Genomic DNA, 288,358 nt, shown 5'->3' on the forward strand with positions numbered 1-288,358 from the left:
GAGGTAGAAAACCTTAGGGATAGATTCCAAGCCCAAAACAAACTTCCCTATCTCTGATCATCTGCTAATTTTAACTTCAGTCTAAGGCAGTAATTCTCAACACAGCCCTCAGGAAACACCTAGCCAGCATGTAGGAGATAGATTTGCATAGAAAAGAGATAATGCATGCAAATTTATCTCATGCACATTCCTTATGGATATCCTGAAAACCTGACTGGCTAGGTGTGTCCTGAGGACTGGCTCAAGGACCCCTGTTCTAAGGCATTTCACTCTTCTAGGCTTGTTTTTCAGTCAGGAGGGAAACTAGGGAGAGACTAGAATGCACCGGGGTCAAAGTCAGTAAATCCCCACTCCACCTTCCTAACCACATTCTGAGTCTTGATACCTATGGCACAGTCTTGGAGGCTTCTTTAAGTGTTCTGAAATTTCAGCACACGTCTAATAACTATGCATGAGAGATCTGCATAGACTGAGTCTGGCATCGTGCTCCTCTCTCAGCAAGCTGCAGATTTGACTTTGTGCAGTACCACAAAAACGCTCATCCTGCCTAAGCCTCATGCTCTTAATGGCAGGAAGTGCTCCCAGGATTGGGTTTCAGATATGATACACATAGACAGGGCCTGGGAGGTTCCAGGATCTCCCTCAGAGACTGGAGAGTGAGGGATCAGTGGACCAAAGAGAGAGGGGACACCCTTCCCCCGAGATGGAGAGAATGGAGTGCCTAATATTTGGGAACCCATGACGCCATATCCCAACGCTATAACATAAATACTAAATATACAACTTTAAACAACAGTATAGGAGCCCAAGGAGGTGTGTTTAGCGAGTTGCAGAATATGAGATTTACAAAGGACTGAGCCCTGGAGTAGCATTTTTTTACGAAACATGGCCCATGTCGGCAACTGGCCATCAGTCCTCAAGATAAGTTCAATTTGAAACATTATTAAAATTTACATATGTGAAGTTTTGTGCTAATACTGAGATTAATTAGAAATGAAGAGCCAGTGGTGATTAATGGTAAAACACGGTGGTGAGATCCCCCATGTGAAACAAGTTACCAGCTGAGGCTCAGAAGAAAATAGCTCCTGTACTATTGTTTAAAGTTGTATATTTATTATTTATGGTGTTCAAGTGAGCCCCCGCTAGAGTTATTAGAATTTAATTAAGTGTGGTGACCATAATTTTTGGGAGCCTTCAGAATTTGGCACACTAGACATATGTCTATGTTGTCTATTCCTAAATCCAGCTTTGGGTGCTGTCCTCAAATCAGCCTGGTTTTACCATTAATATTCATCAGCTGTATTTGCATACAGATATAGGTCAGTTTATATGGAATCTTGCTACTTCTTGGAATTCTGCTAGGTACTTGTTACTTGCTTGGCCACTGTTGAAAGCAGGACATTGCCTGGATGGGTCTTTAGTCTGACCCGCTATGGCAGCTCTTATGTTCTTACGCATATTTCTTTTCCCTGAAAAGCAAACCTGTTTGTAGCCCTCAACTCAAGGACTAGAGCTCAGAGAACATCCAACCCTGTCCTGGAAGCATACCTCACTAATTGGGGTTTCAGGATATCTGTAATTATATCTGTTTTGGATATAATGAATATGTATGAGATATTTTTATACATTAGAGACTGACTCTGGGGTTACCAAGATGAGGTTCAGAAATCCTGCATTAGGGTCACCACTGAACTCCAGTTACTCAGGGTGAGCTGATCCAGTCTGGGCACAAAGTGTCTCCTTTCATTGGCGAAATAAGTACTAAGTCCATGCTAGCCAAGGAAGTAAAAATAGGACTGGATTAGCCTTGCCCCAAAAAACTGGAGCCTAGTGTTATCCCTAATACTAGGAGTTCTCAATCCACTTCTCAGGACACCTAGTGATAAATCTTAATTACATTAGCCAATCAGATTTTTGGGATATCCACAATGAATATGCATGAGACAAGTTTACATGTATTGCCTTCATTATATGCCAATGATTCTCAACCCAGTCCTCAGGACACACCTAGCCAGTCAGATTTTTGGGATATCCACAATTAATATGAGGTAAACTTGCATACATTGCTTATAAGCAAAATTATTTTATGCATATTCATTGAGGATATCTGGCTGGGTGTGTCCTGAGGACTGGGTTGAGAACCACTGTTTCCCAATTCAGGTTTTCAGGATATCCACAACAAATATGCACGAGACTGATTTGTATATACTGCCCCATTGTATGCAAATCTCTTTCATGCATATTCATTGTGGATATCTTGAAAACCTGACTGGAAAAGGAGTACTCCAGGACTAACTTGGGAAACAATGTACTAGAATAATGATGATACTTAAGGACAGGTGCACAAGTTTAATCCTACAGCTCCACAAACAGACCAGGTTTTCAGGATAGCCCTAATAAATGTGCATAAGATAGATTTGTATACAGGCTCTACCAAACCTGAATATTCATTGTGGATATCCTGAAAGCCTGACTGGCTGGGGTGCCTCCAGGACCAGATTTGGGAACTAATGGGCTATCCTAAAAACTTGACCTGTTTGCAGCCCTTGAGGATTGAACTTGTACACCCCTGCTCTAGGCAACTTGGAGGCAGACAGGAAGCGGACTACTTCCTGCTATAGTGGGAGAGTGAATAACCATCATTGTACGTGTAGGAATCTGTGTTTTGGTAGATCTCCTTGGTTGAACTCCGAGCTTCCTTGGAGATCCTTTGGAAACGACGTAGGAAGATTATAACAAGGAGAAGTAGAATGACCTGCAAGATGATAAAGATGAAGAGGCAGAGTTGGCAGATGAGGGCTAGGCTGCAGTGCCAGTATTGGCAGGTGGAGAGCACTTCATCCTCTGTCAGGTACATGATAAGCCTCCCCCTCAAAGAGGGTGGGGAGGAGCACACCACATCTCGGTATAACTTCCGATTCTGTTGCTTCTGGAGCCAGGAACGCAGGTATAGAATGTTACAATCGCAGGTCCAGGGGTTATGTTGTAGGTAGACCTCTTGCAGGTCTAGCAGGCCATCAAAGATCCCATTGGGAAGCGTTGTAAGGATGTTCTGGCTCAGGTGTATGATGTCAGTGGAAGGAGGGAAGGCGACTGGTAGGCTTTCCTCAGTGAGATCCATATTGTTGCAGTAAACTGTGTTGAAGTTGCAATAGCAGGGGGCAGGGCAACTGCACACCACTAGTGACAGGAAATCAAGGACAGAAAGAAGCAGAATCCAGCATTTCATCTTCAGCTCTGGAATAGGAGAAGCCACAAGACAAAGAGTTGAGGTTATTGGCCTTAGGTTGCTGACAAGCCCTAGGCTACTAAGAGACCGGCTGAATCAAGCCTAGCTTTGTTCCAATGCTTTTATGACCTTATAGCCCTTGAGAACAGGACAACATACATCATGGGCTAACAGTAGCACTGGCCGAGCCTATCTTTTATGATCTTGGTGGTAACCCTATTGCACTGTCCAAGGCAGTGGGTACAGCCTGGAAAGGTCAGTGCAATTGTAAAGTGAATGTGTGAGAATGATATGTTATGCATTAGGTACATGAGGTGTTATAGACTTTGGGTTTCTGCTCCAAACCCATATGCTTCTGCTATCTGGCATTAGGGAAACATAAAGACCACCAAGCTTCATGCCTGGTACACTGTCACAGACTACTGCTGAGGTCTGGTTTTCCCTTCACTTTTTCACAAGTAGGGATTCTCTTTGCTTATCCCAACAGATATGCATTTTGAGTGCATAAAACCAAGGAAATGGTGCATGTAAAAGATAAGATGCTGATATTCCCAGAGTAGGAAAAACACCTGAGGTTATTATATCAGATGATTTCAAGATAGTGATGAAAGTACATTTTGACAAGGCAGTGGCAGAAGGTGACCAGCATTAGAAAGGGCAGAGCTAGTAGAAAAATGGAGATGATTATATGCCATCATATAGGTTATTACTGAGACCGCATCTGGAGTTCTGGATCTAGTTCTAGAGGGTTTACCAGAAGCTGTCCAGAGATAGGATACCAAAAGGGTCTGCATCAGAAGAAACTCACAAATCTATTCAAACCTATATATCCTAGAAGAGAGGTGAGACAGGGAAGATATGAAAGAGATATGAGATCCCTGAAAGATATTAATAATGGACTAGAAGGAAGCTTGTTTCATTCAAAAGAAAGGAAGATCTGGAACAGGGAGTCATGAGAAGAGGCTCTGAGGGGGAAAACTGAGGAGAAATAGCAGGAAATATTTTTCCCAGAAAGAGTGAGGGAAGCATGGAATGGGGTGATTCAAACAGTGACAGTTTTAGAGGACCTGGAATAAGCATAGAAGATCCTTAGGGGGGATGTTATCAAAGTGGGCTACCATTAAGATGGGTTATTTTTACCACAACTCATGCTATTTTAGAACATTTTATGCAATGAGGCCCAGTTACTAATAACTTGGGTTAACAGTATAATAACGCTTCTTAATGGTAGCCCACATTTATAACTCCCACCCCCTTTAGTCTGTAAAAACGGAGAAGACTGACCTAGCAACACATATTGAAGTATTCATAGAACTGGACTCCCCTGATTCAATAACAGGTGTTAGGGCTACAAAAATGTATGCCAAACAGGTTAATGTAAAATGTTAGAAGTCCCAGTGGCAACACAGGTATCCACACAACCAGGTTGTCCAACAGGCTACGACAAGAGAATCAGTCAGCAGCTGGTTCTGTCTGGAAGGCTGCAACAAGAGAATCAATCAGCAGCTTGTTGCAGCTGGTTATGTCTGGCAGGTTATCTGAACATCTTTTGGAATAATTAGAAGCTTTAGTGGAAAGAAAAACACTCAGATAGCCAGGTCTATGTGGCAGAATGCACAGAGGACTTAGCCATCCGGATGTTTATAGGTTCCAAGGAAACATGAGAAACTATTTCTCTTTTGAGAGGGAGATGGAAGCCTGGAATAACCCACCAGCAGAGGCAGTGAAAGCCAATACTATGACAGAATATAAGAATACCTGAAGTGGGTTCAGAAGGCAATGGCAAGAGTAGACAGAGAACAGTAGGCAGAGAAATAGCAGGGTTCCTTGAGGTCTGAATCAGTTTTAGTACCCTATATCCTCAGTCACCTGGAATAGCAGACAGAAAAGGAGAAGATAGGGCCCCAAAGCCCCATTCTGACTGAATTGCAGCTTAGATTGTGATCTCTCTTAGACAGGGAAATATCTACAGTACCTGAATTCTAACTCATTGAACTCACATTTTGGAAAAGTGAGTGATGAAATCTAAAATCTTAATCCAAACATGCCCACAGCTGCATCAGCTGTCCAACAAGATGGGGGTAGCGTTGAGTAATGTGGAATTCCTGCAAGGTTCAAAAATATGACCATCTCTGGGAAATGGTGACTAAAGTCACCAGAAACTACAAAAAAAAAGAGGTTTTAACGAATTATGTTAGAAAGAAGAATTTAACAGTCCAACCCCTTTCCTGTTATGTGAAAAAATGAAAATGAAAAAAAAAAAGTTACAGAAGTTCAGACACAATTTTTTCAGACTGCTTATAGACCCATGACATGAAAAAGTAGCCATTCTCAACATTTTTGATCAAGTACTTTAGTCACCTTTTCCCAGAGATGGTCACATATATCCTTAGAATAGATATAAAGAAATAAAGCATGTTTTTACCATAGGCTGCAGGCTGACTTGGTTACAACTTGCAGGTTTGGAGAAGGAAGAATGTCCCATAGATGGTCATCTACACAGAGAAGCTGAAGCAGCTAAAGAAGTATCTTCCATTTACCCTCTTTCTTCTGGAGAGTGTGATGCAAAGGTTGATACATATAAGAGGCTCCAACAATGTGCCAAAAGAGAGATTTTCCTTAGAATGAAGAGCTGAAGGCCAGAGGGTTATTTTAGGAAACTGAAGGGAGAGAGGGTCTCTCAAAATAAAGGTGAGAAAAGCCTTTTTCACTGAGAGTGGTGGATACCTGGATCAGACCCAAAGGCCAGAATTCAAACATAGGACAGACACAAGAATGCCTTTGTCAAAGAGGGGGAAGAAGAGACTGTAGACTGAATGAAGCCTGAGACAGCACAAATGGACTGGGTGGACTAAATAACCCTTAGCTCCGGAGACATTTTCTAGGTTTGATTTCAGTGGATTAAAATCATAGGCATCACTACAGGGTGGAACAGGGTGACAAATGTCACCCCAAAAAACTGCCTTGCTACCCCAAAATCAGCCCACTTCTCCCACCAGTTTGGTGTCACCTCTTTACCACCCTCTATTCCTCCTTCCCTCCCTCTATTCCCCCTTCCCTCCTGCAGGTCTGGCATTGCCTTCCCAGTTCCTACCTAACATCTGTCCACTCTCCCTCTCCCCTTGGGCTCTACAAACATGTTGTGTTCACTGGCACTGCGATTAGAACATTCTCTCTGCCCAGCACTGGAGTCCTTCCCTCTGTCACCACTTCCTGTTGCCAGGCAGGCAGGACATAGCAGAGGAAAAGCCTTGGGGCGGCCAAAGGGGGCCTGTTGTAATTGCTGCCTGTAGGGTCCTGGGGGAGTGGGGCAGAGGCGGTAGGAAGGCAACACTGGACCCATAGGAGGGAAGGAGACTAGAGGGAAGTAAGGAGAGCTGCTGGAGCCACAGGAAGGAAGGGGAGGCGAGAAGAAAGAAGTTGTACGTGAATAGAAGGGAAGGAAGAGGAGGTAAATGCTGCATATGGAGGAAAGAGGAAGGTAGAGGGGGAAATGCACACGGATGGAAGAGAAGAGAGAGAGGGGTAAATGCACATGGATGGAAAGAAAGAGAGGGAAAAATTCTGCACATGGATGGAAAGGAAGGGAAGAGAGGAAAAATGCACATGGATGGAAAAAAGGGAGGGGGCAAATGTTGCACATGGACAGAAAGGAAGGGAGGGGGCAAATGCTGCACATGGAAGAAAAAAAGGAGGGGCAAATGCTGCACATGGATAGAAAAAGGGAGGGGACAAATGCTACACATGGATGGAAAGGAAAGGGGGAATGCACATAGAAGAGAAAGGAAGAGACGGAAAACTAGATAGATTTGAGAAGGAGGAAGAAAAAAGGAAGAAAGCTGCCAGGCTTATATTTGGAAAAATGCAGTTCGAAAGCACCAAACCCCTCCGAGAAAAACTGCACTGGCTCCCAATCAAAGAACGTATTGCTTTCAAAATCTGCACCCTGGTTCATAAAATTATCTACGGCGAAGCCCCGGGATACATAACAGACCTCATAGACCTACCAACCAGAAACACAACAGGATCAACACGAACATACCTAAATCTCCACTACCCAAGCTGCAAAGGAGTCAAATACAAATCAACCTATGCATCCAGCTTTTCCTACATAAGCACACAACTATGGAACGCATTACCAAAAGCCGTGAAAACAACTTATGATCACCTAAACTTCCAGAAATCATTAAAAACTAACCTGTTCAAAAAGGCATACCCTACCGACCCAACTTAAATGCCTGTACCCTGCAACACAACGAAACCAAAGCTCATAATGGACATATAATAATTCTTCCACTCTACGATTCTCTTCCTCTCTACGATTCTCTAATGTGTCTGTACACACGAACCTTATTCTACCACAACATTACTGTATTTGTTCATACCAGAATTGGCGAACGCCTTTACGGTACTATGTAACAAATAAATAAACATGAAAAATCAGTGATGATAAAGAAGGTGAAGAAAGAAATAGCAAATGTATAGAAGGCCCTGGAAATAAAATTAAAGGCACAAACAGAGGGAAGCAGAAACAGAGACTGGGAATAAGATGATTCAAAAAATAAAATCATCAGACAACAAAGGTAGGAAAAAATGTTATTTCAGTGTAGTAATTGAATTATGTCAGTTTTGAGAATTTATATCTGCCAGAGGTAGTGACGGAGGCCAGGACAGGGTGTTGTGGAAGGATATAAGAGAGAAAGAAGATGGATCTCTGAAGGGGTTGAGTGAGGGGATGAGAGGCAGTGGAGGGCAGATGAGGGCTGAGAGAGTGAGTACAGAGAATGGAAATAGGGGACTAGGGAGTGGGTGAAAGATCGGGGGTAGGAAACTGGGGAAGGATAACGACAGAAGGTGCAATGGGATTTGCTGGAGAGGGGATGAGAGGGAGATGAGAAAAGCCTGTAGGCAGATGAGGTAAAAAGAAGGAGATTAAGGACTAGAGGGAGAAAGAGAGAGAGGTAAAATCATATGCAGAGAAGAGAAAAGTGAAAAAAGAAACATAAAAAAGATCAGTGCCAGGCAGAAACAGAGAAGGAAAGGAAGAAGGACAAGAAAAGAGAGAAGAAATGGAAAGGCAAACCTGGAAAAGAATTTAGAAGAGAGACACAGAAAGTGGAACAGAGTGGGACCAACCCAATCAGAAAAGTACTTAAAAAAGATTGGAATGTGTCCTCTTGGGGGTAATTGTACATCTTTTCTAATTTTGTATTTAGCAGAGTACAGGAAAAAATGCATTTCTATTTCTTTTACCAGTATTTTCACTATAGAGTCTGTTTTTTGTTTGGGGGGGGGGGGTCTCCATTTCAGTTTTTTGTCGCCATGTTTTTTTTGTGGTTCCTTATTCTGTATCAGGTGAGGGTCTATCTGTGAACTGCAAGTGTGACTGAGGTGAAGGATTCTGCTAGTGTATAGTGTTTGTTTAGGAATGTGTAGCAGTCCAACTTGTTCCAGTTTCCCATTAGCAGGTATATTGGTGCTCTAGGGCCCAGTGTAATATTTATAGCAGCCTTTTCATAGGTAGGTTAGGGCTGTTATGATTTGGTAAATTTTCCACAAATTTTGAGTGACTTTTTGCAGCGTTCTGTTATTTTGCAAAGTGTCTGTCCTGTTTGAAAGCAGGCTCTGAGGCACTGTCACCCAAAATAAAAATACTCGGGACTAGTGATCTCCACATCCTGGTGAGTCACTTCACAAACAAACATGCTTCTGCTTTAAACAAAGTGTCTAGCAGTGGAAGGAACGTGTGCTGTTCATGAGGTGATAATCAGAATTTTAATATTTTTTGTATGGTGTGTTGTAAGGGGGATAGCTCCATTGTTGGGGAATACAAAATTTGTGCTATAGAACTGGAGTTTCAGGGTTTATATTTGGATTTTGACCAATCTTGTAGAGAATCCATACAGAACAATTTGTTGAATGATGCTATCAATGATAATGCTAATTTAAAAACAGGGGTAAGAAAGGTATGATGTGCGGAAATGTCGCTTTGACTTGCTCCCCTGCTGCCACCCCCCATGCTACTAATTACAATAAAATTCATAATAGCTATGAATATGTCTAAGTCTGCACAGCTGAGAGAAATGCTTCATGCAGCACAGTTAATACAGTGAAAGTGGTCAAGGAAATGGCCTCAGCTTGGGCAAGTGAGCAGACTGGCTGGTTGAACCGGTCTGTATCTCCCGACACCTACCAGGTTACTACATAATTGACAAACACTACAGCTGTTCATTCCACATGTATTTAAACTTGCACTAGCAAAGGCAAAGAGTAATTTTACAAAAGTTGTCATGAGAGAAAATAAGAGGAAATGCTTACCAAAGCGCATCTGCATGTGCTGTTCTTCCACGACACGGGGCGAGGAGCACAAGGATTCAGGAAAAAAGCGAATAAAGACAACAGACTGATCTGGGCTGATTTCAGCTTCTGACACTAGCCAACACGTTTCTATGTTTGGAAGTGATGCAAGGAGCTGCCAAAGACAGAGCTGCTGTTTTACAGGATAAGAAGCTGTGGTATAGAGATACCAGGACCAGGATAAACATTTTCAAGACTCTCTTATAAGGACTTCGCCATTCCAAGTGGCTGCTTATCTATGTATATGTGTATCAGGGCATATATTATAGGACATGTTAGATAGCCTGTTCTAACAGGCTGTTCATAGTATAGAATATTGTTTAGGACATATTACATATATTATAAGGTGTATTACATCAGAAGCCAGTACAGCCCTTATAACATTAATATCTAAATCGGGCAAAGACCATAATTTGGTGGCTTCATATATGCCTATTTCACTGCTTAACATGGACCTTACAATATTAGCAAAAGTATTAGCTTTGCAATTGAGTGATGTGGACGGGCATTTTCAATATGACATCTAAGTATGACGTCCAAAGTCTAAATAGGAAAAAGGTCATTTTCAAAAAAGAAACACATCTATCTTTTTTTCCCAAAAATACTGTTTTGAACAAGGTTTTGTGATTTGGACATTTTGTTTTTTGGTCCATTTTTGAAGAAAAAAAAATGTCCAAGTGCAAAATGCACAAAATCAAGCCATTGGGATGTAGAAGGAGCCAGCATTTTTAGTACACTGGTTCCCCTGACATCCCAGGATGGCAGTAGGGCACCCTAGGGGGCACTGCAGTGGACTTCATAAAAAGCTCTCAGGTACACATCTCACCATTGTTCCTTTACCTTGTCTGCTGAGCCCCCAAAAACCCACTCAAAACCCACTACCCCCAACTGTACACCACTACCATAGCCCTTACGGGTGAAAGGGGCACCTATATGTGGGTACAGTAGGTTTCTGGTGAGTTTTGGAGAGCTCACAGTTTCTTCCACAAGTGTAACAGGCAGGGGTAGGTAGGAGCCTGGGTCCACCTGTCTGCAGTGCACAGCACCACCACTAGACTACTTACCAGCCTCTATACCAGCCTCAGATGTTATACTCAGGTCCATTAGAACAGCATGCAGGTCCCTGGAGTAATGCTTTAAATCACATTTTTGGGGGGTAGGAAGGGGTTAGTGACCACTGGAGGAATAAGGGGAGGTTATCCCTGATTCCCTCCAGTGGTCATCTGGTTATTTAGGGCACCTTTTTGTGCCTTATTCGTTATAAAAACAGGTCTAGCTCAAAACATCATAGTTTTAGTCCTGGACGGTTTTGTTTTGTTCCATTATGGATGAAAAACATCTAAACCTTGATTCTTTTGGGCCATTGGTTAAAGTTCAAGTTGAATTATACTAAAACAATAGTAATACCTAAAAAATTACCCCCTTATTGATTAAAAAGAGTGGGATTTCTATTCCATTTTGGGGGGGGGGGCACTCCACTCATTATCTTGGGATTCAACTTCGTTGACCCAGTTATATGAGGTTAATATGAAACCTTTGCTTTTATTGACTAGGACTCTACTCTGAAATTGGGCACATCTACCATTATCTACGATGGGTCACTTCACTTTGTTTAAAATGGTAATTTTGCTGAAATGGCTTTACGTTTTTCAAACAGTGTGCCAATCCTACTACACAGGAAAGACAGACTTTCGATTCAATGTGAGATCCAAACTTTTTTTATGGACAGGGGGCAAGGCCTGCTTTAAATTTCGTATGTTGGTCTATCCTCCTCACAGGGGGGAATTAACCCTCACGAATTTGGATATCTACTCTAAAGCCTGTCTTTATAGTCAAATCACTGGCTGGTTGAGAGATACGGATCATTATACCCCCAACAGCACATGAACAAGCTTTCCTTGCTATTTTAACCACAGCTTATGTCTTGATTGCCACTGCTAAGCAATTCCCACATTATATCACGCGTAGTTTGATTTATCCTTTCTGGAGAGTTTGACAATGGGTTTGCAGGAGCAAACATATAAATGAAAATGTTACAGCTTCGCCACCTTTGCAGGGCCAAATGAATTTCCCAGTGGGTGCCATTAGCACCACCTTTCAGGCTTGAGCTAGGAAAGGTATACGTATGATTAAACATTGTGTTAATGATGATGGTCAGATTCTGTCTTTTGCTCATTTTAGGGAACAATATAATACCACATCTCTCTGAATGATCAATTAGAATATTTGCAACCTAAACATTATAGTGCCTCGTTGCCTGCAGAGGCCATTACAAAAGAGATGACAGAGAAGGTAGAGAAGTTATTCTTACTCTGAAGTGAGCAGACTCGACTACTAGAGTATTCTTTTAAGATCATATGAGCAGATTTACTTCCTATTAGGGCAACAGCCTGAGCTAGAGATTTGGGGTTGGAGATTTCCGAAGATGTTTTACGTGGACTTATTTGTAAACCTCTAGTAAAATTAACCTTTGTACCTTATCGACAACAATATGTTTATTTATAGAGCCTACATATCTCCTAAGAGAGCTTATTTAATGGGAATAGCTCAGTCGGATAGATGTCTCAAGTGTGAAGCCTCTGCAACCTACATTGGTCATATGTTCTGATTCTGTAAGTTTGCACAGCAATTTTGGAAAGATGTCTCTGTTAAAATTACACAGTGTTTGGGCTTACACTTACCTCTAGCCCCTCAGATAATGTTATTTGAAGATTACTCTACTATGGCAGCCAACAACCCTTCAAAAATAGTGCATATTCTTATAGATCAGGGTTGTCCAATTTTGGTCCTCAAGGGTCACAATCCAGTCAGGTTTTCAGGATTTTCCCAATTAATATGCATGAGATCTATTTGCATACACTGCCTCCATTGTATGCAAATAGATCTAATGAATATTTATTGGGAAAATCCTGAAATCCCAACTTGTTGAGGGCCAAGGTTGGACACCCCTGTTCTAGATCATCTGTTGCATGCAGTGCTATTGTTCTACAATGAAGACCAGTTTACCACCTAATATTATGCAATGGCACAATCTGATATATGCCACCATGGTCATGGGAGCAACAGGCTGGTTGGATTCATCCTGCACAAAGGAGAACATTCCAGAAGATTTGGGAACCAGTTTGGACTGTAATGCCACACTGAGCTCAAAGCTGGATTCTAAACTGCTGAGAGATTAGTACCTTCTCATTTGGACTCATCTCATCCCATATTTGCTTTGGACTTGGATAAGAAACCACCAAATCTGGAGTTCTTTGGTTGGGTGTGGAATTTTAGAAGGGGGGAGGAACTTATAAAATGTAGAGTCAATTGTCTTTATACTATTCTGAATTGTTACTATATTTCTGATGATGTATGTTGTTTGAATATGTTTGCTGTCAATACAAATATTTCACAAAACAAGGTGTATATTACATGGCAGTTGCTGAAGCCTGGAAAATATTTCCAGTCAAATTAATCCCTATACTGGAACATTACTTCTGGAAATATGGAATTTCTACCTTTCTTTTACCAAAGATCCACATTGAGAGGGGAGAGGAGATCAGGACTGTGGTAACAGGGAGGAGAAGTCTTATCCCTCTCTTGGCTCTAGACCTGTTCTAAATTGCATCCCCTTCTCCCTCTCACGCCCCACTTTCTTTTCTTCCTTTCCAACCCTCAATCCCTGTCATTGGGGATGACTCAAGGCAATCTGCTGCAAAGAGGCAAGGACTGAGATTCCCCCCCCCCCCCCTCACACACACACACACAAGACACCGGAGAGGGAGGATCTCCTCCTCAGAGGTCAGGTTGCTGGCTATGTGTGTGAGTACTTGTAGCACTGGGGTGTGTCTGGGATAGAAGAGAATGGTGTGTAGGGCAGGGAGTATATTTGGGATGTGTAGGGGACTTACTAGAGGTTCTCCCTCTTCTCTTTTCCATCCTTCTTCTCTCCCCATGCATGCATGTAAATCTTCTATTCTGGCTGGAGCAGTGGGAAGAAGTTAGCATGGCAGACACTGTGCTTACCTCTAAAAGTGTTCCCTCCCTGATCTCCCTCTTCAAACATCCCAGCAGAAATGGCAGTGGAAGAGGGGCTCAACCACACATCATCTCCTCCTGTAGGGTCAGTCTGGCAATAGGAATTTTGAGATCACATAGCTCTTACCATAAATATGAACAAACAAATCAATTAAAATTTTCAACAAAATAAATGTCCACATAACAAATATGCCATGCTGGGTCAGTCCAAAGATCCCTCAAACCTAGTATATTGCCTTTGACAATGGCCAGTCCGAAGGAAGTAGCCAGCTAGATCTATTCCTCATTGCTCACTCCCGAGGATAAGCAGCAGCTTTCACAGGTCTACAAGGCTAATCATGACTTATGGACTTTTCTGCAGAAACTTGACTAAACCCTTTCTAAACTCAGCTACATCAACTGCCTTCCAAATCCTCCAGTTACAAATTCTACAGCTCAACAGTCCATTGAGTGCAAAAAAAAAAAATCCCAATTTGTTTTAATTAGTGATGGGAACACTTCATGAACCTATTAAAAGCCAGGATATGGTTATGTCCATATGGAATGGGAGTGTGGTCTGAGAATGCTTTGTACAGAATTAGGGAGGGCAAAAAGATGGATGTCCAACTCCAATTGCAGAAGGGGAAGGGACAAGACCTGGTACTTGGCACATCAGGTTACAGAAAGGTACTCTGATTGAATAATTCTTCACTGGATGGATTTAAAGAAGTCACAGTAGGTATTTTTCTGTCCCTGGGGGGTTCATAATATAAAACAAAAAAAAAAGGAAAAGAAAATTACACATTTGAATGAGCCACCTCTGGTTCTCTGCCTCCTGCTTTAACCATTAGGCTCTTCCACCACGTGTGCCTACTATTAAATGAATTCTGCACATGGCCATCTATGTGACCATTTTATAATATAGATGTTCCTCTGCTGCCACAAAGGCATCCACTTCCATTGTTTTTCCCTTTTTATAGTTTGGACATTTCAGCAGGGCCGCCGAGAGGGGGGGGACAAAATTCCCTGGGCCCGGACCTCCAGGGGGGCCCGGCGCCGCGCCTACTCCGTGGGTGGTACGGACAGACGCTCCCTCCCTCCCAGGGCCCACCCGCCGTCCCTCCCTCTGAATTTCAAAGGCTATCTCCTACCTCGTCCTCATCGGGGTTGGTTACGGCGACAGCTGCCTGCACACAGCAGTGAAAAGCGTGCAGGCTCGCGCTTCAGCCTTCCCTTGTTGTCTGTCTCTCAGCTCTGGTCTCACCGGAGCTGAGAGACAGACAAGGGAAGGCTGAAGCGCGAACCTGCACGCTGTTCACTGCTGTGTGCAGGCAGCTGTCGCCGTAACCAACCCCGATGAGGACGAGGTAGGAGATAGCCTTTGAAATTTGGAGGGACGGTGGGCGGGCCATGGGAGGGAGGGAGGCCTTGGAATTCGGACAGAGGAAGGGAGGGAGGGGGGCCTTAGAATTCGGACACAGGGGAGGGGGTGGAGGGGGAGAGGCAGTGACCTCGGGGGGGGGGGGGGGGGAGGCGCAGTGACCTCGAGGGGGGGGGGCCCAGGGGCAGCCTTGTTCCAGGCCCGGCCCAGTCTCTCGGCGGCCCTGCATTTCAGTTTGGAAAATGGATGTTCATGCTGGGCATCCATTTCTCCTATATTTAGGACTGTATGTGGGCAGATCCTGTTCTAAAATAGATGAGAAATGGATGTCTATGTGACATACAGCCTTGGACATCCATATTATGAGTTGATCATCCTTTCTAAAATGTCCTTCAGTATGTTTATTAGAGAGTATATAATAAATATCCCTCTAATTATTTGTTTCATGCACTGTAAGAGGATGGGTGCTTTCTTTAGCTTGATTCCAAGCAGTTAAGCCAGTCTTATTTATTTATTTATTTCCAGGCATTTGTTATACCACAAATTGAGCCTATACAGGCAACTAAGTGGTTTACAACAATAAAAACAAAATTCTCATTCTGAACTGTGGGTAGGGGCACAAAAGAGGAAGGGTAAAAGAGGGGAGAGAGACTTAATAGCAAGGTTAAAAAAAAAAAAAAAAAGGTACAGAAGACACCTGAGACAATTTAAGCAGAAGGAAAGGCAGAGGAGAAGAGGAAGGTTTTCAAAAGTGCTTTAAACGACTGAAGAGGCATGTCAACTGTAAGAGAGGGGGGCAGATCATTCCACAATTTAGGGCCTAAATAACTAAACACTGTCTCATGGGACAGAGACAGATGGAGAACAGTAGGTGAAGGGACACAGAGAAGATTACCGGAAGAGGATCGGAGTGAATGTGATGGGGTATAGGGAACTAGGAGTTTATGCAGATAGGAAGGCGCAGTGGGGACCTGATCTATAAAAACAAGCATAAGAAGCTTATACCGAATACGTGAGGAGACAGGAAGCCTGTGTTCTGAACAAAGAACAGGAGTACAGGGTCAAAACAATTTGCCTATTGAATGAGTTTGACTGACGTCAATTGGATTAACTGAAGAAGTTTTAAAGAACAAAGTGGAAGGCCTGCATACAGAGAATTACAATAATCTAACCGGGTTATAACAAGTGGCCAAACTGAGAGAATGAATAGATTGAGGTCACAAAAAGGCTGACCTGAGTATATATGAGACAGAGCAAAAAAGGAGGATTTAGTCAAATTATCAATTTTTTGTCTTGAAAGTGAGTTTAGAGTCGAAAACAACACCTACAATTCTAAGAGTTACACAGGAGATCAGAATGCTATCAAGAACCAGTGGAGGAGGGACAGGTAAATTAGGATTAGAAAAGACAATAGTTTCACATTTAGCTTTATTTAAAAAGAAACCATTATCCTTTAACAGGCGGATACAGCAACAAGACAAGTATTCAATGTAGCTGATGGGGAAGAGGAACGTAAAGAACAAAAAAGAATCTGTTGTAAGGAGGAGGTAGAGGGAAAGCAGAGAAGAGCTGACAGGGGCAGTAAGCCAAGAAAGGAAGAGCACCCTCTGACGGGAAAAGGGGGTAGGAGACTTGCGAGAAGGGAAGAGAACTACAGAACCCAGCAGCACTTGCAAGGGAGGAGGGAACAAGAGAAACAGCACTACAACTCCCAGCAGGTAGTAAAGTCAGGAGGTGATTGGGAGATGGAGGATAATCAGGTGGAGGAGCAGCACCTGGGAGAGAGGGTGGGGGAAGACTCCATGGAGTGGGAGGAGATTGAACTAGGAGAGAAAAGTGAAAATGTCATGAAGGAGGCTGGTGAGGAGCAAATGGAGTTCTTTTGCTCAGGACAAAGGGAGATGGAAAAGGAAGAGACTGCAGAGAGAAGCCAGAGATTTGGGGGGCGCTCAGTGACAATGCCTAGATGCGGTCTGGCTTCATGGAACTGTGGGAATTAATTACCTGAAGGAGGTCAGTCTGAACATTTGTGGGAGGTTGTCAGAGTGTTGGTGTCTGACAAGCGAGGGTGGTGAAAATGCCTCTATCTCCTAGGCAGTAAGAGAAAGGAGAAGAGGAATTGACTGAACCACAGGTTTATCCCAAGTCATTAACTAATTCTAAAACTGAACGGTTATGGATTTTTGAGTGTGGGAGAAGTGAAACAAGGTGCACAGAGACTAGCAGCTGCAATACAGCGGGCAGACTGGTTTTCTCTGATACCGTTGGGGAAATAGTACTGTGAATAATCGCTTGTTACAAATAAGCAGAAGCAGTTCTCCTAAGGTGATGGATAAGCCCCAATTGTGTGGGTGAAAAAGGACAGCACGGAGAGGTGTCGAGGGGAGAGCGGACAGCACTGAGAGGTGTCGAGCCAAGAGCGGATAGCACGAAGAGGTGCTAGCTGACACTGTATATCATCAGCATAACAGAATGGCTGGCAGACTTGCTCCTGGATGATAGTCAGTAAAGGAGACAGAAAAATATTGAATAAGGTGGGAGATAAAATAGAACCCTGAGGAACAGGATAAGTAGAAGAAAGGGATCCTGAGTAAGAAAGTTGGTAGGAATGATTTGAAAGAGCTATGAAACCATGAGTAAACAGTACTAGAGATCCCAATAGAACTAAGACATTTGAGAAGCAGAACATGATTAACCAGATTGAACACAGAAGAAAGATCAAGAGAAACCAGAATGACAGTGTAAGGTTGGTCCCCGAATAGTGTCATTAAGAGAGACAAGAACAGTTTCAGTGGTATGACAAATGCGGAAATCAGATTGAAAAGGATGAAGAACATTAGAGTTTTCCAGAAAATTGGTTGATAGAGGACCAGCTTATCCAAGAGAAGGAGAGATTGGAGATAGGGTGCAAATTAGAAGCTTGAGACGGATCAATACGAGGTTTCTTGTGTAATGGAATAACTACAGCGTATTTCCAAGCTGTCGGAACAGTACCAGTAGAAAGACAAGAGTGAAGCAGAGGCAGAAGAAGAGGTTGAGCAAGTTGCTTAACCAGATCTGTCGGCCAGTGATCAGCAGAAGACAATGTAGGGTTAAGGGATTGGATAACCTTATAAACAACAGTAGCCAAGGGCATATTGAAGGCAGACCAGGTTGAGAGTAAGCTTGAAGCCGATACCTGAAAAGGAGAAGAAAAAGGGAAAATAGAAACTGAAGAACGCAAAAATTTATCTAGCCAACTATCCACTAAAGCAGAGATAGGAAGCACATTTGCATCATAATCTGAAGAGAGAGTATCAGTTGGAGAAAGTTGATTAAAGATACAGAATAGGGCTTGAGGACGATTAGCTGCATAAGTTATACGTCTGTCAAAATACTTACATCTAGCAATTTTAATAGATAGGTGGAACTCACGAAGATGCATATGATAAAGCATGAGAAGAGAGGGAGCATGTGATCTTCGCCAGAGACGCTCTACATGGCGAAGCTGAGAGCGAAGTAATCTAAGATTACTACAGAACTCGGAAGTGGTCAATGAGATCAGTGAGGGCAATATTCAAATTATTGGCAGTATCCAAAATAGAGACAGCAGATGGGAGAATCCAAAGAGGGAAGAGACGCAGAAAGATTCTTAATCACCGAGTTAACAAACGAGAGGGGAAGGGAAGTGCTCACGGCAGAGAAGAGGGTCGGAGTGCAGGAAGAGAGAATGTAAGCAGGAAATGATCTGTGCAGGGAAGAGGCTCTATATGTGACACTGTAATCCCAAGACCTTTAACGTGTAGGGTACTGTAAACACGCTCACCTGCTATATAATTTCCAGCCTATATTTCATAGCTTATCATCTGAAAACTACTTGTTTCTGCTCTTAAACACTGCTCATTTCAGATGGACTGTGAACCTCAACTTTGTCCACAACCCAAACAGTTTCTTGTCAAGACTAGAGGACACAGTTGTACTTTCACACGTTACTGGCGTGGTACACTGTGCAACCACTGAAAGGATGTGTAGAGACTGAGCAGGAGTGAAGAGACCACCAGAGGAAGAGTGAGATCAGATCACACACCTACAAAGCAGCTACAAGGGAAGATTGGGGTCAGTTTTGAGGATTTATGCTCCTTCCTGGTGGCTTAGAACAGCAGTGTCACCGACCACCTTTCTGTACTTGAACTGGTAGAGCAAAAAGAAGGTTCACTCTGAGGCAGGCTTCTCCCCAGAGGTGTAAAGAGGTATCAGATCAGAACTTAAGTGCTGCAGTGGCTCTCGCTGGTGGTGCAGAAGGCAATTCTCCCAGAGATCACAGATAACTGCAGTGACTTAGCATGTTCCATTCCATGCTGCGGTCAGTTGTTTATGAGTCAGGTTAACCACATCTATACCAAGATTATAAACCCAGCACTATTTAAAGATCCAAGCACCATGATTCACAGAGAACAGGCGAGCGAGGAGCTCTAGTCTCTGCTATATGAGCCCGTGTTCCCCACTACAGTCTCTGACATTTTCATGTTGAGTGTTCCCGCAGATCAGCTTCTGCACATCTGTTGCTATAGAAGAGTCCAGAAGAGCTACATAGTTCATACATGTTTATTTTCATCATCAGTCCCTGTAGCAAACCTTTAATAACAGTAAGAATATTATTAATGAAATGAATATGATCTTGATGAGTTTATTTTGCTCACAAGGCTCAACAAACAAGTTGTAGACAAGACCTTTGTACTGGACTTTTAGTAGATCAGTGACTAGCTGTGGAGAATTTTTCTCTCTTCAGCCATCATAGCAAAGTAGAGAATGTGCTTTTGCTAAGAGAAAGGGCTGGAAATCAGTAGCAACCATTGCACAGAGGACACATGAGAAGGCATCATGCCGCAGAACAATTAGGGGCTTCTGGAGAGGGGGGGCTGAGGGCAAGAGTGACTGTTCTCACTGCCAAGCCATTTCTACCCAGCCCCTAGGAGATTTCAATCCAGTCCTGCTGTGCTACCTCTCTGGCTCCTGAACTAGGCAGAAATGGGAAAGCAGAGCACCGATTGGGAATGGGTGCACGCACACACACAGACATGCACCTTATATATATATATATATATATATATATATATATATATATATATATATATATATATATATACTAGGGTTGCCAGCTGGCTCCAGATTTTCAGGAGAATTTAAGATCCAGTCCTAGGGAATTGTAGTTCTGATTTACCCACTGCAGTCCTTAAAAAGGCAGCACTAGAAGTCACAGGAAGTCCACGAAACCTGAAGGCAGTTGGCAGCCTTACTTAAACCCATGTTCCTCAAGCCAGTCCTGGAAGCACACCTAACCTCTCTGGTTTGACACAGTAAACATGCCTTACAGAGATTTGTACATTAGGTAGATAAGGCAAGAAGAAAAGCCAGGATAGTTGGGTGTATAGGGAGCAGGGTGTGCATTCATTTGAAATGACATGTGCACACAGTTCATGACGAGTGCACACTTTGGAAAAACACATTCACAACACTACCCCCAAAACAATATATATAATATATAAACAGAACAAAGCAAAAAACTTGTACAAACATGGGAAACTGAACAAAAATGTTTGGCCTGCACACTCCTGATAGGGAAGGGAATGATCAGCAGAAATAAGGAGGTGATAGCGCCCTGTAAAGTCTCATTTAGAGTACTGTACACAGTTATGAAGACTGCACTTTCCAAAAGGATATAAAGAGGATGGAATTGGTCCAGATGGCAGCTACTAAAACGTTCAGTGGTCCGAAACATATGAGGACAGACAGATCTCAATTTTGAAAAGACAGGAGAGGGGAGATAATAAATAAATAAATAAGTAAGACAATGACATTTAAGTGCTTCCATGGTATAAATGCACAGGAGGTGGGTTTCTTTTAATGAAAAGGTAGGCCCTAGAATGAAGGGGCATAGGATGAAGGTGAAAGAGGAAATGTTTCTTTACAGAAGGGTGATGGATGTGTGGAACAGCTCCAGCTGGAGAGGAAGACTGCATCTGAATTCAAGAAAGCATGGGACAAGCACAGAAGATCTCTAGGGAGAGGAAGGGATAGTTGAAACTGGGCACTTGGTTTAGAGGGGACAGACTCGATGGGCTGAATGGTCTTTTTACTGCCATCACATAATATGTTTCTGTGCATATACTCCTCCGGCTGATATTCTAAACCATTTAACTGACCAGAAATGGCACCTGGCTGGTTAAACAGTACTTAACCGGCTATCCACCAATATTCAATGGGAGATAGCCAGCTGTCTCCCACTGCATATCCCCAGTTAGCGCTTAGGGGATAGTCAGTTATATTACGTGATATAAGCAGCTATCTACCAATTTTCAGCACATCGTTGGCTAAGTTTGGTGGCCAAAGCTGGCTGTGGCAATAGCTAGAATATCTTTGGCCAGTTCAAACTTAACTGGCCAACACTGAATTTTGGCTTGGCTGGTTAAGTTTGATCTGGAAAAATTAAGACAGATATTCAATGCCGGTCACCGGAAACAGCCTAGCATTGAATATCAGGGGTCACTGCTGACCAAAGGAGGCAGCCTGGCTACCCCCTGCAGTCTGAATATCGGCCCCACTGAGTCTCCACTGTATAAAAATCTCTCTCTTGCATATCCATTACAGATATCCTGAAAATCAGACTGCTTGGGTGCATCCCCAGGGCAGGGTTGGGAAACACTGCCTTACAAACCTAGACGTACATACCTTTCATCAGGGGCATAGCCAGACCTCGAAATGGGGGGGGTCCATAGCCCAAAGGGTGGGGACACATTTTGGCCCGCCTCCCCACCACTGCCGCAAGGCCACATACCCTGGCTGGCAGGGGTCCGCAACCCCTGCTGGCTGAAGTGTTTCTCCAGCACTGCTCTCATTACATTGTCTGCCATGCTTCCCTCTCATCACGTGCGTGTTCGATTTTAGTGAAACTGAGCATGTGCAACATTTTGCACATGCTCAATTTCATTTAAAATTGAGCATGCGCCATGTGAAGGGAAGCAGGACAGGCAATATAAGGACAGCATTGCTGGAGAAACGGTTCAGCTGGTGGGGGTTGGTGACCCCCCACCAGCCAAACCAGGGGCCCTGGATCCATTTTGGGGGGCCCAGGCCCCAGTAGCCAGGGCCATGCCGATGCGGTAAGCGGGGTAAGCACCGCAGGAGGGCGCCCACCTCTGGAGGGCGCCGCCGCGGTGCTTACCCTCGCCGCCGAGGCCTTTAAATCTTTTACTTGCAGTCGCAGCAGCGTCTGTGAAAGCGGAGCGCTGCCGACGTCTCCCTTCCCTTCGCGCTGTTGGTTCCCTCAGTGTCCCGCCTTCTTCTGACGTCAGAAGAAGGCGGGACACTGAGGGAACCAACAGCGCGAAGGGAAGGGAGACGTCGGCAGCGCTCCGCTTTCACAGACGCTGCTGCGACTGCAAGTAAAAGATTTAAAGGCCCCCCAGGGCGCGCCGCGATCATCTTCACGGGGAGGGAGGGGGCGCACGCGCGTGCACCAACTGTTCATCTGCGGGGGGGGGGGGCGCCAACTGTTCGTCTGCGGGGGGGCGGCACAGACCCTTGGCACGGGCCTGCCAGTAGCTACGACACTGCCTTAAACACACAGACAGCTCTTACATACTCAATCGCACACATTCATGCCTATTTGCTAACTGGTAGCTATTCCTTGAGTAAATCACACAGAGCAGGTGTGAGGCTCCTTGTGTCTGGGTGTGAATAACTGAAAATGTTAGTGCAGTCTGTCCTGGAGCAGGCACACAGATCCCTGAAAGTGCAGAGGCTGGGAGCTCTCAGGAAGCCAGCGAAGCATGCTGATACATGCACAACGCAAGACTGAAGCTCCTTCTGCTCCTCCAGGCTGACAGAGGCAGGGCTCCTGCCTGCCCAAGGGAACAAAGAGGGACTAGAGCAGATGTTTTCAACCCAGTTCTCAGGAACCAGCTGGCTAGTCAGGTTCTCAGGATATCCACAATGAATATGCATGAAAAAGATCTGCATACCAAGAAGGCAGTACATGCAAATCTATCTCATGCATATTCATTGTCAATATTCTGAAAACCTTACTGGCCAGGTGGTCCCTGAGGACCGAGTTGAAAACCACTGGACTAGAGCACAGTTGCGCTCTCTTCTGATTAAACTGCTTCTACCTCAACAGCTAATATTTCATGTTATAGATTTGGGATTTAGCTCACACTTTTTTCAGTAGAAGCTCAAGGTGAGTTATATTCAGGTACACTATGGGCTCATTTTGCTACATGCAGAAATTCCAGCTCATGAGGGATGGAGTGCCAAACCTAACGTTCCGTCTCTGCTAACAAATCTGGTATTTCTCCTGCTTTGAAATAGATGTTACAAAGTAGGCCAGCTTCAGCGCATAACTCCTGGCTCAGGTTCAGGGCACGGGGCATTCAGAGGTTGCAAAAAGGTGTCCTTTTAATTTGTTAGGTGGAATTAAGTGACGGAGCGGCAAACTCCTTTACTGCACCATAAGCACACCATGAGACACTGACCAATGGGAAGGCAGCTTTAGCAGAACCTAATGACATCATAAAGTGCACTCAGCTCATAGATGGGTATTTTCCGGAAAAGAAAAAAAAAAGACATTTCTAAGGGTGATAACACAGCAGAGGAAGGGGTGCACTACAGGAATGGCTGAGGCCTAACCAGTCCTGTGTCACATAGACAGCTGGAGATGAGCTCATAGCAGTAGCTAAATGTGACATTCCGGAGATTTACTTCACACGAGGAGGGCACCTTTACTGCCCGGTTTCCTTCTACCTTGTGAAGACTCTTCTCTCGTAAGTCACTCCACCAATATTTTTTAAAAATACATCAGACTTATTCTGGCTTACTAAAAGGCAAGAATAACTGCTTCCCCCCCCCACCCCCACCACTCCAACCCAACCCAATGTGACAAGAGTAGGGTGAAGGAGCCTGCAGCAGCAGCTTGGTCCTGTCAAGGAGGGCTGGGTCCTGGCTTGGGTAACACAGGTCCAGCAGAGGGTGCTAGCAACACCACATTAGTGCACAAAAAAAAACAGGGATTCTCAAGTCCAAAGTCAATCTGAAACATAACTTAAATAAGTGCACAGTTAAAAAAAAAAATACAATTTCTAGCAAAACTGGAAACATGAAAAAGGAGAAGCATGGATCTTGGCAACGACAAATGATTTCAGTAAACCATTAAACTCTCCTGTTCCCTAGGCAGAGTTTGAGAGAGGCTGCCCTGTTTAGCATGCTGTGCCCCAGCTAGGGTCGGCACAGAGCCAGGAGGTGACCTGGGGGTGTGAGGATCCCCGAGGAGTATCAGCCTTCAGCCTCTTACTGCTCCTGCATCTGCTCCTTCATCTTCTGAAGCATTTCCTGCATCCGTCGCAACTGAAAGAAAGAGGTTCCTGATCAACTCAAGTGTCAGAAAGATGGGGCACAGATACGAGAGAGTTTAGCCAAGACCGAGAAATAAAAGTGTGTGTGTGTGTAAGAACAGAGAATATGTTTGAATATTTGTGTGTCTTGGAAAAGACATGAGTGTGGGTGTGTATATTAGATGATCCCAAGAGACTACTGCACCTTGGAATGAGGGGGACAGGCACTGTTTTTATTCTAATAAGCATTACTATTTTTCACTTTCTTATATACCACCTGCAAGCCTGAAACTATCAAAGCAGTGGATATTTCTCTGTTGCTGGAGGGAGGGCTCACAATCTGAGTTTGTACCTGAGTCAATGGAGGGTTGAGTGACACCCCAATACGCTGCAGAGGGATGGTGGTGGTGATACCTAAAAGTTATTAACAGAACACTATGGGGCAGAATTGGAAGTGGCATTTGCAGTTCAGTCTGGGCTATGCCAGGGCCCAGGGAAGAAACTTGAAAGGGGGCCCCAGAGCCTATGATCAGGTTGTGCCTCTCTGAGCAGGCTTGGGGCCCTCCCCTATGGCTGCTCCCAAATTCAGTTCTACATCTACTGAAGGAAACACAGACACAAGGAGCCAAGGACAAAGAGAAAAACTAATGGATTTTGAAAATCAAATTCAAACAATGTTAGAAAAGCAGAGGTAAAAGAAGACTTTTTGTTAGAATGTTCTGGTCTCTGGTTGCTGGAGTGGAAGAGTAGCCTGGTGGTTAGTATTAGTGCAGTGGTCTTTGATCCTGGGGAACTGGGTTCAATTCCCACTGCAGCTCCTCGTGACTCTGGGCAAGTCGCTTAACCCTCCACTGCCCCAGATACAAAAGTACCTGTATATATCATGTAAACTACTCTGAATGTAGTTGCAAAAACCACAGAAAGGCGGTGTATCAAGTCCATTCCCATACCAGGCACAGCTTCCTTTCCTCTCTGCATAGGGCTGCTGATAACTAAACACAGTCCTGCTGAAGGAAGCAGCTGAGCAAGGAGCCGGTGCTGATAACTAAACACAGCCCTGCTGAAGGGATTGAGATAGTGGGGAGGCTTACAAAGCATATATGAAGGGGCTTTGTATGGAGGGGGTGGTACAAGCTGATGCACAAAGGGACACTTGTTCATATCCAAGCCTAGAAACACTCTTAGTTTTACAAGCAAACAAAATGTATACATTACTCTTCTGGAAATTAACTACTTCCATCATCTCATCTGTTTGGATTTTTTGGTTTGTTTTGCTTTGTTTACTTTTACCTGTTTCTCCTGCTCCTTTGAATTTCCAGTCCAAATCAGAAGCAGCCTCTATTGGGCTCCTAATCCTTTGCTCTAGTCCTGCCCCAATTCTAGCCTACTCTGGGATATTCGAACTCTTAATCCTCTTCCATTTAATCCTGGCATCCCAGCACCAGACCCCTGATGAGGCGCAAACAGTGGTTCCTCCCTAGACTCATTCAGATGAATCCCTAAACTGATCCACAGGTGGCGCTGTTGTGCAACAGCACAGACTTCCTTTCCTCCCCTCCCTTTTGCTCCTCTGACAGAGCCGTGATTGCTGTCTCTGGAGGTATCCCTAACCTTCTAGGTATCCCTGGGATGAAACCCAGGTCTCCCACACAGCAGCACCACCTCGGGGTCACTCCAAAATATAGTGTCCTGTAACTGTGATTCTGAAGACATTTCTGCATCTCACCTCTTCATCTTTCATCTTTATCAGCTTCTCAGTCTCTGCATCGGGAGTTGGTAAGGGCAGGATGGGAATAGGGCTCTCTATTCTGTTATCCTGTGTCAGCTTACTGCAGGGCAAGAATACAAATGTTAATTTATATAACATACTAGCCGTTAAGCCCGTTAAAACGGGCGCGTATTGGAATGTTTTTTTTTCCCAAGGCCCCCCTCCCGTTGCAGCTGCAAGGCCCCCTGCCATCCTCCTTCCCTGCCAGCTCCAAGGCCCCCTCTGTCCCTCCCTCCCAGCTCCAAGGCTCCAGTCCTCCCCCCTTCCCAGCTGCAAGGCCCCCTGCCCGCCCTCCCTCCCTCCCTCCCAGTTCCAAGGCCCCAGGCCCTCCCCCCCAGCTCCCAAGGCCCCCTTCCCTCCCTCCCAGTTCCAAGGCCCCCTGCTCTCCCTCACAACTGTAAGGGCCCCATTCCCTCACAACTGTAAGGGCCCCCCTGCCCTCCCTCCCAGTTCCAAGGCCCCGTGCCCCCCCGTGCCTTCTTCCCAGCCAGCTGGAAGGCCCCCTTCAGTCCAGCCCTCCCAGCTCCAAGGCCCCCCCTCCTTCTGAGACCTCCCATGTCCCCTCCCCCCCCAAGGTAGCCGCTACCGCCCCCCAACCCCGGAGTCACCCCCGCCCCCCTTCACCCGGCCCGGGCCCTCTCTTCGTTATTCAACTTACAGCAGCGCCAAAACAGCAGCAAGCAGCAGCTCCCATTGGCCTTCCTTCACTGCCTGTGCCTCGCCCTCGTGTGATGTCACGTCGGCGAGGGCGGGGCACAGGCAGGGAAGGAAGGCCGACGGGAGCTGAAGCTGAGCTGCTTGCTGCTGTTTCGGCGCTGCTGTAAGTTGAATAACGAAGAGAGGGCCCGGGCCGGGTGAAGGGGGGGTGGTGGTGGTGACTCCGGGGGAGGGGGGGTGGTAGCGGCTACCTTGGGGGGGGAGCGGTAGCGACGTCAGCGGTTCCCTCCCTCCCCTTCCGCGCAGTTTCCCTCTCTGTCCCGCCCCCCTCCCCCCGTCATCACGTCTTGATGCGGGGGCGGGACAGAGAGGGAAGTCTCTACTGCGCATTTGCAGGTGAGTCGGTCACTTGCCATTTATAGGTTTGATTTTTTTATTGATGACAAATACCAGTACAATATCAATATAACCATACAATGATTACATACAAGAGATGTCATGAAATTTCCATCTTTTTCCATTTGTACAGATAAATTGTATACAGAATTCGTCATCCAGATTAACAATATCAACTCTAACTCCCTCCATTCTTCCCCTCCATTACCCCCTTCCCCCTCCCCCCTTCCAAACTCACCCCTTCCATTCCCCCCACCCCACCCCACCCCACCCCCAATGAAAATCATAATATAAAATGCTAGTTTCCTTATATGTACCTTCCAAAACAAAAGTGAGGTACCGGAGTTCTTAGGCTCCCCACCTATGGCAGCTGAATCCCATTCCAACTGACCCTCCTTCACCATCCCCCCCTCTCCGGCACCAACTCTTAGGCTACATTCGGTCCTGCATTGAATTTACAAGGTCATCTGATTCAGAATTAAGCTTCTTGCTCGTCCAGTTAGCGATTGAATATACAGTTCCCCCCCCCCCCCCCCCCAAAAGAGAGTTTGCACTTTGCCGTATGGCAAGCATCACGGGCCTCCATCATTATAAGAGCATGTAGGGCATTTCTCCAGTACCAGTATGAAGGCACTATGTTTTGAGTCCAATATTGCAGGATGAATTGTTTTGTTACCACACTTGCTTTGTATAACAAGATTCTTTCTGCATGACTAAGATTGTGCCTTCTCCCTGTATGACCCATTAATATATCCCTAGGAGAATGTTGTATTGATTTGTGTAATAGTTGTCCACAGTACCCCAGCAAACGAGTCCAAAACTACCCCACCAGAGGGCAGCTCCATATAGCATGAAAGAATGATCCCTCTACCGCCCCACATCTACCACACTTAGATTCCAATATGCAACCCGCATAATATGCCTATCTGGGGAAGAAATACGACCTGGTGACAATTCGGTATTGAATTTCTCTATGTCTGGCGCTATAGGCCAGTTTGGGAATCATCCGCAAGCATTGCAGGATGTCTCCTTCTCTAATTTCCATCCCCAGGTCTGTCGCCCATCTCCGAGCCACATCTACATATTCCTTATGCAGAGTCACTACTATTACCGCCTTATACAGTATAGAAACTGTACTTTGTGTAACACCTGCTGGGCGAAAGAAGTGCTGCAAGAGCCGGAATATACCCCGGGAGCAGCTAAACTGTCTAAGACGGGCAATGTATGCAGTGGACTGAGTGTATGCGTATCGATCTAAATGGCTCCTTCCAACTAATCCACATAGTGACTATATGCTTTTATTTCCCCTGTCACAGATTGCTGTACTGGCTGTATAAAATCAAGAAGTAGCCCAGCTGCAGGCAGCAGAAACTGCTCTATACTGCCACCTGGCCTACTCTCTGCAATTACATCCAATGAGCCTGCAGTGCCACTGCCAGAATACTTCCATAACAAAGCAGAATGATTCTGGTGGCTTAATTATTCAGCGCACACTGCTTTATGATGGATTCCCAGGAGAAGAATTACACTGGACTTTCCCATTAGTGGAGGCTAACAGCTCCCTACTGGGGAACTGGGAGGCTTTCTACCATTCCTTGTCCCAGACCTACCTTTGAGGACCACTACTGTGCCTGCATGCCTCAGCTGGTGCTCCAGATCTACTGGCAGATAGAACTCTTGGTTCCACCAATTCATCACAGACTCAGCATGAAACACATCTGCCCAGAAGTACCAGTTCTACAGAGGACTAAGAAGGTTCTATCAGAATGGATCCTTTCAGGAAACTGGTGGCTCTTGTTGACCTCAGTATTATAGCTGATTCTTGTTTACAGGAAGCAGTGGTAACAGTGCAGGAGCATCGAGGTTATGTGAACCTAAGCTCTATGGGGCAGGTATTCCTGAAATCCCAGCCACAGGTTGATCACAGCTGACCCCTGAGGAAAAGCAGATTCCACAATATCTGAGCCTGTGTCTCCCAGAAGATCAGAACTGGGCTTCGACTCCTATAAGAAAGGACCCAGGCACTGCGAGCTGCAAGTGGTTCATATCCCGCCCCTGCTCTGAGCCCCATAAGCATGAGGAAGGACCTAGCGAAGCTGGAGGAATGGACCAATATTTGGCAACTAAGGTTTAATCCCAAAAAATGCAGGGTCATGCACTTGGGTCGCAAGAATCCGAGGGAACGGTACAGTATAGGGGGTGAAGTGCTTCAATGTGCGAAGGAAGAGCGGGACTTGGGTGTGATTGTGTCTGATGACCTTAAAGCTTCCAAACAGGTAGAAAAGGTGGTGGTCAAAGCCAGAAGGATGCTTGGGCGCATAAAGAGAGGCATGACCAGCAGCAAAGAGGAGGTGATAGTGCCATTGTATAAGTCTCTAGTGAGGCCCCATTTGGAGTACTGCGTGCAGATCTGGAGACCACACCTACGGAAAGATATAAACAGGATGGAGTCGGTCCAGAGGGCGGCTACGAAATTAGTAAGCGGTTTTGAACGCAAAAATTATAGGGACAGGCTTATGGACCGCAACATGTATACGCTGGGAGAGAGGAGACATGATAGAGACGTTTAAATATCTCAAGGGCATTTATGTACAGGAAGAGAGCCTTTTTCAAATGAAGGAGAGCTCTGGAATGAGGGGGCATATGACAAAGTTATTTATTTATTTGTAGCATTTGTATCCCATATTTTCCCACCTATTTGCAGGCTCAATGTGACTTACATTTGCCGTAATGGTGGTTGCCATTTCCGGTTAACAGGATTACAGTTAAGAGGGAATAGGCTTAGGAGTAACCTAAGGAAGTATTATTTCACAGAAAGGGTGGTGGAGGCATGGAATGGCCTCCCGGTGGAGGTTGTGGAGTCGAGGACTGTTCCAGAATTTAAAAAGGCATGGGATAAGCATGTGGGATCGCTTAGGAACAAGAAGATTTAGGGGTTACAGAGGATGGGCAGACTGGATGGGTCATATGGCCTTTATCTGCCGTCATGTTTCTATGTTTCTAAATCTATTGCTCATTCCCAGGATAAGCAGCATGAAATCTATTTTACTGTTTTAGGATCTTGCCAGGTATTTGTGACCTGAATCGGCCACAGTTGAAAACAGGATACAGTGCGTTCTCGCTGTTCTTGCAATCAGTATTCGCTATTTTGTGTATGCGCAGAAGTGCATTGGTATCAATTTGCCATTCGTGGACATGCACATTTCAAAACGACCTTCTGCTTTCACTTTTGCTTTAGCGTTTTTGGCATTTGCTTCTGGAAATGGCCATCAAGTATCCAAGGAGTGAGTTGTAAGCTACCAGTCCTGAGAAAGAAACATGCAGGAACCTAATCCTGTATTTCCCATAGGAATAATTATTCACTTTCTGCAGTTTCATTGAAACATAGGAATAGCTGGAACCTAACCCCTATTTTCCCATTTCGGTATTCGTGAATTCGTGGCTCGTGATGTTTATGAACCTTACCCTCACAAACAGCAAGAAAGCACTGTACTGGGCTTGATGGGCCTTCAGTCTGTCCCAGTATGACAATGCTTATATACTTAGGTACTTAGTATGTAGGAACTAAATTAAAAGTATTAATAATGGAGCCAGTTTTTAGCCGACGTGCTAACTGTATTAATATAAGCACCAGTGCTTGAATGAATGCTTGTATTCCACGTAAGTGGCTGAAAATTGCTGCTTTCTGGATAATTTTCCAGCCCACCCTCGCTCTGCCCCAAACTCAACTCCTTCTTATACAGATGATAGTGGGCCATTCAGACAGATTTTTAAACTGATATTATCCATATAAGCTTTGAAAATATATGGACAATGAAGTGATATGGATGCCAGTGCAAATAAAGCTTCATTTGAATATTGCCTGAAGATGTTTAATACTAGTAAATCACAGATATTTGACTTTTGCTGTTCTTTCTTTAGCCACTAGATGACGCTCTCTTTCTATATCCAAAAGGCTTCCATGACTGACAATCAGAAGCTGATAACCTTCAGGACCAAGGTGCTGGTCACCATATTATGGGATATTCACCCTACATACAGTTTACCGTCATATCCTAAACACAAATCCTCTGAAATTTTGGAGCTTCCAATACATTCTGTCTGTTGCCTGAAATTCTCACATGGCCCTCATTCCAAAGATGGCATCTTTCTAACTATGCCGTTCACCTCCAGAGATGTTAATGGCATGATCTTGGAAGTATCAAAATTATTCCCACAATAATGGCTGAAACATGATGAGCACTGCTTCAGAAGGTCAGAGGAATGTGTTTCTTGTGCTCTGTTTAATAGTGTTAAAGGTGGTTTCAGAACCAGGCTGAGCAGGCCCTGTACACAGATGCAGTGAGATACCTTTTTCAACACTGTCTGACCCCACTGTCTGTGTCCTCGGAGATATTTTTTGTATCCTGAATGCTTGTCTTGCCTAGATCGTAAGCTCTGCATAGATGGGATTCTCTCTTTTGTCTAGTTCTACAGTGCTGTGTACATCTATTAGTGCCACAGAAATGCTCCACGGTGCAGACTCAGTATCATTCATTGGCCATTTTGTAGTTGTACTGGAGTAGAGGGGAGGAAGGGGCGTATCCACCAAAATAAGGGAACCAAAAACCCTGTCAAGTGGACTTTCTTTGCAAGGGAAAGTTGCTTATATTTTTCACTCTATCCCTAGATGCTCAGGGACAGTCAAATCCATGGCTCAGGGTAGAATTTGCCCTTTTCCTACCCTGCATCTAAGCCAGTGGTTCTCAACCCAGTCCTTGGGGTACACCCAGCCTGTCAGGTTTTCAGGCTACCCGCAACGCATATGAATGAGATAGGTTGCATGCACCTCCTCCTTGAGAACCCTCAGACTAAGCCAGGGGGTTCTCAACCCAGTCCTCGGGACACACCTAGCCAGTCAGGTTTTCAGGATACCCACAATGAATATGCATGAATACATTTGCATAGAATGGGGGTAGTGCATGCAAATTCATTGTGGATATCTGAAAAACCGGACTGGCAAAATGTGTCCTGAGAACTGGGTTGAGAACCCTTGGACTAAGCATTCAATTTTCCTCCACTCTGGACAAGTTTATAACCAGGGCCTGTCAGAAGGTTGGCATCCACAAGGGCCTCAGATTCAGAGTAAGCCTCAAATTTAAATATCTACACAGAAAAAAAATGGGGTCTTTAAATTATTTGTTAAACCTGGGATTCTCAACACAGTCTTCGGGACACACCCATTCAGTCAGGTTTTCTGGATACCTACAATGATATATGCATGAAATACATTTGCATACACTGCTTTTATTATATGCAAATGTATCTCATGCATATATCATTGTGGCTATCCTGAAAACCTGACTGGCTGGGTGTGTCCCAAAAAGTGGGTTGATTATCCCTGTATTAAACGCATTTTGTTTTCATGCATTGTCATTATGTTGAGGAGCCTCAAAGACTGGAAATGGCCCAGGTCTCTCTCGACCTCTCATTTAAATTAGTACTTCTATTCTACCTGCCCCAATTGGCAGTTAATTCAAGGCAGATTACAGAATATAAAATATCTAAACATACTACAGCCAGTGTAATTACAATAATACACAAACATAATTTGCAAATCTACAGATACCCAATCCCTGCTATAGTCCCATCATTAAAAAAAATCAAATATCATAATACAACTGAGCAATAACCCCCAAAAGTATAAACTGTAAAAGGTCTCTCCGTCTGGCCCAGTCCGGGAAGGCCTTACCACACCACCGGCCCAGAGCTTGCGTTTCCTCCTTTACTTTTCTTTATTCAGCAGGCCTTTTTGGGTTTTCAAACAAAACACCCTTCAATATTCAGGCTGTTCCAGACACATTATAATTACTGCCCAGCTTGACTCAGCACCGTTCCATATAGCCAGGCTGTACTAAATCCAGTCCAATTACAGTCAGGCTTTTCTCCCCTCAGTTTATTATAGCCAGGCTGTTCAAAACACAGTCCCCATTTACAGCCAGGCTTTTCTCCACTCAGTTCAATGTAGCAAGGCTGTTCAAAACACAGGCCCCATTACAGCCAGGCTTTTCTCAACTCCATTCAATATAGCCGGGCTGTGCTAAACACAGTCCCAATTACAGCCAGCCTTTTCTCCACTCAGTTCAATGTAGCCAGGCTGTGCTAAACACAGTCCCAATTACAGCCAGCCTTTTCTCCACTCAGTTCAATGTAGCCAGGCTGTTCAAAACACAGGCCCCATTACAGCCAGGCTTTTCTCAACTCCATTCAATATAGCCGGGCTGTGCTAAACACAGTCCCAATTACAGCCAGGCTTTTCTCCACTCAGTTCAATATAGCCAGGCTGTGTTATACACAGTCCACAATACAGCCAGGCTTTTCTCCACTCAGTTCAATATAGCCAGGCTGTTCAAAACACAGTCCCAATTACAGCCAGGCTTTTCTCAGCTCAGTTCAATATAGCCAGGCTGGGCTAAACACAGTCCAAAATACAGCCAGGCTTTTCTCCACTCAGTTCAATATAGCCAGGCGGTTCAAAACACAGTCCCAATTACAGCCAGGCTTTTCTCAGCTCAGTTCAATATAGCCAGGCGGTTCAAAACACAGTCCCAATTACAGCCAGGCTTTTCTCAGCTCAGTTCAATATAGCCAGGCTGGGTTAAACACAGTCCAACATACAGCCAGGCTTTTCTCCACTCAGTTCAATATAGCCAGGCTGTTCAAAACACAGTCCCAATTACAGCCAGGCTTTGTGCGGGCTCAAAGCCTCGGGTCCCACCCTCTTGGTCAGCCTTACTCTCCTGACCTCCTCCCGCTTGACCCGGGCATTCCCACTATACCTCCTGCTCGGGCTGCCTCAGAGCCAAGAGTTCCATCGGTTCTTCTGAGACATTCTCTGGCTCCCTCTTGCTCCATGGCCTCCTCTTCCTCCTCCTCCTCTCTCTCTGGAGCCCAGTCCATTTCTCCTCCCCCCCCCCCCCCCCACCCCTTTTCCAGCTGATCTCTCTTTCCTCATTAACCGGGCTAGGCTCTTTTTTCTTCCCCCCCACCCGGTTCAGCCACCTCCTCCACCAGGGTGGTGACTCAGCTTTTCCCATTTTCTGGCAGCCCTCTTCTGGAGCTTCTTGGTTTTGCACCCTATTTCTCCTTACCCGGGGTTCTCCTGGGGCTTTCTGGGAGTTGTAGTTTCTTATTGGTATGTCCCTCTTAGGCAAAACAGGAGCCCCCCTAGGGTCTTCCCTACTACCCTCCAGCTCTCTTTTCCCCTGTAGGAAGTTGGGGTTCCTCTCCACCCTTTTCCTTCCTTCATACTCTTTACAAAACATACAATTTCTTAAAAAAACAAACAAACCTAGAATTGCCCATCCTCTAATAAAACCTTGACCTACCCATGGCACAATTGTAACTTCATCAGAACTCATGCAGTGGAATGAATACAGAGACTTCCTAATCCTCTAATTAATGGTTTTTAAATTACACTGATAATCCAAATAACTTTCTGCATCCAGTCCCTTCAATTGAAAGGGTAAGGTGTTCCATAATATTGGCGCCAGCCTTGAAAACACATTCACTGCTCCACCATACTGCAAAGTGCTCCTTGCAACTGCTCCACCACTCCACAGCATTCCTAAAAAACTAACCCCTGAAACTGCCCTCACTCCTAAAAGATACTCCTCCACAGCTGCCACACTACCCCACAAACTGGTTCTACTCCCCAAAACAGCCACCACCTCGTAACTGCACTACCACTCCATAAATTGCCTCTGCCCCTACAACTACTTCCCTGTAAACTGTCCCACCACCCCCTGGCTACCAACCACAGACAAAAAACATGCATAGCGCACATAGAACATGATAGAGATACAACTGCACACATGCACATGGGTTGGAAAGAATTCCAGGAGCCATGCTCTGCATGCTTTCCCCACTTGTTACACTTCACAAGTTTTCACTGACAGGCAGATGATCAGAAGCCCCGAACTGTTCCATACAGTGCTCTAAAAATAGCGCTGGAACAATGTGGGGCTATACCACCCCTATGATCAGAGATAATATCATGCAAATTTAAGCACGCTATTATCTGTGATCATGGGGTAAAAGTGCGAGAGGATTGTGCTCCCGCACTTGTTTGACAGGTGGCCTAGTGCCCCCCCAAGCTCCCACAACCTCCCCCTGAGATACTGAGGTCTAGTGGGCCTACAAACCCCCCCCCCCCCCAACCCCCCTGATGTGAGGGCACGGGGGACTGGAGATCCATCATTTTTTTCTATGTAGATATTTAAATTTGAGGCTCGCTTTGAATCTGAGGCCCTTGTGGATGCCAACCTTCTGACAATTCACCTCTACCCCCAACCTGCCCTGGTGGTGTAGCAGACCCCTTCCCCCAATACCTCCTTGTTGGAGGAGGGAATATCACACTCCCTCCTCTTCAGCACTGCCTTCAAACGGCAGCACCCAGGCTGCCCAGTGCATCCTGGGATGCACTGGGCGGGGCTTCCTGACCTTACAATTTAAATGAGCTCTGCGATATATCTTCACACAAGCACTGTCAGCCTGCTGATCATGGTGGAGGGGGGGGGGTAAATACGGGCACTAGTCCAGCGCTAGTGGCCTCTAGAACCCGCATTTAAATTTGATCATTGGGCTGTGAGAGTCTAAAGATGTTTGTTTTGCTAGATTGTCAGGTATATGCCGATTGATACCTGAAACCCTTTTATTTGCAGATATTCTTGCTGTCTCCTTAAGCGCTCAAAGCACTATACAACTTTAAATTTCATCATTGGAGAAGCAGGCAGCCAATGCCACACTCTGAATAGAGGGAAGCTCGACCCAAAGTTCACCCCTACTATCTATCTTGGCCATGGTGTTTTGAATTACCTGCACATACTTTGATAAGCTGCTATAAATTTGAGCTGCAATAGTTTAAATGGTTCAAAACCACTGCCCACGTTACTGTCCTGAAGTCTTTAATTCTAAAAAATGGGTGGAACTGCTGCACCAACCAAAATAGCCCAAATGCTCTTCCTAACTGCCTTTAGCTGCTTCTCTACCTTTTAAAACACAGTCTAGCCTTTCTCTCAGACTTCTTTCTTCTAATAGAACTTGCAGTGGGGTTTCACAAATCACCCTGAGGTTGATGCCTAGGGGAGAGAAGCTTTCCCAACCCAACAAACCTCAGTCTTCTTTATATTCTATTTAAGGTGGATCCTATGGAACAGGTTTACTGAGCTCTCCCATGATGGTTTCAGTGACAAAAAGATCTGTACATTGTGCCCTCAACCCCAAGGCCCTTAGAAGGCCTACTTCTCATCCTAATTCTGCAATGTTGCTTGGGCATTGGGGGTCTTACCTAGTCATCTGCTGTATGCACTGAGCTCTGTAGTTCTCATAGTGAACATCACAGGTTACATCCTTTAGGTCGTGCATGTGGGTCCGGATCAGCATGTTTCTCAGCTTCACAAAGTCACAGTGTGCCTGATTCTCCACTGTGGAGAGAAGGAGCAAGAACATCAAGACCAAGATCAGAGGTTGTTATGGAATCCATCACCTCTTCCACAGCAAAGATGATCCACCAAACAATATCAACTCAACCCCAAATTCATATGATCAGACACTGTCACGGCTCTCAGTCACATTAGAAGAAGACCAACCCACCCTAAATTCAAGAGATCAGAAGCTGTCACAGCACTCATCACAGCACCCCTTTTACAACAAAGGAAGACCCACCAAAACTATACTAACCCAACCCCAAATCCACAGGATCAGAGGCTGTCATAGTACCCATTACCCTTCCACATTAGAAAAGGACCCACCAAATTATACTAACCCAACCTCAAATTTACAAGGGCTTATTCAATTATGCCCTGACCCATCCCCAAATCCATAAAGTCCTACCCAATTATCCTATCCCAATTCTAAACAAATACTATCCCATCCAAATATTCCCAATCAAATTCCAAGTTCACTGCATTTCACCATTACTCCTAACCCAATTCCAAATTTACAAGATTCCACCCATTTCCTCTAGCAAACCCCCAAATCCATACAGTCCCACCCAATTACCCCTAATTAGACCTAAATACATGCGGTTCACCAAAATAGCCACTTGTTTCTAACTGAAAACTTAAGAATTCTTTCCAATCCTGCCCTACAAAATGAAATCCAGAGAGATGAATACAATATCTTTCCTACTTCACTCCAAATCCTTACAATCTCACGTAATCACCCCTCTCCACCTCCTCTTCCAAAGAAAGATCCATTCACAGGCTATCATTTCATTCACAAGGATCAGATAATTAAAACTTCTCTCTTTCCCTAAAATAGAAAATAAGGAATTCCATATAGCTTCCCCTCCATCCTAGGTAATAAATACCAAGTGTTCTGGACAATGAACTCTGTACATCTTACTATGGGAATGCCATAGGATTGTAAAACCCTGATTAGCTGCTGCTCTGTGATGTCATCCTACAGGATACCTGAGGAAGACCAGGGTTGAAGATACTGCAGATGCCCATGCACCCTGGGAAATCCCCCTCTGATGGCAGTGCCACCGCAATCACTCTCACAGCTACCATACTGGCAGAAAAAGTATTGCCTGCTGGAACGGAGACTTGTTAGCCCTCTTGATTGTGAATCTCTCTCTCACACTGTGCTTATCATTTGCTTGAGCTGCAGTGTGGCCTTTGAGATCTGTACAGGATTTAATCTGATCCCTTCCATCCACCCAAGAGATAATGACTTGCAAATCATTGGCTTGATTCAGTCTTTGTAATTCTATTGCTAAGGAAATTACACTTACAAAAGACTATCTGACATTTTGAAAATTATCAAAGTCTTGGTTCTTTGGAAATGTTTTCAGTTCATTGACTGATCCTGTATTTTAGTTTCTTTTTGTTGTCATTTTATTCTGGGGGGGGGGGGGGGGGTTGCAAGGATTTTAGTGTTATGTGGTTTTAAATTTGCCCTTTTGAAATATTTTCTGTTTTATCTTATGTACATAAGTAATGCCACACTGGAAAAAGACCAAGGGTCCATCAAGCCCAGCATCCTGTCCACGACAGCGGCCAATCCAGGCCAAGGGCACCTGGCGAGCTTCCCAAACGTACAAACATTCTATACGTGTTATTCCTGGAATTGTGGTTTTTTCCCAGAGTTCTCTGCTGACAGGATGACTAATAAAGAAATTAGCAAGCCAAGTCCTGCAATTGCACTAACACTCAGTGACTATCTAGAGAGCCTCATGAAGGGATGTGCATACCTTCCACGATACCCCATGGGTACAAGCGACCACGAACTCTCTGACCTTTGGCTTCCACCACTGTGTTACTGCCAATGACTGCAAATGGCGCACTTTCCTGAAAGCAGAAATGAAGTGCCTTAAATCCTGGGAAGATCACTAGAGGTATCCATGGTGGAACAACATTAGCAGAGCATCTCCTTACCTTCAGCTCCCGATCCTGCTGTTTGAACTCATCGTCCTCATCAGAGTCACACTCAGGGAACTGGTAGACTTTGATTCCAAACTTGTCAATTTCTTCTCTAATCTGTCTCCAAATGGAAAGGAAGAACAGAGCAAAGGGCAAAGTTCAAAAAGTGTATTTATGCGATTCTCCTCAAGCCCAGAGATATGCTACTGACTTATCATCTCAGGAATCTCATCAGCTCTGTTCTCTGTTCTACTCGAAGGGTTACTTTGTTTTAATGAAATAATTGAACAGGGAATTTCATGAAGCCCTTGGAGACCCTCTTTATTATCTGTGAACACACACAGAGCAGCTCTCTGAGGCCCTGAAAAGTTTCTGAAGCCAGTGGTTCTTGGGTCTAGAGGAGAAATATGGGGATGGTAGCAGGATTAGAAAGTCAAGGTCAACATCTCACCCTCTCTTTCAGTTTGCGGATCTCATTGGGAATCAAACAGTCAGCTTTTGCAATGAGTGGCACAATGTTCACCTTCTCGTGTGTGGCCTTCATAAATGCCACGTCCACTGGCCGGAGGCTGTAGGAAAGGGTGAGAGCAAAGGAATGAGAAGGTCTCCATGTAACACTCCAAAGCTACAAAAATGGTCAACAGTCCTTGTCATAAAGCATATGGGGACAGAAAGAACCTGCATATAATATATATGACAACCACTTTGGTGGTATCACTGAAAGGCAGTATACCTAATCCATAACCCTTTATTTAATGATCTATACATGTATATCCTGGAGGAAAGGTGGGAGAGGGGAGATATGACACATTTAAATACCTCCATGATATAAATATACAGGGGGCAGGCGTCTTTCAACAGGTAAGAGGCTCTGGAATGAGGGGGTTACAGGATGAGGGTAAAAAAGGGTAGACTCAGAAGTAATCTAAGGAAATATTTATTTTTAAAAAGCATGGTGGATGTGTGGAATGGCCTTCCATTGCGGGTGGTAGAGAAGACAGTATCTGAAATCAAGATAGCATAGGGCAAGCACAGAGTATCTTTGAAGGAGAAGGGGGGACTGTAGAGCTGAGCAGTTGCTCTAGGTGGGCAAAGTTAATGGCTGTATGGTCTTGTACTTTTGAATACTATGTGCCGTGTTTCTTTGTCAACAGGGTCCTATTGCTTCCTTGCATGGAGTGTTACCCAGTTAAGTGATTGCCTGATCCTATGATCCACACAATAAAGAGCTGTGTAAGACAGCAGCAAGACTAGCCACTCTTCTAAAGGACACAGGACAGTAATAATCAGCAAGCTGAGCAAGACCTCTCACTGCAGCAGACGAATTAGATAAGCTCCATGTACTGCCATGAAAGATAATGGTCCTGAACATGCCCTACCCATGTCCGAAGGGCGAGATAAAGTACAGACAGCAGTGCACTCGATTGTCCTGGATGTTCTTGCGATTCAGGCCACTCTCATCTCGGAAGTACTGCTCAAACTGCTGGTCTATATAATCTGTGATTGGTTTCCAGCTGCAAGGGAGAAACGAGGCAAAAAGAAAGTAATGTGGGGTTTCCCTTCAACCCCTTCAACCTCAAGCCACAATAACCTCTCCTAGCTGGAAACAGTGGCAGCCCCCCCCCTCCCAAACCACAATTCAGCCCTCTAAAGACACCCCCGACTGACCTCTCCCCAGAGTAAAGGATACCAGGTCTTTCCGGATACAAAGAACACATGGTGAAGGAGCCCCTCCCCCAAGATACAAGGATTCATGGAGAAAGAATGCCCTGGAGATCCTACCTACCACTCAGTGTTATTCACAGCATCTCCAAAGCCAGGGGTGTCCACGATGGTCAGTTTCAGTTTCACTCCCTTCTCCTCAATGTCCACAGTATGTTTCACGATCTCCACAGTCTGGTTAATTCTCTCTATGACAAGGGCAATCACAGGATGAATCAGGTGGGTGAGGAAGGGTCTGTCTGAACTGAAAGGGGTGGTGGAGATATTGCAGGGCTAGCTCCAGGCTGTCCTCCCTAATCAGGGCTGGCTTTACCATTAGGCAGATTAGGTGCTTGCCTAGAGTGGCAACTTCTAGCAAAGCAGAACAATAGGTTACAACAGGCACACAAACGCAAAGAACCATCAGCACATCCTTTTACCAGCAGGAAGGGTGGGCAATGTTCAAACAGCTCATTTAACTGCTGAATAACTTTTGGAAAGTGACCTCATACATGGTAACAGGTCATCTAGCTTGAGAGGGCAAGTGGGCACTTATTTTACACCTAAACTTCCTGAGCCCCTACGTCTTGCCCCATCCTTGGCCACCTTTAAATCTAGACTGAAAGCCCACCTCTTTAACATTGCTTTTGACTCGTAACCACTCGCCTCCACCTACCCTCCTCTCTTCTTTCCCGTTCACATTAATTGATTTGATTTGCTTACTTTATTTATTTTTTGTCTATTAGATTGTAAGCTCTTTGAGCAGGGACTGTCTTTCTTCTATGTTTGTGCAGCGCTGCGTATGCCTTGTAGCGCTATAGAAATGCTAAATAGTAGTAGTAGTAGTAGTATTATATAAAGGCACATAGGTGCCTATGAGTCTTTATAAAAAAAAACTTCCCCATAAAAGCAACCAAATTGCAGCTAAAATGAAGTCATGGACTAGAGACATAGTCAGACATCCAATTTTGGGTGGGCCTGAGCCCAAAGTGAGCGGGCACGAGAATCCCACTCTTTCCTACTCGCTGACGCTACTCTGCCTAGCGGCACAGCCATGTTTTAAAAATGGTTGCTGAGACCCATGAGACCACAGGAAGTCTCAGCAGCCATTTTGAAAACCCAGCGGCACCAGGTACAGTAGTGATAGTGGGCAGGAAAGAGTGGGGACCGGGGAAGGCCCACTTTGGCTTAGGGGTCTATAGCATGTGGGATGGCTGTAGTGTGCGGGAGGGGGACAGCAGTGCAGCGGTGGGGCGGCGGGCAGTTGCCGGATGGGCCCCAATGACTTTTACTGCCCGAGGACCCGACCACTGTCAGTCCACCTCTGCCAGTATCTTTTAAGTCCTTCAGTTCTTTGCCGGCAGTGAGCAGCGACTCATACCTGCTGTTTGCAGCAGCCCTGAGCCTTCCCTATGACATAACTTCCTGGTCCCATAAACAGGAAGTTGTGTCAGAAGGAAGGCTCAGGGCCAACATGAGCAATAGGTATGTGCACTGCTCACTGTAGGCGAAGAACTGAAGGATTTAAAAGGTATTGGGGGGGTGGGGGTTGGGGGAGTGGAGTTAAGAGGCTCCAGATCGCCTGGGGGGGAGGGGAGGGAGAGATGTTGGGTCTCCAACTGGTGGGGCTTGTGCTGCTACTGGGTGGGCCTGAGTTCAAAGTGGGTGGGCCTGAGTTCAAAGAGTGAGGACCCACTAATGGCTATGCCATTTGTACCTACTCATGGAAGGGAAGAACACACAACCATGTATATTTTATAAAGAATGTATTTAAACTGCAATTCTGCCTGCACTATACCCAAAATCTGCCCCCCAAAACACATACATGAGTCACATCCCAAGTACATGAACTTGTCATTGCATGGACTTCTACACCGGGGGGGGGGGGGGGGGGGGGGGGGGGGGGGGGGGGGGGGAGGGGTTAATTTTATAAGCATTTTAAACACATATATGAAAACGCCTTTAGAAAATTACCCCACGATGTGTATATATAGATGGATTTACAAAGTTTAAGTATTAGAATCTGATGTCCAGTGATGATCTTTCTGGGAGGAATGGTGTTGAGAAATTATGTCAATATCACATTAGTAATGGAGAATACAATCACCCATATAAAGTTTACACTCAATGTCTGAAAAATAGTGATCACTTTAGTCATTTCTGTCTAGGAATCATTTTTTTCTTTTTTTGTTTGTTTTTATTCAGCTGCTTTACCATTTAATTAATGGAGGAAAAGAGCCTCAGTCAGCTCTGGGAACTATATGTCATGTACAGGAGCTTTATGACATAATACTCTGCATCCAGCTTCACTCAGGAGTAATGTCAGGAAGTATTTTTTCATGGAAAGGGTGGTAGATACGTGGAATGCCCTCCCGCGGGAGGTGGTGGAGATGAAAACGGTAATGGAATTCAAACATGCGTGGGATAAACACAAAGGAATCCTGTTTAGAAGGAATGGATCTATGGAATCTTAGCAGAGATTGGGTGGCGACGCCGGTAATTGGGAAGCAAAACCGGTCGGTGCTGGGCAGACTTCAATGGTCTACGCCCTGATCGTAACTGAATAGATATGGATGGGCTGGAGAGTAAATTTTAATGTTAGCTTCAGAACTTTTAGTACAAGAACAGTGCTGGGCAGATTTCTACAGTCTGTGCCCTGAGAATGGCAAGGACAAATCAAACTCTGGTATAAAGTATCACATACAATGTAAAATGAGTTTATCTTGTTGGGCAGACTGGACGGACCATTCAGGTCTTTATCTGCCGTCATTTACTACGTTATGTTACTCAATCATTGGCTCTAAAAAAAAAACCTCCATATAAATCATATATTGAATACTTTACTTATATAAATTTTTCAATCTCAGCAATTTCCTAAACAACCTGTATACTAAAGTATGCAGGGAAGAGGGACACTTGCGGAACATTCCCAATGGGAACCCGTTTCACCACCAATTCTTCAGGGGAAGTCCTCTTCTGTCCCACTCTCAGTAATTTAATTGCTCACTCATCCGGCCTGTTTAGGAAATTGTTGAGATTGAAAAATCATTCAATACATGATTCAATACATGTATTCAATACATGATTTACACGGAGACTTTTTAGAGCCAATGACTGAGTGAAGCTGGATGCAGAGTATTATGTCATAAATGTCTTGTACATGACATATAGTTTCCAGAGCTGACTGAGGCTCTTGTCCTCCGTTAATTAAACGGTAAAGCAGCTGAATAAAAACAAACAAGAAAAAGTAAAAAAGAAAAAAATGATTCCTAGACAGAATTGACTAAAGTGATCACTATTTTTCAGACGTTGAGAGATTATGATCATCCCCCCGATACTCAGCCATGGCAGGCAGCGCTGTTGATGTCCATCGCTGATATTAAACCCAGATGTTCAATGCCGGGCCATATCCGGCCGCTGGCATTGAATATCCATGATGGGTTTTTTTTTTAAAGCCGGCTAGCGCATGCCCGTTTAACTGGATATTCAGAGCTAACCAGTCATGCGTTAGCGCATAAAGATAAGACAGTTATTTATGTGGTCCTATTTACACACTATCATTGACCAGTTAGGTCTGAAAAATCAGGAGCTAACCAGACTCTGCCCAAGTAAACCCCCAACATAGCCAGCTTTCACTTCGACGCTAACCAGACACTTTCACAAAAATGGCCAGTTAGCCGCCAACAAGCAAGTTAACAGGTTGTTCCCGGTCTGTTAACTCACACTGAATATCAGCTGGATATGGTTTAGTTATCAAAATCTCAGCGGGCTCCTAGAGGGCTAAAAGTTAACTGGGGGGGGGGAAGGAATGCAAGGATGAAGGCTTGCTCTGCTTGAGCCCTGCCGCCAATGTTCATCATGCTCTCCATCCCCAGTGCTCCACCTACCCTCAGCGTTGAGAAGTTTCCTATCTTTGTAGAGGTCTGTGAGGAACAGACTGTTCACTAGAGTAGATTTTCCCAGACCTGATTCTCCTAAAAGCACAAAACATTCAATCAGAACATTTTTTCCAAAAGTGAAATACAGTAGGACATTGGAGCTCCTGGATCACTAAGAGCTTTAAGGTCATCCCAGCATCTCAGGTCCTCACATTGCCTCATGTGGTAGCATCCATGGTACATATTGAGAAACAGCCCCTAAATCATAAGTTTATCTCAGTGCAAAGAATTATTTATTTATTGGGGTTTATTAACCACCTTTATGAAGAGATTCTCTCAAGGCACTGTACAATTTTGTTAACAGCATAACAATAGTAAAATGACCGATAACCTTGAAAATAGCTAATTGAAACCTAATAATAGGACTACCATAAAAATAGGATAAAAATATACACATTTAACAGAAATAAAATTCAAATAACAGAGATATAATAAAGTGTCAGCTGCAATACTAATGAAACATTTAATAAGCACACATTAGAACATTCAAACAACATAGTTATGATACTAATGCTTACCATATAGCTGAGGGGCCAAGTGCAGATGTATAGATGGGAGAAGATTTGTGGTACAGAGTCACTTGGGATAAATGCTACTGCCTTTACTAAACTCGATCCAACTAACATCACTTTTACAAAAAAGCTTGTGAACTCACAAGAAGGCAGAGACAAACCAGCAGACAAGACCAGATTGAAAAAGAATAGAAAACCATTCCCACCACCCTCCCATGACGGGAGAACGCAGACAAAGCCTGAGAATTCCCTATGGCTTTGAGATTTTTTAAATAATTTTACACAGGTTGCCCTGAGGCCTTATACTAAAGGGTTACCATATAGCTCCAGAAAAGGAAGACAGATTGAGCCAGTCCTTTTGTGGGTTGGGACCCCAAACTGGGTTACAAAAACCACATTTGAGGTCATGACCATGGTTGACTCTCTATAGGTGCTTCATTATTCTGCACTTCCAGGGGGGTCACACAATTTTATTTGGCCTTTATCGTGAGGTCACAGCCACAAAAAATATTGACAACCACTGCTCGAACCAAGGGATGGGTTTAGGAGTTGAAAAGGAGTCTTACCAGCCACCATCAAGGTAAAGTCAAACCCTTTCTTGACCGATTTGCGATGCACCTGGTTGGGCAGGGTAGCAAAGCCCACGTACTGTTTCTCATGGTCCTGGGAACAGAAGAGGCAGAGAAGTGTTAGAAGAGGAGAATGTGGTAGAGCAATAGTAAAAAGAAAGACGTGGGGTTTTTTCCTCGGGAAATTTCTCAAAATGTGTTAATTTTGCACATACCATGACAAGAATGAACCTCAGTCCTAACCCAGAGTATGTGGAGTATGATCACAGTCATGAGGGCAATGCTATGACTCCAGGCCCAAAAGAATGAGAAGAAAAAAAAAAGATCAGTGGATTCAATCACCAAGGCCTCAAATGAGTCTACCATGATGTGACAGCCCTGTGCCTTCAGGCTCTGTTTTCACCACAGTGCATTCTGGAACTTGTAGTGCTTTTTTTCCCATTGAACTCAGGGTGGTGCTGGACAAATTATCACCAAATTGTTGAATAACTGTGCTCTGGGGTAAGCCACACTGAGCCCGCAAATAGGTGGGAAAATGTGGGATACAAATGCAATAAAATAAATAAATAAATAAACACCACTCTGCAATTTTGTATAATGAAAACAGAAAATGAGATAGAAAATACGCTGAAGGAAGTTTGGGGGCTGCAAGTCTGATCCTGATGCTACGCATATAAAGGCCTGCCAGAAAGTGATGGGTGCAAGACACAAGCTTGACGTCATAGCTGAAGTGATGGCAAAGAAACCCCTCGCTCCTATTATTGGGATGATGAAGGAAACTCAAGTGAGGGCTCTGCATTACGTACGTTCCTGCATCCTGTCTCAGGGAAGGGACATCTCAGCCCTATTACTGGAACTTTCCAGCACACACAATTTGACTAATCATTCACAGCTCATAGGCTACTTCTCACAGAAACAGTTCCAAACTTGTAGCTTGTAGACCACTGCAAATAGCGTACTCCTCCCCCACACAGGAAATTGGAACTGGAGTGACTGGGTTGTGCTCTGCCAAATAGAAACCGAGGGTGAGTAACTGTGAGGACAGAAACCATCACATCATAGTGAGTGGGCTGCAGGCCCTTCAGAGATTTCCCCTAAGAAGCAGAACAGAGTTCTTATCCATACCCAGGACCCAGAATGTCTCTTAAAAGACCCCTAAATTGAACTAGAACCAAGACTAATTGCTGCTACACATAAACTGGCTAACAGCAATACTGCCAAAAACTTTTTCTCTATTTTTACTATTTTCTTTTTTATTAAAGAGTGCCCTCAGCAAAAACCACTTATTTTAGGCAAGTACATTTCTTTGCCAAGTGGCATAGCACTTCTTTCATCAGGCCTCTCTTTTTAATTTGTGTATGTGCTATTACCTATCTAAGCAGTGCTACAACATAACATAATAATAAATCAAAAAACGTGAACTTATCTCTCAACGTTTTTTTTTTCAATGTACACATTACATTCTCGCTTCTCATTCCACTCTCCACAGTCGCTCTCTCCGACTGACAGGCTTCCCCTGAAACCGCCCGACTCTTAAAAGATCCCAGCATTTAGGAAAAGGACATTCACTGGACAGATAGCAAACGGTAGCAAAAGCAGCAGGACCCATTAGGGTTTGGCTTCTTCTTCAAACTGCCCCCCCCCCCAATAACAATGTAATCAGCCAACAGGAAAAATGATGAAAAAATGCACAGAGCCCCTGCTCTATCAGTGTCTATCAATAGAAATCAGGCCACACAACTCAGGAGCAACCCCCCCCCCCCAAACAGAACTGCAGGGCTCCTATTGCCATATTCCCAGACCTGCATGACTCCCCCCAAAACCACCCATATGGCCAGCCCCTCACAACCCTGCACCCCTTTCAGACCTCCATAGATCCTCAGGACCAGCCAGCCAATCTCACCCTCACAACCCTGTGCTCCCCCCCCCCCCCCCCCCCCCCCCCCCCCACACACACACCTCCCTGTGTCTAGCATGAGATCTGAGGGATTACCTTTAGGGTGTCCTGAGGGACTGGGGCTTACATGATTCTGATAGACCATCAAAACACTAGCCACTGACAGTACAAAGCACTTGCTGAAACAGCCTGTGGCTACCACACATGTCAGGAATACATTACAATCGAGAAACACACCTGGACTGGGCATGTAGATCAGCATGGTCACACACTCTAAAGCCACTGAAGACAGTCAAAAAGAGTCTGTGTACTGAGGACAGAAACATCAAGCCAAACATTGGCTTTAAACTATATGTAAAAAAAGAGTCTTTACTGCTCCTCTGCAAATTCTCTGGCAGCTAAATCTGCCAGCTGCACCGAGCAGTGTTGAAAGTTAAACTAGAATAAGTGAGAGTCAATATTCCTGCAGAATATATCTCCTGCTTCCCTCAGATCCCATCTTGCCCTCTTTCCCAGCTCTCTCCCTCTCTCCTCCCCTGCAGCCTCAGTACTGTCTGGCCCCCGCCTCCCCCCACCTCTACCACTACCTTGATTTTGCTGGCATGGTTTCTCTGAGCCAGGGTCCGGGGTGAAAGGAGCCGCTCCACTAATCGGGTCTGAATGATGATGGAATCCATGGCCAGGATGGGTAGGGGCCGTGTGCAAGGAGAACCACCTCAAGCCAAAAAAAAAATCTCTGAAAGCCAATCCCTAATGTTCATGGGCTGTGCTGAGTGAAGCCATATGTGCCCGGCCCCCCTCTCTAAGGAAGGCACACAGAAGGAATCACTCCAGCTGTAACTTCCTCAGGGCAGAGAAGGGAGGAACTGCTGACCAGAGTATCAGAGCAACCCAGAGCTCCTTCTCCAGCATCCGTCCGAGTGCATTGTGGTATATGTAGTCCTGGTTTCAGAGTGGGACACCCAACAGGACTGCAGGCTGGTGCCAGATCCAGCCCTTGTAGTTCTTCTTTCCCAATTTTAGTCTCTAAGGAAAGCAAAGCGACAAGTCCGTGTATGCAACGGGGTAAACTCAGGACTGAATCAAATTTTGGAGCTAATTAACAACCCTGCAGGGGCCATAATTTAGCAGGTTCAGGTGTCAGAAAGTCAAAAGTAGCCTGGAGACTTCTAACAGGAAAAAAAGTCAGTTCTCATTTCTTCATGAACTGTGTCCTCGCCAAGCTCCCCCCACCCCCATCCCTCCACTCTATTTTAGCTGATATAGAAAGCAAGTTTAACAGAGGAAAACTTTCAGGTGCACCTGCCCCGCAACTAGGGTTACCATATTTGTCCCCCCCCCAAAAAGAGGACACATGCCCCGCCCCACCACACCCTCGCTCCGCCCCTGTCACATTTTCCCCTCCCCCCTGTCACATACCCCGTCACCCCCCTCCCCGTCACCCCTCTCCCCTTACCTTACTACTGCCCTGGTGGTCTAGTGACCTCTTCGAGGCAGGAAAGAGCCCCCTCTTTCCTGCCCGGAGCGCTGCCCTGCATGCATCCTTCCTGTTGCTGATCCTCGGCGCCGAGTCAAAATGGCCACCGAGAGTTGAAGTCTCGCGAGGTCACTTCAACTCTCAACGGCCATTTTGAATCGGCTCCAAGGATCAGCAACAGGAAGGAGGATGCATGCAGGGCAGCGCTCCGGGCAGGAAAGAGAGGGCTCTTTCCTGCCCCGAAGGCGGAAGAGGTCACTAGACCACCATGGCACTAGTAAGTAAAGGGAGGGGAGGCTAGCAATCTGCTCGTTTGTCCGGATTTCTGAACAAACGGGCAGGCTGGTGGGCGGGCCGTCCTATGACGGCCCGCCCACCAGCCTGCCTGTTTGTCCAGAAATCCGGACAAACGGGCAGATTAGCAAAACCCGTCCGGCTGCTCAGACATGCCCTCAAAAAGAGGACATGTCCGGGTAAATCCGGACATATGGTAACCCTACCCGCAACCACACTGCTTTAGCTAATGCAGCAAAAAAAAAAAAAGACGGATAAATAATAACCAGGACCATAGAAAGGAAAGGAGAAAGCGACAAGTGAAGTTAAAACCAAGAGAACTAGGAAATAGAGACTCATGCCCCAATGCTGAGAAGCAAACGCTAGAGGCCATTAGCGCCAAACTAGCACCTGCATTAGTGAGCGCAGAATGTTCAGATGCTCTAGCGCAGGAAACGAGTGTGCCAAATATTAGTGCAAATATCATGCTAATGTGGTCAAATGCATGTTAATGAGCTCATTTCCTATTCCCTCCCAACGCTCAGAGAACAGCGCACAAAACAAAGCCGCCCTTACCGCTGAAAAAATAACACCAGCTCGGAGCAGGCATTAGGGGGTTTGAAGAGAGGATTTCTCATGATTCTCTCTCTAAAGTCTGTCAGTTTTTATACAGTTTGGACGCAGACGAAAGCCCGTCCAAGGCCCTAAGCACCAGTAGTGAGAAACAAATGTGCATGAGTCCGAGCAAACTCAAAAGTGAAAGCACACTGGTGCCGGTTTCCTGCGTTTAAATATAAGCCAAGTAAAAAAAAAAAAAAAATTGAAAAGCTTATATTTAAAGGTACAGAAGACAGATGCCAATGTGTGCTTCACGTACAGGTTTAGCTGGCGCATGTGCACAGGAGCTGCGCTTACCGCGCTACCTTTTCTATTTATGCACCAAGTCCATCCCCCCCTCCTTGCTTTCGTCTTAACAGCGTGCATATAATTTGCATACCCATTTTCTTTGGAGCAACGGTGAGCTAGTTTTCTGCACTGTTTTGGAGGTATTTTTTCAGCACTGTTGGCTTACCGTGGGAGTTCTGAGCATCAGGGCCTCAGAGCTGGGATAGAGGAGGAAGAGGATGCAGTGGCGTTCCTAGGGGGGGGGCGGTAGGTGCAGTCTGCCCCAGGTGCACGCCGCTGGGGGGGTGCCGCGCGCCTGTCTGCTCCGCTCGTTCCGTGCTCCCTCTGCCCCGGAACAGGTCTGTTCCGGGGCAGAGGGAGCATGGAACAAGCGAAGCAGACAGGCGAGCGGCACCCCCCCCCCCAAGCAGGTAAAAATGCACCCAGGGGGTGTCCTTTCGCCGGGGGGGGAGGTGGCCTTTCGCCGGGGGTGGGGGTGGGGTGCTGCACCCGGGGGGGGGGCGCATCGGCGATCCGCCCTGGGTGTCAGCCACCCTAGGAACGCCACTGAGAGGATGAGGGTTAACTAGGGAGGGATCTCCTGAGGCTTGTTCACTGCCACTCACATCTCAACTTTTACTACGATTGACAGGGATCGCCTCTATGTTTCAGCTGCGGCCCCTTCCCCCTGTCAAAGCTGGGTGCTGGAGTGCAGATTTCCATAATACTTCAGTCACCCTCTAGTGCCTGTGAATTTTAGGTTCTGCTGTTTAATTTAATGTAATCTAGAGGTGGGGCACTGTAAAGAACATTAAAATAAACAGGACAGGCAGAATCTGAAGCAGCTGTCCCGTGACCCACAAATCCCCCTCCAAGCCACAACACCAATGTCTGCTTCACATTCCTGCAGAGAGGAGTCTGCACTGCCCCTTCTGGCTCCCAAAATACAGATTTCTGCTACTGACTAAAAATAAGTTCCCAGAAACAGGAAATAGGGGAGGGGGATCTCAGATCCTTCTGATGCAGAGAGCTGCAGAGGAGAGAGACAGTCTCCGCCCTTGTGGGCTGAGGCTCACTTCATTCTCCAAAGAGCTGACGTCTAAAAAGCAAAGCTTGCCTGTATTACCACTGAAGATAACAGACGTGGAAATGGGTACACAGCAGCACCAGGAACCAAATTTTCAAAATTATTGGGGGTGCTAAGCCCAATGACAATAATCCCTCCCTGGACACATACAAGGAATTTTTCCAATATTGGGGGTGCTCAAGCACCCACAGCACCCACAGAGTCGGCTCCAACGGCACTAGGGCATAGCCAGCGGGGGCCTCAGGGGCTCGCTCCCCCCTTAGGCTCAAGCCCCCTATACTTTAATGGCTGGTGGGATACCCAAGCCCCAACAGCCAAAGAGGTCTCCTGTGCAAGTCCCCACCCATGCTGACTAAGCAGCACTTAAGTTGGCCAGAGCACATCAGCTGCTGACACCCGGCACTTTCACATTTGCTCAGTTCAGCGACTGACACTGAACTGAGCATGTGCGGGAGTGCCGGCATCAGCAGCGGAAGCATGCCACCAACTTGAGCCCGGTTCTGGCTGCACGTGCAGGGACTAGCGCAGGAGATCTCTTCAACTGGTGGGTCTTGGGCATCCCCACCATCATAGGTATGGTTAATGCAGGAAAGGGAGGAGTCCATCTCTACTACTACTGCTTAACATTTCTAAAGCGCTACTAGGGTTACGCAGCGCTGTACAATTTTTAACATAGAAAGACAATCCCTGCTCAAAGAGCTTACAATCTAAAGGACACGTGAACAGTCAGATCGATAGGGGCAGACAAATTGGGGCAGTCTGGAATTCCTGAGAGGTAAGAGTTAGGTGCCGAACGCAGCATTGAAGAGGTGGGCTTTAAGCAAAGACTTGAAGATGGGCAGGGAGGGGGCTTGGCGTAAGGACTCGGGAAGGTTGTTCCAAGCATAGGGTGAGGCGAGGCAGAATGAGCGGAGCCTGGAGTTGGCGGTGGTGGAGAAGGGTAATGAGAGGAGGGATTTGTCCTGTGAATGGAGGTTTCGGGCAGGAACGTAAGGGGAGATGAGGGTAGAGAGGTAGTGAGGGGCAGCAGGCTGACTGCATTTGTAGGTAAGAAGAAGAAGCTTGAACTGCTCCCCCCCAAAAGAAAATGGAGTTCTGTCTACGCCACTGCATAACACACACCACTGACACATTCACAAACAGGTTCCTTAGGCACATTTCTGCTCATATCACAGACATCCTGTCTCTCGTGACACTTTTAAGTTCAAGTGTTGAGTGGAGTTTCCATCGCTCAACCAATCATGGATGAAGCTGCTTCCTGTGCACAGGTTAATGGGAAAGAGGCAGTAAGTGGAATGGGACAAGATGTCCATTAGTAAGAGAAGAGTATGGACTGCTTCTTGTAATCATTCTGTAGACACCTGCATGGGAGAAATGGAAGGGGAGTAGTTCAGATCCCAGGTATCTCCCAGTCAGGGCCGGTCTTAGGCCGAGGCGACCGAGGCGGCCGCATAGGGCCCCGCGCTTAGGGGGGCCCCGCGCGGCGTGCCTCAGTCAGCCTCTTCCCAGGGCCGGTCCGACTCCGACACGGACGGTAAGCATGCATGGCTGGAGGGCGCCGTCGTGCCATGCTTACCGCCACTGTCCGCCCTGGCGCCCTTTTCTTCTCCCCCCCAACCAAGAATTTTTCTTTTAAATTTACCCTCCATTGCCGGAATCCCACAGCAGCGTCCTGCGTGTGTCACTGAAAGCGCTCCTGACCGGCTCCCGAGTCCCCCCCCCCCCCCCCGACGTCTCTAGCAGAACGCAGCTCTTCCTGATTCATTCATTCTCAGTGTCTGAGAATGAACGAATCAGGAAGAGCTTCTGCGTTCTGCTAGAGACGTCGGGGGGACTCAGAAGGGGAGGAGCGCTTTCAGTGAAGCACGCTGCTGTGGGATGCCGGCGACGGAGGGTAAATTTAAAAGAAAAATCCTTGGTTGGGGGGAGAAGAAAAGGGCGCCAGGGCGGACAGGCAGGCAGTTGAACTTGGGAGCGGGAGGGCAAGGGAGAGATGACCTGGGCATGGATGGCAGGGCTCATGGAGAGAGGGGAATTGCTGGATAGGGATGAATGGAGGGGGCAGGGGCCAGAGAGGAGCATGGATGGGAGGGCAGGGCTCAGGGAGAGAGGGAAATTGCTGGATAGGGATGATGAATGGAGGGGGCAGGGGCCAGAGAGGAGCATGGATGGGATGGGATGGGAGGGGAGGGCAGGGCTCATGGAGAGAGGGGAATTGCTGGATAGGGATGAATGGAGGGGGCAGGGGCCAGAGAGGAGCATGGATGGGAGGGCAGGGCTCAGGGAGAGAGGGGAATTGCTGGATAGGGATAATGAATGGAGGGGGCAGGGGCCAGGGGCCAGAGAGGAGCATGGATGGGAGGGCAGGGCTCAGGGAGAGAGGGAAATTGCTGGATAGGGATGATGAATGGAGGGGGCAGGGGCCAGAGAGGAGCATGGATGGGATGGGATGGGAGGGGAGGGCAGGGCTCATGGAGAGAGGGGAATTGCTGGATAGGGATGAATGGAGGGGGCAGGGGCCAGAGAGGAGCATGGATGGGAGGGCAGGGCTCAGGGAGAGAGGGGAATTGCTGGATAGGGATGATGAATGGAGGGGGCAGGGGGCAGGGGCCAGAGAGGAGCATGGATGGGAGGGCAGGGCTCAGGGAGAGAGGGGAATTGCTGGATAGGGATGATGAATGGAGGGGGCAGGGGCCAGAGAGGAGCATGGATGGGATGGGATGGGAGGGCAGGGCTCATGGAGAGAGGGGAATTGCTGGATAGGGATGAATGGAGGGGGCAGGGGCCAGAGAGGAGCATGGATGGGAGGGCAGGGCTCAGGGAGAGAGGGGAATTGCTGGATAGGGATGATGAATGGAGGGGGGAGGGGCTAGAGAGGAGCATGGATGGGAGGGTAGGGCAGGGCTCATGGAGAGAGGGGAATTGCTGGATAGGGATGAATGGAGGGGGCAGGGGACAGAGAGGAGCATGGATGGGAGGGCAGGGCTCAGGGAGAGAGGGGAATTGCTGGATAAGGATGATGAATGGAGGGGGCAGGGGCCAGAGAGGAGCATGGATGGGAGGGGAGGGCAGGGCTCATGGAGAGAGGGCAATTGCTGGATAGGGATGAATGGAGGGGGCAGAGGACAGAGAGGAGCATGGATGGGAGGGCAGGGCTCAGGGAGAGAGGGGAATTGCTGGATAGGGATCAATGGAGGGGGCAGGGGACAGAGGAGCATGGATGGGAGGGCAGGGCCCAGGGAGAGAGGAGAAATTGCTGGACATGGAGGGCAGGGGAGAGAGGAGAAATGTTGGGCAGGAATGGAGGGAAGGAAAGACAAAGGAAGGAGATGCACATGGATGGAGGGGAAGGGATATAGGAGAAATGCTGGACATGGATGTAGGGGAGGGGAGGAAAGTAGATGTACATGGAAGGAGGGGAGTGAGGAGAAATGCTGGATATGCATGGAGGGGAAATTGCTGAATTTAAGGGCTGGATCGGAACACTTTGAAGGCAGATGCTGAAACTGGAGAAAGGATAGGGACAGGGCTACAGATGGTAGACAGGACACAGGAGGATGGTGGACATGGTGAGAGAAAAAATATCAAATGAAAAGACACTGCATAAAACAGAAGACACTGGGACCAAAGCGAATAGAAAAAACAAATGATCAGACAACAAAGGTAGAAAAAAGTATTTTATTCAGAATTTATTAATTGGAATATGTCAGCTTTTGGAAATGTGCATCTGTGATATTTTGCATGTAAGTTTCAATTTTTCTAGTATTGCTGCATGCTGAGTCTGATTTCTTGAGGTAACTTTTCAGTTCCGTATTTTGCCTTCATATCTGTTGTGTCATGTGTGATCAAGGTGCAGTATCCTGCTAGCGTGTAGCATTTGCAGCCCTTTTTGTTTTGTTTTTTTTCACGAGATAGTGTATTGGTGTTTTAGAGCCTGGTGTAATTACAGTTCTGCCTTTCCACGCATAAGGTTGTTCTCGTCCTGTCCATGGAATTAGTGCTGTTATGGTTTGGTAAGGTTATGAGTGTGTATTTGCACAAGTTTGTGTATAGTGTTTTGCAGTGGAGAGATTGTGTGTCCGCACCTCTGACCCCCCCCCCCCCCCCCCCCGGAGTTATGAGAATTGGAACTAATTGTAGTGGACTTGAACTGAATAATTTCGGGGGGGGGGTCATGATAGCATTGTGCTTATTATTTCAATCAGTTTTTCTGTACAAGTTTAGCTTCATTTGTCTTTATTTGAAATTTCATAAATAACAAATTTTCTAAAAATTGAATAATATCAATGGGTGGAGCTGGAGTGGGGGCGGGGCTAGGATGGGGCGGGGCTAGGATGGGGCCCCACCAAATTGGTCTGCATAGGGCCCCGCACTTGCTAAGACCGGCCCTGCTCCCAGTCACATGATGCCAGGGATGCACCATGCACGATGCCCATCTAGCCCAAAGAGTGACCTGTCTGGGAGAACTAGAAAATGTTCATATGATTCTTTGTATCATTCCGCTATCTCAAATGATGCAAAGGGGGCCAAAACCCATGAACTGTTACATCATCACTGATACGTAACACCACAATTGCCATTTACACAGGAGCACTTGGGATGCTATCAGGGTAACTTTCACCCTCTACTGTTGAGTAAAATGATGAGGTAGCCGTGTTAGTCCACTTCGAAAACTAATAAAAAAAATGTATTGTTAGTCCAATAAAAAAAAGGTATCATCTTATTGTCTTTTCTTTGATTTATTTCTATTTATTAGCCTCTACTACTACTACTACTACTACTACTACTATTTAACATTTCTAAAGTGCTACTAGGGTTACGCAGCGCTATACAATTTAACATAGAAGGACAGTCCCTGCTCAAAGGAGCTTACAATCTAAAGGACAAATGTACAGTCAGTCAAATAGGGGCAGTCTAGATTTCCTGAAAGGTATAAAGGTTAGGTGCCGAAAGCAACATTGAAGAGGTGGGCTTTGAGTAAGGATTTGAAGATGGGTAGAAAGGAGGCTTGGCGTAAGGGCTCAGGAAGTTTATTCCAAGCATAGCCTCTACTCTTCTAATTAGCATATCCCAGTATATCCAATTAGTCTTTTCTCATAATCCCAGTAAGAAGGGAACAGAAGGATAGGGAGTGCCTTTCAGTATGTCAGATTTAAATTACTTCCCTCTATAAATTACACTTCACCGCTGGCACAAAGTGCAAACCTCATGAGAGGAAAAAATCCTGTAAGCAGGGAAATATAGTCAGCCTGAATCATCAAGGTTCTGAACCACAAGACCAGGAGACCTAACCCTCCAGGAACGCAAAAGAAAGTAAAACAGCAGCAATTTTGTTGTTATTTTATAGCAAATGCCCTGTACCATAAACTCCCTGCTGCAATAGTCCCAACTATGCCCCATTGCAGGAACCTAATTCCACCTCAAGAGGGAGCAGATGGAGAGCACATTGGGTGACTTAAAACTGTGAAGTGGATTATACAGCTCTGACCCAAGGTGCTTTTAATTATATTAGGTTACAACAATCCAATCCAAAGCAATTTACAGGACCAAAAAAAGTGTTTAATTTCTACAACACAGTGGAGGAGTAGCCTAGTGGTTAGAGCACCGGTCTTGCAATCCAGAGGTGGCCAGTTCAAATCCCACTGCTGCTTGTGATCTTGGGCAAGTCACTTAACCCTCCACTGCCTCAGGTACAAACTTAGATTGTGAACTCTCCTGGGACAGAGAAATATCCAGTGTACCTGAATGTAACTCACCTTGAGCTGCTACTGAAAAAGGTGTGAGCAAAATATAAATAAATAAATAATGTTTGAAAGCACAACCTCTAAGCCATTTAGGTTTAAGAACATGACTTGTGGCATAAAACTACCCTCCCCCTAAAAGCTACCTGCACTAGAACCAGGAGCAAATCTCTGAAATATTTTATTATATATGTTCTTCACATAGTGGGTTGAAAAGTATACAAGGCAGGGGCGTAGCCAGACAGCCAATTTTGGGTGGGCCTGAGTCCAAGGTGGGTGGGCATGGAATTCATGCTCTCCCCCCCCCCCCCCATCCCTAGCCCCCCTCTGCTCTTCATCCCTCCCTCCACCTGCAAGCCCACAATATTAAATACCTGAGCAGGAGGGGATATACAAACCCCGCCAGCTGAAGATTTCCTCCTGCTCAGACAGTCAGCGCTCTTCCAAACAAGCCAGCAGCACTTTCCTTGAGCTGATGCCATGGCCAGCAGGCTGTGCACGCATGAAAACTAAACATGTGAAGAGGGGCAGGTGCTGGTTTCAGCTCGAGGCAAGTGCTGCCAGCTGCCATTTGAAAGAGCACTGGCTGCCTGAGAAGGAGGAAATCTTCAGCTGATGGGGTTTGAGGACCTCTGCAAGCCATAGCAAGAGTGTACAATTTTGGGTGGGCCAGAGTCCAAATAGGGTGGGCCCTGGCCCACCCAGGCCCACCCATAGCTATGCCACTGATACAAGGACAATTAAAAATAAGACCAATTACTACAATAGATCCCAAATTACCTCCTACTTCAGTGTTATGAGGACTGGGGAGGTCCATGATTTACACAATGAAGAGCAAAGGATGAAAGGGTTCTTACCATGGCCGAGGGAACAGAAGGGGGCAGACTCTCTGAGGAGCCCAGTGAAAAGTTGCTTCGGATGCCATCATATCCCACGATCTGCAAGAGAGAGAGTCAGACAAGTCAGCAGCAGGATGGTTACAGATGTGAGCAGTGTGAGGCCAGCTGGCACCAGATGGGGCAAGGGAAGACAGGAACCGAGGAACACTCAGACCCTGCTTCAAAGTGTTTCATACTGACTGGATCTTTATAAAATTACCCCCATAGTGTCCAAACTTAAAAAAAAAAAAACACTCAGGGGTAGATATTCACGTGCTTTTTCCTCGGATATTCAATGCCATGTTTGAATTTCCGAGTATATAGGAGCAGTGAAATCAGACACTTAACCAACTATGACGACCTGCATAAAGATAGGACTGTGTTTTATGTGGTCCTATTAATAGGGATATCCTAGCCGGTTAAGCACTGATTCCGCCCCTTGGAATGCCCACAAGGTAGCCGGTTTCAGCATAGATGCTAACTGGACATTTTCAGTGGTTCAGTGCTAAATATACCCGGTTAGCCCCGGACAAGTGAGTTAAACAGCCAGGTTTAAATCGCTTTGAATGTCTACCCCCAAGTTTATAAAGCAGTTTTGATAAGAATCTCTTTCTACAAACTCAAATGTTAGGTTCCAGAAAGTAAATCTGGGTAAACCTGTTTTGTAGACACCACCTGACATCAGTCAGTGTTTTAGCAGCTTCACCTGTTTCATGGGTACCTTTAGCAGAAGCACCTCATACTTTCAGCTTCTTAAGTAATTCTATATTTCTCACTAAACCCACTAGCAGAACAACTTCTGTTTGTATGCGCCATCTAATTCAAAGGGAAACCAATCACATTTTTTTCAGGGCACCAATCAAGAGGTGGTTTTGGTGACTTGTTTGAAAAATACAGATTGAATCTTTAAAGAAGAACATTTAAAAATATGTTGCCATTCTAAACCCAAATTAAGTTTACAGGAGGCCACGGTCTCACTCCGCTGCCAAAAGATGCTAAGAAAAGCACAATGGACCTAACCAACTACCGACCAGTCGCTTCTATCCCATTCACAACAAAATTAATGGAAGGCATAGTGACGAAACAACTCACGGAATACCTGACCAAACACTCAATCCTACATGAGTCTCAGTCAGGATTTCGATCAAATCATAGCACTGAAACTGTACTAGTGTCTGCAATGAACTCATTCAAAAAAACAATTGCAACCGGCAAGAACATACTCATATTACAATTCGACATGTCTAGTGCCTTCGACATGGTGGATCATGGAATATTATTACACCTATTAGAATACTTCGGAATCGGAGGCCCAGTTCTCAAATGGTTTGAAGGATTCCTCACCACCAGATCCTACCAAGTAACAACGAATACTGACAGATCACCACCTTGGATACCGGAATGTGGAGTTCCTCAAGGATCCCCCCTTTCACCAACTATTTTCAACCTAGTGATGATACCATTAGCCAAACTCCTAGCCAATCAAAACCTTAACCCCTACATATATGCCGATGACGTTACGATCTATATCCCGTTCAAAAGTGACTTAAATGAAATAACCAACGAGATTAACCAGAGCTTCCAGCTCATGCACTCTTGGGCGGACTCATTCCAGTTAAAACTTAACACAGAAAAAACTCAATGTCTAGTTCTCACTTCCCAATACAACACAAGCAACTACCCCACTATAACTACACCCTACTGCACAATTCCTATCTCAGAAAATCTGAAAATTCTTGGAGTCACCATTGATCGAAACCTCACACTCGATACCCACGTGAAGAATACAACGAAAAAAATGTTCCAATCAATATGGAAACTCAAAAGAATTTTTAAAAAAAACCTTTTTTCCCAAGAAACATCTTCCGCACCCTAGTACAGTCATTAGTAATAAGCCACTTGGACTACTGTAACGCTCTGTACGCAGGCTGTAAAGAACAGACCATTAAAAAACTCCAAACAGCCCAGAACACCGCAGCCAGACTCATTTTTGGAAAACCTAAATATGAAAGTGCAAAGCCCCTAAGAGAGAAACTGCACTGGCTTCTGCTCAAGGAACGAATTGAGTTCAAGATCTGCACGACCGTACACAAAATCATTCACACAGATGCCCCACTCTATATGTTAAACCTAGTGGACCTACCGCCCAGAAACACCAAAAGATCGGCCCACAAATTCCTTAATCTGAACTTCCCCAGCTGTAAAGGAATGAAATACAAACAAGCTTATGCTACTACCTTTGCGTACAAAAGCACACAGTTTTGGAACGCTTTACCCATGGCCCTGAAAACCATGAAAAATCTAACCAGCTTCCGCAAAGCTTTGAAAACACATCTCTTCAACAAAGCCTACAAAAGTCATCCGCAATGAAACAAATAATTCCTTAAACAACCCAAGTACACCAAAAAAAACACCTCTCACACGACCTTACCTACCACCTTTCCATCTAAATCCTCTTATACCTCAGCTTATGATCGACTGTATTTAAATCATGTAACGACTTTATCATAACAATACTCTGTAAGCCACATTGAGCCTTCAAAAAGGTGGGAAAATGTGGGGTACAAATGCAATAAATATATAAATAAATAAATTGAAAACTCCATTTCTGTTTACTTTGTAACAGTTACTGTACCTCCTGTATTGAGGAAATCATATGTAATGGCATGATTGTTGTTCCCAGAAAGCTATATGCTCTTTTTTTTTTTTCATTATTTTTATTAAATTATATATATATTATACAACTCATACAGCAATAATACAAGAAATTGGAAATGCCACATAACGAAATGTTCAAAGTTATCCATAACTGACATATATTCAACCCTTTCGTCCACTATACATTAGGTAAATTAGATCCAAGAAAGGAACAATAATACTTAACATTGTATCTAGGAAGTAATTAGTATATTAATGCTACCCAGGTAGCCTACTCCAAGCTGTCTTACAGTGTACATCTGTGTCTAGACAAGAACATTAACCTCTTCTTTAGAGAGCAAAAAGTCTTCTAACTGCTTGGGGTCAAAGAATTGAAATTTTTTAGACTGAAATAATATACAGCATATTCAAGGAAATTTAAGTACAAAATTTGCACCTAATGCCAAAGTCCTTGGGCACAAAACCAAAAAGGCTTTCTCTAGACAAATCTGGATAAATTCTTATTTTAGACCCCAAGAATAGAGAATCCAAATGACGAAAGGAAAGTCTCAGTACTGTATCTTGATCCATCTCCAGGGCAAAGGAAACCACCACATTAGTTCTCTGAGTAATTACCTCTAATGAGGATTCCAAGAGAGACGTGAGGTTCGTAGCATCTCCTACTTGGGTTTGAGAAGTTCCAGGCAAAGATTTTACGTTACTTTGTAAATACTGCGCTCGAGTTATAGGAGGCACAGAATCCCCAGCCATACCTGATATTTCAACCAAGTATTTTTTAACCATCTCTATAGTTGTAATTAAAGGTGATCTAGGAAAATTTGCCAGCCTCAAATTAAGCCTCCTGGATTGATTTTCTAAATATTCTAAACGGCGAACGGTAAAGTTTCTTTCCTTAATTGAGACTTGTCCCAAAGATTCTAATTTTTGAATTTTCTCATCTAAAGCTATACACTCTTTATATCATTATTCTTCACTGCAAGGTCCAGGAGCCAGTGGTGGCCCCTGGAAACCTCTGGGGCAGCCCCCATCATATTTCGGGAGGTGGGGGGAGGTTCTGATACTATCTGCCTCTCTAAGCTCACGACAGAAAGGAGGAAGTGGATGGGTAAAGAGCCACATGGTTGAAGGACAAGACATTTCTCAACAGACAAAGGGAATGCAAAATTTGTAGGTGGTCTGTGGGAATGGCTGTCATTAATGGAGGAGTGGCCTAGTGGTTAGAGCACTGGTCTTGCAATCCAGAGGTGGCCAGTTCAAACCCCACTGCTGCTCCTTGTGATCTTGGGCAAGTCACTTAACCCTCCATTGCCTCAGGTACAAACTTAGATTGTGAGTCCTCCTGGGACAGAGAAATATCCAGTGTACCTGAATGTAACTCAATTTGAGGTACTACTGAAAAAGGTGTGAGCAAAATCTAAATAATAAATAAATGCTCATTAACAATACTACAGCTCCCCTTGGGGAGATATTTAGAGGCTCTCCTTCAGCTCTTTTGGATCCAAAGTGGCCCGACTTAAAATAATTAGTGAAGACCACTGCTGTATATATTGGAAATAGTCAGGGCTGCCAAGGTGGGTGGGGGACAAAATTCCCCAGGCCCGACCTCCAAGAAGGGGGACCTAGTGCCGGAAAGCTTCTTCCTGCCTACTTGCTTCTGGGTCTGTCTCTATTCTGCTCCTGTGTGCCGGGACCAGGAGCAGGAGACGACAGACCAAGGGAGAAGCAGTCAGACACAGGAAAGTAAGGGGGTGGGTGGGCGGGTGGTGGCACATGACGCAGCACAGCGGTGGCCCAGGTGGGGGAAGGTCCTGCCCCAGGCCCGGCTGCGTCTCTCAGTGGCCCTGGAAATAGTACTTCTTTCTTACAGAAGACAGCAATATTCAAAGTGATTTAAGTGGACAGGAGACTGGTGATCCAGTGGACTGCAAACCCCTGTGACCCCTAAAACCTTTTTTTCTTTACTTTCCCTTCTCTGGTGCATGCCTTGTACCTTTACAGAGCTGGTGGTTGGGAGGCGGGGATAGTGCTGGGCAGATTTATACGGTCTGTGCCCTGAAGAGCACAGGTACAAATCAAAGTAGGGTATACACAAACAGTAGCACATACGAGTTATCTTGTTGGGCAGACTGGATGGACCGTGCAGGTCTTTTTCTGCCGTCATCTACTATGTTACTATGTTACTATGAGTCGCTCCTGCCTGCTTATACTGCACTAAGCAGGCAAGCTGCTGATATTCAGTGACACTTAACTGGACACTTAACTGCACTAACCAGCTATATAAAATCTGGCCATTAGAAGGGCAGTCCAGGGGCGGAGTCAGGCAGGAGCCAGCGGATATGCAAGTAACAACAATATTCAGTGCTGGTACCCATATAGCTAAACAGGCAGACAGGATTGTCCTAGCTTTGCCCACTTCGCTATCTGAGTGCCAGCACTGAATACTGGCCGGTACCTGCACAGCTTCAGGGTCATGGCCAAAACTCTTGACTGTGCTCGTATTCCCCATCCCTCCCCACCAGCTCAGGCAAGAGGCAACTCTTCTCTGCCCCCCACCCCAAAGAAAAGTGCTCCCTCTCAGCAAGCAGAGCAGCCCTTCTGGATAATGCCATAAGAATATAAGAATAGCCATACTGGGTCAGACCAATGGTCCATCTAGCCCAGTATCCTGCTTCCAACAGTGGTCAAGCCAGGTCACAAGTACTTGGCAGAAACCCAAATAGCAGCAACATTCTATGCTATTAATCCTGGGGCAAGCAGCGGCTCCCCCTATTTCCATCTCAATAACAGACTATGGACTTTTCCTCCAGAAACTTGTACAAACCTTTTTAAAACCCAGATACATTAACCGCTGTTACCACAATCTCCAGCAACGCGTTCCAGAGCTTAATTATTCTTTGAGTGAAAATAAATGTCCTCCTATTTGTTTATAAAGTATTTCCATGTAATATCATTGAGTGTCCCCTAGTCGTCGTACTTTTTGAAAGAGTGAAAAATCAATTCACGTTTACCCATTCTACACCACTCAGGATTTTATAGACCTCAAATCATGTCCCCCTTCAGCCATTTCTTTTCCAAGCTGAACAGCCCTAACCTCTTTAGCCGTTCCTCATATGGGAGAAGTTCCATCCCCTTTATCATAGTGGTTGTTCTTCTTTGAACCTTGAGACTGCAGCTAGAGGTCACAGCAGAATTCAAGAACCCACCCCACCTCATTTCTAACCTTCATTTGCTCTTCTGTCTACAACAGTCCAGAATAAATGTTATAAATCATTAGATCTCTTACACATGCATCTTCCAACATCTCTTTCACACCAACGTACTCCGACCAATAGGTGTCTTTCCTTCATGCATACGCACTCTGATACAAGATTGCTTTCTCTCTCACACACACAAAACTTACAAATAAATCTTCCTCAAATGCACCTACCAGCACCACAATTCTCACTTTAGACCACAAATCAATACATCAAACTTCTACCTCCATCAGCATCCCAAATAGAACAGACAATCATTTAGAGACTCTAGTCTCTCTCCAGCTGCAGACCTTTGAATACTGGAATCTGTCTCTAGCTCTCTCTGCCAGTATGCAATTATTTTAAGATTCAGGAACTTGCAGAACCACAGAGCTGGTAGCAGGTGTAGGACTCCTGAGTCACATGTGTCTTTTCTTCATTTATACTAGTCTGCTCTGGAATGGGGATTAAGCAGCAGTAACTCACCACACAGGACAAGTGAAAACCTCCTTAAACGTATCAAAGCAGCAAGCCCAAGGCTTCTAGAGAACATCGGGAGAAGAAACGGTGAGAGCCCCGCAAAGTCCAAACCTGAAACTGTGCTCCTAAGCATTTTTCAAGGGGCAGTAGACGGTCCAGCACCTCCAGCCAAGGTCACGTCACACAATGTTCTGCTTGATCAGTAGAGATGTAAAATATTAACTGTTTGAACCAGGCTTGTCCAATCTTTTTTGATCAGAGACCACAATTTATATTTTGTAACATGCAGAGGGCCAAAATGTACACACGCATGTGTAATCGCACTCACGCACACACTCTCTGAGAACATCCAGTCTCTCTCTTTCTCTCATGCACCCCCTAGCCTTCACCCACTCTCTTTATCTTTCATGTAACCCCCCCAGCTTTCACTCACTCAATCTCCCTTTCTCTCTCATGTATCCCCTCATCCTTCACTCAGTCTCTCTTTCTCTCTCATGTACTCCCCCCCCCCAGCCTAAACCCAGTCTTTCATCTAGCCCCACCTACAGAAGAAACAGTGAGATTCCTGCTTCCCTGCCACAACTCAGCTATCTGCAAGCTTTTATTTATTTAGATTTTGCTCACACCTTCTTCAGTAGTAGCTCAAGGTGAGCTACATTCAAGTACACTTGATATTTCTCTGTCCCAGGATGGCTCACAATCTAAGTTTGTACCTGAGGCAATGGAGGGTTAAGTGACTTGCCCAAGATCACAAGGAGCAGCAGTGGGATTTGAACTGGCCATCTCTCGATTGCAAGAACGATACTCTAATCACTAGGCCACTCCTCCACTTTTGCCACACGGTGCCAGAAGTTAAGTACATAAGTATTGCCACACTGGGACAGTCCAAAGGTCCATCAGGCCCAGCATCCTGTTTCCAACAGTGGCCAATCCAAGTCACAAATACCTGGCCAGATCCTGAAAACGTTCAATACATTTTATGCTGCTTATCCCAGAAATACCAGTGGATTTTCCCCAAGTCAATAATGGTTTATGGACTTTTCCTTTAGGAAGCCATTCTGGTTGTTCTCGCAGTATCAAATCTCACAAGAGCTGAAACTATAAGACCAACCCAAATTTCCAGTACATTCAGCTCAAGCCTGCAGATAGCCAAGTCATGGTGGGAAAGCAGGAATCCTGCTGTAAGCATCTACAGTATGTTTCTCCACAAGAATTGCCGAGCTTCTGCGGGCCAGCTAAAGGCACTTCAGGGCTAGGTTCTGGCCCACGGGCCATAAGTTGGACAAGCATGGTTTATATGATTAAACATTAAGGAAAGTCTTACTCTTTAGACCTCTTAAACTTTGCTTCCAACCTGGCCCATGGAGCACACCCAGCCAATCAGGTTTTCAGGATATCCATAATAAATATGCATAAGATAGATTTGCATACTGCATACCAAGGAGGCAGTGCATGCAAATCTATCTCAGGCCTTTTCATTGTGGATATCCTGAAAACCTGACTGACTAGGTTTGCCCCAGGACTAGGTTGAGAAGTACTACTCTAAACCAGGGGCTCTCAACCCAGTCCTCATCTAGACAGTCAGATTTTCAGGATACTCGTAATGAATATGCAAGAAATAGATTTGCATAGAATGGAGGCAGTGCATGAAGATTTAACTCATGCATATTCATTGTGGCTATCCTGAAAACCTGACTAGCTAGGTGTGTCCCAAGGACTGGGTTGAGAACCCCTGCTCCAAATACTAACAAGAGGAGCTGTCACTAATGAAGTTGAATTTAAGTATTGCATCAAACAGTAAAACTACCTCTTTATTGATTCCCTCTCATATCTGATAGCACAAACCAGGGAGTCACTCAGGTTAACACACAGCTGACATCTGGGTCCCCTTTCCCCATGTCCCATTTGGCTCCAATATTGGGACAAGCTGAGCTACCTTTCCATCTGCAGCTATAGGCAGTATTTATCAAAACAGTTGCAAGCTGATATTCTGAAGATCTAGCTGCCTAATTTTAAGAGAGTTAGCCAGCCAATATTCAAAGTGATTTAGCCAGCTAGTGACTGATTAAATCACTTGATTGGGGCCAGCTGCTAAATTTTCAGCAGTTAAGTGCCGCTGAAATTCATGGTTAGCGCCTAACTCAAAACTGGCTATGTTGGGGGTGTTTTGGGGACGGAGTCAGCACTTGGCTGCTTAACTGCCCATATTCAAGTTTAGCGCATAAAAGTCTGTCTTATCTTTATGCGCAAGTGTTTAGGCCAGCCAAAGGTTGATGTAAATGCTCACACCTACCCACTCGTTAAATGCAAGTATTCTATAAAACCACGCCTAAATGCTAGGCATGCCGCTGAAGCACTCATGCACCTCCAATGGCCAAAGGAGATGTGTGCTATAGAAATTAGTCACGCCGTTTATAGAATAGGGGTGTAGGTCAGTTATGTACGTAACTCTTAATTAGTGCTTCTTAAGGCCAATTATTAATAGTTATCATCAATTAATGCCAATTGAGTCAATCAGTTAACATGCATAAGGGACCCCTAGTCTATAATAAGAACAGATGGCCATACTGGGTCAGACTAATGGTCCATTTAGCCCAGTATCCTGCTTCCAAATGTGGCCAATCCAGGTCACATGTACCTGGCAGAAACCCAAATACAGTAATAGCACCATTCCATGCTACCAATCCCAGGCCAACCAGTGGATTCCCCATTTTTGACTCAATAGCAGACTATGGACTTTTCCTCCAGGAACTTGTCCAAATCTTTTTTAAACCCAGATATGCTACCACTGTTACTGCACCCTCCGGCAAAGAGTTCCAGAGCTTAACTATTCATTAAGTGAATAAATATTTCTTCCTTTATGTTTTAAAAGTATTACCATGTAACTTCATTGAGTGTCCCCTAGTTTTTCTACTTTTTGAAAGAGTAAAAAAACTGATTCACTTCTATTCGTTCTACACCACTCAGATTTTGTAGGGGATACTCATCTGAGAACATTCTAGGAGTAATACTTGACAGAAATCTAACTCTAGTTGATCACACTAATGCAGCCGTGAAAAAAGCATTCTTCTCTCTTTGGAAACTGAAGCGTATAAAACCTTTCTTCCCTAGAGAAGTGTTTTGCAATTTAGTGCAGTCTCTTGTTTTGAGTCATCTTGATTACTGCAATGGTATCTATGCAGGGTGCATGGAACTGCTTCTTTAAAAAAATTACAGACTGCCCAAAATACCGCTGCAAGATTGATCTACGGTAAATCGAAGTTCGTCAGCTCCAGGCCACTGCGAGAAAATCTGCACTGGCTACCTGTCAAGGAACGTATAACATTCAAAATTTGTGCCCTGGTGCACAAAATCCTTCACGGCGAAGCTCCAGCTTATACGGATAATCTTATCATCTTGCCACCAAGGAACTTGAGCAAATCTTCCCAATCCTATTTACGTCTCCACTACCCCTCGTGCAATGGCCTCAAGTATAAAACCAGCCATGCATGGTTTGCCCAACTCAGTAAAAGCTACCTCTGAACAACAGGCTTTCAGAATCTCCCTGAAGACCGCTTTATTCAAGACAGCTTACCCTGCAGCTCAGCACTGCCTTAATGTTTTCTGACCCATTATGTTGTGCGACCATACTGCATTCCTTACCTCCTCTCTCACTTCTCTCCCTCTGTCTCTCCCCACCAACTACCTCGCCCTTACTGTGTCTGTCTATTACTAGATTGAAGTGTCCTTTTACACTGCTGTTAGCCTTTTTGAACTAATGTAAGCCAAATTGAGCCTGCCCATGGGCGGGAAAGTGTGGGATATAAATGCCTAAATAAATAAATAAATGCTGTGTCTGACATGCATGTTTCGCCTCCACAGGCTGCCTCAAGGACTGTCCCCCTTAGCCATCTGTAGCGCCAGCTCAGCCTACTCATGGCTGGGGTTTCTCCTCGTCTGACAACATCTCAGATGAGTACTAATTAATATATAGCAGTTTCTGAATGTCATTCAAAATAGCATATATATAAAACTGTCAATCAGGTGTACCGATGAGGTGTGTGCCGAGTATTGCGCAAGTCGAAGAGTACTAATCGCTGGCACTGCTGAGGTCACCAAAATCTATAGAATTGCATGAGTACTCTTTAAATTGCTGATAAATAAAGTTGTATTTAAGAAGATGTTTTACTGAAGACTAATAATATAGGCTAATATAGTTTGCATGGGAATTACCAGAATATAACAGTTGAAGGCTCCCACATTAAATATTTGGTGCCAATTACCAGATATACTCTGCTGAAAACAGTTATGAGGCATGAATTTCCCTTCCATCCTAATGTGATGTCCTGTGGTGTGACCTCAGAGTAAGTGGCCTTAGTCACAGCCAGTTCCTCCTTCAGAACTGCTCTTCCTCCTCCCCAAAACTGGGTTTTACAATGTGCTCATGTGAGTATCTCTGTGTTATGAGCCCCCTCCAATGGTGGGACACAGCGCCACTCAAAAAATAAAGAGCAGAACTTCCACAGTGTGACAGCCAGAAGGCACTCTTTCCTTTAGGATGATGGCTAGAGTGGCTGCTTCTACTGCCAGAGGGGGCCCTTTTCTTACAGCTGAAGGAGAATTACAGCACAGAGACACGGGAAGAAGAGTGCTAGCCATGGCTGGCTGTCCTTAAGTATGTTGGAGCTGTCAAATGTTTCAATTTAACCGGAAGATCTGGATCTAATCCTGATTTCTTCACTCCCATCCTAAGCCAAGGGGCAAAAGTCCCGGGCCCGGCCTCTAAGAGGGGTATGGCGCTGGGGTCTGTGTCTCTCCTGCTTTTGTCGGAATCCAGGTGATTGTGTGATAACTCTTGTCCTGCCACACAAGAACAGGAGAAAGCCAGACTCTGGTGCCAGGCCTGCACTGTAGCCGGGGAGGAGCAGACGCATTGATGTAGGAAGGTAGAGAGTGGGGGTGGTGGCGGCCTGAGCGAGCAAGCGAGAGACCGAGGGATGGTGGCAGCAGCAGCTGCATCCTGTGGAAGGGGTGGAAGGGGTGGCAGCTGTGGCAGCCCTGCCCTAAGCTCTGTCTCTCGGTGGCCCTGTCTTAAGCAGTCTGGGATTTGTCACTCAGAGAACTCTCTGTCATCCTTAATATAAGGTGTTAGTTCCTCCCTTTACAGTGGCAGCTCAAGATGACTTACATTCAGGTACAGCAGGTATTTCCCTGTCCTCAGAGGGTTCACAATCTAAGTCTGTACCTAAAGGCTACAGAGGAAATTGGAGGGTCATGGGATAGGAGGAAAAGTCCTATTGTGGATTAAAAACTGGTTGAAGGATAGGAAACAGAGAGTGGGGTTAAATGGGCAGTATTCACAATGGAGAAGGGTAGTTAGTGGAGTTCCTCAGGGGTCTGTGCTAGGACCGCTGCTTTTTAATATATTTATAAATGATTTAGAGATGGGAGTAACTAGCGAGGTAATTAAATTTGTTGATGACACAAAATTATTAAAAGTCGTTAACTCATGACAGGATTGTGAAAAATTACAGCAGGACCTTACGAGACTGGGAGACTGAGCGGCTAAATGGCAGATGACGTTTAATGTGAGCAAGTGCAAGGTGATGCATGTGGGAAAAAATAACCCAAATTATAGCTACGTCATGCAAGGTTCCACGTTAGGAGTTAAGGACCAAGAAAGGGATCTGGGTGTCGTCGTCGTCGATAATACACTGAAACCTTCTGCTCAGTGTGCTGCTGCGGCTAGGAAAGCGAATAAAATGTTGGGTATTATTAGGAAAGGTATGGAAAACAGGTGTGAGGATGTTATAATACCGTTGTATCGCTCCATGGTGCAACCGCACCTTGAGTATTGTGTTCAATTCTGGTTGCCGCATCTCAAGAAAGATATAGTAGAATTGGAAAAGGTGCAGTGAAGGGCGACTAAAATGATAGCGGGGATGGGACGACTTCCTTATGAAGAAAGACTAAGGAGGCTAGGGCTTTTCAGCTTGGAGAAGAGACTGCTGAGGGGAGACATGATAGAGGTATATAAAATAATGAGTGGAGTGGAACAGGTGAATATGAAGCGTCTGTTCACGCTTTCCAAAAATACTAGAACTAGGGGGCATGCGATGAAACTACAGTGTAGTAAATTTAAAACACATCAGAGAATATTTTTCTTCACCCAACGCATAATTAAACTCTGGAATTCGTTGCCGGAGAACGAGGTGAAGGTGGTTAGCTTAGCAGAGTTTAAAAGGGGGTTAGACGGTTTCCTAAAGAACAATTCCATAAACCACTACTAAATGGACTTGGGAAAAATCCACAATTCCAGGACTAACATGTATAGCATGTTTGTACGTTTGGGAAGCTCGCCAGGTGCCCTTGGCCTGGATTGGCCGCTGTCGTGGACAGGATGCTGGGCTCGATGGACCCTTGGTCTTTTCCCAGTGTGGCATTACTTATGTACTTAAGGGAATGAAGGGTTAAGTGGCTTGCCCAATATCACAAGTGGCATCAATGGGATTTGAACCCTGGTTCTCAGCCCACTGCTCTAATCTCTAGGCTACTCCTCCACTCCAAGTGTATAAGGACTGTTTGCTATCTATAATAAGTTTGCAATAGGTGTGTAAAGTCACTGGTCAGTGCGCTCACTTGCAGCAGGCGCCTAAGGTCAGTGTGATCATTTGCAGTGGACACATATGGTTGGTATGCTCGCTTATAGCAGGCGTGTAGGGTCAGTGCACTCATTTGCAGTGGATACATATGGTCAGTATGCTCACTTACAGAAGGTATGTGTTCAGTGTGTTCACTTACAGTGGACACGTATGTTCAGTATGCTTATTTGCAGTGGGCGTGTAAGGTCGGCGAGCTCACTTGCAGCAGGTGCGTAAAGTCTGGCTCAGAGATGCCGGAGAGCAGCTTTCTTCTCATGTGTTCATAGCTAAAACTAAGCAATGACATAGAGCAAAGATTTGTTAATTTACAGCACCAGGGAGGAAACTGGAAATATTTTAATATATTCCAGATTTGTGACTATTTCTAATTCTGTCATAAAGAAACAGAGCAAAGAATGTTTGACCTGGGTTTCTAAAGTTCACAGAAATAATTTTCTCATGAAGTCAAAGCTTTAAACAGACAGAGCAGCACTTGTGTCCTGCATAGCCTTTATAGTGAGGATAGTTCTGTATTACAGAGGTCAAGGCTTTAACATGCCACTGGGTTAAGCTTTATGTTGTGTGACAAACCTCTGACCTTACTTTCCTCAGTGGGCCTAAGCAGAGCCCAGGAGAAAAGCAAGGCGCAGTGCCCAAACGGGTGCAAGGAGCCGCCATTAACATGGCGCCGTGCCCCGACGGGGATGCGTAATAGCCCAAGCGGGGCGAGGCGGGTTCGTTCCCAACCCTCAGAGGCACCCCGCTGGGAAGGGTGGGGAAAAAGAAGGGGGGTTTAAATAGGGTTACCATTTTGTGTCCTCTGAAAAAGAGGACACATGTCACGCCCCCTACCCCGCCCCCGCCACGCCTCATACCCCGCCCCCGCCACGCCCCCTTCGGGTCCTCGTTCCGCCCCTCTATTCCCCGCCCCCCGTCACATGGTTCCCCCCCTCACTTACTATCTAGCCCTGGTGGTCTAGTAGGGTCTTCTCTTCGGGGCAGGAAAGAGCCCCCTCTTTCCTGCCCGGAGCGCTGCCTGTCCTTGCCTGCTGCATCCTCCTCGGTCTGGCTGGAGATTCAAAATGGCCACCGAGAGTTGAAGTGGCCTCGCGAGAGTTCAACTCTCGGCGGCCATTTTGAATCCCCAGCCAGACCGAGGAGGATGATAGACAGGGGAGGCAGCGCTCCAGGCAGGAAAGAGGGGGCTCTTTCCTGCCTCGAAGACGTCACTAGACCACCAGGGAACATGGTAAGGAAGGGGAGGGGACGGGAGTAGGGTTACCACGGCGCCGATCGCCCGCCCACACGCACGCGCCTGCCCGCACCCGCGCCCACGTTTGTCCAGAAATCCGGACAAACGTGGGTGCAGGCAAAATCCGCCGGACGCCCCGGACATGCCCTCAAAAAGAGGACATGTCCGGGGAAATCCGGACGAATGGTAACCCTAGGTTTAAAACCCCTGGGCTGAGCCCGGACGTCCTCTTTTGGCATCCAGGCATCAGCATGCACCCAGCCCCCCCTCCCAGTTTAATGTTGAAATGTACATGTATATATTTGTCGCAGCTTTGGCGGGGTACTCAAGCCTGATGGTGTAAGCTAGGCAGCTGGAATAGCTGCGCTTACGCTTGAGCGCCCTTGCTGTATGGCGGGGAGCTCTGTATACGATTGGTCAGTCTTGCTGTGACGGCGGACTGGGTGTGGCTGCTAAGCCGGAAGGTTGATTGGCTTGGGTATACCCAGGTTTATGATGTTTGTAATTTAAATAAAGCTGCGGCCAAGTTGTGCCATGTTAAGAAAATGCCATGTGTCTGTTATTCTTCAAATATCACGAATACCAGTAGGCCCGAGGGGTCTCGGCTGCCTATGTTAAGGAGGCAGGGATCTCTTAGCTCAGATCAAGTTGCTGCACAGTGGTTCAGTGCTTGCTTCGGAAATAGACAACTGCAAGTTCAAACCCAGTGATCCCAGTCGGAAAAATGGGTCATGGGAAGTAGTAGAGTGAGTGTGGAATCTCATTCTCCTAAAATGCATAGGCGCTGCCTTGGAACAATGCAACAAAAAAGGTTATAGCCTCATTTGGCATCTCTCGGGCCTCACTATTGGGCTGTAGGAACATAGAGGCAGGTTCTCAGCTGTCCCAAAATGACAAGTCCTGCACAAATATGTCCAATCCTCAGAGCCCAACAGAAAGAGCAAAGCATACCAGGCACCAGTACCATGTGAATGCCAGGAGCAGCTGGAGAGGGCTGGCCTACAGCGAGGAACAGGGAAGGCTTTTCACATACAATAATAAGGGCCTGCTAAAAATAATACAGGCAGCAAGAAAAGCTTCTCTATTGCTAGGAGTGTAAAAGGCCAGCCTAGCCCAAGAAACAAAGGAGAAGAGAGAACATCTTCTGGTGTCTGTCCAGGGGGTCTCAATGCATAAACAAACAGATATTTGTGGTGTTCTGAGTTCAGTCCTGTCACTTAGGAACTGGAAAAACTGTCATCCATGAGCTGGAATCAGATACAGAGCTCCATTCATCCTGTCTCACCAGGTGGAGATGTGAGGAAATACTGAAAAACATTTAACAGTGGGAAAGAGTTTGCCAATATATCCTCACCCTGTTCTTATTTCTCTGTCTTAGCTGGTGAGTCTGGTTAAGGAATACAGCTAAAGTTAAGAGAGATGTCCTGCTAGTTGGTCCTATAATCAATGGTTATTGAGCGCCTCCAATGAGAAAATGTGACTGGGCGCTCGGCTTGGTGGTAGTGATGGTAGAGCCATGAGTCTATTACTGGAGACAGCCAAGCTTGGGAGCAGCGAGTTTTAAGGCCCCTGAGGTTGTAAGATGTGCTAACAGGAAGGACTTATGTTTGAAACACTTATGGAGTACAGTACTGGAGAATGGTCATCCTGCACCAGCAAAAAGTTTGGATTATCCCAACAATTAAAGTAATAATAGCTTAAATGATCAGTAATCACACTCACTGTGAAAGCTGTCTTGGATATGAGGTCATCAGCTGTGTGTCAGGAATTCTCAATGCTTCTGCTCCTGATTAATTTCTTTGACTGGGTGAACAAACATTTGGATCTAGGGAGAGCACTAACGTGGAGGGGCATAATCGAATGGCACTGGCCATCTACATGGGCGGCCATCTCTATGGCCGGCGCCGCAAACAGGGGTCCCAAACCGTATTATCGAAAAAGATAGCCGGCCATCTTTTGTTTCGATAATACAGTTGGGGCCGGCAAAATGTCAGAGATGGCCAGGTTTGAGATGGCTGGCATCGGTTTTCGCCAATAATGGAAACCGATGCTGGCCATCTCAAACCCGGCCAAATCCAAGGCATTTGGTCATGGAAGGGGCCAGCATTTGTAGTGCACTGGTCCCCCTCACATGCCAGGACACCAACCAGGGGCCACTGCAGTGGACTTCAAAAATTGCTTCCAGATGCATACCTCCCTTACCTTGGATGCTGAGCCCCCCCCAAATCCCCCCCAAAACCCACTACCCACAACCATACACCACTACCATAGCCCTTGCAGGTGAAAGGGGGCATCTACATGTGGGTACATTGGGTTTTGGGGGGGGGGGGGGTTGGAGGGCTCAACACTTACCACCACAAGTGTAACAGGTAGGGGGGGATGGACCTGGGTCCGCCTGGCTGAAGTGCACTGCACCCACTAAAACTGCTCCAGGGACCTGCATACTGCTGTCATGGAGCTAAGTATGACATTTGAGGCTGACATAGAGGCTGGCAAAAAAAATGTTATTTTTTTTTTTTGGGGGTGGGAGGGGGTTGGTGACCACTGAGGGAGTAAGGGGAGGTCAGCCCCATTCCCTCCGGTGGTCATCTGGTCAGTTGGGGCACCTTTTCGAGGCTTGATCGTGGAAAAAAAGGGACCAAGTAAAGTCGGCCAAATGCTCATCAGGGCCGGCTTTCTTTTTTCCATCATTGGGCAAAGCCGGCCATCTCTTCAGTACGCCCCCATCCCGCCTTCTGTACCCTGCCAACACGCCCCCTTGAAGTTTGGCCAGCTCTGTGACAGACTGCAGTTGAGGCCAGCCAAAATCGGCTTTCGATTATGCCGATTTCGCCGGACTTGAGAGATGGCCGGCCATCTCCCGATTTGTGTCAGAAGATGGCCGGCCTTCTCTTTCGAAAATAAGCTGGATAGTAACATAGTAGATGACGGCAGAAAAAGACCTGCACGGTCCATAGATATACTTAGATTTTTGCAAAGCCTTTAACACAATTCAGCATAGGCAACTGATAAATAAACTGAGTGCCTTGATATGGGCCATAAAGAAACATACACACATACACAGTAAATGAAGTGACTGAATAGGTTAGAAACTGGTTGAGTGGAAGGTGACAGAGGAAACTCACTTCAAGGAAAAGGATGTTACCAGTGGTATGCTACAGAGATCAGTCTTTGATCCAGCTCTTAACATTTTTGTGAGCATCGCAATATTGTGGAAGAGCTGTCCAGTGAGGTTTGCCTCTTTACAGATGATTATTAAAACTTTCTATACCACATATTCTGACAGGAAGATCTAAATGGTGCACAAATCTAAAATAGCAAACATAAAGAAAGGAACGCCATTGTCAGATAGTATAGTAGGCCACAGACATACGAGCTCGATCAGCATCAAATTAGCAAGCAACTCATCTAGTCAAATCCAAACATCTAGGCATATCCACAAGAGAGAGACACATGGACAGTAGGGCAACTAAAGAAAAGCAGTCAAGGGTCACCAGGACCATATGCCAAGATAAAGTGATTTGAAAACAGGAGAGAAAGTTCTAGATGAATAGTTGGTGGAAGATCATTCCACAATCTGGGAGAGAGGAAGAAAAAGGCAGAATGATGAGAAGAATCCCAACACACATTCTTAGGGTTGGGTAAACAATTAGAATCAAGTGAGCACATCATATGGGATGGAGTGTATGAAGGCTGACCCAGGCGAAAGGCTCTATGGGTTAAAATGAGAATTTTAAACAAAATCTGGTAGCCGATTGGAAGCCAGTGAAGATGGGTAAGGAGAGAAATAATGTGGTCAGATTTTTTGACTCTACAAAGAAGGTACAACAGTAGTACAATGTGCTACTTAGATTGTGAGCCCACTAGGGACAGACCTAGGACCTGTAAAATGAAACTGCAAACCGCTAAGGTCTAAGTGGTATATAAATACTGGAATGAAAGTCTTGCTGCCATATTTTGAAGTTTTGAGACGTCTGAGTTGAGTGTGAGGAAGACCAGCATATACCGAATTACAGTAATTGAGTCGTGAAACAAGAAAAGAGTGACTGGATGTATGTAGAGCAGAAAAATCAAGAAAGTTGTGGAGGAAACAAACAGTGCAAACTGAAACAAAGCAAGATCTTACCACTTCAGATATTTTTTTTTAAAGGACAATTGGGATCAAACGAAAGAAACAGATATTTAAAAGTAGTTACTGGGGGAATCGGATGTCCAAGACAGGAACAAAAGTGTGTGTGTGTGGGGGGGGGGGGGGGGGCAGTGCACCAGAAATCCAGAAAGTTGTATTCTTATCGGGATTCAAGACTAACTATTGGAAGAAAGCCAGGAAGCTGGAGAAGATCGACAGTCTTGGAGTGGCCCAAGATCAATGTTAAAAGAAGAGTTAGGAAATATGAGCAACAAAAATCATCAGCATAAAGAAAAGCTTTTATATTAAATTCCTGAATGAGAGTAGCTAATGGACTGATAAAAATGTTAAAGAAAAGGGGAGGCAAGATAGAACTCTGGGGGACCCCGCAAGTGAATGGGTAGGTTTTAGAGGATCCAGCATTAGAGTGGACAGAAAAGAAAAGAGAACCAGTTCTGAACAGTACCTGCAAGCCCTATGTCAGAAAGACCAATATCAGAAAGACGAGATAGTAGAAGTGTGTTATCAATGAGATCAAATGCAGCTGAGAGATCCAAAGACACCAAAAGTGCAATGTTTCCTCTTTTTAAGACTGAGTGGAGATCTCTGAGGAATGATGTAACAACTGTCTCTGTACTATGAAAGTTGCGAAAACCTGCCTAGTGTGGTTGAAGTATCTTAACTTGATTGAGAAAAAAAAAGAAGTTGGGAATAGACAACTTTTTCAGTGAGTTTCGACAAAAAAGAAAGGTTAGAAACCAGCCTATAGTTAGCAGGAATCGTGGGATCAAAAGATGTTTTTTTTTAACAAAGGACAAACTATGGCCTGTTTCCATAGGGAAGGGACAATACCCGAGGATAGGCTATTAAGGACTATACCGAACCAGTTAACAGAAGCCATTAAATGCGATTGTATATGCCACTGATATGTGATTCAACAGACTATAATGGTGTGATATATATATTTGATTAGAAGAGCTTTTTGACCGATGGTATTTGTAAGGCCAGCCATATCCTTTATGGGGGTATACTTGTTTAAATATATTGTGAAGTTTGTGGGTCTTGGGATGAGGAATATTTTGGCTATATTGAAAGTCAGGGGAGAAGCCCTTGAGAACTGGATTTCAACTATGGCGGAGATAACAGATCTAAATGACAGCAAGCCATGTTCACGGAGGAAAGAGCCTTCGAAAGCTCAATGAGGGAAGGCAAAGACAAGGAGGACTAGGAGGAACACGAAACAAAAACATGAGCTGAATTGGGGGGGGGGGGGGAGACACCAGAGCAGGGGTTCTCATCCCAGTCCTCGGGACACACCTAACCAGTCAGGTTTTCAGGATATCTCAAATGAGTATGCATAGATTATATTGCTCCAATAACTGTACTAATCAGATTTTTTATATCAACAAATATTACTATTTTTTGTGATTTAATGCAGGAGGGTATATCAGAGTCAACAAAATAGATTGGATCAATGAATATGCATGAGATAGATTTCCATAGAATGGAAGTAGTGCATGCAAATCTATCTCATGCATATTCATTGCTCTCTCTGTCAATTTTGTTCACTGAATTTCCTTTCTAAATATATGCAACACTACATTTGCAAATTTCTTACTACAATGTTTAAAGTGATATAATAGTGCTCAGTACATCTCCATAGTGCCAACCTGGGACCATATAGAAACTGGATGAAAATCACCGCACCAACAGCACTATCACAAAATCATAAATATTCCTTAGTTGAACATAAATATCCCTTAGTTGAACACTGGGTGAAGGAACAACATCAACTGGAAGATTTTGGTTTGTAGTGTTAATGCAAATTGCTATGACTAGAAGAGGTAGCATTCAAAATAAGTTTTTTTCCAAAGATTTATCTACACATGGGACACTGTTGTTCCAAATGGTCTCAACAAAGAGATTGATTTGGAACAACAATGAACCCTGTCTACTATGAACAAGAGTATTTAAAATGCAAAAGGCTTTCTCATAGCGCATGCGTGAGTGTCTTCCTGAGGGCAGGCGCCATGTCTGAGAAGCTCGGAGCTCTGTCTGGACTTAGTTGCTGGTATGTTTAGTAAAATTATAGTGCTTGAAGAGTATGAATGAGAAAGTTTAGTTACTCATTTAATATTACTTTTTGCAGTTGTCTCCTGAGGAAGCATACTGAGAAACATGGACCATGTCGGGACTGAGACAACAGTGGATTTGAGCGAGTTTGTTTCTGGATTGTGCTGAAAGATCTACAGTTTTTTAATTTCTTTAGGACTTTCGGTGGAGTTGGTTTAAGTGGAAGAGGTGGTTTTGGAAACTGCAGTTTTTTAACAACTTGATGAGATGGAGTTCATCACAAGGGACCGCTGCTTTTTAACATATTTATAAAAGATCTAGATATGGGAATAACTAGTGAGGAAATTAAATTTGCAGACGACACAAAGTTATTGAAAGTTGTTAAATCACAAGAGGACTGTGAAAAATTGCAAGACAATTTTACAAGACTGGGAGACTGGGCATCCAAATGGCAGAAGATGTTTAATGTGAGCAAGTGCAAAGTGATACATGTGGGAAAGCGGAACCCGAAATATAGCTACATGATGCAAGGTTCTGCGTTAGGAGTCACTGACCAGAAAAAGGATCTAGGAGTCATCGCTGACAATGCTTTGAAACCCTCTACTCAGTGTGCTGCATCGGCAAAGAAAGCAAATAGAATGTTAGGTATTATTAGGAAAGGAATGGAAAATAAAAACGAGGATGTTATAATGCCTTTGTATCACTCCATGGTGCAACCACACCTTGAATACTGTGAGCAATTCTGGTCACTGCATCTCAAAAAAAGATATAGTGAAATTAGAAAAGGTACAGAGAAGGGCGATGAAAATGATAAAAGGGATGGGATGACTTCCCTATGAGGAAAGACTGAAACGGCTAGGGCTCTTCAAAATAATGAGTGGAGTGGAATGGGTAGATGTGGATCGCTTGTTTACTCTTTCCAAAAATACTAGGACTAGGGGGCACACAATGAAGCTACAAAGTAGTAAATTTAAAACAAATCAGAGAAAATATTTATTCACTCAACGTGTAATTTAAACTCTGGAATTTGTTGCCAGAGAATGTGGTAAAAGCAGTTAGCTTAGTGGGGTTTAAAAATGGTTTGGGTAGCTTCCTAAGAAAAGTCCATAAGCCATTATTAAAATGGACTTGGGAAACTCCACTGCTTATTTCTAGGATAAGCAGCATAAAATGTATTGTGCTGTTTTGTGACCTTGCCATGTACTTCTGACCTGGATTGGCCACTGTTGTTAACAGGATGCTGGGCTTGATGGACCTTTGTATGTCCCAGTATGGCAACATTTACATACTTATGTACTTATGATAGTATTCCATTTTTTTTTTTAGATATTTTGTGAATATCTCAAAGTGTTTCAAGGACAATTAATACTATAACGGACTCATATTTTTTTCTTGGAATTTTTAAGTTTTAAGAATAGTTTCTCCAGCTCATCAGAACTTCACAGGATTTTGCACGAAAACATTTTTTGGTGAAGAACCTGGGCTCACAGAGAAAAAGAACTAAACATCCACAGTGCTTCAGAACAACACGAGTATAGTTTTCATTCTTTACTTTTGAATTTATGATTTTGTGATAATGCTATGTTGGTGCAGTGATTTTCATCCAGTAACCATATGATCCCAGGTTGGCACTCTGGGGATGTACTTAACACTATTATATCACTTTAAATATGGTATTAAGAAATTTGCAAATGCAGTACTACACATAGTTAGAAAGGAAATTGAGTCAACAAAATTAATGAAGGGAAATTTATACTTGTTGACATTGAAAATACAGGGCCCTGTTTACAAAGTCTTACTGTAGGCACACTAACTTTTTAGCATGCGCTAATGATAGAGACACACATAGAAATATAATGGGTGTCTCTACCATTAGTGCACACTAAAAATTAATGTGCACTAAAAAGTTAGCATGCCTACAGCACAGCTTAGTAAACAGGGCCCATATTTCACTCAGAACTGTATTATATATAATGCATATTCACTGGGGATATCCTGAAAACCTGACTGGCTAGGTATGTCCTGAGGACTGGGTTGAGAACCCCTGCACTAGAGGAAACAGTTAAGTGAACCTGGGGATGGGGGAAGGAATTGCAAAAGATAACAATTTTGGAAACAAAATACTGAGCAAAGGAGTCTAGAGAGGATCCACAAGAAGATGGATCAGGATAAACACCCCTGATAGAGTAGATAGCACGAGAATGGGTCTAGCAAAGTTTGAAGAATAGTCTAGAATTTGGCAGCTAAGATTTAATGCTAAAAAATACAGGCTGCAAAAACCCAAGGGAGTGGTACAGTTTAAGGGCTGAGCTATTTCTGTGCACAAGAAATGAATGAGACTTGGGGGTCATCGGATGTGATCTTAAGGTGGCCAAACAGATAGAAAAGTCAATGGCAAAAGTCAGAAGGATGCTTGGGTGAACAGAGAAAAGAATGACCGGCAGGAAAAAGGAAGTGATAGTGCCTCTGAATAAGTTTCTAGTGAGACCCCGTTTAGAGTATTGTGTACAGTTCTGGAGACTATACCTTCAGAAAGATATAAATAACAAGATGGAGCTTCTAAAATGGTCAGTGGCCTTCATCATAAATAATATGAGACTGGATTTAAAGACATCAATATGTATACTTTGGAAGAAAAAAATGGAGAAGGGAGATATGATAGAGATGTTCAAATACTTCTGTACCATAAATGCACGGGAGGCGGATCTCTTTCAATTGAAAGGAATCTCTGGAATGAAGGAGCATAGGAAGAAAGTGAAAGCGGACAGACTCGGGAGTAATCTAAGGAAATACTTCTTTACAGAAACGATGATAGATATGAGGAACGGCCTCTTGGTGGAGGTCGTGGAGACAAAGATTGTATCTGAATTCAAGAAAGCTTGAGACAAGCACATAAGATCTCTCAGGGACAGGAAAAGATAGAAGACAGTATGGATGGTTAGGCTGCAGGATGGCCTTTATCTGTCATTCATTTTCTGTTTCCTCCTCCTCCCTCCCCAACTTATCCTTCCCTCACTCTCATTCATATTTCACTGAAAACTCTCCATGCCCCTCAGCTGCTATCTTCCAATATATGAGGCCATTCAGCAGAGGCTCTTTCAGTGTTAATGAGCAATCTCTTGTGGGACCTGTCTGAGAATCCAGGCCATCGTGGATTCCTTTCGCTTTTATTCTACAACTGCTTTTTAGCACTATTCACGTTTATAAAAACAAATATGGGCTGACTCAGTTCATTTTTCTTTCTGTCCAGAGACAAGATGACTTCTCCTCACACGCTCCAAATGGATTTAGATGTGGGAGGTAAATTCTATTATGGTCCTACATGGTGCGTGACTGAAAATGGCCAGAACTTGCTGAGGACCAAGTCATTTCCAATAATATACAACTGAAAAACGCTCAAAGATCCATACAAATGCAGGGGTTACTTTTCCTTTTGTATAAAAATGAATAAGCATCAAAAATTACAAATACAAATAAGATATCTAGTATTCTCCTACATTTGAAAAAAAAAAAACCTTAAGAAAAAGTGTAATAGACACTTAAGCTGGAACCAGTGTAGCAATAATCTATAAACAAGTAGCTTGGTGGCCATTTTGTAAGGTTCTTACAATTTAAATTATGATAAATTTATAAAAGTTTAAATGAAAATATAAGAGAAATTATTGGTAATTCCAAAGGCCAAGTAAAGTAAACCTCCAGTTCAAGTAAATCCAAAAGCACTGTATAATTACAACATGGAACAAGTTGCTATGTATTCTAAGTAACTAATAACTATCTGTCCACAGTTGGTGACAGGATCTAGTCATATGAGCCAGCTCTGTGTGTGCTGTGGGTGCTTGAGCACCCCCAAAATTGAGAAAATTCCTTGTATGTGTCCAGGAAGGGGTTAGTTCCATTGGGCTTAGCACCCCCTTATAATTTTGAAAAGTTGGCTCCTATGGACCTAGTAACAGTGACTTAGTTACTTCTACAAAATAAATCTTTTCTTTTGTCTGATGCATACTTGCCATGCCTTGGCATTTCTGCAACCCTCAGCTCTGGTGTTCTACTGCAGTCTCTGATATTTTCAACCCAGGGCTCCAAATTTTGATGAATACTGAGCATGGTGGGCTTTTTCAGATATATTATCTGATGACAGGGTGTGATACTCTGACTATGGACCAGTCAAGTGAAACACACCATGAACTGTACCTCACCTGGCCCTTCCGTGGGAACTGAGGGCTTTTTGGGTGCTCACTCCTGTGAGAAAGTGGTTCAACCAGTCAGGTCTTAATCCATTACATGAAAGGATCTGCAGTTCCAAGTTCCCTAAGGGAAATAGGATAACAAGCCCAAGAGATGTCATGGGATAAGAGCCGCTCTGCTTGCCTATGATGAACTAAGCCAGGTATGTCAAACTCACGACTAATGACGGGCCACTACAGTACCCGTACTTTCATCAATGGACCACACTAAAATATTTGTCCTCCCTATTCTCACCATTACAATTACTTAGGAGCCAAATTTATATTATGTAATTAACCAGCTGTTAATTTTAGAATAGGCATTAGATACTATGATGCAGGTTGCACAGAACTTCCCTGTGAGCTGCATGTTTGGCACATCATTAAGAACAAAATAAAACAGCACATTCTAAAGCATGGACTGATGAGACAAAAGTCAGCATGGATTTAGTGAAGGGAAGTCTTGCCTCACCAATCTACTGCATTTCTTTGAAGGGGTAAACAAACATGTCGACAAAGGTGAGCTGGTGGATATTGTGTAACTGGATTTTCAGAAAGTGTTTGACAAAGTCCCTCATGAAAGGTTCCAGAGGAAATTAGAGAGTCATGGGATTGGAGGTAGTGTATTGTTATGGATTAAAAACTGATTGAAAGATAGGAAACAGAGAGTAGGGTTAAATGGTCACTATTCGCAAAGGAGAAGGGTAGTTAGTGGGGTCCCTCAGGGATCTGTTCTGGGACTGTTACTTTTTAACATTTTCATAAATGACCTGGAGGTGGGGGTAACTAGCGAGGTTATCAAATTTGCTGATGACACAAAGTTGTTTAAGGTTGTCAAATCGCGGGAAGATTGTGAAAAGTTGCAAGAAGATATTGCGAGACTAGGAGACTGGGCGTCTAAATGGCAGATGACGTTCAATGTGAGCAAGTGCAAAGTGATGCATGTGGGAAAGAGGAACCCAAACTATAGCTACGTCATGCAAGGTTCAGCATTAGGAGTCATGGAACGAGAAAGGGACCTGGGAGTCATCATTGATGATACGTTGAAATCTTCTGCTCAGTGTGCTACTGCGGCTAAGAAAGCAAATAGAATGTTAGGTATTATTAGGAAAGGGATGGAAAACAAAAATGAGGATATTATAATGCCACTGTATCGGTCCATGGTGCGACCCCCACCTAGAGTATTGTGTTCAATTCTGGTCGCCACACCTCAAAAAAGATATAGTGGAATTAGAAAAGGTGCAGAGAAGGGCGACAAAGATGATTAAGGGGATGGGACGACTTTCCTATGAGGAAAGGCTAAAGCAGCTGGGGCTCTTCAGCTTGGAGAAAAGGCGGCTGAGGGGGTGATATGATAGAGGTATATAAAATAATGAGTGGAGTGGAGAAGATAGACATGGAGCGTCTGTTTACGCTTTCCAAAAATACTAGGACAAGGGGGCATGCGATGAAACTGGAGTGCAGTAAGTTTAAAACAAATAAGAGAACATTTTTAATTCGACTCTGGATTTCATTTCCGGAGAATGTGGTTAAGGCGGTTAGTTTAGCAGAGTTTAAGAAAGGTTTGGACTGCTTCCTGAAGGAAAAGGCCATAGAATGTTATTAAATGGACGTAGGGAAAAATCCACTATTCCTGGGACAAGCAGTACAAAATGCTTTGCTCCATGGATCTTGTCGGGTGATTGTGACCTGGACTGGCCACTTTCGGAGACAGGGTGCTGGGCTAGATGGACCTTTGGTCTGTCCCAGTGTGGCGATGCTTATGTCTTATGTCTGAACAAAGCCATCTAGCAACCCAAGACAATCTACTTAAAGAATTTAAAAAACAATATAGTAAATCTTCTAACTGCTATTCTCCAACTATTTTTAAAAATCCTCTATATGGCACAAACCTGTAACCCAGATTTTAAAGTGAAGTCAGAACTGGAGCACCCGTTAAATCCGAATTTCTGTAATTTCCAACCCCCCCCCCCCCCCCCCCCCCCCCCCCCGTAAAGAATGAGTTCTACAATTGTATTTTCCCAGGGAAAATCAGAACTGCAAGTCCCTGCATGCAGTGGGGCAAAGCCAGGACTGGATTATGCCATCCCTAATGACTTGTTGGCACCACCTGTAAAAACAAGTTCTCTCCCTGAGGCAGGGTGTGTCAGGGAGGGTTCTCCTTCATAGAATCAGACCAGTCAGGCTGTTCATATTTAATAAAAACCACCTGCTGTATTTAGGTGTTGGATTTGGCAGGGATGAGGCACGAAACAAGCAAAAAGAAACAATAGCAAAAAAGCAGGGAGTGTGCCAAACACAGGCATTTTCCAGAGATCCTTTGGTAAGGTAGCGAAAGAAAACATTCTCCAACATCTGAAACCAGTCCAGAGCCACCGAGACAAAAATAGTTATTACGCAAGGAAACAAGAAAATAAAGTGGTGAGAGAAGAGCAGACACAGAGTCTTACTCTTTGGCCAGTATTTTCCATCAAGCGCGACAAAGAAACACATTTTACATTGAAAGCAGCTTTCTCCACCAGGCCTGCCCTGTAAATAAAGGACTTTCACTCTTACCAAGTTGCACCTGTCCAAACATTTTTACTTCTGTAGTGTTTGGTGTTAGACCTGCTGGAGCCAGGCAGAAATTTGCAAGGACTGGAGGCCCCAAAGCCTGTTAGAAAGCTGAGATACCTTCATTTTTGGGCAGGTTTGGGGCCCCCTCTGGCAACAGAGCCCAGGGCAAGAGCCCTGTTTGCATCCCCCTTAACACCAGCCAGGATGCAAAGCAGGAGATGGAAACATTGGACCTACAATGTATGACTTCCAACAGGAGAAAAGGAGTGTTGTTCATGGCAATAATTATCCTGTGGTCTGAGGTAGGACTAGCAGCAGCTCAGCTTCCTAAAAATAAAAAGCAGCCTTTACTCTGCAGGGGACAGATACAAGCATCAGACCAAGGTCATGTTCCAGCTTCAGCTCTGTAAAATTCTTTGGTTCCTCCAATAAAGAAGATCACAGGAAATCTTAGCTATTTTCTCTTGATGAGTATACTAGAGGGGGTGCTAGAGAGGGGAATCAGCTAATCGAAGCCAGAAATAAAAGAACCTCAACAAGACTTCCAACAAACAGAGTCAGTGTGAGAATTCTCACAAGCAAACAAGCAAACAGGTTTTACATGTGCACAAGGAGACATGGCAACTGTGCCTGGAATTTATACAAATGCTGTTAGGTTATGCCTTCCAAACAACACAAAATATATTGTTCCTCCCTCTCCACCTGCCTGGGTTGCTGCAAAAATCAGGAATGCCACTCCCCACATGTAAGATGCAGAAGAAGCCCCGGGGAGAGTCTCTACCTCTGGCCTCTCTAGAGGTGGGGGCGAGAGGGTGGATCTGCCTGCCACTTCCAGCCTAACTAGCATCTCTGGCACACCCCACCCTCAGTGAGACTGCAGGCTCCACCCCTGAGCTCTAGCTAGCATCTTCCCATGAAATATTCATTCTAGCACAGCTAAAAGCACTGACACCAGCTAAGAAAGAACCTGGGTGTAGGTCTGAAAGATGCTTTCAAGCATTCAGTGTAGCACGGGGTGTAAACATCCAGTGTTTATACCACTTTTAGAATATTAAGGCAGAAAGTCCATGTACAACATACGTTTTTCAAGTGGAAAAGCACTCAAAATTGTGTAGGGATATACATGTGTAAAATAACAGAGGTGGCCGGAAAGAGTGTGGCATCAGCCAAAAAGCAAGCAGGATGCTAGAAATTATTAGGAAATGGATGGTAAATAAGACCAAGAATACTATATTGCCTCTGTATCACTCCATGGTGCGACCTCTCCTTGAGTATTGCATTCAGTTCTGGTTGCCGTATCTAAAATAAGAGATAGCGGAATTAGAAAAGGTTCAAAGAAGAGCGACCAAAATGATAAAGGAGATGGAACTTCTCTCATGTGAGGAAGGGCTAAAGAGGTTACAGCTCTTAAGCTTGGAAAAGAGAAGGCTGAGGGGAGATATGATTGATGTCTACAAAATCCTGAGTGGTGTAGAATGAGAAGTGAATTGACTTCTCTTTTAAAAAGTACAAAGACTAGGGGCCACTCAATGAAGGTTAATGGAAATACTTTTAAAACAAATAGGAGGAAATATTTTTTTCCCTCAACAAATAGTTAAGCTCTGGAACTCTTTGCCGGAGGATGTAGTAACAGCAGTTAGCATATCTGGGTTTTAAAAAAGGTTTGGACAAGTTCCTAGAGAAAAAGTCCATAGTCTGCTATTGAGACAGACGTAGGGAAGCCACTGCTTGCCCTGGGATTTGTAGTATGGAATGTTGCCACTATTTGGGTTTCTGCCTAGTACTTGTGACCTGGATTGGCCACTGTTGGAAACAGGATACTAGTCTAGATGGACCATTGGTCTGACCCAGTATAGCTGTTCTTATGTTCTTGTACTACTTGCACACTGATGTTGCCAGGGGCATAGCTGCTATGTGCAATGTACAAATACATATACTACACATATTAGGAGTGGCCTAGTGGTTAGGGTGGTGGACTTTGGCCCTGAGGAACTGAGTTCAATTCCTGGCACAGGCAGCTCCTTGTGACTCTGGGCAAGTCACTTAACTCTCCATTGCCTGCCGCATTGAGCCTGCCATGAGTGGGAAAAAGCACGGGGTACAAATGTAATAAAAAATATTTACACCTTCTCCAGAGCAAGTGTAAATCTGTGTATCACTGATGCTGGTTTTGACTCTTGGTGCCTGTTTTATAAAAGCACATAGACACCTGTGCTATATTTGTAAAACAGGCACCTTTTTAAAAATGTGAATATAGATACTCTTATAAAATTACCCCTAGGATCATAGGATGCTTACTTAGATGGCTAGCAGGCTTCATTATAAAACATATGGAAGTAGATTTAAAGATCTAAATATGTATACTTTAGAAGAATGGAAGTGGCTGCTGAGACTTCCTGCAGAAAGACTTGCAAAACTGCCGTGGGAGGTACCAGCAGCCATTTTGCAATTGGAACCAGCACAGGCAGGAGCAAATCCCCTGCCTATGGTGGTTCCAACCACAAAATGGCTGCCAGGACCTTCCACGACAGTCTCACGAGGCTGCCATGGGAAATCTCGGCAGCCATTTCCATTGGAGTAATGGCAGGGGGAAGGAATGAGTGGGGTTTGTTCCTGCCCCCAAAGAGACCACTATGCCCCCAAAGAGACCACTAGAGCACCATGGTTTCCTACGTTAGGCCCAGGGAGGGCATGGAGTGATTGTGGGGAGGGCCGAGTTTCGATTTCAACCGAAAAATGCACAGGCATTTTCAGTGAAAACCCAAACCCAGATTCAGGTCGGTATTGTTTCCACATTCAAAACCAGAACCAAAATTCAGTCAGCCTCTACTTACGATTTTATACATCTTTATCATATCTCCTCTTAGCCAGCTCTTCTCCAAGCTGAAGAGCCCTAACTTGCATAGACTTGATCAGAGGGGAGCCTTTCCATGCTCATTTCTATTCTAGTTGCTTTTCTCCGAACCTTTTCTAATTCTGTTATCTTTTTTGAGATGGAACAACCAGAACTGCACATTGGCTACACCATGAACCTATACAGAGGCATTGCGATATTCTCAATTCCTTTCTGAATGATTTCTAACACTCTATTTGTTCTCTTGACCACAGAGGTACACCAAGCTGAGGATTTCAATATATTGTCCTCAATAACTCTAAGATCCCTTTTCCAGCACTGTGTTCCTTTAGTTAGGATTATTATTTTCCTATATATATATATATATATATATATATATATATATATATATATATATATATTACTGTGCACTTGTCCACATTAACATTTCTTCTGCCATTTAGATGCCCAGTTCCCCAGTCTTGCAAGGTCCTCTTACATCTCCTCATAATCTGTTCATGTTTTCACAACTTTCAGGAATGTGGGGCATTCTGCTAACTTGTCCTTTTCCAGATCAATTATGAACGTGTTTAAAAGCCCCAGTTCCAGTACAGATCCCTGCACCGTGCCATTATTCACCTTTCTTCATTGGGCAAATTGGCCATTTAATGCTACTTCTGAGACGTATTTTCAAAGCACTTAGACTTACAAAGTTACATGGAGGGCCATTTTCAAAATGACGTCTAAATCCGACTTTGGACGTTTTGCAAAAACATAGGAAAGGTCATTTTTGAAAAAGAAAAATGTCTATCTTTAAAAAGAATTTACTGTTTTGAACACAATTTTGTGATTTGGACATTTTGTTTTTTGGTCCATTTTCGAAAGAAAGAAAAAAAAACGTCCGTGCAAAACGCACAAAATCATGCCATTGGGATGTAGGAAGAGCCAGCATTTTTAGTAGGCTGAGCCCCCTGACATCCCAAGAAAGCAGTAGGGCACCCTAGGGGGCATTGCAGTGGACTTCATAAAATGCTCCCAGGTACACATCTCACCATTGCTCCATTATCTTATCTGCTGAGCCCCCCAAAATCCACCCAAAACCCACTACCCCAACTGTACACCACTACCATAACCCTTATGGGTGAAGGGGCACCTATATGTGGGTACAGTGGGTTTCTGGTGGGCTCACATTTTCCTCCACAAGTGTAACAGGTAGGGGGAAGTATGGGCCTGGGTCCACCTGTCTGCAGTGCACTGCACCCACCACTAGACTACTCCAGGGTCCTGCATGCTGCTCTAATAGATCCGAGTATAACATCTGAGGCTCGCATAGAGGCTGGCAAGTAATGTTTTAATCAGATTTTTGGAGGGTGGGAGGGGATTGGTGACCACTGGGGGAATAAAGGGAGGTCATCCCTGATTCCCTTCAGTGGTCATCTGGTCATTAAGGGCATCTTTTTGTGCCTTGTTCGTTATAAAAACAGGTCTAGCTCAAAACATCTTAGTTTTAGTCCTGGATGGTTTTGTTTTGTTCCATTATGGCTGAAAAACATCCAAGTGTCAGGAACGCCCAGATCCCACCCTTAACATGCCCCCTTGTGATTGCTTGCACTTTTGACGGACTTATTTTTATTTTATTTTATTGCATTTGTATCCCACATTTTCCCACCTATTTGCGGGCTCAGTGTGGCTTACAATACGTTGTGAATAATAGAAATACAATTGGTCATAATACGATTATGGGTACATTGTGAAGAGTTGTGGGAAGACAAAGTCAAAGTCAAAATATCATCTAGGAATAGAAACAATGGAATGTGACAATGGGGAAATGATAGGGCGATAGGACAATAATGAAAGGATATTAGGGTGTAACAGTTTTATCTGTGAGTGTGGTTTTAAGTGTGGTGAAAGTATGGGGAAGAGAATTCAGAAGAGAGTGAATTGGTGCTTTTCTATAGTGTGTGTGAATTCATATGTTTTGGTCCTTGCAGTAGATGTTCTCGAAGAGATGAGTCTTCAGTAGTTTGCGAAAAACATGTAAAAATTGGTTTTGAAAATATCAACCTGGACGTTTTTGTGAGAAAAACGTCCAAATGCATATTTATTCCACTTTTTGGACGTTCCTCTCTTTTGAAAATGAGCTCCATAGTAACCTAAGGAACTTTGTAAGCGTAAGCACTTTGTGTTTCCTATCCCCATTTAACCAATTACCAATTCACCATGGTACATTGTTTCCTATCCCACCATACTGAACTTCACTCCTAAGCCAGGATATGTGGAGTATAACACTAATCTCTCAAATGTACTGCTAATGGTTTCCATAGTGCTTGCATTGTCGGGGAAAAGGGATGGGAGTTGATTATCATCTTTCTGTGGTTAACATTCGAAGTGGTTTACATATTACATACAGGTACCTATTTTGTACCTGGGGCAAAGGAGGGTTAAGTGACTTGCACAGAGCCACAAGGAGCTGCGGTGGGAATCAACCAGACAGATTCCTTCTGGAGTTCATAGGATGTAATATGTATAGACAATATATCAAAGTGTTCTTGGAAATTCCTTTTGATCAGTCCTGTGATAGCATGACAGCAGATATTTCTATATCTTACTGCCATGCTTTCCTACTCTCTGGCTACATTTCAAGAAGGCCGGCGAGGAGCATGCCAAGCAGCCGCCAATAACATGGCGGCTGCCACGCAGCAGCTCCCCGAACCGAGCAACCCTTCCCTTCCGGCTTCCCTCTGAATGACGTAGGGGAGAACCTCGCCCGTCATTGGCTGGGGGGCCGGAAGGGGCGGGGCTTCGGGGGATGCCCTCTCGCACCGCTTAAAAGTCGCCGACAAGACAAGGGGAGTCTCTTGGTCGGCGGTTAGCGGTGCGGGAATTTTCCCCCGCCCTCCCTCCCCCTTCATGTTTCTTAGAATGGCCACTGGGCTCATCTGGTGCTGTGCAAGGTGAGCAGGGTTCTAGCAGTGTGCAATTTTCCTGTTTGGCTGTGAGACCCACCGCAAACTATTGGGACCACCCACAAGAGAATCTATTGTATGTTTTGTTACTTTCTGTTGTGCTGCATGGTTCATTCTCCATGGCATTGCATTGCCATTACATTTGTTAAGGTTCCCTTATAAGGTTAGGTTGCATTGTTAGTTCTCCATGTCGTTGTAGAGTTATATAAGTTGTTACAGAACGTGCCCACTTTTGTTTCCTTGCCATATATGTATATCGCTACACTGCATGGAATTTAGGTTCACCTACGACTACTGTTGTCTCTTCACAGGCGGATGCTTAAAGAATCTGTATAATGTCACAGCAGCAGAGGCACCCGAGCCTGGGAACTCTGGGATGTGCTGGAACAACAGGCAAAAGGAAGATTGCCCGCTTCAGGCAAGGGACAGGAACACTCACTGCTGGCAGACCAATCACCTCGCTGTTACACATGGCAGGTGGGACTCTGGTCTGGGGTGCATCCCAAGCTGGCTTGCCCGCTTCACGCAAGGGACAGGAACACTCACGGCTGGCAGACCAATCACCTCGCTGGTTACACATGGCAGGTGGGACTCTGGTCTGGGGTGCAGTCCCAAGCTGGCTTGCCCGCTTCACGCAAGGGACAGGAACACTCACGGCTGGCAGACCAATCACCTCGCTAGTTATACATGGCAGGTGGGACTATGGTCTGGGGCACAGTCCCAAGCGGGCGGATGCGTGGCCACGCTAAGCGCGGAGTCAAGGCTGGCCACCGTGTGGGCGGGGATGCTGGCTCTCTAGCTGGATAAGCATGGCGGAGGGCTGGAGCATCTGCAATGTCCAACCCAAGGCTCGGGTGCTTCCTAGGGGCCGTTTAATGTGTTGTCAATAAAGCTGTGGCCATTTATTCCCAAAATTCTGTCTCATGCCTGGTTTGTGTGTGCTTGAGGGGAAAAGCGAGGGAGGGGGCGCGAGAGTGTGCAGCCTGCCTATGTTATTGGTACTTGAGGATCTTTCCCCACTGAGGCCAAAGAAATGTAGTGAGCCCTCTCTACCTGTGACACCATGTGGTAAAGGGTGAAGGAGCACAGAGTAGGAGTTTAGAGTCTCTACATATTCCAGCATTGAAAATATCTCAAAACAGACGCTGTAAAAAAGTGCTTTGCCATATAAAGTCGGTTGGAAATATAAAGCAGAATGCAGCACTAAAATGGACCCCTGTTAGCAACTTGGATGTCTTGATTGTTCACTGAAAATTCTAAGATGTTTGATCTTTTTTCTTGTCCCTGTGTATTTTGATCTTATTATATTGTAAGCTACTTTGATGTACTGAATAAAAGAGAGTCAACATTCTTTTCACCCCAATAAGCGATGCTATGTAGCCCTATGGCGTCAATTTTTGACCTTGTACCCTATACCTGTTTAGTACTACTCTGCATATCACGGTCCTTCCTTTGGGGGAGGGGTACTGGAAGGGGGTATGGGTCTTTGGATGCTAGGTGTGGATGGGGAGTGCATGTGATAAGTGTTTTGGGTAGGTTTCCCGGTTTGATTGATGAGGTTTGTGTTTGACCATTACAATTAAAAGCACAATGCCTTGTGCTGTAGGTATTAACAGCTCTGTTTGGCCTTGCTTTGATCTTGTTTCTAAGGGTTCTGCTTCATTTTGTATTTATTGCTTCATTGCCTGTTTATTGACTGTTTCAATAAAATATTTAAAAAAGAAATAAAGAGAGTATAATAAATAACTACATATTTACATTGCAACTTGTCATTAAACTGCACAGGGGAGAGGGTTCAGTACACTCCTATATACCGTGGGCCCTCATAAATGTCCATACTGTATTCACATACGTGTGTGTGTGTGTGTGTGTGTGTGTGCGCACACACAGGAGCCCAGGATTATTTGCAGATTCTGAATAATTCTTATCTTGGTTCAATAAAATAGATTGAAGAGTTTGTACAGGAGATTTTGACATCATAGATCTTACTACTACTACTTATCGTTTTTATGGCGCTACTAGATGTACGCAGCACTGTACACTTGAACAAGAAGACACAGTCCCTGCTCGACAGAGCTTATCTTCCTTCAGATATGGCCTATAACCCTAGACACATCTGAAGAAGAGCCCTATGTGATCTGAAAATTTTGCATACCTCATATCTGGATAATTCTTATTTTGGACCAGTAAAGGTAGCATTACCAGTACCATCGTCTGTGGTTTGCCAGGACCAATACAGTTGTAAGGATTTGGAAAAACATTACTGAGCTCTGCATGTGAAAATAACCAATTCAAGCCCAACCCACAGAGACTTATGAAAGAGACTCATGAAAGAGTCCTTTTCATGACTTTAAAACAACACTGAATGGGATGTCCTAGATAGCAACACTCTAAAGTTATGGGTACACAAAGAAAATTAAATAAAAAAATGTTATTTACTTGCTGCAGCTGATAGGGAGCTCCTGTATTATCCTTTGTGACTCTTAGGGGTTACTTTTATAACAGGCTGTCTATTTGAAAAGTCCATAAAGACATCTACGGTATTCATACACCCTCCTCCCATTCCCCTACCTTTACAATCCTTCTTCCTGCCTATCTTATCTATCCACATCTAAACGACCACCTCATTACTTACTATATGGACTAGTGCTGGGCAGACTTATACGGTCTGTGCCAGAGCCAATGGTTGGGAGGCAGGGATAGTGCTGGGCAGACTTGTATGGTCTGTGCCCTGAAAATGGCAGATACAAATCAAGGTAGGGTATACACAAAAAGTAGCACATATGAGTTATCTTGTTGGGCAGACTGGATGGACCGTGCAGGTCTTTTTCTGCCGTCATCTACTATGTTACTATGTATGTATGTATGTATGTATATAACAGCTGCATCCACTCTACGTTACTTTATTAACCTGATATACTATGTAAGCCGCACTGAACCTGCTAGTGAGTGGGAAAGCGCAGGGTATAAGCATTACAAATAAAATAATATAAATAAAGGCAACACAGACACCTATGTGCATTTAAACATAGACTCCTACAACCATAGCCAGTGGCATACAAACTAGGGCTGTACCGAACTGATTCGATTTGGCCCCAAATACATTATTCGCATTTGCCCAAATAGTGATTTTAATTCAAATACGAAAAATCCGAGCTCTACTGTACTAAATCCTACTGAAATAAACACTTGATCTCTGATTTCACATTGCTTCTTTTATTATTTGTTCAGTTAAATCTCAATGTCCATTATTCGTATTCGGTATTCGTTTTCGGACTAATAATATTTTTCATTATTCGTATTCGGCCGAATAGTAAAACCTGCTACTCGGTACAGCTCTCAACTCTCACAAATTTATATCTGCAACACAGAAGGTAAAAATATTTGGATGTACATGCACATTGTATAAAAATACAAGAGTGGACACCATCCTGTTGTCAGCAGCTGTCCTGATACATGCATATTCTGTCACATCATTATGTAACCTTTTTCCACATATAAAGCATGCTTTGCACACAGAAAATGCTTTGCAAAATTACCAGCAAAGAAAGACAAAGATTCCAAAGGATAAAAATGGAACCTTGAATCTTGTATAACGGCCAACTGTCTAACATACAACAGACTCAACACAGCCATGTTTCGGCATGTGTGCCTGCATCTGGAGTCAAAGTACTTCTACCCCTTCCTCTTTGGAGTGACCTTTCACTTAAGTCTTTCAAGACTAATTTGAAGACCTGGCTCTTTAAACAAGCCTTTGAAGACCAAACTTTGTGAGATAGCCCAGAGTGATACAATAAGGACCTCTGAAACCTTCTCTTGTTTATATATATATATATATATTTTTTTTTTTTACTCTCTCGCTTTCTCCAGTTTTGAATGCATGTCTTTCCTATCATTAATGGAGTCCCTTTCCTTTTTCTAATTCTTTTTAGATTGTACACCGTTCTGCCCTGCCATGGCAGCTAGAGCAGTTTAGCAAGTTTTAATAAACCATAAAACCATAAACTACTTGCAACAACCAGCACTTGACAGTAACAAAAATGAGATAATCAGCAGTGTTCTGACTACGGGAGAAAACCAGCAGCGTTTCGCATTTTCTCCTCCTTTCTTGGACTATCTCTATTACAAAATTACCCCCTTAATATACAGAAAAAAAACAACCAAGACCACCCCCCAGATTCTATATAGGTTGCCCAAAGTTGGACAAAGTTGGATCAGAGATCCGCGCACAACTCAATTGATTAATTGGCAATAACAAGCACCAATTAGGTGCTTAACTGGTGTTAGCAAACACTTGCTAATCGCAAGAGGATTGTGAAAAATTACAAGAGGACCTTACGAGACTGGAAGACTAGGCATCCAAATGGTAGATGACGTTAAATGTAAGCAAGTGCAAAGTGATGCCTGTGGGAAAGAGGAACCCAAACTATAGCTACATAATGCAAGGTTCCACATCAGGAAAAGAATTGTTGACAGTATTAATCCTGCTGGACTTCTGCACCAAAAATAAATCATTATTCTGGGCAAAAAAAAATGCAAAATTCTGCGCACAAAATTTGCAAGTTCTGCAAGTTTATTAGTCACTAGTAAAAAAGGCCCGTTTCTGACACAAATGAAACAGGCGCTAGCAAGGTTTTCCTCGGAGTGTGTATGTTTGAGAGAGTGTATGTGAGAGTGACTGTGTGTGAGAGAGAGAGTGAATGTGCGAGTGTGTGTGTGTGAGAGAGAGAGAGTGAGTCTGGGTGCGAGTGTGTCTGTGAGAGAGAGAGAGTGTGTGTGTGAGAATGAGAGTGTGTGCAAGTGCGTATGTGAGACACAGTGTGAGAGAGAGTGTGTTTCACACAGATACAGTGTGTGCGAGAGAGAGAGTGTGTGTGAGACAACACAGATTCTCTGTAAGACTGAGTGTTTGAGACCAAGAGAGTATGTGAGTGACTGTGTGACACATAGAGAGTGAATGTGATACAGTGTGAGACATAGAGTGTGTGAGAGACAGAGTGTGAGAGTGAGAGAGAGAAAGACATTGACTTTGAGAGAGAGTGTGTGTGTGAGAGAGAGTGTGTGTGTGACAGAGATACCTCCCCCCCCCCCTCTCTGGGGTCAGGCTCCCCCTCCCTCCCTCTCTCTGGTGTCTGAGCGTTACTGTGCAGGACGCTGAGCTCTGGCTGTGCTTCAAGGAACTGACCAATCCTATTTAATAGAATGCACCTCCAACATTCTGAAGCCGAGAAACCTCGTGTGGTTCGTCACTTCTGCTTGTGACGAACCCGGAAGTATGTGATGTCAATTCAGTAGATGGATACAGAGAGCAGGAATGCCTCAGCCATGCAGTCAGCTTCAGAATATTGGAGGTGCGTTTTATTATATAGGATAATTTAACCAATATTACAGCCCCCACTCCCTGTACACAAATACCATCCATATTTTTCCCAGCATCCATATTTTTTTCCAGATCCCTCCCTGCACCCACACATAGCATTCACCACCTTTTTTTACAGCCCCCCTCCACCCCTACAGCATCCACCTATTTTTTTACAGCCCTCTCCGTCTTTTTTTATTTTTACAGCCCCCTCCCCCCATAGAACCACCTTTTTTTTACAGTCCACACCCCCACAGTAGCCACCATTTTTACACCCCCTTCCCCCCACATCAGCACCTTTTCTTTACAGTCCACTCTCCCTCCCAACACACAAATATAGAATCCACTTTTTTTTACAGCTCCTTCCCTCCCTCCACATTTTTTTCAGCTGCCCTTGCACTCACCCTTAAGGCAGGAGCAGGAGGAGCTGCATGGAAGTACCTCTTCAGGGCAGGAAAGAACCCCACTCTTTCCTGCCTGCTGCTGCTGCTCTGGGGCAATGCCGCTGCTTTTTCCAAACGCCGAGAGCCGGACTCACACAGGATGCAGCAGGGCAACTAGCAGCAGCGCTCCAGGCAGGAAAGAGGGGGCTCTTTCTTTCCTGCCCCGAAGAGCGAAGAGGTACCTCTAGACCACGAGGGATAGTAGCGTAAGGGGAGGGGAAGGGAGTCCCACACCCGCCTCCGCTCCCGCCCCCGCCAGCCAGCCTGTTTGTCCAGAAATCCAGACAAACGGGCAGGCTGGCCAAATACGTCCAGACGCCCGGACATGTCCTCAAAAAGAGGACATGTCCGGGTAAATCCGGGCGTATGGTAACCCTAGTAGAGCGCAGATTCTGCACAAACATGTGGAATTCTGCACGACTGTGAAGATCAACACAAATTCTGCGCTCCACAGTCACACAGAATTCTGGCAGGAGTATGATATGTTAAAACCCTCTATTCAGTGTGCAGCGGCAGCTAAGAAAGCAAATAGAATGTTAGGAATACGGAAAGAAATGGAAAACAAAAATGAGAATTTTGTAACGCCTTTGTATCGCTTCATGGTGTGACCACACCTCAAATACTGTGTGCAATGCTGGTCACCACATCTAAAAAAAGATATAGCGGAATTAGAAAAGGTACAGAGAAGGGCAACGAAAATGACAAAGGGCATGGGACGATTTCCCTATGAGGAAAGGTTAAAGTGGTTAGGACTCTCCAGCTTGGAGAAGAGACAGCTAAGGGGAGATATGACAGAGGTCTATAGAATACTGAGTAGAATTGAATGTGTAACATAGTAACATAGTAGATGACAGCCGAAAAAGACCTGCACGGTCCATCCAGTCTGCCCAATATGTGCTACTCTCTGTGTATACCCTACCTTGATTTGTACCTGTCCTCTTCAGGGCACAGACCGTATAAGTCCGTCCAGCACTATCCCCGCCTCCCAACCACCAGCCCCGCCTCCCACCTCCGGCTCTGGCACAGACAGTATAAGTCTGCCCAGTATTATCCCCGCCTCCCAATCACCAGCCCCGCCTCCCACCACTAGCTCTGGCACAGACTGTATAAATCTGCCCAGCACTATCCCCGCCTCCCAACCACCAGTCCCGCCTCCCACCACCGGCTCTGGCACAGACCGTATATAAGTCTGCCCAGCACTATCCCTGCCTCACATCACAACCACCATCCCCACCTCCCACCACCGGCTCTGCCACCCAATCTCGGCTAAGCTCCTGAGAATCCCTTCCTTCTGAACAGGATTCCTTTATGTTTATCCCACGCATGTTTGAATTCCGTTACCGTTTTCATTTCCACCACCTCCTGCGGGAGGGCATTCCAAACATCCACTACTGTCTCCGTGAAAAAATACTTCCTGACATTTTTCTTGAGTCTGCCCCCCTTCAATCTCATTTCATGTCCTCTCGTTCTACTGCCTTCGCATCTCTGGAAAAGGTTCAAATATTTGAACGTCTGTATCATATCACCCCTGTTTCTCCTTTCCTCCAGGGTATACATGTTTAGGTCAGCAAGTCTCTCCTCATACGTCTTGTAACGCAAATCCCATACCATTCTCGTAGCTTTTCTATGCACCGCTTCAATTCTTTTTACATCCTTAGCAAGATACGGCCTCCAAAACTGAACACAATACTCCAGGTGGGGCCTCACCAACGACTTATACAGGGGCATCAACACCCCCTTTCTTCTGCTGGTCACACCTCTCTCTATACAGCCTAACAACCTTCTAGCTACGGCCACCGCCTTGTCACACTGTTTCGTCACCTTCAAATCCTCAGATACTATCACCCCAAGATCCCTCTCCCTGTCTGTACCTATCAGACTCTCACCGCCTAACACATACGTCTCCCGTGGATTTCTATTCCCTAAGTGCATCACTTTGCATTTCTTCGCTTGTTTACTCTTTCTGAAAATACTAGTCACTAGGAGGCATGCGATGAAGCTACTAAATGGTGAATTTAAAACAATATTTCTTCACTCAATGAGTAATTAAACTCTGGAACTCGTTGCTAGAAAATGTGGCAAAAGCAGTTAGCTTAGCGGGGTTTAAAAAAGGTTTGGATAATTTCCTAAAAGAAAAGTTCATAAGCCATTATTAGGATGGACTTAGGAAAATCCATTGTTTATTCCTAGGATAAGCAGCATAAAATCTGTTTTACTGTTCAGGGATCTTGCCAGGTACTTGTGACCTGGATTGGCCACTGTTGGAAACAGGATACTGGGCTTGATGAACCTTCAGTCTGTCCCAGTATGGCAACACTTATGTTCTTATGTAATTGGAGTTGCACGCAGATCTCCTCTGCACACTATTCTATAATATGGAGCCTATCTTTCCCCATGTGCAATCCAAAGTGGGTGTGGCCATTAGTGGGGGAATGAGCTTTCCCAACAGTTAGGCACCATGTTATAGTATAATGCCTATCCATGCCTAACTTTAGGTGTCAGACTTACACCTGATAGAACCAGGCAACCTGCACATTATTCTAGTATTCTATAAAGGTCGGGTGCCCTCTATAGAACACAGGTTTTGCGTGGATCTTCCTGGTGCCTAGCTTTTGGCACCATATAAAGAATACAGCCCTATGTGTTAGCCTGGAATCCAGAAAAGCAAGTCGTGTTACACAAAAACATTCCCTTCCATTGTTTTGCTGCTTGGAATCAGACAAATTCCTAGATACACATTTATTTGGGTAATAAATAGAAATAAAATAAAACATAGAAAAGAAAATAAGATACCTTTTTATTGGACTAACTTAATATATTTTTTGATTAGCTTTCGAAGGTAACCCTTCTTCTTCAGATCAGTCATAAGCAACTGTTGATAAATAACAGTATGTATAAGTGAAACATCAAAACATTCCGATGACAGTCTCACAGGAAGAGGGTAGAGTGGGTAAGGTGAGAAACATGGGGGCTGGGTGGATGAGAGACAGGGAGAGATGCAGTGGTGTACCAAGGGCAGGGAGGTGGGGGTGGTCCGCCCAGGGTGCACGCTGCTGGAAGGTGCAGAGAGCAGCCGCGCACCTGTCGGCTCCGCTGGTTCCCTGCTCCCTCTGCCCCGGAACAGGTTACTTCCTGTTCTGGGGCAGAGGGAGCCAGTGGAGCCGACAGGCATGCGGCTGCTCTCTGCACTCTCCAGCAGCCAAGAATGCATCCGGGGGGGGGGGCTTGATGCGCCAGGGAGGGGGGTGTCATTGCGCCGGGGGGGTGTTGTGCTGCATCCTGGGGGGATGGACGCCACTGCACCCAGGGGGGTGCGCGCAGCGGCGATCCGCCCCGGGTGGCAGCAGACCTAGGATCGCCACTGGAGAGATGCATGGTGATATTGCAAGGATGTGTACCACTCTGTTCGTTTTGAGTTTCTATCGGGAGCTTGCTTCTCACTAGTTTGTTTTTTAAGTTGGGTGGCTGTGAGAAGCAAGCTTCTAATAGAAGCTCAAAAAGAAGAGAGTAGCACACATCCTTATCTTCAGATGCAAACTATGCCAAAACACTTCACAGGCTCCCACAGTCATTCACAAAGGAAAAATATTCAACATAAAGGAATCCTTCACATGCTCATCTTCCAATGTGATATATCATTCAACGTAAAAAGTGTGAAGAAGGTTGATATATTGGAGAAACAAGCCAGATGCTAAAGAAGAGATTTAATTTACATAGACATCATATGAAAAATGCCTGTGCCAACCAGGATGTCACCTCTGTGGGACAGCACTTTGCAAATCCAGAACACTGTATCAATGATTTAATGGTGACAATACTAAAAGGAAACTTTAAGACAATCCAGGAACGTAAGACCTTTGAAGTCAGAATGATTAAATATTTTGACATCCACCAGACAGGCCTTAACAAAGATCTGGGTTTTCTAGCCCATTATAAACCATAAAATTCTACTGCTTTGTCCCTCTTATCACCATGCATCCTCTTCCCTGCTTCTTATCCACCCAGCTCCCATGTTTCTCACCTTACCCAACCTACCCTCTTCCTGTGAGACTGTCATTGGAATGCTTTGATGTTTCACTTACATATACTGTTATCAACATTTGCTTATTTCTGATCTGAAGAAGAAGGGTTACCTTCGAAAGCTAATCAAAAAATGTATCAAGTTAGTCAAATAAAAAAAAGGTATCATCTTATTTTCTTTTCTATGTTTTATTTTATTTCTATTTATTACCTTTAAAAGTAGACTAACACAGCTACCACATTGTGGAATACTTCTAAGGATTGTGTACACACACTAATAGCTAAACCTGCAAATACATCACCACTCAGTATTGATGTCACACCTGAACAACACTACAAGAAAAAAAGCACTGACAGCTTTAATAAAACTGATGACATCATTAACTATTATGTCACCACAAGAGTAATAAAGCACATTCCATGCTGGAATAATTCAGAGGCTTGACTAGATCTTATGCCTTATATGTATATACGCAGCACTTCAAACATGATAAAAAATAGCTGTCAGAAGAACAGGAAGGAGGTTAGCCATGGGACAGAAGTGGAAACAGAGTCCCCGTCTCATCTGCCCGCAACCTCAGTGTCATCTTCGACTCCTCCCTCTCCTTCTCTGCGCATATCCAGCAGATAGCCAAGACCTGTCGCTTCTTCCTCTATAACATTAGCAAAATTCGCCCTTTCCTCTCTGAGCACACCATCCAAACTCTCATCCACTCTCTCATTACCTCTCGCCTTGACTACTGCAACCTACTCCTCACTGGCCTCCCACTTAGCCATCTATCCCCCCTTCAGTCCATTCAGAACTCTGCTGCAAGTCTTATCTTCCGCCTGGACCAATATACACATATCACCCCTCTCCTCAAGTCACTTCACTGGCTTCCGATCAGGTACCGCATATAGTTCAAGCTTCTCCTACTAACCTACAAATGCACTCGATCTGCAGCCCCTCCCTACCTCTCTACCCTCATCTCCCCTTACATTCCTACCCGTAACCTCCGCTCTGAAGACAAATTCCTCCTCTCAGTACCCTTTTCCACCACCGCCAACTCCAGGCTCCGCTCTTTCTGCCTCACTTCACCCCATGCGTGGAACAAACTCCCTGAGCCCATACGCCAGGCCCCCTCTCTGCCCATCTTCAAATCATTGCTCAAAGCCCACCTCTTCAATGTCGCCTTTCGGCACCTAACCACCACACCTCTACTCAAGAAATCTAGACTGCACCAACTTGACATTTCGTCCTTTAGATTGTAAGCTCCTTTGAGCAGGGACCGTCCTTCTTTGTTAATTTGTACAGCGCTGCGTAACCCTAGTAGCGCTCTAGAAATGTTAAGTAGTAGTAGTAGTAGTAAAGTAGGACAGAGACAGCAGTAGGGCAGGTGAAAGTGAGACGGGGCAGGAGCAGATTGCTAGGGCTGACAACGGACTCCATTTTTTCATCACAGGCTGATCCAATACTGACTGTACTCAATGTAGGACTTTTTATTTCTCATTTCCAAGTTTCAGTGCCTAAGAAACAGCATGACTTCAAACTCATGTATATTGTTGGGCAGCACTTCCCAAACTGTGGGTCACAACCTCAGAGTTTCAGAATCCACATTTAGGGTCACTAACAAGTCAAGATGGGGGGGAGATGTCTAGCCAATGCCTCCCATCAAGCCTATACTATAACGAGGACTACATGGGCTCCATGGAGTGGGTGGATGGTGGTTCAGCACCATTGCAGGCCAGCAGGACAGCCAGAAGCAGTGGCACAGGCAGCAAGATAAGGTTGGGGGGGGGGTCATATGTTGGTCTGTTGGCCTGCTAAAATGGAATTGTGATCACAGAAAATGTGGTAACTAACCACTGCTGTAGGGTAAAACCAGGACTAGATCAACCTGTCCAGGAAATCTGAAGCCAGCTTTCAACCCTACAGAGGGGAGGTAGAAGGGAGATGGGAGCGAGTAAGAGGACTGGCAGTAGGATTAACAGAATTTGCTCTGATTTAGTGCAATGACAGGCATAAAACCAATCAGCAGCCCCCTCAAAATCATCATATGGGGCAGTTTCTAAGCAGGACCTTGTAAATTACTATCAAGGATGGGACCTCAAGAGAATCTCCCTTGGGGCATCCCAGCTTCATCAATTAATTAGATTTTGGTTCCATGGTGCAACATGAATTAAGCTTGCCCTCGTGAAATTCAAAACCCCTGTGGGCAACAGAAGGCAGCCTCATTCATACAGAGTACACTTCTCACCTCATGCTGCTTTACAAGAGAATTCAGAAGTCTAGGGTTACTACGCAGGATTCACTTTAGAACCTTTAGAATTACACTTTTGGGACTATTGAACAGTTATTGCATTTCCCCGTGCTAACTGCACTGTATACAATAACTCTGGACTCTCCCTCCCCTGATGTATCTATGCTGAAAACGCCTGCCTGGCTAAATCTGTATTTTCTGAAGAGGCTGTGACTGTAAAACTCGCTGGGATTTTGGTCTGGATAAAAGGCGCCGCTGCATGCCAAATTATTGTTAATAATAACAACCAGAGGTGGTGCCAGCTTGCCTCTTCCCCCTGATGCTCACAGCATGTAACAAGAGTATGGGGGAAGGATGTATCTTTATATAGAGAAGAGCAAATGTGCTTCCGCTAGTCTTTCTCTAAAACGTAAACATACAAAATGAAACGAACAAAATTATTACTTTGAAGCCTCCTTTGTTAAATTCAAGCACGGGAGGAGAGCAGAGGCGCCAACGTTTTCAAAATGATTGAGGGGTGCCAAATTACAAATGACCTCTCCCACCCTGGACAGCTTGCTCAATAAACACTGGTACCCACAGAGCTGGCTCCTACGATAGCAGGGAATAGGCGAGAAAAAAAAAATCATTCTCCCTGATAGTCTATGTGTTCCGCATTGAAAGGTAATTACCCAACAGGAAAAAAAAAAACAGCAGCCTCCCCAAGGCACTGCGCCGCTCTCTCTCTCCTCTTCCCCTTAATTTCCAGGCACATAAGCAGTTCAATAACGCCTTTTAGCCAGCCCTGAACCCTTTACACGCTAAGCTTTAAAAATCCATTGCTCTGCATGCTCCCTTTATCTGTGGGATCAGCCTTCTTAATGCAAACTACTGACCCTGACTCTTCCAATTTGTCAAGCAAGGGTTAATCTGGGGAAGGACCCCTCTCACTCAGAAACGAAAGACATCGCCCGTTGCTTCCCAGGCACCCAGCTTTCCTCTGGAAGGTGAGGATGAACCGGAATAACCAGGCAGGATGCTACGTGCTGCCCATACTGAGATGCTCCCTGGCTGCATCCCTTGCAGACGAGCCAGGAAATCGGGGTTCTCAGCTCCCTGGGGGGGGGGGGGGGGGGCACATGGACAGTGGCGAGCATTTCACAGAAACCCACCCACCGCCGCCCTAGATGCTGCCCAAAGGGGCTGGATCCCCTCTCCGATCTTCCGTTTGGCGAGAGGAGGAGGAACAGCACCTACCTCTCTATCATCTGCAGGAGGCAGTTCCCCGGCGGGAGGGCACAAGGGTGCAGGAGGATCCGAGCATCAATCGGCGGCGATGGGAGAGAGAAGAAGAGAGAGAGGATGATGAACAGTGTGTTTCCGACCCCGGCCCGGCCGGCTACTGCAACCCGCCACTCCCGCCCTGCACTCACCTGGCTTCGGCAGTTTGCTTTTGTACCTGATGCTGGTGCTCATGGTGCGGCCGCTCAGGGTTCCGGTGCCGGTTCTACACAGCCCGCCGCGCGCCTTCAGCTTACAATGGAGCTCTGGGGGCCAGGCTGCACTCCCCCCCCCCCGCCCCCCCCCCCCACACGGGCTGAAACTAGGCCCGGCCCCCACCGTTCGGCCAATGAGAACGCAGATGCGAAGCCTGGCTCCGCCCCCGGCTGTCAGTGTCAGCTGCGAAATAACACGGGACAGACTTGGGGGTTACATTCAGTTGGGCCCCTCCCCCAGACCGATGAGAAATAACCCGGGGGAAAACAGATTGCACGCGCTGCTCTCCCCTATATTCAGACTAAATATACTAGGCAACAGAGATAAACCCAAGATTACACTCACTGAACATTCCCCCGCCACCCCCAAATTAATGGGAATGTAACTGGGGACATAGGCCAGACTACACCCCCTTCGGTCCCCTACCCTCAAACTGAAGGGAAAATACGCCCGGGGCAGAGTCGAGATTACACTTAATGCAGGCATCTTCCTCCCCACATCTCCTCTGCCAAAAATACAGCAAAATATTCTTCGGAAAGACATTCCAGTTCCTCCCCTATAATAGTAGATCCCAGAGGTCAATTCAGTTCCTCCGGCAAAATAATGAGCCATATTCTAGGAACTAGGAACAATTATATTGTCCCAGCCCTCAAACACAAACAGAGATTTTTTTGAAGATATTAAACAAATTCCATAACCCACCCCCCTTCTTGTCTGGTAGAATACTAGTAGTGCATTGCTGTTCTAATATTTTGTTCTTAACATTACTGAGTATGGAACATTATAGAATTGTGATAAAAGTGCAAACTGGATATGTTCCTCCCTCACACCACTTACAGTCTGGAGCACTTGAGAGGACAGGAGATAAAAGTGACTTGTCCAAGGTCAAAAGCAACAGTCCTGAATTAAGCAGGATTTCAACTCGGTTTCCAACTCATTGGTTTAAGACTAGGGAGAGTGCATTTTCTGCTGTCAAGAAGTAAAACTCTGCCATCCACAACATCCAAACTAAAGATCCTTTTTGCTATAAAATTATTTTCTATAAAAGCTTTCATTGCTTAGATCAGTGGTTCCCAAATCTGCTGGTCCCCACTTCTGATTCTGAATATCTACAATGATTATGCATGAAAATTTGCGTACACAGTTTCTTCATGTATGTATAATTATGTCATGCATATTAATTGTGGAAATCCCCCCCCCCCACCCCCCAAAAAACCACAAGTGGATTGTAGTTCTCAAGGGGCATTTTTGTGTGTCCCTGATCCCTATGAATTATTTAGGAAGATATCAGCAGAAGGCAGAGTTTTTAACTGAAAATCACAGAGCAGTAACTCCTTGGCACAGGTTGTAACAGCTAATTAAGGTGTTTTCTGATTCCACATCCTGGGGCTGATGGAGAGTGGCAATTCAGTCAGAACCCACTGGAATTCTGTAGGAACAGGTAGAAGCAGGCTACAGTTTCAGGTGCCCTGTTTCCAGGATCTAAATACAGGGATACTTTGGGGGTGAACCCTAAGGAATGGGAAGAGGCAAGCTACAGTTACAGGGGTGCTTATGAGCTAGTGGCAGGGGAAGACAACCCTGACCCCCTAACGAACTGAGCACATAGTAACAGAGATTGGGTGGCAACACCGGTATTTGGAGAGTAAAACCGGTGCAGGGCGGACTTCTACGGTCTGTGCCCTGATCGTGACTGAATAGATATGGATGGACTGGAGTGTAAATTTTAAGGGGCTTCAACGTCAGCTTCAGAACTTTTATTACAGGAACAGTGCTAGGCAGACTTTTATGGTCTGTGCCCTGAGAAAGGCAGGGACAAATCAAACTCAGGTATACATATAAAGTATTACATACCATGTAAAATTAGTTTATCTTGTTGGGCAGACTGGATGGACCGTTCAGGTCTTTATCTGCCGTCATTTACTATGTTACTATGAGTAAATGATGACAGATTAAGGCCTGTATGATCAATCCAGCCTGCCAACAAGGTGGCCAGAGTTGTAGTTGCTGTTTTAGTCCCCACCACCCCCTCTGAGAGGATATTCCAGGCATCTACCACTCACTGTGAAAAAAATAATTTCTTAATGCTACTACTAAGTCTATCACCATCACCCTACATCTTCCAGTTCTCTGCCTTCCCATCTCTGCTGTGGCGTTCCGAGGGGCGCTGACACCCGGGGCGGATCGCTGATGAGCCCCGCCCCCTGGTGCAGCGCCCCCCCTCCCCCATGCAGCGCGACCCCCCCCCCAGCGAAGGGATACCCCCCACCCCGGCGAAAGAACCCCCCGGGTGCACGTCTCTGGGGGGTGCCGCGCGCCGGTCAGCGTCGTTGGTTTCCATGCTCCCTTCCTGTTCCGGGGCAGAGGGAGCATGGAAATCAATGACGCTGACCGGCACGCAGCACCCCCCCCCCCCCAGCAGCTTGCACCCGGGGCGGACCGCCCCCCCCCCCCTTGGTATGCCACTGCATCTCTGAAAAGATGTGTTTGTATATTAATACCTTTCACATAGTTATATCTTTCCTCTCCTTCCTTTCCTGTAGGGTACAGTATACATAATCAGGTCTTCAAGTCTCCTCAAACGTCTTTTGGCACAAGTCTTTTGATGCCCTTAGTGAGATACAGCCTCCAAAACGTACAATGATAAGTAGTAGTAGTAGTACTCCAAGTGGGACTATGCCAATGACCTGTACATGGTATTAATACCTCCTTTCTTCTGCTCATTATACCCCTCTTCATGCAGCCAGGCATCCTACTGGCTTTGGTCACTGCCTTGTTACATCATTTTACTACCTTGAGATCCTAAGATACTATCACCCCTAGGCCCCTCTCCCAGTCTAAGCATATCAATCTCTTGCCCCCTATCAGATAGAGCTCGTTTGGATTTCTATACCCCAAGTGCATCTCTGTGCACTTCTTTGCATTAATTTAACTGCCAAATATTAACCATAGAACACTTCTTATGTTGTCTGCTCCCTCTGGGGATGAATGTTGTCCTGTACAGCCTTATTGGGAGGGTACACTGTCCATTTCCCCCACTAGCACAGAGCTGAACAGAGAAGCAAAGAAAGCAAAGGATGCAACTTTGATAAGGTCTTAGGGAGAAAGCACTGGCTACACCATATGGAAAAAATAAATCAAAGGGTCAGAAATTCATTTACAGTCTTTGATGCATCACTTTTGATTCTTGCTTGCAGCTAATTGCTTCCATGTTTCTTAGTTAAATACAGGCCACCCTTCTGACCACAAACTGTCAGAGGCACCATGACCAAGCAAAGGCAATAGTAATCTACTCGACAGTTTCATAACTTATTCTACAATCTGTCACAGCATTGCAAATCTGCCCCACACTGAATTAATTCTGCATTACCTCCTCGAACAAGATCAACTGCCTGTTGCAGCTTAGAAGTACAAGTTTTAATTTGTGACTAGTGACTTATGCCTGTGGTCAAGGCAGAGAGTTGGGAAGCCTCCAGGTCCCAGGTTCAAATCCCACCACCATTTGTGAGCATGTGTAAGTCACTTTCACTCTGCTTATGTTTAACTCATTTTTATTAACGGTAACAGATTTATACAAGTTCACCAAACAGATTTATACAAATTCTCAACATTGCCATCATCTGAGCAAGTGTCGCCGTACCATTTTACATTTTCTCCCAAACTCCCACCCCCAGGTCACAAGCGTTCCATAATCTCATCACATTATGCGTCTGTATTATATGCATGTGGTAGCAATTCGTAATGTAATGAAGGGTATTGCATACTGTCCAACAGGGCGTCCTCTACTGCGCACCCATCTTCCCACTGCATAAAGCTGTATACCTTTCAATATCATAGACAGCCAAGGGCCCTGGTTCTTGTGGCCCTGTGCCTTAGGTCCAGAAACATGTATTATATCAGGCTAACAATCACTGTATCCTCACTCTGTAGTACCGATTATCATGTATGCTTGTGACACTTATTCCCTCCCCTCCTGACTTCCACCCTCTTGTCTGAGAAATCAACAAGGAACCGTGCATCTGCATTCCATCTGATGTATGAGGGGCAGCGCCCCCCTACATTTGCTCGGCATCCCAGCACACTGTGGTTGGGGAATGTGGCATCGGTGTGATATGGTTCAGGCCATGACTCTATCAGGGATGCCGTAGTCTGCCCCTGCTCATTCCTACTCTGCCGTAGTCCCTGGCTGTCCGGTTAAAAATTTAATAAGAGGCTTCTCCCTTTTGCTGTGAGGGTTACCCACAGGGGCTCCCACTGTGCCCGGAACTTCTGGCCCGCTATACTTTCACTCTGCTTATAAAATAGTAGGCTAACAACTCGGCATTAAAATAACACAAGGAGTGTTTTAGCTGATCATTCTTCCATACTGCACAACTGAAACAGGGGACGTTAAAGGTCTGCAAACATTGTATCTGCTAAATCATGTAGAACCTCACCAATTAGGCTGCTAACTGCACACAGAATAATTCCTGTCAGTCAACCCTAAACAAAGGCATGGAGTGGTAGGTACAGTCCTAAACAAAGGCATTAAAGGGAATTACCTGCACACAGTGGCAGGTACAGTCCTAAATAAAGGAATAGAGGAGGACGACCAGTAGGATGTGACAGGTTGAACCCTAATCAAAGACATTGAAGGGGGTATCTTGCACAGAGTGGCAGGTACAACCCTAAATAAAGGGATAGAGAGGGATAACCTGTAGGAAGTGGCAGGTGCAACCAGGGGCATAGCCAGACTTTGAGGTAGGAGGAGGCCAGAGCCCAAAGTGGGGGGGCATATTTTGGTCTGCTGCGCATATGCTCAGTTTCGTTAAAACGAATGGGCCAAACCATGAATGGAAGAGAGAGCAGGGTAGGCAATGCAGCGGTGCCAGAGACCAGTGCTGGTCAAAGGCTTCAGCTGGCGGGGGTTGGGGACCCCTGCCAGCCAAACCAGAGGCCCAGAACAAAGTTGGGGGGCCCAGGCCCCTGTGGCCCCATGTAGCTACACCACTGGGTGCAACCCAAGCCACCTTCCTAGGCAGACTAGAAAGGCCTAGCTGGTCTTTATATGCCGTCAGTTACTACGTTAAGCAGGATCACAATAAAATGGACACTTTTTAAATAGGTCACACATTAAAGCATGTATGAAATGTCACAGCTGCAAGAGCAGCAGGCTAAAAATCAGAGAATCTTGCATTTCAATCCCACTGTGACCTCTTGTGACTTTGCGCAAGTGATTTAACCTTCTATTCCCTCAATATAAACTTAGGGCTCGATATTCAGTCCTCAGTGGTCAGTGCTGAGCCATGTCTGGGCTCCAGCATTGAACATTTGGGGGATCAATGCAATCACCTGAAAGGTAACCGAACACTGGCCAATGATCAGACTACCTGGATAGCACGGAGGATAAAATTAGGACACTTTTTTGTTGTCCTAACTTTATGTGCTTACTTCACTGGTTAGCGGACTGAATATTGCTGCTAACCGGCTAACTGTTGTCTCTGTCCAAGCTCCGCCCCCAGGCTGCCCTGGCACTAATCAGATAGTTCTATGGTGGTCAGAGCCAATATGCAGCTGTACTTCCTGGTTAAGTGCTGCTGAATATTGGCAGCCGTGGGTTAAGCGGGCAGAAGCTTCTCCTGCCAGCTGAAACCATATTGAGTATTGACCCCTCAGACTGTAATACTTCCAGGCACAGGAAAATACCTACCATGCTTGAATGTAACACACCTTGAGTTACAAATAAAAAGGCCTGAGCTAAAAAAAAAAAAAAAAACTGAAGCAAACTGATTTCCAGTTTCAGCAACTGAAACATGCAGAAGATATTAGTTCATTACAGTAGCATTAAGCAGTGGTTGGATGTTTTGTTTGTTTTGTTTTCCATTCTAACACTCTTTAGTATCACTCTGCTTATATCTGGCCACTATAATAAGGGTAGGACATCAGAACGTTCTCAGTGGCACCTGCAGCCTTAACCTATCAGCATTCACAGCATCATTTCAATTATGGCTTAGTTCTATAAACTGTTCAAAGCAGTGATTGTGATCTTACATTACTACGTGCCTCTTTACTAAAGCTCAGTGTGCACGCTAAATGTTATGCATCCTATTTTATACCTATGGGCCATGTGGTGCTTGACGCAAATATCCATTAGCACACACTAAGCTTAAGTAAAAGGGCCTCTGTGTTTCTTGGTAAGTGTGCATTAGCACTGACAAAAGGCATCCAGGGTTTATCACAAAATCACATAGCAATGCACTAAAGCATGTTTTATTTTAATACTAACCAAAAACTGGGGAAACAAACTAGTATCTCCACCAAAACACTGAAAAAAGGTTGTTTAATTTCAGGATACAGACCTCTTGCAGATTTAAAGGATAACAAATATTTAAAAATGAAACCTCAAAGGCTCCCTGTAAGGGTTCTTCCAAGGCTTTCAACCCACTTCATCAAACGGAGTACCAGTTCTATCATTGGTTTCTACTTTTTCTCTGCTGCTTTTTAGCTCCTAGCCACTACTCAATTGCCCTCCCCTTGTCCCTTCCTTCCTTCCTTTTCACCCATTACTTCCCTCACCCGTAACTGTCTTGTCTATCTGTATTATTTAGATTGTAAGTTCTTTTGAGCAGGGACTGTCTCTTTGTATCAGGTGTTCAGCGCTGCGTGCATCTGGTAGCACTATACAAATGCTAATAATAATAATAGTAATACTATTAAGGGGGGGGGAAAGGATCAGTATTAAAAAAACTCCCATCATAGAGAAAAATTACTGATCCCCAAAAAACCCTACATAGATAGCAAGAAAAGTCCACAGTGGGTGTACCCTGGAAAATATTACATTTAAGTGGTTCTAAAGAAATATCATGTAAGAAACAAGCATGCTAAAAAATGCAATAAGAAGTAAAATGTACTTAACTGGGGATTCCACAGTCTTCCGCGAACACTTCACTCCCCAACAGCATCAAATGAACCGGTGAGCAGAAAGGTCAAAACTCCAATCACTTCAAGACTGGTTCTCCTCAAATTTCAAACTACTCTTCTGCATCACTCCATTTCTAAACATGAAGCCAATTGTTGAAAAAAGAAGAGTCCAGGTGGGGTACCCAGATCAAATGATAGCTGCTCCTCCAATCTGGATCAAACTGGTCTGTATTTGGGTTGTAATCAGTGGCATGCTGAAGCCAGCTTGCCAGCCGGTTGTTATTTTTTTTTTAATTTAGTGAGCTGGTTGTTGAGCCAGGTGAGCTGGGGCAGGAGCAATCCTCCTACACTCCTGCCTATGTGTACCAGTGGCATAGCTATGGGGGGCCTTGGTGGTCCAGATTCCCATTTCAGCCTCAGGCCCCCTAACCTTGGTGGCCAATCAAGTGCCTGTGTTTTGGGGACTACTGGCTGCCCTCTCGCTCCCTGTACTGCTGTCCTTCAATTTTTCGGGCCACCGGCAACATTAGTGAGGTAAGCACAGGGCCGGTCTTAGCAAGTGCGGGGCCCTGTGCAGACCAATTTGGTGGGGCCCCATCCTAGCCCGCCCTAGCCCCACCCCATTGATAAGATTATTCAATTTTTAGAAAAACTTTTATTTATGACATTTCAAATAAAGACAAATGAAGCTAAACTTGTACAGAAAAACTGATTGAAATAATAAGCACAATGCTATCTTGAAATCCCCCCTCCCCAGAAATTATTCAGTTCAAGTCCACTACAATTAGTAGTTCCAATTCTCATAACAAAGGAGAATAAAGGGAAAATATTAATTAAGAAAAGATCCAGCACTTTCAAATTCCCCTATTACTCTGTAACCCATCAAACCAGAGAGGCAACACAGAGATCCCCAACCCCAAGTAGCCAAAAAAGATGTAAGTAAGTGCATAGGTTCCCATTAAAGACAAAACCACAACAAATTTACAGTACCAAATGTTTCCATAAATCAGCTGTAGTAGAGATAGACTGACTTGTGCAAAAACACACTCATAACCTTACCAAACCATAACAGCACTAATTCCAAGGACAGGACAAACTACAACCTTAAGTGTGGAAAGGCAGCACTGTAATTACACCGGGCTCTAAAACACCAGTACACAACCTAGTGAAAAACAAAATAAAAAGGGCTGCAAATAAAACATGCTAGCAGGATACGGCACCTTGATCACACATGAAAAACACATGATACAACATCCAATCCAGCAATTCTCCTCTCCCCTGCCCTGCCTTCACCTCCATGTCCAGTGATTTCTCCTCTGCCCTGCCCTGTCCTCCCTTCCATGTCCAGCGATTTCTCCTCTCTTCCCTGCCCTCCCCTCCCCTCCCATCCATGTCTGATTCTCCTTTGCCTCCTTGTCCAGCCCTGCCATCCATGTCGACTTGCTCCAGCCCCCGAGTTCGAGGTGCTACCCAGCCCTGCCCCCACCTGCCCACCCTTAGCTCCCCAACAGCCCTTCTCTCCATTCCTGCCATGGCCACCCAGCATTTAAACCTTTTTAAGTCACAGCGATGGCTCACCTCCAGCTTTTCCCTTCTCGCTCAGTGACTCCTGCCCTCGCGGAAATAGGAAATACCTCATCAGAGGAAGGCAGGACATTGAGCGGGAAGTGAAAGGCTGAAGGTGAGCTGGGCAGTTACAGCAGCAGGAAAAGAAAGGACGGAGGGCTGTCGGGGAGCTGAGTATGAACTCAGCGGGGGGTGGGCAGCGGCGGTGGCAACTATGGGACTGTGAGCGCCGGTGCGGGAGCGGAGCAAGATGGAGCGGAGGAGGCAGAGTTGAGGCACATTGTGCAGGGCCCCCTTAAACGCGAGGCCCTATGCGGCCGCCTCAGTCACAGACCATCCCTGGGTAAGTACACTGCCTTCAGCGGCCCAGAGGCTCCCTCTCTGCTACAATTTCCTATTGGCAGGATGCTAAAACAGATGTAGAGCTTCTGGGGCCACCAAAGGCAGTGTGCTTACAGTACCTCACTAACATTTGCCAGTGGCCCAGAAAACTGAAGAAGGGCAGCAGTGCAGGGAGCGGGAAGGGAGCGAGTAGTACTGGATCCTGCAGGGGGAGAATCTGTAAGAAGCGCTGCAATGGTGGGGGGCGAGAAGAAAAAAAAGCTGTCATATCACCAAACCACGAAGGAGGAAGGGGAAGGGAAGAAGAAATTCCAGACCGTGCCAGGGGAAGGGAAGGAGAGAGCTGACCAAGAAAGTTAGATTGAGAATAGGAGATGTCAAAAAAGCTGAAGCCAATTAGATATATCTCCCTTTCCCTGTCCTCCATGCAGCCGTCTTCCCTGTTCAACCAAAACAAAGCAAGCAAACCTATGAGCTGCTCTATCCACGTTGTCATTCTTTATTGTTGGTAGCATTTCTATTTGATGTCACTTATATTTTCAAACATGCCGGCTTGTGCAGCATAAAGATGTACACAGAGGAAATATTGCTTTAATAGAGTAGTAATTAGTTTTAAATTGTAAATCATTGTGTCTTTTGGAGGGGCTGGCTATAGGGACTCCCTGTATTCATGCAGAGATGTTTTCACCAAAATAGGCATGGAGAAGAGACGGCTGAGGGGAGATATGATAGAAGTGTATAAAATAATGAGTGGAATGGATCGGGTGGATGTGAAGCGACTGTTCACGCTATCCAAAAATACTAGGACTAGAGGGCATGAGTTGAAGCTACAGTGTGGTAAATTTAAAACGAATCGGAGAAAATTTTTCTTCACCCAACGTGTAATTAGACTCTGGAATTCGTTGCCGGAGAACGTGGTACGGGCGGTTAGCTTGACGGAGTTTAAAAAGGGGTTAGATAGATTCCTAAAGGACAAGTCCATAGACCGCTATTAAATGGACTTGGAAAAATTCCGCATTTTTAGGTATAACTTGTCTGGAATGTTTTTACGTTTGGGGAGCGTGCCAGGTGCCCTTGACCTGGATTGGCCACTGTCGGTGACAGGATGCTGGGCTAGATGGACCTTTGGTCTTTCCCAGTATGGCACTACTTATGTACTTATATACTATGTAACAATCAGACTTACTATTTATAAGTAGAATTTTAAAAAGAACATTAATTAGGTTGAGGCCTGGGAGTATTTAACATCTTTCTTTTTTCTTGTGCCTACATCAAAAGAAAAAGATGACATGTGGGAACTTGCTTCTTTTGTTTTGTGGAATGTAGTGGTGTAATATTGCCTTTTTTATTACTACTATAATAAGGGAAGGGACTCCATCATGCAGAAGTTCTGTCCAGAGTCAGTCTAAATGTGGCAACATTGTCCAGTTCAGCACACTACTAGCAACCAAGTTCATACAAAGTTAATTATGTTCAGTGGAAAATAAATCTGTTGGCTTAGGCTTCTTGCTATATGAATATTCCATCATTGTTTCATTATTGCTACCAAGTATTACATATTAAGGGCATTTGCTTTAAACTTTGTTTTAATTCGTTTATCCAGTCTTTACATGCACACGGTTTTACTTTTTAAACCCAAAGGTGAATTCTAAGGGTGGTTGAACAGTTAAATATAAACCGTGTTTTTTTTCTGACTTTACTTGTTTTGGACTGCTTTGGGTCCTACTGATCTAACATCTGCTGTCTGGAATTTTGGAAGATGTAAATGAGAAAATAATTTAGTTTTGGATGTACTCTGCAGAATTTATAGTTTACTTTTGCAATGTGTGTATGGATGCCTGTTCTGGTGTATGCATGTCTATACATATGGCTATGATTTCTGAACATGTGGCAGACTTTTAAATGCCCAGTTGGATATATATGCTAATTTCATCTTTGCTAAATGTTTCAGATATATCCATCTATTTTGTTCCCATGAGATATCTGAATTCTATTATTCTGTCTTGCTGTATTTTCAAATGTAAGCCAAATTGAACTCGAGTTTGCTTGGGTTAATGTGGGATATAAATGTCAAAAAAATCCTCTCTCAACCACCTTTAAAGACACAGCCTATCCAGCTGGATGGTGATGGCACAAGGAAAGCAAGTTTGATCCAGTGAAGTCTAACTCAAAACAACCTGTTCCTTAGCTGGGCACTAGTATTACCATATTGAAAATGCGACCATACCATGCCTCTGTGGTTATGTTCCACTAATAAGTTGCCTGGAGTCACTGGGGCTCATTTTCAAAGCACTTATTCTATAGGTTACCATGTAGCTTTGTAAGTCTAAGTGCTTTGAAATTACAGCTCACTGTTGTCCCACAAGTTTTCATGGGTATCCAGATACCTTAAAGAGGTTATTGTGGTGTATCGGCCTTCAAAGGCCTCAAGGTCAGAGCATGCAATGTTGTTGGCAACTAGGGAATTGCATTCCATGAAATATACCAGTACTTGGAATACAGTTTTCTCATTTGCTTGTCTGCAGATTTGGATTGCTTTACCTGGGGGTTTAAGACTGTGTGGCAATATGGAATCCTTTCACAAATTACTGAAGACATATTTGTTTGTGCAGATATGTTAGTTTTGCTTACTGTAAACTGAACTCTATTTGTGTGACTTTTAATTGTGTATGTTTTATTGTAATCTGCTTAGTTGTAAGAGGGATATACATCCTATATAATAATTCTCACCTCCAACGTTCTAATTTTGCTGCCTCAGACCGTGGCTCCTTTGGAGTTGGTCTGCTAGGCTCCATAGATCTCGCTGATCTCACTGGACCCATTATGACACGCAACCAATGGATGCACAGGAAACGTCAAAACCCAGAGAGTTGGCGGGGAGGAGGAAGAGAAAAAGAGAAATGTAAAGAAAAAAACAGCCAGCCAGCCGCGGATACTATTATAACAACAACCGCACTCCCGCTGCTTTCTTCCTTCAACACCAGCCTCTACTGTGCCGAGAAAAGAGGCCGAATCACCAAGACAAGATTTTTTGTTGCCACGTGCGCTGCTCCAAAGCCTTTTCCCGGCACCAACATCAAGTTGCCTGCGAGCCCCGCCACTGCTTGCACTGGACGTGGGCTGCAACTCGGGGGTAAGCAATAAGGAGGGTTAGATTGAGAACAAAAACAACAAACATATATTATGAGAGGCAAAATAGACCCACTAACATTCTGGCAAAAACTGTACAGTGATGAATGGACAATACCTACAGACTCAACCCAATTTCTCCAAGATTGGGACAACAAATGCAGAATAACACTAGACACCATAGCACCACTTCAAACCAGAACCTCACATAGAAAAAACTCAATACCATGGTTTAACGAAGAATTAAAAGAACTGAAAACACAAGTCAGAAGACTGGAAAGAGCATGGAGTAAGAAAAAAGATGAAAACATACACAAAGAATGGAAGCAACTACAAAGAAAATACAAATACAACATCAGACAAACGAAAAGGACCTACTACAAAACTAAACTAGGACCAAACTACAAGGATACACACAAATTCTTCTCACTCGTAAACAATCTTCTAAATACTACCAAGGTCACCTCCAACAACTCAGAAACATCATCAGCAACCAACCTTGCGAACTACTTCAATGAAAAAATCATAAAGCTCCGACTCATGATACCCACTACTACAATGGACTATACAAATATCCTCGAATGTCTAGACCCAAAACCCGGAGAATGCCCAGCAGATTGATCATGGACCAACTTTGACACGCTCTCACCAAAAGAAATTTCACACTGGCTAGGAAAATACGCCAATTCCCAATGCAAATTAGACATCTGCCCTAACAGTCTAATAAGATCCGCACCCAAACAATTCAAAACAGACCTCACGAAACATATAAATTACAGGCTTCAAAATGGACTCTTTCCCACGGATAAAGGAAACATCCTCCTCACCCCGCTACCGAAAGATGATAAAAAAAAGCACAATGGACCTAATTAATTACTGACCAGTAGCATCTATTCCACTCATGACCAAACTCATGGAAGGCATAGTGACGAAACAACTTACTGGATACTTAAATAAACACTCAATTCTGCACGAGTCCCAATCAGGATTTCGAATGAACCACAGCACTGAAACTGTACTAGTATCTGCAATGAACTCATTCAAACAAGCAATTGCGACTGGCAACAACATCCTCCTCCTGCAATTTGACATGTCCAGTGCCTTTGACATGGTGAACCATGAAATACTAATACATATACTAGAATACTTCGGAATAGTAGGCACTGTCCTCAAATGGTTCAAAGGACTCTTGACCACAAGATCATACCAAGTAGAAACGAACGGGGACAGGTCACCTCCATGGACACCGGAATGTGGAGTCCCCCAGGGATCCCCTCTCTCACCAACATTATTCAACCTAATGATGATACCTCTAGCCAAACTACTAGCCAATCAAAACCTCAACCCATACATTTATGCAGATGATGTCACAATCTACATCCCATTCAAACATGATCTAACTGAAATCACCAACGAGATCAACCAAAGCCTCCAAATAATGCACACCTGGGCAGATGCATTCCAACTAAAACTCAACGCAGAAAAAACACAATGTCTTGTACTCACCTCACAACATAACACAAAAAACTTCGACGCCATAATAACACCACATTGTTCTCTTCCGGTCTCACAAAACTTGAAAATTCTCGGAGTCACTATTGACCGAAACCTCACTCTTGACACCCACGTGAAAAACACAACGAAAAAGATGTTCTACACCATGCGGAAACTTAAGAGAGTAAAACCTTTCTTCCCGAGATACATCTTCCGTACCCTGGTACAATCAATGGTAATAAGCCATCTGGACTACTGCAACGCACTATATGTCGGGTGCAAAGAACAGACAATCAAAAAACTCCAAACTGCCCAGAATACAGCCGCCAGACTCATATTTGGAAAACCCAAATATGAAAGCGCAAAACCCATAAGAGAGAAACTTCACTGGCTTCCACTTAAGGAGCGCATTGCGTTCAAGATCTGCACGATTGTACACAAAATCATGCAGACGCCCCAATCTATATGCTCAACCTCGTGGACCTACCTCCCAGAAACACCACAAGATCATCCCGCAAATTTCTCCACCTGCACTACCCCAGCTGCAAAGGACTTAAATACAAGCTGATGCACGCCACTACCTTCTCTTACCTGAGCACACAGATATGGAATGCACTACCTACAGACCTGAAAGCAATCAAAGAAACAACTATGTTTCGAAAATCTCTGAAAACATTCTTCTTCAACAAAGTCTACAATGAAAACCTATAACCTCACTAAGTCCACCCAATTATGAACGCACACCCTCTAAAACTACCTTATCACCTATCTTCCTTCTTCCCTCTCCCTTCCTTAAGTGATACACAGTAATAACTGTATCTGATATCCAACTATGACAATGCTATCAAATCTATGTAAGCCACATTGAGCCTGCAAATAGGTGGGGGAATGTGGGACACAAATGCGATAAATAAATAAATAAATAAATAAAATAAACAGCAGGGGATGGGGTGAGCCCAGATTTATTAACCCTCCTTGGGTGAGCCTATCTAGCCCATTGTAAGGGTTGAAGCCAGTAGGTGGAACTTGCCGGTGTTGCAGCCATTTTCCTTCGCCCAAAACAATAGCACAAAGTTATTACGAATAACGGACTGTCTCTAAACGTGGTCCATCTGTAAAAAGGGGGAGAGGAGGGTCGCTGGGCATGGGAGAGGGAGGGGGTCCAGGGACCTGATAGGGGGGAGGGAGGTCCAGAGACCAGAGAGGTGGGGTGGGGGCACTCACTCACTGTCTCTCACATACACTCTCTCTGACACACTCTCTATCACACTCTATCTCTGTCACACACACAGTCTCTCCCTGTCTCACACACACAGACACTTTGTCTCTCACACTCTCTCTCTCTCTCTCTCACACACAAACACACACACACTCCATCTCTCACACACACACACACACACACACACACACTCACTCACTCTCTCTCTCTCTCTCTCTCTCTCTCTCTCAAACATACACTCCGAGGAAAACCTTGCTAGAGCCCGTTTCATTTGTGTCAGAAACGGAACTTTTTTTACTAGTTTTTAAATAAATTTATTTCTGGATTTTATTTTGGAGTAGAAAGTGATCTTGCATTTTGCTCCCTACATTAATCCCTTTTTATTTTTTTCTTGCACTGTACTGCTTACAGAGTGTGATTTCTCAGTGTTTCCTTTTATAATTGTGGTCCTTTATTCTGTAATTGGTAAGGACGGTCTGTGTTCTATAAATGATCAAGGTGAAAGATTCTGCTGGCATGTAGTGTCTGTGTAGGAATCTGTAACAGTCCAGCTTGTTACAATTTCCCAGTAGTAAGTATATTGGTATATACGGTAAGAAACAGTCTGAGAGTAAATCATGTCAGATTTAGGGGGTTGTTATTAAAGCTGCAGCAGGGCCCATAGGAATAAAATGGGCCCTGCTGCAGATAACTCGAGCTAAGCTTTAGTTAACAAAACTATGTAAGCCACATTGAGCCTGCAAATAGGTGGGAAAATGTGGGATAAAAATGCAATAAATAAATAATAAAATAAACGGGGGGGGGGGGGGGTAATGTCAATAAATTTATTGGGATGAATATCAAACATAGGTTAGCTACAGATACAAGAATGCGCCAAAGACCAACCAAAGCATTCCACAAAAATCAATTGTCCATTTGTAATTTACAGTAAAGAATATTGTACGTTTTAATATTATTTCTAAATTGGTTGCAGCCTACACATCTTTTACTACTACTACTACTACTTAACATTTCTAGAGCGCTACTAGGGTTACGCAGCGCTGTACAATTTAACAAAGAGAGACAGTCCCTGCTCAAAGAGCTTACAATCTAATAGACAAGTGAACGGTCGGTCCGATAGGTCTTTTGTACTAATAGAATATATAATACAGTTACACACATATCTACAGGGTGTTTTGGGATTTTTTTTTCTTTGAGAGCCTATCAAACATTTACCAGCACACCACTGGCTGTAATGTAAGTGTGTGAAAGGGGGACCCTCCCCATAATGCTTTGTGGGTGTTGGAACTAGGCACGACAGGTGTCTGCTTCATGGCTCACAGACACAAAACAAGCAATTCTGTAACTCGGTACCTTGTTTTAGGTGCCCAAAGTCATACGCTGAGCACTAGTTCTATAAATGCAAATGGATGTACCTAAACCATCATAGAATATAGGTGCAAGTCAGTCTTATCAATGGCTGGTGTAAACAATAGCACCTAGCACACTTTCAAACTAAACTGGTAATTAAAGGTCCCTTTGATGCACTTAAGTAGCGTGTAATTCGAGGTACAAGTTATAGAATTGTTCTCCAAGTGGCAGAAACTTTAAGGTATATAGAGAGAGATAACAAAGTACATAAGCATTTGCTGCATAGAGCTTGGGCGATTTTCGTTGTGTTTATCTGAAAATGGTCATGGTAGGTAAGGTTAGGAACGTTTCCTAAAAGGCCTGAAGCACTTCTCTACATTCTTGAACCTATACGTACACGCAGATGTCATCACACATTTTGTGTAAGTTTATCCTGGCATTCATACCATTACAGGTGGAGTCAGAGAGTCCAAGGACAGCCAGTATAAGCAGCGCCTCAGACTACTGCACAAACAGATTTCAAAGAAGTAGGAGGCTAAGGACAGAATGCAATGTGAAAACATTTTTTCTGTTCTGATGTTTAAAATCAGTGCGCCTGTAATTAACCAGGGTCTGACAAAATGCTGGCAGTAGCTGTTGGTGCGAGATAACATGGCTGCTATCAGGCAGTTTCACCAAGCCTCCTGGACTTTCACTGCGTTAAAGTGAGCTGATAGCAGCCTGAACAATCCAACTCATCTACAATATGGAACATTAATATTAATCCAACCAAGTTCCAAGTGTGCACACCTTCTATCACAAGAACAGATTGCAAACTGGGAACTAACAATCACATGAAATGGCTTTTAAAATTGACTCACTGCTTGAATCAATACCTCCTTGTAACACTGAGTCAATCTTTAACATACACGGCATAATTTGATAACGTAAGTCCATGTGAGCTCATGCTATATATTATCCATAAACTGGTCAATACTACATGGGAACCAATGCATCCACACTTAAGTCAGCTGGGTTGACTTTGTTATTTGACAGCACAAAGATCAGTTCTGTTACTCTCAGTTTTAGAAAAGGGTTCTACAGAGAGGCAGTGCTAATGGCCCTTCTTGACAACCTTCCGATGATGATGGATAGAGGCAGTCTAGGTGCCCCAATACAGCTAGATATGCCAGCAGCTTTTGATGCAGCAAACATACACTGCTGCTGGAAAGTTCGAGGGGCTTGAGGATTGGATGGTCTGCTTCTTTTCTTTCTAACCAACAGAATGCTAAATTTGGCTCTATTTCCAAGTCAGGCTCATGACCTGTGGGATTCCACAAGGGTCACCACTGTCTCCTATACTTTAATATGTTCGTCCTTGTAATCTGGTCTTATTATGGTTTTGTAATACGTTCTATTGGTATGTCTGATGCTGTATTTGTATTTTCTTTGTAACTGTTTCCATTCTTTAAGTGTGTGTTCATCTTTATTTTTGCTCCATGCTCTTTCTAGTCTTCTGACCTGTGTTTTTAGTTCTTTCAGTTCTTCGTTGAACCATGGGATTGAGCTAATCCTATGTGAGGTTCTGGTTTGGAGCGGGGCTATATTGTCTAGGACTGTTCTGCATCTGTTATCCCATTCTTGTAAGAATTGGGGTGATTCTGTGGTTGTTGTCCATTCGGTGGTATATATTTGTTGCCAAAATGTTAAAGGGTCTATTTTGCCTCTCGTTGTGTAGGAATCCTGTGCAGAAGGAAGGGATCCTCAGGAGCTTAGCCTAGAATGGGTGGCAGAGCTGGTGGTTGGGAGGCGGGGCTAGTGCTGGGCAGACTTATACGGTCTGTGCTGGGGCTGGTGGTTGGGAGGTGGGACTAGTGCTGGGCAGACTTATATGGTCTGTGCCAGAGCCGATGGTGGGAGGCAGGGATAGTGCTGGGCAGACTTATAGGGTCTGTGCCAGAGCTGGTGGTTGGGAGGCAGGGATAGGGCTGGCCAGACTTATACGGTCTGTGCACTGAAGAGGACAGTACAAATAAAAAAGTAGCACATATGAATTTATCTTCTTGGGCAGACTGGCTGGACCGTGCAGGTCTTTTTCTGCCGTCATCTACTATGTTACTATCTGACCACTAGGCAACATCATTAGATCTTTCAGTTGGAGTTGATCATAATAGAAAAACCAATGTCCTCTAGAAGTCCTATCAAGTCTGTTCTACATTGGAGAGGGGTTTTCAACCACTTATCGATTGTTTTTCTGCTGCAGACAGCTAGATGAAAGCTAGTTTTCTTAAACTCAATCTAAAAAAAAAAAAAAAAAGTTGCTGTGGATTGGTAAAAACAGACCTCTGATTTCTACACAAGGTCCTTTACTGGAGGGGATGACCCTGCCTTTAACAACCAAAGTCTGTAGTTAGGGTGTGATATTAGCTTTAACCATGATGGATCAGATGAACACTGCTGCGCAAAAAATTTTTTTGTAGATTTCCATTTGACTAGACAAATTCACCCCTTTTCTACAGTTTTTGATCTAGAGATTATACAGGCCATGGTGTTGCCCCAACTGGACCTCTGCAATCTAGTCTACTCATGCCCATCAAATATTTCTTATCAGACTTCTATTTATCCAGAATATGGCATTCAAGGTCATCATACATGGCCACAGATGGAATTGAGTGTGCTCCAATGGTTCCCTCTCAAGAGTTAGAATCCTATTTAAAATTCTTATAACCATAGTTAGAGCTTTGAGAGGTCTAGGTCCCTCATACTTGGCCTCATGGGTTCTCTCCTACTTTATAGGATTTTCATTTGAGTATTCCATCTGCTCAGGTAATAAAGTATTCTTCTATGAGGGCGTGGATTTTAAGTGGCACGGTAGCTGTGTGATTTCCTGCTATTTGACCTTAGTCTTAAGTCCAGTTATTTGGCTTTTCATTAAAAGCTAACAACCTGATTCTTTGAACTATCCCTCAGTGGATAATTCTGTAAGGAGCCACCTAGTTTCAGGTAGTAAGGACTATACACGAATGTCAGCATTCTAGTCATTTACACACAGAGGTGAGTACTTGTATGCATAAACAACTCTTATAGCAGAAAAGTGAAAACCATGTCTAATGGTGCATACTCTGCCAGTGGGTGTGCACCTAGGCAGAGTTAATGTGTAAATTAAAAAAATGCTATAATTTACACACATACATACATGTAGGCACAAGCATTTACATTAGTCATAGGGATGTTAAGTGGTCACACCTAATGTACACATTCTCTGCAACTTGCACTAGTATGCTGTAGAGTAGGGGGTTCTCAACCCCACAATAAATATGCATGATAGATTTGCATAGGATGGAGTTAGCACATGCAATTTTATCTCATGCACATTCATTATGGGCATCCTGAAAACCTGATGGCTAGGTGTGTTCTGAGGACTGGTTTGAGAAGCCCTGATGTAGAGAGAAGTAGGTACCCTACTTTTTCTTAGCAGGCATCCTGTTATACAATTATCCCTTTAAAACATAGGGGCAGAGGAACACATACAAAGTAGGATTTTGGCAGAGAGAATTATGACTATATTGGTGGTTCATTTGTTTTTGAAGTTATGGGTTTGGTTTGATTGATACAAGTTTTTTGTTGTTGTAGGGCAGAACCAGATTTTATCTGGCAAAGATGGAATATTAATGTCAAAGCTGCAAAAGCACTGGTTAACTTGAGCTGCTAACTTGGCATCTACATCTTGGCTGGCATCACACCCCTGACTTCTGAAGAATAGTGGCCCAACTACAAAACCCAAGGCACTTTACCAGTATCCTCTCAGCTCAAATTTAGAGCACACCACTCCAGTTATGAGCGCTGCCTATGCCTTGTAGCGCTATAGAAATGCTAAATAGTAGTAATAGTAGTAGTTATGAAAGGTATGCTGCTGATAGGACTATTTCATGAGATGAATCTGTTTTACATATCCTTGCTGTAGTAGAGTTCAAACAAATATGAGACTGCAAGAACTGGAGACGGCCACCAGGTTAAAAGAAATACAGGCAATCTGATGCCAGTTGAAAACCTGGCTCTTTCAACAGGCTGTGGGCTGTAACGCTGGTTCTCTCAAAATGTAGTGAAACTGTTCCCTCCACTTTTCTCACCTGATTTATTTTTCCCTTACTTTTGTCACTTTTACTGATTGCAGGCTGCTTGGATGTGTGTATCAAGAGCAAGTTAAACCTAAATTGCCTCTGTGAAGGTTTAATTGCCACAGAGCTCAACGCAACTTCTGAAGGTGTCTTAAGCTGGCTCTGAACATAACCTGCTGTTGAGGTGGGGGGGGGGGGGGGGGGGGTTTGCAAGCTGAGGATTTAAGCACTGTAACTATCCATGCAAGAGCCTGCTCCCACAAACAGCACTGATCTAACACATAATAAGCAGAAACTGTCTTCGTTTTTCTGGAAGCAAGAAGCACCATTTTAATGCAGTTGTTTTCTTGAAGTCACATTGAATTGTGCTTCAAAAACATATTTTTCTTTGAAACGAATCAATTTTGATTATAAAATAGCTACATTATTTTAAGGTTTCATCAATCTGCTACATTTTGGGCCCAACTGTTATCATTCAAATATGACACAGCTGCTCTGTGATATCCAACATGTTGCATTTTGAATTAACATTTATAACAACCAGGAAGCAAACACGTCACAGCTGATCACTTTAGAAATTATTGTAATTTTGTAATAGCTGCTAATAACCATCTGCCACTACTTCCATATACCATTATCTATGTGTGGACACTGGACATCACTGTAGGCCAGTTGCTTCTGATGTAGAAAAAAATACTTGTATTAAAAGCATGGAACACACAGATTTGTCAAAAATACTTAAAAAAAAAAATAAATAAAAGAGTTAGGAAAATATGGAAACAAAAAAAGAAAGAGAAACCAAATCAAAGTAAACACAACAGCCCCCAGTGGTCTGGAAGGAGGGATTGCATACACTCAGGTTGAGAAAGCAGCAGCTGCTCTTACCAGGGAGGCAGTCAGGAATCCCCTGATACCCAATAAATTGCCGTCTTCACAGATTTACTGTCGTGTTCTCTGCTCCTAATTACAATAAGCTTTTATGTCAAACTCTGTTACCTAACAAGTCAATTTCAAGTAGCAGGCTATGTATTTTAGAAGTAAGTTTTCATGGATTTTCTCTTGTACAGAGTGCTCAAAAATGCACTGCAAGTGAGAACATATTCACCCTATAATATTACACTATGTACATGAAAATAGACTTAAAATAGATTTAGAGACAAGAAAATTCAGCTTCACTAATGGATATTTTAGCAATGCTGATTGTCTGATTCTTTAATTGGTCCATTAGTGTTTTACCTGGTAGAAAATAAATCTAGAGACTGGGAAACAAATGATTATAGACAAAGGCTGGGATATCCCCTTTTCCGTTCCTGCGTGCAAGTAACTAAAAATAAGCATTCCAATTTTTTGAAAATGGATTTTATTTACTGTACACTTTTACAAAGGTGATTTAAAAGGAAAAAGGTAACTAATGTTTATTATAATATCTGTTTACTTAAAAAAAATTCAACCCCTTTAGAAATCTTAGTGTTACTTTATGTATAAAAGCTTTTGGTGTATTCCAAGCTGTACTTGGCAGTAGGATGAAATGACACAAGAATTACAGTCCAGCAAAACTGAGTAATGAAAGGAAAAGCAAGCTTCCAGAGTGTCTGTGAAAAACATTTCAGGGCTTAATGCATAAATGGTTGTAGAAAAGAGGCACTTATTTCCGATCAGTGGAAGTTTCATGTGCAAGCCCTAAATTTCATAGTGTCTCTTTCACAGACAGCAAAGTGCCTGCCTGCCACAGAAGTAAAGGAAGGGTTTGCACCAGGTCTTTATAAAGTAGCCTTCAGACCATCCACAGGCTCTGCTGCTGAGGTATGCAGGGGCTTTCCAACCTTGGCAGGAAAATCTGTTAAAAAGCTACAGCTTCCTCCACCCCACCCCCAATTATTGGTGGGTGAGGTTGCTCCCAGTTCAATACCGTGCTGTCCCGTGGCCTCATGCTGGGCCAAGTAATGTAGGTCAGCAGGAAGGGGAGCAAAAAAAAAAAAAAAGAATCACTAGTCTAGGCTTACCTCAAATTCTTGGGAAAACATTTTCATTAGAAAGTGCTGTTATCTTCAGAGTGCACTGTGTTACTGCAGCAGCTGTCTGACTGACCACTGCATGCCTAAAAGATGGGGGGGGGGGGGGGGCTCTGATTTAACACAAAGGCAGCAAAGCTAGTAGCCTGTCATGATTTACACTAGAAGAAATGGTGTATTATTGCTGCTTACTTGCAAAAACACCTAACCCTGCGTGCACTAAGATGACCTGGTCTTAATGGTAGAGTTTAAGACTTGGCCAAGAACCCAACCAAAATAGCACTAATAAAATTGTGACATCTTAATAATCCTACAAACAACAACTAGTACAAATAGTGCTGAGTAATGATTGTGTGTACGTACAAAAGTATATGTGTATTAAAAAAAAAAGATACATGGGGAGGAACCTGCTGTGTATAAGAACATGGTTAACAGGAGCATAAGGGAGTGCAGAGGAAAATCCATTCTAAACAAAAATTGTTTCAAAACATGATCCTGGAACAATGGTGCTTGCTAGTGATGTTCTTCGCCCTGGAGTGCATCTATTCTTGAATCAGTTGCCAAATACCAGGAAGCAAAGATCCTCTAGAAGAGAATGTCATACTGCCACTGAAAAGAAAACACAGACACATTATCCTTTTGCCGTTCTTCGAGCTTTCATTGTATTCTAAAACCCTGACATCATCTGAGCTCTGCTTCTGTGAATGGGACCCTGCTCCTGGCTATTTGCTCTAAAACTGTTTTGTTTATTAGGCTTTCTTTTCCTATTAAACTATGTAAACTTTAAATTTACACGGTCACAGCCACTAAGTTTTAAAAATTTCCATCTTAGAAGTTTGTTCCAAGCACCAGAGGAGCAGCCTACAGGTTAGATCAGCAAGCTGCAAATCAGTGAAGCCAGGGTTCAAATTCCACTTCGCCTGCTCCTTGTAACCCTTAGGGAAATCACTTTAGGGCCGATACAGAAAGCTACTGCAGGCTACAGTGCACCCATAACGAGCAGTTTACCTGTTTGTTAATGGCAGCTGAATGTTTGCTCCCACAGTAGACATTAGCACGCAGCAAAATGGAGTACCAAGGGCACGGTGGTGGGGGGGGGGGGGGGGGGGGGGGGCAGACATAAGACTTAAAAAGATTAGATTATACAGGGTGAGAGGCAGAATTATGTAGATAGGATTCAAGGATATTTTTTCAGTGAGCTGCAGATTACTGTTGTGATTTTAACGTGGCAGTAATTTGCATGCTCATTGAATACTGCATTCCAAGGCTAACTTTTAGCGGAAAGCTTACGGTAGAAGCTGTACAGTCTACCGCAAGACTTTCTGCATCGGCTCCTTTATTCTTTGATTGTAAGCCTTCTTGGGCAGCAAACTATCTACTGTGCGTCAGGTATAGAGTGAGTAAATCCAAAATCCTAATAAGAACATGAAGACTTGCCATACCAGGTCAGACCAAAGGTCAAGCAAGTCCAGTGTCCTGTTTTCAACAATGACCAATCAAGTCACAAGTACCAGGAAGGATCCCAAAAAGTAGAAAATTTCCATGCTACTTAACCCCTCAGGGATAAACAGTGACCTTCCCTAGGTCTACCTTAACAACGGCTGCTTTTATCACATAATCCAGTTCCAGAGTCCAACTATGCATTGAGTGAAAAATTATTTTCCTGTTTCTTTAAATGTACTACTTACTGACCTATGGTATGCCCACTAGTCTTTGTACTTTTGCAAAGTGTAAACAATCAATTCACCTTTACCAATTCCACAGCATTACTAATACAAATTTTGGATGGCAAACAGTACAGAAGCACCAAAGCTTTACTTCAAAGCAGCAACAAGAGAAGCTCTTCAAATCCTTCCATGGCAGGGAGTCTTGAGCTACATGCGTCTAATCTCTCTCCATATTTAATGCTAACACTAAACTCTCTTGAGATTTGCTACTTATAAGGCTCAACTGCTCCCTGACAACATAAAGCTTCCCAGAACACAGAACAGAACGATGGGTGATAATCCATGAAAAAATGCATATTTCCTGAAAGAGTAGTATTTGTCTGAGGCAATTTACCAGCACCATGACAGAAATCAAGCACAGTTGGCACAAATAAAGAACAGTAGTGGAGGTTGCAACACTGCCAACAATCCATTCATCACTGCCTCTAGAGGAAAAACATTAAAACACACTACACAGATGTATGAACTAGTAACAGTGCAAGCTAGGGTGCAGACAGGTGGTGAAAGAGCAAGCAGTAAACCCCAGACATCTACCAGGTCTGTGGTGGCCAAAATACCCTACAGCAAGGGCAGCCTCATTAATAAATAGACAAGAATGAATAGATGTTAATTCAAGTTAGATGCATAGTTAATAGGTACTACTGAGAATAATTGGGTTTGTATTGTATTTGTATTTATTGCACTTGTATCCCACATTTTCCCACCTCTTTGCAGGCGCAATGTGGCTTACAAAACATCACATCACATCAATGTGCATTAATATGGATTGGTTAATGCATGTTAGTAAATAAAACGCAATTCTGCTGACTATAGATTAGTACAGTGGTTCCCAAACCTATCCTGGGGGAGTCGTCAGGTTTTCAGAATATCTGCAATGAATATTTATGCGTTAGATTTGTATTCAATGGAGGCAGTGAATGAAAATCTAACTCATTAATATTCATTGCTGACATCCTGAAAACCTGACTGGCTGGGGTTTCCCCAGGACAGGTTTAGGAACCACTGGATGAGTACAAAGCTTGATGTAAGACATGGAGGGGTGGGGGGGGGGGGGGGGGTGGAGGAAAGCCCTGGGTACCGAATTAACTATGGGAACTTGTATGTTTATAAACTCCACATGGTAGAAAACAAAGATGACAACAGAAAGTGATTTGCATAACAAATATTATCCTGCAAATTCTCTACAACTGGCAGCCTGACGCAGAGTAACTGGACAGAATAGATGGATTGATTAGTCTTTTTCTACCATCATCTATTATGCTATAATGCAAATATTTTTTTGTTTGTTTGTTTTTAATTTGTTCTGGGTACTTTTTTTTTTTTATTTTGTGTGTGTTGGAGTTGTACCCTGCCTAGATTTTGTGGCTAGTGTGGGTAATAAATATTTGGAATAAATAAAATAAATTTAAAATGCAGCAACTGCCCATAGCAAACAACATAACAGTTCAGCTCCTTTGTCTTCCAAGTGGACATACCCACCCACGGATGGACAGTAGGAAAAATCCCTCAGATCCTGTAATCTTGTACTTTCCCTGATACTGAGTTTTGCACTCTTTTCTATTCTCCTTTCAGTCTTGAATATTTGATGCACAATGCATTTTCATTTCCTCCAAACACTCAGGGTGCAGGACACTGAAGGTCACCATTGCTAGCAGGGTCAATCACCAGACTGTGGCTGAAGGTGCAGGTCAAAATTAAACCTGCCCTAGAGAATCCCTTAAGATTCTGTCCACATCTTTGGCCACAGCATGTACAGTAGCAGACAGATAAGCCCACACCTCTCTTCTGTTTTCTGCCCTCCTATACCTTCACCCCCAATTCCATATCAAATGCATTCAGTTCAAACACACTCACACCACAATCTCTTGCCCACCAGGCCACTTAATGCACTTTCCAGGTAAATTATTTTCTCTGAGCCTGGAGCACACTGCAGAAAGCACACAAATGAAAGTGAGGACTTTCATGCTATGCAACCTGTAACTGAGAAAGGAGGAAAGCCATGCCTCAATTTTTATCGCCTGTTCATTGAGATACCTCAACATTCCAAGCGCTTTAGGTTAGACAGTGTAACAGTTTGTGAGCCCCCCACCACCACCGGCAGTCTGCATGGTGTTATCTACTTAGCACTGCCTTTTATATGGGGGTGTGAAACAGGGACTGCACCCTGAAAAACTCTCCTGATGGGTAGGCCTTCATATAATCCAAAAGCCAGAAAAAGCTTTAAGTTGTGAGCAAATCATTCCCTCAAAAAGGCACTACATAACAAACCTGTTTTTTTCTCAAATGACAAGTGTCCTATATTTCCCTATTTTTGGCCTGGAATGCTGACTGCTGCTACAGAGTCATATGGGATATTGTAACCCATTTTACATTCCAGGAGGCAGACAAATCAAATGTGGAACATTTATGCCGGAATTACAGGAAACTTTGCAAGATCCAACTTTCTGGTTCTCATGTTTAATAAATCAGCTAAAATAAGCACAGCCACTCTAAGTACTCACATTCTTTTTTTCTTTTTTTTTTTATTTTTAGATTTAAGCTTATGCGGTTTTGCTTGAACATTATTGGCATACACTGATTGGCTAACATACTGACCTACAAAGACTTTTGAGACAGAAAAGTACTTGCTTTGTTTTATACCAGAAAGAGTTTGGAATTTGGGGAGGGGTGGTGGGTGCTCAGTAGCACTGTGGGTAAGCCTCAAATCTCTCATATGTAATAAACAAAATATGTCATGGAACCATAACCAAGATGGACTCTTGTACTGTTTTCTTTTTCCTGGAATACATCTTGGCAAAGCTTCCTTAATCCAGGACATTTAGCTCCATGCCTTGCTTGTGTCTAGCCAGAGCGCTTGCAATAAGCAATAAAAGTCTTGTAGCAAATTAGACTGCAACAGAAAATGCATTTCTTCACATCATGGAAGTGGGCTCCTTTGTGAAGCTGCCTGTTCCATGCTGCTTCTACTTAATAAGAGAGGGGATTGTGCTGCAGTGAAGGAGGTGGGTAGGCTTTTGTGTTGAGCTACAGGCAGGAGGGCCTTGCTGGCAAATGTACAAAAACTAGTAAACTCTAGCAAGGATGCATTAAAAAATAAAGTGTGCATTCTTATAATACAATGTTTTTCTTTACAAAAATGTTTTTACCCCATGAATTTTAATAACCTGTTTCATAGCTTACAACAAAGAGGATTTTTACCATGTTCCTGTGAGTTTGGATTTGCACATGCCGACTACAGTGTATACCACTTTTCAACCAAATGCAAGTCAACATCTGCACCATTCTGTATGTTTACAAGAAACAGTTTTGGAAACGCACAGGCAAATTTCCAAACAAACTCCCCACTGAGCATTCTTTTGAAAATCCAGGGCCAGTGGGACCACAACTTTAGGAGCATCAGCAGGCTTTCCACTGCTATAGCTCATGGAAAGTGCATGCAATAAAGCCCACCCTGACAAGTATGCACCTCAAGGGGACTTTTACTAAGACGTGCTGGGGTTTTTAGCGTGCACTAAACGCTAGAGATGCCAATGTATTCCTATGGGCATCTCTAGCGTTTAGCGTGCGCTAAAACCCCCTCAGTTACTAAGGGAAGGAGAATTTTCAGCCCTAAAATTTTACCCATGTAACCCCTTTGTAAACTATTGCTCTCATTTGAGTGATACTGGATGGAATTAAGAACCAGTGTCTGAATAAAACTGTGATAATAGTAGAGATCATTTTTCAGCATATTTGAGTAACAGTGAAATTCAGTGAGCGGGCAGGATAAGCTTTTAGAAATAATATACCTTGCATGTTTGGGACAGTAGCAAGTCACTCGTCCGAGGGCTTCATCCTCATCTGTGCCTGCATATGTGCAATCATCTCCTGCATTCTGCGCAGCTGTGGGGAGAATAGACACCATGGTTATAGCACAAGACATATCAATCAACAGCAGTATAAGGCCAGTAACACGCAGGATCTCTACTTGCTAGTGTGATGAGAAGTTAGTGAAACACTCAAGCAGCACATACAAGTTTGTGCCATTTGAGGTCTGAATGGAAAAAGCTGACAGGAGGGGTGGCATGGAGAAACATCTGTAATGCGCGCATTGACATCTGAAACGTAAACTCCATGTCAACTTTCTGGGTATGAATTTTTTTTTAAATTTATGAACTATTAATGTTACAAGCAAAAATACACACGTACAGAAACCTAGCAAATTAAAGAAATTAAATGTATAACTATAATGTTCACATCTCTTAAGGAAAAATAATTATGAAGTATATTTCTGAGTACGATTTATTTTGATGGAAAATAACTGGCATGTCCTTTATTTTTAAATCTGGTTTTCAGCCAGCGTACTATGATAAAAACCAAAGTGAGCAGCAACATTTTCAGTCCAGAAATACTCTCCCAGTTGTTTGTTAGCAAAATCAACAACTTAACCAAACCTCCATCTATGCATTCTGGCCAACCTAGTCCAGCTTCCATCAGTCTCAACCCCCCTTAGAGATTCCACGGTCTCCCTGGTTGGTACTTCCTCCTGGACATCTTTTCAAACCCAATCACTGGTCTCCTTGAGAAAACTTATTTCTAATATAATCACCACTTACTGTCGCTGTGATCCTCTCCTGGTTAAAAGTCTCAGAGTTAGGTTTACTTCATCCCTTGTTGTCAATTATCAATCTCAGCCTTACTAGTAGTCAGTTTCCAGACCTCTGGAAACTGACCATAGTTCACTCCATTCTTAAAAAGAAAAACCCTCCTTGAACCCCTAATCATTACCGTCCCGTCTCCAATCTCTGCTTCATGTCAAAAAATCCTCAAAAGAGCAGTATTTCATCAATTATCCTCATTTTCTGAAAATGTACTCAAACTGTATCCCCATCAGTCAGGGTTTCACCTTTATTTCAGCACTGAGACAATAATGGCCACACTTCTCGGTGAAATACACTCCCACCTTGATGACATAAAATACTACTAGCTGTCTCTTTGAATCTCTCGGCAACTTTTGATCTCATTGATCACCCACTTTTGCTTGCCAACTGTCCTCCCTTGGAATAGCCAGCACAGTATATTTCTGGTTCACCCTGTTTTTGTCCCACCATTCCTTCCAAGTCGTAACCCAAACCTCAATCTCCAAAAAACATGTCATGAATTGCGGTGTCCCCCAGTGAGCAATTCTCTTACCCTTACTGTTTCAACTTCTCAGTCCCCTGACAACTGTCATACAATCTACAGGTATTTCAGCCAACAATGCTGATGATACCCTTCTTGTCTATCCCACCCTTCCTCATGCCCCCTCAACTGTACCCCTTCAGAAGTGTCGAGTTAGTTTCTACTTGGCTATTTGACCACAAGCTAGTACTAAATAAGGGGGGGAAAAACAACAACAAAAAAACAATGCCTGGTGGTTTTCAAGGGCCCTTCCACCACCCTCTTTTCCCGTTACACTTTTTGTAACCCCAATCACTGCAATAACACAGTTCCAGTATCATCCTTGATTCTTCACTTACACTCTTACTCCAAATTTCACACCTGACCAAGGTCAGTTTTCTTGTCTTTTGTCAACTTTGAGCCATTCAACACCATTTTTTAAAAATCACAATACTTTCCATGCCCTGATCTTTTCTCTGTTCACGACACATCTGGATTACTGCAACACTGTCTATGGTGGCCTGCTGCGTACCACATTAAAGAAATTCCAAACTCTTCAAAACACAGCCATTCGTTTCCTCTGCCATGCTCAATGTCATGACCACATTACTCATCTTCTGAAGGGCAAATCACTAGTTACCAGTTGAGCAATGGATTATTCATAAATTTGCAACTCTATCATTTAAGGCCTTCTGATTAAGTACTCCTGAATACCTATCCTGTCTCACAATGCCATATTCACCTTTGATAATTAAACGACCATTGTCTGGGTTCTCCCTGGCCCTAAATCTGCACAGTTTCAATCCACTAGACATTTGGATTTCTTCTTCCTTGTGCCTTTTGTTTGGAACAGGCTCCCCCTCTCCCTCCGCAGCAAGCGCTCCTTTAAAAATTTCAAAAGCAAAGTGAAAGCCTGGCTTTTTGGAACAGCTAACAGTGATGCAGCCTGATTGAGGTCTCAGACTGGGGATCGGTCTTCTTGGTCCTATTTACTCCCCAATTTCCCTGTCCCCTCCCCCTTCTCTTCATTCTTTGTACGAACGGTTTACTGTCCTATTTAAACTGTAGTTCCTTTCTCTTTTTTTTTCTATGTACTCCTGTTTTTAATTAGCCTGTACATCACTCTGCTCACCAGTTAGAGCAGTTTAGCAAATTAAATAAAACTATAAAGTATAATAGGGCCAACATTTAGTTCTGATGAGAGAAGCCACCAAGATAGTTCAGATGCAGCAGAGCCCAATACAGTTGTAAGATACTCAATCAGCTTCCCTATAAAACCTACATAAAGTTATCATGCTAAGAATAGCTGTGTACTTTGCCCCTGCTATTGTGCTGGATGGCCAAGAAGGGTAAGAATACACACGCATTTGACAATGTCAGGTCCAAGCGGTTTTCCATCCCCACCTAAACACTCCCTTAAAAACCCATCCTCACAATCCAGCCAAAAGCACAAACGCTGGATGACGAACTTGTCTATTTTCAGTTATCAATAAAGGATCAGCAATACAGTTTAACACAGCTAGATTACTTTGAAAGTTCTCATAACAGAGAACTGTGAATATTTATCAGGTGAAAAAGCATTTGTAAAAACCACCAAGCACGAGACTCATGTTATCAGAAGGGATACCAGCATGTGCTGGCCTAGCAGAGGACATGACAAGACAGTAAACTGCAGACACATGCCTCGTAGGGCAGGTAAGTGCTAGAAGTCAGTAGTAAAGAAAGACAGTAATTTATAGTCAGAAAGGTTCTTTATTAAAGGCTACTTGGTTGCCCTAATTTTATAACTATACATATTTATCTACCCTCAGATTGTGCCACTTAGGCAATGTCAGTATCATTATTTTTATTTTATTTGTTACATTTGTATCCCACATTTTCCCATCTATTTGCATCAGAGAGGCGTTATCAGAGGTACAGTGATCTAAAGACTGTATCCAAGCAATGTACTAGAAACAAGAATGCACAAGGTGCAGTTCTCATGATACCTTACAGCAAGGATTCTTTTTTTTTTTTTAATTTAAAGATTTTTTATTGTACAATCTAAATAACAATCACAATGAGACTTCGTCTCTTGAACATTTTCAAATTCCTCAACAAACATGCTATGTCAACATCCATTTTGTCTTTATTCCCCCCTCCCCCCATTCCCCCCCCCACCCTCCTCCCTTCAACCCTCCCTTCCTCCCCCCTCTCCTCCCTTCCCCCCTCCCCTCCCTTCCCCCTTCCCTTCCCCTTTCTCCCACTCTTTTAGCAACTTCCCCCTCCCCACCTCCCTTCCCTATCCCCCTATGAGTTGACGTTCCTATTCCCCTGCATTCCCAGCTAATATTTTCCCCAGCCTTATCCATTCTTCTGCTTGTGATTTATATTTTCCCTGACGTTTATCCGTCAATTTTTCCAAACCTATCATTAATTTTAGTTTTTCCTTCCAGTCTTGCTCCGTGGGGCCTATCTTCTGTTTCCATTTTATTGCTATGATTGTTTTTGCTGCTGCTAAGCATATCCTTTTTATTCTACATTGCCATTTCTTTCCCCCTTTATTCCCATAGCCAAGTAAACACCATTTGGGATCACATGGAAATTGGACTCCAATCGCCAGAGTTATGAGTCCTGTGACTAGCACCCAATATCCCTTTATAATCGAGCATTCCCACCATATATGAAAGTATGTTCCCTTCTCACGCTCACATCGCCAGCATATATCCGTAGCTTCAGGGTACATTACTTTTATTCTGTCTGGGGTGTAATACCAACGGCTCATTATCTTATAGGCATTTTCCTTAACTAGTACGCATACTGACGCTTTTTTCACTTCCAGACACATTCTTTTCCATTCACTCTCATTAAATTCAGTTTTGAGGTCTTGTTCCCAGGCCTTCATATATGGTAGTTTTGTAAATCTTGTACCCCTGATGTGTTCATATAGCTTTGATATTCCCTTATTTCCCTCAGTAATTGCCCCCCATAAATTCTCAAACTTTTCATTCTCTAGCCATTCCCCTTTATGCCAATGTTCCCTTATCATATAACTTTTGACTTGGAGATATGCAAAGTGATCCGTCTCGGGTAAATCATAGTCCTGTCTTAAGACTTGAAACGTTTTGAGTTTCCCCTCTACTGTTAGCTCTCGAAATCTAATCAATCCTTTATCCATCCAATTTTTAAAAATTTTATTCTCCTGACCCCCTGCGAAGCCTGGCTCTTGAGTTATCCAGGCATATGTTGATCTTTCTTGCGGGCCCCTCAGTTTCTTTTTAAGTCTGCCCCACAGCCTGAATAGATGGGAAACAAATGGGTTCAATGTCAAGTTTCTATAAGTGGCCTCTGGGAGAGATCCCCATAGCAGTGCATCTAATTTTCCCTCCCGCACATAAATCTGCTCTAACCGTGTTACAGGGGAGAAATCTACCTTACTCCAAGTTCCTATTTGTTTAAGCTGTGCTGCCCAATAATACCATACTATGTTTGGCAAACCCCTTCCTCCCTGCTCCACTGTCCCCCACATTATTTTCCTTGATAGCCGTGCTTGGTGACCTCCCCATATAAATTTCCCCAATTCTGATTGTATTTTCTGCAATTCTCCCTTAGGGACCGAAATTGGCAGGGTTTGAAATAAGAATAATAATCTTGGGAGTATATTCATTTTGACCGCCGCTATGCGGCCCCACCATGACAACCAGCCTGTCCTCCATTTGCTGAGATCTTTCCGAATAGCTATAATTAATGGTATATAGTTAATCTGATATAACATGGTAAGATCTCTCGGTATTTGTATGCCTAAATATCTAAAGTTCGAGTTTGCCCAACGAAAAGCAGTATTCGTCTTCAGTTGTTCTATCTCCTGATCAGAAGTCGTGATCCCCATCAGTTCTGACTTATCCAGATTTACTTTAAATCCTGACATTCTCCCAAATGAGCTCAACTCCTGAATAATCTTCGGTATTGTTGACAGAGGTGTTCCTATGTAAAATAATATATCATCTGCGAATAATGCAATTTTGTGTTCTCTCCCACCCATGCGTACCCCTCTTATTTCTTTTAATTCTCTAACTCGCTGTGCTAGGGGTTCTATAGAGATGGCAAAAAGTAACGGAGACAGCGGGCAGCCCTGTCGTGTTCCCCTTTGGATATCAAATAGATTTGACCAACCCCCATTCACCTTTATCCGAGCCACTGGTTGTTCATATAATTTTTTCACCCATCCTATAAAAGGTCTTCCCATTCCCATTTCTGTCATTACTTCCCATAAGTATTCCCACTCAACTCTATCAAACGCTTTTTCCGCGTCCACCGCAAGCAGTGTCATAGAGTCTCCCCTTCTCTGCGCCCCCCAGATCAGGTTGAGGGTTCTCCTAATGTTATCCGCTACCTGCCTGTTTCTAATAAAACCTGATTGATCTTCGTGTATAAGGGATGGCAAAACCCCGCTCAGCCTTTCTGCCAAAACTTTTGCAAGAATCTTAACATCTATATTCAGCAGGGATATCGGGCGATATGACCCACATAATGTGGGGTCCCTCCCTGATTTTAACAGAACCGATATCCCTGCTTCTTGCATACTAGTTGGCAGGCTCTGCTCCATAAAGCCGGCATTCCCCAAACGGACCAGCAGCGGCCCTAATTCACCTTGAAAGATTTTGTAATACTTAGCTGTGAATCCATCTAATCCTGGGGATTTTCCTCCCTTAAGGCCTTTAATGATTTTTGATACCTCATTCAATGTTATAGGTGCTTCCAGCATTTCTCTCTGCTGAGCCGTCACTCGCTGCAGCTCTAGATTCTGTAGAAAAGCCCTAATCTCTTCTTTAGGAGCCACTGTTTCTTTTTTATAGAGTGCCTGATAAAAATTCAGGAATTGTTCTCTAATTTCTCTATCTTGGTGAAATATCGAGTCTTTTGGGCCCTTTATTTTGGTGATCATATTTGTTATCCTTCTGTCCTTCAAGCCCCTGGATAGTAAATTACCCGCTTTATTACTAAATTCAAAGAATTTTTGCTGCATTAACTGCCTATGGTACTCCATTGTTTTCATCTGAATCGATTGTAGTTCTGCTCTCCACCGCTTAAGCTCTAGTAATTGGTGTGGCCTTCCCTCCCTCTGGTGTAGTGCCTCTAATCTAACCAATTGCTTCCGTACTTCAAGCTCATATTTTACTCTCTCTTTTTTCTTATATGCCCCCTTCTGAATTAGTGTCCCTCTCACTACTGCTTTTAAGGCATCCCACAATATTCCCTCCGAGACTTCCCCTGTATCATTAATTTCTAGGTAATCTTTAATGGTTTGCCGCACTTCCTGGCAATCTTTCTCCTCATCTAACAGTGATTCATTGAGTCTCCAAATTTGCCTGCAATCCTGTTTACCCATTCCTTCTATTGTCATCCAAACTGGGGCATGGTCGGAGGCATGTATGCTTTCTATCTCTGCCTCCTTCACGTCGCCCCATATCCTCCTACTCCCCCAGAGTGCATCTATTCTTGCATATGTTCCTTGCACATGTGCATAATGTGTGTATTGCCTCTGGTTTGGATGCATCAGTCTCCATATATCAATCAAATCTAGTTCTCGCATCAATTTATGAAATTGGCGCCCAATATATCCTCTCCCTCTCTCCTGCTGTTTAGAATGATCAAGTGTCCCATCTGCATAGTTAAAGTCACCCCCCATCAACACCATCCCTTCTATAAAGGGGATCAGGCCCTCCCTGATAGATTCGAAGAACTTTTCTTGGCCTGCATTCGGGGCATACACATTTACTAAGGTAACTCGTTGATTATTCATCTTCCCCTTAATAGCTAGACATCTCCCTTCTTTATCTCTGTATATCGATTCAGTGTTAAATTTCAGGTGTTCTTTCACATATATCACCAGCCCTCCTGTTTTGTTTCCCCTTGAGTCGGCCAGAGCGGTCCCTTCACCCAGTCCCTTATTCATTATTAAGGGTTCATCCTGCTTTTTAATGTGTGTCTCTTGTAACATCACTATATCCCAATTTAATTTACGTAGCTCCCGAAAAATGATGCTTCTCTTGCCCGGGTTGTTTAGCCCATTAACATTCCATGTCCCTATTTGTAGTCTCCCTCCCTTTGCCCCCCTTGGGGTCCCCCTCCCCCCCCCTCCCACCCCCTAATTCCCCCATCAACTGGCTAGGTTCCTGTCGTGCCAGTTTTGCCCGTCAGGAAGTGCGCCCTCCTTAGAGCTGCATCTCTCAATCTTATGCTCATTTACCCCTCCCTCCCTTAGACTTAACATTGAATTATACCCTCACAGATTTGAATCATCTTAATATTCCTGTTCTATTCCCCAAGTCTTTCCCTTTGCAACTTCTATATAAAACTCCCACTCAGTTCAAACTCAGTCCTGCATATGTTCAGGTTCCCTCTGCGGTCTCCTCATCTCCTCTCTCAGTTTGGGGAGTTAGACGCCTTCTCCTCCCCTCTACCGTCTGCCATTCTCTCTGTTCCTTCCGCTTCGTGTTGCGTTGGATTTGCTGCTCAGGTTCATCTTCTCTCGGCACGTCTGCACATCCCATTTCTCGCAGTACTTTCCATGCACCCTGATGGGATTGAAGGCGTCTGGTATTATTTCCAACTGTAATTTGTAATCCAAACGGAAACATCCAACGATATCTCAAGCCAGTCTTTTGGAGATAGTTGGTAACTTCTTTGAAGTCCCTTCTTCTTTGCAGCGTTTTCCGCGCTAAGTCTTGAAATATTTTAACTTTTACCGAGTTCCAAGTAATTTCACCTTTTTCACGTGCTCTCTTCCATACCTTTTCTTTTACTTGATATTGGTGGAAACAGGCTATTATGTCCCTGGGCATTCCGCCCCTCGGCGAACCGAGACTTCTGTGCGCTCGATCCAGTTCCACTGATTCAATCCTTTGGCCTTCCGCCATATTAGCATCTTGTTGGAGCAGAAAAGCGCAGATCTCTTTTACCACCATTTCTGGATTTTTAAATTGCTCCTCTTCTGGGATCCCTCGAAATCGCAAGTTGCACCTTCTTGTGCGGTTCTCCAAGTCCTCTAACATTAGTTCTAAGTCTTCTCGTGAAAGCTGTTCTTTTTTAAGGGACCCTCTAACCTCCTTCAACTCCGTCGTTAGTGCTTCCGTCTTCTCCTCATTTTCCGCCAACCGGGTGCCTATCTCCTTAATTTCTTCGTGCAGCTCCGCTACAGCGGATTGTATGCTGCGACGCGTGGACACCATTTCTGTTTTAAGATCTTTAAACCAGCGGACGAAGTCTCTTTTGCTGAGCTCCGATTCGCTTTCAATCTGCTCCTCGGGGTCCGACTCACTTTCGTCGGCGGCCATCTTTGCTTCGCGCGGTCTGAGTCCCGCTACCTTACTGGCGCCAGCTTTTTCGGCCCCGAATTTAAACTTGGCGAGTTTTTTCTTTGCTGCCATACTCGGCTCTCTCTATCGCCTTTTCTGGGGAGTAATTTCTGCTGTTTTACAGGAGGGAAGGTCAATTTCGCTCCTGGGATGGCAGAGCCTGCAGATTAAGCTGCCATCTCCTGGGTTGACGTCACTTCCTCCCACAGCAAGGATTCTTAACCAGTAGCGTCTACACCCCAAGAGATACGGAAAGAGGTCAAACAGGATGCGGAGAAGGATCTTGAAATCTGAAGCAATTTATTAAAATTTTCTAGACAGAGTGAAGGCAGTTATTAGCTCACTTATTGGTAGTATAACTGTGTACTATTATAATTTTAGTAATATGTTAGCAGTTAGTTGCCAACAGTGCTAACAATTAGCCACACATGGATCTGAGTAGTCACTGGTGGGCATGTGGCTTATGAAGGGGGTGTGAGGGTTTCATTGATCAGTTAAAGGGGTGCAAGAACCAAAAGAGGCTAAGAATCCCTGCCTTAGCTCACTTATTGGTAGTATAACTGTGTACTATTATAATTTTAGTAACATGTTAGCAGTTAGTTGCCAACAGTGCTAACAATTAGCCACACATGGATCTGAGTAGTCACTGGTGGGCATGTGGCTTATGAAGGGGGTGTGAGGGTTTCATTGATCAGTTAAAGGGGTGCAAGAACCAAAAGAGGCTAAGAATCCCTGCCTTACGGCATCAGACAAAGGTTAAACACCAGAGCTGTGAAATCAGAGTAAGTTTGGGTAGAATCATTAAAAATGTGTGCAAGTAAAAGCAGGAGCTATGCTTCTGGGTATGTACCTAATACATGGGCATTCCACTGGCAACATTTTTAAAAGCCTACCTAAAGTCCTTTATACAACTGACTCCTTCATGTCTAGTTATATGTAATGGAAAATCCTGTAATCAACTTGCACTCAAGAACCCTTTCCCTACAGAGGCTGCAGTCAGCGATTCTGCAGTCCATTCTCTCAGGGGAATGGAAGTTGGGGAGAGGGTCAGTACTTCCCAAGGCCCAGTTCAAACACATGCTCCCCCCAGCTAAAGAAATTTGGCTTTCATTTAGTCTCCAGAAAAAAGACATGATATTTCAGCCAAAAGAAACAAATCAGTCTGTGGGCAGGGCTCTGTAGTAACTGCACTGGAACAATCTTATTTATTGATATAGAAATGTAGCATGAGAGGGTTCCAAGCAGCATGTTTAGGCTGCAAATTGGCTTTGTACTCCCCACCTGTCTCACACACATTGCCAGGAGATTGTTGAGTACAATAAAGAAATTGAACATGCTAGAAAATAAAGAGCACCTGGCACTTGCTGCCAGCGACACATTCACTACACTTAACTGTATAGAGAATGGGGAATAGTAACTTCATTTTCTATAATGCCTGTCATCCAATGTGCTTTATAAACGTATCCCACACCCAGACCAGATGGCTTACCAGTAGAGTTTTGCCTGAACTACATGAATACATTTATGAGTCTTGGGAAGAGCCAAGATATGTTCTATGCCTTTTTAACCACTAGGCCACGATTTCATCCTAGATGTTTAGATGTAGTAATGTAGCCAAAGAGCACAGTATCCCTAGCCCAGTGGTACCCAAACCTGCTCCTGGAGGCACCCCGGCCTGCCAGGTTTTCAGGATATCAACAATGAATATTCATGTGATTTGCATGCAATGGAGGCACTGTATGCAAATCTCTTTCACGAATATTCATTGTGGATATTGTGAAAACCTGACTGGCTGGGGTACCTCCAAGACCAGGTTTGGGAACCACTGCCCTAGCCCATAGACCAGCCCCAAACCAGGCTTTACACTGCCATTTAATGCAACGCTTCCTCTAGCCCAGAAGTTCTCAACCCAATGCTCGGAACACACCCACAGCCAGTCAGGTTTTCAGGATATCAACAATGAATATTCATGTGATTTGCATGCAATGGAGGCACTGCATGCAAATCTCTTTCACGAATATTCATTGTGGATATTGTGAAAACCTGACTGGCTGGGGTACCTCCAAGACCAGGTTTGGGAACCACTGCCCTAGCCCATAGACCAGCCCCAAACCAGGCTTTACACTGCCATTTAATGCAATGCTTCCTCTAGCCCAGAAGTTTTCAACCCAATGCTCAGAACACACCCACAGCCAGTCAGGTTTTCAGGATAGCTACAATGAATATGCAAATTCTATCCTAGAGAAAAAAAAATTTCAATGCCAAACCACAAACTTCAGTCTGTACTGTCTACAACCTTCCATAGTCATGCCTATTGATCTCTCTTCCAAAATCATTTCCAATATTCACTTGAAGTTATCTACTGGTATAACAACCTGGGGGGGGGGGGTCTTTTACTAAGGTGCACTTGCGTTTTTTGCTTCGCTAAAAATCAGCTGGCACTTAATGCTGAGACACCCATAGGAATATAATGGGTGTCTCAGCATTTGGCCAAATATAAAAATAAATAAATAAAAATTCAGAGGCAAAGGTTTTGTTATTTTTTTAACGTTTATGTATTCCAATTAAGTAAAACACTTATACAGAAAGCAACACATAATATAACAGGAAAAGGGGATTACATATTAATCTCCATATTAAACAATATTTTACCAAACTGAAGTCCACAAATATAAAGGTCTCCAAGTTCAAAAATAACAAGAAAATATAATATTAAATCAGAAAAAGTAGCTGAATGTTAAATTGAAAATTAAAAAAAGAAAAAAAAAAAGCTATCAAAATAACACTACAAGTTAAACCACTTGATAAAGAAAATTGGAAAAGAAATAATGAGAAACCTATAAAAAGTGTAAGAAAAATACAGTTTCGGTGAGAGTCTGCTGAGGAAGAGGAACACCAAGATCCCACGAGGAAACAAAAGCAATAACAAAGGAGTGGAAAATAGACCAAGCTAACCAGAGAGAAATGAGGAGACTTCAGTCGATTGTAGACAATTTATTGGTGAAGACTCTACGCAGTACCATGTTTCAGCTGGTAGTCTTCACCAATAAATTGTCTACAATCAACTGAAGTCTCCTCGTTTGTCTCTGGTTAGCCTGGTCTATTTCCCACTCCTTCTCTTATTGCTAGGAAAAATATAACCATCCTTCTTAGACTACAACATTTGGAGGGAGTAGCAAAAAAAAAAAAAAAAAAGAAAGAAAAAAAACCAACAAGGTGGTCAATAAAAAGGAAAATAAACTAAATAGGAAAGGTTAATTGCGTGGCACCCCACCATTACAACACTTGCTCAAGAAGTCCCTGAGTGATCTTCTTAACATCCAAGAAGGCTTTTAACTGCCATGGTTGGAAAAAGGTATATTTCACCTCACTATACCTTTGCAAGGATAAGCCAAAAGAAAAGATGATCCTAAAGCCAATGTGTCCTGCTGAAACGCCAAAAAAGCCTTCCTACAATCTTGAGTGTTTTGTACCAACAGGATAAATCCAGACTTTTCTTCCACACAAAAAAAAAAAAAAAAAGCAAGAGAGTTATGGAAAAATAACCTCATAACAGCGTTAAGGTCTTGTTCAAACACAAAAGAGGATATTAATATAGAACACTCACAGAGTTTTTATTCAAGAATGTCTCCAGTAAAGCTGACACATCCAAATTCTCTAGCTGACCTGCTTGCAGCTCCATCAGGCTTACTAGTAGGTTTTGAGGGAATGTAGTATATTAGGCATATTTTCAAAGCACTTAGCCTTCCAAAGGTCCATTGAAACCTATGGAACTTTGGAAGGCTAAGTGCTTTGAAAAATATGCCTCTGTGTTATTCAATAAAGGAATAGATTCTGGGTAAAACTTTTCACTAAATGCTTCCTGAAGCAATCAACAGGTGAAATCCCAGTGGCCTTAGGAAAATTCAAACAGTGTAAATTTAAACTTCGACTGATATTCTCAATCTGTTCAAGTTTCCTATGAATCACCAATTTATATTTAAACAAACTAGAGGAGTCATCCTGCAAAGATTTAACTTCAGACTTGATTATAGAGAACTGGTCAGAAAGTCTTTCCTTGTATCCATCAGAGTTTTAGTTAGCTCATCAATTTTACTCACTATGGCAGTGATTTCCTTTGAGGATTTCTCAACGGAGGCATCCATTTACTGGAGAACTCTCTAAATGATCTCCAGTGACAGCGTCACAGACTTAGCTGGCATCTGCAGAGCCAGCTGATTCTTGGTGTTATGCAGTTCTATGCTGAATCCAACAGTAAATTCGCCCTTGGCATGGGGCAGCCCATCAGCACCTTCCGCAGGGGTCACCACTGTCGACACTGTTGGATCAGCAGGCTGCAGCAGTCGAGCAGGTTCTGGAAGTGACAGAATAACATCTGGCCCAAGAGAAGAGGGATTTCCTCCACCCTCCACTACAACTGGGCTCGACACTCCCGGTTTTCAAAGTGGGGATCTTAGCTGTATACCACAAAATTGTCTGCTGGATAGGAGAAGAAGTTCAGGCAGCAGACAGAACATCCCGAAAAACTCGTTTCCTCTTTGTTTGCGGCATATCTCAAAGAAACAGCTTGAAACCGGCAGGTAAGTTACTTGCAGTGCAGACTCATGCTGCCATCTTGGCCACTCCTCCTTCCTGAATGTTAGCTTTAAAGGGGAGGGAACTAACTCCAGAAAATACCCTCAGGCTGAAAGTAAGAAGGACGTGGCTCTATTGCCCCCTCCAACCCCCCCCCCACCCCCCCCCCCCCCCCCCCCCCCCCCCCCCCCCCCCCCCCGGAGTGAGTATAAATACCGTTAATTGTGTTGAATCAAAAAAACCATTATGAGACCTATATTTTACTACACATTTACATGGGAAATTTAAGACACACACTCCCAGTTGTAAAGCAGCAGGTCGTAGTAGCAGGAATAATCTCCTCTTTCTCTGACTTTCTCTAGAAACATAAGAAAACATGCATATCTTATAAGAAATATCTTATCTTGATTTCTAAGAAATAGGCACAATATCCAATCTTTTTCTGAGGACAATGCAAAAGATACTAGCAAAGCTGCAGGTTGAGCTAAATCAGAGTCCAAAGCCTCTAATAAAGCTGAAACATCTCAAGGGATCCATTGCTTGAATAGGTTCTAATTGAGATCCCTCATTAGCTCTTCTTTGAGAAGGAAGGTAATAAACCTTTGTAATTGGGGGAATAAGATCAGATGAAACATTCAGAATTTCCTTCAGAAATAAGTCCTTAGGAGTCACAGTTGTTAAACATGGAAAATTAAGAACATGTAGATTACAACTTGTTGCATTTTCCAAGGATTCAATCCTGAGAAAAATTGTCTTTTGCCAATAATAATTCCGAAGTTTTCATTGAGGATGTTGACTCTTCCAATTTTATCAATTTAGTATTAGTCTGAAATATGTTATTTTCATATTTTTTTTATTTTATCACTTATCTTTTTTTTTTTACAAGATTCACTTGCAAAAAGGAAATACAAACAAAAAACAATAGAAAATTCTCATAGAAATTATTTAACCACAATCAATCTCTTCCTTAGACCACAAATAACTAAATGAGGGGGACTGTTTTACAGATGAGATTCAAAATACAAGAAGAAAAAGAAACTATTGTTATATGGCCTGTCCTTAATTCCCACTTTAATCTATACTTAATCAGTTGTTTTATCTCTCATTCCTTTAGTCTATTAGGTACAGTGGTGGAAATAAGTATTTGATCCCTTGCTGATTTTGTAAGTTTGCCCACTGACAAAGACATGAGCAGCCCATAATTGAAGGGTAGGTTATTGGTAACAGTGAGAGATAGCACATCACAAATTAAATCCGGAAAATCACATTGTGGAAAGTATATGAATTTATTTGCATTCTGCAGAGGGAAATAAGTATTTGATCCCCCACCAACCAGTAAGAGATCTGGCCCCTACAGACCAGGTAGATGCTCCAAATCAACTCGTTACCTGCATGACAGACAGCTGTCGGCAATGGTCACCTGTATGAAAGACACCTGTCCACAGACTCAGTGAATCAGTCAGACTCTAACCTCTACAAAATGGCCAAGAGCAAGGAGCTGTCTAAGGATGTCAGGGACAAGATCATACACCTGCACAAGGCTGGAATGGGCTACAAAACCATCAGTAAGACGCTGGGCGAGAAGGAGACAACTGTTGGTGCCATAGTAAGAAAATGGAAGAAGTACAAAATGACTGTCAATCGACAAAGATCTGGGGCTCCACGCAAAATCTCACCTCGTGGGGTATCCTTGATCATGAGGAAGGTTAGAAATCAGCCTACAACTACAAGGGGGGAACTTGTCAATGATCTCAAGGCAGCTGGGACCACTGTCACCACGAAAATCATTGGTAACACATTACGACATAACGGATTGCAATCCTGCAGTGCCCGCAAGGTCCCCCTGCTCCGGAAGGCACATGTGACGGCCCGTCTGAAGTTTGCCAGTGAACACCTGGATGATGCCGAGAGTGATTGGGAGAAGGTGCTGTGGTCAGATGAGACAAAAATTGAGCTCTTTGGCATGAACTCAACTCGCCGTGTTTGGAGGAAGAGAAATGCTGCCTATGACCCAAAGAACACCGTCCCCACTGTCAAGCATGGAGGTGGAAATGTTATGTTTTGGGGGTGTTTCTCTGCTAAGGGCACAGGACTACTTCACCGCATCAATGGGAGAATGGATGGGGCCATGTACCGTACAATTCTGAGTGACAACCTCCTTCCCTCCGCCAGGGCCTTAAAAATGGGTCGTGGCTGGGTCTTCCAGCACGACAATGACCCAAAACATACAGCCAAGGCAACAAAGGAGTGGCTCAGGAAGAAGCACATTAGGGTCATGGAGTGGCCTAGCCAGTCACCAGACCTTAATCCCATTGAAAACTTATGGAGGGAGCTGAAGCTGCGAGTTGCCAAGCGACAGCCCAGAACTCTTAATGATTTAGAGATGATCTGCAAAGAGGAGTGGACCAAAATTCCTCCTGACATGTGTGCAAACCTCATCATCAACTACAGAAGACGTCTGACCGCTGTGCTTGCCAACAAGGGTTTTGCCACCAAGTATTAGGTCTTGTTTGCCAGAGGGATTAAATACTTATTTCCCTCTGCAGAATGCAAATACATTCATATACTTTCCACAATGTGATTTTCCGGATTTAATTTGTGATGTGCTATCTCTCACTGTTACCAATAACCTACCCTTCAATTATGGGCTGCTCATGTCTTTGTCAGTGGGCAAACTTACAAAATCAGCAAGGGATCAAATACTTATTTCCACCACTGTAGCTTTTTCATGTTCAAAAATGTTCGAGTTGTTCTGGTTGAAAGAAAACATATTTATTCCCCAAGAATCGTAAGAGCTAGAACCTGTTACCTTCTATCCTGTTTTGTCTTTGTAACATCTGGAAAGGCCCAAATTCTCTGTCCACAAAATGTTTTTTAGGGAATTCTTAAAGTATAACTTTATTACTGAGTTTAAATCTTGCTTGAATACAAACGAGACAATTAGGGTTCTTCGTTGAGTCACATCAGACAATGATTCTTCCAGTAGCGCTGATATCTTGAATTTCTAATGGTTCTAGACTTAAAGGCAAATTCCCTAGACCTTTAGGCTCTACCCCAATCTGTGAAGATATTGGTAGATAATAGGTCTTGTTAAGCGGAGGAATAGCCGTAGAAGGATATTGTAAAACTTCAAGCAAATATTTTTTAAAGAAATCAGTTGAACTTATTCCTGTAGCCATAGAGAAATTTAAAATCCTTAAATTCAATCACCTGTTATAATTCTCAATTTGCTCTATTTTTCTACAAGTCAAAATTTTATCTTTTATTAATAGTTCAGTAGCAGATTTTAAATCTTTAACTTCTTGTTGCATAGATGATATTTGATTCGAGTCCTGTTTAACTTTTTCCAATGAAGTTTTAACTTTACTCATGAGAAGAGCCGTTTCCTGGGCTGATTTTGAAACTGCCGTTGTTAAAGCCTGTATAGCTCTCTAGTGTAATCTCCAGTGTAATCTCCGTGGGAGCTGCAAGCTCCACGATCACTTCTCCCGCAGTCTGGGCTAGTGCACTACCGAACAAGGCCCCACCGCCAGACTCCCGATTCAGCTGGGCCCTCTGAACTCCGTCCAAAGAACGCAAGACACGGAGGATTAAGATCTGGAGGTGATAAAGATGTCTCTATCCCCAAGAGAGCCGACGCTCCTCCTTCGGCTCTCAGCTCGGGATCAACCGTTCCGGTAGGTGGGACACTCGTCGTATAGCGATCAATCGTCTGCTGGATCAGGGACAATGTTCTGGCCAGCGGCAGTTGGCCTTTCACCGTCCCCTTCCTTTTAGTATGAGGCATCGAAATAGGAAATTCAACAATAGAAACGCCAGCAAACAACTCCAATTGGGCAGCAAACGTACTCAGGACGCCATCTTGACACGCCCCCCTTCTTCATCATTTTCATTTTTTGTTACTCTCTTCTCTAAAGTCTCTGTAGATTGATTTCTCAAAATACTGATTTGAAACAAAATGTTACCTAAATCCATAATAGCTTGCCAGATTGTCCGCAAGGTAAATGTTCCAGGTCTAGGTAAATCAAAAAAAGTCTGAAGCATTCCTGATTCCACCACTAGCATCAAGCAATTTTGGTCTGAGGGAAGAGGATGATGCTCCAGAGACTATGCCCTCCACAAACAGCTATTCCCCACCAATAGTTCCACTCTGCCCAGACTCACTCTGCCAAAAGCCCAGCACAGAGGGCTCTATATTGATGTTTCCCCCTCAGATCTCCCTCACTGAGTCATCACTGGACGCCACACAGAAAGTCACCTGGGCCTCTAGGAAGTGGCTGTAGCAGTGAGACTCTCACTTCCAGGCTTAAAGAATGATTTTCCTCTAAAGTCCGTCAGACCTATCTCCAGCTGTTCTAGCAGGCTATTCACATTTGTCTGTCCTCCCAGGCCAAGATGCTGCACATAAGAATCCATGGTAGCTCCAGGGGGAAAGGAAGAAGGCGACAAAGGGAAAACCTCACCTTGCCTTTCCTTTGGACCATAATAAAATAAGAATAATCGACACAAAAGAGAGACACCTCAACATGCAGTGGACACTTTGGAGACCCCTTGGCTCATGCCAAGTATTTCCTCTTAACTTTAGAGGGTACTGCTCTTGGTTCAGGTTCTTTTTCCTTGGATAACAAGAATCCCATTATTTATTTGTTTTAATTTTATTTATGTTTTTTATAATTTATTAAAAAAAAATTTTTATAGCTATAATCAAATTAGCTATAATCAAATTAATGTCCAAGTCATGAACTGAGCAAGGATGGTCCTTTCTTGGACTTTTGGCTGAAATGAGTAGGTTAATATCCTACTCCCTGGCACCACAGGGAGCATAAACCTTCCTTTTAATTTGTTGCTTTTAATTATAATGCACACAGTGCAAATAAATCCGTCCTCAACAATACTTTCTGGATTAGTTATCATACTGTGTAAAATACATTGCATTACTGTGATCCAAATACACCCCTTACTTGGCCACAGTAACTTGTCTGCCTTTTTTCTGCCCAACCATATCCATTAGTAAAAATACAAAGACAGCTTCTGGTCTCAGTGGATATAACAAAAAGAAGAAAACTGATTAAATAAGAGCTGGGCACCAATTCAGCCTCCTCCTTGCTACCTGGTACTATAATAGCAGCTTTCCTGTGAAGCAGAAGCTTAAGGTCACAGCAGTGCTGCAGGCTGAGGTTACAACAGCAGCTCAGAGACAAAGGCACTATTTTCTCTTTCCTGGATTCAATGAAACACAACAGGCTGGTCTGAAAAACATCAACACCAGCAGCTAAGTCTGCAGAAGCTACAGCCCAGCAAATCTAACCTAAAGACAGTGGTGGCTCTATTATTAGAGTGAGGAAACCAACTCAGGCAGCAAGTTTTTGGGAGCAGCAAAAAAAAAAATGCCCTCAAAATATCCCTGTAGTGGCTACCTCATTCTGCTTTAGCACTGGAGTGCCAAACCAATTACTACTGCAAAGTGTGTGTGTGTGGGGGGGGGGGGGGGGAGAAGGCAGAAGAGCCCCTGAATGCTACAGCAAAACAGCAGTAATAGTGAAAGGTAGAGTGGGATCTTTCAGTCCCTCTATATGCTCAAAATCGGTCAAACCAGCCTCTTCTGCAACAGAAAACCTGCATTCAGAAGGGGCAAGACTAACTGACCTTAAGTTCAAGCAAGGGACTCTGACTTCATGCTGCCTTTATCCTTGCATTCAGCATGATGCCAAGGTGTGAGAGCAAGGAAAGATGCTACACCAGGGGCGGAGGGACTGCAATGGAAGTAAGGGAACATGCTGGACCAAGTGGGAAGGGAAGCCTGAGGGAGATGCTAGACACCCGATGTTCCCATAAGGCAGGTAGAATCCTTCCACCAACAAGAATAGTGCAGCAATAGCAAAGTTTCAGTCAAAAAGAGCACATAAGCTCTTAGGATTCCCAGCAGAACTGCTCTTTCCCAACTAAAACCATAATATTCCCATAACACTCCTAGTGGTAGCAATATAGATGGAGAATTCATGTGCATCTCAGAAGGTACATTACTGGACACAAGAACAGAGGGAGGGGGGAGATGCTGGACACAGGAGTGGAGGAAAGAGAGGAGGAGTCCGTGAAAGGTTTGAAAAAGAGACTGGATGATGAGGAGGGAAAAGTGAAATCTGAATGGATAGAAGCAGAAAAATAAATGGAAGAAAGTTGAGAGTAAAAGATCAATGTTTGGGATGAATGTATGGGAGGAAGTGAAGAAAAGAGGAAGAGAAAAGAAATGGAAAGTAGACAAGAGACTCTGCAAATACTTAAGAGACAACAGAGGAAAGCAGAAAACAGACATTAGGACCAGCATGATTAATAAAATAAAAAAAAAAAACTGCCAAACAACAAAAGGTAGAAAAAAAAAAGAATTATTTTCTATTTAAGAACATAAGATCTGCTCTACTGGGTGAGACTAAAGGTCCATCTAGCCAGTATCCTGTTTCCAACAGTGGCTAATACAAGTCACAAGTACCTAGCAGAGACCCAAAAGTAGCAAGATTCGATGCTACTTACCCCAGGGATAAGCTGTGGTTTTCCCCCAGGTCTACCTCAATTCCATTAATAATGGTTTATTGACTTTTCCTCTGGGAATCCGTCCAAATTTTAAAAATAAAACACACCAGCCCAACAGGAAAATGAGCCACACAGATCTTGTAAAGAGCACAGTCAAAATTCAATTAAAAACAAAAACTGACATGTTTCTGTGCTTCATCCTGCTTCAGGGGCATACAACATAGGGTTATTCATTACCTGGACATAAGAGCAATTCTATAAACTGGGCATGATCTTACGCATGTAAACATGCAAACAAATCTTTTCCAGAGATGGGGAAAACAGCAAAACTAGAGGACACGAAATTGAAGATGCAGGGTGGTAGATATAGGAGTAATGTCAGAAAAAGTGATCGATACATGGAATGCCCTCTTGGTGGACGTGGTGGAGATAAAAACAGTGATGGAATTCAAAAAGCCATGGGATCTCTAAATAGGAAAAAAAGATGTTATCTTAACAAAACTTTATAACCTCATGGATGTTTATGTGTTATGCAGTCTAACCCCAACTGTGAGGAACTAAGGCCAGAGCAAGGAAGACCTATTGTTTGTGTCCCATACATGGAAACAGATCAGGATGGGCTGGGGTGGGCTTCAACAGCACCTCCAATAGTTGAGACTTTAGGACAGTGCTGGGCAAACTTCTAAAGTCAGACCCCAAAAAAGGCAAAGAAAGATCAGAATGAAGTACACGTATTTTATACCACATTCATTGTTGGTTAAATCATGAACTGATAATGAATGTGACCATTGAGTAGAATGGATGAACCGTTGAGGTTTTTATCTGCCATAACCTACTATTACTATGCCAATGTTCAGAATACCAGCACACGTATGTGCGCCCATACCCATGTAAGTGCTAACAAGGCAACTTATGCACTACTCTGAGGGAAGTGTACCCAAAAGCAGAGCACAGACACAGGCAGGGCTCCCACTTACACAAGTTACAAAGTTATAGGCAGGCGTGCTGCATTTAGGTGCCCAAACTTATGTCAAGCTCTATAGTTAGTGTTAACTGCAGAGGTCTAAATGTTGTGCTGATATTGGGTTATGCTAGTGTTCTAACATGAAATCTTGGTGCTAAGTTCCATTATAGAAATAGGTTCCTACCGCATGACCTTGAGGCACCTAAATAGGAAGTGCCCAATTACAGAATTTCTTCCAATATGGACAATGTCCTAGCAAAAAAGGAGACCATCACAAGAACCACAAAATGAAAAAAGGGAGCAAAGAAAGTGAAGTGGGATAAAAAAAAGTAATAAATGATCAAAAACATAAATAAGTTAATGATAATCAAAATAATAAAGGAACATTCATAAAATGGCCAAATGGGCTACCAACTCACTTCTCTTAAAAGCAATAAATTACAGTGAATAATAGTTAACTATAAACAAAGGAAGACAGACAAAAAGAAAAGAAAGAGCCTTTTCCAACACCCAACGTAGGTGCCATAATGTGCCAGGCTCTATAGAATGCAAAGGAAACCATACTGGATCAGACAAATGGTCCATCTAGCCCAATATCCTGTTTCCAACAGTGCCCAATCCAGGTCAGAAGTACCTGGCAGAAACCCAAATAGTAGCAGAATTCCATGCTACCAATCCCAGGGCAAGCAGTGGCTTCCCCATGTCTGTCTCAATAACAGACTATGGACTTTTCCTCCAGAACATGTCCACACCTTTTTTAATCCAGATACACTAACCGCTGTTACCACAACCTCTGGCAATGAGTTCCAGAGTTTAACTATTGTTTGAGTGAAAAAATATTTCCTCTGATTTGTTTTTAAAGCATTTCCATTGGGTGTCCCCTGGTCTTTGTACTTTTTGAAAGAGTAAAAAAAAGTAAAATAAAATAAAAATTTACTTCCACTTGTTTTATACCACTCAGGATTTTGTAGACCTCAATCATATCCCCCCCTCAGCCATCTCTTTTCCAAGCTGAAAAGCCCTAACCTCTTTAGCCTTTCCTCATACGAGAGGAGTTCCATCCCCCTTTAGCATTCTGGTCACTGTTCTTTGAACCTTTTCTAATTCCACTATATCTTTTTTGATACACAACGACCAGAATTAAATGCAATATTCAAGGTGAGTTGCACCATGGAGAGATACAGAGGCATATGAGTTTATCTTGTTGGGCAGACTAGATGGATCGTGCAGGTCTTTTTCTGCCGTCATCTACTATGTTACTATTATAGTATCCTTTTAAGGGCCCTGTTTAAATGGGCAACTAAGCATTTAGCGTGTACTAAAAACACGCGCCCTTAGTGCTGCGTAGTAAACAGGGCCCTAAGTTAGTTGGCAGCCCATTTGGAGTGGTTATTTTATGACGGTCTCTTTAGTAAAATAAAGATGTTTTAATTTGAATTTTTTTACTTGGATTACTATTTTTATCTTTGACCTTTATTTGTATATTTATCCCATCCCCTTTCCTTGCCCCTTATGATGGTCCCCTTTGTTGCCAGGGCATTGTCTGTATTACATCCAGATAATGAATAATTTAGGTTCTATCTCCCTGAAGCAGGTAGGAACATAGAAACGTCAGGCTTTGTTCTGAATTGAGTTTTGACTGGATTCTTAAAAGATCTGTGTGGCTCATTTTTCCCCATTGGGCCGGTGTGTTTACTATATATTTGTGTTCAATACTTATGAAATAAAGATTTTTTGGTCATCATAATCCTGATAGTCCTCTATTCTTTTCCTACCCATATTCACCCTTGCAGTTATAATTTGCCTGTTTTGCATGTGTAAGGTTCAAGCGTTGTCTCTGAGAAGAACTAGTTTCCTGCATCCAAGTATCTACACACTGCTTTGACCGAGTTCAATCCAGGATTTCCAACTTTTTTTTTTTTCTTCTCTGGCTTCAAAACCCCAAAACAAACAAATGCTTCAAAACTCCCTACATTTGTAATCCACAAAGCTTGTATGCCGTAGACAATACTCATAATTAGTCCCGGTTATTCTCTTACCAGCTATGCCTGTTGATTGCCTTGGAGCAGGCTAGACTTTTTTTTTTTTTTTTTTTTTTTTTTTTTACTGGAGTCCTTTCCAACAGTTTTCAAGCCCCACTGGGTCTATAAAGCTTGTAACTGCAATCCCACGCTTTCACCACAGTTCAAACAATTTTAGACCATTGACAATTTACAAGTAGAACAACTCTTAGCCTTTTTTTTTTTTTTTAAGCTGACTTGGCTGCAGTTCACCTCCCACTACACAGTTTCTCCCACAGCTGCCAGTCTAAAGTAGTTCTTTTACTTTTTTTCAAGTGCTGTCTATACTCATCACCAGTTTGGTTCCTGGCTTAGCTACTACTACTACTTATCATTTCTATAGCGCTACAAAGCATACGCAGCGCTGTACACCATGCATAAAAGACAGTCCCTGCTCAAAGAGCTTACAATCTTACAAAAATTAAATTTTATCACCTTTAAAACAAAAGTTTTATCAGTATTTTCATTCCAAGTATATCATAGGTCCAAGTCTCCTTAAAACTTGGAAAAGTTCCCTTTATGTAAAGTATTTTTACTCTGGGTGCACAAGAAAGAATCAGTATTTTTGCATTTAGGAATAGAATCCCAATGTACCTACATTATATTTAAATTGCACTCTTTCCTTTTCAGCTCAATTTGGGGGTAATTTGCTAAGCTGTGGTAGCATTTAGCTCCTTCCTCAAGATACTCAAAGTCAGTGTATTGATGTTATACTGTCCATGACAGTAATTTACAGTACTGTCTTGTCCTAGGTAAGGTCCTCGTGTGAGTTCTAGGAGTTAGTGATGTTATGGTATGGTTAATTTGCTCTATTGATCCTGAATGACTTTTCTAGGTGTTTGTATTACTTCATAATATGCCCAGTACTAATGAGGGTTTATTGTGCTATTAGTGAGATCATACCAGAATCAGAATTTTCTTTTTTGTGTGAGGAGTTCTATGGGGAAACATCATAGTTCTGCTTTTCATCCTTTTTTTTTGGGGGGGGGGGGGGGGGGGGGGAAAGGGAGGGAAATAGTGCATCCGTGGATGTTCAGTATGTGCAGGATCAGGGTCAGGTTTTTTGGGTTTCTTTTTTTTTCTTTTGGAGTCCCAGGCTACATCATTTAACTGTTACAGTATATTCTGGAGTATAACTAGGCATTGCAGACAAATCCTAAAGACAATTCCTGCAGCTTTCAGGATAGCCTTGCCTCTAAAGCGACTTCCTCTTACCATTACAGAAACTATTAAAGAAATCTTACTAGACTAAGGCTATTAGAGGGGAATAAGGCCCTTTCCCCATGAAACATTTCTGCTTTTATTAAACCTTTATAACCTTATGTCTTTTGTATTAATTTCTAATGAGTGTCTTGTACTGTTAAAATAAAAAGCAACCTTTCTATATATCTGCTGCTAAGAAAACAGTTTTCATTTGTATTTGTAAAGCTTGACAATTCTGAGTGCTCTGCTTTTTCCGAGAGCACACTTTACTAATGAATCTGCTATGGTAGATTAGCTGTGCCAAGTGGTAAGTGAACAGAGCGGCTCTATGGAAATGTAGGGCACTCATGTAATACTCCCACCATGAAAACAATGGATCTGTAGAAATGCAGTATTCCTATACCACACCCGCCAAGAACAGCACCAATTCCACAGATGGAGTAACTATCCCTGGGAAGCATCTACCTTGGACTACTACAGATAATGTAGAAGGACTAAGTACTAGAGAATGACACGGGGAAAAAAGTTTATCCCTGTCCCCATGGGTTCTGTCTCTGTCCCCAAATCATCCCTGCAGGCCGTGTCACCGCCCCCACCCCGCCCCTGTGGGGTCTATCCTCGTCTGCAGAGGCCTCAAACACTTATTATTTCATATTTAAATCTTTTTATTAAAGTATAAAAAGGAACAATATGCTGCGCAACTGTTGTGTATAAATTACACATAGAAAACAATAACAACAACGAGAAGCTATAATAAACCCCCACCACCACCCTCCATCCTTCCAACCTCAACAATAGCTGATATCTACTACCCCAAGGAATCCTAATCCACCCTGTTAAAATATCCAGGGGCACAAAATACAACCCATTCTGTATGCCCTAGAGGGGAGATATATGCCCTATGAAGCACCGTTATGATTTTTTAATCTGTGGATGAATAAGTCATCAACAATCTCTAGCTCTCCTGTCTTCCACAGTCCTTCCTGCAATCAAAGATGTCTTCTTAGAAGATGTGATGGTAGCAGGATGTACAGGATCCCCCATGCAAAATTTGCTAGTTGTGGCCAGAATGTTTGCTTGCTTTTCCAAAAAAAATCAAAATATCATTGTCTGCATCACAAACATAAATAACAGTCCAGTTCATCAACAGGCTTCAATGTAGAAAATGACACAGGACAAAGGTTTTCCCCGTCCTCGTGGGCTGTCCCCGTGTCATTCTCTACTAAGTACCACAGAAGTACTAGTTCAGAACAGTGCAGACTGAAGGAGGGCTGAACATGCCAGAATAGCAATGAGTTAATGGCAAGATGCTAAGGGATTTGAGGGTTGCTAGGTTTGGATTCACTACGAGGGCGTATATCAGGCTATTGGATTCTAAGAACCTAAGACACTGCTGGGCATCAGAAGCTATTTCATGTAATAGGACCTAAGCACTGACAGCACACGTTTGCACCCCTACCCAGTAAAGCTGAGAGGTGGGTTACTGAGGTATCATCAGTCCAAGCAGTTCAGACTCATAATACAGACTACAGCAGCTGATCCATCGAAAACCATGTGTTATATTCACCCTAGACAAAGGAGGTGGCTGCCATCTGACAGACTGGTGACATTACTCTATCCTGTGCACAGCTCAGAGGCCTATCAAGAATCAGCAAACTAAGGCGGACACCCTTCCAAGAATGTGAGAAGGAATCACCTGCTTCTGGTCAGTGCAGCTCATATCAGTTGCACTGCAGTGTGTATATCAGTTTCCTAGAGTAACAAGGTGCACTTACTGTGCTAAAACTAGTGCATCTGTATTTAAATAAAAATGAAGTTTTCCAAAAATACGTTGATGGGCCAAAGTGTCCCATTAACACGCAGAGTTAATTTTCCCACACATCAAGGCATTCTGGGATCAGCAGTTCCAGTTTTCATATTATGAAAAAAAAAAAAAAAAAAAAAAAAAAAAAGATTACTATAACATGTTATCTTTGGCATAAGAGTCAGGTTTTATTCTCTCTCTCCCTCCCCCCCCCCCCCCCCGATTCCATTCTTAGATTTCTCAGCGCTAAGATCATCTCCTGAAGACTGATTGGTCTAGGCAAGCCCACATTACTCCACAGTGCCATACAATCTGCATCTAAACCTGCTTTTCTGACTAGATGAGAAGCTTATTGGTTGGCACAGTGGACTGAGAATCAGGGAAGCCGGAGTTCAAACCTCACCAATACTTCTTGTGTTCTTGGGCAAGTCAATAACCCTCTACGGGCTCTGATACAGATTGTATGACCTTCTGAAAGAAGAAAACACCTACTTACCTAAAAGTAACTCACTCTGAGCTACTACAGAAAAGGTGTGAGCTAAATCAATTATTAGTTTAGCTTAGGTGAATAACTCCAGAAAGGAACATTTATTCTTTGTGGAAGGGAGAAGACAATTTAGGCAATGAGCATTTATAGAATGCCAACGTATACAAGAAAGAAATTGCCCTTCCACAAAGGACTAGCCTAATGATCAACAGCAAGGGGCTAAGAACCAGAGGAGCCAAATATGTTAAAAAGCAGCAGTCCCAGCACAGATCCTAATACTACTACTTATTTCTACAGTGCTAACAGACATACGCAGCGCTGTACACTTGAACATGAAGAGAAAGAACCTGCTCAAAACAGCTTACAATCTAATCAGGACAAATAAGGAATAAGGGAATTAGAGGCAGATGCAGCAACCAAACGTAAAAAAATCTAAATCGTTAAAGTCCCTAACGATTTTAAAATAACGAAAAATGCACCAAAAAAAAAGTCACACATGCTGAGATCGGTAGTGAAACGTACAATGTATCAAAGAATCACAATACACATCGGTCTGGACCTCTCGTTAGGACAGCTCCGTGGCAGGAAAAAGTGTTAAGTGAAAAAATAAACAAACTTTGAGCCAATCCCAGCGCATTAGCAGAGCTAAAAGCGCTGTGATTGGTCCAAAGGACCTCAGAAAACACATAAAAAAATAAAAATAAAAAAGGATCGGGAGGGGGCAAGGGCGCTCATCAGGAGCGTCCTGTACGGACGGCCTTGCCCCCCCCCCCCCCGCTGCTCCCCACTTTCCGCTGCTCCCCCCACCCCGAAAAAGCAAACTTGTAGAAGCCCCTGCCCCCCTCCCTTCCTCACTACTCTCAGCTCCGCCTCCCGACATCCTCCGTCTGTGCCCCGCCCCCTTTGGGGATCGTCGCCGCCATTCCCCTTCTCCATCGGGCCCCCCTCCCTCTTACCGGGCCCGTGCAGCGCCTCTCTCCTCTGTCCGAAGGCGCTGCACGGGCAAGAAGAACGCAGAATCAGCTGATGCCTGCCTTCGCGATGGCATCGATAGAGCGTCTTTCTCCTCCTGGGCCCGCCCCTGTCTGACGTCAGTAACCTACGTAGGTTACTGACGTCAGACAGGGGCGGGCCCAAGAGGAGAAAGACGCTCTATCGCGAAGGCAGGCATCAGCTGATTCAGCGTTCTTCTTGCCCGTGCAGCGCCTTCGGACAGAGGCGCTGCACGGGCCCGGTAAGAGGGAGGGGGGCCCGATGGAGAAGGGGAATGGCGGCGACGATCCCCAAAGGGGGCGGGGCACAGACGGAGGATGTCGGGAGGCGGAGCTGAGAGTAGTGAGGAAGGGAGGGGGGCAGGGGCTTCTACAAGTTTGCTTTTTCGGGGTGGGGGGAGCAGCGGAAAGTGGGGGAGCAGCGGGGGGGGGCAAGGCCGTCCGTACAGGACGCTCCTGATGAGCGCCCTTGCCCCCTCCCGATCCTTTTTTTATTTTTATTTTTTTATGTGTTTTCTGAGGTCCTTTGGACCAATCACAGCGCTTTTAGCTCTGCTAATGCGCTGGGATTGGCTCAAAGTTTGTTTATTTTTTCACTTAACACTTTTTCCTGCCACGGAGCTGTCCTAACGAGAGGTCCAGACCTCTCGTTAGTTTTCCTGCCTTTTTCCTGCGTAAAGGCAATCGGAAAAGGTTAGTGCATGTCGTTTCAATGGGGTTTTCACACTAATTGCTCATCTCCATTCCGTTTTCGTTAGCTGCTACTACCGTCGAAAAATAGGCTTTAGTGCATGGAAAGGATCGGAAATTCTTCCCCGAGGGCTCATTTAACGATGAAAAACGTTTAGTGCATCTGCCTCTTAATAAGGTGGGAAAGATAAAACAAACATAGGAACTATACAAGTGAATAGCGGTTAGGAGTTAAAAGCAGCATCTAAAAGGTGGGCTTTTAGCCTAAATTTTAAGACGGCCAGAGATTGAGCTTGACGTACTAGCTCAGGAAGTCTATTCCAAGCATATGGTGCAGCAAGATAAAAGGAATGGAGTTTGGAGCTGCCAGTGGAACGGAAGGGAATAAGAGAGATTTACCCAATGAACAGAGTTCCCTGGGAAGAGTGTAGGGGGAGATAAGAGTGGAGAGGCACTGAGGAGGTTCCCTAGGGAACCCCACTACTTACCCTTCTCCACTGATTTTGCAGAGCAGTAGATTTAGAGAAACGTCAGGAAAAACTTTTTCACAGAGAGGGTACTGGATGCTTGGAACGCTCTTCCAAGAGAGATGGTGGAGTCAAAAATGGTGAAGGAATTAAAAAATGTGTGGGATAAACACAGGGAATGTCTAAATAAAAAGTGGATAGACACACGACGTGGCTGTTGAGGTGTTATGTTGGGCAAGAATAGTGGGAGCCAAGACTTCTACAGCTGTCCCCCATAATGGGCAAAAGACAGATGATGATTTGGCTACTCCAGTATTGGGAAGCTAAGGCCAATGCCAGACAGACTTTTAAGGTCTGCGTCCCACAAATGGCAAAAGACAGATGAAGATTCAACAACCCCAGTATTGTATATCACTTTATTATCATATGATGCAAGTGAGGGTGCTGTACAACTCAAAAGGTAGGGGAAGGCATCTTAAATAGTAAGTTAAATACTGTTACCAATATTTTGGTTATAATAAATATTGTCCCAACACTCCATTATATTTAATTGGCATAATGACAAATTGCTAACCAGTGTTTAAGCATGAATGACTAACCTTAGCAGAGTGACACATGTGGTTCTGGTCGACTTGTTGGCAGGCTGGATTGTGCATGTCTTTATCTGCCATCATTTACTATATTACTGTGTATTTAACCCTACTCTGTTTTCTATCCTTTAATCCAGTAGTTCCCAAAATTGTTTTCAGGTCATGGATCCCCTAGGTGCCACATTTCCTCTCAGGTCTCCCCACCCCCACCAGCATTGAGTCATACTTTTGCTGGTGGGGATGCCCGAGCCGTGCCAGCTGAAGAAGTCCACTGCCCGAGGCCCAAGCTCCATGCTGCTTGCACAGCGAGCAAATCGGTGGCATAATTCAGCAACCTACCTCAGCATTTCCGCACATGCCCTCCTTCTCTTCCCCCTTTCCATCCAGTGTCTGATTCCCTCTCTCCCAACTTTCATCCAGCCTCAGCCCTCCCTCTCTCTCCCACCCATTTCTAATCTCCCCTTTCTTCTCTTTCCATCGATGACAGGCATCTCTTCTGTCTTTCCTTCATTCTTGCCCAGCATATCTCCTTCCACTCCCCTGATATCTCCTTCCAAATTTCCAGCATCTCCCTCTGATATCTCCTTCCACTTTCCCACCTCTCCTGCACCTCCCTCAATCTTTCCTTCCACCTTCACTCCTCTGTACCCAGCATATCACCTCAATCTCTCTTCCCACTCTCCTCCATGACCAGCATGACCCCTCATTTCTCCTACCACATTCCTCCATGCTCAGCATGCCCCAATCTCTCCTTCCACCATATCCAGCATGTTCCCTTCAAATCTCCCCTTCTCACCTTCCTCTGTGCCCAGAATGCTTCCTCGATCTCACCTCCCACCTTCCTCTGTGCCCAGCATGCCTCCTCGATCTCCCCTCCCACCTTCCTACTCACCAGTATGCTTCCTCAATCTCCCCTCCCACCTCCCTCCGTGTCCATAACACCCTAATCTCCCTTCCTACCTTTCTCCATGCCCAGCACGTCCCCTGATCCCCTTGCATGCTCCTCAAGCCCTCCAATCTTTTCGTCCCACCTTCCTCAGTGCCCAGTGTATCCTCCCCGATCTTCCCTTCCTACCTTTCTCCGTACTCAGTATGATCCCCACAGATCTCCCTATGCATCTTGCCTCGTGTCCAACATGCCCCCCCCCCCATCTTCCGTTTTCTGTGCCGGTCAGACTGAAAACAGCAGCACAGGGCCTCAGAGCTCCAGTGCATGCTAGGCCTCCTTCAGTCCTGCTCCCTCTGATGTAGCTTCTGAGGTCAGAGAGAGGCGGAACTGGCAAACACTGACTGAGAATGCATGGGTTCCAACTAGGCTCTGCGATGCTATTTACACTTCCATCCCTGTCTCCGGGGGTGGGGGTGCAGATGGTGCTCTTTTCCTGAGCTGGAGGAAGTGGGGAAAATATGCTGCGGCACACTTCAGGGGAGTGTGTTGAGTATAAAGGAATAATTCTAGACACTGGGGTGCCGCAATTTGGGAACCACTGCTTTAACCAGTTCTTAATCCACAATAGGACACTGTCTCCTAGCCTATGACTTTTCAATTTCCTCAGAAACCGTTTAAGAGGTACTTTGTCAAATGCCTTCTGCAAATCCAGATATGCAATATCCATCAGCTCACCTTTGTTATTTACCAATCTCTTGATATACCACCTAATGAGGGACATACAAAGCAGTGTACATACTAAATCAAAAAAAGGAAAGGAACACCAATGATCACATAGGACAGGATAGTAAAGAAAGTAGAAACTTACATTAGAACAGACAAGACGGGGGGTCCCATGATGCAACGCGGCTGATCGGACGCACGCGATCTAGCTCCGCTCCCGACGCCCCTGAAAACCAGCTAATTCAACCGCAAAAATCTCTTTTAAGATAAGAAAAACGGAGATCAGTGCAGCGGAAGAGTAGGGCAGCGCATCTGCGCCCTAGTCGGCAGCCCAGCGAGGACGGGAGACGGGTATGCCCGCTAAGACTCAGCGGCCTAAAAAGACCCGCGAGGTGGAAGCGCGCGCCAAAATGGCGACGGTAAATATGGCCGCGGGGGAGATCAGCCAGCCAGCAGACGCCTTTAAAGATTTGATCCAGCAAGTTACCGCAATACTGGAAGAAAAACTATCCAAGTTCCAAACATCGGTGGAGCAAATCAGAGAGGCAGTGGAGCGGCAGGGCGCGAGGCTGCAACAAGCAGAGGAAAGAATCTCCAGGCAGGAGGACAGGGCAGAGGCAGCAGACACGAGGTTGGTGGAACTTGAACAGAAATGCGGGAAACTGGAAAAACTGGAGAATAGGAGCAGAAGAAATAATGTGAGAGTAGTGGGACTCCCTGAGACAGTAAAAGAGAAAGATTTATGGCACTTCATGGAGTCATGGCTGCCGGAAAAGCTGGGATTACAGGGGCCTGAGAAAGGATTGAAGGTTGAGCGGGTACATAGACTCGGTGCCCTGAAAGAGGGAGACGCATGCCCCAGGACGGTCATTGCCAGAATCCTAAATTACGCTGATAAGGAGAAACTTCTGCTAGCGTTCCGGAAGAAGAAAGGGGAGTTGGAATATGACGGGCATAGAATCCTAATGTTCCAAGACTACTCTGCTGCAGTAACTGAACAGCGTCGGAAGATGGGGCAGCATTGCAAGAGACTGTATGAGAAAGGAGTAAAGTTTGCTCTGCTTTTCCCCGCTAAAGTTCGGATCATGCAGGACAATAAAGTACTTTTCTTCACAGAACCTAATGAACTGGGAAACTATGTGGAACGCATGCAGCTCTGAATGCCTGTTTCCAACCTCCATCTAACGTTTTTTTTTTCTTCCTTAGTTTTGGGATTCAGAATATGTGGCCGCAGCCCTGGTGGCCAATGATCAGTTGATAATGTGCAGAACCCCACAGCTAGCTAAGTAAGACGTAGGAGGCTCACTGCAAGTGTTGGACTTCTGCAGATCAGTGGAGTAGACCAATGAGAACTGCCTGCGAGAGATGGCTTTGCGGGGAGCTGGGAGGAGCAGAATCATGCTAAGCAGCGAGTGGACATCTTTATCGGTATGGAAGCAAGGGGAGCCTCCTCGAAGCTCTTACTACACTTTAAATGCCAGAGCTGTGGGGTGAGAGACAAGACAAGCTGTAGTGCCTGAAGAGTATAACACTCAGATATGGTCCGCAGGTATTCTGAGTCTCACAACATGTAATTGAATATCTGTATGGGACCAGTTATGTTTATGTTTACATGTTAAGGTTAATATGTTTCAAATGTTATAAGCCTCATTAGTGAGAGACCTGTTAACGGTATATGCATAGAGACTCCAGTTCAAACGTATTATGATTAGTATTGTACCGCATGACACAGGAAGGGTGCCATGGGGGAAGAAATAGGACATGCACATAGAGGGTTATAAGAGACTATTTTGTAAGGGGGGTAGGGTAAGCTCAAGGGACCGGGGGGAGTTAGTGTTAAGGGGATGAGTGAGGTGAAGAAGCCGTGGATGTGGTTGGGGGGGAGATTGAATGTGTTGAATGGTTGGGAGAGTTTGGAAGGTAGGGGGGGGTATCCTTCCATGGGAGGGGGGCTGGGAGGGAAGAGGAGGGGGGAGGGAGCGGGAGAGAAGTTGTCCACCGCACAACAGAAGGAGCTATCTAACGCATTTCACGCTGCTACCAGAATTTCCTGGGGGGTTTGGCTGGGAGGCCCCCTTGGTGTGAATCTCATGAAATCTATTGTGAACATTTGGATATGGAGATTGCTTTTGTATGGCTAGTTTGAGAGTTATATCCCTAAATGTGGACGGAGTCCACTCACCAGTCAAACGCTTTAAAATATTACAGACGTTACGGAAACAACAGGCTGACATCGCCTTATTGCAGGAAACACACTTGGGGAACGCTGAACACGTCAAACTGCGTAGAGAGTGGGTGGGGGAAGTATACTATGCCTCGTACAATAACAGGCAGAGAGGTGTGGCAATCCTATTAAAAAAGAACTTGGCATTTGAGTTGCACAGATTGTATCAGGACCCGGATGGCCGGTATGTAATCATAGCAGGCCTTCTGCAGGGACAGAAAGTGGCTATATGTAGTATATATGCACCCAATATATATTCACAGAAGTTCTTTACCCTACTAGCTGCAAAGCTCACCACATTTGATAACTACCCATTTATACTAGGGGGGGACCTCAATATAACTAGTGATCCCTCAATAGACCGGAAACCAGCTAAGACAGTTAGCAGGGACCATGATGGGAAGGGAGTAAACTTTCTTATCAATGAACTGGGAGTAATTGATATTTGGAGGCTACTACATCTAGAAGAGAGGGAATTCACTTTTTTCTCTCATCCTCACGGAGTCCATGCGCGCCTTGACTACGTGCTGATAAGTCAACCCTTAGTGAGATTGGCTGAGAAAGCAGAAATTGGCGAGGCGGTCGTCTCTGACCATGCCCCAGTGTGGGTCCAACTGAGGTGGGGTGAAAAGGAAAGGATGAGTCGTTGGCGCATGAACCCGGCCCTGTACCAGGACCAAGCCTTCTGCCAGTATCTAAAGCAAGTGTGGGGAGAATACGTAGAAGAAAATTCAGAGCAGCCAGTAAATAACAGAGTCTTTTGGGAAGCAGCAAAGGCAGTGATACGCGGAAAGATATTAGCGTACACCGCAGCCCTCAACAGAAAGAGGGACAAGGAGCTCCACACACTCATAGCCCAGGTACAGGGAGCAAGGAGAGGGCTTGTTCTCTCGCCCTCAGAGGTTAATAGGATAGAATATGCGGCAGCAAGAAAGAGGCTGCAGACAGCGCTAGATGCCAGAGCACTGTATGATATCCGTTTATACAAATACCGCATGCACAGATGGGGCAACAAAACGGGGAAACTGCTAGCATCCCTGGTGCGGCAAAGAAGTGGAAAAAGTTTCATAGGAAAAATTAAGGATGCACAAGGTAAAGCACAAACGGGGAGGGCAGAGATTCAACAAGAATTTGTCCGGTTTTATTCTTCCCTCTATGCAAAGGGTTCCTTCTCAGAGGCACGCTGCGAGAGCTTCTTTGCAGGGCTGAGATTACCATCCCTTACAGAGACACAGGTAGCTAGTCTAAATGGACCGATTGAGGGTCGGGAGGTGCTGAATGTCATAAAACAACTGAAATTAGCAAAAGCTCCTGGACCTGATGGCCTGGGGACAGAGTTCTATAAAATACTGCAGGGTGAGATAGTCCCATCATTAGTGGCTATGTGTGAGGAAATACGCGTCTCGGGTGACATGGGCACAGTTCTGAATCATGTGCACATCACGGTATTACCAAAACCTGGTAAAGATGTGGAGCTTGTAGGCTCTTATCGCCCTATATCCCTGTTGAATCAGGACATTAAGATTCTGGCGGCAGTTTTAGCAGCGCGACTGGGCGCAGTGGTGCCACATCTGGTCCATCAAGATCAAGTGGGCTTTGTAAGGGGCCGATTCGCCTCAGCCAACATATTAAAGGTCAGCCGCATTCTGTTGGAGGGTAGTAAAACAGCAGGGGATAAGATTATGGCAAGCCTAGATGCCGAAAAGGCTTTCGACAAGGTAGTGTGGGAATACTTGTTTTGGGTGCTCCGAAAATATGGGATTACGGGTGAGTTTTTGGAGTGGGTTCAGGCACTATACAGCAATCCCACTGCCCAAATTATAATAAATGATATGCTGACTCCTGTTGTGCGCTTGGGGGGAGGCACCAGACAGGGGTGCCCATTGTCGCCTCTTCTGTTTATCCTCACCCTCGAACCACTAGCAGCTAAAATCAGACAAGAGCCGACTCTGAAAGGGGTTCAGGTAGGAGGTCGGGAATACCGCATAAATATGTTTGCTGACGACATGTTGCTGTTGGTGGATGATGCTTCCACAGGTATCTTCCAGGTGATGGACCTTATTAAAAAGTTTGGTCAATTTTCGGGATTATGCATCAACTTTGGAAAATCTGAGGCACTCCCAATTAGTAACCCATGTGCATGTGTTCAGATGTCAGACTTCCCGCTGGGATGGGCCAGGGAGGGGATCAAATATCTGGGAGTGTACTTAAGTGCAAAAGTAGAATGGGTGTACAAAAAAAATGTAGTGGAAAGATTGGAAGCCATTAAGAAGTTATGCAACAAATGGAAAGATCTCCCAGTTAGTTTTATGGGGCGAATGGCTCTAGTAAAAATGGTCCTGCTACCGAAAGTATTATACCCTTTACAGATGGTGCCCTTATGGGTTCGCAAACGGGAGGAGAGCCAATATCGCAGTTTAATTACCTCGTTTATATGGCATGCGAGGAGACCCAGAATTTCATTTGCTAAACTGGTCCTAGATAAAACACAGGGAGGCCTTCGGCTGCCTGATCTCAGAGCATACAACGTGGCAGCGCTGATGCGTTGGATACATGAGTTACATTCCGGAGGGACGACCTTCTCTCCGGAAGATTTCTGGGAGAGTTGGTGTGCTCCTCTAGATCCATTCGTACTTATAGACACGGCACAGGCTAGTGGCTTTGGTAGGGTAAAAATCAGTCCATACTTGCTTGCACTGCGGAGGGCTTGGAAATGGTGGAGAGACCTGGGTGGAACAAGGGAAGGAGTGGGTCCTTTTGTCACTTTGACAGGAAATTCGGACTTCCCAGCAGGCCTTGGAAATACGATATTCCACTCTTGGAGAGCAAAGGGGTGCAGATACATTGGGGATTTCCGCCGGGTGGGTGAGCAGACTTTCCCGTCCTTCGAACAGATCAGGCGCGCATGGAGCATCCCTAATACCCAGTTTTTTGCCTTTTTGCAAGCTAGGGACTATGTATTGTCAATAGAGCGTAAATATGGGGGCCCGGTATCCTTTGGTAAACTGGATTTGGTGTTTATGCAAGTGCCACCCATATTAAATAAGTTGTCTATGTGGTATAAGATTATCAGGGACAATAGACAAGTTACATATCTGCAGCACTTAGCGCACACTTGGAGTAAAGAAATTGGGGGCACAGTGACTGAGGAAGAATTAGGGAAGGCCTTTGGAGAGCTTTGCAAAGTAACACCAAACACTGCTTTACAGGAGATACAATTTCGCATTTTGCACAGGGTTCACGTCTCCAGGGCAAAGGGGAAAGCACTGGGGTTGTGGCCCGATGATCAATGTGTGAAATGTAGAGCGCATGTGGGAACACTACTGCACTCCTTTATGGAATGCCCTAAGTTGGGTAAGCTTTGGCAGGGCACCCTTACACATATAGAACGCTTGGTACAAGATGAATTTGATTGGTCCTACTCAGTTGCATACTTGGGTAGCTCGATGAATCTGAGAGAGCAAGGGCTGAGTGAGGCCCAATGTAAGTTCGTAATAGTGGCCACCATACTAGTCAAAAAGTGCATTCTGATGTCATGGATAGATAATGCCCCTCCCCAACTTAAAGTGTGGATGGGCCTGATGAGAGAAATGGCTAGTTGGGTAATGAAGACGATACAACCTCATGCATATCCAGGATTGCAGCAATACCGACTGCTATGGGGTAGAATTCCTGAGGCTGAAGCATTGCTGTTGGATCCTCAGCTGAGAATAATTGAGGACTAAATGATGCTAAACTAACACTCGAGAGAGGGGAGCGAAAGGAATCTCCAAGAGGAAATCAGAGAGATTAGAATTGTTTGGTTACTAGCAGTGGACAACAGGGGGGGGGGGGGGGGGGGGGGGGGGGGGGGGAGGATGGGAGGGGTGGGAAGTTTAACCTTAATCAAAAAGTCAAAGGTGTTTTACATAACTATAAGCCATAGATGTGCAGTCTATTTTGTGATATACATGTGTATTGGCTTTCACTTGGTTTGTTGTTGTACCAGCGGAAGTCCCCTTGTAGGGACATGTGTTTGCACTTTATTTTTTGTACTTTATCTTGACATTATTATGCACCAAAGACACAATAAAGATATTTTCAAAAAAAAAAAGAACAGACAAGACTCTCTCCTTCGAAAGACAAAGAGGTTCTTCAACTCCGTTGGGCACAGGATTTGGGTCCGCCTAATCTCGCCTTAGACTTTGTCAAACTGACATCTCGCATTCCAAACCTGGAGATGAGTGTGGAGCTTCGAGAATGTCAGTTTTGGGTATTACATAGGGCATACTTAACCAAAGCCCAAGATGGGGAGTACTGATGTGCCTCTATGCTTGAAATGTCAGTGGAATCCGGGTTCATTTTTTTCACTTTCTCTGGGAGTGTCTTTTGCTGCAGGCATTTTGGACTGCTATTTTCCATTATTTAGAAGTTTTGTTGGGCTCGCGCATTTCATTTTCCCCTTTTGGAGCTCTTTTGGATAAATATGAACTATTTGCATTGCAGAGTACAGATGCTCAACAATTGATTCATAAAGCTTGTATTCTGGACAAACGAGTTATTTTGAGCATCTGGAAAAGTGAGGCAACGCCAGACTACTGGCATTGGCATAATAGATTTCATGATCTTATATTACTAGAATGCAGGAGGGGCATGCTCATCCTCCAATTGTAGAAAATGTGTTCTTTCCATTTGGGTCAATATATACAATCTTTGACTCCGCAATGAATACACAGTCTCATGGTGAACCCCCTTTAGGAACTCGGGGGACTGAGATAATTTCCCTTAAGATGTTTCTTTGTTGTTTGGATATTAGGCTCTCTTTCATACCGGATTCTGAAAGTTAGGGTGTGGGAGGAACTGAGGGCAAGGATAAGGAAAGGAGGAGGAAAAAGATTTTTTTTTCTCTTAACAAAACAAAAACTCCTTGATGGCGGACCCTTTGTTTTATTTACTGATTGTCCTGGTTCTTTCATGTACTTCGCTGTTTATTATAACTTCCTTCTAATTCTGCTGGTTTTGGTTGGCTATGTTGTGCCATTAATGAATAATATTGACATGTAATAAAATAATAGCCTAAGGGGAGTTTGGGGTAGGAGTGGGAGGGAGATTATTATTAAAAGTTTGATGATGAACTATATATCCTTTTGATTCTCATATGAATATTTTGTCAACTGAAATTTTGGTGTACATACATTGTTATTGGTCATCAATAAAAACTGTTGAACCAGAATCCATGCCTACATATATGGGCAGTATTTTGTTTTTTATAACAGTCTCTACCATTTTTCCCAGAACAGACATCAGCTCACCTGTCTACAATTTACTGGGTCACCTCTTGAACATTTTTTTTTTAAATGGTGTTGCATTGGTCACCTTCCAATCTGCCGGTAGCACTTTCAATTTTAAAGAGTAATTACAAATTACTTATAATAGATCTGCAATTTCATTGTTTTAGTTCTATTTATTTATTACATTTATATCCCACATTATCCCAAAAAGTTTGAGTTCAATGTGGCTTACAATAAACCGTACAGAATACATAAAGAATAATGTATAAGAAAGTAATTTGTTGAAAGAATCCAATTTTACAATACAGATGAAGTGTTGTCAATTCTGAAACAGTTGTAGTTGTTTTGGTCAAATAGGTTGGTAATGACCATGAATTTAGTTTTTTCTTTATTTAGCTTTAGTTTGGATTCTGAGGCCCAGGTTTCCATCAAATTTAAGCCAAGTTTTGCCTTTTGTAAGATGTCTTGAATGTTCTTTTTGAAGGTTTATGGTAACATCGTCAGCATATATGAATGTTTTGAATCCTGCTGTTTCTAGTCTGTTACCTAGTGGTGGCATCATTAAACAGTATGGGCAATAGTGGAGAGCCCTGCGGGACGCCATAGTCCGGTGACCAAGGAGAGGATAAGGTTCCTTCATTTTCACTTTGTAATATCTTGCTTTCAGGAATCCTTGAAACCATTTGTGGACTGTGCCACATATGCCAAAGTTGTCTAGTATGTTTAGTCGGATATTATGATCTACTACATCGAATCCGCTAGACATATCGAACTGCATTATTAAGATCTTAGACCCTATGCTAATTTCTTTTCTGAGATTTGATACTAGGGTAGTAAGGACAGTCTAGGTGCTATACAAGGTCTGAAACCTGATTGTAATTTGTGTAGTAGAGATAAACGTGAAAGGTAGTCCATAGTTTGTGCTGCTACTAGAAATGGGGGGAAGGCCGACAGTCGCTCAAAAGCGCATGGTTCGGGAAAAGGTATCTTGCAAAGATACCTCACAAACAGGGAAGATAGGGTTTCTGGATAGTGAGGTTGCACAACAGACCATGGTAGACCAGGTGCCCTTAAATACAACTAAAGATCAGACAAGAGATGTCAAATCAATAGTGTCAGGCGCTAAGCATCATGCAAATAAGAACAACAAATATACTCTGAAATGTCTATATGAAAATGCTAGGAGTCTAATAAATAAGATGGGAGAGTTGGAATATATTGCACTAAACGAAAAATTGGATATAATAGGCATTACTGAGACCTGGTGGAAGGAGGATAACCAGTGGGGACACTGTCATACCGGGGTACAAAGTATATCGTAGTGATAGGGTGGACCGGACTGGTGGAGGGGTAGCATTGTATATTAACGAGAGCCTTGACTCAGATAGATTACAAATTCAGCAGGACACAAATCACACTTTTGAATCATTGTGGGTTGAAATTCCATGTATAAAAGGGAAAAAAACGGTGATAGGAGTGTACTACCGTCCGCCTCGCCAGGATGAACAGGTAGACACAGAAATGATAAAAGAAATCAGAGACGCGAACAAAATGAGCAATGTGATAATAATGGGTGACTTCAATTATCCAAATATAGACTGGGTAAATGTAACATCGGGACACGCTACAGAGATACAATTCCTTGATGAAATCAAGGACAGCTTTATGGAGCAACTGGTGCAGGAGCCGACGAGAGAAGGAAAAATTCTAGACTTGGTCCTTAGTGGAGCGCATGATCTGGTGAGGGACGTTATGGTACTGGGGCCGCTTGATAACAGTGACCATAATATGATCAGTTTTGATATCGACCTTGAAGTAACTGTACACAGAAAGTCAAATATGTTAGCGTTTAACTTTAAAAAAGGAGACTATGATAAAATGAGAAGAACGGTTAAAAAAAAAAACTTAGGGGGGCAACTGAGAGAGTAAAAACTGTACAACAGGCGTGGATGCTGTTCAAAAATACCATCCTGGAGGTCCAGGCCATACATATTCCGCGAATTAGAAAAGAAAGACGGAACTCCAAAAGACAGCCGGCCTGGTTGAAAAGTGAGGTGAAGGAAGCTATTAGGGCTAAAAGAAACGCCTTCAGAAAATGGAAGAAGGAACCGTCTGAAAATAACAAGAAGCAGCATAAGGAGTGTCAAAGCAAATGCAAGGCGCAGATAAAGAAGGCCAAGAGGGATTACGAAAAAAAGATAGCATTAGAGGCAAAAAAACATAGTAAAAAATTTTTTCGGTATATTAAAAGCAGGAAGCCGGCAAAAGAATCGGTTGGGCCGCTGGATGACCGAGGGGTAAAAGAGGCGATCAAGGAAGACAAAGACGTAGCGGAGAGACTGAATGAATTCTTTGCTTCTGTCTTCACCGAGGAAGATTTGGGTGGGATACCGGTGTCGGAAATGGTATTTCAAGCGGACGAGTCGGAGAAACTTACTGACTTCACGGTAAACCTGGAGGACGTAATGGGGCAGTTCGGCAAATTGAAGAGTAGCAAATCTCCTGGACCGGATGGTATTCATCCTAGAGTACTGATAGAACTGAAAAATGAGCTTGTGGAGCTACTGCTAGTGATATGCAACTTATCCTTAAAATCGAGCATGGTACCGGAAGATTGGAGGGTGGCCAATGTAACGCCAATTTTTAAAAAAGGCTCCAGGGGCGATCCGGGAAATTATAGACCGGTGAGTCTGACGTCGGTGCCGGGGAAAATGGTAGAGGCTATTATTAAAAACAAAATTACAGAGCACATCCGAGGACATGGATTACTGAGACCGAGTCAGCACGGCTTTTGTGTGGGGAAATCTTGCCTGACCAATTTACTTCAATTCTTTGAAGGAGTAAACAAACATGTGGACAAAGGGGAGCCGGTTGATATTGTGTATCTGGATTTTCAAAAGGCGTTTGACAAGGTACCTCATGAAAGGCTACAGAGGAAATTGGAGGGTCATGGGATAGGAGGAAATGTCCTATTGTGGATTAAAAACTGGTTGAAGGATAGGAAACCAGAGAGTGGGGTTAAATGGGCAGTATTCACAATGGAGAAGGGTAGTTAGTGGGGTTCCTCAGGGGTCCGTGCTAGGACCGCTGCTTTTTAATATATTTATAAATGATTTAGAGATGGGAGTAACTAGCGAGGTAATTAAATTTGCTGATGACACAAAGTTATTCAAAGTCGTTAACTCGCGACAGGATTGTGAAAAATTACAAGAGGACCTTACGAGACTGGGCAGCTAAATGGCAGATGACGTTTAATGTGAGCAAGTGCAAGGTGATGCATGTGGGAAAAAAGAACCCGAACTATAGCTACGTCATGCAAGGTTCCACGTTAGGAGTTACGGACCAAGAAAGGGATCTGGGTGTCGTCGTCGATAACACACTGAAACCTTCTGCTCAGTGTGCTGCTGCGGCTAGGAAAGCGAATAGAATGTTGGGTATTATTAGGAAAGGTATGGAAAACAGGTGTGAGGATGTTATAATGCCGTTGTATCGCTCCATGGTGCAACCGCACCTTGAGTATTGTGTTCAATTCTGGTCGCCGCATCTCAAGAAAGATATAGTAGAATTGGAAAAGGTGCAGCGAAGGGCGACTAAAATGATAGCGGGGATGGGACGACTTCCCTATGAAGAAAGACTAAGGAGGCTAGGGCTATTCAGCTTGGAGAAGAGACGGCTGAGGGGAGACATGATAGAGGTATATAAAATAATGAGTGGAGTGGAACAGGTGGATGTGAAGCGTCTGTTCTCGCTTTCCAAAAATACTAGGACTAGGGGGCATGCGATTAAACTACAGTGTAGTAAATTTAAAACAAATCGGAGAAAAGTTTTCTTCACCCAACATGTAATTAAACTCTGGAATTCATTGCCGGAAAATGTGGTGAAGGCGGTTAGCTTAGCAGAGTTTAAAAAGGGGTTGGACGGTTTCCTAAAGGACAAGTCCATAAACCGCTACTAAACGGACTTGGAAAAATCCAAAAGCCCAGGAATAACATGTATGGAATGTTTGTGCGTTTGGGAGGCTTGCCAGGTGCCCTTGGCCTGATTGGCTGATGTCGTGGACAGGATGCTGGGCTCGATGGAACCTTGGTCTTTTCCCAGTGTGGCATTACTTATGTACTATACCTTCCATTGCCTTTATCATCAAAGGAATGGAGGCTACTGGTCTGTAGTTTGTTAAATCAGTTATGGTGATTGAATTGTTTTTTTGGTATTGGTGTTAGGATAATAGACCCTTTATTATCAGGGAACGTGCCATGGAATAGTAGGAAGGAGATATGCTGCTGAAGCAGATTAATGAATATAATAGGAGCTTCCTTCATAAGGTACCCAGGACAAGGTCTAGTATGCATTGTGAGGTTGAGTATTTTAGGATGTAATGTTTTACTGTGTCATGGGTTGGTAGTTGGAAGGAAGACCAGATTCTGTTGGTGGCTATTCCTGTATGTGTATCTGACTATTTTTCGTAAATATCTTGATCGTTGATTTTAATTTGAGTACTCCTCCTCTGATTTTAACTATTTTTTGTTTGAAACAAAAGTAGCCAGTTGCTCTGCTGTTGGTGGGGACTCAGTGGTTGTGGTTATTTCTTTTGTGGATAATAGACTTTTTATCAGATTGAAAAATTTACTGGTATATTAAGGAAATTACCACTGATTATTAAGTACTCTGGGATGTATACCATCTTGTCCTGGTGATTTGCTACTCTTTAGTTTGTCAAATTGCCCCATTACATCTTCCAGGTTCAGTTCCTCTGACTTATCATTAAATACCATTTCTGGCACGCGTATCTCCCCTATATCTTCCTCAGTAAAGATCAAAGCAAAAAATTCATTTAGTCTCTCTGCTATAGCCTTGTCCTCCCTTTTACCACTCAATCATCTAGTGGTCCAACCGATTCTTTTACCAGCATCTTGCTTCAAATGTAACTAAAAATTATATGTTTTTGCTCAAGGAAAGCTTCTTTTCAAAGTCTCTCTCTGCCTTCCTTATCAGTGCTTTATATTTGACTTGCCATTCCTTATGCTGTTTCCTATTATCTTCAGTTGGATCCTTGTTCCATTCTCTGAAGGAAGTTCTTTTAGCACTAAAGGCATCCCTTCACCTCATTTTTTAACCATGCTGGCTGTTTGGCATTCCATCCTCCTTTTTAAATACATGGAATATATCTGGCTCTGGGCTTCCAGGATGGTATTTTTGATCATCTATGCCTGATGCAAAATTTTGACCTTTCCTCATTTTATCAGTCTCCATTTCAGTCCTCTTTAAAATTGACAGCAATAAATTAGGAGGGATTCAAACTCTTGACTTCCCCCAGTGACTCTAGTCACCATAACCGGTTTCATCTCACCAAGACCCTTACTGGAAGCACCCAGTCTCCTCTCTGGACCTACACCACCACCAACCTCAGTCTAAGATGGTAAACCTAATTGTCTCCTTTCCAGTCCTAGAGCTAAGAAAGCAGCAGTGGAAGTTCCCTTGATTCCAGGGCTCATCTGTACAAATTCCAGCATTGTTGGGACTAGCTGCCTTTCACCTCTGCATACTTCCAGGTCATGGCACTAAACTCGCAGGCTCTGCTGATATATCAATTCTCTCCCCAGCTATAAAAACTCTGAAGGCTTCTCGAGTAGGTTGAAATTCTAAGAAGATTCCAAGCTTCTCCTCTCTAATCCAAGCCAAAGCACATGGACAGCCAACGAGAAACAGTGAAGGACCGGTGAGTCCGACGTCGGTACCAGGCAAAATTGGTAGAGGCTATTATCAAGAATAAAATTACAGAGCACGTACAAAAACATGGGCTGATGAGACAAAGTCAGCATGGATTTAATGAAGGGAAGTCTTGCCTCACCAATCTACTGCACTTTTTTTGAGGGGACAATGGGGAGCCGGTGGATATTGTGTATCTGGATTTTCAAAAGGCATTTGACAAAGTGCCTCATGAAAGACTCATGAGGAAACTGGAGAGTCATGGGATCGGAGGTAGGGTATTACTATGGATTAAGAGCTGGTTGAAAGATAGGAAGCAAAGAGTAGGGTTGAATGGTCAGTATTCTCAGTGGAGAAGGGTAGTTAGTGGGGTCCCACAGGGGTCTGTGTTGGGACTGCTGCTTTTTAACATATTTATAAATGACCTAGAGATGGGAGTAATATTTATAAATGTCCTAGAGGTGGTAGGGGGTTTCAGGGTTCTATGATTGAACAGAAAATATTATTCAGGGTCGTCAAGTCACAGGAGGAGTGTGAAAGATTACAGGAGGACCTCGTGAGACTGGGGGATTGGGAGTGCAAGTAGCAGATGAAGTTCAATGTTGACAAGGGCAAAGAGATGCATGTGGGTAAGAGGAACCTGAATTACAGCTATGTCATGCAAGGTTCCGTGTTAGGAGTTACAGATCTAGTAAGGGATCTGGGAGTCATCGTGGATAAGACGTTAAAAACTTCTGCTCAGTGTGCTGCAACGGCTAAGAAAGCGCACAGAATGTTGAGTATTATTAGGAAAGGGATGGAAAACAAACACAAGGATGTTACAATGCCGTTGTATCGCTCCATGGTGTGACCGCACCTCGAGTATTGTGTCCAATTCTGGTCGCCGCATCTCAAAAAAGATATTTTTGAATTAGAAAAGGTGCAGAGAAGGGCGACGAAAATGATAAAGGGAATGGAACAACTTCCCTATGAGGAAAGGCTGAGAAGGTTAGGGCTCTTCAGCTTGGAGAAAAGGTGGCTGAGGGGTGATATGATAGAAGTCTACAAGATAATGAGCGGATTAGAGCGGACAGATGTGAAGCGTTTGTTTACACTTTCAAACAACAACAAAACCAGGGGACAAGATGAAGCTAGAATATGGTAGATTTAAAACAAACAGGAGAAAGTTTTTCTTTACTCAGCATGTAGTTAGACTCTGGAACTTGTTACCGGAGAATGTAGTGACAAGCAGCTGGCCTTACGGAATTTAAAGGGGGTTTGGACAGATTCCCGAGGGAAAAGTCCATTGAACATTATTAATTTTTTTTTTTGGGGGGGGGGGGGAGGGGGGGTTGCCGGGTTCTTGAAGCCTGGATTGGCTGCTGTCAGAGACAGGATGCTGGGCTTGATAGACCCTTGATCTTTTCCCAGTACGGTGGTACTTATGTACCACCGAACATCTGCCTCAGCTGTTATCTTAGCCTTAAGGAACAAACTTTCTAAATGAATACATGGAGGTTAAGTGACTTGTTCAAGAACACAGAGGAAGTGGAAGAAGATACTGGACTCTGAGTAGCAAATTAATAGCATTGCATAGTTCCTTTAGAATTTTTCTGGCATGTACCTTCAGCTGAAGGGGATCATGTTATGTTCCTGTTGGAAGCTAACAACCCACCATTCTCTTCACATCCTTCTTTCCAGAATGAAATGGTTTCATGTATCTTCAAAATTAAAATACGCAAGCAGGGATAAAAATAACTATGTCAAGAGATTTATGGCTTTCCTCTGGTCAGGGAGGGAGAAAGACCAATGCTTAGGGGTGAGCTAGCCACTTCACATGTTCCCACGATACTTGCAGGCTTTGCTGGAAAATACCTTTGATACCAAACATTACAAAGAAGGCAGCTAGTTTTCTTCATCAGAGCCAAGAAAAATACATTTAAGTCAGGCTGATTAGGTGGCACACAGCTTGCTATTGAGCAGGGGATAGGAGGGGTAACATGCACTGCTCCCCGAGCGAGTTCCCTGGCTGCAGAAGTTATTCAAGGTCACACAATGAGGATTATGCATTTAAATGCAAGAAGGGGTGAGGAGTTGTCACTGCTACCCCTGCAGTACACTGAAAGAAAAATGCTTTGTCAGCCTGAACAGACTGCATGCTTTTGCTAGAGAGTCAATATATACTGCAAACAGAGCAAAAATAAGAGAAAGGGGGTTTGCATCTGCATTTTCAGGCAACCTTCTAACTTCAGTACATTTATGTCTGCTAATGACACCACTAATTAGGCAAGGAGTTATTGAAGTTTCATTTTGTGTACTAAAGCAAAGATTTACTTATTTAAAAACATGTAACATACTGCTCATCCAGAAAATCTCTCTCGGTGGTTTGCGATCATAAGTACAAAATAAAAAAAAAAAGACAAAACAGGTATAAACCCTAAAACCCATCCATCAGTTCTAGAGACTCACACAACAGATCATACAGTAACCCCACATGTTAAACAGAAAACATGTTTTTTTTTTAAAACATTCTTTGAAATTACAAATAAATTGGCTTGTTTCCTTGTATATCCTAAAATTTTCTTCCACAATAGATAATGCCTACATATAAGTCTGATAAAACTGACTTTTCCCCTCATTGAAAGTACAAATAAAAATTGAGGCTTATTTTAAGTAGGAAGAGTTCTGAGAAACCTCTAAAAGATAATTAACGGTGGCACCATATAGCACCGTAGTAAGATTCTTAACCTGCCACCTAAAGCACATCCACTAAATAAGGAGAAATACATTCCTCCCCCTATATCTGGTCAAAATTCAGATTTTCATATTTTGGACAACTGATTTCACTACATACAGGAACAAGCCAAGTAGAAGGAGGAAATAGCTGTGTTGAAAACACAAGGTGCACACAGTACCTTTCATCACATACTCTTTCCTGTTGTATGGCTGTGATCCTTCATACCTTTAACTCTCTCATGCTGGGTGTTGCTCTATTATTCATAACATCCAAAATTAAAATTGTAAAACCCCTGACATCAGAGCACTAAAAATTCTGTTCTGCTGTCTCCCACCCCCGAGAGCCTCTCCATTTTGATAGTGGCAGATCTTTGTCCTGCCTCTAGAACTGTGGACCTGCGCACTTGATGGTGAGACAACTAAGTATGCATCACAGTAGCTTTCTAGTGCTTCTTTTGGTACTATCACATGAGTGGAGGAGGACAGGGAAAGGGAGAAAGCTGCTGAAGTGCAGGTCTCTAAACAAGGAAGAGAGGGGATCTCTGTAACACATCTCTGAAATAAATCCGCTAAATGACAGTGCAGCTGGTGCTACTAGGCATAGGCAAAGCCAGCCATCAACCAGGGCCGCCGAGAGACAGAGCTGGGCCCGGGGCAGGGCCGCTGCCACCCCCCACTAAAGACGCAGCTGCCACCACCCCTCACTCAGGCCACCACTGCCCCCCACCCCCTCCTGCGTCAGTGTGTCTGCTCCTCTCCGACCTCCAAGGGAGGCCCAGCGCCAGGGTCAGTCTCTCTCCTCCTGCTCCTGTGTGCCGGGACCAGGTTATCACATTGATGCAATCACCCAGGTCCCAACAGGAGGACAGAGGCGGTCCCCGGCACCAGGAATTTTGCACCCCCTGCCCCCTCGGCGGCCATGCCATCAACTATTTTAATTTACAGAATAATATTTCAGAAAAACTGGTTATTTAGTAGGGCTGGTACTCCTCTCTTTCAGTAGAGAAGACTTGCCTTTATTTTTAGGGTTGTGTTTATGCATTTTGCACTGCAGTCCTGTAATACATATTTAACAACTCCAGGACTGTAAGAAACAGAATGCAAACTGCAAACAATAATCCATTTAATGGAATGATTTCTCTGCTCCTTGCTATGATCTGATACACAGTTAAGTTTTAATTCATAATTAAATATTTTTACTCTCTCATAAACTGCAGCATGGGTATTTTATTTTCATGGCTCAAACATAACTTTTCTTTGGGAATCGTTTTCAAGTGATAACACTAGAAAATTACCAAATATTTATATATGTAGTATGGTATAAAGTGAGCTGTTTGCACATATGCAGCACGAAGTATCTCAAGTTGTTGTTCTGCATCACTTTTGCCTGGTGAGCACAGCACCATCTTCTGGTGACTGAACTATTCTGCAGATTTAAATAAGTACTGTACTACTTACTTATCTCTCATGTAATTCCTCAGCAAGTTATACCAAGGATGTTTCCCTGCCTGCAGTCAAGTTTCCAGTAATCCCATGAATACCTGGGAATGAAGTTTAAAGAAATCCATATTTACCTCAGCTTCCTTTTGCTGCAGGATTCTGTCTTTGTCTACCACTTCCTCCTCTACAGGCCTGCAGGCAAAAGGGAGAAACACTGTTAGGTCTTGGAAAGGCAGGAAGAAATGTTTTATAGGCTGAAAACCTGGGGAACTGGGTTCAATTCTCACTGCAGCTCCTTGTAACCCTGGTAAGTCACTTCCATTGCCCCAGGTACAAAACTTAGATTGGAAGCCCACTAGGGACAGATAACATACGTAAACTGCTTTAGTTGTACCCTCAGAGAGGCAAGTATATCAAATCCATGACACCTTCTACTTAGCACATGCCAAGGAGTAGTCAGGTTGGTAAAGCAGTGGATTGAGAACCAGGTAAACCATGGATCAAATAAAATCAAAGAGACAGTAAATGACAGCAAATAAAGGTCATTCAGCCTATCTAATCAGTCCTTCTCTACAATCCCTTCCTCTCTCTCTCTCAGAAATCCTTCAGGTTTTTACACAGTACTCCAAATGAGATCTCACCAGAAACTTACACAAAGGAAATACATCATCTCCTTTTTCCTTCTGGCTTTTACAATCACTTTTTCTACATGTTTGAAAAGGTAACAGCAAAAACCAGAAAGATGCTTGGGTGTACATGGAGAAGAATGGTCAGCAAGAAAGAGGAGGCAACAGTGCCTCTTTATAGGTCTCTGGTGGGACCTCATTTGGAGTTGTGTGTATAATTCTGGAGTTTGCATCTTCAAAAGGATGTAAAACCAGGATGAAATCAATGCCACGAGTCCTACTGGTGCTCTTCACTTTGGGAAAAAAAAATCACTCTGCTACCTACAAACTGCAAGCCCTATAGGGACAGGGAAATACCTACTGTACTTGAATGTAACTCATCTTGAGCTACCAATGAAAAGGTGTGAGCTAAATCCAAATAAGATAAATGTGAGCCACCATAATGCTAGAAATAGCCTTGCTGGGGACAGTGCTCCCAGAAATCAGACACCCCTCTACTGCCTAGTTTGGCAAGACCCTCATCTCTAACTGTTGAGAACCACCTCATTCTCGCCTGTACAGAACAGCAATAAAATATTTCGCAAGCAGGAACCCATTTCTGAAAGAAAGAAGGCAAGAGGAAAATTAAAAGACAAAGATACATAAGATGGCACAAAGTCAAGCCGAGAGCCTATCACTTACTTGCCAGTGCGCTTCAGTCGTTCAGAACGGAAATTTTCATAGTGCAAATCCTGGGTCACTTCCTGCAAGTCCTGCATGTGTGTCCTGGAAAAATCAACATATTCCATTAAAATACCAGATAGACACAGAAAAACTCCTGTACGGGTTAACTTATCAGATAAGTCTACTTTATTTAAATATAATAGTAAGAACCCTACTTGAGAGTTCTCTGCCTTATGCTGCTGCTTGGCACCGACAAGCTTTAGCGTATACTGGAGAACAGTGGGGAGCTATAAACGGAAGCAACGGATGGCTCTAGCTAATAAAATATGATCACAATTAGGGGTCTAGATATAAACCTGGTATAGATCTCAAGTGTCTGTATAGGGTATGATACATACCTGTAGCAGTTGTTCTCCGAGGACAGCAGGCTGATTGTTCTCACGACTGGGTTGACGTCCGCGGCAGCCCCCACCAACCGGAAGAAGCTTCGCGGGACGGTCGGCACGCAGGGCACGCCCACCGCGCATGCGCGGCCGTCTTCCCGCCCGTGCGCGACCGCTCCCGCCAGTTGAATGACTAGCAAAAGATGAAACACAACTCCAAAGGGGAGGAGGGAGGGTAGGTGAGAACAATCAGCCTGCTGTCCTCGGAGAACAACTGCTACAGGTATGTATCATACCCTTTCTCCGAGGACAAGCAGGCTGCTTGTTCTCACGACTGGGGTATCCCTAGCTCTCAGGCTCACTCAAAACAAGAACCCAGGTCAATTGAACCTCGCAACGGCGAGGGAACAACAGAAATTGACCTACGAAGAACAACTAACTGAGAGTGCAGCCTGACCAGAATAAATTCGGGTCCTGGAGGGTGGAGTTGGATTTACACCCCAAACAGATTCTGCAGCACCGACTGCCCGAACCGACTGTCGCGTCGGGTATCCTGCTGGAGGCAGTAATGAGATGTGAATGTGTGGACAGATGACCACGTCGCAGCCTTGCAGATCTCTTCAATAGTGGCTGACTTCAAGTGGGCCACCGACGCTGCCATGGCTCTGACACTATGAGCCGTGACATGACCCTCAAGAGTCAGCCCAGCCTGGGCGTAAGTGAAGGAAATGCAGTCTGCTAGCCAATTGGAGATGGTGCGTTTCCCGACAGCGACCCCTAGCCTGTTAGGGTCGAAAGAAATAAACAATTGGGCGGACTGTCTGTTGGGCTGCGTCCGCTCCAAATAGAAGGCCAATGCTCTCTTGCAGTCCAATGTGTGCAACTGACGTTCAGCAGGGCGGGTATGCGGCCTGGGGAAGAATGTTGGCAAGACAATTGACTGGTTAAGATGGAACTCCGACACCACCTTCGGCAGGAACTTTGGGTGGGTGCGGAGCACTACTCTGTTGTGATGAAATTTGGTATATGGAGCATGAGCTACCAGGGCTTGAAGCTCACTGACCCTACGAGCTGAAGTAACTGCCACCAAGAAAATGACCTTCCAGGTCAAGTACCTCAGATGGCAGGTATTCAGTGGCTCAAAAGGAGGTTTCATCAGCTGGGTGAGGACGACGTTGAGATCCCATGACACAGTAGGAGGCTTGATAGGGGGCTTTGACAAAAGCAAACCTCTCATGAATCGAACGACTAAAGGCTCTCCAGAGATGGCTTTACCTTCCACACGATAATGGTAAGCACTAATCGCACTAAGGTGATTCCTTACTGAGTTGGTCTTGAGGCCAGACTCTGATAAGTGCAGAAGGTATTCAAGCAGGTTCTGTGCAGGGCAAGAACGAGGTTCTAGGGCCTTGCTCTCACACCAAACGACAAACCTCCTCCACTTGAAAAAGTAACTCTTTTTAGTGGAATCCTTCCTAGAGGCAAGCAAGACCCGGGAGACACCCTCAGACAGACCCAACGCAGCGAAGTCTACGCCCTCAACATCCAGGCCGTGAGAGCCAGGGATTGAAGGTTGGGGTGCAGCAACGCTCCGTCGTTCTGCGAAATGAGAGTCGGAAAACACTCCAATCTCCACGGTTCTTCGGAGGACAACTCCAGAAGAAGAGGGAACCAGATCTGACGGGGCCAAAAGGGCGCTATCAGAATCATGGTGCCGCGGTCTTGCTTGAGCTTCAGTAAGGTCTTCCCCACCAAAGGTATGGGAGGATAAGCATACAGGAGGCCGGTCCCCCAATGAAGGAGAAAGGCATCTGACGCTAGCCTGCCGTGTGTCTGAAGCCTGGAACAGAACAGAGGCAGCTTGTGGTTGGTCTGAGAGGCGAAAAGATCCACCGAGGGGGTGCCCCACTCTCGGAAGATCTTGCGTACCACTCTGGAATGGAGCGACCACTCGTGCGGTTGCATGACTCTGCTCAGTCTGTCGGCCAGACTGTTGTTTACGCCTGCCAGGTACGTGGCTTGGAGAAGCATGCCGAAGCGACACGCCCAACGCCACATACCGACGGCTTCCTGACACAGGGGGCGAGATCCGGTGCCCCCCTGCTTGTTGACGTAATACATTGCAACCTGATTGTCTGTCCGAATTTGGATAATTTGGCAGGACAGCCGATCTCTGAAAGCCTTCAGTGCGTTCCAGATCGCTCGGAGCTCCAGGAGGTTGATCTGCAGATCCTTTTCCTGGAGGGACCACAGACCCTGGGTGTGAAGCCCATCGACATGGGCTCCCCACCCCAGGCGGGATGCATCCGTCGTCAGCACTTTCGTGGGCTGCGGAATTTGGAATGGACGTCCCAGGGTCAAATTGGTCCGTATGGTCCACCAGAGCAGTGAAGTGCGGCAACTGGTGGAGAGGCGGATGACATCCTCTAGATTCCCGGTGGCTTGGAACCACTGGGAAGCTAGGGTCCATTGAGCAGATCTCATGTGAAGACGAGCCATGGGAGTCACATGAACTGTGGAGGCCATATGACCCAGAAGTCTCAACATCTGCCGAGCTGTGATCTGCTGAGACGCTCTGGTCTGCGAAGCCAGGGCCAAGAGATTGGTGGCCCTCGCTTCGGGAAGGTAGGCCTGAACCGTCTGGGAATTCAGCAGCGCTCCTATGAATTCCAGAGACTGAGTTGGCTGGAGATGGGACTTTGGGTAATTTATCACAAACCCCAGCAGCTCCAGAAGTTGAATAGTGCACTGCATGGACCGGAGGGCTCCTGCCTTCGAGGTGTTCTTGACCAGCCAATCGTCGAGATATGGGAACACGTGCACTCCCAGCTTGCGTAGGTAGGCCGCTACCACCACGAGGCACTTTGTAAACACTCGTGGGGCAGAGGCGAGCCCAAAGGGCAGCACACAATACTGAAAGTGCCGTGCGCCCAGGCGGAATCTGAGATACTGTCTGTGAGCTGGCAGTATCGGGATGTGAGTGTATGCGTCCTTTAAATCCAGGGAACATAGCCAATCGTTTTTCTGAATCATTGGCAGAAGGGTGCCCAAGGAAAGCATCCTGAACTTTTCTTTGACCAGGAATTTGTTCAGGCCTCTCAGGTCTAGGATGGGACGCATCCCCCCTGTTTTCTTTTCCACAAGGAAGTACCTGGAATAGAATCCCTGCCCTTCCTGCCCGGGTGGTACGGGCTCGACCGCATTGGCGCTGAGAAGGGCGGAGAGTTCCTCTGCAAGTACCTGCTTGTGATGGGAGCTGAAAGACTGAGCTCCCGGAGGACAATTTGGAGGCAGGGAGGTCAAATTCAGGGCGTATCCGCACCGCACTATTTGGAGAACCCACTGGTCGGAGGTTATGAGAGGCCACCTTTGGTGAAAGAATTTTAACCTCCCTCCGACCGGCAGGTCGTCCGGTACGGACACTTGTAGGGCGGCTATGTTCCCGTGGATCCAGTCAAAAGCCCGTCCCCGGCTTTTGCTGTGGAGGCGCAGGGGGCTGCTTAGGCGCACGCTGTTGACGGGAACGAGCGCGCTGGGGCTGTCCCTGTGCCTGACGAGGCCTTCGGGCCGGCTGGTTGTACCTACGCTTCGCAAAAGAATAGGGTGCAGCCTGCCGAGCCCGGGAAAAACGCCCGCCCGCGGGGGCGGGTGCTGAAGGCGCCCGGTGGGAGAGCTTGTCGAGAGCGGTTTCCCGCTGATGCAGTTGGTCAACCATCTGCTCGACCTTCTCGCCAAAAATATTATCCCCCCGGCAAGGGACGTCAGCCAGTCTCTGCTGGGTGCGGTTGTCCAGGTCAGAGGCACGCAGCCATGAGAGCCTGCGCATCACTATACCTTGGGCCGCAGCACGAGATGCCACGTCACAGGTGTCAAAAATCCCCCTGGACAGGAACTTTCTGCACGCCTTCAGCTGCCTGACCACCTCCTGATATGGCCTGGACTGCTCCGGCGGGAGCTTATCGACCAGGTCCGCCAGCTGTTGCACATTGGTCCGCATGTGGATGCTCATATAGAGCAGGTAAGATTGGATGCGGGTCACGAGCATGGAGGATTGGTAGGCCTTCCTCCCAAATGAGTCCAGAGTGCGAGACTCCCGCCCCGGGGGCGCCGAGGCGGTATCCCTCGAACTCCGTGCCCTCTTGAGAGCAGAATCCACGACCGCTGAGTCATGGGGCAACTGGGGCCGCATGAGCTCTGGGTCAGAGTGGATCCTGTACTGGGACTCTGCTTTCTTGGGAATGGTGGGGTTAGTTAGTGGTCGCACCCAGTTCCGAAGCAGCGTCTCCTTCAGGACATTGTGCAGCGGTACCGTGGAGGACTCTCTAGGTGGTGATGGATAGTCGAGGACCTCGAGCATCTCGGCCCTCGGCTCTTCCACAGAGACCACGGGAAAGGGAATGCTTATAGACATATCCCGCACAAAGGAGGCAAAGGAGAGACTCTCAGGAGGTGAGAGCTTCCTCTCCGGTGACGGCGTGGGGTCCGAGGGAAGGCCCGTAGACTCCTCTGAGGAGAAATATCTCGGGTCTTCCTCTTCCCCCCACGAGTCCTCATCCTCGGTATCGGACATTAGCTCATGTAGCTGAGTCCGGTACCGGGCCCGGCTCGACGTCGAGGCACCGAGGTCTCGGTGTCGTCGAGCGGTGGACTCCCGCGCCGGCGGGGACGGAGCTCCCTCCATCGACGTCGACGGGGACTCCACCTGCGTGGCGGTCGAGACCGGCACCGCAAGCGGCGGCGGTTGTCGACAGCCCCGGCGCCGGGCTAGAGCTCGCCGGCGCCACAGTCATCGGCGCCGGGGGCGCAAGCACCCCCGACGCCGGCACAGCCTGGCGCATCAGCCCTTCCAGGATCCCCGGAAGGATGGCTCTGAGGCACTCGTCCAGGCCCGCTGCCGGGAAAGGCGGTGGGGCCGGTAAGGGGTGTCGGTGCCAGAAGCTGCTGGGGGCCAGGAGACGGCACCGAAGGTGCCGGAACCCCGACGCGTCGGTACCTCCACCACCGACGGAGATCTCTCCTCTCTGCGATGACGCTTCGGCGTCGACTCCCCTTCAGGGTGCACCGAGGGCTCCCGTGACGGCGCTTCTATCTTTTTTCCGGTGCACGTCACCGGCGCCGGAGGGCATGGAGGAGGAGGAGGTCGATCCCCCTCGGTCTCGAGGTACCGGGTCCGACAGGGTTCGGTCCCGTGGCTCACGAGCTGAGGGAGTGACCGGGGCCGACAGCCCACGCGGCCTCTCAACCCCACTCTCACCGGCGGACCGGCGGGCCGACGGGACCTGTTCTCCTGGGGTCGCTGCCATCGGTGCCGATGTCTCGGGCATCGATACCGGTACCGAAGATCCGGCCTTCGATACCGATGCCGTCGAGGTCGACGTCGAGGGGCCGGCGCAAGTTCCAAAAAGACGGTCCCGCAGAACTTGCCTCGCAACCTGAGTCCGTTTCCGGAGTCCGAGACACAGCGCGCACGACTTGAGATTGTGCTCCGGCCCGAGGCACTGGAGGCACCAAGCGTGGGTGTCGGTCTGCGAGATCGGCCGGCCGCAGCGACCACACTTTTTAAATCCACTCGGGACCTTCGAGGACATCGACGGAAAAATCGCGTCGGCGAAGTCAAAGTCGGCAATGGTGGCTAAAATCACACCACGAAAAAACTAGCCGACCGAGCGGCCACTAGGCTGCAACGAGGCGTCCCCGCTGGAAGCGAGGGAAAAGGGGAGCGCGTGCTCCACACGCGCGAAAATCTTTTTTTTTTTTTTTTTTTTTTTTAACAATACGAAGAAAGAAAGAGGAACCGAACGGGTCAAAGCAACGATCCGCGTAAACGCGGTCGAAAAATCCGGCGGCTGAACGGAGAGAGAGGCAATTGCACAACTCTCTCCAGTCGCGGAAAAAAAGTAACTGGCGGGAGCGGTCGCGCACGGGCGGGAAGACGGCCGCGCATGCGCGGTGGGCGTGCCCTGCGTGCCGACCGTCCCGCGAAGCTTCTTCCGGTTGGTGGGGGCTGCCGCGGACGTCAACCCAGTCGTGAGAACAAGCAGCCTGCTTGTCCTCGGAGAATATACTTTACACCAATCTAATCATAAATAACTTTTTATGTAACTTTTATATAAAATTATTTTTAGTGCTCAGTGTGTATTAAAGTGCCTTCCACCTTTTGTCATGCTGTTAATTACCAGCACTCCAATTTATAACATTATAGAACCAAATCCCTGCCTCCCTGCCTTAGTATATTAACTCTTAGGTTGTTTTGTTTGCTGTACCAATTCTCACAGTCTTTACCCAAATAAATCAGTTCATTGGTCATTATTTGAACTTATCTTCTGGCAGCGATTCAGCTTAGGTGCCGTTAACATCTCATGAACGAATCCATACTAGTTACATAAAATTTATATATGATTAGACTGGTATAAAGTATAATACAGACACTCTAGCTAATAAAAGCCATAAAAACATGAGAAATACCATATTGAGTCAGTCCATGAACCCCAACATCCTGAAATCCTGGTCAAAAATACCCAGCAGGATCCCCCCCTCCCCCCCAAAAAAAAAAAAAAAAATCAGTCTTACCTTGTTACTTATACTCAGGGATAAATAGTGTTTTTCCAAAGTCTACATAGCTAATAATGGTTTATGGGCCTTTCCTCCAGGAACTTGCATACTCCTTTTTTAAGGCCAGCTATGTTAACTGCTTTCACCACGTGTTCAATAAATTCCACAGCTTAACTAAGCGTTGGTTAAAAAAATAAAATACTTCCTCCAATTAAGGGGGACATTATGAATGTGGGCTACTGTTAAGACATGTCATATTATTGTTAAACTCACTTATTGGTAACTAGGTCTCATTGCATAACATGGGACCTGTGCTAAAACAGCATGAGTTAGTTGTAAAATAACATATCTTGATACTAGTCCACACTGATAAATTCCCCCTGAAGTTGCAAAAATACTGCCTATTAGCATCATGGAATGTTCCTTTCCCTTCGTTCTGTCTGAAATGGTAAGCAAAAAGCAACCACTCCCTAGTTATCTGTTCCACTCCACTCATGATCTTATAGACCGCTATCATATCTCCCCTCAGCCATCCCTTCTCCAAGCTGAAGAGACCTAACCCCTTTAGGCTTTCCGCATGAGTGTTCTGTCTATCATTTTCACTGCTATTCTTTCTACCTTTCCTAGCTTCAATATATCTTTTCTTGAGATAAAATGACCAGACCTGCACATAGTATTCAAGGTGTGGTCACATCAGGGTTCAATAGAGAAGTGTTATGATTACCTCTATTTTAAATAATTCCTTTCCTAAAAATACCTAGCATTTTATTTGGTTTTCTCTTTGCTTTTTTGACCTTGGCCAAGGATTTCAATCTATTGTTTTTGTGGGTGACCACTTCTAAGGCAAAAGCCCAGCTTCATGTACCTATAGTTTGGCTTACACTTCCTATATGCATTACTGTAGGGGTGTTAAGTTACATTGCACTTGTGTACATTAAATTTAATCTGACACTTAGACATCCAGTTTCCACAGTCTTGCAAGGTCCTCATGCAATTCCATATGATCTGCTCATCACCTTCTTCCAGATCGTTTCTATATTAAAAATGCACCAGACCCTGTACAGATGCCTGGGGCACTCCACTAATTAACCTTTCTTCAATGAGAAAATTGACCAGTCATCCTTCTCCGTTTTCTCTTTTAACCAGTCATCAATCTACAAAAGGACACTGCCTCTTACTCCAACTTAAGTTCTCTGGAATCTCTCAGAAGAGACTTCATCAAATGCTCTTTGAAAAGCCAGTATACATTATGTGGCTGAAGTTATGATTATCTCTGTACGTGGTGGTATCTCACGACCTAACAAGAACCTGTCTTAGGGGATGTCAAATGTATGCATTACCTGAAAAGATCACCAGCTTTAAAATACATGCACAACTGTAGTAAATTGAACTACTGGATTTCTGGAGTAGGAGATGTGGTCTACTGACCACAAAGAGAACCATCTGTACTAGTCAGCTCCAATATGCTATGAACTTTCCAGCACCAGAACATAATTTACAAGCAGCAGAATGTTGAAAAGATAATCACATTTTGAATCATACCACTAGAGGGCAGCAAGACCAAAGACTGCTATTTAGAAGTGAATCCGCATGATCGTTCAGGGTAAAATATAAACCTAATAGAAAGAGATAAAGGAATGAGCTACCCCTGCAACCATCTTCTGAAACTCAGAGCTAAGCAATAGAAAACAGAAGGAAGGGTTTCTAATAGGAAAAAGACAGTTGGTTACTATTTTTATTCCTGAAGGTGTATGGACAGTAGTGTGCAGAACCCCCCCCCCCCCCCCCCCAAGCCAAGAGCTCTAGCTATATGTGATAAGCACGGAATTACAAAGAACTGAGCGCACTGAGGGCAGGCAGACAGCTTTGCCCATATCACTCTGGTGCCAGCAAAACAACAGGCCCCAGTGACCAAGAAGTCAGGAGGTCGGAAGATCTGTAGCATAAAGTCTCCACGCATGACAGTGACCTCATACTCAGCCAGTAATTGTGCAGATCACAGATGGCAATGACAAGAGGACTATGCAATCATGCTTCCCCATTTCAAGATTTCATGTAGCACCTGTTAACATGAAATCTGGCTAGCATGGGAAGTCAGCCCAGAGCCCCATCCTCACAATAGTCTATTTTTCATTCTTACTTGGGGTAATGCACTCTACAATGGTCTGACTACAAAGGGTCTACACCAGCTCCAATTGATTCAGAATGCTGCAGCAAGACTAATAGAAGATCGCAAGCGACGTGACCACATCACACCAATTTTGCAAAACCTTCTCTGGTTACCAGTACAATACAAGGCTAAATTTAAAACATCTATGTCTGATCTTCAAGGCCCTGAAAGGAAATGGCCCCGAGTACCTGAAGAATAGGATGATCCTCTACACACCTCCAAGGACACTAAGGTCCTCTCAAGGACCATCACACCCTCTCTAAAAGACATTACACGATGTGATACCTGCAAGCGAGCCTTCTCCCCACATTCTGGAATGCACTCCCTGAAAGGCTCTGCTTAACACAAGACTATCTCAACTTCAGGAAGCAGGTGAAAGCTTGGCTCTTCAACTGGGCCTTTAATGGAACAAGTAACTAACTTGTCAGTCTCACTCATATACACCTAGCTATATATTCCATCTTTTATTATACCCTACACTGTCTATTAAAATGTTCTATTACATACTGTGTTGACATTGGAAGTACAGCAGTTTGCCATACTTTGTATTACTTGAATATTTTTACTGCTGTAATTGTCTATTGCTTATGTTTTTTTTATTCTTACTGTACACCACCTTGAGTGAATTCTTTCAAAAAGGTGGTAAATAAATCCTAATAAATAAATAAATACCGCCTACTGGAGGACCATAGAGGTGGTTTACATAAAATTCAAATATAATACAAAATGTAAAATGTAATAAAAGAAAAGAAGGGCATGTTGAACAAAATATAACAACACACAGGACTGCTACTTCAGGGGTCCTTTTACTAAGCCTGCTAAGGCTCTACGCGCAACCAACATAAGCAAAAATGGAGTTACTGCCCGGCTACCACGTAGCTCTTGCGGTAATTTCATTTTTGGCGCACAGCTGATACATGCGGTCAAAAAATATTTTCAGACGCATGCCAAGTGGCATTTGGCGCACGTAAGTGATTACCGCCTGGTTACCTCGCAAGATTTTACTGCTAGGACAATGGCTGGCGGTAAGGTCGCAGACCCAAAATGGATGTGCAACAATTTTGATTTTGCCGCACATCCATTTTCTGCAAAAATTTTAAAAAGGCCTTTTTTACAGGCGCGTGCCCAAAACCCGCGCCTACACTACCACAAGCCATTTTTCAGCGTGCTTTTGTAAAAGGACACCTCAATGAGCTTGCACTAAAACAAAACATAAAACATAAGCCATCACCGACATCACCAGAAGAGAAACCAAAAATCTCTGTATTTGCTGCTTACATAACTATTACACCAGATATAGATGTAGAAAAGTGAATATGAACAGCAGCATGAATCAGACTACCTGGAGAGTTAGCAGGTCCAGAAATAGAAACCTGTCAAAAAAGTTTTGAAAAGGACACTGCCTGTGGACCTTGTGCCTTCTTTACAGAAAGCATAGTTCTTTATGTGATTCATTTGTATGTGACCCTCCTGCAATGCATGGTACCTGGTGGCCTTGCCCTACGACAGAAGTAAATGTACCTGCATTAATGGTGTGTGTATTTTTAAGCCCAGACATAAGAGAAATTACCAGTTCCTGATTTTTATACAGGTAAATGCTCACTCAGGTAACACTGTTTCTGACTACCCCATAAAGGACAAGCCTGTAAACTAGACACCCACATTTACATGCCCCTAGCGCACATAAATGCACAGAGTACTAGCATTTACATAGGGAAGTGTACAATTAAAAGTGCCAGTGGGGTACCTAAGTGCTATTCTACAATGGTGCACATTATTATTATTATTACATTTGTACCCCGCACTTTCCCACACATAGTAGGCTCAATGCAGCTCACATAGTAAAAAAACAATACAATTTCTGTAAGAGAATATTACAAGCTGTAATACCTTACATAGCCTGTAAAATTCATATACACAGCGGAATATGGGCAGGGCTCTCGCTCACACGCATAACTTACAGGCTACGGCTGGTGTAACAGCTGGTGTTTAAATGTAAAAATCAATTCCAAGTTACACTAGTATTCTATAATGGAATCTGGGCACCTAGATACTATTACAGAATAGACTCCCACTGTGCATCCTCAGGGCGTCTAAATGGACACGCTCAGTTGTAGAAATGCCTCCATAATGTATACTTTTTCTGTATAATGATTTTATCTATTCTGACGTGATTGTGATTTTAATGGCGTAAATGTATTATATTCCATACATGTATATGTTAAATTACTTCCTATTTTAATCAATCAGAAGTTAAAATAGGAAGTCATTTTCTCTCTCTGAAGTTTCTTCTCTTTGCCCACCAACAGTAAGCGTTCGAGGTGATTACTAAGGCTTTTGAAAAATAATACATGTAACTAAACTAAAATAAGTCATCAGTGTGCATGCAGTTATCAGTTTCCTCCAATCCAGTCCTTAAGCTAGCCTGCAAAACATTTTTTTCCTCTCACTTTCTGCAAACAAGCAACTTTCAAAACAAGGGCTGGTCTGAACTAAAACCTTGTCTCCTTTCAAACATGTAAAATATGAATACACCCCAACACTAGGGCTTCTGGTAACCCAACTGACAAAAACCCTGCATATGGCATCAAACATCTGAAAATATATCCATAGTCCTTTTTTAGCCATTAGCATGAACCTCATTAAAAAAAAAAAAAAAAAGAGAACTTTTTATTTCATTCTTAATTCTGGCCTGGTATGCGGGATAAAAGAAATCCCAGCCTAACTTTTGATTACAGTATGCCCACATTTTTGAGGCAACTTTTTAACTCCTAACTCCTATTCACCTGTTCAGTACCCATGTCTGTTTTATCATGCCCATCCCTTACCTTTATTTTTCCTATTTGTCTGTCTTGATTAGATTGTAAGCTCTGTCAAGCAGAGATCGTCTCTTACATGTTTAGTGTACAGCACTGCATACGTCTAGTAGTGCTACAGAAATGATGATTAGTAGTAGACTTACACTAGCATGGTACGAAGTTTCAGGAAATCATTGTGTTCAGGATTCTCCACTTCAACCACACCCCAGGGGTATAGGCGGCCACGGATCTTTTTTCCCTTCACCTCAATTAACTGATTGGAACCAATAACAGCAAAAGGGATGCTTGCCTGTAAAGAAACAGCACAGCTACAGAGAATGGCATATAACACGGAGACAGGTTTCAAGCAGGCATGGTAATGGGATGTCTGTACTCCAATTAGTGCAACACATACTTAAATCTACCTTAAAGGTTTCACAAAAACTTCAGTCACCTTCTTAATGTTACCCGTGGAAGTTACCAGCATAAAAGCATTCCTATCATTCAAGCTATTCTAATTCACACTAGTGAAAAACAGCAGCAGTAAATCAGAGAATGAGATCATGCCCAACATACCCTGGCATAGGAGTGAGGTTCATTTGTCATGCTATTTACAAAACTAACCCATTTAGAGACCATTATTGTAACATGACAAACATAGGGCACAGCTGGCTTATTTCTTTCATTATAACACCAGACACATTCTATGTACATACTATATATAACATGCTTGACAGCTAGTGTCCTAAGCCAAGGATGTTTATGCTTTTTTCAAAACTAGATAAATCGTCCTTTGCAGTGACATCAGAGTGGTTTATTGGTTCTTGTAGGTTACAAATGGGACTGGATTTTAGGACATACAGAACATCAAGGTCTATCTCCTAGAGAGAGGACTGCGTACAAGAGGTCCGATTTAAATACTAGGATAATCTGTATGCAAAATAACTTCCTGAAATCCAGAAGCATTTGTGGGCACTCAGGGACCAGGCTGTCTGCAGTCCCAGCAACTTTTAAATGCATTTATACTGTAATGTGTTGTAAGCCTGGAGACCATCACATGCCAGGCATCATCCAAAGACATGCTAAACCACTTTAAGTTCCAACCAGATACATGAAATGGCACAGCCCAGGGGCCTTGAATTAAGATATTAAAGTCATTCTTGGCTTGAAGATCCCATGACTTGACGGGTCTCTGCACAGCAGGCAAACTTGTAGCAGCAGTGCAAGCCTGTGAGAACCTTCATAGCCAGCCTGAGCAAGGGAGACTTGGGATAACACAGACTATCAATGAGGCTGTCAGCACCTCCAAAGGCTGTCAGATCATCTGGCTTACACCACACATCAAAAGCAGGGTGTTGAATCCTCTGTTCTAAGCAACAAATTGTTAGGCTGTATTCAATTTAGGCAACTGGGTGAGGGGCAGAGGAGAATGATATGGGCATAAAACCATGAAAAGGCATCATCTCCATTACACACTGGATTCTGCAAGTGAGTGCAAGGAGTAAAAAGCATGGCACGTCATCATATAACCCCTATTGTCTGATGAACAGGTTCTCCAGCACAACACATGTTAATTGGGCACAGTGCATTCTGACCAAACATCGCTAACCTTCTTCTACCAGTTCAGTGAATGTTGAGATCTTTACCTTTAGAACTCGAGTCTGCTCTTTGAATTCTTCATCTTCATCAGAATCTGCATCTGGCAACTGATAAATCCGAATGCCATGTTCTGCAATCTCGTCCAGGATCTGTGGGAGACAAGCAGTGACTAATAAACACATAAAAGTGAAAGAAAAGCAGTGGTCTTTGGCTATGCATGAAACTGGGTAGATCAGACTGACGATGGGTCCTTACCTGCTATAGCCATACCGTATATGCACACAAAAAAAAAATGAGATGAAGGGGCAGACAGACTGTAAAACAACAACAAAAAAAAGGACACCAAATCCTGGGAGGAAGAGTGTGAGGAGAGAGGATCAGGGGCGTAGCCATGGGTGGGGCCCCCACCCAATCTGGGTTCAGGCCCACCCAGCAGCAGTGCAATCTTGACAGTGCCAGAGTGGGGGAGGGAAGCAGGCTGGGCTCTATGGCTATGCCTCTCTCTTAACATTAGACATTGCTCTCTCATCATCAATGGGTCCGTGGCAATGGCAGCGATTCCAACCTCTGCATGTTGCTAACACAGAAGGAGCTGCAGTGGGAATCGAACCCAGTTCCCCAGGATCAAAGTCCACTGCACTGGAAGCCTCCCCCTCTGCCGCGTCCACCCTCTGTTGCAACTTCTTGTTTCTGCCTGGGTGGGACACAGCAGAGGGGAGGCTTCCGGGTTAGTGGCAGGCAGCATGTAGGAATTGTTGCTGCGGACTCAATGACGAGAGAGGAGAGATGCTGTAGGGAGTGGAAGAACTGGAAGAGAGAGGTAGAGATGTGTATGGGGTGGGGGAGGGAGAGGTGCTGAACAGTGAGAGGGGGAGGGTGGATAGAGAGGAAGGAAGAGGCCAGAAAGGGAGAAATCTTGTACATGAGGTGGAGGGGAGGGAGAGATGCTGCATTGAGTGGGAGAGGGCCGAGAGAGGGAAAAATGTTGGACATAGGGGTGGAGGGAGAGATGGTGCATGGGGGGGGGAGAGAGAGAGAAATGGTTGACATGACAGTGAGAGGGAAGCAGGGAGAGATGCTGTATGGTTGGGGGGGGAGAAAGAAAGATGTTGGACCTGGGGCACGGAGAGAGAGGGTGGACAGTGAGAGAGAGGCAGAAAAACTGAACATGGAGGGAGGAAGGGAGAGAATGCTGCATGGGAGGGAGGGGGAAGAGATATGTTGGATCTGGGGTCAAGAGGGGGAGAGAAAATGGACAATGGAAGAGATGTAGGACATAGGCTTGGATGAGAGGCAGGGAGAGATGCACAGTAAGTGGTGAGGGGATATGTTGGATCCAGGAGCAGATGGGAGTGATGGAAGAGGAGAAGTGTTAGACCATGGGGGGACAGAGCAAGAGGAGAGAGAGGAGACAGGAAGATGACAGGCTATGGGATGGGGAGGAAAGAAAGAGGGAGCAGATGCTGAGCTAGAAGAGTGGAGGAAGGAAGACACTGGGAATGGAGAAACCATGAGAGGGCCAGGAAAGGGAGTAGAAATACGGTAAAGGGGAGTAAATTAAAGATGAAAGGAAATGTAAGGATGGGAAAGGAGTGAGATGGGGATTGGAAGAGCTAGTGGGCGAGAGAAGATGGAAATCTGATAGGTAACTGACATGTAAAGAGGAGGAGAAGGGTGAGAAAGACTGAAATTTGAGTTGAAAGCAGAAGAGAGAAAAAAAAAGACGTAACAGCTAAAAAGGAACAATCAATATTTCAGAGGTAAGTGTAGTGAGTGAATTGACAGCAGGGAGGGAAAAAGACAAATGGACAGCAGCCACTTGAAGGAGATTAGTAGATGACAAGACAGGAAATTGGAACCAACATAATGAAAACATAAAATGTCCAGACAACAAAGGTAGAAAAAAAAAACATGTTATTTTGAATGTTTTAAATGGAATATGTTAGATTTGGGAAATGTGCATAGTAAATGTCTTTGTACTGTATTCAGTAGAAAAGGAAATGCATTTCTGTTTTATGTCTCCAGTGTTGCAGTAACTTCTTGGGGTTGCTAGTTCAATTGTTGTCCAAATATTTTTATTTCTAATTTGCGACCCCTTGTTCTGTATTTGGTGAGGGTCTGTTGTGCGACAGTAATGGCAAGTGGGGAAATCGGACGAGAGGCAGGGAGGAGAGGGGATCAAGGAAAGTGCCCTCCCTTTATTTTCTGACCTGGGCCATAACATATCTACACTGGCCCTGACCTTTGCTATATAGCTGGTGGGGGATCCCTAAGCATCCTTAGCTGAGGACCTGCTACAAAGGCAGAACTTCCTTCTACCAAGCTCTGCAGTCAGCGACAGCATCCTTGAGCCACCAACAACTAAACATGCATAGGGTGCCGGCATCGGTGGCTTAGGGACATTACTGCTGCCTGCCAATCTTGGTAAAAGGGAGTTCTGGCCATCTCTGGAGGAAGTCTTCAGCTGACAGAGCTTGAGGATCCTCATTAGCTAAAGTATTTATATTTTGAGGCAGGGGGTAGGGTGGGGCAAAGAAATTTTTTTGCCCATCCACTCTGGGCTCAGGCCCACCCAAAATTGGCTGTGACTACACACCACTGGAGAGGATACTTACTATGCTTTCCTGGTAATGATAAAAAAAACATGTTAGAATAGTATTTGATGTTCACCTTTTATATACCCTTCTGAGTATTAAGCAAATAGTACATTTCAGTGGCATTTCTAAAGAAAAGAGATGTTTTCTGCACAAACTGAATTTTTCATATTTTCTATCAGGTCCACTCCTATCCTGATTTATGTGAACTTTGGCAGTATATATCTATAGGCAGCCCCTGTGCTTACTACATATTTCATGCCATTTGTGAAGAACTTCTAGAACTTGTAAAATCTCCTATAACCTGACTAATGGTCTCACTGCTGTGAAAAAGGGAGCAGCTAGGTCAGGAATTTCAGGCTGTTTTAGGAAAACAAATACTGTTTCTGATACCGCAGTTTTGTTGTGGATCTGTGTGTGCAACCAACCCCAAAACCAATAACCTCAGGACCCTATTTCAGATGAAATGAAGGCTGAAGTAAGAAGCGCACTGATCTCCAGCCAAGGGCATGGCAGGTTTCAGGGCAGGGATGTTTAATATTCCTTAGAACAACAAATCAGGGGAACAATATGTTTTTCTCTATGCACTGAAGCATGTGTTAGACACCGAGTCTTTGACAGATGTGCATGCCTTCCTCCCAAGAAGAGAATGTTTATGGTTACAGAATTCCCAACCAGATATGACCAAATGTTAAACGAAAGAAAGAAAAATGCTTTAGCTCCAAGAACAGCAGCAGCAGAACACCATGCTTCCTCTCAAGTTTGAGTTGATGGGTGAAAGCTACAAAGCAATGAAACAGCCAAGATCTATAAAATAAAAATATTTACTGGAATTCACAAAGCAGCAAGTCAGGACCATAGAAACAGTAGCCACAGGGAACAGGCAGAAAGAGAAGCTAAAGCAGAGTTTCACAGTCAGTCTAGGGCCACAACCACATAATTGATTAGGATTTGCATTTTACATTTAAAATTCTGGCTTTCCCAATCTGAGCTCAAGACCTGTTACAATCAAATACAGCAGGTATTTCTCTTACAGCTTAGGTTTTGCATCTGAAGCAATGGAAGTGAAATGACTTGCCCAAGGTCACAAGCAGCAGCAGTGGGAATGACAAGATCTGAACACTGGTTTCCCTAGTTCTCACTTCAATGCTCTAAATTATTGAAAAATGTATAAACTGCCTTACTAATGCGAAACAATCACCCAAAGCAGTGTACAAAGGGGAGTATAAAATAAATGCACAATTAAAAGAAAAAGAAAAAACTGTAATCACCACAAGTTCACTCCTCCACCAACCAACACATTTGCATATTATAAGGCTTATGGATGCAGATTCACAGGACTCCTAAAGTCAAGATCCAATAAAAGGGGATTTTAACATGCTCTTATTATTCTCAGCTCCAGCACACTATGTGTTTACTAAATACTACAGCAACACCACTGACAAATCAACACAATCTTCCATGCAAGCCAATAAATTAAAAAGAAAAAAAAATAACTGGTGATAGAAGAGGCAAGGAAAGGAAAAATTACATAAAACTTGTTCACGTGGTAAGTAGAAAGGGGAAATCAGATTTCTGAAGTGCCCCTTTTTTCAAGCTGAGGGTTGAGGTACAATGCCAGCTTCTAAATACACTATAGTCATTACTAGTAGACTGCCAACTTTCAGTGATCTTAAGGCTCCATATAATATAATTAAGAGGAGGAGGAATACCTAAGCAATATAACTAGACAAAGTACTAGCGATGCCCAACACCGACTGCAGGGATGGTGAACAAGACCTTATCTTAGCAATCTCAAACTGATGTACTGTAGCTAAAAAGAGTTATAATGGGAAGATTTCCAGCAAATGTAATCTAGCATACTAGAACAGACAACCAGGACCAGAAACACAAAAGACCAATCAGGAATGTGGCTGCTATTCCCCAGGAAATGGCTTTGGAGGTTCAGGATGCACCTCCCTTAGGTGAGGTCATGAGCAAGATTATTGCTGGATGTTGTCAGCTCAGGAAGAGCTAAGTCTCAGCAGTCATTTGTCATGATCATTAACAATCAAGTAACCATAGGACTCAGCAGGCATGATTTGGAGGGTCAGAGCCTGGCCAATAAAAGGAAAGCCAAAACATCATGTTATGTTACTGCTGCACGAGGACGGTGAAAAACACCAAAAACGTCGCAAAGCTTTCTTGCCCTAAACCTGTATCAAGATAAAATAAATCCAGAAGAAACTCTTGGATAACATCATTTTTTTGCCAAGAGAAGCTAACTACACCAGCTCAGTTGGAACTAGGCCTTTTATCAATACTAGTTCCAGGCAAGTTACTTTCAGGTACAGAAAGCAGATCCACCCCCCACAGGCTCACAATCTTAAGTCTGTACCTGAGATCTAGTGTCATAAGCCTTCGTTCATACAACCTGGAGATAGTCTCATATTTTATATTTTCCCACACATACTTGGACCACTGCAGCAACCATCATGAATCAGGGGCCATATAGCCTAACTTCTTTCAGAACATCACAACCCCTTGGAACTAACAGCCATTTCTTTGCAGCTCCATACAACCCAGAGAAAGATGTCCAGACATAAGAAACAAACTTGTGACATTCCGCATGGTAGTGTGCAGCACTTACCATCTGAGCCACTGGGACTTTTCAACGTGAGTATTTGGACCAAGCAGTCCTGCACAACGGGACCAGAATTTCAGCCTCCTGCAGTCACCAGCTGGGAATGCACAGGGCAAGCAAGGAAGAATTTCAAGGATTATACACAAGATCCCAAACATTACACATTTTCCCATGAAGGAAGGTGCAATAATGGCATACTGCAACCATGAAACCTGCTGTTTCCTTGATGGGGAAATGAACCAAAATGAAAACAAACTGTACTTTGTGGGCATAACAATGATACTACATTCTGCTCCCACAATGCAACTATTTGCCTCAAGGGGCTCTGTAGGTTGCTTAAGATTAGCATTCTCCTGAAGGAAAAAACAATAATATAAAAAAAAAAACAGTTCCCTTATGATGAGGTCACCTATTTCCTCTCTTCCTTCTTAAGATGATTTGTGAAAGGATCTCTAGCCCTTGCCCTAGCAGAACAGGAAAAGGGTGCGAGTGTGAGTGTGCATGAACAAGTGTGTCCAGGAATGAGTGCATTTCTGTTGTGGGGGGAAGAGAAGGGGGGGTACTTTTTTTTTTAATTGATTTTCAGAATCCTGAACAAGATAAGACTGGAACATCTCCATGAGGGGTTCCTTCAAAACCACTTCTTTTGACCTGGCCTTGAGAAGTCTAAATTCACAGCACACTTTTGACACTGGATATCAACAGCAGACACAAATGTAATGAAAATAAATCAGACATTTTAGATTTTTATATTTAGTCAATCGTTCTTTAATAGTACCCACCTAACAACAATTATTTGCTTGGCATGGTCCAGAGATGGACAAAAGAATCTTATGGGATTTCAGTCAATTATGATTTACTGCATGACACAAAGGCAGAACTTTATTTCTGGGAAAATGATGCTGAACCCGTAACTTGCACAGAATTCTGTATTTGTCATGAAGAATTTGGCACCTGGCCAGGGAAACAACAGCAACACTCCGCAAAGGCTGATAGAGATTGTACTTTCAGCCTCTGCAGGCCAAAAGAAAGGAGGAAAGTCTGCCGAAAACCAGGTCCACGCAGGCCAAAAGAAAGGAAGGGAAAGGTCTGCCTGAAACCAGTTCCATGAAGGCCAAAATAGGAAGTGGTAGTGGCAGGAGACAGGAGGCTGTAACACAGTAAATGATAGCAGATAAAGATGTTGCGCTATCCAACAACGTGGCCAGAGTCACACTCGCCACTCTGTGCAGGCCTCAGTCACCCAAGCTTAAATGCTGGTTTGTAGAGACTCCACCATGCCAACCATATAGGCAGTCAAACATGATGGGGATGACGTGGTTATAACCAAGACTCCAAGTATTGCTGATGTTACTCAACTTACCAGTCAAGATGTCCTCCCCTCCCCCTTGAGCTGCATAGCACCCTCACTTGCAGCATGTGACAATAAAGTCATCTACAATAATGGAGTTTCCAAAGCTTCACCTGTCTTTTGCCATTACAGGACACAAACCATAGAAGTCTGTCCAGCACTGGCCTCGGTTCCCACTACTCTTGCCCAACAGCCATGTTGTGTTTCCATCCTCTTTCTTTCTCTCTGTTTCTATCCTATGCATTATTTGAATTTGACACTGTTTTTTACTCTACCACCTCTCCTGGAAGGGCATTCCAGACATCCACTACCCTCTCTGTGAAAGTGTATCCTAACAATTCTCCCAAGTCTACCTCCCTGCAACCTCCATTCATGTCCTCTAGTTCTACCACCCCTACATTTCTGGAAGAGATTTGTTTGAATATTAATACCTTTCAAGTACTTAAATGTCTGTATCATATCACCTCTTTCTCTCCTTTTCTCAAGAATATATACATTCAAGTCCTCCAGTCTCTTCTCATACGTCTTATGGAACAAAACCTGTACCATTTGTCGCCTTCCTCTGAACCGCCTCAAGTCTTTATGTCCTTGAAGAGCTATGGTCTCCAAAACTGGACATAGCACTCCAAGTAGGACCTCACTGATGACTTGTACAGGGATGTCAACACCTCCTTTATCCTCTGGTTACACCTCTCTATGTAGTCTAGTATTGTTCAGGCAACAGCCACCGCCTTGTCACATTGTTTTTCTGCCTTGAGATACTCAGACACTATCACCTCAAGATCTCTCCCCTGATCCATACACGTGAGTCTCTCACCCCCTAGCACATACTGCTCTTTTGGATTTCTACACCCCAAGTGCATCACTTTGCAAATATTTGACCATTCTAATTTTTGTAGATCCCTTCTCATGTTGTCCACTCCCTACGCAAAAAGGCAAACCTTTCCTTCTAACCCTTCAAGCAAAGTCGCTCACAAATATGTTGAATTGAATCAGCCCCAGTACAGATCCCTGAGGCACACTATTTCAGTCCTCTGAGTAGACTCCATTTACCACTATTTGTCAGTCAACCAGTTCCCAATCTAGTTCACCACTTTATGTCCTAACTTTACCCTGCTGAATTTATCAGCCTCCTATGAGGAACTGTATCAAAGGCCTTACTGTAATCCAAGCAGACTACATCCAGTGCATGTCCAGTATCCAATTCTCTGGTTACCCAGTCAAAAAAAAATCAATCAGATTCGTTTGGCATGATTTTCCCTTGGTAAAACCATGTTGCCTCAGATCTTGGCTTTACTGGCCCATAGTTTCCCAAATTTTCTGTCTCCACTTTTGTGAAGAGGCACCACATGCAATCTTCTCCAATCGCACAGAACCTCCCCCAAGATTTTGAGTTTTGTGCGTCCACATTCCACTTGAGCTCTTACACATCAAGCCATACAGTGTAATGATCACTATTGCCAGGTGGGCACCCACCCTGATGTTGGACACACTATCTCTATTTGTGAGCAAAAGATCTATCACCACCCCACCCCTCGTGGGTTCCATCATCACTTGTCTTTGCAGTGCACTCTGAAAAGCATCTACAATCTTTCAATTTCTTTCCAATTCCACAGATGGGACCTTCCAATCTGCATCTGGCAGGCTGAAATCCCTTAAGAACAGCATCTCCCCCTTCATTCCCAACTTTTGGATATCTATGACCAAATCTTTATCCAACTTCTCTGTTTGCGTTGGAGGTCTGTAGACAACACCCATGTAGATGGATGCTACATCTTCTCTTTCTAAAACAATCCATATTGCTTTTTCCTCTCCCAAGGACCCCTGTATCTCAGCTACTTTAATATTGCTTTTCACATAAAAAGCTACTCCTCTACCTTTATGACCATCTCTCTCTTTAATAAATAGGGTTCATAAGAATATAAGTGGGACAGACCGAAGGTCCATCAAGCCCAGTATCCTGTTTCCAGCAGTGGTCAATCCAGGTCACATGTACCTGGCAAGATCCCAGAACAGTAAAACAGATTTCATGCTGCTTATCCTAGAAATACAGAATTTACCAAGCCCGTCTTCATAATGCCTTACGGACTTTTCTTTTAGGAACCCTTCTACGCCAACTGCTTTTACTACACAAACTTGAGTTCAATTACATGTTGAGTGAAGGCATGTTTTCCCCGGTATGTTTTAAATTTACTACTTAGTAACTTCATTGAGTGCTCCCCAGTCCTAGTATTTTTGGAAACAGTACACAAGTAATTCACGTCTACCCATTCTATTCCACTCAGTATTTTATAGACCTCTATCATATCTCTCCTCAGTTGCCTCTTCTCCAAGATGCCCACCCCCTTTATCATTTTTGTCAATTCCACTATATCTTTTTTGAGATGGGGTGACCAGAACTGCACATAGTATTCAAGGTGGGGTAACACCATAGAGTAATACAAATGCACTATAAAACAAACGTTCTCATTTTTATTTTCAATTCCTTTCTTAATAATTCCTAACATTCCATTTACTTTCTTATACGCTGCTGCACATTAAGCAGAGGGTTTCAATGTATCAACGATGACACCTAGATCCTTTTCCTGGGTGGCGACTCCTGATGTGGAACCTTGTATCACGTAGCTATAGGTAAGGTTCCTCTTTCCCACATGAATCACTTTACACTTGCTCAAATTAAACGTCATCTGCCATTTAGATGCCCAGTCTCTCAGTCTCTCAAGGTCCTCTTGTAATTTTTCACAATCCTCTTGTGATATAACAACTTTGAATAACTTTGTGTCATCAGCAAAATTAATTACCTCACTAGTTAATCCCATCTCTAGATCATTTATAAATATGTTAAAAAGCAGTAGTCCCAGCAGACCACTATCTACCCTTCCCCATTGAGAATACTGACCATTTAACCCTACTCTCTGTTTTCTAAATTTTAACCAGTTTTTAATCAACAATAGGACATTACCTCCTATCCCATGACTTTCTAGTCTCCTCAGGAGTCTTTCATGAGGTACTTTGTTAAATATCTTTTGAAAATCCAGATACACAATATCAACCAGCTCACCTTTACACACATCTTTATTCACCTCTTCAAAAGAAATGTAGTAGATTTCTGAGGCAAGAATTCTTTGACTAAATCACTGTTGGCTTTGTCTTATTAATCCATGCTTATGTATATGTTCTCAATTTTGTTCTTTATAATAGTCTCTACCATTTTTTTCGGCACCGACATTAGGTTCACCGATTTATAATTCCCCGGATCACCTCTGGAACCCTTTTTAAAAATTGGCATTACATTGGCCATCCTCCTATCTTCTCCTATCTTCTGGTACCATGTTTGATTTTAAAGATAAATTACATATTACTAACAATAGCTCTGCAACTTCATTTTTCAATTCTATCAGTACTCTGAGATGTATACCACCCAGTCCAGGCAATTTGTTACTCTTCAATTTGTCAAATTTCCCCATTACATTTTCCAGGTTTACAGAGGTTTTTTCAGTTTCTCTGACTCATCAGCAGTGAATACCATTTCTAGCATCAGTCTCTCTCCCACATCTTCCTCAGTGAAAACCAAAGCAAAGAATTCATTTAATCTCTCCACTATGGCCTCGTCTTCCCTGAGTGCCCCTTTTACCCCTCAGTCATCTAGCAGTCCAACAGAATTTTTTAACAACAGCTTCTTGCTTTTAAAATAACTAAAAAACGGTTTTTACTGTGCGTTTTTGCCTCCTTCGCAACCTTCTTTTTAAAGACTCTTGCCTTCCTTATCAGTGTGTTGCATTTAACTTGCCATTCCCTATGCTGTTTCCTATTATTTTCAGTTGGATCCGTTTTTTTCATTTTCTGAAGGATTTTCTTTTAGCTCTAGCTTTCTTCACCACACTTTTTAATCATGCCAGCTGTCGATTAACCTTCCTTCCTCCTTCCTTTTTGAATACATGGAATATGTTTGCTCTGGGCTTCCAGGATGGTATTTCTGAATAGCATCCATGCCTGATGTAATTTTTTTTTTTAACCTTTGCAACTGCTCCTCTAAGTCTTTTCTTTTCTTGACCATTCTCCTCATTTTATTATAGTCTCCTTTTCGAAAGTTAAAAGATAACATATTGTATGTATTGTGTGTTCTTACTCGAGATTATATCAAATCTGATCATGTTATGATCACTATTATCAAGTAGCCCCAACACCATTACCTCCTGTTTAGCCCAGTATGTTTGCATCACATTAATAGGAGTCATTGAACCATGTCTCTGTGATAGAAAAAATATCTATAGCTGTCTGTAACATCAGGGCTTGCAGATCATAAACTTTGTTGCATAGACTGCGGGCATTTGTGCACATACCTTTCCAGTTACTTACTGTCTCTCTCACCCTCTGTTATCCTTCTGCCTAGTCTCCCCACCTACCTTCTTGCTGATAGGTGAGTTGCTACCATGATTTAAGTTTGAACTACTATCTGCAGTGAAGCCATAAAGGAAATCTACAGTGACAGCACTTAATTTTCAAAAGGGCAACTATGATAAAATGAAGAAAATGGTTAAAAAAGAACCTAAAAGGATCAGCTGCAAAGGTTAGGACATTACATCAGGCAAGGACGTTGTTTAAAAATACCACCTTGGAAGCCCAGACCAGATACATTCCACATATTTACAAAGATGGAAAGAAAAGAAAATAACAGCCAGCATGTTTAAAAGGTGAAGCGAAAGAGGCTTTTAGAGCCAAAAGAACGTCCTTCAAAGAATGGAAAAGGACCCAAATGAGAAAGTAAGAAGCAATATAAACAATGGCAAGTTAGATGCAAAGCACTGATAAAGAAGGCAAAAAAAAAAAAAATATGAAGAGAAACTTGCTGCAGAGGCACAAACTCAACAGTAACAACTTTTTCAGGTACATTAGAAGCAGAAAGCCTGAGAGAGAATCCTTGGGACCGTTAAGGAGCCAGCCAGCCAGTTTTGGGTGGGCCTGAGCCCAAAGTGGGTGGGCACAAAATGTTCTCTGCTCCGCCCTACCTCCACCTCAAAATATAAATACTTTAGCTAATGAGGATCCTCAAGCGCAGTCAGCTGAAGACTTTCTCTGAAGGTGGCCAGAACTCTCTTTTACCAAGCTTGGCAGGCAGCAGCAATGACCCTAAGCCACTGATGCCAGCACTCCACACATGCTTAGCTGTCGATGGCTCAAGGATGCTGTTGCCAGAGCTTGGCAGAAGGGAGTTCTGGTCACCTTTGGAGGAGGTCCTTAGCTGGGGATGCCTGAGAATCCTCACCAGCTATACAGCAAGGGTTAGTACTGGTGTTAGACCTGCTTGGGCCCAGGTCAGAAAATAAAGGAGGGCTCCCCTCCCCGATTCCCTCTCCTCTTTTCCTCCCCTCCAATTTCCCACCTGCCATTACTATCACACCATCAAACCCTCACCAAATACAGAAGGGATCACAAATTAGAAATTAAAATATTTAGACAAAAATTGAAAGGGAACCCCAAGAAGTTAAACATAGCATTACTGCAACACTGGAGACATAAACCAGAGATGCATTTCCTTTTCTACAGAACACAATACAGACATTTGCTTTGCACATTTCCAAAAGCTGCGGCAGAGGAGAGGCTTCCGGGTTAGCGCTTAGTAGCTGCAAGGAGATTGTTGAGCGGCAGCCGGCAGGTAGCGTGTGGGAATCGCTGCGAGCTGAGCCTGTGACCGGAATCGCTGTGCAGGAACACTGCTGCTGGGCTGGCCTGACCCCAAGTCCGTGGTTACGCCCCTGATATAGACTGTCAATGTTTTGCAACACTTGGTCTCTGGTAGGGGATTTTGTCTGTCACCAAGTGGCCACCACAAAGAGGCGAGCCGCCGATACCACCAAAGTCAACAATTGTCCTTTACTGTCATCCCCTTAGGATTCAATAATCATTAAGCAAATGACTCTGGATAGTAGATAGGCATGTAAGTCCTGACATCTCTTGAAACATCGTGGTGACCATCTCCCAATAAGGCTGGATTTTGGGGCAAAACCACCAAATGTGCGCAAAAGTACCTTCAACTTCACAACCTCTCCAGCAATACCCTGACCCCGGTACCAAATATTTTATGTAATCTGGCTGGGGTATAGTACCTTTGAAATAACATTTTATAGACATGTTCAATGTAATTAGTTGCAATAGTAACTCAAGTAAGTTGTTTATAAATTCTTTGCCATTGTACAACCAATAAAGTAACACCTAGTAATAATTCCCACCTCTTCTCATATTGTTGAGTTACTGGCTTGCTGAATAACAATGCTTTATATAACCGGGAATCTAACCCTGTTCCATATTTAAAATTTTAAGTAACCCATGATCACCCCTATCCCAATCTGAGAGAACCCTTCTCCTCGTAAAATCATAATGCTGCCCGTAAAAAAAGTGATCTCCCTCCCTCTGCATTTACTTACACTGTTCAAGCTCTTTGGAGGGAAAAGACCTATGTTGCTCAAGCTACATGCACCAACAACGTTCTATACACACACACAATGATGTTGGCCATTGTTCAGAGGAGTTTCTATCTGGAAAAAAAAATGTGTGGCTGAAGAGCAATAAAAATTGCAAACCTCATTATTACTACCACTTCCCAACTACTATATCAGCGTCTTTACTATGTAGCTGTATACATGATACACTATTATGCTAATGTTTTAAGTGAATATTTTAGGCCAGACATACCTTCCCCTCAGGCAATGGGAGACCTGAATATTGAAACACTCATTTCTATCCAACTATTTTGATGGATTTCTTAAACTATTTTTGCTGGATTTACAGTCCTCTCTACCTCCCTGGACAGTTTTCTCTGTCTTCTCAATTGTGGATGACCTGCATGTGACTCTTAGCTATCAATTACTTGCTTTGGAGGGTGTTCTTTAGTTTGCATGCTTACAACTGGCTCGCAGCAAATGTTTTACTGGGTATAGCCTTCTTTATAACTGCACAGTTGTTTTAAGTGGTCTCTGACACAGCTAAATTCCTCTTTCGGCTTTCATGTTTCTTCTCCACCATAAGACAAATATTTTTAAGCCACCCTTGGGAGTTCTTGTCAGCCAATTCTATACTTGCACTGAAAAACATTCTTATATTACTATTGCTTCAAATCTTTCAACTGTACCTGAGGCTAGACTCTAGATAAAGTCCTTAGCTCTCAAGCATATGCAGCAGTGGCGTTCCTAGGGGGGCTGGCACCCGGGGTGGATCACCGATGCGCCCCACCCCGCCGGGTGCAGTGCCCCCCCCCAATGCAGCGCGGACCCCGCCCCCCCACCGGCAAAAGGACTCCCTGCGAAGGAACCCCCCCCCCCCACCGGGTGCACACTGCCAGGAGGGGGGGGGGCCGCGCGCGCCTGTCCTCCGTTGTTCCATGCTTCTTCTCTGCCCCGGAACAGGAAGTAACCTGTTCCGGGGCAGAGAAGAAGCATAGAACAACGGAGGACAGGCGCGGGCGGGTGTGTGTGTGTGTGTGTGTGTGTGTGTGTGTGTGCGCGCGGCCCCCCCCCCCCCCCCCCCCCGGCAGCGTGCACCCGGGGCGGACTGCACCCACCGCCCCCCCCTAGGAACGCCACTGATATGCAGTAATACATTAAGGATCTGGGGTCTTGTTTTGGTAAGGAAAAGCTGGCGGTTCTTTTTTTGTTTGGGGTTGGGTTTTTTTTGTTTTGTTTTTTTAGACTTTGAGAAAACTGAAATACACAATACACAAGTATCAATAGTATTATTTGAGCAACCTCCACTTATACAAACAATAACAAGAACAAGCATTGATCCAAAATACCCCCCTCCCCCCACACACACACAAGCTGGCAGTTCTTAACAATCCAACCACTCCATCATGTATTACACTGCCTTTCTATTAAATAAACTAAGCAACTTTTCTTTTCATTGTTATCACGAAACGCCTAACACCCACCTGGGGCTACCCCTGTGGCCACTAAGAGGGTCTATCCCCAGCACAGCTCAGGTCTGCCTGCACCTGCCACTTCTGCTCTACACTAGCACCCTCCTCCCCGCAACTGGGTCCCAACCGCCTCTGAGCGAGTCTCCCACTCTCAAATTATTTCCCAGTGATTTCTAGGATACTAGGGGCCACACTCCCAACGGTCCCACAGTTCCTAGAAAGCACTCACAGACCCAACACACAAACCACCAGAATCTGTAGTAAGTCCATACAAGTAGAGGCAATAAACTAAAAAGGTTTATTGTCGTAAAAAAAATATTGAACAGTGAATCATAAAAACAGATGGATCGATTATAAAACTATCTAAAGATTTGTTCACTACCTGAATAGTGCCTGGAGAGTACAGGAAATATAGCTGCTCACAGGTTATAGAATATAACTGCTCACAGGGTCTCAGTGAAGAGATCTTTCTCTCTTCCCTCCCAATCTGAGACTGTGAAAAAAGCCAATACATCCTAGCAGAATTTGAGTTCCTGGGCCAATCAGAGCCCAGAACAGCAAATTTTAAAAGTAGCTGGCCACATCACTACAGTTTACTTCCTCTGTGTGCTAACTAAAGAAGGGACAGTCATTTCTCTGTAACAGCTTTAACAAACGTGCACCACCTGCTGACCAAACCAGAGAAATACACTTCAAGAAATAATACAGTTTACAGGCTTAAAACCCACTGTTTTGTCATAAATTGTGAACTACAGATTTAGCCCTTCCCTTCTTGAGATTTGAAGTTTGATAGGATCTGCTATTCTCTGATGGATTTTTGTAAGGCTAAAGTTATATGTAAGATGTGGAGAGAACTGGGCCCCAAACTGGTGGTGTTATATGGATTTTGATTATGGGCAGATGGGCTGTGTAAAGTGGTGTTATGGTTGTAAGGCTACTAATGCACATAACATTGGATATACCATAGATTAATGGGGATGTCACAGCAGTTTATAATAAAATATAGCACACACATCAAAAATAATTTTAATGTCTTACTGAATGGCTTGAATCATTGACCTTCATTCTGTACAGCCATCCAGGTGAAAAAGCAGGTTATATATTTTCACTTTAAATTTAATCAAGTCAGACGATAGACAGCAAATACTGAAAAACTTGCAATTCTGCACTTACTGGAGCTGCCCTACACAGAAAATATTTCACATTGCCAACACTTCAAAAGGGAAACTCCTACAACCATACTTTTCTCGGCATACACACGCATTCCAGTTATATGTGCAGTAAATAGAATCATTAATGTCAGACTCAATGATCCTCTTACAGGGCAGAATAAAGCCACATTTGATACACATTAGTGCTTGAATACGTAATACGTATGATACCATCTATAATTCCCTAGAGAGTGCACCTATATTGCCTGCTGGAGCTCATCTGTTTCTATATATTTCTGATTAGAAAAATGTGTGATTTTGTTATTGTACCCACTGCCTCCTTTGTAGTGCACTATGTTCCTATACGATCAGAGTCCAATATACAGAACAGAAGCCAGTAACACCTACCCGCCTCTTCAGCCTCTCTCTCTCTCGCAGTGTGAGCGTATCTGCCTTGGCAATCACTGGAACAATGTTCACTTTTCCATGCAGAGCCTTCATGAATTCCACATCCAGTGGCTTCAACCTAGAACATCCCAAAACAGAGCCAGCAGTTAAGAAGAGAAGTGGGCAGGGAAAAGATTTTGGATTTAGCTCACACCAGCTGTACCTTAAGGAAAGTTACATTCAGGTATAACAGGTATTTTCCTGTCACCAGAGAGCTTACAATCTAAGTTTGTACCTTAGACAATGGAGGGTTAGGTGACTTGCACAAGATCACAAGAAGCCGCAATAGGATTTGAACTTGACTTTCCTGGTTCTCAGCCCCATTGCTCTAACCAGAGAAATCATTCTAGGATCACATCTTAGCAGGTCTTAGTACTCTGGCAGAAGACAGCATCCAAGTCAAAGGCACTGACGCCGCTCTCCTGTGAGACAGACCCATGGAGTCTCCCATAATGGAAGTTACCATTCATTGTCTTTGATGCCTACCATGTAAAACTTTTACAGTAAAAGTGAGAGAAAATACAAAGCTCTGCTATCTCAGCAAGGATTCAGTGAAGGTTTTTCACATAGGGGCTTTACAGATCATCTCTCATCAAACCGGAGTCAAGGACAGCATAAGCTGAATGCTTAGATCTCATGAACACAATTTAATAAACCTCTTCCCTATAAACACCACAAAAAACAGTAGGCCCTCAACTTGCAGCATATTCCGTATTCCTACTGTCCTTAAAACCAACAAGTGTTACTTTACTCAAACACTACATTCCGCTAACACCTAAGCCAACCAGCAGGGAACCACTAACTCCAAAGACATCTTAAATGAAAAGCTGACCAAACACTGCATTCCGCTAACACCTAAGCTAACCAGCAGGGAACCACTAATTCCAAAGACGTCTTAAATGAAAAGTTGGCCAGATTATAATTTTGAACCAAGCAAATAATATAAAAGATCTAAGGCAGCAGTATATAACAGGCACACTGTAAAGGGATACCCCTCCACCAGAATGTGTGGATTATGCTACTGAACACCAAGCAAGCACAGAGGAGGATGAAAGGAGAAGAATGAGAAAGCACACATCTTTATCTGCATCCGTGTAAATGGAGCAGCTGATCAGAGGACAGCTCAAGTCTTATCTACTCTCCAGCTAAACTGCTGCTTTTCAGAAGCAAAGGATAGAAGATCTGACAGCCGAGGGCCCGGTGCACAAAGGCAGCCATACGACTGCCTCAGTAAAATTTAGCGACTTGCTAACAGTGAGCAATACACAAAGGGGATCACATGCGAATGAGCTACATGGATCCTCCTTTGTGCATCGCTCGCTATTTATGAGTCCGAGCTGTCAAATCCATTTGACAGCTCTGATGCCCTGGACCTCCCCGACAGCAAAGGTTTTTCTTTTTGGGGTTTTTTTTTTTAATACTTTCCCTGGTGGTCCAATGGACCCCGACCTCCACTCCCTGAAACTTTTTTAAAAATTTACCCTGGTGGTCCAGTGGACCCTGAACCCCCATGAATCTTTTTTTTTTTTAATGCACCCTGGTGGTCCAATGAACCAGACCCCTTCCCTTGCAGTACACACACTCCCCTCCCATTCCCAACCCCACCTGAACCCCTTTCTGTACCTTTACAAGGTGGAGGCAGGAGAGCAGGAGCAACAGCTCCTCCCACCTGTCTCAGGCCCACCAGAGCACAATGGTGGCACCCAGGCCCTGCCCAGTTAATTCTTGGATGCACCATATAAGGAGAAGCTGCTCCTGCCCACCTGTCTCCACCTTGTAAAGGTACAGGAAGGGGTGCAGGTGGGGTCAGGAGGGGGGTTTGTGCATGCATGGGGGGCAGGAGCATAGCCAGACCTCGCAGTGGGAGGAGGCCAGAGCCTGAGGTGGGGGGGAGGGGAGGGACACACATTTTAGTCTGCTACCACCTCGCCCCCCCCCCGCCTTGCCTCCCTCCACCCACTGCTGCAGCAAAGTAACTTGGGTTGGGGACCCCGCCAGCAAAATCAGGGGCCCGGAGGAAATTTGGGGGCCCAGGCCCCCGTGGCCCCACATAGCTATGTCACTGATGGGGGGAAAGGGGGTCTGGTTCACTGGACCACTAGGGAAAATTAAAAAAAAAGTCAATTTGGTGAGGGGTCAAGTTCTAATGCACCACCAGGTAAATTAAAAAAAAAAAAAAAAAGATTTGGAGGGGATTACTGGGGTCCACTGGACCACCAGGGAAATTTTAAAAAATAAAATTCAGAGGGTTGGGGGGGTTGCAGAGAGGTGAGAAGTAGGAAGCACAAGCAGGCAGCCTTTGCAGCTGCCTGCTTGTTCTTCTTTCCTCTCCAATAGCTCCAGCAAAAGTAAATGTTACTTTACTTACTGCTGCTCTGGAGCTGTGCACCCCCCAGAATACACATTAGAATGCATTTGCATGGGGTTCTTGGTGGCTGATAACAGCACACGTTGGAGCCAGGGTAAACCCCTTTGTTCATTAATAGCTACATAATCGCTTGCTTTAGACTGGCTAGAATCAGTCTAAAGCAAACGTTAATAGCACTTTAAGCTTTGTGCATCTGGCCCTGAATTTGACCTCAATATCTGATAATGTTAAAGTATACAGCAATATTTAGTGACTCCACATATACCTATATCAGATATCATCATAGCCTGTTAATTACTTAAGAATGGTTGACTTAATCTTTGCCTGAAGATGATAAACTAGTATACAAACATACTTTTTTTTTTAATCATGTGCTATCAGCCCCCTCCCTCCTTTCTCCCCATGTTCTTACCCATGCCCAAATGGGGAGATGAAATAGAAGCAGCAATGAACCCGGTTGTCCACAATATGACGTCTGTTCAGTCCACTCTCATCATGAAGGTAGCGTTCAAACTGATTGTCAATATAATGAATAATAGTTTTGAAACTGTAGAACAGACAAAAGAAAGAATTGTTGCTTACTCATGTGGCATTTACTTGCTTGAAAAACAGAGACTGAAAATGAGCAAGAGATGGGCTTCCTACAGCAAACATTTTACTCTCTCATCATTCAGTCTGATTATTACCAGCCTTTGCTGCACCTTTAAAAACAAATAGTTACTTTGGGGCATATGTTTTGGCACTGCCTAACAGTTCAGAGATTTTGGATGCAGTTGCTAGCACATGTGTCTGGTTCTTGGAGCCATACTTGTCTTTTACAACCTAAGCTGTTATTTCCTACTTTTCAAATTTGTAGTGCCTGCCCTGAAAGGTTTCAAAGGGTTTTTGCAGAGGGCTATTTTGTTAGGTAAGAAAACTACTTTGTTTCACTGGCTATCTTCGGAGGTGCCGGCGTTAGCCCATTGGAGATCAGCTATGATTATTCTTTTACCTCTGGAGTGACAATCTGTGCCAAATTTGGATTCTAAACAGGGAACAGCATTTCATTTAATTTGGGAACCTTATTGGTCTTCCTTATCACATGCAGCCTGCAGCTGTATATTGAACTGATGATTATCATTTCTGTTAATTTCCTTGGAGACTCTGTATGTATACTTTGGGGGATGCGGGGAAAGGGAGGGGGGGGAATATTGCTGTATCTGATTGGTCATTAGTTCAATTGCTGTATTGTACAATGTTTACCTTGTTCTGGTTATGAGTCTAGAATGTATGTATGATTTGTTGTCTCTTTGACCAATAAAAATACTTCCACATAAAAACAAATATTGTTATTGACTGATGCTGTTCAGCTCTATATCGTCATACATATGTGCTGCTTTACCAGTCCCCGATATCCATTTCTAGCCTACTAATCTTTCTCAGTTCAGTCAGTACTGTGCTTCCAATGTTAGTCTACTTCAATGTATGGAAGTAAAGGTCAGTAACAATTAACAGCAGACAATACATTTCTTAACTAGTGTTACATTCATCACTGTCAACAAATGTATTATGTTAGTCCAATTAAAAAAGTATAATCTTATGTTAAATTGTTGTTTACCAACATTTACTTCTATAATTGTGATCAGACACAATGATCTTGAGCCCTGGGCACTTTAGCCCACATAATACAAGTTCAGGCTTGTGGCGACTACCCCCAAACCAGCAAATCAATGCTTATTAGTTCTGGGAACATTACTGTAGAGAGTCACATGTATAAAGAGCACCATGTGGTTTTCCTATGCCTTGGAGAGAAGGGAAATGACATCACTTTATTCACAGCTGCATTAAAGAGGTGCCACTGAGACCAGTGCATATCAGTGGCACGAAGTGAACAATCTACTAGAATGATAATAATGTCTGTCAGTTCAGAATGATGTAAGTCAGAAGGCATAATTCTGCAGTTTGATGAGAATGTTCCATGTTTTCATATTAACTTGCACAAACAACAGGCTTAAGATCCATGGTGCGACCTCACCTTGACAAAAAAACAGCACCATGGGCCTTTAAAAATGGAACACAGTTCTTTAATGAATGAGCCTTGACAAAAAGACCCAACACGGGCCGTGTTTCGGTGACTAGCACCTGCGTCAGGGGTCACAGTGATGATGTGGAAAACTTTGGGAATAACTCGAATATATTCCTCTACAATATATTATTCCTTTCCCCACGTATCATATAGTAAAAGCTACAAAGCAACAAGGCACTTTCACTTTCTGTATCCAAACGGATGAAAAACCACAACTGCGGCCTCACCTTGAGAAATGCGTTCAGTTCTGGTTGCCATATCTCAAAAATGAAATAGTGGAATTAGAAAAGGTTCAAAAAAAAGTGACCAAAACGATAAAGGGGATGTCTTAAAGGTGTTGTCTTCAAAAGACTGTTATGCTTTACATATGCATATATTTCCTGTTAACTTTGGCATTAAAAAGATTGCACAAATTAAATTTCTGGAAATAACAGAAATGGAACACTTGTCCTTAGGAAAAAGAAAAACAAAATCTCGGAATCAGGTCAAGGCAAAACAACGGTTGCTCTCAGTGTCCTCTTAGTCACATGACGCTGGTCTAAGCCAGTGCTTCTCAGCACAATCCTCAGGTCACACCCACCCAGTTGGGTTTCCAGGATATCCACTATGAATATGCCGAGAGAAATCTGCATGCACTGTCTTTATTTTGTGCAATCATGTGCATATTCATGGTGAATTTCTTGAAAGCACAACTGGCTAGGTACGTCCTAAGGACTGAATAGAGAATCACTGATGTAAACCATAGCTGAACAAATATCCAGCAAGTGGCAGTCATGCCGGTGACCCCTGCTGGCCAGTTTAATATCAGCACAAGCAGCAGCGCACTGATCAGTCAGGCACAGGATCTCACATCAGGCTTGGTGTGTAAAGCTGATACTGAAGTACAAAAATGCTGAGTGCTTGAAAACAGCCAGATATGGCAAGCATAAGACAGGAAGTTCAGAATGGGAAAGGCAGCTGCATTATTTAAAAAGTGTTTTCCTAGCAGTCCAAGATCTCTAGCAGGCACACCCTCAGCTTCTACATGCCAAACTGCTACACTCGAAGAGAGGAAAGGCCTGTCCTGAATGCGTTTTAACATTACTTCCAAGACCCTTGATTATGCTTTCATCCAACATCATCAACTGGATAAACAGCTAACAACAGAATCAGCCAACTGAATGAGAGAGGGGAGAATGAGGGAGTAAAAGCAAAGCAGAAAATGCAAGAGGCACAGACACAAAAAGGTCCCAAGCAGGCTATTATCTCAGATTTATAGCCTGAAAGGTCTGACCTTATAACCGTGTTTCTATAGTTCCCTGCAGTATTTGGTTGGCATTTTAAACCAGATTGGTGTATTTCAGGCTCAATAGATTCAGAAGCATTGTTGGAAAACGCCTGGGATTTATGAAGTATTTTCCTCCCATGCAGTTCTGCTGCCCAAAGAATCTGTTTTGTTTTCATGCCAAGTCCAAGGCATACATTTAACACAGAAAGAAAAAAAATAATGGAGGAGACTAGTATACTATCAGGGATTCCAGTTACATTCCTACCAGTTTCTAGGCTAGAATATCATGAATACTCACCAATTTAAGGCTTCCATTAGCTGCAGTGCTGTCCACAGTCTCCTCCACAGAGCCCTTGTGAGCACACAAATCGCCACAGTGAAGGCACAAGGCACCAATGTCACCAAGCACAGAATGCTCTTGGTCCTTTCCTCAGTCCTTATATCTTCCAAAAATGGCATGGTGTAGAACAAAGGTTTACAGTCTCCCTCCCCAATAATGGTGACAGTTTAATACAGATAGGCATTGTCTTAAGCCCAGATTGCTACCAGCTTTCCCATCACTGTTGCTGAGCAGAGGCCTGCACCTTCCAGATTCTGGGAAACACCTGTCCCGGCATCACTCTATCATCTTTATTTAAATAGAAGATGCCATATCCTGTTCTGCTGCGACAACAAACAAGCCTCTAATTACATTACATTTAAACGGTTCTTTTGGAGGAAATACAAAAACAAGATCTAATAATAATAATAAAAGGCCACAAGGTGCCAAAGAATACACAGAATAGCCTGACATAACAAAAAAACGACAGCATAATTGCTGTCAGCTCACAGGAAAGCTGTTCTATGGTAACTTTAAAAGAAGTCCTTGAGTAACAGGCCCTGACTGGCCAACAGCTACAGCTCCCATTTTCTTGTACAATAAAAACTGGATCCTGAACAAATTCAAAGAACTGCTTTAGGAGCAATTTAAAAGCAAATACATCTAGCGGAAGAACCCTTCCAGCCAACGAGCTGCCTGGGGACTTAGGCCACTACAATTTCTAAGAGACATTTGCAACCAAATGACATTCAATATTAGTACAATCCAGGAAACCTCTGTATAATAGCCATGACAGGAAGTTCCTTTATTTGAGCTGGATAGACTAAATCCTGACCATCTCCATGAGCTCTGTTTGCACTGAAATACCCTGTGTTTGTCATCAGTGATTTATATATTCAAATTGATATTTTTATTGGTCTTTATTATTCTACATAAGAATTACCCTTGATGTAAGCACGACTGCCAAAACAAACTATGCTGGGTTTTCATTTTTAATGGCTTAATATATATATTTTTTTAAAACCAATTCCTTACATTACTGTAAGCATTAACATATTACATTGAAGTTTACTTCTATTACACTTTTAAATGCATTAGGTATTTTGTGGTGTTTATTTTTATATGACCATCACCAACTAACTTTTGGTTCATTGTTTTCCCTCAAGGTCCTGCCACTATATGTCACCATCTCTGAAAAAAGGTGACTAAACAAAAAAGGAGGTTTTAATGAATTCTATTTGGGCAAGCAATTCGTAATACAACCATCCAAATCCCATCCTTTTATGTGGGGGAAAAAAAAAAGTTAACAGAAGTTCTAACATGTAACTTTTCTCAGACTGCTTATGGACCCACAACATGAAAAATACACAATTCTCAACATTTTGGATCTTCTACTTTAGTCATCTTTTCCCATAAACGGTCACATATGTTCTCCTGCTCTCAAATCCAGAATATCCCCTACAAAGCGGCATGTTCTCTGTCAACTCCTGAAGTTATCCTGTATCCACAGCAAGGCAGCGCACAATGGAGTCACCAATGCAAGAAGGTATCTCAATGCCAGACACAATGCGCTGAATGAAGGTAATGCCACTCACTCACACTAATTATTCAGTCACATATTTACAGCTAGAGTTACTAGCACAAGCTAACATCAATGCATGTTATTCTACCACAGATCCACTTTACGCAATGAGATCCAGAGACTAATAATGTGCCTTAACAGTGGTAATGCACAATAGTTCACATAAGCTACCAATTCAGTCCAGATCTGATAAGACAAAGAGCTAGCTCAGACATCACTATATCAGAATTTATTGAGGGAGTGATTCTGGGGAAAGAAGTGGAATCGTTTAACAAAGGTAAGAATTTGGTAGTGAGAAAACCCAGGAAACAGTACAATATCCTATCATATTAGGACTCTTTCTATTGAAAGAGAGGAGAGGCCAAAACTAAATATTATTCTCTCAACCATAACACTGCTCTAGGATTAGCAAGGGAGAGATACTTCAGCCACAAAAAGTTTAACCCCGTTGAGCAACGTAGAATCAAACTAGGGGAAATTGGAATTAAACTCACTGATTCAACGTGGATTACTGTTCCACAACCCAGCAAAGGTTGAGTGTCACCAGGCGTTCTGCCACTCCCCATTATCCTATAGCTACAGCCAGGAAAAAAAAAATCATTCAAAAAAATCACGTAGGCCTGTATCAAAGATCTTAACAGAATAAACAAATTGATTCAGCACACAATCAACAGGAAAGCCTCTTTATAACACAATGCTGCAGCCCAAGAGCTCTTGCTGTGACTAGACTGAGGAAGGAAGCTGAAACCAGCATGAAGCACTAAGCAGGCACAATTATAACCTCATACACACATGCAGAGAGCATTCAGCCAATATATACCCATAACCACACTTCTCTGAACAGGGTCCTGCTGGTCACCCACACATTTTCAACTTAAGCACAATATTAAAGCAGCATTTCATCAACGGAGGAGTAAGGTGCTGGTTCGCAAGTACCCTCCACTCACTTAGGGTTGACAATATATTTCCTTAGGCTTGCTCTGGGTGCTGTGATTTCAGCTGCTCACTTACCCACTGCTGAGACCCATAGAGCAATAAAAAAGGAGGAGGACAACCAGAGAGAGCGCAATAGGGCATGGCAAAGAAATTAATGTTTGTAGACACAGGTTCAGACCACACAATCCCTCAGTCAGGCTGAAATGCTGCCTTAGGACATAATTGGGTACTGCGATTTCAGCACCTCTCTAACTTTAAACTTGTTTTGTTAATAGTTTTTTTAACACGTTTTGAAAGCTGATGTCAAAGATATAACCACATACACACAATTCCAGGGTCCTTGAGAACAATCCAAGTTAAAAAGTTCAAATAGAATGCCCTCTTCACAATCAAAACTTGGAACCAGCAATGCAGTAACTTATTCTGCTCCTTCTCATGTCAACTTACCAGTCCTGGCTGTTGATGGCATCACCATAGCCTGGTGTGTCGACCACAGTTAATCGGAGCTTGACACCCCGTTCCTCTATCTCCACTGTGGATGCTTCAATCTGTACCGTTCTCTCAATTTTTTCTATTTGGAGAAAAAGGGTTCAAGAAATGTAAAGCTAAGCCCCTCCCGATCTGGGATCACAGCCCACAGTTTGAGAACCACTGCCTTAGTTAGCCCTTTGTGTAGGAATGTATGATGGTGAAGGTAACAAAAGGCTGGCAATTAGCATAGCAACAACCCATGTTTACTAAGATTAATCATAGTGGAAGGAGATAGTCTTGACAACATCTAAGCGCTTATTTCTTGACAGAGCAACCAGAGAGAAAATAACATGTTGGCCCTTCCGCTGCTTTTTGACAGGATGTTGGCATTCCTGATGCAAATGTACCCCTAACATTGTAAAGAAGCTAATCAAAGCTAGCAGTGATCGTGCTGTACTTACCAGCAGCCCCTGGAATGTAGCGTTCCGGGTAAAGATCAGTCAGAAAGAGACTGTTTATTAAGGTTGATTTCCCAAGACCAGACTCACCTAGAAGGGGAAAGGGTGGGGGAAAAAAAAAAAAAAAAGTTATGAAAGCCTGTCCTTCACATTTCCATCTCCTTCCACATTCCAGAGATGTAAGTTTGCTTGCTTGAATACTTGAAAAGAAAAACTGGAGAAAGTAGAGCTTACCTGCTAATTTTCTTTCCTTTAGTCGCAACAGATTAGTCCAGAACTTGCAGGTTATGCTCATCTTCCAGAAAGGAGAGATAGAGCTCTGCTGTAAAGAACACTGTGCAGTGGCTCCAAAAGACTATTTCAATAACAAAGCAGTAGAACTGACTGGAGACATGAATGAACATCTCCTGCCTCCTTTATGAAGCAAACACATAGAGAATAGCATCAAACCAGAAATGTGTTAATAATATCAAATAATCAAGGTTGTGCCTCTTAATAAAGTTGTCTTAAGAGCAAATCATGGAAAAAGTACATGTATGGCGTAAACAGAGGGGTAGATTTCTTAACTGATCTGTTGAGACTAAAGGAAAAAATTATCAAGTAAGATCTAATTTCTACCTTAGTGTCACCAACTGATCAGTCCAGAACTTGCAGGATGCAGAAAAGAAGTGCTCAGGTTGGGAGGGAAACAAACTCCCGCTAAAAGAACTGAAGTTCCAAAGGAAGCTTCACTCCCGGCTGAAACATTGAATTAGCAGTGTTTAGAAAAGGTATGACAGAAGTCCAAGTTGACGATCTGCAAATTTTTTTTATGGTCACTGCCCACAACTTTGCTGAAAAGGTAGCAATTCTTCTGATAGAGTGAGCTTTGATATCCAAGGGTAACTGCTTGCTAGAACATAAAGCTGAGCAAGCCAAATCAATCAGCCATAGTGGCTTTAGATATAGGCATTCCCTTTTAGAAACTAGGGGGAAAAACAAAAAAGATGGGCAGAGCATCTGAATTCATTGGTAACCTCCGGATATTTCTGAAGGGTCTTATGCACATCCAGTAATTTCAAAAGACTCATAACCTCTCTCTGAAATGAAAGAAAATTATACTAGCTGATTCAAATGGAAGGAAGTGACCACTTCAGAAGAAAGGAAGAACCATTCTAACGGTAACTCTAGCTTTCCAAGAAAGCAAAAGGTCCCTACAGGAAAGGACTTGGGTTTCAGATATCCTTCTACCTGACATAATAGCCACCAGGAAAACTGTTTTAAGGTGAGGTGTTCTAATGTAGAATTCTGGAGAGGATCAAATTGAGACTTCAAGAGAGCCTTAAGCATCAAGCTAAGACTCCATCCACTATGGACAAGAGAGTTCTAAAGGCTGCCTCTGAATCATGCAGTTGCTACCAATTTTACCTTAAGTGAGTTTAACACTAGCCTTTCTTAAATAACTCTTCCAAGAATGCCAGAATATGGGCCAGGGAAGATTGAAACAGAGGAATATCCCTATTAAACACTATGCCTCAAAGGTTCTCTAAACTCTAGTATAAGCCACTGAAGTACATCTTTTCCTATATTATCAGCACAGCTCTTCTTAACTTGGACCTTTCAAGAGCCAAGGCCTTCTGGGCCAATCGGGAGCACCAGCACTATCTTTGGCACACGTTTTTTCACCCACTGGAAAAGAAAATGAGCTTCCAGGGCTAGGGGAACACGTCATTCCTCCTTGCCTGGTGATATAAAAAAATGCTGTCACGTTCATTCAGGTGAAGCTGGCGAGGATTCTGTCTGACAGATTCAGGGAATACTGGCATTCACCAAATAGCTCTCAATTCCAGATGATTGATTGTCCGTCTGCAATACTTCTGTAGGAGTCTATCACCCCTAAACTGTGTGAAGACAATGAGCTCCCCATTCATTCAAAGAGGCTGGCATCTGTGGTCACCCCTACCCATTCCAGAGATGCTAGGGAGATCTTTCTGAAGGTTGGCTGATGCAAGGGACTGGCTGGAGAAGGTTCACTACTGTGGAGGTTACTTGGATACTCTCTTGACGAGACAAGGCCCTTACTAACCAAATCATCCAGGTTAAGTATGGACCAGAGCTTCCAAGTTATCCAGTTTCAGGAGGAAGGTTTTAGGTCAGTCCAGGATTTTTGCCAACTTCATCCTGATGCATTATGGGACCTGCAGCACTGATTTCAATAGGCAGAATCAGGAAATGCAAATATCATGCCACTTTGGAATAAATATTTAAAACCAGGAACCCTCAAGGAACTGAGTAAGTTCGCAACTCTGTATAGACCCAGATTCCCTCATGGGAAAGGAAGATCTCTACCACATCTATAACCTTTGAAAAAGTTCTGGGAGCTAGGAAGACACCAAATAGCATCATTTGAAACTTAATTGAGAAATGGAGGAAGTTCTGTTGAGGAGACCAAACAGGAATGTTAAAATATGATTCTTTGAGGTCTAGGGAAGCGAGGCATTCACCAGGCTGAACTGAAGCAATCACCAACCTTAGGGTTTCCATTCTGAAGTGCTGGACTCTGAAATCCAGAGCTGGACAAAAGGAACCTCATTTCTTGGGTACTACAAAATAGATTGAATACCTTCTGTTTAGTATAAAGCTGTCTGGTTTTGCAAATCAGTCAACTTTGTATATATAACTTATTCCCTTATTTATGATCTAGTAGGGCAATTAGGTAGCTTGTGTCTTCTTGGTCTTCTCACAGACCATAGACAGGCTTGCTTAGCTCTAGTAATGGGCCATAAACTTTAACAAGTGTCTGTTTGCTTCAAACAGGCTCTAAACATAATACAGGGACATTTCCAGTGAAGGACAAGTATGAGTGAAAACTATATGAGGGAAGGAAGTTACAAAGGGCAAATGATGAATATTTGAGAAATATACCAAAGAAACAGAATTATGTGAAGGTGATCTTAGAGGTCAGAGTTGAAGAATACCAGATAAGTAAGAGAGAGAGAGAGGGAAAGGGGGGGAGAGAGAGAGAGAGAAGGGGGAGAGAGAGAGAGAGAGAGAGAGAGAGAGAGAGAGAGAGAGAGAGAGAGAGAGATTTTATTTTCCTTATACTGAAATTTGGACTGATATAAATAAGAATTCAATGTTCTGTAATACTGGGATAAAATAATTTTTATTGAAACCATTTATTTACTCTAATAAATTTTAGCATTATTATAAAAGAGAAAAACTGAACTCTAAAGTGTTTTTCCTTTGCCAGAAGATTTTTTTTTCAGGTCTCTTCTGTTCAGCTCCCCCCCTTTTAGAGGCAAGAAGGGAATGCCCTATACAATTCCTAGCTCCCATTCTTCCTCTGGCACCTGTTTCACTGCACCCAAATGAAATAGAACCTGTCAGGTGGTTTGAACTGCCTGGAACAAACATCTGAGGTTGCTCATAAAATTCTTTACAGGGATAGGAAACAGGGGCCTTGGTGTACCCCACTTGTCTTATTATCAAGTGCAGGCGGCCACTGAGAGGTTTCAAACCCCATCCTCATAAGCTGTGGATTGTGTTGGAGCAGGCTCAAGTTGGTCCAATGAACTTGGCCTCTTTGTTGTGGGTGTCTCCTCAGCATAGGGAGCTTACAGTAACGACTTCCCTATAAGGAAAGGCTAAAGCAGCTAGGGCTCTTCAGCTTGGAGAAGAGATGGCTGAGAGGTAATGCTGTCTACAAAATACTGAGTGGAGTGCAATGGGTACAGGTGAATCACTTGTTTACTCTTTCCAAAATACTAGAACTAGGGAGCACGCAATGAAGGTATTAAGTAGTAAATTAAAACAAACCAGAGAAAACATATCTTCACTCAATGAGTAATTAGACTCTGGAATTCGTTACCAGAGAATGTGGTAAAAGCAGTTAGCTTAGAAGGTTTAAAAAAAGGTTTGGATAATTTCCTACAGGAAAAGTCCATAAGCCATTATCAAGATGGACTTGGGAAAATCCACTGCTTATTCCTAGGATAAGCACCATAAAATCTGTTTTACTGTTCTGGGATCCTTCCAGGTACTTGTGACCTAGATTGGGCATTGTTGGAAACGGGATACTGGGCATGATGGACCTTTGGTCTGTCCCAGTATGGCAATGCTTATGTTCTTATGTACTTGCCCCACTACTCATTATACTCTTCAGGTCTGAGATTGCATGGGATGAGATCAAGACTTTAAATTATCAAAAGTTCTCCTATTGTGGATAACACTTGTTTTCCACCTGGTCAAAGCCCCGAGGGTTTTAGGCAGTGGCATCTGATGCTGTTCATTTCCTGGGGGCAACTTTTTGATGGAAATGACTTAATACCTTTTAAAGAGCTGGCTTGTGACTATCAATTGCCACTAAGTTTTGCTTATTTGCAGATCACTATTTCTTAACTTCGAAATCTATTAAGCTTGTTGTCACATGGGAAAACACTTTCCTGGAAGATTTTTGCAATACTCGTAAATTAAGTGCTGTATAGCTGAGCTAAGTACTCGATATGAGGAGCGTGATTTGAAGGCAATGGAAGCAATGTTGCCGCACTTATCTAGAGCCATTAACTTTCAAGAGAATGGGATTAAATTAATGTATCGTTGGTATCTTACTCCTGCCAGACACCATCACATTTTCCTGCTATTTCTGCTTCTTCAGGAGGTCTTATAATCCAAACTGAAGAACAAGAATAAAGTCTTTATTAACACAAAAATATATACAAAAACTTAAGCAGAAACAATTTAAGTAAATAAATAGCTGAGCTACTAGGATTAAAAAACTGCACCTGACTGACTAGATCAAGTGACAAAAAAACGCCCAGCTTTGATCTGGTATTAAACAGGTCAGATGACAACGAGTTTAACCGACCAATCAGCGCAAGCTAGCAAACTCAAAACAGATTGTACCCCCTGAAGATGCCAAACTTTTTGGTGAAACCCGGATCTTGGCTGGGGCATTCTGAATTACTTCTGATTCTGGGACACTTGGGGCACCCTTTATCATGCCTATTATATGCCAGAAGCATTGTTGCAAGCTAAGTACTCCTTATTTATATTATAAATTGGACTGTGCTGAATCATAAGATTTATGAGGCTTATATGAACAACTTTGGACAGTGCGATGATTGAAATAAGGGTGCCTATATGTGATTGTTATATACACTTTGGGCACTGTATTATTTCTGAGCACTAAATTTTTAAGCTCTGGATACTTTAAGTGGCTGTGAGAAACTGCCAAGGCCATCTCTTTATCCAAAGCCCCTAGAAGATCATAACGATTGTCTGCAAAATTTGACAATTCTGATTATTTGACAGAAAGTCTAGGGAAGATATGGAATCCGACTACTGCTCTGAAGAGCTAGCCTGTTAAATCCAGCAAACACAAGCTCAGGTGGAATAAGCACCACAAACTGTAGCCTGGAGACACAAGGAAGCCACTTTATAAGAAAGCTTCAGAGATGTTTCTAGCCTACAATCCTGCACTTCTTCATGACAGGTGTGACCAATGTATCCACCTTAGGAAACAAAGTTGTACAATTCATCTGGGAAAAGAGGATACAGCCGAGAAATAGTCCAAGCTTTGAAATCAGATTCTGCATAGCCGCAAATGTGAAATGCTTTAGGAGGCTTCTTTGTTCCCCAACATAATCAAATCAGACATAGCAGTGAAACCCTGAGGAATGGGAAGAAGGGATGTTAAACTGTACAGCGCTGTGTAACCCTAGTAGCGCTTTAGAAATGTTAAGTAGTAGTAGTATATTGAGAACCTGCAAAGCTTTTGTTATCAAAGTAGGGAACTCTTCCTTGTGAAGGAGACTTGCTGCAGTTGGGTCAACCCCCCTCAACAGAACGAGGTCCACTCAAACCTGTCCTGGGGGACTACCAGCCAGTCAGGTTTTCAGTTAATCCCTAATGAATATGCATGAGGCAGATCTGTATGCCTGTCACCTCCATTATATGCAAATCTGCTAAAAGAGGTTTCCAACATCTGAATGAACAGAAGTAACCAAGAAAGCCACTTCAGACCTCGGATATGAGAGTAGAGATTCAAAATGTAAGTCAGGCTGGTTCTCTTTTTTTGAGGATGCTTGCTCCTGAATCTGAAAATAAAAAAAAAGAACCTGGCAGCTCCTGTGAAGGCTGTGACCTTTTTAACAAATATACCTGATGGAGCAAGAGCACAAATTCAGTAAAAAAAAATGGAGTAGTAAAAAAAAGGGTCCAAATCCTCCCATGGGAACAGAGTCAGTGCTGTGGCGAAAAAAAATTCACTGGAAAAATAGCTATCTGAGGCGATCGAAACATGCTGGCTGAAGCCAGGAGCAGTGTAGGAGAAGCAAAGTTGGCTGCTAATGCACAGTCTGAGGAAACTGAGCAGAGCCCGTCAAATGTTCCCCTCAAGCCACCCTATCACATATCAAGCTGGGGCCTCCCACAGAACCTGAGGTAGGCAATTCAGATCAGGGAGAAAAATGGAGACACAAAGTGCAATGATCCAGAGCTGTTTGCCAAGCTCCACATCGGAAACAGCATTTAACAGATTCAGAATGTGCTGCAAATGGGACCATAAAGGAAGTGACTACTGCTTATATGAGGAGAAAAAAAAAGTACTCACCAGCACCAAGATAATTTCCCCCCGAAAACAAGGGAAATAGAGCAGAAGAGCTCCACAGGCTACACTAATGGAGGAGATGCTTACCAGGATGCTGAAGCAATAGCTGAGAGAAAGCCCCTTTTAAAGAAATAGCCGCTATTTATTTTATTATTTGAAAGGAAGCAGAACAGTAGCAGCAAGAGAGCCAAGGAAGGGAGAGACCTGGCACCACCTAAAAGGCTAGAAGCCCAGAGCCTTTTCCCCAGCTCTACTGCATCCATAGAACTAGGCCAGGAGCAAGCATCTGAATAAAAGTCCAAGAGCTGCACAGGTTAGCACCAGGAATAACGAGCATAGAATGTTTGTACATTTGGGAAGCTCGCCAGGTGCCCTTGGCCTGGATTGGCCGCTGTCGTGGACAGGATGCTGGGCTCGATGGACCCTTGGTCTTTTCCCAGCGTGGTATTACTTATGTACCAGCTGCTGGAGATAAAGAAATACTGATTTGAAGCAACTGTACAGTGTCCTTTACGGCAGAGCTCCTTTTGTACTCTCTATTTCCACCTGATGGTAGATGAGCATACCCCACAAGTTCTGGACTGATCTGTTGGTAATATTAAGGAATAAAAAAAATGAATTTTCTAATCTGGTGGGCCCCCTCCCTTGATATTTCCAGCCGACTGAGTGCAGATTTGCCCCCAAGTTTCTCAACATATAGAACACTGTAAAGTTTAGAGATGTGAATATTTTTTTTACCTCATCTGCAGAATATTTAGTGTAATGTAATGTGAAATTACGCTAATTAGTATGAAATGTTATCATAAAATCTTTTCAACTGGACAGACTGGATAGACCATTTTGGTCTCGGTGTGCTCCATTTAATATGTTCAACACTTCAGTAAAATTCTCACCACCACTCTCAAAACTAAAATGTTTTGCAACTTTTCAGAAAGTGTGAAGCAAAGTTTAAGCAAGTTTAATGTTTCCTTGGTATTATAGAGGTATAAGCTTTTGCCTAAAGGCTGGCTGGGTAAGTTGGGGGTACACATGGAGGAGAGTGGAGACTTAAAATGGAATAGAGAACTGTTGTATATATATATTTGTCCAATAAAAAACATTTCAAAGCAGCAAAATTCCACAGGACAGCAGCACAGGCAGCGTTATAAGAAAAGGAAGTGAAGGAAAAAGCAGCATTTTGGATTTAGCTCACTCCTTTTTCAGTAGTAAGTCAAGGTAAGTTACATTCTGGTATAGTAGGAATTTTTGTGCCTCTGGAGGGCTTACAATCTAAGTTTGTATCTCAGGCAATGGAGGGTTCAGTGACTTGCCCAAGATCACAAACAGCAGCAGTGGGATTTGAACCCTGACTTGTCTAACTTTAAGCTCCTCCTCCATCTTGGCTTCTATCAGTCTTGTCGTTCCATGACTTATGCTTATTATTATTCCAACCTTTCTTTTTAGCCCTCTCTCCTTAGGGCTAGGTTTAAAACCTCTGATCTTAGGACACACTCAGCCGGCCAGTCAGGTTTTACAGGATATCCACAATGAATTGCATGACAGATTTGCATGCAATGGAGGTAATATATGCAAATTTATCTCATGCATACTCTGTGGGTATCCTGAAAGCCTAAATGGGTTGAGAACCACTACTTTAAATCAAAGCTCAGCCCACCGCTTCCCAAAGCTCGAGGTATCCATTTGCTTTTCTTTGTATTTGGCTCCAGCCATACTTTCCACCTCTTGGGATATGCCCAAAATCCTGATGCCATAAACCTACGTTTACAACTACTCAAGGATCTGCCCCTCTTATTTACTCACCACTCCTAACCACCCTAGTCTGGTCATTTTATGAACAGACCTAAGCCATCCCAGAATACTGCAATCAGGTCACTAGACTTTCAGCAACAACCACTGAACTGTGAATGCTGCCTCTGTAGCCCTCCCTCACTTCCCCCAACTAACTTGGCATTCACTTCTACAACAGTCTTGGATTATGCAAAATAGCATTCCACTCAGATTAAGTAAAAACTGAATGCAACAGCAGTGTGCTCCCAGTTACAAAGTGGGAGCTTTTCAGGTCCCTTCAAACTACCAGGACAGGGCAATCTGATAAGAAGAGACCCACTTTACTGATTTCCAAGTTAGAGAGGGAAGGTCTAGTTCTACAACACAGAGGTTCAACTTCATTGCTCAGGACTACAGTTTAGTTTAATTTTTTCAGAATATCCCTAATGAATATACATCACACACATTTGCATGCACTGCTTCAGGAAAACACACCCAGCATCCCTTCACCCTCATTACAAACCAAGCTAGGTAGCTCTTAGCTACAGCAGACATGACTGCGTCAAGAAATCACAAATCAGTACAGCCTGATAAAATTTTCTGGAATATGAGAAAAAAAAAAAAGCATGGATTATCCCAGAACAGTTCTTTTGACACCTGGAAAAGTATATTTATTTCATAAATTAGCATATTACTTACTCTAATTGTTACTTAGTAGAGTACTAGTTTAAAGTTACCGCCCACTGGAAAACATCTGAGCAGTTTACAAAAATGTATCAAACAAATCTAAGCCAACTGAATATCAGTATTTAGCTGTATCAATGTGTATATACTCAGTAACAGAAACAGTGGCAATTAAAACAAGACAAAAACAGAAAAAAAACAAGTCAAATAATTTCAAGCATTGATTCCTGGTAATTGCTGTTCCTCAGTCTTCTGCCACCGTCAGTGACAGAAGCTTACTAGTTTTATATTAAATATTCAAATTAAATTTTTTTTTTTTTTTTTTTGGGGGGGGGAATAAAATATTCCCAAAATTTTAAACTGATTTGAAAACTCATCTCCAGATGCACAGGAGTTAGTAAGTCATTTTGTGCAGGTGGAAGAATAAGAAATTACATGAGATAAAATGTATTACTTGGGGCATTCCTATGGGTAACAATTTTAAAAAGGGATATGGAAAGCTACTAGTAACTAATGATGTTCTTTAAGTTGTTTCACATGATCAGACCTCCTAGATCCTGTAATACTGCAATAAAACTTATTCTGAATTACTTATAAACTTCTGACAACAAATTGTCTCAAGCCTTGAAGCAAAGCATTAGAGTAGTTCGGTCGATTAATCAATAGGTTTTTTTTTTTAACCAGTTATTTTTAAACAACCTATCAGAAGGTATCCCAGAAAGCACAAGTACCTACCCACTACCATGAGTGTAAATTCAAAGCCTTTTTTCACAGACTTCCTGTGCACTTGGTTAGGCAGATTAGCAAAGCCCACATAGCCGGCTGAGTCAGAGAACTAGAGAAGAAAGCAAAAGAATTCACAAATGAAAATATGGAAAGTTCAAGAACAGTGCTGGGCAGACTTTTACGGTCTGTGCCCTGAGAAAGGCAAGGAAAAATCAAACTTGAGTATAAAGTATCACATATCAGGTAAAATGAGTTTATCTTGTTGGGCAGACTGGATGGGCCGTACAGGTCTTTATCTGCAGGCATTAGATGGCTCTCCTGTCGTTATCATGCACCATGTGCAACTTCATACATAAGAACATGTAACCTGAACTATGAAATGAATATCAGAGCAGCACATCAGTGTAACACACAATCAAAGAGCTCCCAAAGCCTTCAAAATTACTAAAGAGAGGCTGTAAACAGGTATTTCTCAATAATTATTTCTTCTTGAGAGCTCAGACATTCTTATTGCAAAAGACTTTTTTTTCTGCTTACCTTAACTTTTTCACCAGACTGCGACATAATGTGTCAATTTAAATTCTAACCCCTGGGAAAACAAGTCAACAAAAGAAATGTTATAAAGCACAAAAGTAAAATTAAGGAAAGTGACAGAAGACAGGAAAGCAGAACTCTAAAAACTGGCAAGGAAACAATGATTCAGTGATAAATGTACCAAATACAAAATACCTACAGCAAGGGTTCTTATCCCATACCCCTTTAACTGATCAATGAAACCATCACACCCCATTTGAGTAACCACCCAAGGAAACAAATCCATCTGGACGGAGTACATACAAATAATTAAAAAAAACAAAAACAGAAAAGTCCAATTTCATGATAGGATAGAAAAGAAAAAATTGAAGTCCGTTACCATGGCTCCAGGCCTCGGCCCAGAGTCCCCACTAGCCAACACAGCTTAACTCGCAAATAAATAGATCTTGGATCAGCAGAAAAAAAGCTTCGTGAAAAAATGAGTACAATTAATTCTTAGCCTGCTCATTTTCCCCTAGAGCATGTCCTCCAGGGCAGCGTTTCCCAAGTCCGGTCCTGGAGCACCCCTTGCCAGTCAGGTTTTCAGGGTATCCACAATGAATATGCATGAACCTGATTTGCATACACTGACTCCATTATATTCAAACCTCTTTCATGTATGTTCATATTCATTGTGGATATCCTGAAAACCTGATTGGCAAGGGGTGCTCCAGGACCGGACTTAGGAAACACTGCTCCAGGGATTAAATAAAAGGAGGTATCTGTGATACACTAGGGTGTTTGCTCTGCTTTTCCAATCACTTAGATAAAAATGTCTGCTTCTGTAAGTAGCTACAGCCCAATGCAGACATTTAAAAAACGGCTCCAGTTCCAACTCTACAGCATTTGCACTGAACGAGAATTATGAACACCTGAACTCAGCATATGGCCACTAACGAAGACTCCAAGATCACCAAGCACATGTGAATGATAAACCATAAAGCAATACAGAAATGCCCAGATACAAAAAAAACCTGTAAAAGATAACCAGGATAGGAGAAATGCATCAATATAACATTCAGGTTCAGCAGTCAGCAGAATTTTACACAGACTATAATCTGCAGAACACTGTTGACAATCTCAACAATACTCCTCCCTTAAACCCCTTAAAAACACTAGCACTCAACTGTCTCATTATATAGTAAAGAAAATGTTTCCAAAGGGATTCACAACAGTGACGTTATAGAAGTCAGGTATACAGCAGTCAGAGCTTGGTGAGCAGGAATTCAGATACCAAGTTACCCAGTTCCAGGCCAGAGATTTCTGACCATTCCGTCCTAGTGCATTAAGAAACCTGCAGCACAAATTTCAATGGGCAGGATCAGGCACTAAAAATACCACACTGCTTCAGAACTCAAGCTCAAAACCAGCACTAATCAAAGTCTCCAGTCTGGAACTGGGTAACTAGGTATCTCTGGACACCGTGTCCTATAACTCATACCGGTATAGTACCCTGCAAAGGCAGAAGGAACTAAGTCTTCACATGCTGAAAAATAAGTTAAGTGCCTATCTGTAATCTAAGAAGTATGGCCCATTTATAATGTATACTGGACCTGCATAGCCCCTTCAGGATCTCCAATATTTCAGAGGTAATAGGTAGTAAGATCCCTGCAGAGATACCAAGCAAAACCTGTTTTTTACCATTTTTCCACATCAGCCAAAATGGACTGACTTACTTCCTTCTGCCATTGCAGGGCAGTATAGACGTCAATACATGTCTGCTCAGTCTTTGCAGTAGTCTTTATTGCAAGACCAATAGTATTATAAATCACCAAGTCGCTACAATGGCCTGTTCATATAATTAAGAATTTCAATGCCTTAAGTCAGGCTCAATATCCCCTGGGACAGCTCCCCAAAGAGTCTTTTCTGAAATTAATTCCACAAACAGCAGGAGAGCTGAGTACTGTGCTGCACAATGCCACTTCCTGCTATATCTCTCACTGGGATGTTGTCAAATAAGACTGGAATTTAATTATTTTCTTTACTGAAATCTTAAACCCTGTAAGCAAGTTATTAAAAGACCTATACAGAGTAAAAGAAAAAAAAAAATAAAAACACACACACATGCACACACTCAGAGGGATCAGCAGAAAATCTGAAAATCCAGTGTGCCTGAACATTCATGTCTCCATAAAGTATTAACTGATGACTGAGGCAGATGCCTGGGATATTTTATACAGTAACTGGACAGTGGGCTGTAAAAATCAATTCATTCCCTTAACTGGCACTTTCTTTCACAGTAGAAACTTACAGGGCATAAGTTCTAGAATCTCCCAAGAATTTAATTAAATTCCTATGATAAAGATTCTAAAAATATACTGTTTGTATAGTTCTAGTCACTAGAATAATTTATCTATCAGAGTAAAACATTCTGGTATGAAGGACTAAAAAGGTACTCTTAGAAATAACATTTGTTAAAACAAAACCACTAGATGGATACAGATTAGACACTTAACAGGCTAATGAACATTTTAAGATGCAAGTAGTCTGGGGTTGTTAAGGTCCTTTTCTTAAATAAGTTCAGCATGCATAAAATGTCAGCTGTGATCCCACCATCATCATTATGAACCAGTCTGGTGAAATATAGTATTTCATTTGTGCCTCATCTCTAGACATGGTGAGCTGAGGAAAAAAAATCATAACCATTTAAAGGCAGCATGCCCAAGTAGAGAGGGGAAAATGGGAGTTCCGGCTACTGCACAATAATGACAGCTACTGACGAAGTTCACCATGCATCTGGAAAGGAATTAGCACCTGTGGCCCCTGGCCAGGATGGCACCAAAATGGCTAGACTAGATAGAAAGGGGAAACAGGAAATGTTTATACATGAGGGGGGAGGGGAGATCACAGGTAGCGTCGAATGAAGGTTCTTGGCACCTTGCAACATTTATGCTTCTCTATGGAGCTACGCCAGAAAATCAAAGCTTTGTAATACAGATTATCAATTATGTTTTAGGTTATTAATATAGGCATATATAAAAAAAAATTGTATTTAATTCAGCAAACAAAACAAGTACTGGAAATGTACCAGAGAAGAGGAAGGTGTGTCCTATTACAGTACAGGCTTGTTGACAAGAGCAATCCTTGTCTTGGCAAGGGAGAAGTGACAGTCACACCTGCACCTTCCTGTTGCTGCCTGGATCCATTTAATCTGCCTCTGTATTACAGTTTACAGATGGGAGATTGTGTGTTGGAATTCTTCTATCCATTTCACAGCTGTGGCAGTTTTCAATTCAGCTGAACATGATGCATATAATAAAGTCACCAGCGTAAGAGCTACAGTCTTAATGAAACTGATACCAAATGGATGCTTCAATCCTGAACCAAAACAGCTTGAATATTTGTCCCAGGTTAATTTGTGGAAATCAAAATTTTCAGTATCAGGTTACAGGTACAAAGTTAGACTATAAACCCTTCAGGGACAAAGAAATTCCTAGTGTACCTGACTGTAACTCAGCTTGAGCTACTATGGAAAAGGGTATGAGCTAAATCCAAATAAATATATTTCGGGAAAAACAAATTTATATCTTGCAGAATCTTATTTAAATATATATGTATCCTGCCTATTACAACTTTCTACGCAGGGGACAGATTAAATAAGCAGTTAAATAGACAGATCGACAATATACTTCAATATACAAAAGTTAATTGAATAGCATCTGCTTAAATCTTCTGCAAAATTTAAGTTGTCAAGATACTAGAAAATACTTCCACTTTAAGGGACTAAGAACCTGAAAAATGTATGCATGTGTAAGATTTATGTAACAATTTTAAGTAACGTAGTAGATGCCAGCATATAAAGACCAATATATACTAGACCTGGATATAACCAAACTTGTTATACTTGATTGCTTCACCTAGTGTCACCAATGAACTCTAACGCAATTCCACTTTATTTCGCACTCCGGATTTGAACTCTCTCTACTTAACTGATTAACTCACTTGTCACTTAAGAACTTTTAATGCATTACTACTTTGTATTTCTCACTCCGGAAATGGCGATCGCCAATACGGCATAATGTAAGCCACATTGAGCCTGCAAATAGGTGGGAAAATGTGGGATACAAATGCAATAAATATATAAAAAAATGGCCCATCCAGTTTGGCAAGTAATGGTGATTAAGGTTGTCACTGCCACTCTGTGCAGGCTACCTCCCTATCCCCATTTCCTGAAGTAGAGATAATCTTGAGTTTGATGTAGCCTCTCTTAGATTGAGTTCCAGAGGGATGGGAGCTACTCTTGAGAAGGCCTGCTGCCAGGTATCACATCATGTTTCTTTTAACAAGAGTACAGGCAGTGACGCGCCTTGAGAGCACTTTAGCTCTCTACATACCTTTGAGGCCCATAGCTTATTCTTGAGGTACTTCAGCCCATTTTCTCTGAAGACCATGAAAAAAAATTAAAGAATTATTGATCTAGGGATTGGTATTATTTTTTTGGGGGGGAGGGGTTGTTTTGTTTGTTTGTTTTTTTTAGTTGTATATTGCCTTTCTGCTAGAATTTTGAAAGATGGTCTAACAAATCAGTTAAATTTTATTGATTCTAATTTCACTTGGCATTATTTTGTTCTCCTACTAGCTGAGGATTCTAAAGAAGCTGAATGTATCAAAGCTGTAATAGACTTTGGGCCTTGTTTACTAAGACACGCTAGTGTTTTTAGTGCATGCTAAAATTTAGCGTAAAGATAGAGACACACATACATTCCTATAGGTGTCTCTAGCATTAGTGAATGCTAAAAATGCTAGCACACCTACAGCACATCTTAGTAAACAGGGCCCTTAGTCTGAGAGCTCACTGGCAGCCCCACACCCTTGCACATACCTTGGAATGGCAATGCAGAAGGGACAACACTATCATTTTCAATAGCAGAGTGTAGCAGCCTGGATTCATAAGTAGAAGAGGAGGATGTCAAAGAAAGATACAGGTTTTCCAAAATTGTTACACTATGCAATGGACAGCCAAGCTATTAGCATGGCCTAATATATACTACACATTGTGGTTATCACCTCTGTCTAGGAAGCAGCTACATGACTCAGTAACCGTGAGGAAGAACATTTGAAAAGGAAGGAGTGATGACACAGATAAAACATACATTTGTAAGCCAAGACTCCTGGACTAGAAATCAGCAGAGTGAAGTGCCAAGCCCTGATGCCCTCCTACTCTCTAGGCAAAGATTCATCATCCCTCTTATTATAGATTTAAAAGAAGGAAAAGAAAACAAATGTCATAATTCCGTGAAATCTCTGCAATTCATCATTTCAGCTTGTCACCCAGGAAACTTGGCAGGGAGTACTCCATTCACAAATGCACATACCAGTAACAGCACCCTGCTAATTCTAGTAATAGTAAATACCTACTTTCTGAACACAGAGAACAGTTTTACCTTCAAGGATTTATTTATTTCTGACTTGCTATACTGCCTTTAACTGACAAAGCAGGGCAAAGCAGTTTACAATCTAAAAAACTTACACAAACAAATGAAACAGAAAAGAACTACAATTTCTGATGTGTCCATGTTTTGTAGTTTTCTATTTCAGCCCCCTCCCCTCCAAAATCACCACTATACAATATGTGTCTACCTTTGCAATAATTAACCCATACCATTTCAGCCCATAGGAATGAAGAAAAATATAAAATTTTAGCTAATGCAGTTTCTATTATTTCACCATATTTACACTCTAGACTAGTTAAACTTGTTTCTTTAATTTGCATTTCTCTGATTTTGCACCATATAGGAAGATGTGAATACAATATAAGTCAAACTAAACAGAAACATGAATAATTTAAGATTCCCATGCATGCAAAACATGAATGCCTTTGCTTAACATTTCTTGTTCTATTTTTTTTTTCCTGTGCTATTATAACAAAGATGAAAAACAGAAAACACGACTATTCCTTGTCAATGGGCCAGGCCAGTATTTGGGTTTACCCATCAGTTCTTGTAGCTTCCTTACAAAGAGCTAAGGATGAACTGGATGTACTGAGGTTCGGCACTTCCCATTTACTGAAAATTCTAAGAGTACGCAGGCACACACAGGAGACCAAACAGTCTGCTCACATGAAATACAATGTTTCAATTAGGAAATAAGACATTAAGGAAGGAAGCTGCTTTCTCTCCTGTGCTCCTCACAGGAAGTGAAAAAGTAAACATGGTTAATGGAAGGCAAGTTGGGACTTTCTCAGTATTAAACAAGAGAAGCTCCCATAGAAAAAAAAAAGTTCTGTTCCACATATTTGCTGGGCACCTTTTCGACTCTACATGATGAGCAATTCTTTGGGAGGTTTTGGTCCAACAGTTTCCCGCGCCTCATCTCTTCCACTTCAGAAAGAATGTGTTGTGGGATTCTGCTGCCACAGGCTTTCATTTTGCCAACTACCCAGGAACATTCCCCCTATTTCTAACTGGCATTCCCTCACACTGTTCTGGTCATTGCAGTAATGGTACCGTGTCAGCATGTCGTGCATTATGATGCTTTTTTCTTTTTAGAATCCCATATTATAGGTTGTAAATCCAGCTGCTGGGTGTCATTCTTATTAATGAAAAATTCAGTCGTTAATGCCCCCTCCCCTCAACAGGGGCTATGATCTCTCCATCTGATCTGGGAATCAAACCAGCACATGAATCTGTTTCAAATCTTAATTTTGTCAGACCACTTCCAGTGGTTATTAATGTGGTTGGACTGACTTCCATGTTTGCTCCCTTTACCACTGGCTGGAATCCTCAATGGGGCAAAGAATGTAGCTTCATTTATATCAGGAAAACTATAAAAATGCAATAACACAATAGCAAAATCATTTATGGTGCAAAAATCTACTTAACAAAATCATGAAATATAGGATAAATTGCACTATTTACAAAAGCACCTCCTGGAGTTTCCTGTTCTTCAGATTATCAATAGAAATCAAACAAAATAAAACATGGAAAAGAAAATAAGATGATACCTTTTTTATTGGACATAACTTAATACATTTCTTGATTAGCTTTCGAAGGTCGCCCTTCTTCCTCAGATCGGAAATAAGCAAATGTGCTAGCTGACAGTGTTCTTCAGAGTAACCTTTTCATGAAAACGAACAAAAGTTCAGACCAACTGGATTTAATTGGTCAGAACAGCAGCAAAGATAATATTGTACCAAAATTTTTGCAAGCACATACAGTCAACATTCCTGGTCAGGAAAAAGAGCTGACAGGCAGATGATCAAAAGTGAACACGAGCGCTAAAAGCCATTAGCGCCGTTCTAGCGGATGCACTCACAAACGCAGGATGATCAGCGGGGTTACTGCCGTAAACAGCGGGAACACCAGGCACTTGCACAGATAGCATATAAATAAAGTCAATCTCATGTAAATGAGGCCATTTCCTATTCCCCCCTTGATGATTAAAAAATAGTGCCGCAATGAACAGAGGTGTTGAATGGCGTTAGGCAGAAAGCGCTGCAAAATAACTGGTGTTACGTCCCATCTGAGCTTAAAAGTTATATATCTCTTGACTGCATAGAGGCACTTATCTCCATTTCCCATGTTATAACAGGGTATGTAGTTTAACATATGAATTAGCATGTACTGTCATGACAGTGAGGTAACAGTTACATGCACTAATATACATTTAATGGGGGTAATTCTTTGTGTAATGAAATTGTGCGCATGTTTTAAAGGTGCTGAAGATCCATATTATGCAGACACAGCTCTTTGTACTGACGTATTTGAGAATTTAACTCAATGTGCTCTGGTTGTGCCACACTGTTGGCATAGTGCACATAAATAAAAGAGGCTCTTGCTACACCAAACATGTTAACATTTTCTCATAGCTTTCCTCTGTTCTATATCTGACTGAATAGATAGAAAATTTTTCAGCAGCTCTATGCTTAGCATGTCTAGTCCTTTCCTTCAAATTCACTTTCTAGAAAAGAAATGGTTTCTTCATCCAGGAGTATTCAAATCAGCTCAGCGGCTGTTAATTGCACTTAAATGCATATACACTGCATTTATAAAATATAAAGAACAATATTTTTAAACCCACCCTTGTCAGATTAATCAACTGTGCCCAGCCCCTTTAAGAAATGGCTAAGGAGCATCAGGGGCTTTGCAGCCTGATGCTCCCGGACCTGGGCAAAGACGCACACAATGGCGCACCCCACCTATGCACATGCGCAAAGTTCCTGGCTTCTTTTAGCACATCAAATTAGTATGCATGCGTCCCAGCTCCTTAGCATATTTTATCAGGCTGTTTAGAGGGGGTTAAATGAATAATAGCACATTGCAGAAACAGAGGAGGGCAACAGACAGTGCTAGGTGCCAACAAATAAGGCAGTCCATTATTTCTTTTTGATTGCACAGGTTATACTTAATGCACTATACGGATCTATATTAAAACTGTAGATACAGTGAACATCTGTAGAAATATAACAGAAATCCAAACATGTGAAGATTCTCTCTACTTCAGGAAATGGGGATAGGGAGGTAACCTGCACAGAGTGGCAGTGACAACCTTAATCACCATTACCTGCCAAACTGGATGGGCCATTTTGGTCTTTATATGCTGTCATCTACTATGTTACTTAAAATTGATGCAGAAATCTTACACATGCATACATTTTTCAGGTCGTTAGTCCCTTAAAGTGGAAGTATTTTCTAGTATCTTGACAACTTAAATTTTGCAGAAGATTTAAGCAGATGCTATTCAATTAACTTTTGTATATTGAAGTATATTGTTGTCAATCTGTCTATTTAACTGCTTATTTAACTAAAGATGTTGCAAGATCTGAGACAACATAGCTTTATCAAAGGTAGATTGTGCCAAACAAGTATGATAAGATTTTTTTTTTTTACTGTGTGACAAAAGAACTGGATCAAGGATACGAATTAAATGTGATTAAATACGATCTATTTAGGAACAGTATCAAAGGCTTTGCTGAAATCTCAAAGGAGGTTCATAAATAAACAGAGCAGCTTGGGAATTGGACCCAAGTTGGTAAACTGGATCAGAAACTGGCTGACTGACAGGTGGCAGCAAATGCAATTCACTCAGAAGGTGAGTGCTGGACGGCTGCCTCAGGTCTGTCCTGGGGACAATTCTGTTCAAATTATTCACTAGCAATTGTGCTGAAGGGTTAGAAAGAAACTATGCCTTCTTGCAAATGACATGAAGATAAGTAACAGAGTGGGCACCTTGGAGGAAGTGGAAAGCATGAGAAGCCATCTACAAAAATTCAAATTCTCTACATTTCTTCACATTAAAGCTTAACTGCCAAACATTACATTTTGGGGATGCAGAAATCCAAAGAAGCTGTATGATCGGGGGCAAAAAGCTGATGAACGTGAACTTGGAGAAAAAGACCTTAGGGTAGCAATGTTTAAGGTCGCAAAACAATGTGGTAGGCAAGGCTAGAAGGATGCTTGGCTGCATAGTGAGGGGAATAACTAGTAGAAAGGTGGTGATAATGTCCCTGTAAAAGTAATTGGTGAGGCACGACTTGTTGTAGTACTGTGTTCAGTTTTCGAGGCTGTATCTTACAAAGGATGTGAAAAGACTCAAACCCGTTCAGAGGAAAACAACCAAAATGGTTGGTGCAGACCCCAAGAAGATGTATGAGAAGAGACTTGAAGACTTAAATATGTATACCCTGGAGAAGTGACAGAGAAAATATGATACAATTAAATATTTAAAAGATATTAATGAACAAATAAACCTCTTCCAAAAATGGGACTACTGCAGAACTAGAGGACACAAAATGAAGATGTGAAGACAGAAATTTAAAAGCAACACCAGTAAATACTTTTTCACAGAAAGGGTGGTAGGGACAAAAACAGAATTCAAAATAGTGTGGGATAAACACAGAGAAGCCCTATATAGAAAAAGGCCACAGTAATTTCACCCAAAGCAAAACATAAATTATTTTTATTTTATTTGTTACATTTGTATCCCACATTTTCCCACCTATTTGCAGGAAGGCATGGAGAGAGGGGAGGGATGAGAGGAGACCACTTGCATCTTAAAATGTTCATTAGCCTTAGGAACAAAAGGGCAAAGTGTAGGGGGGGGGGGGAGAGGAAGGAATGGTACAACCTGGCCCCTATTCTAGGCAGTCTGGGTGGACCATGTTGATCTTTATCTGCCATCATTTACTAAGTTACTCTGTAAGAAATTATAACAATCAACAAAAAGGCAATTCTTCAGCTCCCTAATCTATGCCAAACATCCTTACTTGCAAAAGGTGAAGGACATAAGAACATTAACTCAGTGGCACCATAAGCCTTGGGGGTAGCCCAGATGTAGAGCTGCTGGTAGGGTTATAATCATTATAATAGAGTTTTGAGAGTTAGTCTGCAGCATATCTTCTCTGTGAACTGAAACTACCTAGGCTGTATTGTGTTGCATGATCTTTTCAAGCTACTGTGACTCTATTAAGATTTCACCAGAGTAAAAGCATAAACAGCATCACAACTGAGCACGTGGCTACATTTCTCCCAGCCTCTTTTGCATGGAGAACAGACTCCCAGTTTGTAAGGCAAAAACTCTTTGGCAGTGTAGCATACGTATATACAAGCATTATCCCAGAGAATGAGTTTAGTTCTGAACAGGTTACACTTATAACATTATACTAACTAGCCTATTTTATCAAACCAGGCATGGACCTTAGTTTCCTAATGTTGATGTTTTTTTGGGGGGGGTGGAAGGGAGTGGGAGGGGGGAGGCAAGATGGAATTTGTATGCTGATATGTCATATGCATATTACTTCTTGTTATATATTTTGAAAGTTTGGTTGTCTGTCCTAATTAGATTGTAAGCTCTGTCGAGCAGGGACTGTCTCTTCATGTTCAAGTGTACAGCGCTGCGTACGTCTAGCAGCGCTACAGAAATGATAAGTAGTAGTAGTACTTTATGCTAGTTTTATCAGGCTTGCAAGGTGACAACAGGGTAACCAGTGTGACATGACCATCTGGAGTGGAGAGTAGCCTAGTGATTTGTAAAATGGACTGAGAAGCTAGGAACTAGGTTTGATTCCCACTGTAGCTCTTTGTGACTCTGGACAAGTCACTTATTTATTAGGATTTATTTAACCCTTCATTGCCCCAGGTACAAAGTAAGTACCTGTATGTAAACTGCTTTGATTGTAACTACAGAAAGGCAAGTCCCATCCTCCTTCCCTTCCTCTGAAGAAAGGCCCCTATCAGAAGTGGAGCAAGGATGACGGCACGGGGGGGGAGGGGGTGCAAAAGCAGCATGACAGTGGACTTCCACTGGAGCTGACGCACATTTTCAATGCAACACGTTGAGAAAAAAATATGCGCCGGCGCAACTCCATTTGGGGGAGCAGCCGCTCCCCTGGCGCCCCCCCCCCTAGCTACGCCACTGGACCCTATATTTATTGCATTTGTATCCCACATTTTCCCACCTATTTGCAGGCTCAATGTGGTCTCCAAAGCTGGTGTATTATTAAAATCACGTTTTTGCTGGTCCTTTAGAAGATATCAGAACCTACACTGATTCCAGGTTTCTCCAAAACGAATATAGCTACTAGAATTGGACAACCAATCCATAAACTTATGACTGAGGAAGAAAGGTTCCACTAAGACCAGGCAAAACAAAGACAATGATAGGGGAGGAAAAAAATTACTGGGCCACTGGCAAGCCAAATAGACTGCTAGTTACTAGCTCTCAACTTCACGTTTCTTTCATTTTCCTGCTCTGTCGTGCAAACTGCAGGCTCCGGAATTTGAGGGTGGGGGCTGGGTTTGCTATTTCGGATTGCGGGAGAAGAATGCGGCCTGGGACTTCCAGCTCCCACAGACCGAATAATTCCAGGATAGCCAGGTCCCGGAAACACTGTAGCCACCGCTTACCTGGCGCTGAAACACTATTGAAAAAAGGGCTCCTCTCCTTGGGCCACTAGGCGAGAAGCTCCGCTCTACCAGCCCAGGATCAGTCAGTCAGACCTCCAACATCCCAGTAAGCAACGCGGCGAGGCAGCGAGACGCGTCACACGTAGGCCAGACAGCTGGGGCTCGCCGGTCAGTAAGTAACACTAATTGGTGCTCCCCCTCCCACGCCAAACTCCTCTTCGAGCGCGCGCCCAGAGTTGCTACTTCCGAAAGCTCGCGCCGGTGGTGACGTGTATAGCGTAAGGATGGTGCCAACGCGGCAAGAAAAAGGGACTGCACGCCAGTGAATAGAGCCGGCCTAACCATTAGGCAAGGGAAGACTAGAATGTGGCCTGGTGGGGCGGGGCAACAGCTGCAGTCAAAGCAGAATAATAGCTCTTCACAGCCATACAGACTTAAGAAGAGCCATCAGCCCATATTTTAATCTGCATTTTATAGGATTTTTGTGTAATGATTATAAATGTTGAGTTTATCAAAATATTGGGGGGAGGCTGTCAGTTTTGAAAGTTAGTGGGGGAGGGGGACTGGGACGGTGAGAGGGTAGGGATTAAGGTTTGCTTGCACCAGCTCTGCTTCTGAGCAACATTTGAGAGCCCTTTCTTCCCATTTCATACACTATGTTTTGCTTAGAGAGTTGATTAAACACAGTAAATGGAAAAGGAGAAGCAAAAAAGTAAATTAAGGAAAGTAAGTAGTGGGATGTAAAACTCATCTCCTTCAATGATAATTTTGCATATAAGAATGATGTGCTGCTGTACTGAGCCTGCCATGAGTGGGAAAGCACGGGGTACAAATGTAACAAAACAAAAAAAATCTTGCGTCATACCCTTTCCTCCCTCCTAGGGTTACCATACTTGCAGAGACAAAAAAAAAAAAAAGAGAACACTAAAAATAAAATGTTGCCCTGGCCCCACAGTCACCTTGATTCCCCCCCCCCCCCCAAAAAAAAAGCCAGATTGTTTAATCAGTAAAAATATTGGTAAAAGTAACAAATATGCATTTTCTTCTATAGTCTAAATACAAATTTTTAAAAGATGTACATTTCCAAAAAAGCAAACATACATGAGCAGCATGTCCCCCTTCCCTTTCCCTCCCATCCATGAGCAGCATGTTCCCCTCTCCTCTCCATCCCCTTCAATCCATGTGCTGCATTTCTCCCTTTTCCCTTCCCTTCCCTCCATGTACAGCTCTCCTTCCTCCCCTCTCCCTTCCCTCCCTTGCAGTGTCCTCCTAAGACTTCCGCTTGAAGTCTCAGCAACCATTTTCAAGAAGCAGAGAGGTCAGCATAAGTGGGCAGGAAACAGTGGAGTTCTTTCCTGCCCAGAAGAGGTCACTACACCGCATGTTGCCAGATGGAAAAAATTTTCCACGCCCAAAACCAGCCCAAAAACTGCACAAAGTCATTTGCATATGAATGACATCATTAATTAATTTATTTTATTTATTTATTTATTTGTAGCATTTGTATCCCACATTTTCCCAACAATTTGCAGGCTCAATGTGGCTTACATTTGCCGTAATGGCGGTTGCCATTTCCGGGTAACAGAATTACAAATGGTAATGTGTTAAGTTGAATACATACATGGTAATAAATATTAATGAGTCATTTGCATACAAATGACATCTAAGCCCACCTCCGTGGGGCTTCTATTGGCCGTGGACGCGGGAATACCAGCTAACCCGCGGCCGTGCAAAAAAAACCACGGCCGGCGAAAAAATCGCGGTGGGGCAAAACAAAGCCGCCCAAAATTCCGCAACCCGCACACGGTGTGAAAAAGCCGCAGCGGGTCGCGGAAAGGAGCCCAATTGGGTGGGAAAACCGCCCATCTGGCAACAGCTAGCCCAGAAACCCGGATAAATGGGCTGGCTGGAAAAAAAAAGTCCAGACCCCGACAGTCCCCTGAAAAGGAGGACATGTCTGGGGAAGTCTGGGCGTATGGTAACCCTACTCCCTCCACCCTTCCAAAAGAAAGCCTTGAGAATAAGAACCTCCAGACACTGCTTCTAATGGTTGTTAATTTTAGGATTAAAGCAAGAAATGATTAGATCAGGGGTGGGCAATCACGGTCCTCAAGGGTCACAACCCAATCAGGTTTTCAAGATTTCCATAATGAATGTGCATTAATCTATTTGTATACAATGGAAGCAGTACATGCAAATCAATCTAATGCATATTCATTTTGGAAATATTGAAAACTGGACTGGGTTGTGGCCCTCGAGGATTTTGGTTGCCCACTCCTGGGTTAGGTTGTCTAAAACAATCAAATTTATGAAATATTTTGCCACCCATCAGACAGGACTTAACATTAAAAAAAACAATAAAATTACAGTTCTTTGTCACCCTCTTATCACCCTCATTTCTCCCTGTCTCTCACCTACCCAGCTCTCCCTGTTTCTCACGTAACCCCCCCCCCCCCCACCCTCTTCCTGTGAGACTGTCATTGGAATGCTTTTATGTTTTGCTTATATGTTCTGATGCTTGTCAACATTTGCTCATTTCTGATCTGAAGAAGGTGTTGCCTTTGAAAGCTAATCAAAAAGTTATGTTTTATTTCTATATATTACAGTTGAGCTCTGATATTGTGAAACGCTTTATACATGTCTTACTTTCTTCATCACGTTGTACATAAATCATTAGTTATTCTTTTCCAATGCAATAATTGCTACAAGCTTCAACAATGTTCATGTTCTACCATGGCTGGAAAAAAAAACCCAACCTTCTACTGTGTCCTAAACCTTCCTACATCTGTTATTTTCATGAGCCCACTAAGAGAAGCAATATCTGGTGAGAGACAACTAAAATTTAATGCAGAAAGCTACAAGAGAACATTATTTAAGAGGGGCGATAGAGGAGGTACTTACATGCTTCAAAGCATCATACATGAGGATTTCAAAGTAGCAAAACTATGCAACAAGAAGTACGAGCCAGAAGAATGGCAACTGGACAGGAAAAGGTAAAAATAGTAGAAAATAAGGAATCATAATATCTTTCTGCAGGTCACTGGTAAAACAGTATTTGACCCTTTTACAAAGCCATAGTAGGGATACCGCAGCAATAGCATGTGGCAAATTGGCCTTACCACCAGGCTACCACAGGAGCCCAGCGGTAGTTCTGGTGTGTGCCGCACGCCATTTCTGGTACTCAGGAAATTTGTATTTTAGCACTGAGGGCATATCTGGCGGCAATCAGGTTACAGCCGGGTTAACTCAGGACCCCTTACCTCCTCCTGGTAAGGACTCCAAATGACCACATGGCAAGTGCTTAACTTACCGCACAGCCATTTCCTTCTTAAAAAAAAAAACCTCCTTTTTGTCTGCTGTGGTACAAGGGGGCCTCGGCACATGACAAAAGGACCCCTGCAATGGGGTATACCTCCACCATCGCAGGGGTCCTTTTACCGCAGCTTAGTAAAACGACCCCTTTTGTGTCCCATTCTGGAGACTGCATCCATCAAATGGATATAAACAGACTAGAGGCAGCCAAGATAAGGGGTACCAAAATGATGCAGTCTGCATCATAAGTCCTAAAAAAAGACACTAGAACCTAAATATGCGAAACCTGGAAGAAATGTGAGAGAAAGAGAATATAATAGAGAAATTTGAATTAAAAAAAATATATATACACACACACACACACACACATATCCTCAGGATACAGTTCTGATGGTTCCTCTGTGTACATCTGTATGCTGATTACTTACATAGTAACATAGTAGATGACGGCAGGAAAAGACCTGCACGGTCCATCCAGTCTGCCCAACAAGATAACTCATATTTGCTGCTTTTTGTGTATACCCTACTTTGATTTGTACCTGTGCTCTTCAGGGCACAGACCGTATAAGTCTGCCCAGCACTATCCCCGCCTCCCAACCACCAGCCCCTCCTCCCAACCACCGGCTCTGGCACAGACCGTACAAGTCTGTCCAGCACTATCCCTGCCTCCCAACCACCAGTCCTGCTTCCCACCACCGGCTCTGGCACAGACCGTATAAGTCTGCCCAGCACTATTCCCACATCCCAACCACCAGCCCCGCCTCCCGATCTTGACTAAGCTCCTGAGGATACTTGTTTAAGGTATACCAATATTGCAGCTGCATGGGGGAGACAGCTTCAACTTTTTGACTTCATGCATCTTCTGTCTTATTTAACCTCCTTGGTGTGACTAAAGGGCACTCGTTTGACGATGACCAATGAGAGAATATTGCTCTTGATGACATAGGCTATGAGTGTGGATATAGGCAGTGGAATGGGTGGACCACTGGGGCCATGGTCCTACCAATGTTTTGCCCGACACAGCATCAGCAACTAGAGAGCTTTGGGGTCAGGCTGGAGATTGATCTGTTTGGTTCCTCCAATCAAACACTCCACTGCCCCTGAATGTGGGGGTTATATTACTGGGGTTTCTGGTGGTTAAGTAGCAGGTACAGTGATATTTTGGGGTGAGATGCTGAAGAATGTCTAGTCTAAGTTCTGGATGGAGTGTAATTTTTAATGATATTGTTTGGGAGGGAAAGACATTTTGGATGTAGTTCACACCTTTTTTTGGTTGTAGCTGAAAGTGAGTTTCATTCAGGTACAGTAGGTATTTCCCTGTCACCAAAGGGCTTACGATCTGGGGGCTACGGGGCCCTTTTACAAAGGCACAATATGGCTACTGCATGGGTAGCATGTGCCAAATCAGCCCTACCGCCAGGGTAGTGCAGGAGCCCAGCGGGAGTTTTGAAGTTGGCGGGCGCAGTTTCCCCGGTAGAAAATAATTTTCTACGGTGGGGGCCTTGCCGGTGGTAATCGTCAGTGTGGCCACATTGCCGCACGCTGCCCGATTACCACGAGGTTAGTGTGTGAGCCCAGTGGTGTAGGAAGAGGGGGCGGTGGGGGCGGTCCGCCCCGGGTGCACGCTGCTGGGGGGGTGTCGGCTCCGCTGGTTCCCTGCTCTCTGTGCCCCAGAACAGGTTACTTCCTGTTCCGGGGCAGAGAGAGCAGGGAACCAGCGGAGCCGACGCAGCTCCCAGCGACGTGCACTCGGGGCGGAGCGGCTCTCCCACCCGGCCCCTTTCCTATGCCAGTGGTAAGAATGGACTCCCGGGGGGGGGGTGCGTGCCGGGGGGGTGCGCCGTGCTGCACCCGGGGGAGGGGTGCACAGCGGCAACCCGCCCCGGGTGTCAGCCGCCCTCGCTATGGCACTGCGTGAGCCTTTACTGCCTACTAAACAGGTGGCAGTATGGACTCAGCCACATGCTGATTTTAATATTAGCACTTGTATATTTACTGCCCCATTTTTAAAAAGGCCTTTTTCCCGCCACAGTAGAAAGTGGCCCAGCACGCATCAATTTCATGTGCCTTACTAGCACAGTCCCCTTTTTACCACAGCTCAGTAAAGGGGACCCTATGGGCTTCTTTTACAATGCTGCGCTACCGATTCTCGGTGTGGCAAATGAGAGGAAGCCCTGCCCATTCAATTCCTATGGGCTTCCTCTCATTTGCTGTATGGGAATCGCTAGTGTGCAGTGGCGTAGCCAAGGGTGGGCCCAGGCCCATCCACTTTGGGTTCAGGCCCACCCAATAGCAGCACATCTCTAATGTGGCTGGCAGGGATTCCCAAGCCCCACCAACCTAAAACTCCCAACTGTCCTTCCTGCATACCTTTTAAATAGCAGATCTTTGCCTGCTATAAGCAGTGACTGATACATACTGATTGCACTGGCCCTGCAGCCTTCCCTCTGATGTATTCCTGCTTATGCAGAAACAGGAAACTGCATCAGAGGGAAGGCTGTGGGGACAACATGAGCACTGTGTATTAGTTGCTGCACCTTGCCAGCGAAAATCTGCTATTTAAAATGTATGCGGGGGAGGGGGATGTTTGAGAGACCATATGGCATGCAGGCAAGAGAGAGAGAGAGACCAAATTACTTGTGGGACAAGGCAGACTTCTTCTGCCCACCCATCTTGGGTGTCTGGCTACGCCCCTGTGGCTTTGTAAAAGAATTCCTAAGTGACTTGCCTGACATCACAAGGAGCCATAGTGGGATCTGAACTAGGCTTTTCTGATTTTAGCCCACTGCTCTACCATTAGGCTACTTCTCCACTCCAGTGGAAGTTTGTAGTGCCAGGGACAGCAAAACACCTTTTTAGTTCCAGAGGCCAAACACTCTCTGGCCCTAACCTAAGGTGCCTAGTTGCTGATGCTGTGATGCTGTCTACAAAATACTGAGTGGAGTGGAAGGGTTAGACATGAATCACTTGTTTACTCTTTCCAAAAATGCTAGGACTAGGGGACATGCAATGAAGCTACTAAGTAGTAAATTTAAAACAATCCAGAGAAAATATTTCTTCACTCAGGGGCCCTTTTACAAAGCGGCGGTAAGCCCACCACGGGCTTACCATGTTGCAGGAATTACCACTATTGTTAGCAGAATCTGTGGTACTTCAGGAGTCAAACACCACACACCAGAATAAGAGAGAAGTCTTCTTTATTTGCCAGCAAACAAAGTAGGACATCAGCGCTAGCTCTCTCCTTCTCTTCAGCTCTCTGTGTCTTGTGTCTCCTGTCTTGGTTCCTTCTCGTCTCAGCTCCTTCTCGTCATAAGCTGCTTCTGTTCCCATTTATATAGGGTCCTAAACCCTTCTAGCTCCCCTTTCTCACCAGATGGTAAAGAATAGATTGATTACCCTGTCTTGAACCAATTATCTCTACACATTTACTCAAAAATATCAGTTACATAGGTTTGAGGTATTTCCTAAACTGACCTATGACCTGGGGCCTCTCAAACTAGACAATGTGGCACCTATCTCCTGCATTTTATTATTATTAAATTCTCAGATTCCCAGCTAACTTCATACTAACTGCTAACTGGACTCTGGCATTCATTAAGGGGCCAAGGGGCCAGTCTTACTTAATGGCACACAGACATGGTTTGTTATTACTTTCAGGAGACCAGTCCTACACTTAACTATAATCAATCAAGGAGAAGACTTGACTTTTCCTGACCTCTTTCACCTATTAGCTTCATACACAGAACTAGCTAGGACTGTGGATAATTCAAACCAGATGATGACCTCTTAAACTGCAGACAAATCTCACTTGAAAGTCAGACACTGAATTGAAAAGATATTTTACATAGAGAAATAAAACTTATTAATTAAACAGAATAAAACATATTTTAAAATAAGCAGAAATCAGAATTCCTTATAAGACAAAATCTAAATTATCTAGAATTATTTAAATCTACTCTATCTCCTTCTAAACAGCATTCAGCCTAATCTTTTAAAACAGCTTGCTTGCTGATCCCCTCGAGATTGTCCAGTATGCCTTGCTTAGAATGGCATCCAGATGTGGTAAATAATACCTATGAACAATCCATCACTCAAAAAGGGACAAAGAAAGTTTCATTTCTCTCTGACCTTTCTAACCTCTAGTCTAGCAAAAGCTAGACATTTGAGTAATTAAAACCAGATGGCATTCTACCACTTTACAGGACTGAACCAAACTTAAACAGAATTAACAAATTAATATAATTTCTCTATCCAGGCTGCCTCAACCACACGCCAATCTGGAGCTACTGCCGGCCCAACGCGGGTGCCGATAGTAATTCCACCCCCAGCATGCAGCATTTCCAGCGTTAGCAGAAATATGTGCGGGAGCCCTTACCACCACCTCAGTGGGTGGCAGTAAGTGCTCCCCCCCCCCATGACACATGCACAGCTCTCCAGGGCAACTCTTAACATGGAGAGCTGTGCATGTGTCCCTTTTTCGGCCCGAGACCCTGAAGAAGCAGCAAAACGCTGGCCATCGTCAGCTCGGAGCGGGAAGCCAAAGGACCACACAGCGGAACACCAGAATGAGCAACTTCCATTATGCACCACTTGTAAAAAGATAAGTGCAATAGTGTATATTGGATCTCACTTTGTGTCTATGTGAAGTAATTCATATCTGCACTATTTATAGTAATATGCAGGTTACTTCATTATTTTGATCACCGATATTGTAGGAAGATTGTATCTGTGACAATAAAGGGTTTTTTGGGCCTATGATGAAGAGAAGACCTTATTGGTCTGTTTAAGCTCCGGGAGATCGTATTTGGTCTTGGAGCTCTTTGAGGCCTTTTTTTCCCTTTAAAATTGAGTCATTTGTGAACAAGTGGATTTTTGAATATTTGTTAGACATTTCTTTTTTCAGCCTTTTTACCTGCTGCGGTAAAAAAGACCTCAGTGCATGGCAAAAACAGCTCCCGCTGCTAGCGCAGGGCCCCTGTTACCGCAGCTTGGTAAAAGGACCCCTCAACATGTAATTAAATTCTTGCCAGAGAATGTGGTAAAAGCAGTTAGCTTAACAGGGATTATTTGTTTTTTTTTAATTATTTATTTATTCATGTATGGAAAAATGTCTATTCCGCCTACAACTAGATGGATTACAAATCAACATAAACAGTAAAGGTAAAATAGTAAACTGACATACTATCAAAACAGATCAAAAATCATTACTCAAGAAGTGAACACGAATATAAACTCCATGCATGTTCAAACAAATATGTCTTCAATAATTTACCAAATTGATCCCTACTGCTACACAATCTCAAATAACTTGGCAAGTTGTTCCAAATGTGTGGACCTGCTATCGAAATATTATTTAACTTTGGGTTTAAAAAAAGGATTGCATAATTTTCTAAAAGAAAAGTCCATAAGCCATCATTAAGATGGATTTGGGAAAATCCAGTGCTTATTTCTAGGATAAGCAGCATAAAATCTGTTTTACTGTTTTGGGATCTTGCCAGGTACTTATGACCTGGATTGGCCACTATTGGATACTGGGGTTGATGGACCTTCAGTCTGTCCCAGAATGGCAACACTTATGTTCTTTTGAGTGAAATATTGGTCAGACCATGGCTCTAGTGGCTCAGGGGTCTTTTTACTAAGGTTCACTGAAAAATGGCTTGCGGTAGTGTAGGCGTGGGTTTTGGGTGCACGCCAATCCATTTTTCAGTGTGTCTGTAAAAAAGGCCTTTTTTTTATTTTTGCCGAAAATGGACGTGCAGCAAAATCAAAATTGCTGTGCATCCATTTTGAGTCTGCGACCTTACTGCCAGCCATTGACCTAGCGGTAAAGTTTCACGCGGTAATCTGGTCGATAATGACCTATGCGGTGCACATCCGATATGCGCCAAAAATTAAATTACCACAAAAGCCATGTGGTAGTCGGCCAGTAACTCCATTTTGGTGCACGTTGGGCACGCATAGACGCTTACGTGGCTTAGTAAAAGGGCCCCTCACTCTTTTCTGATGCCTATGTATAATGCAGCCTGCTCCAGCTCTCTAGTGAGATGGGAAGCAGGATCAAGCAACAACTAGAATTTTTGTTGCTATTTATATTATATGTATTATGTAACATAGTAATATACATAGTAAATGACAGCAGATAAAGACCTGTACGGTCCATCCAGTCTGCTCGACAAGATAAACTCATTTTACATGGTATGTGATACTTTATACCCAAGTTTGATTTGTCCTTGCCATTCTCAGTGAAGAGGATAGCCATGCCTGGACTTTTGTGAAATGCATTGTGTTATGCCTTGACTGCTTAGTTCATGAAACTGCTAACCTAGACAAGCCATTGTAGTCTGCAGTCTGCAAGATGGGAGTGGCTTAAAGATGCAGCTTGATAGATGAAGCTCAGCTCCTACAGTGTATGGGTACCTGCACACCCCTTTCCTCAGTGCAAGGGAATTGAACAGGTGCATTAATGGACATGTAGAAACTGGAAACTCAGGGATAGTTTTTGCTACAAGTATTATACTCTGCTGTGTCTTTGCGAAGGAAACAGGCTGTTAGAGTACCGAAAGCTTTGCACCAAGACTAGTGCTGGAGGATGGTGGTGGGACAAGATAAGAGTGCGGCTTGGGCCGGGTTAGAGTTGAGCTTGGGATGGGTTCTGCTTTTGACATGTGCTTATCAATACAACTCCTTTTATGGTAGCTGTATGTTAAAGTTAGGTTTCTATTCCCTGAGTGCTGTGCAATGTCTTATGAACTGAATACGCATGTCTGCAAATGTATATCTATAAATGTATGTAACAGATAAGGAAGTACACACAGTCTTCCTGAGGCTACTCGGAGCTGTGTCTTGCTAGCAATAAAGCCCTCTTGCTTTGGGATCTGTCCTGTCAGTCTCCTGATTTCACTTGCTCAGAATTCCTGTTACATCAGGGCACAGACCGTAGAAATCTGCCCAGCACTATTCTTGTATTAAGTTCTGAAGCTAACGTCGAAACCCATTCAAATTTATACTCCAACCCATCCATATCTATTCAGTCACGATCAGGGCATAGACTTTTGTGATGTTTGATAGTTATATTTGTGATATTAGGCCCATCGAGCGTGACTTTGCCCACAGAAAGGCATAAGTGAACTGACGTCATATTGCATTATTTTCAACTTTCAACCTTGTAGCAGTCTGTATATGCCCTGCTTATAGTATGCAACAATTAAAACAATTTATGGGATAAATTCCTTTTTCAAGAATAGAAAATCATTGTGGTGTGTAGGGTGAGGAAAGTTCTCAATGAGGAAATTACCATTAGCATGATAAAAGGAAGGATTCCTGTGTCACTCTGATTCATGGGACATCAAGTAATGTGGGCACTTTTAGTTGTTGCAAGACAACCCTCCTATAAAGAATTCATTTGGGAGTCTCATATACTTGATCCATTGACCTGTATTATATTTAATGAAAGCTGAATAGATTGGGTTGAATTGACTCATCTCATTCCTCACATTTTTGGGCTTTTTTGAAAGCTACACTTTTTGAAGAAGAGATGATTGCTAAAGTGTTGCATGCATTTCTCTATATCTACAGAATAACACTATCATGTCTCATTTACTTTTTATTATATAGTTATAATTTTATAATCAGATAAAAGTATCTTGTAAGAAAAAGAACACGGAATCAATTGACAGAAAGACAAAGGAAAAAAAATAATGATCCAAACAAGAAAGTTCACTGTCCATTACTTGCAAAGTCCACTATCTAGGGAGTGAGGCTGACCAATACCCAGAAAAAAAGCTGAAAAGCAAAATAAAGTTTCAGGCAAATTTATCTCACCATAACCAAACAAGAGAGAAAATAACCAAAACCCAGGAAAAAATTTAAAGCAAGGCAAAATAGTGAGCAAATTTACCCCAACATAAATAAACAGGAAAGAGAATAACCAATCCAAGGACAAACTGAAAAGCAAGATAAAGCAGCAAATAATGTACCCTAACATATCCAACAGGAAACAGAATAACCAAAACCCAAGAAACATAGAATCATGACGGCAGATAAAGGTCAAATGACCTATCTGGTCTGCCCTTTCTCAATAACCACTAACTCCTCCTTTTCCTAAGGGATCTCACGTGCCTGGCCCATGCGTTCTTAAATTCCAATACAGTCTTCGTCTCCACTATCTCCATCGGGAGGCCATTCCACACATCCACCACCCTTTCCATGAAATAGTATTTTCTTAGATTCTTCCTAAGTCTATTTCTTTTTAATTTCATCCTATGCCCTCTCATTCCAGAGTTTTCCTTCATTTGAAAAAGGCTCACCTCCTGTGTATTAACGCCACTGAGGTATTTAAACGTCTCTATCATATCCCCTCTCTCCCGCCTCTCTTCCAGCGTATATATGTTGAGGTCCATGAGCCTGTCCCCATATGTTTTATGACAGAGACCATTTACCATTTTGGTAGCTGCCTTCTGGACCAACTCCATCCTGTTTATATCTTTCCGTAGGTGCGGTTTCCAGAATTGCATGCAGTAGTCCAAATGGGGCCTCACCTCTCCTTATGCACCCAAGCATCCTTCTGGCTTTGACTGTCGTCTTTTCTACCTGTTTGGCCACCTTAAGGTCTTTGGACACAATCACCCCAAAGTCCCGCTCTCCTTCCGTACACAGAAGCACTTCACCCCCTATACTGTACCGCTCCCTTAGATTATTGTAACCCAAGTGCATAACCCTACGTTTCTTAGCATTAAATCTTAGTTGCCAATTTTCAGACCAAGCTTCGCTAGATCCTTCCTCATGCCATCCACACCCTCCGGGGTGCCCACCCTACTACAGAGTTTGGTATCATCTGCAAAGAGACAAACCTTACTAGACAACCCTTCCTCAATATCACTCACAAAGATGTTAAAAAGGGCCGACCCGAGGACCAATCCCTGCGGCACACCACTAATAACATTCCTCTCCTCAGAGCAAGCTCCATTTACCACTACCCTCTGTCTCCTCCCATTTAACCAGTTTTTAACCCAGTCAGTCACTTTAGGTCCCATAACAATGGCCCTCAGTTTGTTTATCAGTCGCCTGTGTAGAACTGTGTCAAATGCTTTGCTAAAGTCCAAGTATACCACATCTAGCGCCCCTTCCATGTCCAACTGTTTGGTCACCCAGTCAAAGAAATCAATCAAATTCATCTGACATGACATGCCTCTAATGAAGCCATGCTGCCTCTGGTCCTGCAGTCCATTTAATTTGAGAAACCTCATGATCCTTCGCTTTAGAAGCGTTTCTATTAGTTTAATTATCACAGAGGTCAGACTGACAGGTCTGTAATTCCCAACCTCCTCCTTCCTTCCACTCTTGTGCAGAGGGACCACATCCGCCCTTCTCCAGTACTCTGGGACCACTCCAGATTCTAATGAGGCATTGAAGAGGTCAGACAGCGGAGCTGCCAGAACATCTCCGAGTTCATTGAGTACCCTTGGATGTATCCCATCAGGCCCCATCGCTTTCTATACTTTTAGTTTAGCTAGGTCCTCACGAACCCAGTCTTCTGAGAATTGGTCCCGGTCTACCACAAATAATTGTGAAGCAGTTCAGCTTTATCCTTATCAGCTTCTACATATTTCTTGCCCTCAGCTTTGAGCCTCACTGCTATTTTGACACTTCCTCCTGTCACTTATATATCTGAAAAACATCTTGTCCCCCAGTTTTGCCTTATCGGCTATCTTTTCTTTCATTTGTTTCTTCGCTTTCCTGAAGCTTTTCCAGCTTCTCTTAGTTTTTCCATGTATTTTTGCCTGCCTTCCTCTTTCTGAGTCCTCTTGTAATTCAGTTACCATGAACAGGGTGGATTTTGTGGGAAAACACTTTTGATGAATGTTGACCCTTATCTGCAGTGGTCCAGAGCCTATTGGGTCATTATTATGGGAGTTTGAAGAAAGTTTCTGGGACACATCCGTATGAGGAGATTGTGTGCAAATGAACATAGGATTTTGATGATTATTTCCTTGATTGTCAGCTCCTGTTGAATAGAGTATGCTAAATATTGGGAACTACATTATAATTTTTTAGTGGGTAGCCGGTAGTGGGAGGCGGGGCTGGAGGTTGGGAGGCGGGGATAGTGCTGGGCAGACTTATACGGTCTGTGCCAGAGCCGGTGGTGGGAGGCAGGGATAGTGCTGGGCAGACTTATACGGTCTGTGCCAGAGCCAGTGGTGGGAGGCGGGACTGGAGGTTGGGAGGCAGGGATAGTGCTGGGCAGACTTATATGGTCTGTGCCAGAGCCGGTGGTTGGGAGGCGGGGCTGTTGGTTGGGAGGCGGGGATAGTGCTGGGCAGACTTATATGGTCTGTGCCCTGAAGAGCACAGGTACAAATCAAAGTAGGGTATACACAAAAAGTAGCACACATGAGTTGTCTTGTTGGGCAGACTGGATGGACCGTGCAGGTTTTTTTCTGCCGTCATCTACTTTGTTACTATGTTACTATTATACATGTATATCCATCCAAATAGAGTAAGAAAGATGGGTTATCCAGTGACAAGGACTTGTTTAAAATGCTCAGCACAGAATGCCTCCTATAAACATTGTATGTGGGAGTGTCCACAACTTCAGACCTTTTGGGCAAATGTTTGGGCCCAATTGATTACCAAGTGTGGCCATATTTGGCAGGCACCACCCCCCCCCCCCCCCCATAGGTCTAGACCAAAACATTGAAGTTTCAGCCCTAGACATTTTCGTTTTGTTCCCTTATGGCTGTAAAACATCCAAGTGTTAGGAACACACACCCTAAGCCTGCTCCCCGAAATACCCCTGACATGCTCCTTGTGATTTGGATGCACTGCAGAAGAATTGCATAAATAAACAAATAAACATCTGCAAAAAGGTTTTGAAAATACTGATTTGGATGTTTTGAGAAGAAATTCATCCAAATGCTGGTTTGTGACATTTTTTTAGACATTTTTCTGTTTCAAAAATGTGCCCCATAGTTTCAGCTGTGGACCCCCATTTTTGGAGCTTCCTGAAGTATGGGACCCCAGGCAGTGACTTGTCCTTCCTTCCCCTCCCCTGGGCTGTCACTGCTCAGTATAAACATGTGAGAAGGTGAGGTTCTAGCATATATTTCTGCTCTACCTGTCCTGCTTCTGTCTTTGTTGTTATAATTGAGATAACCTGAGATAAACTCTGCCATAAACTGCATCTTTCATTTTTCAAGGAGCTGTTCATTTGACAAGGAACCTGTGGTTATGTGTCTCACAGACAAAGAACACAATGCTTCAATTTAATGTCTTTGATGACTTCAGAAGTCTCTCTCTCTCTCTCTCTTTTTTCTTCTTCAAAAATACACCTCACTCTGGGGCCCTTTTACTAGGCAATGGTAAGCACTAACGTGTGCTTACCGCATGCTAAAAGAAACGTCCCGTGGTAGTTCTGGTTTTTTAGCATGCATTACCCATACACTAAAAAATAGATTTTATTTTTTTTAGCACAGAAGGCATTTGAAGGCGGAGAGTAGGCATACCCTGCGCTAATTGGATGGCGTGGGTAAATCACCATGCACTGCCCGATTAGCACGCTTTTACCGCCTAGTAAATAGGTGGCAGTAAGGGCTCACATGCTAATGGCCATGCACTAATTGGGAAATTAGCATCATTGCAGAAATAGAAATCGCTGCCATTTTACAGCTGCACTAAAAGTGGCCTCAGCGTGCGGGAAAGCTCTGATACCTCAGGCCACTTTTTAGCGCAGCTTAGCAAATCTAGGAAAATCAGACAGCATGCCTGAAAGATTGAACGCTCAGGCAGCAAAGTAATAGGTCCTGACTGTTAAACGTACTCAAAGAACTATCAGTGTGCAGTGTGCACCCACAGGGAGGGTAAGCAACTTTCAAACACCCCATTTATCTAGTTAATGGTAGGTTACCGACGTCAGAAAGGGGCGGGCCCAGCAGGAGAAAGACGCGCCATCGAAGCTGGGCAAAGGCAGGCATCAGGCTTTCTTCTTGCCCGTGCAGCGCCTTCGGACAGAGGAGAGAGGCGCTGCACGGGCCCGGTAAGAGGGAGGGGGGCCCGATGGAGGAGGGGAATGGCGGCGATGACCCCAAAAGGGGGCGGGGCACAGGACGGAGGATGTCGGGAGGCGGAGCTGAGGTGAGAGTAGTGAGGAAGGGAGGGGGGCAGGGGCTGCTTGAATTTTGCTTTTTCGGGGTGGGGGGAGCGGCGGAAAGTGGGGAGCAGCGGGGGGGCAAGGCCGTCCGTACAGGACGCTCCTGATGAGCGCCCTTGCCCCCTCCCGATCCTTTTTTTATTTTTATTTATTTATGTTTTTCTGACGTCCTTTGGACCAATCACAGCGCTTTTAGCTCTGTTAATGCGCTGGGATTGGCTCAAAGTTTGTTTATTTTTTCTCTTAATGATTTTTCCTGGCACAGAGCTGTCCTAACAAGTGGTCCAGACCTCTCATTAGTTTTCCTGCCTTTTTCCTGCGTAAAGGCAATCGGAAAAGGTTAGTGCATGTCGTTTCAATGGGGTTTTCACACTAATTGCTCATCTCCATTCCATTTTCGTTAGCTGCTACTGTCGTCGGAAAATAGGCTTAAGTGCATGGAAAGGATAGGAAATTCTTCCCTGAGGGCTCATTTAACGATGAAAAACGTTTAGTGCATCTACCTCAAAGTCAGGTGGAATAACGTAGATAGATAAGCAACTATCGATTTCAAAGTTGGAGAGTGACATTGGGGCGAAATACACTGCTATAAAAATGTACCTACATATGGAAAGGGTCTTAACATAACGGGCAACAGACATTTTAAATAATACAATAATGCATGTACCTTTCATAACAGTTACAAAATTGCTATCCACGCTTCCTTATTTGATCAAAAGTAGCTTAATACAAAAATCATAACTAAGTCTTAATCTTGGGTGCTAGGTTAGGAATTGTTTTCATAGGACTGTATAATAAGATCAACAAAGAAAAAGGACAAAAAAAATCATTCTAGGGGATGGAATGATGCCTCGCCCTTCTGGGCTCGATATGTTATTTTACTCCCTGGGGGATCAAAATGTACAACACAGTCTGTCCGGACACGACTCACAATTGTTGTACGTAACACTTCTGACAAACGCTATGCTCCTTTCTTTCCCCTTCCCCTCTGGAGCCTATGGTAACAAACAAGAATGTTCTCAAATCAGGGCACAGACTGTTTTCCTCACCCTTGAGAAATGCCTACTGGAGGTTATGTTTTTTTTTTCCTTCTTCTCTCTCTTCCCTGCTCCATCAGGTGCTTCTCTCCCAGCCCCCCTGGCCCTGGCAGCTCTCCTCCCTCCCTTTCCTGCTCCACTTCCCAGAGTTTACTTAGGAACTTCCAGCAGTCCTGTCGGTGGGTTCCCTTTCATCTGCCAGCTCCCGACCTCTCATTGGCTGCAGCCAGCTGCTTTTCTTTCGGACTGGTGGGCGCCCTGGCCCCCCATTGGCTGGATAGCCCTGCCCAGTGGGTTTTTAATGAGGAGCCCCTGAGCCCAGGCTTCCACAGTGGATTGAGGAGGACAGAGGCTGCAGAGGGTTTCCTAGTCTTGTAGACTTGAGTTGAAGTGGCTGGAGGTGCTATGGCTTCTGCTGCGCTGGAGATCCTGGGCCTGGGGCTCTGTGTTCTGGGCTGGATGGGGGTTATCCTGGCTTCTGCGTTACCCATGTGGAAAGTGACGGCTTTCATGGACCACAACATCGTAGTAGCCCAGAGTACCTGGGAAGGGCTCTGGATGACCTGCGTGGTGCAGAGCACTGGCCAGATGCAGTGCAAAGTCTTCGAGTCTTTGCTGGCCCTGAACAAAGAGCTGCAAACCGGCCGAGCCCTCACTGTCCTGGCTAGCATCCTGGGACTCATCGGTCTCCTGGTCACCGTCGTGGGAGCCCAGTGCACTAACTGTGTCCGGGAAGGCAAAGTCAAGTCCTGGCTGGTCGTGATCGGAGGGGTCGCCTTTATCCTCTGCGGGCTCCTGCTGCTCATCCCGCTTTGCTGGTTCGCTAACATCATCATCAGGGACTTCTATAACCCAACAGTAGACCCTTCCAAGAAGAGAGAGATGGGGGCGTCTCTGTACATCGGCTGGGCCGCCACAGCCCTACTGCTGCTGGGGGGGGCACTGCTCTGCTGCTCCTGCAACCCCCGAGGAGAAAACGCTTTCCCGGTCAAGTACTCGGCCCCCAGGAGACCCACTTCCAACGGGGAATATGACAAAAAGAATTACGTCTGAGGGGACTGAGAGAGGGTGGGGAGGGAAGTCGGGGACCGATCTTACAACTCAAAATCTGGTGCTGGCTTAAAACTCAAACTGGAGGACAGAGTGGGGTAGGGAGGATTATGAGTACATTAAGGAGTTTTGTTCATCCTCCTTCCCCACACCGTGAGAGGATGCTGAGGCAAGTGGAGAGAGGCGAGGCACATTTTCTCTAGTAATTACTGCCAAGGAGGGACCAGCTGGCCAGGGGAAGAGCCAGAACTAAACTTCAGACTGGGACCAGGTTTGATCCTTTCCAGGCGGAAAAGCCCCAGATGCACCTTAGGCTGCACCCTTTGGTCTTCAGCAGCCTAAAGACAGTGATAACAACCCTCTGTGAGACTTTCCAAGGGATTAGTGCTAATATAGCAGCCATCACATGGCTGGTACCAACGTGTCCCAACTGGAAGAGGACTTCTTTTAAGATGTATGCTATTATTATTATTATTATTATTTTTATAATCAACGTGAAAAGATTTGCTTTGACTTTGTGTAACTGCATGTTGTTGGCAAAAAAATCTGTAAAACAAAAACCAACGATCGGCTGCTCAGGTATTTGTAACTAAGAAGACTTTCTCTAAGTTTTCCAGAAGGATTTAAAGAATTGTGTTTTATCATCGGAATATATGTCCTAGCAAGATGATCGATACACTGCTCCAAGCAGCGTTTCGATCTTTCTGGGCCTGTTAAATTCTTAGCGTTGGACCCTATAAGGCAGAACGTTGTTTACTGTATCACCACTGCTAAATTGATCTAAACAAAAAGAAAATTGCCCTTTAAATCCAGCAACCTCTCTGCACCTGATTCGGGTTTAGTGTTTACTGTTCATTTTTGGTTCTTAAGCGCCTATTAGTCGGAGTGGAGGAGTGGCCTAGTGGTTAGGGTGGTGGACTTTGGTCCTGGGGAACTGGGTTCGATTCCCACTGCAGGCAGCGCCTTGTGGCTCTGGGCAAGTCACCTAAGCCTCCATTGTCCCAGGTACAAATAAGTACCTGTATATAATATGTAAGCCACATTGAACCTGCTATGAGTGGGAAAGCACAGGGTACAAATGTAAGAAAAATGAAAAAAACTAACTAAGTTCACATGCAGCAGCCCAGTCCAATGTTTTGTTTTTCCAATTAATGGAACTCGATTTTAAACCAAGCAAGGTATTATTGCTACATGTGTCGTCTCCCCCCCGCCCAATCCCCCATTTTAGGTCCAGCTTTGGAAAACTGTGTTAAGGTAGCACACATTATATTGCTTGGGGATCTCTTGGGTGTCTGGCAGTGCTGCCCTGTACAGTGAGCTCTGGCCAGTAACCCAATTTGTAGCTTCATCCAGTTCTACTGCTGAGGATTTTTTTTTCTTCTTTGTTTCTGTCAGTTACTTAGCTTATCACCAGGTATGTACAGCAAAAGTTTAGAAAAGTAGCCTCAGCACCTGCAAAGCTCATAGACACACAGACTTGGACCGTTCCTTTGAATCCATGTTACCTCTGCGAAGCAGAAAGCACATTTTGCTGAAAAACATTATCTTTGTAAATTACAATATATATGATGGGAACAAAAGTCAAATGTTTTTTGCTTTTCAACCTTTTGTAGGTTTTATTGTTGAAACAGTTTAACATTACAAAACTAAATGTATTTTAATGCATACATTTAGCAAGAAACCTACCAAAGTTTGCGTATAATTTCACAGTCAATAAATTTTGCTTAAAAATATCTTATGTGTGTGTGTGTGTGTGTGTGTGTTTTTTTTTTAAATAATTAAATGCATGGACTTGGATATTATAACTTGTTATGTTGTTCTCAGAGTGTACATTTGGTTTATCGTATGTATTGTGCAAATACAACCTGTACTGTGTGAATAAAAAAAAAAAAAGAAGTGAAGGAGTCTACGGAAGCGACATTAGTTAAATACCTGTTCTAATTAATCTAGCTCAGTTCTCTCCATGTCCAACAGATTTAGAAGTCATGGAGGAGGCTATCAAGTAAATATGGGAATTAGTAGAGGATCATGTACTAAGGGGTCCTTTTACTAAGGTGCGCTGAAAAATGACCTGCGGTGGTGTAGGCGCGTGTTTTGGGTTTGCGCAGAATTATTTTTTAGTGCACCTACAAAAAATGCTTTTTTTAAATTTTTGCCGAAAATGGACGTGCGGCAAGATGAAAATTGCTGTGTGTCCATTTTGGGTCTGAGACCTTACTGCAAACCATTGACCTAGTGGTAAGGTCTCATGCAATAACCAGGCAGTAATGGTCTACATGCGTCAAATGCCACTTGAGGCGCATAGCTGCCGTCCACCAGAAAATAAAATATATTTTTCGGGCACGCGTAGTAGCCGTGCGCCAAAATTGAAATTACCATGAGGGCTATGTGGTAATCATGTGGTAAGTCCAATTTGGTTTGCGTTGGGCGCACGTAGGCGCCTACGTGGTTTAGTAAAAGGGCTCCTAATTTAGAAGAAATGTACTGAAGGACTTATATCTGTCCCTTTGGGCTAGATTCTGTATATGGTGCCCAAAAAAAAAATCAGCACTGAAGAAAAGCACTATTCTATAAGCCATGCTTAAAGTTAGACACAGTTTATAGAATAGCGCTCACACCCAGGAATTGCGCCTAACTTTAGATCCATATCTCTGTTATTCTATAGCAATTTTAGGAACATTCCTATTCCACCCATGATCCTCCCATTTGCATGCCCTCTTTTTCAGATCACATGTAAAATTTAAGTGCAAATCCCAGGCCTAAATTTAGGCATGCAAAGTTCAATTATATTTCATTAGTGTCAATTATTGTGTGTTAAAAAGGCCAATTATGTGCACTAATTAGCTTGTTATTTAATTAAATTGCATGTGCAAATTGGGCATGCCAACATTGGTGCACACAATTTTTGGCGACGTTTACAGAGTTAGGGGGTTAATGCTTAAATCTAGACATTGCTGGTTTCTTGGTCCAGTTCTTATATTCAATATAGTAATGTTAGGAGTAAAGTGTGTGGTAGTCTGTTAACCATGTTCCTGCCATTGAGAGTGGTGCTGGGACTTCTAGGGGCCCTGCCCGCAGGGCTGGTGTTAGATTTGTTGGGTTCCAGGGCAGAATCTGGGAAAGAGACCCTAATACTTGTCTTCAAACTATGCCACCTTTAGCATCAGGCAAGCTTGGAGTCCCCTGTGATATGGAGGTCCGGTGAAATTGCACTAATTGCTCCCCACCACCACCATCACCACCACCACCACCACACTGGCTATGCCTGCCTGCCTGCCCTGTGCAACTGAAACCCCAAAATTGGTGCACCACTCTGGATGATAGAGTTATAGCTTTTGGGGTGAATTGACTGGTAACCCAACAGCTGCTTTGAGGTGCACAGGAGTCTACCATCTGTGTTTCTATCATCCAGAGTGGAACCCAGATGGTAAACTCCTGTGTGCCTTAAAACAGCAGTTGGTTACCAGTCAATTCACCCCAAAGGCTTGGGCCTTCACTAGTGTTTCTGTGAATATTTACCTCCATTGGATTGCTGCAAATATTTCTTATCTTAAAAGGGAATATTTGATTGCTAGTATAGGGCCCCTCTCTATCCCTGGTCCTACCCACAGAGGGTTAGTCACTGAACTAGATAAACAGCTTTTGTCTCTCCAAGGTTTTACCTCAACTACTCAAGCTCAGAGTAAGGGTAAGTCCGGTCAGTCTCCCCTTTACCCATGTGCCTCTAGTCAAACAGCAAGAAAAAGATATTTTATTCTTTTCTTTCTGTGGAAATTCTAGGAGTTTATGTTTGTTTAGGCTTTATATATCGCCTTCCGTACAAGACATTGAGGCGGTTCACAATAAAATATAATAAACATAGAGGGAAAGGAAAATTGTAATGACAATTAATTATAGGAAAGAGACACGGAGTTGTGCCAATCCACCCTCATTCCTTTATCTGATTCCATTAGAATGGAATTAGAAAGAACAACTTAGTTAGAGCTGTTCTTTAACATGTTTAAATATTATAGTAAATACCATACCTCCCTAGCCCATCACAGGCTTTTTTTTCCTTTGTTGAAGTCTTTACATGCAAATGGTGTAAATGTATCGTCAATGTATCTTCATAGTAACATAGTAGATGACGGCAGAAAAAGACCTGCACGGTCCATCCAGTCTGCCCAAAAAGATAAACTCATGTGTGCTACTTTTTGTGTATACCTTACCTTGATTTGTATCTGCCATTTTCAGGGCACAGACCATAGAAGTCTGCCCAGCACTAGCCCCACCTCCCAACCACCAGCCCCACCTCCCACCACTGGCTCTGCCACCCAATCTCGGTTAAGCTTCTGAGGATCCATTCCTTCTCAACAGGATTCCTTTATGTTTATCCCATGTATGTTTGAATTCCGTTACCGTTTTCATCTCCACCACCTCCCACAGGAGGGCATTCCAAGTATCCACCACTCTCTCCGTGAAAAAATACTTCCTGACATTTTCTTGAGTCTGTCCCCCTTCGATCTCATTTCATGTCCTCTAGTTCTAACGCCTTCCCATCTCTGGAAAAGGTTCGCTTGCGGATTAATACCTTTCAAATATTTGAACGTCTGTATCATATCACCTGTATATATGTAAACCCAGAAAGGCGGTATATCAAGTCCCATTTCCCTTACTTCTTTGTGAAAGCACAGGAGACACTGGTCTCCTTGGCTGTTGTATTTGTCCTGGAGCAGTAGAACTCTTAAGCATCCTGTCCACTCCTTATGACTTTAACTGATCAAAGTTTTATAAGCGTGGAATTCCCCTTTCCCAAATGTGGAGTGGAAACCGTGAAGTTGAGGGTTCAGTTTGAAAACTAAAAACAAGGGTATGTAATCTGGGTGATATTCTGTACTTGGGGTTTACTATGGAGAAGTATTTATTAAATTACAGTTTGTTCATCAAATGCAGCCGTATTAAGACCAGGAGAATATTAAAATCAAATTGCAGGCTTTAGTGCTAATGCAATGCAAGAATTGTAATGCACTTTTTTTTGTGACTGCCAACACAGCTTCTGCACAGGTTCCAACTTGTTCAGAATGTAGCTGCTAAGACCATCTTAATCAAAGTCCTTCATTGTTACAGGAGTCCCAGTGGCTCCCAGTGGTGACCCACAGTAAATTCAAACTTCTGCTCTTTCCTTACTGTACGGTAAATGGGATCCATCCAAAATGAGGCCAAGATGCACAAAAGTCCTCGTTAGAGCCATTCCGTACCGAATTCCATAACGAATCGCTACAGAACAGCTATGTACGAAGGATTGGGAATGCAAATGAGCTGTTCGTTGCAGCTCACTTGCATTCACTAACCCTTCGTTAAACCGTCGCAAAATCGGCCCGTAGAGCATGCGCAGAGCAGCCAAGTGTTATGCTGGCTGCTCTGCGCATGCTAAGGACGTAAGAATAAAAAACAAACAAACACGTCCTTTATGGACATCCTTGCCCTCGCCCTCCCGAGGTCGCCGCTGCTCCCCGCTCCCCCCTCCCCCCTGCACTAAAGTCATAGCTTTAGGCTGCCCTGGCCCCCCTCCCTTCCTCCCTTCCTCTATTTCTCCTCAGCTCCGCCTCCCGCCATCCTCCATCCCCATGCCCTGCCCCTGCCGCCTCCCCCTGAGGTCGTCGCCACCGCTCCCCCCCTCCACCGGGCCCCCCTCCGTCTTACCGGGCCCTCGCAGTGCCTCTCACCTCAGTGTGAAGGCGCTGCATGGGCAAGAAGAACAGCTGATTGTCAGATGAGGGCGGGCCCAGGAGCAAAGGAGGGACGTCCGAAGACTCGGTGAAGAGGCGATCAGCTGTTCTTGCCCGTGCAGTGCCTTCACACTGAGGTGAGAGGTGCTGCGAGGGCCCGGTAAGATGGAGGGGGGCCCGGTGGAGGGGGGGAGTGGTGGCAATGACCTCAGGAGGGGGCGGCGGGGGCGGAGGATGGCGGGAGGCGGAGCTGAGGAGAAATAAAGGAAGGGAGGAAGGGAGAGGGGCCGGTGCAGCCTAAAGCTATGACTTTAATGCAGGGGGGAGCGGGGAGCAGCGCCGACTGCAGACGGGCGGGCGGGGGGGCAAGGCCGTCAATAAAGGACGCTGCTGACGAGCATTTTTGCCCCCTCCCAACTTTTTTTTTTGTTTTACATTAGTTTTGGAAGGTGGGCAGCCCCAACGAGAGGTACAGACCTCTGAGGATTTTTTGTTTTTGTTTTACATTAGAGTTTTTGCAAGCCGGGCAACCCCAACGAGAGGTACAGACCTCTCGTTAGCTTTCCGGTAGTTTTCGTTTGCTGCTACCATCATCGGAAATTGGGCTTTAATGCATGCCAGGGTAGGAAAACTGTTCATTAAAGGCTCGTTAAAGCCTTGTTTAGTTTAGTGCATCTTGCCCTGAGTCTCATCCTCTCTGGAAAGATACATCCCAGAAAGACTGTAAAGGTCTTTACAGATGGCCTAATTATACATTCCCTCTGTAAACAAACATAAAGAAATAATTCAACAAAAGGGTTGTATTGGTTTGAACAAAGAAAGTGAGTTTTGTTTCCATTAGCTGTTAGTACTGAAAAGAGTTAAATGGATTTTAAAAGGTCAATAAAAAGTTGGGCTTTTAATACACATTTAGCTTGAATTTGGTGAGAAGTTTACTATAACCCCTGGATTCTATATATGGCATCTAAAATTACACATCAAAATTTGTCAGGTGTATTCCATAATTGTTCACACAACTTAATCGACAAATTAGCAGTTAATTGGCAATAATTGGGTGTTAATAATCGACTATTAGCACTAATTGGCAACAATTAAATTTGACGCTTGCATCTTCTTAGTTGGGATTCTATGAATATTCCATATGGATCCAAAAAGGGGGCATGGCCATGGGGGAGGAGGGTATGGGAGGATCAGGGACATTCCTAGACATTGCAATGTTATAGAATAATTTAGGTGTGAGGATTTAAACCAGGTATCAGTTGGTGTAAATCTTTGTGCCCAAAATAGGATGCAGATCCTGCCTGCCATTTATCAGGGCCGCCAAGAAGGAGGGACAGGGGGGACAAAATTCCCCGGGCCTGGGCCTCCAAGGGGGGCCCGGCGCCGGGGTTAGGCCACCAGCGCTGCAGTCCCCAGTCTCACCTGTCTGCCTCCATGGCTCCGGGCCCCCTTCATTGAAAGTGGCAGTCGCAGATCGCGTCTCTTCTGGCCTTCCCTCCCTGTGTCCCGCCCTCGCAAAAACCGGAAGTTACATCAGACGAGGGCGGGACACAGGGAGGGAAGGCCAGAAGAGACGCGATCTGCGACTGCCACTTTCAATGAAGGGGGCCCAGAGCTGTGGAGGCAGGCAAGTAAGACCATGGATTGCAGCAGTGGGGGGAGCGATGGGGGGCAGCAGGGGCGGGGGGCGGAGGCGAGGCAGCGGGAGGGCAGAGGCGGGGCGGCCTTGCCCCAGGCCTAGCCTAGTCTCTCGGCAGCCCTGCCATTTATAGAATAGCGCTTAGTGCTCATTTTTTTTCAGCACCCAAATTTGGACCCCATTTATAGAATCCAGTCCTATATTTATACAATGTATGCAAGAAAATGTGAATGTTATTTTATGTTAACTATTAAGAACAATCAAATAATAGGACACTAAAAGCCCAGTGAGAACCTGAACATCCTTCACATAAGAATAAGGAGTGAGATGCATAGAATTAAAGAAAGGAGCTCTGTAAACACTGGCTAATATTGGTGCCAGCAGAGCCATCCTAAGGGCTGTGGGAGTGATGCAGCTACACATTATCTCCCCTTTGGTGGCCATGGCACTGTAACTGGGGGTGGGGGAGCTAAGAGTTCTATTGCACAGGGCACGATTCCAGCTCAGGACACTTACCATATGCTGACTTAATCACAGTTACCCCTAGATTCTATATATGGTGCAGTGAGTATCACACGGTAAATTGGGTGCACCCCCAATTTATGCATGCTACATAATCAGTGATGATAATTGGCCAATAACAACCAATTATCATCACTAATTGGCAATCATTGAAATTTACATGCACTTATTTTTAGGCATATTCTAAAAAGAGGTGTGTGTAAATTCTTACACGCATAGCTGAGAAGGGGGTGCAGCCACAGGGAGAGTGTGGGCGTGTCAGGGGCATTATGCAAATTTACATGTGTTGTGATAGAATTCAGGGGGACGTGCCTATATTTAGATGCTGGTATTTACACCAGGTTTTCAATGGCGTAAATGAATGCACCTAAATGTAGGCGTGTTATATAGAATAGCGCTCAGCACTATTTTCAGACGCATCTACACTTTAGATGCCATTTACAGAATCTGGCCCTTAATGCAGAAGCACGTCACCTTCTGCCTGGACTGTGGCTAGATACTGCACACTGATTTGCACTTTAATGTGGGAGCAGAATAACAAAATGCTGGTGCAGCTCCCACTGGTTGCCATGTAAATTTGCAGCTACCATGCCACGGTAACTACAAATTTGACCATAGTTTAGTAAAAGGGCCCTAAAGTTTAATATTTGAAAGCATGATGTCTAGATAAGGGGATGAGGGGTAGAAAAGGTGTCGTGATATTGTATAACAAAAGTTCTACCAGTAAGGTAAGAATGAAACCTTTCTAGTTAGTCCAATCCACTGAAATCTACTGAGTTAATGCAGAATGATCATCTAAATCAAAGGCTGTGGAGGGGTCCAGAGATAATAACAGATTTGTTCTGGTATGAACTACATTTGTTTGAATATAGGTGGTAATGCCAAGAAAGGCTGTTTCTGTGCCATAACTGGTTAGGATGTAACACATTAATCTCTTCTATATAATTTGTAAACTGCTCTGCTACAAGGGTATATCACATTAAAGCAGGTGTTAAATTATCAGATCACCTGCTTTTTCCATGTATATGATTGTTTTACAGTGCTGTTATTTTTCTGATACAGTCTAATGTTATTCCTATTATCAGGGTTCAGTTTGCCATTTTCAAGTTTACTTCATTGATTGCATATTTGTATTTGGTCATTTTACTATTGATATGCTGTTTAAAAACATTGTAAGCTTTGTGTCAACCTGTACATGCCGTATACTGCCTTGGGTGAATCTCTTCTTAAAGGTGGTTAACAAAGCCCAATAAATAAATAAATAATAAATATGATAGGGCAATTTTATAAGCACCTGCTTGAGTGCATAAATACTGTTCTGCACATTCAAGTCACTTACAATATTACCAAACTACTCCTGTAATGTTCTTGGATCTATCCCGCTGTGAGGTGCCTCCTTTTTACAGATGTATATCCATATGCAACTTTTATAACAGCCTGTTTCTGGAGGAAAAGTCCATAAAATGTTATTAAGTTAGATCTGGGGAAAGCCACTGCTTATCCCTGAGATTAAGGGGCTAATTTTCAAAGCACTTAGATGTACAAAGTTCCATAAGTTACTATGGGGGCTCATTTTCAAAAGAGAAAAAGTCCAAAAAGTGGCACAAATCTGCTCTTGGACGTTTTTCTCACAAAAACATCCAAATTGGTATTTTCGAAACCAATTTTTAGATGTTTTTCTATGAAGTCTGTCAGAAGTGCATTCAAATTACAAGGGGGCATGTCAGGGCAGGATCTGGGCATTCCTAACACTTTCATCTGTCCAAAAAGAAATTCCAGCAAATATTCTATTAAGCCTAAAAATATATATTTAAAAAGCCCAATATGGGCTAGATTCTACATTTGTCACCAAAACAAATTGGCATTGAAAAAAGCGCTATTCAATAAGTCACACTTAAAGTTAGACATGGTTTATAGAATAGTGCTTATGCTCAGGAATCATGCCTAACTTTAGGTGTGAGCATTTGCACCAACTGAAATGTGGTGCAAATGTACATGTATCCCCATTATTCTATAACAATGCAAATTTATTTATTTTTAAAAAATTATATATTGCCTATAACCTAAGCGTTTACAAATTAAACATAGATAATAAAAGAAACAAAACATACATACAAACAATAACAACATACCACATATCACAAACCAACTATAAACTACAAGCACAGCTCTTCATTAATAAAATAAGCACAGATTTCTCCTACATTAAAGCTTCAACAAACAACTGTGTTTTTAGCAATTTCTTGACTGAACCACATTGCTGCATAAGCAAAACTGTCCAGGGAGGGCATTCCATAAACGAATCCCAGCAATGGATAAAATTGATAAGCCCATGACCCTCCTATTTCCATGCCCCTTTTTCAGATTGTGCATACATCTGAGGCACGGATCCCGTGCCTAAATTTATGCATGCAACTGCCAATTAAATCTAATTAGTGCCACTAACTGCTTGTTACAAAGACAATTATTGGCACTAATTAGCTCATTATTCAATTAACTTGCACTTGTAAATTGGGTGCATGCCCAAATTTGCATGTGCAATTTTTGGTGACTTTTATAGAATTAAGGGGTATATGTGCCTATCAGGCTTATTTTTGAAAGAAAAGGACGGCCATCTTTCGACACAAATCGCAAGATGGGCATCCTTCTCACAGGGTCACTGAAATCGGTATAATCGAAAGCCAATTTTGGACTTCCGCAACTGCTTTGCGTCGCGGGGACAACCAAAGTTCCTGGGGGCGTGTCGGAGGCATAGCAAAGGCGAGACTTGGGCATGCCTAACACATGGGCTTCGTCGACCCATATAATGGAAAAAAAAGGGCATCCCTGACGAGCATTTGGACAACTTTACCTGGTCCTGTTTTTCTTACAACTAAGGCACAAAAAGGTGCCTGAACTGACCAGATGACCACCGGAGAGAATTGGGGATGACCTCCCCTTACTTCCCAGTGGTCACTAACCCCTCCTACCCTCAAAAAACATCTTTAAAAATATTTTGTGCCAGCCTCTAATGTCATACTCAGCTCCATCACAGCAGTATGCAGGTCCCTGGAGCAGTTTTAGTGGGTGCAGTGCACTTCAGGCAGGTGAACCCAGGCCCATCCCCCCTACCTGTTACACTTGTGGTGGTAAATGTGAGCACTCCAAAACCCACCAGAAACCCACTGTACCCACATGTAGGTGCCCCCCTTCACCCTTAAGGGCTATGGTAGTGGTGTACTGTTGGGGGTAGTGGGTTTTGGGGGGCTCAGCACACAAGGTAAGGGAGCTATGTACCTGGGATCATTTTATGAAGTCCACTGCAGTGCCCCCTAGGGTGCCTGGTTGGTGTCCTGGCATGTCAGGGAAACCAGTGCACTATGAATGCTGGCTCCTCCCATGACCAAAGGGCTTGGATTTGGTCATTTCTGATATGGGCATCCTTGGTTTCCATTATCACCAAAAATCAGAAACGACCAAGTCTAGGGACGACCATCTCTAAGGATGACCTAAATTTCAAGATTTGGGCGTCCCCGACCGTTTTATTGAAATGAAAGATGGGCGTCCATCTTGTTTCGATAATATGGGTTTCCCCGCCCCTCCACCGGGACGTTTTGCGAGGACCTCCTCAGCAAAACTAGGGTGTCCCTTTCAATTATGCCCCTCCACGTGACCTACCTACCAAAGCACCTTAATTACCCTCCCTATGCCATCTAATAAATTCTTCCAGTTAGAGTTGTGACCTCATCACACAGATCCAGCATATTGCTTTCCACCAGGACTGCCGAGACACACAGCCGAGCAAGGAGCAGGACCGCTGCCCGCCACTGCCCCCTCACCACTCATACTGACCCCTACATTTGAACCACCTCCCCTGTCCAGTGGCACTCACCCCCTTACCTTCCTGTGTCTGACTGGTCTTCCCTCAGTCTGTCTTTCTGCTCCTGTGTGCCAGGAGGTCTCAGATACTACTACTACTACTACTACTACTACTAAAATCACTTCTATAGCGCTACCAGTCGTACGCAGCGCTTTACAATTGAACATGAAGAAGAAAGACAGTCCCTGCTCAAAAGAGCTTACAATCTAAATCAGGACAAACAGACAGGACCAAAAAGGATAAGGGAAGGACAGACAGATAGGACATAAGGATAAGATAAAAGTTACAAGTCAGGAGTCGAAAGCAGCAGATGATTGCATTAACGCGATAACCCGGTTCATCTGGGTCATCACGTTAATACAATCATCCAGGAGCTCCTGGCACACAGGAGCAAAGAGACAGACCTGGAAGCAGACAGGCGGGAAGAAGCTTGGGGGCTGGGCCCAAGGAATTTTGCCCTCCCTGCCCCCCCTCTCGGTGGCCCTGCTTCCCACATTTTAACTTCCTAACATCTATATTTGTAGGTATGCATATGTGTATTCTTCTATTCCTTGGAGGAAGGAAATGAGTGGGTGTTTTTTGTATGTGTATTTCCCTCATTCCCTACAGAAGAGAGATATGTGAGTAGATGCATGTGCCTCTACGGATGTTTCTCTCTGGACTCACATTTTCACCGATTCATTTACTGGAGGTGTGTCTGACTGTCTGTAAATCTACTTTTCTTATTCTTCCCTTCAGTTACAAGAAAAGGACAATTTCAGCTACTATGTCGTTGCTAAAACGTACTATGGCAACAGTGATAGCTTTGCAGTCGCCTGGAGACTGGCCTTTTCTGCTTTTGCAGTCAGAATGAGACATTCTATCATGAATCACTTTTACAGCTTGGCTTTGTCTTTCTCTTTTTAGCTGTTTGTTTACAACATGAAACTTAATTTTTTAAAATCTAATCTCATGAGCATTTAATCATGCTTCTGACAAACGTCTTGAGAAATAAAAGGTCACTTTGGTTTTACAAATGTAGCTAATGTTGTTCTTATACATCAATAAACACACTCAGTATACAAGGAAAATGGATATGTATCCACTAAGCTGAATATTCATTCACTTCCTTTCTGAGAGATCTGGCATGCATTGATTCCTCTGGAACACAGAAAGCACACCTGCCACCTCTGAAGATCAAAACTGTCCCATAAATAATATATCATAACTCATAATATGAATAATCTTTTTTTCCAAGTCCAGCTTAATAGGACACTGGTTGTGTTTGCACCTCTAGAAAGGATTTGTCTGCAAAAACGTCCTTAACATTGACATGTGCACCCGCCTCTTCATAAACCCTTCAAATCAGCATTCAAACAATACCTTAAAAATCACACTTAAAGCCATTAAGTGGAACAAGTTTTTGGCCACAGCTTTATTTTCTTTTAGTTAATAATAAAAAATAATTTACATCAAGAAGGCAAATCTTATCTCTGTTGTGCATGCCATGATAACATCAAGACTAGATTACTGTAATGCACTCTATACTGGTCTGACTACAAAGGGTCTGCACCAGCTCCAGTTGATTCAGAATGCTGCAAGCTCCAATGAATTCAGAGTGCTGCAGGAGTAGAGGAGTGGCCTAGTGGTTAGGGTAGTGGACTCTGGGCCTGGGGAACTGAGGAAGTCACTAACCCCCTCCCACCCTCAAAAAAATATCTTAAAAAATATGTCGTGCCAGCCTCAGATGTCATACTCAGATCCATGACAGCTCATGCAGGTCCCAGGAGCAGTTTTATCTTATCCTTATGTGTCCTTCTGTCTGTCCTTCCCTTATCCTTATTGGTCCTGTCTGTTTGTCCTGATTTAGATTGTAAGCTCTTTTGAGCAGGGACTGTCTTTCTTCATGTTCAATTGTAAAGCGCTGCGTACGACTGGTAGCGCTATAGAAGTGATTTATAGTAGTAGTAATTCCCACTTCAGGCACAGGCAACTCCTTGTGACTCTGGGCAAGTCCCTTTACCCTCCATTACCCCAGGTACAAATAAGTACTTGTATATAATATGTAAGCCGCATTGAGCCTGCCATGAGTGGGAAAGTGTGGGGTACAAATGTAACAAAAAAATAGAAGGTTGCAAGCAATGTGACCACATCACACCATTTTTGCAAAATGTTCACTGGCTACCAGTACAATACAGGGCTAAACTTAAAACTCTATGTCTGATCTTCAAGGCCCTGAAAGGAAATAGCCCCTAGTACTTGAAGAACAGACAGGGAAGAGATTCAAGAGACACAGCACTCCTGTGGCCATTTTCCTTTTCATGCAGGAGTGCTGTTGATATGTCTCTTGAACCTCTTCCCTGACAAAGGAATCCGAAACCTGGCCATGTTGGCGGAGGTTCCCTGTGTAGAAAATTTGCTGCCAGTTAAGTGCTATACTGCATACCTTAGAGCATGAATATCAAATATCAAGGATTTAACTATGCTATAATTAAGATTTAAACGTCTGTTGTCTAAAAAAAATCGGTAAAACTTGCTTTAAAAAAAACAATAGAACAACATCAGTGGATCTATGACAATTGGCGCCACATCATTACCACAAATGAGCACAGTGCCCACATGGTGTGTGTTGCAGGACACTCTGATGATCCTCTTTAGTAAATCCATATAAATGTGCATTGATATTGCAATATAGGGTTGAACTATGACTACTGCTGAATGTGGTTGAAGATATTTGCATCGCTTTCTCATCTATGAATGCTTCACTGAGGAGTGTTTGGGGACATTATTTGAATTAATGATAGATTGTTAGTACCCAACTATTGGTGCTATTTGGCTTGTTACTCATTTAAATTGTGCAACGAAATTGGGCATACACCCAAATTTGCACGCAGAACTTTGGGCACCATTTATAGAATCCAGTGGTTGTGTCTTTATAAAATAGGCTCCCAGAACCAGTCTTTTATAACTCATTTCTACCTGCTCTGAGGCTGGTGTAAATGTATGTGTGTACTGTATGCATGTACTTATATATTTTACAAAATGTGAACTCTGTGTTGTTTTGTGTTTATGTTTATAAATATGATTGTATTTTGTTACATGCTCAGAAATGCAGATGATGTGGGGTAGAAATCTTATAAATAAATACATAAACTAAATTATGCTTAAGGGAATACCTATGTGTAGATCATGCAAAAGTAGGCATGCACTTTGAACATATTGTAATGCACATAAGCAGTCATGCAATTTAACAAGTACAACAGGTTCAGCTATATAATCCAAGTCCCCCAGTTTTTGCCTGACCCTTGCCTAAGACTGTTGAAGATAAGTGAGGTACAGACAAATTAAGAAAGAAAATAAATAATAGTTGAGTGCTGCTCCAGACTACTCCAGTTCCCTTTCCATAACTGCCTTCCTTGATTCTTTAAAACTGTAATGTGCCTTCCCCCACCCTCTTGCTGATATGTCTCTCCTCCCCTGTAGCTACTTTATTGGCTTTAAACAGCTTTGATGTTTCTATATGTAAAAGTCCTTTTCCTCATGTAAACCAGGCTTTACATACAGGACAAGCTTTAGAAAGTTACCTCCACATGCTCTTCTTTTAAGAGTTTTTTTTTTAATGTGTGTTTTGGGGGGAGGGTTTCTTTTTGGTAAAGAACAGCTCCCCCTCTTTGTTGTGTCTTTGTGGCCCTATCTCTTACCAGCTGGACCAGTCTTTAACCTTAGCCTGGTTATTGCTGCTTCCGTTTATAATAACAAACCCTTACTTTAAACAGCAAAACAAATAAACCAACTGCTATCTTTGCACAGAAGCTAAACCTGGATAAGCAAAGACTGATGACTGATTGCATTACATATTTTTCTTATAATTTCCTGCCATTATTTCTTTGGAAACAATTGTTAGATCAAAGGCAAAAACGCATCACATGTGCTTTTATTTAATAAAATGTAAAGGTTGCAATTTTTATTGAGAAATCAAAGAAACGTGTTATGCTTTTGATTTCTTCCACAATGGCCTGATTCTGGTATTTGCAAGTGTATCCAGGGGCTGCTGAGATTCTACTTCTAGACTGAGCCTTACAAAGCACAAACCTTTTAAAAATAGGTCAACGAGGTACTTAATATTGTTAGTGACTAGGAATATCTCTGGTTTGAGAAAATAAACATCAGTACAGTACTAGTTAAAGCCGGACCTCTGAAGAGGGCCTGGGGGTAAAAGACAATCAAAGGTCCAGTCCCCTCTTTCTATTCCCTGCAGAAATCAAGGGGTGCTAGTAACAGCTTTTCATTTTGGTTCCTGATAGAAATTGGTGCCAGCTTATTTTCTCTGATATATTTTAACTATACTCCTGTATTACAAAAAAATGCCCCTAAATACATATTGTTATGAACCATTGTCTTTTCATGCTTCCTCCTGCCAGTAGCCTCAAAGTGAAAATAAAAGTCACAGCCTAGGCAAGAGACTTATGGAATATTTATTCAAATAATTCTAATAGATGCACCCTCTCCTCAAAGGAATTGATTGAAAAAAATAATGGCAAAAAGGGAAATGTTCATTAAATGAGAATCACAAAATGAGGAACATAAGAATATCAGGTAAAGTTGAAAGAGAAGAAGAAGAAAGAAATTAGTGTAACCCTGACTTGCTCCTCCGGTGAAGCTCCCCGGATCAGGTACCCAGGACCAAGGTCCACAAAACAGTTTGTACTTCAGATGAGCTGCGCACAGGCTGGGGCTAGGCTAAATCCCAGTAGGTCGTGGGATTAAGCCATCCTTTTCACTTTTGTATCATTGTCCACAAAGTACTCTCTCTCTGGTTGAGGTTTAACGTTCAAATAACTTTACTAACAGTTGGCAACAGTCAAACAAGTACAATAGCAGTCATTGAGAGAAATGGCCATTTCCATATCATCAAGCTGATCAATCCATAGACTGGTGGGTTGTGTCCATCTACCAGCAGGTGGAGATAGAGAGCAATCCTTTTGCCTCCCTATATGTGGTCATGTGCTGCCGGAAACTCCCCAGTATGTTCTCTATCTCAGCAGGTGGTGGTCACACACAGCAGCAGCTCTGGCTAGGCCTCCAAGCCTAATTTTTAGGTTTTGTTGAGTGCCTGGGGTTGAGGGCTCTTCTTGAGCAAGTGCAAACCTGGTGGTGCCAGGTCCCTCCTTTTCTCCCCCCTCCCGCTGGCTCCGTTAAAAAAAAAAAAAAAAAATTTTGAACGTCCTTAAAGGCGTTTATTTCGACGTTTTTTTAAACGTTTATTGCAGCTACTCACTGGGACACCAGGTCGTTACAGCTCGGAGCGGAAAGCAGGTAATTTTTACCTTTTTATAGCGGGCAGGGGGTTCCCCGATTGATCTCCACGTGGCATATGGTGTCGGAGGGCGAGGGTGCAAAGAGTCGCTCCCCGGATCGCTTAGGCGCTTCTAGAGGGGATGCGGGGGTCTTAAAGTCTGATTCGCCCTTGTTGGGTGACAGTTTCGTGACCGATGAGTGTCCCGGTCCTTCCTCCGGCGTGGCGGTTTTTCCCGCCATAAACGCCCATCCCCCGCTGCTCGCCTCCGCCATCTTGGCCGGCCACGCGGCTCGGACGGCTTCTTCGTGGGCCGCCCTTGAGGGAGACATTAATGCCATGGACGCCCTTAATTTGGGCGACGGCACCAAAGCGGCTAAAGTTAAGCGCCGTTTTTCCCGCGCGGCTCCTTCGCGGAGTGTCGCGCTGGACACCATTTTGGATGCGCAGCATGTCTCTCCCCCGCTCTTGCGAGCGCCGGTTGAGGGTGCGTCTAGGGCTGTAGCCCAGGCTGCGGAAGTGCACAGTCTGGGGGGTTTCTCCCCCGAGTTTGTTTTGCTGCTGCATCAGGCCTTCCTTATACAAAACGCTGCCCCTGCTCCCTTGTTTGGTAAAGAGGTTGAGGTCCCCGGAGGTAAACGCCCTCGGGTTGATTCCCAGGCCTTGGAGGACCTTGTCTCCTCCGATGTAGATGAGGGCAGCGTATCTGAGTTCTCCCAACGGTCCTTTGCGGATTCCTTGGAGGAGACGGATCCCCGCTCGGTTGGAGCGGATGAGCCCTCTGCAGCGCGGCTTTTTAGCTCAGAGGATTTGCCCAACCTGTTAGTGCAGGCCATGGGCATTTTGAGGATTTCCTCTCCGGAGGACGTCTCTCCCTCAGCCCCTGTTGGCTCTGCCATTATGCTGGGGACAAAACGCCCGCCTAGAACCTTCCACGTGCATGATGCCATGCACACCTTAATTTCGGCTCAATGGGATGTCCCGGAAGCGAGCCTCAAAGTGGCTAGGGCTATGTCCCGCCTCTATCCTTTGCCTGAAGGTGAACGTGAGGCCTATCTATGGCCTACCGTGGATTCTTTAATCACTGCGGTGACTAAGAAATCGGCTTTGCCGGTGGAAGGTGGCACGGCCCTAAAGGACGCCCAAGACAGAAGATTGGAGGCGGCCTTAAGGTCGTCCTTTGAGGCGACTGCTTTAAGTTTGCAGGCCTCGGTTTGCGGTTCCTATGTGGCCAGGGCGTGCCTGACTATGGTGCAGCGGGCTTCCCCCTCGGATCATTCCTTGAGGGCTGATTGGCCGGCCCTGGAATCGGGCTTAGCCTATTTGGCAGACTTGCTGTATAATGTCTTGAGAGCCTCAGCTAAAGGCATGGCTCAGACAGTCTCTGCGCGGCGGTGGCTTTGGCTGAAACATTGGTCTGCGGACCACGCCTCTAAATCCCGCCTGGCTAGATTGCCTTTTCAAGGCAAGCTGCTCTTTGGGGTCGAGCTGGACAAAATCGTGACCGATCTCGGCACGTCTAAGGGCAAGAAGTTACCAGAGGTCAGGGCTCGGGCTAGTACTCGTTCCGGTACCTCCAGAGGACGGTTTCAGGAAGCCCGTCGGTACCGCCCGGGCAGGTCGGGCTCCTCTGCCCCCTCTTCCTTCAAGAGGACTTTCTCCCCCAAGCAGCATTCCTTTCGCAGAGACCGCCGTCCCGGAGGTGCTCCCTCTGGTCCTCCCCCAGGGTCTCGTACCCAATGACGGGGCCTTGGTCCACGCCTCAGTGCAGATTGGAGGACGGCTGTCCTCGTTTCTGGGCAAGTGGACCACAATAACTTCAGACGCTTGGGTGCTGGAAGTCATCAGAGACGGCTACAAGCTAGAGTTTTGCCGACCCTTAAGAGACAGGTTTGTACTCTCTCCCTGCAAGTCTCCGGTCAAGCTGTGGCAGTGCAGCAGACCTTGGACAACCTGATCCGCCTGGGTGCAGTCGTTCCGGTGCCAGAAAATCAGATTGGCAAGGGACGTTACTCCATTTACTTTGTGGTACCAAAGAAAGGAGGTTCTGTCCGGCCTATCCTCGACCTCAAAGGGGTCATTCGGGCCTTGAAAGTGCGGCACTTTCGCATGGAGACTCTCCGCTCTGTTATAGCGGCAGTGAAGGCAGGAGAGTTCTTGGCTTCCTTGGACATCAAGGAAGCGTACCTGCATATTCCCATCTGGCCTCCTCAGCAACGCTTCCTGCGTTTTGCAGTCCTGGGACGACACTTCCAGTTCAGAGCCCTCCCTTTCGGGTTGGCTACTGCTCCGCGGACCTTTTCCAAAGTAATGGTGGTCATCGCGGCCTTCCTGCGAAAGGAAGGAGTACAAGTCCATCCTTATCTGGACGTCTGGTTGATCCGAGCCCCCTCTTATGCAGAGTGCGGCAAAGCTGTGAACCGGGTGGTTGCTCTTTTGAGCTCCCTGGGGTGGATCATCAACTGGGAGAAGAGCCAGCTGCGCCCGACTCAGTCCCTGGAGTATTTGGGAGTTCGATTCGACACCCAAGTGGGCAGAGTGTTCCTGCCAGACAATCGGATTGTCACACTTCAGGCTCAGGTGGACCAGTTCCGAGTAGCCTCTCCTCTTCGGGCTTGGGACTATGTGCAGCTGTTGGGCTCTATGACGGCCACGATGGAAGTAGTGCCCTGGGCCAGGGCTCATATGAGACCACTACAACACTCTCTGTTGCAGCGCTGGACTCCGATGTCGGAGGATTATGCTGTGCACCTTCCCTTGGACCCAGCAGTGCGCAAGGCGCTGAGCTGGTGGCTGCAGACAGACAAGTTGTCTGCAGGAATGCCTCTGGTGACCCCAGAGTGGATTGTCGTCACGACGGACGCCTCTTTGACGGGCTGGGGAGCCCACTGCTTGGGAAGGACAGCGCAGGGGCTCTGGTCTCCTGCAGAGGCAAAGTGGTCTATCAACCTCCTGGAACTCAGAGCCATTCGGTTGGCGCCTTTGGAGTTCATCCCGGTACTGGCGTTGAAGCCAGTACGGGTCCTGTCGGACAATGCCACTGCTGTGGCCTATGTCAACTGCCAGGGAGGTACCAAGAGCGCCCCTCTAGCCAAGGAGGCCATGAATCTATGCCAGTGGGCGGAAGCGAACCTGGAACAGCTGTCAGCGGCCCACATTGCCGGAGTCATGAATGTCAAGGCGGACTTTCTCAGTCGCCATACCTTGGAGCCCGGAGAGTGGCAGCTATCTGCTCAGGCGTTCTTGGACATCACGAAGCACTGGGGCCAGCCGAGCCTAGATCTGATGGCGTCATCGGCCAATTGCCAAGTGCCGCGCTTTTTCAGCAGAGGACGGGACCCTCGATCCCTGGGAGTAGATGCTCTTCTCCAACAGTGGCCGACACAAGAGCTTCTCTATGTGTTCCCGCCCTGGCCCATGTTGGGCAGGGTGCTAGACCGGGTGGCAAAGCATCCGGGCCGGATAATCCTGGTGGGTCCGGACTGGCCCAGACGTCCCTGGTATGCGGACTTGATCAGGCTCTCAGTCGACGATCCTCTGCGACTGCCTGTGGAGCAGGGCCTGTTACATCAGGGTCCCGTGGTGATGGAGGATCCCTCCCCCTTTGGTCTTACGGCCTGGCTATTGAGCGGCAGCGTCTGAGAAAGAAGGGCTTCTCAGACAAGGTCATCGCCACTATGCTGAGAGCGAGGAAGCGCTCTACTTCTACTGCTTACGCCAGGGTTTGGCGTACCTTTGCAGCGTGGTGTGAAGCAGGCTCACTTTCTCCCTTCACTGCTCCAATTTCTTCAGTGTTGGCGTTCCTGCAAGAAGGTCTGGAGAAAGGCCTGTCGCTCAGTTCCCTTAAAGTCCAGGTAGCGGCTCTGACTTGCTTCAGGGGCCGCCTGCAGGGTGTTTCCCTGGCTTCACAGCCAGATGTGGTGCGCTTTCTTAAGGGAGTTAATCACCTGCGCCCTCCTCTGCACTCTGTGGTGCCTGCATGGAATCTCAATCTGGTGCTAAGAGCATTGCAGAAGCCGCCTTTTGAGCCCTTGTCGAGGGCATCTCTGAAAGACCTGACGTTGAAAGCAGTCTTTTTGGTGGCTATCACTTCAGCCAGAAGAGTTTCCGAGCTCCAGGCGCTCTCATGTCGAGAGCCTTTTCTGCAGTTCACTGAGGCAGGAGTGACTATTCGCACAGTGCCTTCCTTCCTGCCCAAGATTGTTTCTCGCTTCCATGTGAATCAGCAGCTCTGTCTCCCTTCCTTTCGTAGGGAGGACTACCCAGAGGAATACTCTGCTCTCAGATGTCTGGATGTGAGACGAGTCATCATCAGATACTTGGAAGTGACCAATGATTTCCGGAAATCGGATCATCTGTTTGTCCTGTTTGCAGGTCCTCGTAGAGGTCTGCAGGCTGCTAAGCCTACAGTGGCAAGATTGGTCAAGGAAGCCATTGCAGCGGCTTATGTGGCCGCGGGGAAGGTGCCGCCTATCCAGCTGAAGGCTCACTCCACAAGAGCTCAGGCGGCCTCGATGGCAGAGGCCGGTTCCGTCTCCTTGGAAGAGATATGCAAGGCGGCAACTTGGGCTTCGGCCCATACATTCTCCAAGCATTACCGCTTGACTGTGGCTGCTCGGGCGGAGGCCCGGTTTGGAGCTTCAGTGTTGCGGTCAGGGATTTCTATGTCGCGCCCTGGGTGAGTACTGCTTCGGTACATCCCACCAGTCTATGGATTGATCAGCTTGATGATATGGAAGGTAAAATTATGTATCATACCTGATAATTTTCTTTCCATTAATCATAGCTGATCAATCCATAGTCCCTCCCAGATATCTGTACTGTTTATATTCTGGTTGCATTTCAGATTCAAGTTTAGTCTTCAGTTCCTGTTCAGGAAGACTTCGTGTTCAAGTTATTTTTTCACTTGGATTCTTCAAGAGTTGAGACGAGTTTGTGTTACAGTGAGCTGCTGCATTCCTCTCCCCTCCGTTTTACGGGGCTGGATTGAGATTTAAATTCTGCCGGCACTCCCTCCCGCTTCGTGCGGCTGTAGGGCAGCTTTGTACCCCTCCCGCTTCGGCGGTGTTAGGGTCAGTCAGCTCCTCCCGCGGTTGCGGTTGCAGGATAAGCCAGATCCCCCCGCATCGGCGGGTGTGGTGTCCCTCCCCCGCTCCGCGGGGATGAGCTGGACGGATTCCCCTCCCCCGTTTCGGCGGTGGTGAGCTGGGCAGAGTGTCCCTTTGTGGGTGTAATTCTCTAAGTGCTGAGTCCTGCGGATGGAGCTTTGATATCGACATACTGAGGAGTTTCCGGCAGCACATGACCACATATAGGGAGGCAAAAGGATTGCTCTCTATCTCCACCTGCTGGTAGATGGACACAACCCACCAGTCTATGGATTGATCAGCTATGATTAATGGAAAGAAAATTATCAGGTATGATACATAATTTTACCTTGTCACAGTCATGTCCATGATCCACACCCAGGCCTACCTGCTGCCAGCGATGGGTGTCGGGGGCAGGCCTTATGGTTCATGTTAGGGCTTTGGGCTGCTCCTTCTGTGTGGTGGACTGCTGGTGCTGCAGCCTTTGGTAAGTCGGGGCTCTCCACTGCTGGGCAGATCCGCGCTGCTCCCTTGGCACAGGCCGATGTTGGGTTCCCCTAGGCGTGCACACATGCTGTGGGGCAGCATTTAAAAGGTCTATTGCAGGAAGATCTCCAGAGACGCCTGTTGATAACATCATTGCTGGGGCCCATATCAGGATTCTTTGGACTCTACTACAATGCCTTTGCAACGGGTCACCTGGTCTGGTCTAGAGTGAGTTGCAGCCTTGCTCCAGTCTTGTTCCTGTCAGCGTCTTCAGCCTTGTTCTAGCCTTCTTCCAGTCTGTGTCTTCAGCCTTGTTCAAGCCTTGTTCCAGTCCGTGGTTTTAACTTGGTTCCTGCTATGGTCCAGCCTGGTCATCTGGCCCTCAGGCCTCCAGCTGTCATGGGCCCCAGGTCTTCGAATCTCATGGTCTTCATATTCCAGGTACTCCCTGGTCTCAACTCCGTTAGGCCAGCTCCAAAGGGCTCTCTTTGTCAGGGTGCCCACAAGGGCTCTTTTAAGAGCTATTCCTAATCTAGATTCTGTCAGGCCAGCCCCCAAGAGCTCTTTTAAGAACCACTCTCTGATCTAGTCTTTGCCAGGCCGTAACTCACCTGCCGCCAGTCGGGGCCCACCTAGCCTTTGGGTTTGGTAGGCAGCATAAACCCGACTGCAGCCCAATGTCTTGCCTATCCCAAGTTGTGATACCATTTAATCCTACCCTCTGTTTTCTGTCCAATGCCTATTCCACAATAGAACATTGCCTCCTATCCCATGACTCTTTAGCTTTCTCCAGGAATTTCTCATGAGAAACTTTGTCAAAAGCTTTCTGAAAATTTAGATACACTACATCAACTGGCTTACTTTTATCTATGTTATTAATGCCTTCAAAAAAATGAAACAAAATGGTGAGGCAAGACTTCCCTTGGCTGAATCCATGCTGACTCTGTCCCATTAAACCATGTGTATCTATGTGTTCCGTAATTTTATTCTTTATGTTTCAATCATTTTTATTAAGATAACATAATCAGCTGTAACATTGCACATTACATAAGTAAGTTCATAACAGCAACTGGCATATCTTCACATTTTGTATTTTTATTAGTATTAGCAATTTCCCCCCCCCCCTAAATTACTCCCCCTCTTTCCCCATTCCTACCCCCCTTCCCTCCCCAACGCCTTCCCCCCTTCCCTTCTATGTCCAATAACAAGCAGAGGTTACAGGAGCAGCAGGGAATTATAGGTTCAATATCTGGCTCCAGGCCATTGGGGTCAAGGTTTCCCAAAAGGGTGCCCATCTGCATTCGAATTGTTGTCTTCTTATCTGTGGCTGGTTCCGCATTGCCAGATGTTCTGTACGTAACAGTATTAGCATTTGAGTTCTCCAAAATTGCAATGATGGAATTTTATTCTTTATAATAGTTTCCACTATTTTCCCAGGGCACTGACGTCAGCCATACCAGTCTGTAATTTCCCAGATCACCCCTAGAACCCTTTTTAAAAATTGGCGTTACATTAATTTTGATTAAAGTGGTGCAGCTGACATGTTAGTCTACTGAATAAATGGAAATAAAGGTTAATGAACAAAAAATCCAAATAAGGTGAGGTGATATCTTGTTATTGGATTAACTTAAGACATTTCTTGACTAGCTTCCAGGAGTTGATTTTCTCTGCTTCAGGTCTGAAAACAGAATGAGCTAAACATGGCATAGCCAGAAAATACAAGCAAATCATAAATTCAGAGGAACCCACAATTACCTACACAGGAAAGACACTAACAGAAGGGATCCTATACATGCCCCTCCTCTGCTAGAACATATATTATAGATAAGTTTTAAAAAATGTGAAGAAGGGTGCTACATTGGTGAAACAGACCAGAAGCTGAAGACAGGATTTAGCTGACCCACTCAAAATCACATCACAGACAATACTGAGGCAATTCCTCCACAGCGGAACATTTTTTGGAGCTGACCTTATGCTTAGGATTTGAAAAAGTAAATTCCAATAATTCATGAACTTGAGCTACTTCAAGTTAAAATGATTAGACATTTTGGAACTGGCAAGGACTCAGAGACATAAAATTCTACTGTCTGTCACTTTCTAGTCACTCTAAAACATCAACCTCACCTTTCTCCTTCCCTTCATACTGTCATAAAATTCACTTGTATTTTCTGGCAAATGTAATCAAATTTGCTCACTCCATTTCAGGAGGAAGGGAGTGTTGGCTCTCTTTAGCTAGCCAAGGAATTGATTAAATTAGTCCAACAAAACTACTGTATCACCTTCCATTCTGACTATGGTTCCAGTTGTGTTTGAATAAACACACAATTTATTACAACAAAAAAAGTTTTAGAGGCCCTTTTACTTAACTGCATTAAGCAGTTACCCCCGGATTCTTTATATAGTGCCCAAATTGTGTACGATCTGCATGCAAAGAAATGAATGAGCCATTAACAATCAATAATTGGCTAACAATCAATCCGTTATCGGTGTTAATTGGCTCTAATTTGGATTTGTGCACAAATCCAGCTGCTTGCGATGCTATAAAAATCCACACCCAAATCCTCTCATGCGCAACCCGAAAGGCAGTATGGGTATGGGAGGGGCACAGGCAGGTCAGGGACATTTCAAAGCCCAAGTTGTGCACCAGGATTTACACCAGATTTCAATCAGTGTAAGTCCTTGTGCCCAAAGCTAGGCACCGGAATATGCGCTATGCACCATTCTAAAAAGAGTGCTCAGCCCGGAGCGTCCTTTGTAGAACAGCATTGAGCACGAATTTTGTTTTCAGTGCCATTTACTGAATCTGGCCCTTAATGCACAAATTAGCACCAGTAACTGTTACTATTCCGGCACATGTGCTGTGGTGGGTTATTTATTATTCAACCTGGTGCATGAACTGGGTGGGTTATTTATTATTTGTATCCCACCTATACCCAAAGAGGGTAACAGAAAACAATATATATACAATCAATAAAAACATTAAAACATAACAATAAAAATCAACAGCAATTAATGTATCAAGCCAGTTAGTTCAGAGACAATTCTTTCAGTACACTTCATTCTTCTAAAAACACCTTTAAAAAAATAGTGAGTCTTAAAAAATCGTTTAAAATGCTGAACATTATCACACAGTCTTAAATGCCCAGGCAAACCATTCCATAGAAGAGGACCGGCAATCGAAAATGCTTGCATCTTTGTATCCACATAATGATACATCACTGGAGAAGGCAAACAGAGCTGTTTGGATGTCTCAGATCTCAGTGACCATCCTGGCTTGCACATTTTTTTAAAACATTACAAAAATAAACAAGAACAATCCCATATGCATGCTGATGTATCAACACAAGAGTCAAACATAACTCTAAATGTAACAGGCAGCCAATTTAATTTGTTTTTTTAAATACTGGAGTAATTGGGTTATGGGTGGAGAATGAGTGCAGACTGCACAATTGTAGTTAGTGTGGTTGCATCCATACTAATTGTGAATCATCATAATGTGTAGTAAAGAACCTTTCTGTGCAGGGAACTTGCTGGGCACACCTATAACAGTTACTGCAGGGTCTTTGCATTTACTGTACATTAACCTTTGCTGTTAAAGCGTGGTAAGTGCAAAAACTAAGCACACTTTAGCAAAAGGAACCCTTACTGTTTATTCAAACAGTACACTTGGCACATTTTCTAGCTGGCTTGATCTTCTTAAACCAAATATTTGTGGGTCTTAAGTGTTGAAGGGCATATAGAAGTAGAGTAGACATGAATTACAAGGAATAGGGAGGAGACACGATTTCCCTCTTTTACCCCTGCCACTTACTGAGCTTTTTGGAGAGTTTTCCATAACCCTGAACAGTTTTTCCTAATAGCCTACTTGAGAACTTTTGCCTCAAAGAAATGCTCTAGAATATACATCATTGGAAAGCTGAGAAACCTTAATCTACCTTTGGTCCCAAGGGAATGCGTTTGTCTACTCCAAGATTATTTTAACCAAAGCCCAAGGCAGGCCATGACTCCCTAGTCAAAAATAGAGGTGAAGAGAGGAACTGACCAAGATGGCACCGAGGTTAGACCTGCTATGCTGAGCTCTGGAAGATTGCTTTCTTTTTTACTTATTTCCTTGCTTCTATGATGCCAAAGAGAAATGGAAAGATTAGAGGAGTTCTCTCCTTACCCTCTGCGATCCCGGTTCTTCAAAAATACCATCCTGGAGGCCCAGGCCATACATATTCCGCAAATTAGAAAAGAAAGACGGAAGTTCAAAAGACACCCGGCCTGGTTGAAAAGTGAGGTGAAGGAAGCTATTAGGGCTAAAAGAAACGCCTTCAGAAAATGGAAGAAGGAACCGTCTGAAAATAACAAGAAACAGCATAAGGAGTGTCAAAGCAAATGCAAGGCGCAGATTAAGAAGTCCAAGAGGAAGTATGAAAAAAGATAGCATTAGAGGCAAAAAAACATAGTAAAAAATGTTTTTGGTATATTAAAAGCAGGAAGCCGGCAAAAGAATCGGTTGGGCCGCTGGATGACCGAGGGGTAAAAGGGGCGATCAAGGAAGACAAAGACATAGCGGAGAGACTGAATGAATTCTTTGCTTCGGTCTTCACCGAGGAAGATTTGGGTGGGATACCGGTGTCGGAAATGGTATTTCAAGCGGACGAGTCGGAGAAACTTACTGACTTCACGGTAAACCTGGAGGACGTAATGGGGCAGTTCGGCAAACTGAAGAGTAGCAAATCTCCTGGACCAGATGGTATTCATCCTAGAGTACTGATAGAACTGAAAAACGAGCTTGCGGAGCTACTGCTAGTGATATGCAACTTATCCTTAAAATCGAGCGTGGTACCGGAAGATTGGAGGGTGGCCAATGTAACGCCCATTTTTTAAAAAGGCTCCAGGGGAGATCCAGGAAATTATAGACCGGTGAGTCTGACGTCGGTGCCTGGGAAAATGGTAGAGGCTATTATTAAAAACAAAATTACAGAGCACATCCGAGGACATGGATTACTGAGACCAAGTCAGCATGGCTTTTGGGTGGGGAAATCTTGCCTGACCAATTTACTTCAATTCTTTGAAGGAGTGAACAAACATGTGGACAAAGGGGAGTCGGTTGATATTGTGTATCTGGATTTTCAAAAGGCGTTTGACAAGGTACCTCATGAAAGGCTACAGAGGAAATTGGAGGGTCATGGGATAGGAGGAAATGTCCTATTGTGGATTAAAAACTGGTTGAAGGATAGGAAACAGAGAGTGGGGTTAAATGGGCAGTATTCACAATGGAGAAGGGTAGTTAGTGGGGTTCCTCAGGGGTCCGTGCTAGGACCGCTGCTTTTTAATATATTTATAAATGATTTAGAGATGGGAGTAACTAGCGAGGTAATTAAATTTGCTGATGACACAAAGTTATTCAAAGTCATTAAATCGCGACAGGATTGTGAAAAATTACAAGAGGACCTTACGAGACTGGGAGACTGGGAGACTGGGCGGCTAAATGGCAGATGATGTACATAAGTACATAAGTAGTGCCATACTGGGAAAGACCAAAGGTCCATCTAGCCCAGCATCCTGTCACCGACAGTGGCCAATCCAGGTCAAGGGCACCTGGCACGCTCCCCAAACGTAAAAACATTCCAGACAAGTTATACCTAAAAATGCGGAATTTTTCCAAGTCCATTTAATAGCGGTCTATGGACTTGTCCTTTAGGAATCTATCTAACCCCTTTTTAAACTCCGTCAAGCTAACCGCCCGTACCACGTTCTCCGGCAACGAATTCCAGAGTCTAATTACACGTTGGGTGAAGAAAAATTTTCTCCGATTTGTTTTAAATTTACCACACTGTAGCTTCAACTCATGCCCTCTAGTCCTAGTATTTTTGGATAGCGTGAACAGTCGCTTCACATCCACCCGATCCATTCCACTCATTATTTTATACACTTCTATCATATCTCCCCTCAGCCGTCTCTTCTCCAAGCTGAAAAGCCCTAGCCTTCTCAGCCTCTCTTCATAGGAAAGTCGTC

The 288,358-nt window shown here is 43.9% G+C and overlaps 4 protein-coding genes across 8 annotated transcripts; 1 reads left to right on the plus strand and 3 right to left on the minus strand.

Moving 5' to 3' along the window:
• Positions 1-2,216: 2,216 nt before the first annotated feature.
• GP1BB (glycoprotein Ib platelet subunit beta) lies at positions 2,217-9,694 on the minus strand. The gene is made up of 2 exons (XM_030219270.1): positions 9,548-9,694; positions 2,217-3,237 (listed from the first exon to the last, which is right to left on the minus strand). The coding sequence occupies exons 1-2, from the start codon at positions 9,561-9,563 to the stop codon at positions 2,606-2,608; spliced, it is 648 nt and encodes a 215-aa protein (XP_030075130.1). The 5' UTR covers positions 9,564-9,694; the 3' UTR covers positions 2,217-2,605.
• Positions 9,695-23,381: 13,687 nt separating this feature from the next.
• Positions 23,382-104,103, minus strand: SEPTIN5 (septin 5). 5 transcript variants are annotated; one of them, XM_030218143.1, is made up of 13 exons: positions 104,013-104,103; positions 103,837-103,847; positions 57,495-57,575; positions 45,275-45,371; positions 44,146-44,232; positions 40,344-40,467; positions 39,937-40,071; positions 39,009-39,126; positions 38,573-38,674; positions 38,389-38,485; positions 36,481-36,616; positions 26,058-26,160; positions 23,382-24,344 (listed from the first exon to the last, which is right to left on the minus strand). In XM_030218143.1, exons 1-13 carry the CDS (start codon positions 104,053-104,055, stop codon positions 24,288-24,290), a joined length of 1,191 nt encoding a protein of 396 aa, XP_030074003.1. In that variant the 5' UTR covers positions 104,056-104,103; the 3' UTR covers positions 23,382-24,287. The 5 variants fall into 5 exon arrangements, with proteins under 5 accessions (XP_030074003.1, XP_030074001.1, XP_030074005.1 ...); XM_030218141.1 differs by having other exon boundaries at positions 38,389-38,674; XM_030218145.1 differs by lacking the exon at positions 103,837-103,847 and having other exon boundaries at positions 38,389-38,674; positions 104,013-104,086.
• A 21,413-nt stretch (positions 104,104-125,516) lies between these two features.
• LOC115480025 (septin-2) lies at positions 125,517-242,435 on the minus strand. The gene is made up of 13 exons (XM_030218412.1): positions 242,233-242,435; positions 230,354-230,405; positions 229,826-229,925; positions 220,054-220,140; positions 219,569-219,692; positions 213,365-213,499; positions 210,546-210,663; positions 194,554-194,655; positions 193,072-193,217; positions 181,023-181,106; positions 179,850-179,907; positions 131,701-131,794; positions 125,517-126,794 (listed from the first exon to the last, which is right to left on the minus strand). The coding sequence occupies exons 2-12, from the start codon at positions 230,378-230,380 to the stop codon at positions 131,726-131,728; spliced, it is 1,050 nt and encodes a 349-aa protein (XP_030074272.1). The 5' UTR covers positions 230,381-230,405; positions 242,233-242,435; the 3' UTR covers positions 125,517-126,794; positions 131,701-131,725.
• Positions 242,436-258,939: 16,504 nt separating this feature from the next.
• Positions 258,940-260,242, plus strand: CLDN5 (claudin 5). The gene has a single exon (XM_030218252.1). The coding sequence runs from the start codon at positions 259,132-259,134 to the stop codon at positions 259,777-259,779; it is 648 nt and encodes a 215-aa protein (XP_030074112.1). The 5' UTR covers positions 258,940-259,131; the 3' UTR covers positions 259,780-260,242.
• The last annotated feature ends 28,116 nt before the right edge of the window (positions 260,243-288,358 follow it).

This window comes from Microcaecilia unicolor, chromosome 11 (assembly GCF_901765095.1).
Source record: "Microcaecilia unicolor chromosome 11, aMicUni1.1, whole genome shotgun sequence".
NCBI lineage: Eukaryota > Metazoa > Chordata > Amphibia > Gymnophiona > Siphonopidae > Microcaecilia > Microcaecilia unicolor.

Bases quoted from the DNA above. Each gene is read 5' to 3' on its own strand.
- CLDN5 (XM_030218252.1), top strand. From the start codon at position 259,132: ATGGCTTCTGCTGCGCTGGAGATCCTGGGCCTGGGGCTCTGTGTTCTG.
- SEPTIN5 (XM_030218141.1), bottom strand. From the start codon at position 104,055: ATGAGCACCAGCATCAGGTACAAAAGCAAACTGCCGAAGCCAG. The intron at 44,233-45,274 runs GTAAGACTCCTT...TTGTGCTTTTAG, and splicing joins CTTTACCTTGATGGTGGCTG to GAGAATCAGGTCTGGGAAAA. The intron at 40,468-44,145 runs GTAGGTGGAGCA...CCCTTGTCATAG, and splicing joins GAAACTTCTCAACGCTGAGG to AGAGAATTAACCAGACTGTG.
- LOC115480025 (XM_030218412.1), bottom strand. From the start codon at position 230,380: ATGTCGCAGTCTGGTGAAAAAGTTAAG. The intron at 194,656-210,545 runs GTAGGTGTTACT...TGTCTCCCACAG, and splicing joins GAGAGAGGCTGAAGAGGCGG to ATCCTGGACGAGATTGCAGA. The intron at 193,218-194,553 runs GTAAAGATCTCA...GTTTCTTTACAG, and splicing joins AGCAGACTCGAGTTCTAAAG to GCAAGCATCCCTTTTGCTGT.